Below are 288,358 nucleotides of genomic sequence, written 5' to 3'. Positions count from 1 at the left end.
GGAGAACAGGAGAAGTCCCAGAAGACTGGAGAAGAGCAAATGTTGTTCCTATCTTCAAAAAGGGGAAGAAGGTGGACCCAGGGAATTATAGGCCGGTGAGTCTGACTTCTATACCAGGAAAGATCTTTGAACAAATTATTAAACAACATGTATGTAAGTACATGGATAAGAATGAAGTGATTAACCAGAGTCAGCATGGGTTTGTAACTAACAAGTCATGTCAGACTAACTTAATTTCCTTCTATGACAGAATCACTGACTGGGTGGATCAGGGAAATGCTGTAGATATAGTATATCTTGACTTCAGCAAAGCATTTGACAAAGTATCTCACACCATCCTTATTGAAAAAATGACCAAGTATGCAATGGACCAGGCAACTGTTAGGTGGATTCATAACTGGCTTAGTGATCGGACTCAAAGGGTGGTTGTAAATGGCTTCACATCCAGCTGGATGAATGTCTCAAGTGGGGTACCACAGGGCTCCGTCCTGGGACCTGTATTGTTCAACATCTTTATCAATGATTTAGAGGAAGGAATTGAGGGTAAACTGATTAAATTTGCTGATGACACAAAGCTAGGAGGGATAGCTAATACTAGAGAAGAGAGAGAGAGGATTCAAAAAGACCTAAATAAACTGGAGCAGTGGGCAGCAACCAACAGAATGGTTTTTAACAGGGAAAAATGCAAAGTACTACATCTGGGCAATAAAAATGAAAAAAGCATATACAGAATGGGAGGAATAGAGCTAAGCAACAGTACATGTGAAAAAGACTTAGGTATACTAATAGATCATAGACTGAACATGAGTCAACAGTGTGATGCAGCAGCAAAAAAGGCAAATACAATTCTGGGATGTATTAACAGAAGCATACAGTCTAGATCACGTGAAGTCATTATCGGTCTTTACTCCTCTTTGGTCAGACCTCATCTGGAATACTGTGTACAGTTTTGGGCACCACATTTTAAAAAAGACTTAGACAAACTGGAGCAAGTTCAGAGAAGAGCCACCAGAATGGTGACTGGTCTGCAAACCATGTCCTATGAGGAACGGTTGCAGGATTTGGGAATGTTTAGCTTGCAAAAAAGAAGACTGAGAGGAGACTTAATAGCTGTCTACAAATATGTCAAGGGCTGTCACATTGTAGAAGGATCATCTTTATTCTCATTTGCACAAGGAAAGACTAGAAGCAATGGGATGAAACTAAATGGGAGGAGACACAGATTAAATATTAGAAAAAACTTTTTGACAGTTAGGGTGATTAATGAGTGGAACAGGCTGCCACGAGAGGTGGTGAGTTCCCCTTCAATGGACGTCTTCAAACAGAGGCTGGACAGACATCTGTCTGAGATGATTTAGTGAATCCTGCTTTGAGCAGGGGGTTGGACCAGATGACCCAGGAGGTCCCCTCCAATTCTACCATTCTATGATTCTATGATTTGGTGTGATCACACTTTGCCTTCAAAACAGAATCAATTCTTTTATGTACACTTGCACATGGTTTGGAATGTCGTAGAATTATAGTCAGTTGTAGTAGTAGCCAATTGTATCAAACAGGTGATAATGATCTTTTTCATATGTACAGTAGGTTGAAATGCAGTCATAAAAGTAAACAGAAACAGCTGTGTAGGAGGCCTAAAACTGGGTGAGGAACAGTCAATATCTGCTGAAAAGGTGAGATTGTGGAAGATAGATTCATGACACAGATCATACATAATGGCAAGTCTGAGCACAATGAAAAGATACAAGATATCTCACAGGCAAATATTTCAAAGCAGAGTGCAGTTCCAATTCCTTTGAAGAAGCACCGACAATATGACAAACAGAGAACCGTTGATGAATCAAACAACCAAGGAATCTTAGTGCAGCCGATGAAAGACACATCATTCTTACTTTCCTTTGATATCCGAAGATGTTTAGAAATGCCATCAGCTCAGAACTAGCAGCAACCAGTGGGACCCAGCTATAGCCATCTATTTTGTGGAGAAGTATGTCCAGAAGTGGTGTTAATGGAAGAATTGTGGCTAAAAAACATATCTTCAACATGGAAACAAGGCTAAGCGACTATCCTCCAAAACATAGGAACTAGGGTGAAGAAAAATTGCAGCTAGTGCTCTGGACTGATGCGTCAAAAATTGATTTGGCTGTAACAGAAGGCAGTTTGTTTGCCGAAGAGTTGGAGAGGCATAGTAGAGGTTTCTTGCAAGTTTTGGGTTACATTTTAGGAAATACAGTGGTGGATTTAGTATGGATGGAGTAATGTTGTCTAGAGATGAGCGTTGTTCGACTCGAACTGTTCGCCAATCTCAAATTCGAGCTGTTTTGGGCAGTGTTCAAGCCGTTCGGCGAACACGAACGATTTGAGAAAAATTCGGCTGTTCGAGGTTATGTTCGATAACTGTTCGTGCACCAAAATCATAACTGGATTTTTTCTCAGTAATGATGAAAATTAATGTTAATACGCAGTTTGAGTGTACAGCGGGGCGGGGGGAGGGGCAGGGGATGGATCTCTGCAGGAATAATGAAGATCTCCATTTTTTTTTCTCTTTCCCGCATTTACAGTGGGGAGGTGCAATCTGTCAGCCTATCAGCAGCGCACACACGGAGCGAAGTGCTTTTTTTCACACAAGCAAGGGCATGTGTCATTGGCAGTGTATGTCACATGTCCTTGCCCTATAAGACCAAGCCATTTTCCCCGTCGCCACCATTTTCTCACTGCTGCAGCTGCGTGTTAGACGGCACCGCTGTTGCTGTGTGCGCTATACCTTGTTAATTTCAAGCCAATTTTCGCACAAATCTACAGATAGCTTGGGAGTAGGGAATAGTTGTGATTGCAGTCCTTTTAAGGACTAGGTTACAGCATTTCCTACGACTTTTATCAGGCAGGTCTGTGCTCTTAAATAGATAGGTTGTGGGAGTAAAGACTAATTGTAATTGCAGTCCTTTTCAGGACTAGGTTACATCAGTTCCTATCAGTTTTTGCCAGGCAGGTCTGTGCCAGTGCTGTGCAAGTTTTTTTCACAGCATTTGGCTGAATCTAGCAAGGCTAATCCTTTTTGGCCTATTGCAGAGTGTGTTAGTCAGTGGAGTAGCCTATCTGTGTTGCAAGATATACCACCTGTGTATAGAATACCAATTTTTTTACTGCACCTAGTGAAGTAAAATCTTTTGGGCATAGCATCATTCTATTAGTCCATCTATACTGACCTCCATCAGGTTGCAAATTGAATATAATTTTTTTCTGCATCTAGCTCTGAAAAAATATTTGGCCTTCTAGCAGTGTGTGGGACTTTCTCTATTAGTCCATCTATACTGACCTCCATCAGGTTGCAAACTGAATATAATTTTTTTCTGCATCTAGCTCTGAAAAAATATTTGGCCTTCTAGCAGTGTGTGGGACTTTCTCTATTAGTCCATCTATACTGACCTCCATCACGTTGCAAATTCAAAATAATTTTTTGTCTGCATCTAGCTCTGAAAAAATATTTGGCCTTCTAGCAGTGTGTGGGACTTTCTCTATTAATCCATCTATACTGACCTCCATCAGGTTGCAAATTAAAAATAATTTTTATCTGCATCTACCTCTGAAAAAATATTTGGGCTTCGAGCTGTGTGTGGGACTTGTTCTATTAGTCCATCTATACTGACCTCCATCAGGTTGCAAACTGAATATTATTTTTTTCTGCATCTAGCTCTGAAAAAATATTTGGCCTTCTAGCAGTGTGTGGGACTTTCTCTATTAGTCCATCTATACTGTGGGAGTAAAGACTAATTGTAATTGCAGTCCTTTTCAGGACTAGGTTACATCAGTTCCTATCAGTTTTTGCCAGGCAGGTCTGTGCCAGTGCTGTGCAAGTTTTTTTCACAGCATTTGGCTGAATCTAGCAAGGCTAATCCTTTTTGGCCTATTGCAGAGTGTGTTAGTCAGTGGAGTAGCCTATCTGTGTTGCAAGATATACCACCTGTGTATAGAATACCAATTTTTTTACTGCACCTAGTGAAGTAAAATCTTTTGGGCATAGCATCATTCTATTAGTCCATCTATACTGACCTCCATCAGGTTGCAAATTGAATATAATTTTTTTCTGCATCTAGCTCTGAAAAAATATTTGGCCTTCTAGCAGTGTGTGGGACTTTCTCTATTAGTCCATCTATACTGACCTCCATCAGGTTGCAAACTGAATATAATTTTTTTCTGCATCTAGCTCTGAAAAAATATTTGGCCTTCTAGCAGTGTGTGGGACTTTCTCTATTAGTCCATCTATACTGACCTCCATCACGTTGCAAATTCAAAATAATTTTTTGTCTGCATCTAGCTCTGAAAAAATATTTGGCCTTCTAGCAGTGTGTGGGACTTTCTCTATTAATCCATCTATACTGACCTCCATCAGGTTGCAAATTAAAAATAATTTTTATCTGCATCTACCTCTGAAAAAATATTTGGGCTTCGAGCTGTGTGTGGGACTTGTTCTATTAGTCCATCTATACTGACCTCCATCAGGTTGCAAACTGAATATTATTTTTTTCTGCATCTAGCTCTGAAAAAATATTTGGCCTTCTAGCAGTGTGTGGGACTTTCTCTATTAGTCCATCTATACTGACCTCCATCAGGTTGCAAATTAAAAATAATTTTTATCTGCATCTAGCTCTGAAAAAATATTTGGCCTTCTAGCAGTGTGTGGGACTTTCTCTATTAGTCCATCTATACTGACCTCCATCACGTTGCAAATTCAAAATAATTTTTATCTGCATCTAGCTCTGAAAAAATATTTGGCCTTCTAGCAGTGTGTGGGACTTTCTCTATTAGTCCATCTATACTGACCTCCATCAGGTTGCAAATTAAAAATAATTTTTATCTGCATCTAGCTCTGAAAAAATATTTGGCCTTCTAGCAGTGTGTGGGACTTTCTCTATTAGTCCATCTATACTGACCTCCATCACGTTGCAAATTCAAAATAATTTTTTGTCTGCATCTAGCTCTGAAAAAATATTTGGGCTTCTAGCAGTGTGTGGGACTTGTTCTGTTAGTCCATCTATACTGACCTCCATCAGGTTGCAAACTGAATATAATTTTTTTCTGCATCTAGCTCTGAAAAAATATTTGGCCTTCTAGCAGTGTGTGGGACTTGTTCTATTAGTCCATCTATACTGACCTCCATCACGTTGCAAATTCAAAATAATTTTTTGTCTGCATCTAGCTGTGAAAAAATATTTGGCCTTCTAGCAGTGTGTGGGACTTTCTCTATTAGTCCATCTATACTGACCTCCATCAGGTTGCAAATTAAAAATAATTTTTATCTGCATCTAGCTCTGAAAAAATATTTGGCCTTCTAGCAGTGTGTGGGACTTTCTCTATTAGTCCATCTATACTGACCTCCATCACGTTGCAAATTCAAAATAATTTTTTGTCTGCATCTAGCTCTGAAAAAATATTTGGCCTCCTAGCAGTGTGTGGGACTTTCTCTATTAGTCCATCTATACTGACCTCCATCACGTTGCAAATTGAATATAATTTTTTCTGCATCTAGCTCTGAAAAAATATTTGGGCTTCTAGCAGTGTGTGGGACTTGTTCTGTTAGTCCATCTATACTGACCTCCATCAGGTTGCAAACTGAATATAATTTTTTCTGCATCTAGCTCTGAAAAAATATTTGGCCTTCTAGCAGTGTGTGGGACTTGTTCTATTAGTCCATCTATACTGACCTCCATCACGTTGCAAATTCAAAATAATTTTTTGTCTGCATCTAGCTGTGAAAAAATATTTGGCCTTCTAGCAGTGTGTGGGACTTGCTCTATTAGTCCATATATACTGACCTCCATCAGGTTGCAAATTAAAAATAATTTTTATCTGCATCTACCTCTGAAAAAATATTTGGGCTTCTAGCTGTGTGTGGGACTTGTTCTATTAGTCCATCTATACTGACCTCCATCAGGTTGCAAACTGAATATAATTTTTTTCTGCATCTAGCTCTGAAAAAATATTTCGCCTTCTAGCAGTGTGTGGGACTTTCTCTATTAGTCCATCTATACTGACCTCCATCAGGTTGCAAATTAAAAATAATTTTTATCTGCATCTACCTCTGAAAAAATATTTGGGCTTCTAGCTGTGTGTGGGATTTGTTCTATTAGTCCATCTATACTGACCTCCATCAGGTTGCAAACTGAATATAATTTTTTTCTGCATCTAGCTCTGAAAAAAATATTTCGCCTTCTAGCAGTGTGTGGGACTTTCTCTATTAGTCCATCTATACTGACCTCCATCAGGTTGCAAACTGAATATAATTTTTCTCTGCATCTAGCTCTGAAAAAATATTTGGGCTTCTAGCAGTGTGTGGGACTTGTTCTATTAGTCCATCTATACTGACCTCCATCAGGTTGCAAACTGAATATAATTTTTTTCTGCATCTAACTCTGAAAAAATATTTGGCCTTCTAGCAGTGTGTGGGACTTGGTCTATTAGTCCATCTATACTGACCTCCATCAGGTTGCAAATTCAAAATAATTTTTATCTGCATCTAGGTCTGAAAAAATATTTGGCCTTCTAGCAGTGTGTGGGACTTTCTCTATTAGTCCATCTATACTGACCTCCATCAGGTTGCAAATTAAAAATAATTTTTATCTGCATCTAGCTCTGAAAAAATATTTGGCCTTCTAGCAGTGTGTGGGACTTTCTCTATTAGTCCATCTATACTGACCTCCATCAGGTTGCAAATTGAATATATCTTTTTTCTGCATCTAGCTCTGAAAAAATATTTGGGCTTCTAGCAGTGTGTGGGACTTGTTCTATTAGTCCATCTATACTGACCTCCATCAGGTTGCAAACTGAATATAATTTTTTCTGCATCTAGCTCTGAAAAAATATTTGGCCTTCTAGCAGTGTGTGGGACTTTCTCTATTAGTCCATCTATACTGACCTCCATCAGGTTGCAAATTAAAAATAATTTTTATCTGCATCTAGCTCTGAAAAAATATTTGGCCTTCTAGCAGTGTGTGGGACTTGTTCTATTAGTCCATCTATACTGACCTCCATCAGGTTGCAAACTGAATACAATTTTTTTCTGCATCTACCTCTGAAAAAATATTTGGGCTTCTAGCTGTGTGTGGGACTTGTTCTATTAGTCCATCTATACTGACCTCCATCAGGTTGCAAATTGAATATAATTTTTTTCTACATCTAACCCAGCCAATAGTTTTGGCCTAATACCATAGTTTGGCCACTCAGCTCTGCTCGGTTCCCATCCATTGCTTTTTTGTGCAAACAACTCCAGAGTTGTGAATTAGTTAACCACCAAAATTAGTGGAAAAAGGCCTGCTGCTGGTGGAAAGGGGAATAGGCGTGTTGGGAAGGGGAAAAAAGGTTGTGTCCGTGGGGTAGGTGTTAAAGCAACAATAACATCTGCAGAAGAAAGACCATCTTCCAGCCAAACTAAAATGTCTACTTCTTTTAGCGGACAATGTGATAAGATCCCTTTCTTACGGCCACGCCAATCGCTACAAATTCCAGATGAGGCACAAAAACAGCAGGTGCTTCAACGGATATCAAGTGTTCCTTTAAGTGGGCTCTCCTCCACATCAACTTCAACATCACAAATACTCCAGTCCTCAAAGGTGTCACCCCAATCGCACTTGCTTCCTCACAGCTCCCAAATCTCCAGCTGCCCGTCTGAGTATGAGGTAGAACAGATGGTTGAGTCTGCAGAGCTGTTTACTCATACTATAGCCTGGGAATCAGAGGTCGACTCCAGCGCTTCTGTGAATCCAGACGAGGAAATGATCTGCACTGATGCCCAGAATCTTTATGAGTCGGATCCAGGACCAGACGCAGAAGGTTCTGACCATAATGTAGACCCTCATTCCCAAACTGTAACTCCTGTTGGTGGAAACAATGAGGAAGACGATGATGAGACTCAAATACCTGATTGGAGCGACAACTTTAGTTTTTTGTCAGGGCAGGAACAGGTTGGCTCTGAGGACGACGGGTGTGATAGCACACAGGGTGATGATGATGAGGTTGGAGATCCCACTTACTGTCAACCCACAGTCAGCCAAGAGATGAGGTCAGCAGAGGAGGTGGAGGAGGATGCTAGTGACGACGAGGTCAGGTTGCGCCTTCCTGGACAGAGACGTAGTACTGGAAGCACGTCAACAACTGCATCCTCAAACACAACTCTGCCTCTCACCACAAGTCGTGGTGGCTCTTCAGGTCGCATGGGTGCTAAGCCTTGCATAGCCTGGGCATTTTTTCAGATCGATAAAGATGACCCAACTCGTGTTATCTGTAACATTTGTCAGCAAAAGCTAAGTAGAGGCCAAAAAATACATAGTTTGAGTACTTCATGCATGAACCGGCACATGGACATGAAGCATAACTTGCAGTGGGAAGCTCACTGTGCTACAATGCGGCCTAGCCGGCCGGGCCAACCACCGTCTGCCATATCTTGTGCATCCGCGGCCTCTTCATCCTCTGTGACTGCGGGGACAGCAGTCACACCTGTTTTGGGGTGCAGACCTGCCACCTCTTTACCCGCAACAGCCAGCGTGATTGGCAGGTCATCATTTTCTTTGGAGGTGGTAACACCAGCTGGTGTTGAGCGCTGTCCGACATCGATAGCACCACCTTTGGATCAAGGCAACCTAACATGTCCGCCTGCATCTTCCTCACAGACCGGCAGTTTGCCGGGGACACCCTTATCAACCCCGTCTAAGCACAATAGCCAGCCCTCGGTCCCTCAGATGTGGACAAGTAAAAGACCATTTCCTTCTAGCCATGAGAAAGCTAAGAGGTTGAATTTCACCATCTGCAAGCTCTTGGCTACAGAAATGCTGCCTTTCCGCCTGGTGGACACAGAGGATTTTCGAGATCTTATGTCCGTCGCAGTGCCCCAGAACCAGATGCCCAGTCGGCACTACTTCTCAAAGAAAGGTGTGTCTGCGCTCCACCAGCATTGTCGCACACAACATCACCGCTTCTTTGATAAACTCTGTGTGTGACAGGGTGCATTTCACCACAGACACTTGGACGAGTAGGCATGGACAGGGGCGTTACATGTCGCTGACTGGGCACTGAGTAACTATGGTGACAGCAGGACAAGGGGCTGCTGTCCAAGTCTTGCCGTCCCCACGAGTTGTGCGTCAATCCTCTTTATCTCAAAGTTCCTCCACTGCTTCTGCCTCCTCAACCTCCTCTTGGTCCTCCACCTGCACCCAAAGCCTGTCTGGTCATGCCACAAGCTTTCTAACTGTGCAGAAGGGATCCTGCACACCTCCTTACTATGCTGGCAGTAGGGCTCAACGTCATCAGGCGGTTTTTACTTTGAAATGTCTGGGAAATGTGAGTCACACAGCTGAGGAGTTGTGGTCAGCTCTGGAGAACCAATTTCATGAATGGTTGTCTCCACTGGACCTGAAATCAGGGAAGGCCGTGTGCGACAATGCTGCAAACCTGGGTGCGGCCCTTCGCCGGGGCAATGTCACACACGTGCCTTGTATGGCTCACGTGTTGAACCTGGTTGTCCAGCAATTTTTAGCCCACTATCCCGGACTAGATGGCCTTCTGCAGAGGGCACGGTCGCTGTGTGCTCACTTCCGCCGTTCGCATCCCGCAGCTCAGCGACTTACATCTCTACAGAAGTCGTTGGGCCTGCCACTTCACCGGCTAAAATGCGATGTGCCTACCCGGTGGAATTCAACTCTGCGCATGTTGCAGCGACTGTGGCAGCACCGACAAGCCCTGGTGCAATACGTTCTGACGTATAGCCTGGGCCAACGAGATCCAGAGGTGGGGCAAATCACGCTGGAGGAGTGGTCTCAGATCAGGGACCTATGCACCCTTCTGCACAGTTTTGAAATGGCGACGAAGATGTTTAGTGCTGACGATGCCATTATCAGCATGACTATTCCGGTGATTTACATGCTGGAGCACATGTTAAACAGAATTCGGAGTCAGGTGGTGGCACAAGAGGAGGTGGAGGAAGTAGAGGAGGAGGAGTTGTATGCGGAAGGGCTAACATCTGCAAGGTCCAGACGGTCGGCAGCACCAAGGCGGCAGGCATGTGAGGGTGGGGGAGATGGTTTTACCAGGGCGCATGGTAGCAGCCAAACTAGTGAGGAAGGTGCAGGAGCCCAGGAAGAAGTGGAGGACGAACTGATGGAAGACTCATCAGATGAGGGAGACCTTGATCACATTTCTGTTGTGCGAGGTTGGGGGGAGAGGACAGAGGAAGGAAGCATGACTGTTACCTCGCCACCAACACAACAGGGACTTGGTGCTCCTGGATGCGCAACACACATGAGTGCCTTCTTGCTGCACTACCTGCAACATGACCCTCGAATTGTGAGAATTAGAAATAATCCTGACTACTGGGTTGCCACACTGTTAGATCCCCGGTACAAAAGTAAATTTGCAGAAATTATTCCTGCCATAGAAAGGGATGCACACATGCAGGAGTATCAGCAGAGACTGTTGCAGAATCTTACATGTGCTTTTCCACAAAACACCAGTGGTGCACGTAGTGAATCTCACAGTTCCAACTTGCCAACCGTGGGACCGTCGAGTGTTCAGCACTCAAACCGTAACAGAACCACAGTATCTGCTAGTAACATCAATTTTGCGGAATCATTTCACCACTTTTTTAGCCCATCCTTTGCAAGGCCACAGGAGACAAGAAGTCTGACACATAGTCAACGCCTAGAGACGATGGTACAGGAGTATCTCCAAGTAAACATTGAAGCCATGACTGTGTCACTGGACCCTTGCTCTTTTTGGGCTTCCAATCTGGATAAATGGCCGGAGCTAGCCACTTATGCCTTGGAGATCTTGTCATGCCCCGCAGCCAGCGTTCTGTCTGAACGTGTGTTCAGCGCTGCTGGTGGTGTGCTGACAGATAAGCGCACGCGGCTCTCCACTGATAATGTAGACAGACTCACGTTCATAAAGATGAACAAATCATGGATCCGATACGACTTTTCTACCCCTGTGTCATCCTGGGGAGAGTAAAAGCTTGATGATTGGTTAAAATCACCTCACCAACCGTTTTAAGCTTTCAAATTACTAATCATGTTTATCTGTATCTTGGCTGGAAAATAATTTGGGCTTTGTAGCAGTGTGCAGCACTGATTCTATTAGGTCATCTATAATAAGCTCCACCAGATTTAAAATTACTAATCATGTTTATCTGTATCTTGGCTGGAAAATAATTTGGGATTTGTAGCAGTGTGCAGTACTGATTCTATTAGGCCATCTATACTAAGCTCCACCAGATTTAAAATTACTAATCATGTTTATCTGTACCTTGGCTGGAAAATAATTTGGGCTTTGTAGCAGTGTGCAGCACTGATTCTATTAGGCCATCTATACTAAGCTCCACCAGATTTAAAATTAATAATAATTTTTAGCTGCATCTAGCCCGGAAAATAATTTTGGGGCTCCGAGATGCGCAAGACACATAAGTGCCTTCTTGCTGCACTACCGGCAACATGACCCTCAGATTGTCAGAACTCGAAGTAATCCTGACTAATGGGTTGCCACACTCTTAGATCCCCCAAACTTTTCGATCAACCTTTTCATTTTAATAAAGACCAAAAAAATGGTCATTTTTGAAATTATAAGCATTAGCAGGTTATTAGAAACTGAAATCAAACAGTTTTCAACTCAAAACTTTATTCTAGGTGATGTTACATTTTCACATAGGACCCCTTGTTCGAAAGGAGCTTCTGAACTCTCTTGTCCATTGAATTTGTCAGGTTTTGGATGGTTTCTGCTTCAATTGTTTTGCATGAGGACAGAATACCCTCCCAGAGCTGTTGCTTAGATGTGAACTGCCTCCCGCCATCATAGACACTCCTTTTGATGATGCTCCAGAGGTTCTGAATGGGGTAGAGGTCAGGGGAGCATGGGGGTCACACCATAAGTTTGTCCCCTTTTATGCCCATATCAGCCAGAGATGCAGATGTTTTATGTGCAGCATGAGATGGTGCATTATCATGTATAAAAATGATCTTGCTGTGGAATACACGGTTCTTCCTCTTGAACCATGGCAGGAAGTGCTGTTTGAGAAACTCCACATACATTATGGAGTTCATCTTTACCCCTTCAGGGATCCTAAAGGGGCCGACAATCTCTCTCCCCATGATTCCAGCCCAAAACATTACTCCACCTCCTCCTTGTTGGCGCTGTAGCCGTGTTTGCGTGGGGTGTCCATCAACCAGCCATCCTCCACTCCATCCATCTGGACCATCGAGCGTTGCACGGCACTCATCCGTGAACAAAACAGTTTTGAAATCAGTCTTCATGTAATGTTTGGCCCACTGGAGCCGTTTCTGCTTGTGTGAAGTGGATAGAGGAGGTCGACAGGATGGCGTATGCACAGTTGCAAACCTCTGAAGGACCCTGCATCTTGTTGTTCGGGGGACGTTGGAGGCACCAGCAGCTTCAAAAACTTGTCTGCTGCTATGACAAGGCTTTTTTGCCACTGCTCTTTTAACCTGACGTAATTGCCTGTAGGAAAGAGTCCTCAATTTGCCCTTATCAGCACGCACACGTGTGTACTGTGAATCAGCTACATACTTCTTGATTGCCAAGACACTTCATCCTGATCATCGCACAATGTTGATTGTAGTCATGCCTTGACCTAAACATTCCACAATTTGTTGCTTCTCAGCAGCCGACACATCCTTTTTCTTTCCCATTTTGGCAGAAAATGTAGGCTGCTTAATAATGTGGGACAGCCTTCTTAAGTAGTCTTGCCTTTCATTGGACACACCTGCCAAACTAATTAGCACAGGTGTCTGCAATTGCTTACAGTGATATAAAGAGCCCTGACACACATCACCATCAATGAGTTTAACTGACAAACAAACAAATTCTTCCCTTATCACTCCTAAACACTTTTTGCATAATAATTTGGAACACAGTGTACATGTGCTTTTCCACAAAACACCAGTGGTTCACGTAGTGAATCTTACAGTTCTAACTTGCCAACCGTGGTCTGTATGGAGTTGTTCAATAAAGGGCCCAAAATTAAGATAACATAGATGGGAGAGGTCTCTATGAATAGGAATTCCTAAGTATTTGATACCCTGTGAGGGCCAGGCAAAGGGAAAGTTGGACTGGATGGAATCCTGTATGGATTTGGGGAGGGAGACATCGAGGGCCTCAGACTTCGCTGCATTGATTTTAAAATTTGACCATGTAACAAAGTGATCTATTTCAGCCATAACAGCATGGATGGATATATGTGATTGAGTGATATATACTAGGACATCATCAGCAAATAGAGAGCACTTGTACTCGGTGCCTCCCACCTCAATCCACCTAATATTGGGGTTATGGCAAATTGATGAGAGCAGGTGCTCCGTCACTAGGATGTATAAGAGAGGGGACAGAGGACATCCCTGCCTTGTCCCATTGGTGATTGTGAAAGGTGATGAAAATGTTCTGATGCACCCCCTGGGCCTTGGGACACCCGGAGCCGGACCCTTTTTGGTGGATGCTGGTGGTTGTAGTCTCCGTGGTGGCGACCCGGTTCCGTGGCTCAGGGCGGTCAAACCAGTGGCGGAACTATTTATGTGGTTTTGATGTTTAAATGTTCGACTACGCCACACGTGGATTGCGGTCAGAGTGAACCGCCGCTGTAGGGCAGACCGCTGAGGCTGGTGTTGTGGGTGCAGCAGAGCGTAGCATAACTCCCCACGGGAGGAGTATAGCCTCAGGGCAGTGTATACGGAGGATGGGGGTGATGGTGCAGGGCAGCAGCAGTAACGACACGGAGTCAGTGATGCAGTCCAGGGCCTTTACTCACAGTTCTTATTATCCAGACCACGTCTGCAGGTAACGGCTGCCCACGTCGTACTGTGCTCACCTGGTGAGGGGCTCAGACAACTCCCAGATAACTTTGGAGCGCTTCACAGGACCCCCTTTGTGTGTCCTTTGTCTGGCCTTTCTTACCAACCCTTCTGTCCGGCTGCCCCGGGCCTCCTCTTGGTAAATTTGGCGCCAGTTTCCCTGACCCTATGTGGTGCCTTCCTAGCGGGTGTAGCGAGGGGCTGTGCCACATAAAATGTCACAGCCTCCGGTTTCTAGCTGAGGGTCGTTTCCTGCCTCCACTAGTTTCGGGGACCGGTCTCCCCCTTTGGCCTGACCCCTCCACGCAGGTGGATTCGGGCGTGCGGTGGCGACTCGCCCGTCCGCACCGCTGGGATCCCTTCGTTCCTCGTTCCTGGAGCCTTCTCCACTCCTCTTCCTTCCTTCTCCCTCTTCCAGGCCTGGGCCTCTGTTACTAGGCCCGCCTCCGGAGCAGAGCTCATGCAGAGCCCCTGCTCCCTGTCACTTCTGCTCAGACTTCTCTGCACTGAACTAAGATGGTGCCCACCTTTTATACTCCCTTCTCAATGCACCCAGGAACTGCTTCCTCCCTGCTCCTGCACTACAAGGTTCCCCTTCCTCAGTGTTCCCTCCCCCCACTCCAGCCAGGGACAGGGACTGTCGTGCCCATCTCAGGGGTATATTGGTCGCCCTGCCCCACGGCAATGTGGTGTAATGCATGCAGGTGTTGGGTCCTGATCCACACTCCATCCTTACCTGAGAGTGAGATATCACACCTCTGGGTGAGGTGCAATACCTCTGTAGCAACCGAGCCCTCAGGTTGCTACAGTTCCATTTATCTTCAGCCTAGGTGACGTATTGCGATACAGGGCCTTGATTTTGGCTATATAAGGGTCCCCTAGACCCCTACCCCAAGCTTTTTAAGAGAATCATATATGGCGTGCCAGGAGACTCTATGGAATGCTTTCTCAGCATCCAACAAGAGTATCTAATTACAAATTTTTAACTGCATCTAGCCCAGGAAATACTTTGTGCCTAGTAGCAGTGTCTGCTAGTCAGCGGATTATCCCGGCTGTTAAGCAAGCTACACCACCTGTAGTTTGGACACTTAATTTTTTCAAAGGAAATGCTTCGGGACCACGGGATACTCAGTGAAGAGCATCAGGAGGCACCCCAAGGCATAGGGGCTGGGACTGGCAGTAGGATGCCTTGCGGTGGACAGCCGAGCTCGATCCTTATAAAAGCTTTTTAATGCAGCAGCTTTAGTGGACGCTACTGGAGCTGGAATTACGCGGCTGCTGGCATGAGACTTGCCCTCCAATAGATCCTAGTAAATGGATTTAAAGTGTATTCATTCAAATTAGAGAGACAATTTAAATTAAAAAGCTTAGAGCTGCCTCCACCACAGGGGGGTCGCTCGACCCACCAGCGGACAGGCACCAGTATTGGAAGAGGGGGGCTGGCCGTCAGGGTTCACCGCGGCTCTGGCACAAACCCAGCGACACGGAGGTGGCACGGGCAGGAGCGGACTGGCCGTGTCGGCTTCTCACTTTTTGGATTTTAGAAGGGCATGACATGCCTATATCTGTGTCTCCCCCTCCTTTTACTCCTCCACCTCTTTTCTTTTCGCACGACTATATGTACTTGTCACTTTTCCATGTGTTAGTTGTGTCTTCTGAGCAGTTTGTCAGCTTTTGGACACCTTTGAAGGTGTTTTCTATGTGTTTCTATGTGTTTTTGTTTGCCTGCCATTGGTTTTAATGGTGTTCGAAGGTGTTCGACGAACAGTTCGACGAACAGTTCGGCGAACACACGGGTGTTCGACGAACCGAACCGAACTCGAACACTACGGGGGTGGCTCAACACTAATGTTGTCCTCATTGTTGAGAAGTACATGCAGATACAAAGCCATCATGCAGTGAGGCATTTGATTAACTCCAAATATATTCTACAGCAGGATAAGGACTTCAAACATACAATGTCATCAAGAACTATATTCATCATAAAGAAGAACACAGATTAAGAAAAATTATTCACATTTACAGTATGTTATACCATATATCAACTCCCTGGCATTCTGGCTAGACCTCTGGAACCAACCATACTTTGAGCTTAAAGACAATACTGTTTTTACTAGGGGACTCGAACATGTTATCACTCATATAAAATTGTTCCTATCTGTCTCAATAAATATCAAATATTGGTATTTATACAAATGATTTTTTTTTTACAAAAGCTTTAAATGGTACAGTATGTACTTACTTTTACACATGACTGTATCTGTGCAAAATAATACAAATTTCTGACCAAAAACACATATATGCACAGAAACAATGATCTTGTAACGTTGTATTTTCTAATGTAAAAGCAGATAAAATAGTTATATTTGCATCACAGGTACTTCCCTTGATGATCTGTCTCTTTACTGTTAATTAAAGACAGTTTTACATTTAGAAACGTTGCCACAAAAATTGTGGTATAGACTCAAATCATAAAGACAGTAGCTGCACAGTAATGAACGATAACAAACTCTGTGCATTTCTATCTAAAGACAAGCCCAGCAATGACCAACTGTATGTCTGGGTTTCTCTCAATGTATTGCTAAATCTTTGACTTTTTTTTCCATTGGCATAGCTTATGTCTTGTAGTTTCATTGGCACCATGTTATGGCACACATGTGTAAGGGTGTGATAGGGGCTGTCACATGCCTCTCCCTCTCTAAATAGTGTTCATGCTGATTTGTGACTTTTATCATATGTGGAATGTATAATGTTCTTTATGTAAAACATATAGGGTTAAGTGTAGGACATAGTTATAGTATAGGGTTCATAGTTTAGGTTAGTAATGGAAAAGGGCACTGTAGTTCAGGAAGTTAGTTAAGTTCTGTGAAGAATATTCAAGATACAATCCCATGTCAATCATTATGCCTTGTTTGGCGTCCCCGAGGGGGTGAGGAACATCTCGTTGGTACAAAGGGCAGATCCATATCACGTGTTCTGTCTGACGTAACTGTGACGTCAGGCGGGTGACGAGGTGTGGATTCATCACAAGTGGTGGCAGCGGTGGGATTCTGTGGGATCTCTCTGGTGGCATTCATCACAAGTGGTGGCAGCGGTGGGATTCTGCAGGGTCTCGCTGGTACCATGCATCACAAGTTCAGAACAGAAATAGTTAAGCATTACACCCACAGCACAAGGGAAATTCAAAGTTGGCATGAGTTAGAGCATTAGAGAAGTTTTATAGAAAATCATTTCCAGGTTACTGACAGTGTTGGGAGTAATAGTTAGAAAGTGACTTAGGCAGTGAGACTGCCATCAGGGGAGGCCTGTGTCAGGCCACCTCAGTCCTGGGTTCAAGATCCGAATGCACAGGTCGGTAAAGGACACTAGTTGTTTTAAGTGAAAAAATATTAAGTAACTGTTGCTTTAAATGTGGATTTATGCATGCAAGAACATTTTGGTGTCTTACAGGTACCGTTATGGTCGGGGACAACCATATTCTAGGAGGGAGGTGTGTAAGGGTGTGACAGGGGCTGTCACATGTCTCTCCCTCTCTAAACAGTGTTCATGCTGATTTGTGACTGCTATCATATGTGGAATGTATAATGTTCTTTATGTAAAACATATAGGGTTAAGTGTAGGACATAGGTATAGTATAGGGTTCATAGTTTAAGTTAGTAATGCAAAAGGGCACTGTAGTTCAGGAAGTTAGTTAAGTTCTGTAAAGAATATTCAAGATACAATCCCATGTCAATCATTGTGCCCTGTTTGGTGGGGGATTATACAGATCACAGTGTACAGCTGTAACCGGACACTCTGCAAGAGAGGGGGCCGAGAGGCAGGGAGTGACAAATACCTCACAGCAACTGTGAGCTGCCACAGGAAGGTCCCCTGTGGCATCCAAGCCATGCGGCATGTTCTTTGTATCAGACACTTATAATTCAACACCGAGTTATGGGAATACGATAAATCCCAGTGATACACCAAATAGATTTTTGGAAACACACAAACCAGATGAAGGGCACTGTACTTAAGGAAGTTCAGTACAGAAGTAGTTAAGCATTACACCCACAGCACAAGGGAAATTCCCAGTTGGGAGGAGTTAGAGCATTAGAGCAGTTTTATAGAAAATCATTTCCGGGTTACAGACAGTGTTGGGAGCAGTAGCGAGAGAGTGAATTAGGCAGTGAGACTTCTGTCAGGGGAAGCCTGTGTCAGACCACCTCAGTCCTGGGTTCAAGATCCGAATGCACAGGTCCGGTGTAGGGTCTGTTCCATAACTAGAGAGCGAGAGAGACAGAGTGTGGAGGAAGACTGAGCAGACGGGAAAGCAGATTCCATTAGCAATTGCAGCAGTGAAGAAGTGTTTTACTAGTACAAGTTATCTGAACAGAATGAGGACACATTTGAGACTGAATCTGGACGCCGGCATAGTCCTAGGCTCACAGCCTGTCAGAGGTGCTCAAGGTGAGGCTTCTATATCCCTAGAGGGGAGATTCTCAGCTGGGTCACAGAGGAAGTGGAAAATGTTGGGTCTCAGGACAGGAAGAGAATGAACACTGGAAAGGCACATTACCAAGGGTACTTCACTAACCAAAGAACTTGTCTTGATCTGTATACTGCAGCCGTGTATGGAAGAATTGCACAGTAAAAGTGAGTCTGTTAACCCGGATCTACGATCTCCTGTCTTGTTTGAAGTTGGTTCTGGTCACGTGGACGGTATAACAGTGAGTACAGCAAATCCTCCGATGCAGCACACACTCTGGTCTCAGTCCTTAATAGTAGAGGGGGCATTGGGCGAAGAGAATAGAGTTCCGGCACACAGAGTGATGATAACGGCCCTAGGTGGCCTCTACCCATGTGTTAACCTTTGACTTTTATATTGATTTTTAGGCTGGGTCATGCCTGCCATTGTCTTATATACCTTATATACCAGAAGTGTCAATTACCCACTATGGAGTCTAGCAAAGGTTATCCCTGCTCTTGGACACTACTGCTGCAATGATCTGACAACTGAGGGCTCTAGCCATCAATTTACAGTATGTATCCATCACCTCTTTCTGGGGCCTAAAAAAAGATGCATCAGAAAAAGTACCTGCCCATTTTTTTACAGGTGTTATCACCTGTATAATATCATTCCATACACTGGTGTCCTGCACAACCCCTCAACATCAAGCCTCTAATGCAACCTTACAGGGGAAGCTCCTGGATGCATACACCACAGCTGTCTGGATCTGTGAATTACACTTATACAGCAACCTGTTGTGGGGTCTGAAAGATGTCACATCAAACAGGGTGAAGCAAGTGCCACAATGACATCAATATCTATGTGATGTCACAAATTGTACTCTAGTATAATACATTGTCAGTCCCTAACAATCCACACCAGGCCAGCGGTTTTTGGCCTTTCTTTCGTCACATCATTGTGTAGATCTCAATGTAAATACATTATCTAAGATCTTGGATGGGATATGTCCAGATTTGTAATCACTGTGGCTATGTAGGTTCAATAATGAATTCCTAGAACTGGCCAACTGCATTGGTTTTCTGTGTTAGATTCACCATCTTATGTTGCTGACAAACTCCTATGATGGTGTAGATCATCACTGGTAATATTGCAAAAGTTACTAACATTGCTTTAAAGACTTCAATTCCATGTGTCCACATTAATAAAAGTTTACCACCACTATGGACTATAAGGGACCCATCAGCTCATGTCCATGTGAAGTCCAACCCCACACCCTCAGTGTCATCAGCACTCTTTTGACATCACCCCTTTCGATGTCACAGTCAACAGTGCTCCTAGATGTAAGACAACCTGCTCTAGGTCTTAGGGGGAATAATAGCCAGCATCACTGACCATAGCAATGATGGCCATACTACCTACACAACCGCAGCTTCATTAAATACTGGGTAGTGCCGTCACGGGCTACTCCAGCTCATGGGTGCATTTGCCAATAGCTGCCTCTAAACTCCAGATCCTGGTGCCCAATCTCTAAGGCTGGCACCCCATGTGATGTCAATGCTCATTCCACAACCACTTATCATGGTACTTTGTCACTTTCTAGCTTTGTACATCAAGAAATCTCACCAACATTTAAGTGATCATATTATCCCTATAATGTTACCCCACACTCTGGTGCCCTAGTCATGTCCCTAACAACTTCAATCCCTCCCGCTTTACAATGATGTCACCAAGTTGGTGAAGTTGGATACATTGATATCACACACGAGATGACCAGTCCTTATGTAGCATAGAAGATGCTGACTCTGTGTAACGTCGGTGTCTCTGCCTCCTGCAGGGCGCCAATCCCCTCATCGACGCGGTCCCGGCCCGCGTCCTCCAGCTCCCCTGCTACTGCCCGGGGTGCGCGCACCTCGCGCAGTTCTCCGGGCACTGCACCTAGGGCGCGCGCGCTCTCTCCCTCTTAGAGGGGCTGTGTGTGCCGTCCTAAAGAGTCCCCGGCGAACGGCCAGAGGACTACTCCTATTTAAAGCACCTCCTCTAAAATGGAGGTGCCTGTGCAAGGTTGTTGTTTGTGTGCTAACACTCTCCTCAGCCCTCAGGTTCCAGTGCCCGCCTGCTTGTCTTTCAGCGCTGCCCGCCAGCCTGTCCATCAGCCATGCCCACCTGCTTGTCTATCGGCGGTGCCCGCCAGCCTGTCTGTCAGCCGTGCCCGCCTGCCTGTCTATCAGCCGTGCCCGTCAGCCTGTCTACCTGCCGAGCCCACCTGCTCGCCTACCCGCATCACCTGTCAGTCTACCTGCCGTGCCCGCCTGCTTGCCTACCTGCATCACCTGTCTGTCTACCGGCCGTGCTCATCTGCTGTACCTGTCAGCTTCAGCCATCTGACCCGTGGGAGTCGCCTGCTCTCACATAAGGGCGGTCCCAGAGTGGCACCTGGTTCACCTTCCCAGTCCCTCCCTGGTTCACGGAGTCGACTAAGCCGCTGTGTGGCCAGGGTCAGTCCGGGTAGGCACTTAGTTACGCTCCTCTGGTACCTCCTTGCATCACAGCACAGAGGTTCCACCACCCGGATCCGTAACAGTTTGCACAGGCCATGGAATCTGGTGGCTCCCAGGCTCCTTCACTCTCAGACCTGTACCAAGAGGTCTCTCGCCAGAGATCATAACAAGATACTATCCTGTCCTATCTGCGGACAGTCAACTCCCGCATCGACACACTGTCCATCCCGACTGTATCCGCCTCTAACCGAGCGGCACCCACTTCGGCGGCACCTCAACTCGGTGGCGCTGTGGCACCCGGCTTTGGACCCCGGCGTTCTGCGCCACCACGTTTTAGTGGCGACCCTGCCCTATGTCGGGGCTTCATAAATCAGTGCACGCTGCACTTTGAACTCCTGGCACACCAGTTCACCTCCGACCGGGCCAAGGTGGCAATCATCATGTCTCACCTCACCGGAGAGGCGTTGGCGTGGCTTAACCCTCTGTGGGAGAGAGGGGATACTCTGGTGTCCGATCTCCAGGCCTTCCTCTCAGCTTTCCGGAAGGTGTTCGATGAGCCTGGATGAAAATCTTCGACTGCCTCCTCACTTCTCCGACTACACCAAGGGAGTCTCTTTGTGGGACAGTATGCCGTGCATTTCCGAACCCTCGCATCTGAACTTGCCTGGAACAATGAGGCTCTGGTGTCCACCTTGTGGGAGGGCCTTTCCGGACAGATCAAGGATGAGCTAGTCGGTCGTGACATACCTCCCTCCCTGGACGACCTGGTGTCATTAGCTACCCGGATTGACATCCGTTTTCTGGAGCGTGCTGAGGAGACGACCCGTGAGAGGAGACCTATGCGCCTCGCTCCAACCTTCCAAAGTCCAGTCTCGTAACCAGTATTCCCCCGGATGTCTTCTCCAGAGTCAATGCAAATTGACCAAGTTAAGATGGTCAAGTCTCACCAGGAGACCCGCCGCGCCGAGGGGAGCTGCTTCTACTTTGGCAATATAGAGCATCAGATTCGCTCCTGCCAGTGAGACTGGGAAACTTCAGTGTCTAGGATCGCTCGGAGAGGTCGTCCCAGGCAAGAGTTCTTCCTCTCCGCCCTTGACTCTGTCCGTTTCTGTTACCAGTAGTGAGACCCGCTTCGTCGAGACTGCCTATCTAGATTCCGGAGCCGCTGGGATCTCATTCAACAGGCCGTTGTGGAGCGTTTTCAGATTCCTACCATACGTCTGGCTGATCCTTTAATGGTTTCCTCTATGGATGGAAAGCTTCTCTCTGAAACCATCTTGTTTGTCACTCAGCCTATAACTCTTCAGGTGAGAATGCTGCGCTCGGAGAAGATCTCCTTTTACGTGCTGTCCGGTCTCTCTCATCCACTCTTGCTTGGTCTGTCTTGGTTACAGAGGCATGAGCCCGTCCTGAATTGGAGCTCGGGTGAGGTGCTCCGTTGGGATCAGGAATGCCATAAGTCCTGTCTGGTTCCGGTTCGTCCTGCTTGACCCCCGTCTACTCCAGCTAACCTACCTGGCCTGCCGGCACCCTACTGGTCATATGCGGATGTCGTTGATAAAAAGGAGGCAGAGACCCTACCACCTCATAGGCCGTATGATTGCCCCATCAACCTAATACCTGGTGCTTCACCTCCTCGCGGGCGAATTGACCCCTCATCGCTGGCCGAGACCCGTGCTATGTCTGAATACATAGAAGAGAATCTTGCTAGGGGATTTATCCAGAAATCCACCTCTCCGGCTGGAGCAGGATTCTTCTTCGTCAAAAAGTAAGAAGGCTCTCTTCGTCCTTGTATCGACTATAGGGGCCTAAACCAGATTACCATCAAAAATAAGTACCCCCTGCCTCTCATCTAGGAGCTGTTTGACTGCCTAAAAAGCGCGAAGATCTTCACTAAGCTCGATCTTTGTGGGGCATACAATCTGGTCTGGATTCGCCAGGGAGACGAGTGGAAGACGGCATTCAACACTTGGGATGGTCACTATAAGTACCGCGTGATGCCCTTCGGTCTCTGTAATGCTCCAGCCGTCTTCCAGGAGTTAGTAAATGACATCTTCCGAGATGTCCTGTATTCCTGCGTGGTGGTGTACCTGGACGATATCTTGGTGTTCTCCCGTGATCTGCCCTCTCACTGAAGGGATGTTCGTAAGGTCCTGCTGAGGCTCCGGAAGAATCCACTGTATGCTAAGTACGAGAAATGCCTCTTTGATCAGACCACCCTACCCTTTCTGGGGTATATCCTCTCTGAGACCGGACTGCGGATGGATCCCGAGAAGGTGTCCGCCGTCTTAAAGTGGCCCCGACCTGAGGGGTTGAAGGCTATTCAGCGGTTTCTGGGATTCGCTAACTATTACTGCCTCTTCATTCCTCACTTCTCCTCCCGGACTGCTCCCATCTCTGCTCTCACCCGTAAAGGAGCAAATCCCAGGGAATGGACTTCCGAGGTGGAGAATGCCTTCATCTCTCTTAAACAAGCCTTCTCCTCCGCTCCAGTGCTACACCGTCCGGATTGCAATAAACAGTTCTTCCTAGAGGTTGATGCCTCTTCCTCCGTAGCCAGAGCAGTGCTCACCCAGATATCCTCGTCCGGGCGAATGGTGTCCTGCGGCTTCTTCTAGAAAAACTCTTCTCTCCGTCCGAGCGCAATTGCTCCATATGAGATCGAGAACTGCTGGCCATCAAATTAGCGCTGGAGGAGTGGCGCTACTTGCTTGAGGCGGCTCTGCACTCGGTGGTCATCTACACTGACCATAAATACCTCGCTTATTTGCAGACCGCCCAAAGACTAAATCCGCGGCAGGCCAGATGGTCTTTATTCTTTGCTTGATTCTGCTTCACTCTTCATTACCGCCCGGCAGACAGGAACATTAAAGCCGACGCTCTATTTCTGTCTATCGACCAAGAGGAGGAGCCTCTACACATCATTAACCCCTCCAGAGTAATGAGTGTTGCTCCGTTCGACCTGTCTCATCTACCACCTGGTTAGAACTTTGTAGTGGCTCAGGATCGGAAGAAGATCTTACTCTGGGGTCATTCGTCCAAACTGGTCATGCCGGCAGGAGGAAGACGCTTCTGCTCATTGCCCAACATTATTGGTGGTCCACCCTGCGCAAGGATTTTGTGGATTTTGTCGCGGCTTGTTCCTCTTGTGCCCGTAACAAGATACCTAGGCATCTTACAGCCGGTCGTCTTCTTCCTCTTCCCATGCCTTCCGCTCCGTGGCAACATATTGCAATGGATTTCATCACGGATCTTCCTGTGTCGGCTGGTTGTACTGTCATTTGGGTGGTCGCTGACTGCTTCTCCAAGATGGCTCACTTCATCCCTCTGCCTGGTCTTCCATCTGCACCTGTGCTGGCTAAGGACTTCATCCATCAGATCTTCCGTCTCCACGGCTTATCCTTCCACATTGTCTGGGACCGGGGAGTTCAGTTCATTTCTCGCATCTGGAGGGCCACGTGCAAGCTGCTGGATGTCTCTTTGGATTTTTCTTTGGCCTATCATCCTCAGTCCAATGGACAAGTGGATCGTATCAATCAGATCCTTACCAGTTTACTTCGGCACTTTGTCAACGCTCACCATAGCGATTGGGTAGAGCTCCTGCCTTGGGCCGAGTTTTCCTATAATAACCATGTGAGTGAGTCCTCTGCTAAGTCTCCGTTTTTTGTGGTTTACGGTCGACACCCCCGGATTCCGTTTCCCGTCTCCTCTTCAGTGGACAATCCTGCTGCAGAGTCTCTAGTCAGTGAAATTTCAGCGATCTGGGAGGACACTAGAGTCCTCCGAGCGGATGAAGAAGCATGCTGATAAAAGACGTCTGGATCCGCCTCTATTCCGTCCAGGAGACAAGGTCTGGCTTTCCTCCAAATATGTCAGTCTCAAGATACCATCATACAAGCTGGGTCCGCGGTTCATCGGTCTGTTTGAGATTCTGAACCAAATAAATCCAGTGGCTTACAAGCTGAAACTCCCGGCCTCCTTACTTATTCCCAATTCCTTTCACGTGTCTCTCCTCAAGCCGGTTGTCCTTAATTCTTTCTCTGACGATCCAGGTACTACTCCAGCTCCAGTTTCCGCTGAGGACGTCTTTGAATTAGAAAACATTTTGGCAATCAAGAGGGTAAGAGGAAAGACTTTCTTTCTTATGGATTGGAAGGGGTTCGGTTCTGAGGAGAGGTCTAGGGAGCCCAGAGAGAACATTTATGCCCCTCGTCTTCTAGAAAAATTTCTTGCGGGCCTAAAGAAGAGGAGGCGTAAAGGGGGTACTGTAGCGTCGGAGTCTCTGCCTCCTGCCGGGCAGAGACGCCGATCCCCTCACTGCCGCGGTCCCGATCCGGCATCCTCCAGCTCCCCTGCTGCTGCCCAGGGGGCGCGCACCTCGCGCAGTTTCCCGGGCACTGTACTTAGGGCGTGCGCGCTCCCTCCCTCTTAAAGGTGCCGCGCGCGCCGTCCTAAAGAGTCCTCGACCAATGGCCGGAGGACTACTCCTATTTAAAGCACCTGCTCCAAAATGGAGGTGCCTGTGCAAGGTTGTTGTTTGGGTGCTAACACTCTCCTCAGCCCTCAGGTTCCAGTGCCCGCCTGCTTGTCTATCAGCGATGCCCGCCTGCCTGTCTATCAGCCGTGCCCGCCTGCTTGTCTATCAGCGGTGCCTGCCAGCCTGTCTATCAGCCGTGCCCGCCAGCCTGTCTATCAGCCGTGCCCGCCAGCCTGTCTACCTGCCGAGCCCGCCTGTTCGCCTACCCGCATCACCTGTCAGTCTACCTGCCGTGCCCACCTGCTTGCCTACCTGCATCACCTGTCTGTCTACCAGCCGTGCTCATCTGCTGTACCTGTCAGATTCAGCCATCTGACCCGTGGGAGTCGCCTCCTCTCACATAAGGTCTGTCCCAGAGTGGCACCTGGTTCACCTTCCCAGTCCCTCCCTGGTTCACGTAGTCGACTAAGCCGCCGTGTGGCCAGGGTCGGTCCGGGTAGGCACTTAGTTACGCCCCTCTGGTACCTCCTTGCATCACAGCACAGAGGTTCCACCACCTGGATCCGTAACACTCTGCTGCTGTCAGACTGGGAGTTCTAGAGTGCAATGTATAAGGTCTCTGCCACAATACCTCCATTTATGGCATTACAACTAATGGTGCCTTAGAGTGGATACGGAAAGCAACAAACTTTAGCCTCTCTTCCCAAGGACAGTGAAGATGGCTTGCAGGACAGCGTTATCATCAGGCAGTACTTCTATAACATCGTATCTGATGGAGTATGTCATGATTTTTTAACGTTGGATTCATAAAAAATGTGAAATTCTCTGTGAGCCTCTGTATAAAATCTGAAGGAATAGTATGACCATATAGGAATTTGTGTGTGCCATATTATGAGTCACAACCAATCCATAGCAGTACACTATTACACAGTGGGAATACTGAACAAGAGACAAATACTTAACAGATATAAGAATGAGATTCAGGAGCGGACATACCACCGGTGCAGCAACACCGGGGCCCGAAGGGTCAGGGAGGCCCTTGCCGGGTGGCTAATATTGAGGTCAATCTGGCCTGCTTCTTGGAGCCCGAAGCACCAGGGGGCCCATGGCCAGATTGTCCTCTCATGTGCAGCGGGCAGGGAGTGATCCCTCCAGGTCTGCTGCTGACAGAAAAAAATGTCGGCATCATGCAGCGCGCGTCTGGGTCAGAGAGAAAGTTACCGGCGACGAAGATGCTGCTGGGGAACAAGCAGAAAGGTGAGTACGTTTTTTTTCTTTTTAACCAATACTTGGGGGAGAGCAATGACGGGGGGTGCTGGGAGAGAGCAATGATGGGAGTGCTGGGTGAGAGCAATGACGGAGGTAGTGGGAGAGAGCAATGACGGAGGTTCTGGGAGAGAGTAATGACGGGAGTGCTGGGAGAGAGCAATGACGGGCTGCTGGGAGAGAGCAATGATGGGGGTGTTTGGAGAGAGCAATGACGGAGGTGCTGGGAGAGAGCAATGATGGGGGTGCTGGGAGAGAGCAATGATGGGGGTGCTGGGAGAGAGCAATGATACTGTCTGTAGTGAGGGGCGCAGTGTGGGGGAGACACATGTATATATACAATATATGTGACCTTGTTATTTTTAGGGTTGCACTTATCATCGTGACAAGACGAGTTGTGGCTGGGAAATGTCGACATGAAGGTCTGGCCAGATGGAGAAGAAACAGCAGAAACCGACTCTGATCAGATGAGACATCAGCAGTAAGTACCTGGATGTAAATATTATTCTGAACTGTGTGACTTGGAGTAATAATGTTATCTGTAAAATCCCTTAGGTTGAATTCTCACATTTGTGTGAAATGTCCGTGTGCTTCCAAATTTTTTTTATCGGATGGTCCACGGACTCGTAGTTTTATCGATCCATTCACACATCCATGAAAATCACGGATCTGAGAATGAGATCTGTGAGGGTTATTGAATGTCCTGTTCTGATCCGATTTTGAGGATCAGAATAGGACATGCTCAATGCGTCTGTAAAAGCGGGCTGCACACCGAAACTGCACACAGATGCAGGAATGTAGACTTATGATTGTATAGCACAGTCCCTTAGTATATAATGTACTCACTTATTATGTATAGCACAGTCCCTTAGTATATATTGTACTCACATATTATGTATAGCACAGTCCCTTAGTAAATAGTGTACTCACTTATTATAGCGCCATCCCTAGTTACAGTTTCCTCTTTTATTATGTATAACACCGTCCCTTATTAAGTACCATCCTCTCTAGTTATATATAGCTTCCTCTGCTGTTATGTACAGTGCTGTCCCTTACATAGCGTATTCTTGTTATTTTTGTCTATCACAATGTTTTATTACATAGTTGTCTCTTGTTAGATATAAAATGACTGCTGATGGAGCAGCCGGTGACCAGAAGACCAGTCCATCAGCTCCTCCATCAGAAAAGAAGCTTTCCCATGCTCCATCAGCCATCATTGCATTATATATTTATCAAGAGAGGACCGTATGTAATAAAGACAGGGGGCTATAAATAATCCGCTGCACATAACAAGAGAGGGCACTGTGTGATAAGGAACGGCAATATACATAATAAAGGAGAATATGTAAGAAGTACATATATGTGTGTGGCTATATATACATCTGTAGCTTTGTTGCCATAAAAGGTGGGGGGTCCTGACACATTTCTTGCACAGGGGCCCCAAGCAGTCAGTGTCCGCCGCTGATGACATTGATGATATTTTTTTAATAAAAGAAACTGATAAACAGCAGTAATTACATTTACATACTACACAGCTAAGGCTGAGCGGGAATTTAGAGTGGTAATCCTTATCTCATAAAGTAATGGCAAATTTATAAAATGTGCTATTACTTTATGATTAGTGAGTGGAGAATCTCTGACATCCCAACTGATACTGCGACACTGAATTAGCTCTCTAGCCCCTTCATATGCTTTTGTGAGAATGTGAACTGTGATAGCATCAGGAGAGCATTAGGACCCTGTGTGTTTTGCCTGGCTGAGCTCAGAGCAGGGGCAGAGCAGGAGACCCTGTGTGTTCTGAGGGTGTCTGCTGTGTGAGACGCTGGACTGGGCGTCTGAGGAGAACTGCAAGGACTGAACTGCAGTAAGACTCTCTCTTTACAAGCTTTCCTGTGGGGGTTGATAACCCCTGGCCCTGGTGAAGCTGTGTCCCTGCTTAAGAACAAGTGCTGGGGAAAGCTGTGTGGCTCTTTGGAGTTTTGTGGAAGTCCATGCTAAGTGACTAGAGACTTTGTGCTGAAGGAGCCAAATGTCGAGTGAGAGGGAAAGAGACTGAGGATATCATCTCTGTGACGGAGTGCGTGGTCGGTGGTCTGGAAATCAGTGAGTGACTGCAAGAGGAGAGAAGGGGTCCGGTGCCATTCACATTGAGAGGATACTGACAAGCCTTGTGAAGAGTTCTTCCCAGACCTTAACCTGAGGCTACAGGACTAAAGTCCCCGGCGTGTGGGCTCGGCATCGGCCAACAAGACAAGGAACCTTTGCTGTTTTTGTGAACGTTGCTTTTTATTTGGCGCCAAAGTTTTCCCGGGACTAGCTGCAGCCACCGCGATTCACAGGCCTGTGATAGACCACATCTGAGGTTAACGGTACCGTAACTTTAAGATACCCGGGTATCCCTATACTAGGGGAATAAGAGCAATTGGTATAGTTTCATGCATTGTTATTATTAATAGTGGTAGGATTGTACTCAGTGTGCCATCTCAGGGGTCCCTATAGACCGCCCTCACTAGATTGACACAGTGTTTAGGTAAAATTGTTCCAGATCTTTAGAATAATTCACATAAACTGGAAACCTTGAGATTGGCACACTGATTTCAGCTTTTGCTGATTCTGTGTATTTAGTAGAGACAGTGTCCCAGGTAGAACCTGAGACTGATTCATGCAATACTGAATTTTAGTCTAATCCCTGTTTTAGTAAAGAAAGTGTTGTTTATTTCTGTCTCTGTCTCAGTTTGTGACTCACTGGATTCCTCTCGGACCTCCGGTCATTACACTTTGTCAGAACAGCATTGCTCCTGAACACCAAAAATGTGCAGATAACTGCAAACGGCCTCATTGACTTGATGGAAAAGATCACAGAAATAGTTGGAGACAACATAATTGACAACAAAATACCTATGGGACATAACTAAATACCTACAATTGAGGCCTTGATGATTGGGTTTTCCTGTATTGAAAATATTACCTGAAACACAGAGTGGAATTTATGTCATACAGCAAACATCCTTCATTTCTTCAGCTACATGTACAAAGTGCAGTCTCGATTCATTGGCTCAGGTGCTTTTCCTGCTTGATGTTTCCATACTTGAAAGAATCTCTTTTGGAACAAAAACAACTCTGCCGCATCTTGCTTGACGTGACAAAAAAAGAAAATTCAAGACCTACAGGAAGTAAGTAAAAGCAACATTCTTCCTAACAAACAATGTAATAGGCATAAAACAAAGGGTATTACCACTTCAGCAAATAAAAAAAAAGTTACTTTTTACTCCATACTACAATATACTTTTTTTTTTACATTGTTTTCAATATTTCTGCTTTATAGCATTCAATAGGAAACTCATTTGTTTGCATGAAGTGGATATAACTCTGTTCTGGTGATCTGTTGATCACACTGGTGCACGGTTTCTTACAGACTGATCTCTGATGACTGTAAGGATCTGTCCAGATCGGTGTCTGGCAAACAGGACAGATTTTCATCCACTGGAAGTAAACCATGAAGATACCGAATGACAGCAATGAGATCCGTAAAAAACTATGACCATTTCATACAGACAGTATGTTGGAAATTTCCATATTTGTTTTATATTTTACAACATTTTTTTCTCTAAAAGCCTCTTTTAACCCCAGAGCCAATTATGTCCTTAATGACCAAGCCAAATTTTACAATTCTGACCACTGTAACTTTATGAGGTAATAACTATGGAACGTTTCAACGGATCCCACTGATTCGGAGAATGTTTTTTCGTGACATATTGTACTTCATGATTGTGGTAAAATTTCTTCAATAAAACTTGTGTTTAGTGTGAAAAAAATGGAAATTTGGCATAAATTAAGTCATTTTCAAACTTAGAATTTTTATGCCCTTTTGTGACATTGTGGTCCTTTTATACCCTAGGTTTTGTAGCTGTTAGACATACAAAAAAAATCATGCAGGGATTGCCCATGTATGGCAGCCAATTCCTGTGTGTTTTTTTTTGCTGTATAACAGCCGCGAAACATGTGGGGAGGGGACTCGAGCATGTCACTCGAGAACCCGCGATACTTGGTGCATACCCGAGTACCTGATGCAAACTCAAGTAGTGAGTACTTACACTCAACACTAGTCATCATATCATCATCATTTTTTTTTCTTTACTTTTGAAAAAATCCCAACCCCAACACAGCCCTAACTCTAACACAAACCTAACCCTAACACAACCCCAACACAACCCTAACACAACCCTAATGCTAACCCTAATCCTAACCCCAACACAACCCTAACCCCAACACTAACACAACCCTAATCCTAACCCCAACACAACCCTAATCTTAACCCTAATTCCAACCCTAATTCTAACCCTACAACTAATCCTAACCCCAACCCTAACTGCAAAGAATGGAATAACATTTTTATTTTATTTTATAATTTTTATCTAACTAAGATTTGATTATTTTTTCTTTTGATCACCGTGATAGGGTTTATCACAGTGATCAAAAGCAATTAATAGAAAAAATTCCTTATTGTTGCCGTGCACCGTCCAGCAGATTTCGGCGGGTGCACTGCGCATGCGTCCGTCATTTTTTTTACAGGAAGATGACGGAGGGCCGGGTGACGGATCAGGAGACCTGGGGGACAGCGGAGCTTCCAAGTGGGCTCTGGGGACTTCATTTCTCTTTCATCTGACATGTATATCATGTCAGAGGAGAGAGAAATAATTGTAACCGCGGGCACACTTTTTTCGTGATTGTCGCTATTCACTGAATAGCTGCGATCACGTCATCGGGGACCCGAAAAATCGGCCCTGATCATATGCTCCAGGGTCTCAACTAACCCCGGTAGCTGAGACCCTGGAGAATTTCCGACGCTGGGGTGTGCTACAGCCTTATTCCTCAGCGCCGTGATAAGTACCCTTAGCTGCTGCCATGAAAATGTGAACGCATTTTCACGGCGGTCATTAAGGGGTTAAAGCTCAGTGGAATCTATATAGCCTGCATTAAATTTTTTATTCTATGAAACAAAAATCCAAAACCTAATCCTGTTTTTCTTCAAAGCTGTGTGCCTTTGTCATCTATAGTCATTACTTGTCAGTTCACTGAGTATGAGTACTTAATTATATTAATTATGAAATCTATCAATACATTTAAGGGGGTTGTCTACTACTCGGCTCCACTACAATCCCTATGTCCCCCCCCCAGTAAAAGAATAACATCTATGCTCACCTCCAATGCTGATGCCGTTCCAGCAGTGTCGGCATTGTCCCACGAACACTTTAGCCAATCAGCAGCCACAAAACTGTCCCCTATTTGGACAGAGTTAACATCCAGAGGAAGGGAGAAAGCAGCCACAGCTTTAACTTCCTCCAGATGACTGATATATTTGAAGGAGTGATCAGTGAAGCGGTCGCTGATTGGCTATAGGACTCGCATGACATAACAATGGTGCACGAGCACCAAGATAACCAGTCCTGCCACTGCTGGAAAGATGCCGGCCAAGGAGGGGAGTATAGATGTTATTATTTTACTGGGGGAAGCATAGTGATTGAGAACAGGTTGTCTGAGTAGTGAAAAACCCTGTAAATGTTTATCTGTACATTATTTTTAATTAATAATAATAATAATAATAATTATTAATATTGTTAATCATTATTATTATGAACTGTAGGATTTTATCAAGGAAAAAAAATTATGTTCACAATAACACAAGTAACAATGACTAAATAAAACAGTGAGTTGCAATAAATTAAACATAGAAAAATAATAAATATGTTTGAACAGAAAATACAGCATATTATATTTGCACTTAAAGGTGATCTATCAGCATGTTTTTGTTACCTCATCTGAGAGCAGTGTAATGTAGACAAGGAGAAGCTGAAACCAACAATGTATCACTTAGATTACTGGGTGCAGCCGTTCTGACACAATCAGAGCTTTTAGATTTAGAATGAAGCAGAGCTGAGAAAGCTAACCACGTTCCTTTTAATTCTTCTTAATAGGCATATACTTAAATTAGAATTGCAAGCTGAGTGTGGCCAATGTGCCAGGAAAGAAAGATGGGATGTTGCAGCTCTGAGGTCTTAAAAATTAGGAATGCAGCTACGTGAAACTTATTGATTTTTATCATGCTTGCCAGTGTATACATATATTATATACACACACACAGATGTATATTATATATACATATACGTACTGTGCAAAAATTTTAGGTAGGTGTAGAGAAATGCTGCAAAATAAGAATGCTTTTAAAAATATATGTTTTAATAGTTTATATTTATAAATTATATACACAATGCAAAGTGAATGAACAAGATAGAAATCGAAAATCAATATTGGATGTGACCATTCTTTGCCGTCAAAATATCAATTCTTCTAGATACACTTGCACACAGTTTTTGAAGAAAAGCGGCAGGGAAGTTGTTCCAAACATTTTGGAGAACCAATCACAGATCTTCTTTGGATGGAGGCTCGCGCAATTCCTTAATTTAACCCCTTTACAACCCAAGGTGGTTTGCACTTTAATGACCAGGCCAATTTTTACAATTCTGACCACTGCCAGTTTATGAGGTAATTACTCTGGAACGCTTCAACGGATCCCCCTGATTCTGAGATTGTTTTTTCGTGACATATTGTACTTCGTGATTGTGGTAAAATTTCTTTGATATCACTTGCGTTTATTTGCGAAAAAAATGGAAATTTGGCAAAAATTTTGAAAATTTAGCAATTTTCAAAATTTTAATTTTTATGCCCTTAAATCAGAGAGATATGTCACACAAAATAGTTAATAAATAACATTTATCACATGTCTACTTTACATCAGCACAATTTTGTAACCACATTTTTTTTTTATTAGGGAACTATAAGGGTTAAAAGTTGACCAGCGATTTCTCATTTTTCCAGCAAAATGTACAAAACCATTTTTTTAGGGACCACATCACATTTGAAGTCACTTTGAGGGGTCTTTATGACAGAAAATACCCAAAAGTGACAACATTCTAAAAACTGCACCCCTCAAGGTGCTCAAAACCACATTGAAGAACTTTATTAACCCTTCAGGTGCTTCACAGGAATTTTTGGAAAGTGGAAGAAAAAAATTAACATTTAACTTTTTTTCACAAAAATGTTATTTTAGACTCAATTTTTTTTATTTTCGCAGGGGTAACAGGAAAAAATGGACCCCAAAATTTGTTGTTCAATTTCCCCTGAGCACGCAGATACCCCATATGTGGGGAAAAAACACTGTTTGAGCGCATGGCAGGGTTCAGAAGGGAAGGAGCGCATTTGATTTTTTGTTTGTAAAATTTGCTTGAATAATTAGCGGACGCCATGTTGCGTTTAGAGAGGCCCTGATGTGCCTAAATAGTGGAAACCCCCCACAAGTAACACCATTTTGGAAACTAGACCCCTCAGGGAACTTATCTACATGTGTGTTGAGCACCTTGAATCCCCAGGTGCTTCACAGAAGTTTATAACATTGAGCCATAAAAATAAAATTTTCACATTTTTCCCACAAAAATGTTTTTCAGCCCCCAATTTTGCATTTTCATAAGGGTAACAGGAGAAATTTCACCATGCAGTTTGCTGTGCAATTTCTCCTGAGTAAGCAGATACCCAATTTGTGGGGGAAAACCACTGTTTGGGCATACGGCAGGGTTCGGAAGGGAAGGAGCACCATTTGACTTTTTGAATGTAAAATTTGCTTGAATAATTAGGGATGTGCCCCTGATGTGCCTAAACAGTGGAAACCCCCCACAAGTGACACCATTTTGGAAACTAGACCCCTCAGGAAACTTCTCTATATGTGTGGTGAGCACCCTGAACTCCCAAGTAGTTTACAGAACTTTATAACATGGAGCAGTGAAAATAGAAAAGTAAAACTTTTTCCACAAAAATGATGCTTTAGCCCCAATTTTTTTATTTTCACAAGGGTAAGAGGAGAAAATGGACCCCAAAACTTTTATGCAATTTCTCCTGAGTATGCCAATACCCCATATGTGGGGAAAATGCAGTGCTTGGTCGCATGGCAGAGTTCAGAAGGGAAGGAGCACTGTGTGACTTTTTTAACACAAAATTGGCTGGAATCGAGAGCTGACGCCATGTCGCATTTCGGGAGCCCCTAAATAGTGGAAACCCCCCACAAGTGACCCCATTTTGGAAACTACACCCCTCAAGGATTTTATCAAGGGTTATAGTGAACATTTAGAACACAGAGATATGACACAGAATTTGATAACATTAGGTCATCATATTGAATAAGTTGTCATTATTCTTGAGCGCAAGTGCTCGCTACTTGAGTTTGCATCGGGTACTCAGGTATGCACCATGTATCGCGGGAGCTCGAGTGACATGCTCGAGTCCCTGCCCACATGTTTCACTGTTATTAGACACCCAAAAAAAAACATGCGGGGATCGCTAGTGCATGGCAGGCAAACCCCGCGAGTTTTTTTTGGCCGCGAAGCATATGGGGCGGAGACTCGAGCATGTCACTTGAGCACCCGCGATACTCAGTGCATACCCGAGCACCCGATGCAAACTCAAGTAGCGATCACTTGCGCTCAACACTAGTCGCCATATCGCCATCTTTTTTTTTTTCTTTTGAAAAAAATCCTAACCCTAACTATAGCCCAACCCTAACCCTAGCCCAACCTTAACCCCAACCCTAACTCTAGCCCAACCCTAACCCTAGCCTAACCCTAACCCCTAGTCAAACCCTAACCCAACCCTAACCCCAACCCCAACCCCAAACCTAACCCTAGCCCAACCCTAACCCTAGCCCAACCCTAACCCTAACCCCAGCCCTAACTCTAGCCCAACCCTAACCCTAGCCCAACCCTAACCCTAGCCCAACCCTAACCTTAGCCCAACCCTAACCCCTAGCCAAACCCTAACCTCAACCCTAGCCCCAACCCTAACCCCAACCCTAGCCCAACCCTAACCCAACCCTAACCCCAACTCTAACTCTAGCCCAACTCTAACCCTAGCCCAACCATAACCCTAACCCTAGCCCAACCCTAAACCTAGCCCAACCCTAACCCTAGCACAACCCTAACCCTAACCCTAGAGTTTATTTTTTACGCCGTTCCTCGTGCGGTATAAGTGATTAGACGACTTTATTTTTTGGGTCGGTGCGATTACAGCGATACCAGAATCATATTGGGTTTTTATGACTGACAGCTGTCACACACTAAAGACGCATTTTTTTGTAAAATCTAGTTTTTGCATCGCCATATTTTGAGAGCTATAATTTTTCTAGATTTTGGCCGACAGAGTCATGTGATGGCTTGTTTTTTGCGGGATGAGTTGGCGTTTTTATTGGTGCCATTTTCAGGCATGTGACATTTTTTGATCGCTTTCTATGCCGATTTTTGGGAGGCAGAATAAACAAAACCAACAACTCAGGAATTGTTTTTTTAATTTTTTTTTATGCTGTTCCGCGTGTGGTAAAATTGATAAGGCAGCGTTTTTCTTCAGGTCAGTACGTTTACAGCTGTACCACATTTATATTGTTTTTCTATGTTTTGGCGCTTTTACACAATAAAAGCTATTTTATAGAAAAAAATATTTTTTTGCATCGCTTTATTCTGAGAGCTATAACTTTTTTATATTTCGACTGATGGAGCTGTATGGCGGCTTGTTTTTTGAAGGACAAGATGTCATTTTCAGCTGTACCATTTTTATCTATATTCGTCTTTTTGATCGCGTGTTATTCCATATTTTGTTTGGCGATATGATGATAAAGCATTGTTTTTTGCTTCGTTTTTTATTTCGTTTTTTTACCGTGTTCACTAAAGGGGTTAACTAGTGGGACAGTTTTATAGGTCAGGTCGTTCCAGATGTGGCAATACCAAATGTGTGTACTTTTATTGTTTTTTTTTTTTTTTTCATGATAATATTTATTGATGGGTACATTATATTTTTATTTTTGGTGGATTATTTTTTTTATTTTTTTTTAAATATTTTTACAATTTTTTTTTTCATTTTTTTACTTTTATTCATTGTCCCACTATGGGACTTTTACTTTTTTTATTCTTATCGCCTCTATAGCATAGGGATGGGGCACCATTCATGTGCTATACAGACTGTCAGTGCTGCAGATGCAGAAGATACTTTGGTCATGCACTGCGCATGACCAAAATATCTTCCTGCTGTCTGGTGACCCGGATGTTGTCATGGCGACATTGGGTCGTCATGGCAACATCCGGGAAGCCGCGGCAGACATCGCTGGACGGCAGGAGAGGTGAATATCGCGATCACCTCCCCTTGCCACCGCAATGCTGCGATCGACTTCGATCGCAGCCTTGCGGGGGTTAGTGTGCTGGGAGCGGTGCGGGACCACTCCCAGCACATAGCACGGGGTGTCAGCTGTGTGCGGGCGCGATCGCCAAGCCGTACTAATACGTATCAGGCTGAAAGCCCAGGGCGCAGATACGTATTAGTATGTCTTGGGCTTTAAAGGGGTTAAAGGGGTTGTTCTGTCTAAACCGATAAGTCTGCAGTCACTCTGTGTGACTTCTCAATCCCCCTAGTTCACGCACTGTGCACTGCAGGGAATCGCCGGATTCAGATGGAGGGTAAGTATAAGTTACACATACTCCCAGGAAGTGGGCGCACCCTCGCTCTCCATACACTTGTATTGAGTGAGGCCGCACCCTCTAGTCGGCCATGCCAGCTGCGTCGCTAGTCGGGGCACGGCCTCGACTCAATACAAGTGTATGGAGCAAGGCCACGCCCACGCCAATAAAAATTACAAACCTCTCCATTCTTTGTAGGTGGGAAAACTTGCAAAATCAACAGTGTATCAAATACTCATTTACCCACTGTATGTATATCAAATGCACGAGGTAAAAATATTAGACCATTTCACATGTCTGTGAGTAGCAAGAGTATGCAAACCTATAGAATTAGCAAATAATTTGAGGGTGAAATTAATCTAGTGTTTTTAATCAATGGGTTGACAGTCAATTGTGAGTTGGTGACCTGTTTTACTTAACTTACTGTTTCATTGCAGCCAGTTGGTAAATTCTAAAAAGTTAATTTTTTTTTCTCATTAATGTACACTCTGCACCCCATCTTGACTGAAATAAAACAGAAATGTAGAAAGCTTTGCAAATTTATTAAAAAAGAAAAACTGAAATATCACATGGACATAAGTATTCAGACCCTTTGCTCAGTATTGAGTAGAAGCACCCTTTGAGCTAGTACAGCCATGAGTTTACTTGGGAATGATGCAACAAGTTTTTCACATATGCCATTTTCCCTTGCAGATCCTCTCCAGTTCCATCAGGTTGGATAGTGAACGTTGGTGGACAGCTATTTTCAGGTCTCTCCAGAGATGCTCAATTGTGTTTAGGGCTGGGCCAGTCAAGAATGGTCACAGAGTTGTTCTAAAGCCACTCCTTTGTTATTTTAGCCGTTTGCTTAGGGTCATTGTCTTGTTGGAAGGTGAACCTTCGGCCAAGTCTGCCCTTGAGAAAGCCTAGAGTGTGCGAAACGCGCGTCAGGGCGTTACATGTGATGCTGGTCCGGGTACAACTACCTCTCTGATGGGTAACCCTGATAGCTCAAGCTTGTACTTTCTTTGTGTGAGGCACTAGCCCATAACTGTTTTGTCTGCACTTGTTACAAAGGAAACTATATCTGTATTTGGAAATACTAAATTAATACTGAGCTGAGTTCTATTAAGGATTTTTTCCTGTCTGCTTATATCATTCTCTAGCCCCTTACTAGGCGGAGAGGTGGGGTTTTCTTTACCCCCTTCTGTCCTCTCTTCCTGTTCTGTGCTGGCAGTGACCCTACATTAAATTACATGTGTGATATTTTAGTATTGGGGGAGTATCCTGGTTCATGTGTACCCACAAATTCTTGAATCACCTTTCCTTCTTGATTTTATTCATTTGTTGTATTGTGAATTTTTAAATATTTTTTCAATAAAGAATGGTGTTGTATACATTTGCAAGTGGTATTTGGATTTTTTTTTATCCAAGTTTAGGTTGTATAATTAGTGATCCACTGCATAGTTTTGTCCACTTTATTAATGGGGAGATATGATTATGACAATCTCCAGCCAATATGTACTGTTTATGCCTATGGAATAGTATTTTGTAGATTGTGTACAAGAGTAGGAAATTCATGACCATTATTGCTCTCCCAAGAAGCGGTCACAAACAAACATCACCCTAAAAGGTGTACAATAGTCCGGGGGGTGTTATAAAGGAATTTTAGGTAACCTTAAAGGCCCCGTCACACTTAGCGACGCTGCAGCGATGCCGACAACGATACGACCTGTCAGGGATCGTTGCTGCGTCGCTATGTGGTCGCTGGTGAGCTGTCAGACAGGCAGGCTCACCAACGATCAGGGGAGCAGCGACATCGTGGAAAGAATCTTTCCACGATGTCCTGCTCCTGGTTACCAGCCTGCTGAAGCAGGAGCAGGCTGGTAACCATGATAAACAGCGGGTTACTAGGGGCACACGCGCTCCTAGTAACCCGCTGTTTATTATGTTTACCACTCTGCTACAGTGAGCGGGAGGTTACCGCTCACCGTAGCAGAGTGGTAACGATGATAAACAGCGGGTTACTAAGTGCGCCCCTAGTAACCCGCTGTTTATCATGGTTACCTGCCTGATCGCTGCTCCCACTGGTCACACACAGCGATGTGTGCTGACCAGCGGGAGGGCAACGACCAAAAAAAAGTCCAGGACATTCTGCAGATATCAGCGACCTCACAGCAGGGGCTTGATCGCTGCAAAGTGTCACACATAGCGACATCGCTGGTGAGGTTGCTGTTGCGTCACCAAAACCTTGACTCAGCAGCGATCTCGCTAGCGATCTCACTATGTGAGACGGGGGCTTTAAACAACTAAAGACCTCTGTTACATTAGCTAGTGTTAATGCATTCAGCATTAGGAGGACAATGAACAACAATTGTGTGCATAGCACGATTGCAAGGAGAAATTCACTGCTCTCCAAAAAGAACATTGCTTCCGATCTGCAGTTTGCTGAAGGTCAAACCAGAAGGCTATTGGAACCGTGTTTTGTGGACAGATGAGACCAAAATAGCACTTTAATTGTATATACTGTATGAAGTATTATGTTCGGAGAAAAGAAAAAAAAAACTGCATTACATCATAAAAACTTCATACCATTTGTGAAACACAGTAGTGGTAGAAATATCATGGTTTGGGCCTGTTTTGCTGCATCTGGACCAGGACAGCTTGCCATCATTGATGGAACAATGAATTCTGAATTATACCAGCAAATTGTAAAAGAAAATATCAGGACAAGTGTCCATGAGTTGAAACTCAAGAGAATGTGGGTCAAGAAGAAGAAGGATAACGAATAATAAAGGTAAAGTTTTGGATAGGCCAAGTCAAAGTCCTGACCTTATTTCTATTGACTCATTAGTTTGATTTGTTTCTATTTATCTACTAAGGATTTTTCATTGGTTTATTGACTTGCATTGGCAAGTTGAATCTGCAACATGCGTAAAAAAAATATGGAAAGGTCCACGGAATTTAAAAAAAAAAAAACACTTTGATTGTGCTCGCCATACTTGATAGAAATTGTGTTACAAACTGAGAAGCACTTTTTTCTTAGTTCCTGCATTAAAAATGACTAAACCACTAAATCCTGTTAGAGACATATCTAATAACATTTTTTAAATTGCTAATTTTTCCAATTTTTAAAAGGGGTATCCTGGATTATTATTTTTTTTTTTTCATGGGGCTAAGAACTGACAGGCAGGTAATTCCTATATACCTGCCTGACACAGGCAAAGAGAGATCACAGACGTTTCCTGCTGGCGATTCTGCTGATTCACATCAGCAGAGCAGCTCTTCCACTTCTGGCCTGCTCTAACGATGGGGTGCGACTGCCGACATCATGCTGATTGACAGCAGACATCTGGCAGTTATGCAGCAGGTAGCCAGCTGTCAGTCAGGATGACATCAGCAGTCAAGCCCTGATAACAGAGCTGAGCGGAAAAGAGGCAGCTGCTCTGCCGACACGACATAACCGGTAGCTGCAGAATCTGAGACAGGAGCAGTCAGGGACCGCTCTGACCTGGCAGAGATCGGCACCAGGCACAATATGCAGGTAGTTTGCAACTACCTGCCTGTAAGTTTTTAGGCTCATAGTTAAAAAATAAAATAGTCCCAGATAACCCCTGTTGGGTTCTACTTCATCCGTCCTACTGCTCCCAAGATTCCTGAATGTGTCAAGTACTCGCTTCCCACATGCATTCCTGCTTGCTACACCAACGCTTGGAGTCCATGTGCCCACTCAGACTTTAGGCTTAAAAGGGGATATCCGGGACTTTAAAAAAAAAAAGGCATGTAGTTGCTAACAGAGGCAGCTACCTGTCTGTTGTACCCGGCGCTGGTCATTGACTGCTCCTGCCAGAGATTTAGTTGCTCCCTGTCATCAGAGCAGCAGTTTCTCTTCCTATTGACAGGGCGGGACTATTGGCATCATGCTGATTGACAGCCATCTCTCTGCTGCCTAATTGGGCGAAGCCGGCTGTCAATCGGTATGACACCAGTAGTCCCGCCCTGTCAACAGGAATAAAAACTGCTGCTCTGGTGACAGGGAGCAGCTGAATATCTGGCAGCAGCGGTCACTGACCGGCGCTGGGTACAACAGGCAGGTAGTTGCCTTTGTTAACAACTACATACCTGTCACGGGTGTGTCGCCACGAAGATCGTCACGATTACACAGCCTGACTTCTCGCAGCTGACTTTTTGGTGCTTTGTGTTTTTCGGCAGTGAGGGAGTTAATTCTCTCTCTCTCTCTGTGCTAGACGAGGTCCAGCCTCGCCCAGCTGCAATCAATGCTGCTGTAGTGAGACTCCTTCAAATGCCTGCTGGTCTGTTAGGGAAGTGTTGGTGAAAGCATTTCATGCAGACTAACAGAGCGGATCGTGGTATTTGGAGTTTCAGAGATAAGTGTATTCGGAGAGTTTTTTCCCTTCCTCGCTTTATCATTTATCTCCTTTCCCGTTGGTGTTCCCTCTGTTGTAGTTGTGTAGTTTTTGTATGCAAGGTGGTTTTGGTTTTTCCCTTGTACTGTCTCGTTCGTCTAAGTACTGTGTGTGGGCATATTATTACTTGTCCCCTTTTGTTGTGATCGGGGTCCTTCTCAGGACTAGATTACTTAGGTGCAGGGATCCTCAGGAGGTAGGGGTTACGCTGGCGGCCTGGACCTCTGTACCTTTAACAGTACCTCCAGGTTGAGGGATTAGCCAGGGCCCCAGCTTAGGGTCAGCTTAGGCCCCCTACCTCCAGTATACAGAGACAGCGTGACAATACCTTTTTTTTTTAAAGTCCCGGGGATATCACCTTTAAAGCACGGCTGTGGAGTCGGTAAGCCAAACCTTTGACTAAGACTCCTCAATTTCCATGACACCGACTGTGACTCCACGACTCCCTCATATATGGCTCATGTTTCCGAATTCCATAGGAGTCAATGGGGGGACCAAAAAAATGCATATACAACACCTAGAAACGGGACTAAAAGCTGCCAAAACACGTCAAATTAGGTGCAGACACCAGGGAAGTGCCATCAATTGACCCAGAGTACAAGTACTATAATTATTATTACTGTGACAGTGACATTTATTCAGTTGCGCTTTACATGTCAAAAGGGGTCACCGACTGGTACAACAGAAGAGAGGACCCAGCCTGCGAGGGCGCACTGTCACAGACGTGGTTTGTGGAACCACTGTGCCATGGACCCCGGAGAGCCTGGAGGGGTGTGACTAAGCGAGCACCGGACTGTTCACTAGAGCCTCTGATGCTGAGGTTAGACTTGGCGGACTTAGCAGGCAGAGTCTGTATCAGGAGTGCAGCAGGCAGAGTCTGTATCAGAGTGCAGCAGGCAGAGTCTGTATCAGGAGTGCTGCAGGCAGAGTCTGTATCTGTCGGCACATCGCAGATCAACCTGTCAACGGGCATGGACAAAGACCTCTGTATCGATGCAAGTCGTTGACATGAGGGGTGCGAGCGGCGGAAGTGAGCACACAGCTTCCATACTTTCTGAAGCAGCTCATCCAGGCCAGGATAGTGGCGGAGAAATCATTGTACCACCAGGTTGAGGACGTGAGCCATGCAAGACATGTGTGCGAGCTTGCCTCGACCTAGGGCTGCTAACAGGTTCGCACCGTTATCGCACACGGCCTTCCCTGGCTCTAGGTTCAGCGGAGACAGCCATTGCTCAAACTGAGCCCGGAGAGCTGCCCACAACTCTTCACCTGTATGACTGCGCTGTCCAAGGCATATTAATTTGAAGACTGCCTGATTACGGTGAGCCCTGACTGCATAGTACGGAGGTGGTGTGTATTCGCTTCGCACCCTTGGAATGTGTGTCTCGTTAAGGAGAGAAGGTGGAGGATGCAGACGCAGAGGAGGAAGTGGGAAATACAGAGGTTTCTTCTGCAAGCCTTGGGGTTTCCAAGATTTGTGGAGCACCCCTTCCCCGCCTGCCCCCACAGTCACCCAGTGCCCAGTCAGTGAGATGTAACGCCCTTGGCCATGCTTACTCGTCCAGGTGTCTGTGGTGAAATGCACCCTGGCACATGTAGATTTAGACAAGGAAAGGGTGATGTTGTCTGCGACATACTGGTGTAGCGCAGGCACAGCTTTCTTAGAGAAGTAATGGCGACTGGGCAACTGGTACTGGGGGACTGCAACGGTGGTGGACAATGGCGGAGTTCAACCTCTTAGCTTTGTCATGCGTAGGATGAAACAATCTTTCACGTGACCACAACTGCAGGACCGAGGGCTGGCTAAGGTGCTGAGAGAGAGCGGAGTATGGTGAACCAGAAAAACTGATGGAGCGTGAGTTGCAGATGTTCTGGTGGATTGAGAAACATGTGGTGTGCTCAGTGAAACAAACACAGCAGGCGTGTCTGCTTCCGTTACAGCTGACGGGCTGTCACTCAGCCTGACTGGAGCGGGTAAAGAACCGGAGTTTCTGTGATGGGAGACCTGCGTGACAATACTTGGCATGGTAACAGAGGAGGAAGAAGCAGCGGATGCATTTGATGGGGCAGCTGATGGTTGTTGAGGTGCACTGGTCCGCATTTCAGCGCGGTAAGATTCCCAGCGTGAAGAATGTTGTTTGAGCATGTGAATGTTCATGCATGTAGTAGTCAAATTATTGCAGATTTTCCCTCTACTGAGTTTTTTATCGCAAAGTTTGCAGATAACGTGAGTTGGCTCATCCTTTGCAGTGACAAAAAAGGCCCATGCTAGGCAACCCTTGCTGCCCCTGTGAGCTGCAGACCCGTGACCGCTGCTGGCCACAGTCACGGTTGTGGCTAAGGATGCAAATGTGGCACCCTGCTGTTCACAGGTACCACAGGACCCAAAAGGGTGCATGGATGGACTTCTCCACAAGAGGCCCTCATTACATGCAGACACCTCCACCTCATACCACCAGAGGGAGCCCTGATAGGGATATATATATGGAGGGTGGAGCCAGGAGTTAGTTGGTTGTTCAGAGAGTGTGCTGCCACTGAGAGCAGTGAAGACGCAGCATGTCTGCTGCTGAATTGAGGGCCCCGAGTGTGGCCGGAGGCAGTAAGGAGAAGAGAGAGGAGTTGAGGGGGCAGAGGAACATCATAGGTTCACCCCAAGACACAAACCGGACACCGGGTCCATGCCTACAGGGTCCTCTATACCCAGTAGGGACTACCGGCTTACCAGGAGGCTTCCAGACCCCTGGTCATCCTGAAGCTACCATCAATAACCGGACTAGGAACCACGAAGGCCCCGGCATCCAGGGATAGTGATTGCCAAAGGAAGGTCCTACTACCAAGCGGTCAGGTGAGAGAGCAACACAACACAGAAGCTAGGCCAAGTTTCAGGCTGGCTAGAAGCTTAGAGAGAGGGAGACACGGATCAGGAGGCCTTATACCCGCTCACTGGGGAGAAGTCCCGAAGTGCACCCTTCCTAGCAAGTACTCTGGACCATACCTGCCATTACACCAGTAAAGGTACTGAAGTGAATCCCCTGTGTGAGTGTCCGTCATCCCTCCTGACCTGGCCATCTCTCACCTGCATCCCTTCCATCTACACTGCCCCGGGGGCTTGCTCCACCTGTGGGGAGCGGAAACATCCCAGCTGCCATCCCATCACCCCCGGAGGTCTGCAGCAGTGCCGGTAACCGTTACCGGAAACCACAGGTGGCATCACGAAACAAACTTTATACTAAAGATCCCAGAGTATGGGCCCGGGAGCTGAGTGCCGTGACATCCTAAGCAAGGTATAAGGCCCGGGTACCGAGTCCCCTATATCCCCCTGGGCGACACACAGTGCTCCTCGTGCTTGCATCACTCCGTGTCTGCGCCGTAGGGCGAAATGTAACCTCTTTGTCTTCCTCCTCCACCTCCACAGATAAGCTACTCGGCTGCGTGAAGTAGGATCTTCAACTTCGTCATCATCCAATGTGTTATCCCATTTCTCTCCCTCAGAGTGACCCCTATCCCCTTGTTGCCCTGACAGCACAGTACAGTCCGCATGAGCCTCAGGTAGGAGTCTCATTGGGATCACCTCCCTCCCCTGTGGTTAATGTCTGGTGATGAGGGTCAGGAACCTGCTCGGACCCTACTTCGTCCTGCCCTGAATCCAAGCTAAAAAAATTTTGGGCATCGGTGCAGATGCTTTCCTACCTTTGACTCTGTGACTGGAGTACACTTCTGAGCCATGAGAGTGGTCCTTGGCCGCTGGACAGAAGTTCTGCTAACTATCTCCTACCTGTTGAAATCCCTAATGCCTCTTCTGACTTGCAGGCCCTGTGCCACATCATTGTTGTGGAGTGATGCACGCAGGTTGTTGTCCTAGCCTACTAATCAGAAGAGGCAACAGGGATTTTGGCAGGTAGGAGGGAGGTCGTGGCATTCCTCTCTTGCGGCCATGGACCAGGGTCCTGCAAGTCAATTAGCTGATCTCTAGTTTAAATTGTGAATAGAGACTATCTATTTTTTCACACTCAGAATAAGTAAAGAATTAAGTTTTCATTTAATGCGAGAAATAATTTACTTATTTTATTCACATCATGCCTTCACCAATAAACGTTACAGCAACTGCAGGAGCAGGAAGAGACCCAACTAGAAGCTATCCTGTGCACAGAGGAAGGAAATCAGCTGTAAAAGGAGGTTTACCACATAAATCAGTGAGGTGGGTCATAAACAAATCAAAAGTAATAAAGGGATTAATCTCTAAGTGTAAAGTTTACGTAACTATTTATTCTTCTTACAGTGACATTAAAATAAAGAGATAAGTAAAAAATATTACTATCATTTGTTGATTCCATGAGAGAAAAAAAGCAAATAACAGGGGAAATACCTTGTGTAAGACTGAGCTAAAAACTACTCAGGACATGTGAGTAAGAACTCATTGGCGTTTATGATTTTCTGATGAAATGTGGTTTTGAGTTACAGTACAACTGAAGTATAAAGTGCTCAGACTTGGCCTGATAAAAGGCAGCACTAACCAAGTTCACTCATTTAACAGTCACATACTAATTGTAAAACAAGAGTTGATACAAAATGCAACACTTTTACTGCACAGAGAACTGCATTGTGGCCAGTCACGGTTAAAGGCAATGTGCACTGCTGCAGCTCTTGTCATTGCTCCTTCTAGAGTAGAAACAAAGCAACTTTACAAATAGCCTTCATTAAAAATGGACCTTTCTTTAATATGTACAGTGCAACTACACTGAATGGCCTCTGTATTGGAGGACACCAATTTAGTAGTACATTGGACCTCCTTGGCCGTCATAACGTCAGCAATTCATCATGGTATAGATTTCACTAGATGAAGTTGTTCTCCAGTGTAATGAAGTAGGGTGTGGGCACACTTTGGCTTACCCTGGAGGAGTGTAACTAAGTGACTATCTGGTATTCACTAGAGCCTCTGATGGTGAGGATAGGCTTACCTGCAGGTAGTCACTAGCTACCACTCCAGGGGAGCCCCCAGGTCTTCAGCAGCTGACCGGAAGGTCAGAGTCACAGGTTCGAGGTACAGGAGGAAAAAGGCAAAGGTGTGCTCAGACAATCTGGGGTCAGGGCAGGCAGCACAGGATCAGAGTAAAAAACCGAGGTCAGGAGTGGAGAGGTCGCACAGAACGAGTATTAAAGCTGGGTTGATAACGAGAGACAGAACAAATATGCACCCACAGGATCCAGAGACAAGCAACTGGGAACCAACGATCAGGCAAGGAGTAGTGGGAGGAGCTTCCTAATAAACCCGCTGCTGCCTAAGGATAGGCTGGGGAAGGCAAACCTGCAGGACACAGCAGGGTTAAATTCCTGCAGGATCTGGCAGCTATCCCCCTATAGCTAGACGGAGATTCTCTAGGAGCAGAGCTGGCAGTGAACACAAGGCAGCTCACAAAGATGGTCTGACGCTAGGGATGTAGAGTGGTGAACGCAGTGAGTAGGTAGGGCGATGATGAGAAGGTGTGCAAGAAGCCAGCCTGACATCCAGGAATATTGACTCATGAGGTCAGGATTGCTCGTCACAGTTGTGCACATTATATTGAGGTACTGTTATTCTCTGAACAACCCGTTGCCTTATCTCTTTATGGCTTCCCTCTATGCCTCGGAGTACTGCTGTGTGAACTGTTGCTGCTTTTATCTTTATTGAAATAAATCTCTTTTATGGATGAAGCGAGTGCAGGTCTCTTCCTGGACTTATGCACCAAAAGTGAACTACTTTTTTGTATATTGCTATCTCAAAGAGACTTTGCTGTCGTTCCACAAGAGAAACTCCTACATGCTGAGACATTACAAGGAGCAACAGGACGCCTGCACATGTGTTTGAAGTTTCGGGTGTAACTTCCCCCTTCTTTAATCAAGAGAGCTTTGGGGACCATCATACTGTGGGGGGTGGGGCGCTGCTGGGATCATAATATGGTCTAATGTAGGTGTAAATTCTTTTCAATCAACAAGTAAAATGCTTCATAAGAGCACTACACATTCTGAAAGTCCTGCTATGAATGAGAGTCTTATGGGAAAGAAACAAGCTTTTATTCAATACTGGTATATAGTAGCATATTAGTGGTACATAATGAGACGTAGTGCATATCTTCTGAACATCAGGTAGCAACAGCGAAGAGCTTTTTTTCAAAATGTAAAACAGACTTTAATAAAGAAAGACTACAGCAAAGCCGCAGAGGGTATGAGAAGTCATTCTTCGTTGGATAGAGGTCACATATGCTGATTGCTCAAGTCTTCTTCTCATAGTTGGAAGGATGATGGAAGCACACAAGTTGGAGGTGCATACTGCTTTTAAATTCATTCAGCAGCTGCTCTAGTAACCTGAGGAGAGGAACATACATTCAGTATCATACATAAATCAGCAGAATGGTACAAGGCCACAATATAATTCTACTTTCATCAGGATAGAGAAAGCTGTTTTTCAAGTTTAGAATAAATTATATATTGCTTTATGCAAAGCTCTGCTATGACTACTTTCATATTACCATGTATTTCATACTATGCATGATTATATACTCCAAAATATTAAAAAACGTCCATCTATAATTAGTAAGACAGAAGGTAGTGCTGTTTTTAGAGAAACACATTCAGGTGACAACCAATATGGCTGCCTCTACTGTTGTCACGCTACAAAAATGGCCAAAGCAACTGAACAGAATAAACTGGCAATATTTCTAGTATTGAAGCCATAATTACAAAGCTTTCATAATCTCTATGACTTGCGATTTAATAACCAATTTAGATGGAAATCCCATTGAAAGCATAGCACAGGTTCCAAATTTCTTAGATTTGCTGCCGACCATTTAAAATTCTGCTGCTAAATCCTTAAATTTTGGAAATAAAAAAAATGGTTGCTCTTCAGAAATCACTAGGGATTTAGTAGTGATAGTTTGCTGTCTGTTGCTATGGAGCAAATGAAGAAATTAACATAAGACGCAGCAAATATTAGCCAGACTGAACTTACATGTTACAAGTAATATCAGAGAAATAATAATGCTTCTGAGCAGGAGACAAGATGGGATGACCATGGACACAGTTTTTATGGAGCTTTTCATTGTAGTTTACGTAATATCACTCTGCAATTAGTCTCCAGATTAAATGTACGGAGATAGAAGAAGTCTTAGTAGCAAACTACATAAAAGCCAAATAATGAAATGTACTTACTTTTTGTCACTTCCATTTGAAAGTTGAGGAATGGCCTCCAGTGCTTGGTCAAATGTACACCTGAGATATAAGCAGAAAGGACATAAATCTTGAAGTACAACAGGCATTAAAAGAGATTTCTGTGGCAGTGCAATCTCTGCATTCAATATAACAGTGTTGTCCAGTCTAAGAAGGAAAGTCATTCTGACTTAAGACAGCCGAATCATGACTGTCACTATTTCCCTACATCCCTGTGCAAGCGGGCGGTCATGTGACTGTACATATGTGATTTGCATATTTGCGGTTTGTTGCCGACTAGATTCTCCTCCGCTAGATCATAGAGAAGCAGTAGAGCGTCAAGCTGGTACGTGATGGCAATTATGCAAATCAAACACAGTCACATGACCACCCACTCGCATGGGGAATATAGGGCAATCATGACAGTGTGCACATTGCACTCGGTCACAATTCAGCAGTCTGCAGACTTTTCTTTGTAGACTGGACAAACCCTATAAGCCTCTGTATGTAACCTTTACTTTATTTGTGTTGACTGTTACAGATTCGCCTTCCTGTTTAAAATAACAAACTTAGCCACCCTCTCCATCTGATGGTCTAGCACCGAGTACCTAGGAGCGAGTATAACACTGATCTCAGCAGCCATACGGATATAGACTGCACAAGACCACTGAGCCCAGTAATTGGCTGCAGCCGTCACGTGCTGTAGTTGTGACATCTATATCAACAAAAAGTGGGAGCAGTGTTGGAGAAAGCAGAGATCTGAGTTATATTTAATCTTCGCTGTTGCTGTGGAAGGCATGGTGTCAATCACTGCCGTCTTTCTATGGATAATGGCGTGGGCTTCCAAACTGTGATGGAGTCATGCTATATTTTTAAATTGCTGTGCTTCCAGGACAGCAAATATAAGGTGTGTTGTCAGGTTGTTAAAGGGGTTGTCCAGACTTTTCACAAAAGTCTACAGTCACTCTATGTGTCTGCAGACTTGTGAATCTTCACATTGCGAGCAGTGTGTGCTGTGAGGGTTCTTCGATGTTGCTGGTGAGACCGATCAGTAATATGACCGCAAGCATGTGATTTCTGCACTCCCGGACACATTCTGACTAGAGGTGCATGACTTCACTCAATACAAGCGAATTGAGCAAGGCTGCACACGTCTACGTCTAGTCAGAATGTGGCCGAGAGCATGTATATCGCATACTTGCAGTCACATGATCGCTCTGTCTCGCTGCCAGCACCAGAGGATCCTCACAGCGCATGCTGCTCACGATGTGAGGATTCATAAGTCTGCAGTAACATCCTGACCAACCCCTTTAAGGGGCTTAAACAATGATGTGCTGCCAAGAAAGATGATTTTTGTAAGAAGGTTTAAAAATCATCAGGCAAAACAAATAAGTGTATTGTTATATCATTGGGCGTTTGCCAACCTGTTTAAATGGGCCAATAGTCAGGAATGAGCTGGATCATCAATTACTGGCCATCATAAGACTGCATCTACACATTGCGGCTGTGTTGTATTTTTTGGCTGCACTCTTGGTAAACCTGCAAAGCTATTTTTAAAAACATTGTAAACCAATGTTTTTTTTGCCACATTTGCAGCAAAAAAAGAACAATGCAGCCACAACATGTGAACGAAGCCATAATGGGCCTCAACTCTGGGATCGTTTATTACACACGGAGTCATGTGGAGGTGAGACTATTGAGCCACCCATTATTACTGTAGCAGTAATTACTGTCTTTGATGTTATACAGTGCTACACAGCAGCTTGGGTGATTGTGAGGCGCATGCCAATATGTGGAGTTGGAGGAAATCCAGCCACACTGCGCTCTGCCGATCATACTTTCACTATGGCGTGTGCTCTGCCAATAGATGCTGGTCGGAGCTACTCAGTTACCTTCAATGCCCAGTGCCCTTGCAAAAAACAACTTCCTGCCTTTGTCATCGCTATTGACAGAACATCGCTCCACATAAACAGGACATTGGCTACCAATAACATGGCATTACATGAGCACAGAACAACTGTACTAACGATCGTTCTGTGCACATCCAATTCTGTCTAAACAAGTCACTAAACGACCGTTGATCAGTTTGCATGCAGCGGACCGGTGGGCGTTAAATGGCGCCGAAATACCGCATTTGGCCTCATTCACAGGTCCATGAAAAACTGGTACCAGTGTCATCAGTGTTTTGGAGCAGTATGTCATCAGTGTATGGTATATTTTTACCATCAGTGTCATCAGTGTTTTGGAGCAGTATGTCATCAGTGTATGGTATATTTTTACCATCAGTGTCATCGGTGTTTTGGAGCAGTATGTCATCAGTGTATGGTACATTTTTACCATCAGTGTAATCAGTGTTTTTCACAGAGAGATAAATAAATAAATTACAAGACTTCTCCTATACTTTGCAATGTTAAACCCGGACAGCACATGGATTGTACACTGATGCCATCCATTTTCACGGATCCATAGACTAGTATTGGCCCTTTTTCATCAGTGATACAGAAAAAAAGACATGTCTCCATGGGTTTTGCATGGACAAAAGGTCCGTGGTCCATGAAAAACAAGGACATGTGAAGGCACCTCTAGATTATAATGGGTACATGCTGTATCCGCTAAAAAATCGGATACAACACATACATGTAACACGGATTTCTGAATGAGGCCTCAGTGTCTGTATAATACTCTGCTGGAAGAAGGGAAATGGAGCAACAGGGAGGAGCAGATCATAGCACATCTCTCCAACTCATCACCTTGGAGGAGACTGCCATCTCATCACAGCGTGCATCCAGATGTGATAGAAACAGGAAGAAAAAATCCAAAAGTCTATCCATCTACAGGGAACACACATTTCAGGCAGAACTACATTTAATAAATATCTACAACTGCCTAATGCAGGATTGTGATCAGTATTTGACTTTTGCAATGATATGTAATTTATTTCAAGGTGGAGGTCATGATAATCTCAATGCTAAACTTTACTTAGATATTTATTTTGCTAGATTTAGTTGGAAGACTATGAAACTTACCTGATCTCATCGGTCAGATAAATGGATACAACGTCTTTCAGTGCACAGATCTCCAGGCGCGCCTAGTAAAAGAAAGCAAAACCTTGAACTTTAGAGACACAAAAAAATACCCCAGAAGCTTTAGCATTAAATAACCTTGGTAGAATTGTATTGCTTTTATTTATTTTTTAATTGATTGGAGGGTGTTTGTATTTTCAGAACATGAGCATTTTCGTTGGTACTTCCTCACTAGTTAGAAGTCGCTTTTCAACATTACGACAGTAACAAGAATGTAATATAATGGATGTACTTGTAAAGCTCCGTTCCTACTAAAGGATGACACGCATTGCATTAGGCGACAAAGCTCCTCTCCTACGGCTTCCAAGATCCTTGCCATTACTCGTGGGACCAGTTGTTTAGAAATTGAGAAGACCTGAAAACATCAATTAAAATGAATGTTAAAACCCAGCCTTAATGAAACTTTCAACAGCTGTACTAAAACTAGGGCCAGATTTTTATATTGGAAACATTCATGGAATGAAATAACAAGTGAGTTCTGGCCAGTCATAAGTATGAAATAAACCTACCTCCGCATGTACGGCAATCATGCTCACCAATGCTTCCTTCAAGTAATGTCTCACACCTGGTAAGGATAACAAGAAGTCACTTATACAGTACTTTTTTCACTGTCATTTGTTATAAATTACAGCACTTTCTGGTTTACCTCCTGGACCACATAAACTAAAGCGACACTCCAGGCTTTCCACTACTACTCATATATCTGTGTATATATGCTGCGAGTACTGACTATCATCAGTTTGGTTTCATAAAGTGTGGAGGGAAAAAAAAGAACATTTTTTACCCATAGCATTTAGACTGCTAAGCAAACCTATAGATAATGGAGTTCAAAAGCACAGACGTAAATAAAAGTGTGCTTCATTAGATAAACAACATGATTAAAAATAAAAATCGGGATAGTGAAAAGCAGCAAAATGTAGGAAAGAGACCCTGATTTCAGCAATGTACCACTTAGTTTACTGGGTGCAGCAGTTGTGACACAATCAGAGTTCTTAGATGTAGCAGAGCTCAGAAAGCTAACCCCAACTACACAACAGCTTTCTGTATACATAGTCTATTGACAGTAAGCAGCTTATCAGAGAAGTGTGTGCGGTTGGACCAGGGCTCACAGGAGCTGTAGTTCAGGCAATGATAATCTCTTAGTGATAAAACATTCATTGTATTGAAACAACAGCACACAGCCTAATAACTGACACATCGCTGAAATCTGTGTCTCAGCACCTACTTCATAGTTCTCACAGATTATATGGCAAAAATTTGCTGACAGATTCCCTTTAAAAATAGAACCACAATGAGCAAAATGATGACACAACCGGGATAATGGTTACAGGCAATATAATATGTATGCTGACAATAAATGTATAATTATATGCTTAATTGTACAACACTGGGCAAAACTGTCACTGAAAAAGACCTGGGTGTATTGGTGGACGACAAGCTCACGTTTGGTGGCCAGTGTCAGGCAGCTGCTGCAAAGGCAAATAAAATAATGGGATGCATTAAAAGAGGCATAGATGCTCATGAGGAGAACATAATTTTACCTCTATACAAGTCACTAGTGCGACCACACTTAGAATACTGTGTACAGTTCTGGTCTCCGGTGTATAAGAAAGACATAGCTGAACTAGAGAGGGTGCAGAGAAGAGCGACCGAGGTTATTAGAGGACTGGGGGGTCTGCAATACCCAGACAGGTTATTACACTTGGGGTTATTTACTGTGGAAAAACGAAGGCTTAGGGGTGATCTTATTACTATGTACAAGTATATGAGGGGACAGTACAAAGACCTTTCTACTGATCTTTTTACTCTGAGGCCTGAGACGGGGACAAGGGGGCATCTTCTACGTCTGGAGGAAAGAAGGTTTAATCATAATCACAGACAGGGATTCTTTACTGTAAGAGCAGTGAGACTATGGAACTCTCTGCCGCATGATGTTGCAATGAGTGATTCACTACTAAAATTTAAGAAAGGCATGGATGCCTTTCTTGAAAAGTATAATATTACAGGTTATATATACTAGATTCCTTGATAGGGCGTTGATCCAGGGAACTAGTCTGATTGTCGTATGGAGTCAGGAAGGAATTTTTTCCCCCAATGTGGAGCTTAGTGTTTGCCACATGTTTTTTTTTTGCCTTCCTCTGGATCAACATGTTAGGCTATGGGTTGAACTAGATGGACTTAGTCTTCCTTCAGCCTAAAAAAACTATGTTACTAGTTTACAGGAATGTGCCATAAATGCAAATCAGTATAATGTAAATACATGCATATTCATGATGAGCCAAATAATATGGTAAATGAACAGAGGTAAATGTAATATACAGTACAGACCAAAAGTTTGGACACACCTTCTCATTTAAAGATTTTTCTGTATTTTCATGACTATGAAAATTGTACATTCACACTGAAGGCATCAAAACTATGAATTAACACATGTGGAATTATATACTTAACAAAAAAGTGTGAAACAATTGAAAATATGTCTTATATTCTAGGTTCTTCAAAGTAGCCACCTTTTGCTTTGATGACTGCTTTGCACACTCTTGGCATTCTCTTGATGAGCTTCAAGAGGTAGTCACTGGAAATGTTTTTCACTTCACAGGTGTGCCCTGTCAGGTATAATAAGTGGGATATCTTGCCTTATAAATGGGGTTGGGACCATCAGTTGTGTTGTGCAGAAGACTTTTGGGGGTACACAGCTGATAGTCCTACTGAATAGACTGTTAGAATTTGTATTATGGCAAGAAAAAAGCAGCTAAGTAAAGAAAAACGAGTGGCCATCATTACTTTAAGAAATGAAGGTCAGTCAGTCCGAAAAATTGGGCAAACTTTGAAAGTGTCCCCAAGTGCAGTTGCAAAAACCATCAAGCGCTACAAAGAAACTGGCTCACATGAGGACCGCCCCAGGAAAGGAAGACCAAGAGTCACCTCTGCTTCTGAGGATAAGTTTATCCGAGTCACCAGCCTCAGAAGTCGCAGGTTAACAGCAGCTCAGATTAGAGACCAGGTCAATGCCACACAGAGTTCTAGCAGCAGACACATCTCTTCAACAACTGTTAAGAGGAGACTTTGTGCAGCAGGCCTTCATAATAAAATAGGTGCTAGGAAACCACTGCTAAGGACAGGCAACAAGCAGAAGAGACTTGTTTGGGCTAAAGAACACAAGGAATGGACATTAGACCAGTGGAAATCTGTGCTTTGGTCTGATGAGTCCAAATTTGAGATCTTTGGATCCAACCACCGTGTCTTTGTGCGACGCAGAAAAGGTGAACGGATGGACTCTACATGCCTGGTTCCCACCGTGAAGCATGGAGGAGGAGGTGTGATGGTGTGGGGGTGCTTTGCTGGTGACACTGTTGGGGATTTATTCAAAATTGAAGGCATACTGAACCAGCATGGCTACCACAGCATCTTGCTGCGGCATGCTATTCCATCTGGTTTGCGTTTAGTTGGACCATAATTTATTTTTCAACAGGACAATGACCCCAAACACACCTCCAGGCTGTGTAAGGGCTATTTGACCAAGAGCGAGAGTGATGGGGTGCTACGCCAGATGACCTGGCCTCCACAGTCACCAGACCTGAGCCCAATCGAGATGGTTTGGGGTGAACTGGACCACAGAGTGAAGGCAAAAGAGCCAACAAGTGATAAGCATCTCTGGGAACTCCTTCAAGATTGTTGGAAGACCATTTCCGGTGACTACCTCTTGAAGCTCATCAAGAGAATGCCAAGAGTGTGCAAAGCAGTCATCAAAGCAAAAGGTGGCTACTTTGAAGAACCTAGAATATAAGACATATTTTCAGTTGTTTCACACTTTTTTGGTAACTATATAATTCCACATGTGCTAATTCATAGTTTTGATGAGTTCAGTGTGAATGTACAATTATCATAGTCATGAAAATACAGAAAAATCTTTAAATGAGAAGGTGTGTCCAAACTTTTGGTCTGTACTGTATATCAAATATTAATTAAGTAGGACCTTGTGGACCAGGGTATAAGACGCACATAGTAAGAATAAAACATTTTTTTAAAAAAATACGATTTAGAACAATATGAAGAGATACACATCTTTATATGTTGGGGCAACGTATACCAAAGTGTACACAAAAGAGCAGTAACTTGCAGGGTGCTTATCCAACTCATTTTAAATCTTTGCTTTGTAATCCTTGGAGTGCATGGGCTCATCAGTAGTTTCAAAGGCATAAAAACCTCAGTCCAGCACATCTATAAAATCCGGACATTCTAGAAAAAATGCATACACATAGCCATTGTATTCTGTTATAAAAAAAAAAAAAAGTGCACAGTGTTTTGAAGTATACAGGTTCTTTACCACATTGGTGTATGATAAAGGACTTGTGTAGTTTGAAATGTGTTGCAAATCTGAAAGTTTTTCTACAACAGTTCTGGACTGATGTTCTATATGTATGTAGAAAATAGCCCTCAATAGAAAATACTCTTTAAAGTGCTGAAAGTTGAAAAATAGGCATCACTTGGACAAATTCTATTCAACAGAGCTGCTCAGATAACGGTTTTGTTTTTTTTTCTTTTTTTTAACGGACCAAATCTCCATGGGGTATAAAAAAAATGATGTTTTCCATAATTAGAAGGAGTCTCGTCTACTCAAGTCTATCGGTGAACAAAACAAAAACAGATCCCAAATGGATCAACCGTATAGCATCCAATTTTTATGGATACATTGCAATTCTTAATAAAGGAAATTGTATTTGGTCTTGTAAGTTTTAATAAATTCTGATGTATAAAAACAGATGTCGTATTGATAACAATAGATGTGAAAAATTATCAGTTTTTTTCTGGATGACAATCATACAAGTTTTTAGACGCTGGTGTGAACTTTGCCTAACTCACTTTAACATCAAGCATAGACTCAAGTATACGCTGGAATATCTTCATAAGACTAAGCTCAGAGAAAACTTACATGGTCTTAGAGGTCAGACACCTAAAGCCAACCTCCTCCACACAAATCAGATGGTGCTTGGAAAAAGCAGCTGAACTAATATAGGAAAAACTCAGGCTGGAACTCCTGCAATCCCCAGTCTGGGATACCTTTGGTGATACCTCAGGACTTAACGCAAAGAGACCCAAAAGTAGTATTTTGTAGCCTGTTTGCTTTTCTATGTAAGTTGATGCTATTGATCCAGATATGGTCAAATTTTGTAGAAAAAAACTGAGCAATATGAGAAAAATTATTATAAAGAGCAAATAAAAAAACAATGGAAAATGGCAGCAATATTGAACAAGTGGCAAATGTAAACTGTTATTCAGTGTATTATGCCTCTCCTCCCATCTTTTCCCTCTCTTTCCTCTTCACTCTTTTTACCTAGTTCTTTCATCTTCCGAGGGGAAGGGAATTTATAAGTTTGTACATTTGAGGGAAGGGTGGAGGGATAGGATTGGGGAAAAATGGGAAAAAAAACTGAATGGTAATAGAAATGAGCTCTCTATGTATTGTCTTAGTGGATAGTCTGTGATACATTTGTATAACAAAAAAGAAAAAATATAGCTTCAAACTGGTCATCTTTGCTCAGCCTCTTTTTGTCAGAAGTACATAAACTCCTGACAATAATCTAGTTACACGGTGTTCTACTGCTACAACTTCTATTAATCAGATGTGAGAGAACCAGGCTTTAAGTGGCCAATTTCTCTGCAGCACTGCCCATTTCACACTGAAATCAATGGCCCGTATGTGTAGTGAATGGACAGACTATAGGACATCCTCCAGGGCAACAAATAATCTTCTTAGCCACAACCCAGTCTTAAAGCACTAGTCCAGCGTTTCTTCTTGCAGTGCTGGAGTGGTGCTACTAATCTAAGTTCCCTGCCTCTAGTATCTAAATTACCAGTCACCGTCTTCTGTTCTCGCCGCTGCTGCAGTCCATCTCCAACAGTGTTTGCTGTGCGATCTGGAAGTAACAACTCAATGCAAGTCTATGAGAGCCAGAACGAGACCAGAACGTGGCTCTTATGGAGTTACATTGAGATCTTGTGACTGTTAAATTGAACTTCCAATCAGACAGAAGTTGTTGGCACAGCACCGGAGAGGTTTAGGGAACAGCTGAAGACGGCGCTGGTACGTATAATACTAAGGTCAAGGACCTTATATTATTGGCAGCACTCCAGCACTGAAATAAAAAACAAAACAGTGGCGCTTTAATTAAACACAGAGTGACTTTTCATTTTAGACCGGAAAACCTCTTTAAGGCTAGGTTTACTGGTATTTCATTAATATTTTTGATCATTTTTTTCTACATGAAAAATTCTGACCGTCTGCGGAATGTCTTTGCATTTTAAATAATGCTTTTCTTTGGTGTATTTCTTGGGCGCATTATTGTACCCATTTTTGTTCCTAAGCCTGATTTCAATGGTGAAAAAAAAAACTGCAGTAAAAAATTAAAAGAATTGAAATGCGGCATTTAAAAAAGAAAAAAACAAAAAACATCTCAAGTAAAAATAAATGGAATTTTAGAAGTCTCATTCATTTAGCCGCCAATGTAAAATGTTTTTTTTTTTTTTTTTGTTTCGGATAGTCTAATCCACATACTGAATTTTTTTGGTGTGGAATCAGTGTGGAATTTTTTTTTTTTTGTGTCTGGCCTGGAATAGTTTTCTTTAGCTTTTTTGCTGCATTACCACAACAAAAAATGCACATAAAAGACATGAATACGTGGAAAAAATATATACGGATTATGAGGCTGAAACGCTGCAGATTAAAGTTTAGAAATACAATCGTAAAATCTTCACCAATCGCACTACTTGTAAACCTACCCAAAATCTTTCAGAAATTGCTGATTTTATAGAAAAATCAAACACTTCTTTATTAATGACAACTGTCCTATTCAAATCAAAGTTTTTTTCTGCAAGAAGAGCACAGTTTCATGCCCCATTTACCAAGTAGAAATGTGTGTTGTATCTTGGAGAGCTTAGTGTTATTACGTAAATGTTCCACACGGAAGTTGCAGTATTGTTATATAAAAGTACAGCAGTCATGGAACTGGAGGCGGATAAGCACTACTCTTGCGCATCTCTTCTTCAGGCTTAGGGTTACCTCTCAGACATTTCTGTAGTACTACAGGTTTTAAGCAATACAGATTGAGGAGTCTTGTGGGTAGGTTTTAAAGAAGTTCATTAATAGGAAAACTTTCACATTAAGAAAATTATTAAAAGTGCATGTTTAGTCTCTGATACAGCACAAATATAATATCAAAAACTAAAATATACAATAGTGTGATGAACGGGAACCTGTCTAGTTGAAGTTGGTATCTGACCTACAGGCAGGATGTTATAAAGCAGGAGGAGCTGATCAGATTGTTGTAGATTTGTGCAGGAAAAGTTTCAGTAAGGCTATGTGCCCACGATGCAGAAATGCTCTGGATTTTTCCTGAGCGTTTCTGCATCTCCCTGGCAGAAAAAAAGCATGCAGATTTTACATTACATTTTACGATTTTAGCGTCACTTGGAAAAGTGCTTGACAACTTGGTCACACTATATAAATCCACACAACCGGCATGGATTTTATATAGTGTGACCAAGTTAGTTAAAAAAAAGAATAAAAATGGTAAAAAATAAAAAAAAAACATATACTCACCTTCCGATGGCCCCTGGTCTCCATCTCCGATGCGTCCGGTCTCCCCGATGTCTCGCGGTGGTGTAAAAGGACCTTCCATGACGTCATTTAGTCAAGTCACAGGTCACGCGACCGCCGACGTCAGCTGTCGCGTGACCTGTCACATGATTGAATGACGTCATGGAAGGTCCTTTTACTCCATCGGGGGAGCCAAGAGGTACGGAATAGAAGACCGGGGGGCCATCAGAAGGTGAGTATAATGTGTTTTTTAATTTTAAATTCTTTTTTTTTTTTACAGATACTATGGTACCTGGGTCTGGAGGAGAGTCTCCTCTTCTCCAGACCTGGGTACCATCCGCACATTGAATCGCTTAATATCCGCATGTGTACATGTAGTCATGAGGATATTAAGCGATTCAATGCAAGTCCATTGCGGCAGTTATGAAGCATGTCCGCAAAATAATTGGTAGTGCTGCGTTTTTTTCCGCAATGATAATCCGCAGCGGAAATTTCCGCAGTATGTGCACAGCACATGTGGATTATCATTGGGGAACATAGCAGACCTACTAACAAGCGTTTTTTAAGTGTTTCTGCGGCGGAATTGCCGCTGCGGAAACGCTTAAAAAACGCATAGTGGACACACAGCCTAAAACTTCTATTTCATGAATACTTGGTGTTTATATGCATATAAGTCTAGAGGGAGGTCCTACTCAGTGATTGACAGTCTTCCCTGTAAGACTGTGCATGCAAAGATAACTGTCAATCACTAGTAGGACTGCCCACTGGACTTATACAGTGGTGTGAAAAAGTATTTGCCCCTTCCTGATTTCTTATTCTTTTGCATGTTTGTCACACTTAAATGTTTTCAGATCACAAAACAAATGTAAATAGTAGACAAACATAACACAAGTAAACAAAAAATGCAGTTTTTAAATGAAGGTCTTTATAATTAAGGGAAAATAAATGCAAACCTACAGGGCCCTGTGTAAAAAAGTGATTGCTCCCCCCCTTAAAACATAAATTAACTGTGGCTTATCATATTTTTGGGAAGCAGAGTTCAATTTCCCTAGTCACACACAGGCCTGATTACTGCCACACCTATTCTCAATCAACAAATCACTTAAATAGGACCTGCCTGACAAAGTGAAGTAGACGAAAAAATCCTCAAAAGCTAGACATCATGCTGCGATCCAAAGAAATAAATTCAGGAACAAATGAGAAACAAAGTAATTGAGATCTATCGGTCAGGAAAAGGTTATAAAGCCATTTCTAAAGCTTTGAGAATCACGTGAACCAAAGTGAGAGCCATTATCTACAAACGGAAAAACATGGAACAGTTGTGAACCTTCCCAGGAGTGGCCGGCCGACCAAAATTACCCCAAGAGCGCAGCGACGACTCATCCAAGAGGTCACAAAGACCCCACAATAACATTCAAACAACTTCAGGCCTCACTTGCCTCTGCTAAGGTCAGTGTTTATGACTCCACCATAAGAAAGAGACTGGCCAAAAATGGCAGAGTTCCAAAACGAAAACCACTGCTGAGCAAAAAGAACATAAAGGCTTGTGTCAGTTTTGCCAGAAAACATCCTGATGATGGCCAAGACTTTGGGGAAAATACTCTGTGGACTGACGAGACAAAAGTTTAACTTTCTGGAAGGTGTATGTCCCATTACATCTGGTGTAGAAGTAACAGCATTTCAGAAAAGGAACATCATACTAACAGTAAAATATGGTGGTGGTGGTAGTGTGATGGTCTGGGGCTGTTTTGCAGCTTCAGGACCTGGAAGACTTGCTGTGCTAAATGGAACCATGAATTCTGCTGTCTACCAAAAAATCCTGAAGGAGAATGCCCAGCCATCTGACGCGCACTTGGGTTATGCAGCAGGACAATGATCCAAAACACACCAGAAAGTCCACTTCTGAATGGCTTAAGAAAAACAAAATTAAGACTTTGGAGTGGCCTAGTCAAAGTCCTAACCTTAATCCGATTGAGAAGCTGTGGCATGACCTTAAAAAGCCGGCTCATGCTTGGAAACCATCCAATGTGGCTGAATTACAACAATTTTGCAAAGATGAGTGGGCCAAAATTCCTCCAGAGAGTTGTAAAAGACTCATTGTCAGTTATCGCAAATGCTTTATTGCAGTTGTTGCTGCCAAGGGTGGCCCAACCAGTTATTAGGTTTAAGGGGCAATCACTTTTTCACACAGGGTCCTGTAGGTTTGGATTTCTTTTCCCTTAATTAAGACCTTCATTTAAAAACTGCATTTTGTGTTTACTTGTGTTATCGTTGTCTAATATTTAAATTTGATTTGTGATTTGAAACATTTAAGTGTGACAAACATGCTAAAGAATAGTAAGTCAAGAAGGGGGCAAACACTTTTTCACTGTATGTGTACAAACACTAGGAATTTCAATGTATAAATTACAGGTTATCCTGAATCTTTTCCTACAATCCTATAGATCATTCTGCTCAGCTCCTCCTCTATAATATGCTCTATAAACATCGGGTCACATGTATAACTGGACAGGAAACTTTTAAATATATTTACTTATTTATATTAAATATTTATTTATTTACATTTTTAAGGCTATGTTTTCATAAGGTGTATTTAACTGCAATTTTATTTTTTTTTGTACATGTTAAGTACATAAAAGCACATACACAAATTGTCGCATAACACACAGTAGCAGCTGCGCTGCTAAAAGTTCGCCCACGATTTTTGTTTAAGCAACCTTGCTGCCACTGGCTTGCCACGGGTGGGTGGAACTTTGGTCACATGGCCGTAGTGTTTTAACCAGGGGCAGACATATTGTTGCAACCTGTGCAGCTGCACAACGGTCCAAGAGGTTAGGGACTTTTTTATTTTTTTACTATGGGCGTAATAACTCACAGGCAGGCAGTTGCTAACTACCTACCTGTTGTGCCCGATGCGGATCTCTGCCGGCTCAGAGCGGTCACAGACCACTCATGCTGGTGATTCTGCAGCTTCTGCAAACATCACGTCGACAGGGCAGTGGCTTCTCTTGCACTCTGGACTGTTGATGGGGTGTGATGTCATACTTATCTGACAGTCTGCCCCCTGCTGCCTAACTATAGGAAGCCGGCTGTCAATCAGCATGACAACGGCAAGTCATGCCCCTTCAACAGAGCAGCCCAGAAGAGGAAGAGCTGCTCTGCAGAATCACTGGCAGTCACTGGGTAGAAGAGACAGGTAGTTAGCAACTACCGGTCTGTTAGTTCTTAGGCCCATAGTAAAAAAATAAAGTAGTCGCGGAAATCCCCTTTTTCTGAATGTATCAAATAGCCCCCGTCTTTTCGACAAACTTTGCATAAAGCAATAGTACAAGTGAACATAAGACACTTTGTAATATATCTTATCAGATAAATATACTTCTTTCTCCACTTCTGAGACATTTCTCATCCTCCCCTGACTCCTGAATTCATCATTCACTCTGGAAAACAGTTCAAATTTGTCATGCTCAAAACAACCCGAACTACTGGTTCACTGAATTCTCAGATTATATAATAGCTCCTAGAAAAGTCTAAGAAATGGGGATAGGGAGAAGCACGGGCAGATAAACACACAGATAGTGCTGAAGCTTTCTAGTAAGTGTTTTATCTTATCCTAGTACTGGATTCACAGCTACACCACAGCTCTGTTCTGCTATATAATATCCTTTATGCTGTTGCAGCAGACAGGATATCAGCATTTACTAGCCGAGATATAAATGAAAATTAGAAATGGAGATTACACACAGGAAGACTAGTGAATGATGTAGGATACAGGTCATATAATGACCAAATATAGTGTTATTTCTCATGTACGCACACAGGGCAGCTTAGTCTAAAACGTTACCTGAACGCTTTACCAATTTTAGAATAAGCAATAATGCAGCATATAGTTATGGATTTCTTGCCTGCATGTATACGGCACCAATGTATTATTACTCACCTGTCCAGTCCCAGTATCACGTTCTTTGTCCACCTTCTGCTGCTATGAACGTAATGTTACTATCCTAACAGGTCACGCACCTTTGTCCACCTTCTGCTGCTATGAACGTAATGTTACTATCCTAACAGGTCACGCACCTCTGATGTCACTCCTCATTCTCTAAGACCCTGCAGGCCAGCTCAGATGGCAAAACAAAGTATTTTGTTAGCGTTCTCACTGCTACTACCTCGCTGGGCTTCACCATCTGCTACATGAGTAACCCAGCGCTGCTACAACCGCTGGATTCTGCTACAACCAGTCTCCTCCTTGGCTCCTCTATAGACACAGATCGCTACATTTCCAGGAGCCTTAGAGCTGAAGTGAGCAGCATTCGCAGAGAGGACCCAGGAATGAGGAGGCCCCATAACAAACTGGGTGCACATAGGTGTCAGGAAGGGCCAGTGCACATGCGCACACATCAAGCTGAGCTCAAGCAGTGCTCGCTCTGGGAAGCAAGAACTGTCAATCATAAGTGGGTGAGGCCTCAACATGCAAAATGAGGGGCGTAACAGTGCACTGAGCTCTTGGCCACACCAAGGGTGCACTGAAGCCCCCTCATTTGCATAAAGTATTTTTCTCAGTCACTGTACCACTAAAAAGATACAGTGCTGGTATGATTTTTATAGGGGTAAACTCCCTTATATCATTGTATAAATTGTTTAATATTGATGGTAGGGGTGGCAGACTCCCTTTAAACAAGTCTCCTGAGAAATCTAGCTCTGCTACAACCGCTCGACCAGTTCATCTCCCTGCATCGTCATCTGTCCGTTCTGCATCCACCTGCTCATCAGGACCAAAGGCTTTGAGGAAGTGAGACATTACATGTATAAGCAGAATATTTGTGAAACATAGAGGGCAAACAGAACGGAACTTTCTTTTATATTAATCGTAACCAACAAAATACTAAAGTCCACACTATCCTTGTCAGCATATAAGCACAAACCAAAGGAGCACAGAGAATCACATACACAAAACACTGCGCCAAGTACTTGCTTATAGTGTGAATTCATACAATAATACTCATTATGCAATTTCTCATAAATGATGGTGGATATTCACCAAAAAAAGGCGCTTGACATTAATGAGCTATTTGTATTTTTTCTAAACTTCTCTCATTCTATGTGTGGTCCCCAGCTATACAAGTAGAAAATGAATGTGCAGCCCATGCATGGCAAAGTTCTCAGGCGCCATAAGAGCTAGAATTCCCTAACCTTTAGAAGCAATGTATTCACCAGGTGGTCACCGCCGCTACCTGTTTATGATGATGTCACGTCTGAGTGAAGTGTCCCCACCCACACATCCCAGTAGCAGCAATTCGCCTACTTGTCTGTGTCTGTACTGGGATTTCCCCAGGCCTGAAATAATAAGAATAACAACTTTGCTACTTACTCCATTTCTCTGTTCCAGTAAATCATTACCAACAGCTAATCCAATAAGCAGAAAGGAAAGATGTATAATGGAGAAACAAATAGAACAAACCCAGCATGTGACTCCTTCTTCTCATCTCTATAATGCAAAGGAAACAACAACGTTGTGGCTAGGAAGTGGCATGTATTCGCTGCAAAACATTGATTCACTGTTTGCTACATCAGAATACAAGAATGCTTTACACTGACGGTTTAATGAATTACGGGACCCTAGATCATATAAAGCTTTCAGTAAATCATTGTCCCATACAGAAGGTTGGGCGAGCCCTTGTCTAAGATTATTTCTAAATGTATGACATGTGATTACTAGTAACATGGAGTTATTACTGATCTCCCTGTGCCCACTGCCTGGTTGACAGTAATTAGACTTTTCATTATGTAAATCGGGTGATCTAGGTGGAGAAAAGATCTGCACGACACAACCTGTAAGCCGCAATACCCATCTGCCATCATTTATTTTCCTTTTACTTTCACTCTAATTTTGGGGGCTATTGGGGTTGTACACCCTGAATTTTTTTTTTTCATTAAAACCGCTACATGGTGTAATAAAAAAAAAATCATGCCGTTTAGTGCTAAAATCCCATGCAATCCTGTTCTTGCAGTTTCAATGCGGCGGTATGAGTTTGATCAGGTGAATATATTTTATTTATTTTCCAGCATCCTGGAGGGTTTCTAAAAATAAAATAAAAATCAAGGGAGGACAACCCCTTTAAGGTAGATCAGCCCCTTCATGCCTACTATGTTGTATTAACTGAAAGCAACGTGGGACAAAGAGAAAATGGGGGGAATGCATTCAGACATTTTTTTATTGCATTTGATGGCGTATTTTTATCACTATATGAAATGTCCAGCGCCTTGTGCCAGTAGACACGGATTCACAGTGTTCCATGTAGGAGCGCGTATACAGCTCAGTGGCCCCTGCATCTATCCTGTGCTGCATTAGGAATTCACAATTATATTGCTAAGTATATGTTATGACTGGTTCTAGCCTAGTGATAAGTTTTTGGACCTGCATGCATTTTTACTTAAAGTAGCACTTCGCTTTTTTTTTGCTTCTATAACGTGGCGTATGCTATTAATAAAGTAAAAAAAAATTTTTTTTGCATATGTCTTGTGTATATCTGTCTTCATTGATGCCATTGCCGAGTTGTCTGCTGTGCTAATTTCTTTTTGCACACTCTTATGTTCCCCAAATGCAAACTAAATTTCCCACGATGCCTCTGGTTTTGCAGAGTCCATTTATTTGCTCATATGGTAAGGCAACCAGTAATAGATCAGAACTTCAGCCTGTCTTTCCTGCCTCCTGCTGATGATATGTTGCTCCTTGTCAGCTCCTAGCTATGTGAAGGCGCATGTCATAGAAATACATTGGAGATTATGCACACATCACTTATAGATATAGACAGGTAGCGTGATTCAGGGAAGCTAATCATTATGTGGATCCTATAAAAACCCTACTATATCATTAGGGTAAATTCACACGATGCAGATATAAAAAAACAAAAATAAAATGGGCGAAGACATATAAAATAAACTTTAAAAAAGTGCAAAATGGAAAATTGAATTTGGTGCAAAAAAAAAGGCGCAAAACACCAGAAACTCAACAAAAAAGGCGTTAATGCAATAATGAATCAAGCCCAAAGAGACAAAGAGGTAATGACTTGATACTGGGAGTAAAATAAAAAGATAATAATGTCTAATCAGGCAGCAAATCTTATGTTTTCTAAAGTATTGTTGTCTGAAAACCTGTTCACATGCTGCATACGTGCTCGAAAATTGCTCAGAAATCCTTCTACAGCAATGTTCAGAAAGCACATGCATGCTTTGAGAATCGACAGAAGTTTCATTCACGTTTAATGCACAATTTTGGAAACATTTTTGGAACGTGCCCACATATTTAACCACACTTCCTGTTTTTCAGCATTAACGTTACGAATTACCTATTGGTGTTTGTGCTAAAATTAGAATCAAAGGGTGATATAAATAAAGTAGGTACTTTTCTGACGTGAAGAGGAGATCGGTAAAGTCTCTTATTTTCCAAAACATTATCATGTTGTGCGCCTTTTCCTATTCCTCCATTTATTGTAAAAGCTATCATTCTTAAGAAACAGACGCAAACAGTGGCATATACAATAAACTGACACTTGAGCAATAAAGCACAAGTCTTTTATTCATCCATGCAAGAAAGATTAAACGTTACGCAAAGTCTATTTCATGTCCATGCAATAAGGGACACATGCTAGAATTGTACTACCCTTTGTAGTCCATATTCACTTAGACTAATGACTGATTGGGGCCCTGAATGTCCCACCATTAAATGTCATATTAATAGCACAGATCAGAACAACTCAACAATGTTTGCATGATGTTAAAAATGATCCAATAAAAAGTTATCACATTATCTTACAATACGTAATAAAGTGCCCCCTGGTATTCAATGTGTCCTTTCACCTAACGAAAAGATCATTGATGCATAATGGGTCACTGTCCCTACAGTTAGTACTCTGTGTAGTGATATGAACCCTTCACACACCCATTCAGTCTTTACTGTGTTAATATATGATACTTTTATTTAACTTGTCCCACAATATTTCTTCACAACCCTGGAGCCCATATTACCTATCTGCAGGAAAAGTAAAAATGGATTACACTGTCAGCTGTCAGAGGGGGCAGGAGACTGATTCTACTGTGAGCTCATCCACAACAGCACATATTGGCAACAGCGCCAATGGTGACAAGTTGGAGCAAAAAAATAAAGAAAATGTACTTTTAGATGTTAGAAACATGACAAATTATTTTAAAATCGTTCTAAACATTTTTTTTGATGCTTGGTTTGGGTATTCGTGAGATAGTCGTTTTAACTAACTACGCTCTAAAACACCTACAATTTTAAATCACGTACAGTACAGACCAAAAGTTTGGACACACCTTCTCATTTAAAGATTTTTCTGTATTTTCATGACTATGAAAATTGTACATTCACACTGAAGGCATCAAAACTATGAATTAACACATGTGGAATTATATACTTAACAAAAAAGTGTGAAACAACTGAAAATATGTCTTATATTGTAGGTTCTTCAAAGTAGCCACCTTTTGCTTCTTTGATGACTGCTTTGCACACTCTTGGCATTCTCTTGATGAGCTTCAAGAGGTAGTCACCGGAAATGGTCTTCCAACAATCTTGAAGGAGTTCCCAGAGATGCTTAGCACTTGTTGGCACTTTTGCCTTCACTCTGCGGTCCAGCTCACCCCAAACCATCTCGATTGGGTTCAGGTCTGGTGACTGTGGAGGCCAGGTCATCTGGCGTAGCACCCCATCACTCTCCTTCTTGGTTAAATAGCCCTTACACAGCCTGGAGGTGTGTTTGGGGTCATTGTCCTGTTGAAAAATAAATGATGGTCCAACTAAACGCAAACCGGATGGAATAGCATGCTGCTGCAAGATGCTGTGGTAGCCATGCTGGTTCAGTATGCCTTCAATTTTGAATCCCCAGCAGTGTCACCAGCAAAGCATCCCCACACCATCACACCTCCTCCTCCATGCTTCACGGTGGGAACCAGGCATGTAGAGTCCATCCGTTCACCTTTTCGGTGTCGCACAAAGACAGTGGTTGGAACCAAAGATCTCAAATTTGGACTCATCAGACCAAAGCACAGATTTCCACTGGTCTAATGTCCATTCCTTGTGTTCTTTAGCCCAAACAAGTCTCTTCTGCTTGTTGCCTGTCCTTCGCAGTGGTTTCCTAGCAGCTATTTTACCATGAAGGCCTGCTGCACAAAGTCTCCTCTTAACAGTTGTTGTAGAGATGTGTTGCTGCTAGAACTCTGTGTGGCATTGACCTGGTCTCTAATCTGAGCTGCTGTTAACATGGGATTTCTGAGGCTGGTGACTCGGATAAACTTATCCTCAGAAGCAGAGGTGACTCTTGGTCTTTCTTTCCTGGGGCGGTCCTCATGTCAGCCAGTTTCTTTGTAGCGCTTGATGGATTTTGCAACTGCACTTGGGGACAGTTTCAAAGATTGCCCAATTTTTCGCACTGACTGACCTTCATTTCTTAAAGTAATGATGGCCACTCGTTTTTCTTTACTTAGAATTTGTATTATGGCAAGAAAAAAGCAGCTAACAGTCTATTCAGTAGGACTATCAGCTGTGTATCCACCTGACTTCTGCACAACACAACTGATGGTCCCAACCCCATTTATAAGGCAAGAAATCCCACTTATTAAACCTGACAGGGCACACCTGTGAAGTGAAAACCATTTCCGGTGACTACCTCTTGAAGCTCATCAAGAGAATGCCAAGAGTGTACAAAGCAGTCATCAAAGCAAAAGGTGGCTACTTTGAAGAACCTAGAATATAAGACATATTTTCAGTTGTTTCACACTTTTTTGTTAAGTATATAATTCCACATGGGTTAATTCATAGTTTTGATGCCTTCAGTGTGAATGTACAATGTTCATAGTCATGAAAATACAGAAAAATCTTTAAATGAGAAGGTGTGTCCAAACTTTTGGTCTGTACTGTACATAAAAAAGGGGAGTGGATACTTAGAACACAAGAACCTATAGATATACATAACCACTCAAAAAGATAAATGCAAATATAATTTTATTAAATATTCAAAATTAAAATGACATTTAAAAATGTGGGAAGCATCATACAAATATATTATAATTTCTTACATGGGAATCAACTGAATGCATTTACTAAGGAGGAGCTCTGTACGTCACATCTGCCTCGGGCAGCCAGGTAGGAGTAACATCGCTTTCTGATTGACTGAACATTCGGAAAGGATGAGTTTACCATCAATATCTGACGCTAATTAAGAGATGTTGGAAAAAATTCAAGTAGATGAAAATAAGATTTACCAAAATTTGTCCACTGCTCTAACCTGTTGTTTTGGTGATGCATATATTTGCTGTTCTATTCTCGTATAAAGGACTTGCAAATATTCCCTACTGCTGAATTGCTTTATTTTTGTGAAAATCATCTGTATTTCTGAAAGGTCCATTCAAATACATGAGACAGCAACAAAAGTATATTAACGCTGTGTGCCCACTATGCGTTTTTCAAGCATTTTTGCCGCAGAATTTCTGCAGAGAAAACGCTTAAAAAACGCTTGGTAATACGTGCCCCATGGTCCCCAATGATAATCCGCATGTGCTGTGCACATGCTGTGGAAATTTCCGCTGCGGATTATCATTGCGGAAAAATACGCAGCATGTCCATTAATTTTGCGGACACGCAGCGTAATCGCCACTATTGACTTGCATTGGACCGCGTGACATCCGCATCACTGCATCTGCACAAGCGGATATCACACGGTTCAATGTGCGGATGGTACCCAGGTCTGGAGGAGAGGAGACTCTCCTCCAGATCCAGGTACCATAGAACCTGTTAAAAAAAGAATTTAAAATAAAAAATAAAGAATATACTTACCTTCCGATGTCCTCCCGGTGTTTTCTCCCCTCTGTCTGGTCTACTGTATGGGTCGCGTTGTTGTGAAGGACCTGCCATGACGTCATTGAGTCATGTGACCTGTCACATGACTCAATGACATCACCGCAGGTCCTTCACACCACCGCGGGCTGTACAAGAGACCGGACGTAGCGGAGAAAACACCGGGAGGACATCGGAAGGTAAGTATAATCTTTTTTTTTTATTTTTTACCATACTTATTCTTTTTTTTTAACTAACTTGGTCACACTACTATAAATCCATACCGTTTGCATGGATTTATATAGTGTGACCAAGTTGTCAAGCACTTTTCCAAGTGATGCTAAAATTGCTTGGAAAAGCGCTTGATAACCCGCATGCAGAAATGCATGCAAAAACGCTTGACAAACGCTTCTACCTGTCAGGAAAAAAGCATGTAAAAACCGCATGCGTTTTTCCTGCCAGGGAGAAGCGGAAAAAATATGCAGCATTTCTGCATCGTGGGCACATAGCTTTAAAGGGAATCTGTCATCCCCTGGCACTTATCTGACCTCTAATATGGGCATACAGGTAATAGCAATGTACCTACCTGTATGCCTCATATTAGAGGTCTTGTTTCTGTGAAATGTATTTTTATTCATACAAGTTTCTGATGTTACAGTCCCAGGGACTGGAAGACACTGCCACCTCCTGTGTGAATTACAATCTTTCCCACCTCCTCTGCATGTAACAGTGCCTGGATTTGGCTACTGCAACTGCACATCACAGAGCACTGTGACATGCAGGGGAGGGGGGAAACATTATAATTACCACAGGAGGCGGAGATTTCTTCCAGTTCCCCTGCCTGGAAGCAACAGAAACTTGAGTGAATAAAAAGACATTTCACAGCAACAAGACCTCTAATATGAGGCATACAGGTAGTTATAGATTTACATTTCTATCACCTATATGACCATATTAGAGGTCAGATAAGTGACAGGGGGTGACAGATTCCGTTTAAGAAATCTGTGGCATATGAATATACCCCAAAGCTGTGTTCTTGTGGATTACAATATTAAACCTGTAAATGGGGGTTTGTAGCAAATTTTTAGATACAGAATTTAGCATATGGCAGGATTTTGTTTATGTTCTGGATTTGCCATTGACTTTCACAGCCGAATTAACCTTTGCAATGCAAAAAGTAAAATCTGTAGCAAATCCTCATCTAACTCATGAGGGTTTTTGTCAAGAATTGATTACAGATTTGCTGCAAAACCCAAGCACCCTAATTTGTAATATTAAAAATGCAATGCAAGAAATGTAAATTACTCAGCATTGTATATGTATTTGCTATTTCTCATGTGTTGAGGTGGATCTTTGAAGCACTTGGTCCGGTTAGGGGTTCTGAAGCAGCATAGACAGAAGGCGTTGGTGCAGCAGAGTGATCCAATTTGAATAGCAGTGGCTGATAAGGCACGATGGCAACTTAAAGGGGTCATTTGAGAATATTTTATTCTTTTCTCATGGGCCCAAGAATTGATAGGCAGGTAGTTGCCTGTTCTATCCCGTGCCGGCTCAGAGTGGTCACGAACTGCTCCTGCTGGGGAATCTGCTACTTCAGGTCAACAGAGCAGCTTTTCCTCCTCTGTCGACAGGTCGTCACTGCTGAAGTTATGCTAATTGACAGCTGGCTCCCCACAGTTAGGCAGCGGGTAGCTGACTGTCAATCAGCATGACATCGGCAGTAGTGCCCCATCAACAGCGCAGTGCAGAAGAGAAGTAGTTGGTCCATTGACATGACATCAGCGTAAACCACAAAATCCCAGGCAGGAGCAGTCCATGACCGCTCTGAGCCGGCAGAGATCTGCAGTGGGCAGAACAGGCAGGTAGCAATACTTGCCTGCAAGTTCCTAAGCTCATATTAAATAAATAAACTAATGCCGGATAACTCCTATTAAGGAGCAGAAGTGGAACTAGGAGAATAAATGAAGGAGACTAGAACTCACGTCAACTGGTGCAGTAGTGTTGGACAGCGATTCATCAAAGTCGACTCATTGATAAAACAACATGTGAAACACAGCTGAGTGACACAAGAAGTTCTGGGGTAAAACTGGTCCAATAGTACAGCAGGGCCAACTCAGTGAAGTAGAAGAGTTGAGTCTGTCACAGAGCGCAAGGCAGTGATGACACAGCGGCTAGACACCTTTACCCCAAGTATTATAACAGAGCTGGGTTTGACACAGTCAAGGCAGAACTGGCAAGTGGGGCAGAGGAGTTACCCAGTGACATAGAAGAGCTGGGTTTGTCAAAGGTTTGAGGCTTAAATGGCAAGTGGTGTAGTAGTCAAGGTTTCAGTGTGAATGCCAACTACCTGAATACTCAATCAGCTTCTCACTGCCTGAGCAGGGCTATAGTACCAGGGAGAGTGACATCAAATTGCAGTGGCACCCTGACGTGCAGAAAAATAGAGTGAGCCGACATCAGAGAGAAAATGATGCCGCACTTGGGGCTGGATTCAGGAGAGGTGAGTAACGGTATCATCAATGTGTAAAAAGTAAAATTATGATCCAAGGGGAATGTAGAACACAATACATTATAAATAAAAAGAGCAAGTAGGGTATTCTTTTTAGTGAACAATTTAGTATATTATCTTCTGGATAATAGGATGTGCAAAATTGTCATCAGTACAATGTCCCGTGCACAGACATTTGCCATGCTGCGCAGGAACCTGAGGTTCACTTTAGCTAACCAGAATATCTTTTTCTGCTCTACTCTAGAGAAGTGCAACTCTTGTGGGACAGAACTGTCACACCTCAAACATAAGGCTTCCACATGCCTGCGGCATTTCTAATAGTCTAGCAGTAAGTACAGAAATCTATGGGAATAAAGACTGTTCTACTGTAAAGCACATTTTCCTCTCAAGGATACTGACATTGAACATATGACAGACAGCTACAGATCTTCCTCTGGCACTACATCACTTTTCTGGTGTTTCCCAAGTGGTTTTCACATGCGATGGTCACATATCGGACAGTTTCAACCCTTTTCCTGCGAGAGTTGTCTGCTATTTTCACACAATTCATGGCCAGTTAACACAGGAAATATAAAGTGAATTCATCGTACCTCATCATAACCATTTTTTACCAAAAACACAAACAGTCGGAGTTTTTTTTGTATCAGATACTGCACAATATTCTGCAGTACATCTTGGATATATGTCAACCTATATGACATTATCTACATTCGTTGGTTCTAATTCTAAGAAGGATATTGGCTAGCTGCAATGCCAATGTGCTAACCATTTATTTCAAAGGATTTGCTTATTTCTAGTTAACGACACTGTTTACCCCTTAACGTCAGGGTGATTATTGATATTTTTCTCCCCTTACTCAATGAGACAAAAAGTATTATTTTTCTGCTGAAATAGCCATTTAAGGGCTTGTTATTTTGAGGGACGAGTTGCAATTTGGAATGACACCAATCTTTTTTCCATTCAATACACTAAACAGGGAAAAAAAATCCAAGTGGGGTGAAATGAAGAAAAAAAATGCAATTCTTCCATAGTTTTTTGGGTCTTGGTTTTATGGTGTTCATTGCGTGGTATAAATGACCTAACTGCATGATCCTTCAGGTCAGTATGATTACAACAATATCAAACTTGCACACATTTTTTTAATTTAAGTGGTAAAGAATAATTCAACAGTTTGAAAAAAAATAATTTGATATCTTTCGGAATTATCTGAAACTTACAACATTTTTTTTCCATCGTCGGAGTTGTGTTGGGACTTAATTTTTGTGTGACAAACTGACAGTTTTAATAATACCAATTTGGGGTAGATACGTTTTGACCGCTTCTTATTGTATTTTATTATAGGGAAGTATGGTGCCAGAAAATCTGCAATTCTGTAAATGGAAATTGTTTTATCTTTATGGTGTTACTGTATGGGTTGATAATTTTTATATTTTGATAACCCGGATTTTTATGGACACTGTGATGATAGATATGTTTATTTTTGTACATTTTTTAAATTTCCTTGAATATTGCTTCATTTGTTCTCAAAGAGGCACTCCTCCTCCCATCAAAATTTTTACTCCCCACTTTAGACTGGCGCCAAGCAAATGTGGTACCAATATTCAAAAAAGGGGTCTAAAAGTGACCCTGGGAACTATAGACCAGTCAGCTTAACGTCTGTTGTGGGTAAATTGTTTGAAGGATTTCTTAGAGATGCTATTGTAGAATATCGTAATGATAATAACTGTCTAACTCAATATCAACATGGATTCATGAGGGATCGCTCCTGCCAAACAAACCTGATCGCCTTCTACGAGGAGGTGAGCTCACAGCTGGACCGGGGAGAGTCAGTGGATGTTGTATACCTTAACTTCTCCAAAGCGTTTGATACTGTGCCACACAAAAGGTTGGTATATAAAATGAGAATGCTTGGTCTGGGGGATAATATGTGCAAGTGGGTAAATAGCTGGCTGAGTGATAGAAAGCAGAGGGTGGTTATCAATGGAGTAAGCTCAGGGTGTGTCAGGGTTACTAGCGGGGTGCCTCAAGGGTCTGTCTTGGGCCCTATATTATTTAATATATTTATTAATGATCTAGTGGAAGGGTTGCATAGTAAAATAGCAATATTTGCAGATGATACTAAACTTTGTAAAGTAGTTAATACAGATGAGGATAGGGCACAGCTACAGGAGGATTTAGATAAATTGGGGAGTTGGGCCAAAAAATGGCAAATGGGGTTCAATGCCGATAAATGTAAGGTCATGCACATGGGAAAGAAAAACAGCAGTCACCCATACATATTAAATGGGAAACCGTTGGGGAAATCTGACATGGAGAAGGACCTGGGCGTCTTGGTTAATAGCAAATTAAATTGGAGTGCCCAGTGTCAGGCAGCAGCTGCGAAGGCAAATAGAGTCATGGCATGCATCAGAAGAGGAATAGGGGCATATGATGAGAACATTGTTCTTCCTCTGTATAAAGCGCTGGTAAGGCCGCACTTAGAATATTGTACACAGTTCTGGGCTCCGGTGCTCAGGAAAGACATATTGGAGCTAGAGACGGTACAAAGGAGGGCGACTAAGGTAATAAAGGGAATGGAGGGACTAGAATACCCAGAGAGGTTGTCAAAATTAGGCCTATTTACATTGGAAAAGAAAAGGCTTAGGGGAGACCTCATAAACATGTATAAATACATCAGGGGGCAGTACAGAGATCTCTCCCATGACCTGTTTATACCAAGGATGGTGACAAAGACGAGGGGGCACACTATGCGTCTGGTGGAAAGGAGGTTCCTGCACCAGCATAGAAGGGGATTCTTTACGGTCAGAGCCGTGAGACTCTGGAACTCTCTGGGAGAGGAAGTGGTGATGTCCAACTCACTTAATGAGTTCAAGAGAGGCCTGGACGCCTTTCTTGAGAACAATAAAATTACATCTTATGCTTAGTTAATTAATCCAGGGATTTAATCTGACTGCCAGATTGGTGTCGGGAAGTGAATTTTTCCTCAATGATGTAAATTGGCCTATACCGCATGGTATAGGAATAGCGGAATAGCTGCAGTGCACAAGAAATAGGCTGAACTGGATGGACGCTTGTCTTTTTTCGGCCTTATAAACTATGTAACTATGTAATTCTTCTGTTTTCCATTAGGTCTATGACTTCACATGATTGCAAACTTACTAGCTGAATCCTTCTAAGCTCTACGTAGGAACAGGAGGTCAATTTTCCCTGTCAAAGTCATAAGTCATTGCAAACGTCTCTGGTGGGTGGGGAAGAGTGAAGCAGTTTGGTTGAAGAGGGGAATGATAAATACCGGGAGAAGAGACTTCCTGTTTCTACATAGAGCAGAGAAAAGAGAAGAATTAGCAGGGAAGAAAGGCAAAATGAGCAATTGTAAGTTCACACTGCTATATAATATGATGACTGCAATATTTTAAGAGGATAAAAATTTTGATGGGAATGATTCTTTAATGGGACTGCCGGAGATAGTCAAGCCCTGGCTTGGCAGGTCTTTGGCTCTCCCTTAAGAATGAATGTAAAAGAGGTGCGGATGACTGACCTCCAGAACATTCACACACAGCTCTTCTGAGTCCTGGTTCTTAGGATTGTTGGGGGTCCCAGTAGTCCCAGCGCTTGGGAAGGTGTTTCCCATTTCAAGGATAGGATATGACTTGCAAACTTGGGAATACCCCGTTAAGTTGCCCTTCTGCCACACCAGCCTCCACTGTTTAAACTTTATCACTCTGCTGCACCAATGCTCTTTATCCATGCTGCTTCAAAAATCCTCATCCAGACCAAGGGCCTTGATGATCTACTTCAACAGATGAGACATAGAAAATCTAGTGCCATGAAAAAGTATTCACACCTGGTGAACTTTTCCATTTTTTTTCACGTTACACTCACAAACTTAAATGTTTTTTATTGAGATTTTATGTGATATACCAGCACAAAGTAGCAAGTATTTGTGAAATGTAAAGGAGTTGATAAATGGTTTTCTAAATATTTAAAAAATATAAAGCTGAAAATTGTGACGTGCATTTTTATTCAGATCCCTTGAGTCAATACTTTGGAGGACCACCTTTTGCTGCAATTACTGCTACAAATCTTTTGGGGTAGGTCTTGACCAGCTTTGCTCATCTAGAGGCGGAAATTTTCCCCATTCTTCTCTGCAAACTATCTCTAGTTTAGTGAGATTTGATGGAGCGTGTCTGTGAACAGCAATTTCCAAGTTCTTCCACACATTTTCAATGGGGTTTAGGTCTGAAATGGGCCTTTGACAGGGCCATTCAAACACATGAATATGCTGTCATCTAAACCATATCTTTGTAGCTCTAGCAGTATGTTTAGAGTTATTGTGCTGTTGGAAGGTGAACCTACGCACTAGTCTCAAGTCTTTTGCAGCCTCTAAAAGGTTTTCCTCCAGGATTGCCCAGTATTTATCTCTATCCTTCTTCCCATCAACTCTGACCAGCTTCTCTGCCCCTGCTGAAGAAAAGCATCCTCATAGCATGATGATGCCACCACCATGTTTGACGGTGAGGATGGTGTTTTCATTGTGATGTGCAGTGTTAGTTTGCCACCATACATAACGTTTTGCATTTATCCCAAAAATTTCTACTTTGGTCTCATCTGAAAAGAGCATATCCTTCCACATGCTAGCTGTGTCCCCTACATGGCTTTTTGCAAACTGCAAATGGGACTTCTTATAGCTTGCTTTCAAACATATAAATAGCAGGGAGTAAAAAGTATATCTTTATTATAACCTTTTAAAACAGCTATATGCTGGACAATACTGTACACAAAGCACACAAAAGACACACGAGGTGTACTAAATAGAATAATACCAATATTGAGTCAGCCCTCAAGGGACTGACCAACTAGCATAGGTGGTACTTATTGAATATGATGGAAACCCCCAACAATAAGAGGCCCTCCAAACCAAAAGGTGTCTGGACGGTGGTCATAGAAAACATAAACAATGTAGGGATCATACAACATGTAAGTCACCATAAAAAAAAAAAGACACAGTACACACAAAGCGATGCACTATATTAGTCAACCGGTCAATAAGCCAAAAGATTATCAGAGTATGAAGATGGATAGTGGTTAGGCAATGTCATATACCACTAAGACCATCCAAAGTTATCATACTCACTTTTTACCCCCTGCTATTTATATTCTACTATTGGGTACCACTTTTTTGCTATTCTTCACTTGCTTTCAAACATGCCTTTCTTCTTTACACTCTTCATAAAGGCCAGATTTGTGTAGTATATGACAAAGGGCTTGCTCACAGGAGCTTATAACTCGGACAAGTGCTATACGATGTTTTATTGGCTAGCATTCGGACCAATGTTATACGGGGCAGTGCAGATCTGCGTTTTTTTCTCATGCTGATTCGCAGCATGCTGTGAGTGGTTCTGCATATCGGATCAAGAGCACCCATTCAAGTCTATGGGTGAATGTAAAACAATGGACTACACTGGAATGTCATCAGAGCTCAGTACAATTTAAGTTGACACAGAAAATGGAGAAGATGGAGAAATTAAGTTCTTAGTCTTCTCTGCACCTGTGATACGATTCTCTCAGGCGAGAGAATCGGATCACAGTAAACTGACACTGGGCTCAAACTCTGACCAGAGTTAGAGCTACTTGACGTTACTGTTAGGAATTGTTGTTCTATACTCCCACCTCGGAATGGAGCAGGTCCCATGCTACGCTACTCCGGTTGCAGGTGCCGCCATTGTCCTGACCCTGGAGGCGGAGCTACTACGTATGCACGGCGACTGTCCCAATCTTATGGAGCATCGCGTTCTGGTGTAGTAGGATGTGTGAGGACATGGGACGCGGTGTCTCTTACTGATTTCTAAAGTTGCCAGGCAACGTAGGACACTGCGGTGTCTGGCACTATGTAGTGCTGGAATGTTGACAATTCTGCTGTTCAAACTAGCAGGGAGTGGCTGTCTGGGGATGATTGGGAGGTATTCTAAACCTGACCATTACCGGGCTATTTAATCGTGCTCCTTGCTCAGTCCTGTGTTGTTTATTGCAGTTCCTATGTTCTTGGTGGTGAGTGGTGCTAGCATCAGTGTTGTATCTTTCTGGGGTTTTCTCATTTTCTCTTCTGGTTTCACTTCCTGGGGTTCTTGCAGAGGTACTCACCTGGTTCTTGACTAGGCACCAGACGCCAGCTGTCCGGTGACAGTGGGCCTGGGAAGGGTTTTGCCAAAGTCCCCCTTCCATTTACTGGGAGCTGGGTGAAGAGAATTCCCATCCCTCAAGGGCTCGCCTAGCTGGGCAGCTTGCGCCAAGTGCATCTGTGGCTGCACCTTTGCTGGTTTTGTGCCAGTCTTGCTGGGTCCTCTGCAAAGTGCATAACAATTACTATAATCAATTAATCAATCCGATTTTCTCGGAAGGGAGAATCATCGCTCGTGTGATCGAGCCCTAATAGTTGTCCTGGGAATGGATTCTCACTAGTGTTGAGCATTCCGATACTGAAATATCGGGTATCGGCCGATATTCGCGGTATCGGAATTCCGATACTTAATTCCGATACTTTTACAATATCGAATACCGGAATCGGAAGTTCCCATAATGCCTGCGCTCTGCAGTGTCTGTGAAGGATGACAAGCTGGATGGCAGAGCTCAGCTGCGATCCAGCCTGTCATCAGAATGCCATCCCAGCGGGGGAGAATTCTCCTGATTGTTTAAAAGCCGGCGGGCGGTAAAAAGCCGCCGGCTTTTAAACAATCACACAGCCCCATACTGCTTCCCCGCAGCCTCCCACCCCGATCCTCCGCTCCCCTCGCCACCTCCAATCCCAATCGTAAGTTAGGACCGGGCGGGGAGTGCAGCACAAAGGAGCGGGGAGCGAAGGACCCGGGCGGGGAAGCCGGCAGTGAAAAGACTTCACCGCCGGCTTTCCCGTTCTGTGCTGTGCTTTCCCGCCGGTTATTTCAAATGAACAGCTGAGGTATCAGGTGATGCCGATCAGCTGTTCATTTGAAGTCGCCGCGGTGCCCTCAGAGGGTTCATGTGAGTTCATGCTTGACTGCATGAACTCACATGAACTTTCCCACGGCCGCACAGGTCAGCCTCACCTCCCACACCATCAGACCGGTCATGATTAGTGTGTGTGCGGGTGTCTGTGCGTGTGTGTGCGGGGTGTGTGTGCGATGTCTGCGGGTGTGCGCGGTGTCTGTGCGATGTGTGCGGGTGTGTGCGTGCAGGCAGACATAGGCCGATGTGACACTACTACTCCCATCGGCCTATGTCTGTCCCCCGTCCACTCGTGCCAGCAGGATCAGCTCGATGGGAGCAGTAGTTCCCATCAGCCTGATCCTGCTATTTAAATTGCCCTACTGTGCCCCAATAAATGTTAAATACATGTCATTGGTGGCCAGTGGTTGCCTACAATAAATTAGTTCATACATTACCTGTCCCCGCCGATCGCCACCTAAAATAAAGTAAAAAATAAAAAACTACACCTATACTCACCTAGACACCTAATTCCCCGAAGCCATCGATCTCCTGTAATAAAATATAAAATAATAAACCACAACCTTATCCTTACCCCTCCGTAGTACTCCACGAGTGTCCCACGAAGATCTCCAGTTCAGAGCAGCCACATAGAATGTGACTGCTCTGAACCGCTGCCGCCGCTAGAATGACGGGGCCGTAAGGGTTCGCCGGAGTTCAGGCAGCGCTGCTCCGGTTAGCTCCTTTACGGCCCTGCTGTATCGTGAGAAATTCCCACGGTACAGCACTGCCGTAAAGGAGGTCTCCGGAGCAGCGCTGACTGAATGCACTCCGGTGACCTCAGTCAGGGGCTCCCGCTGCCGGGAGCGGACGTGTTCCCGGCAGCGTGAGCTTACAGCAGCCATGCACAGCTGTCACCATCTCCAGATGTGACAGCTGTGCATGGGAGATCAGCGCAGGAACGTAGACAGGTAACTATTATTTTTAGTAAACTAAGAATTAAATAAAATTGTGTGTTTTATTTCAAATAAATTATTTTTTTCTGGGTGTAGTGTGTTTTTTCTTTTTAACACTTTGTAGGTTAGTAATGGGGGTGTCTTATAGACGCCCATCATTACTAACCTGGGCTTCATGGCAGCTGGCGCTGACATGAACCCCACCACTATTACCCCACTGCCACCGCACCAGGGCAGCGTGGAAGAGCGAGGCTAAGTGCCAGAATTGGCGCATCCTATGGATGCGCCATTTCTGGGGCGGCTGACGGCTGGTGTTTCTAGCCTGGGAGGGGGCCATTATTCATGGCACCCTTCCTGGGCTATTAATATCAGCCCCCAGCTGTCTGCCTAGCCTTTGCTAGCTATTAAAATAGGGGGGACCCCACGTCATTTTTTTGGGGGGGTCCCCCATTTTAATAGTAAAGGCTAGGTATTCAGCTGGGGGCTGATATTAGTAGCCTGGGAAGCTCCGTGGGTATTACCCCCTTCCCAGGCTTCAAACATCTGCCCCAGCCGTCTGCTTAACCTCCGCTAGAGACTAAAATTATGGGGGATCCCACGCCATTTTTTTTTTAAATAAATCCTTTATTTTAACACTAAATGACATTTGAGGAGTTAATAAAGATGCAGTCCCTAAATTAGTATTTATTTTTTAATTAATTTTTCCCAAAACTTTTGACGTGGGCTTCGCCATATTTTTGTATGCCAGCCAGGTACAGCATCCAGCTTCTATGAACGCGTCATTTTCCGGGGTGGCTGCGGACTGCAATTTTCAGCGGGGGGGGGGCAGAAAGCTTGGGCCTCCCTGCGCTGCAGATTCCATCCCCCAGCTGCCTAGTTGTACCTGGCTGGACACAAAAATAGGGAGAAGCTTCACGTATTTTTTTTTTAAAATTATTTCATGAAATTCATGAAATAATAAAGAAAAAAAGGGCTTCCCTATATTGTTGTGTCCAACCAGGTACAAATAGGCAGCTGGTGGTTGGGGGCAGCCCGTTCCTGCCTGCTGTACCTGACTGGACACAAATATAGGGTGAAGCCCCACATCAATTTTTTTTAATTATTTCATGAATTTCCTGAAATAATTAAAAAAAAATTGACGTGGGGCTTCGCACTATATTTGTGTCCAGCCAGGTACAGCAGGCAGGAACGGGCTGCCCCCAACCACCAGCTGCCTATTTGTACCTGGCCGGACACAACAATATAGGGAAGCCCTTTTTTAAAAAAATTATTTAATGAAATAATTAAAAAAAAATTGACGTGGGGCTTCGCACTATATTTGTGTCCAGCCAGGTACAGCAGGCAGGAACGGGCTGCCCCCAACCACCAGCTGCCTATTTGTACCTGGTTGGACACAACAATATAGGGAAGCCCTTTTTCTCTTAATTATTCCATGAATTTCATGAAATAATTAAAAAAAAAAATACGTGGAGCTTCGCCCTATTTTTGTGTCCAGCCAGGTACAACTAGGCAGCTGGGGGCTGGAATCCGCAGCGCAGAGAGACCCAAGCTTTCTGGGCCCCACCCGCTGCAAATTGCAGTCCGCAGCTGCCCCAGAAAATGGCGCGTTCATAGAAGCGCCATCTTCTGGCGCTGTACCCAACTCATCCAGGGCCCTGGTGCGGTGGCTCACTGGGTAATAAAGGGGTTAAGGCCAGCTTGGCATTATCAGCTGGCCCTAAGCCCGAAATTCATGGGGTCACGCCAATATTAGACATGACCACCATGAATTTCTAGTAAAGTATTTAAAAAAACACAACACCCAGAATAAAGTCCTTTAATTGAAATAAACACACAATTCTTTATTGTTCTAAATTAAACCATACTTACCGTCACGCCCATTCCAGCTGAAGCCAACGATCTCCTGCAATAAAAGTAAAATAATAAAGCAACCTCATCCTTACCTTTCCATGGTTCCCACGACAGCTTCAGCTCTGCTACATCGAGATGACAGGCTGGACCGCAGCAGAACGCTGCCATCCAGCCTGTCATCCCGCGGACACTGAGAAGCGCAGGCATGCTTGCGCTCCTCAGTGTCTCGCTGTGACGGCATCCAGATGAGCCGACAATGAACTCGGCTCACCTCATACACGTCACTGACAGCGTGGGCGAATTCTCCTGCACTCAGCGCTTCAGCGTGAGAATTTTCCCACGCTGTCAGTGACGTGCATGAGGTGAGCTGAGTTCATTGGACATGACCTCACCTCATGTATGTCACTGACAGCGTGGGAGAATTCTCACGCTGAAGCGCTGAGTGCAGGAGAATTTTCCCACGCTGTCAGTGACGTGCATGAGGTGAGCTGAGTTCATTGGACATGACCTCGGCTCATCTTTATGCCGTCACAGCCAGACACTGAGGAGCGCAAGCAAGCCTGCGCTTCTCAGTGTCTGCGGGATGACAGACTGGATGGCAGCGTTCTGCAGAGGTCCAGCCTGTCATCTCGATGTAGCAGAGCTGGAGCCGTCGTGGGAACCATGGAAAGGTAAGGATGAGGTTGCTTTATTATTTTTCTTTTATTGCAGGAGATCGTTGGCTTCAGCTGGAATGGGCGTGACGGCAAGTATGGTTTAATTTAGAACAATAAAGAATTGTGTGTTTATTTCAATTAAAGGACTTTATTCTGGGTGTTTGTGTTTTTCTTTAACTTTGACTATGGGGTTAGTAATGGGGGTGTCTTATAGACGCCTCTCCATTACTAACCTGGGCTTGATGTCAGCTGGCATTATAAGCTGACATCAACCCCAGCCCTATTACCCCACTGCCACCGCTACAGGGCAGTGGGAAGAGCGAGGCTAAGTGCCAGAATTGGCGCATCCTATGGATGCGCCATTTCTGGGGCGGCTGACGGCTGGTGTTTCTAGCCTGGGAGGGGGGCAATATTCATGGCACCCTTCCTGGGCTATGAAAATCAGCCCCCAGCTGTCTGCCTAGCCTTTGCTAGCTATTAAATTAGGGGGGACCCCATGTTATTTTTTTTGGGGGGGGTCCCCCATTTTAATAGCTAGTAAAGGCTAGGTATTCAGCTGGGGGCTGATATTAGTAGCCTGGGAAGCTCCGTGGGTATTACCCCCTTCCCAGGCTTCAAACATTTGCCCCAGCCGTCTGCTTAACCTCCGCTAGAGCCTAAAATTAAGGGGAACCCCACGTCAATTTTTTTTAAAATAAATCCTTTATTTTAACACTAAATGACAAGTACAGTAACCAACACTATCACTGTACTTCATATATATGTGACTGACATGTTTCTATCTATCTAATCTATGTGTGATTCTCTATTCTTTCTATTCTAAATTGTCGGGTACAGATACTGAATTGCCGGCCGGCTTTTTTAAAGAGACGGTGCATGAAAACACTATTATTTTTTTATATAAATCCTTTACACTAAATGACAAGTTCTGTAAGCAACACTGTCACTGTACTTCATATATATGTGACTGACATGTTTCTATCTATCTAATCTATGTGTGAAGCTCTATTCTTTCTGTTATAAATTGTCGGGTACCGCTGCTGAATTGCCGGCCGGCTTTTTTAAAGAGACGGTGCACGAAAACACTAATATTTTTTTAAATAAATCCTTTACACTAAATGACAAGTACAGTAACCAACACTATCACTGTACTTATTATATATGTGATTGGCATATTTATATCTATCTATGTGTGAAGCTCTATTCTTTCTGTTGTAAATTGTCGGGTACCGGTGTATGCGCTGATGAATTGCCGGCTTTTCATGTCATTCTACATTATTCTTAGTTGTTTTACTTCATGTAGAATTAACCTACAAGGAAAGAAAGGGTTTATTTTCATTCCGATATTTGTGTCCCATTGACTTGCATTGGTTTCCGGTATCGGAATCGTCGATATCCGATACTTTTTGGGTATCGGCCCGATCCAATCCGATACGATATTTCCTGATATCGGAAGGTATCGCTCAACACTAATTCTCACATCTGAGCTATGGATTTCTGCAGCTCCTTCAGAGTGACCATGGGCCTCTTGGCTGCTGTTCTAATTAGTGCTCTCCTTGCTAGGGATGTCAGTTTAGGTGAACGGCCATGTCTTGATTCAGTTGTGCTATACTCCTTCCATTTTTGGATGATAGATTGAACAGTGCTCCGTGAGATCTTAAGAGCTTGGCTATTTTTTTTCATAACCTAACCCTGCTTTACTCTTCTCCACAACTTTATCCCTGACCTGTCTGGTGTGTTACTTGTTTTCATGATGCTTTTTGATCTTTAAAGTTCTCAAACAAACCTCTGAATCCTTTACAGACCAGCTGTAGTTATACAGAGAAAAAATTACACACAAGGTGGACTAATTTACTAATTACGTGACTTCCGAGGCAATTGGTCACTCAGGATTTTATTTAGGGGTATCACACAACAAGGGGCTGAATACAAATGCACGTCACAATTTTCAGATTTATATTTTTAAAACATTTAGAGAATAATATACAGTGCCTTGTGAAAGTATTTGGCCCCCTTGAACTTTTTTTTACCTTTTGCCACATTTCTGGCTTCAAACATAATTTTATATCTTTATAATTTTTTGGGGAAGAATCAACAGGTGGGACACAATCGTGAAGTGGAATGAAATTTATTGGATATTTTAAACTTTTAAAAAAAAATTAAAACTGAAAAGTGGGGCGTGCAATATTATTCAGCCCCTTTACTTTCAGTGCAGCAAACTCACTCCAGAAGTTCAGTGAGGATCTCTGAATGATCCAATGTTGTCCTAAATGACTGGTAATGATAAATAGAATCCACCTGTGTGTAATCAAGTCTCCGTATAAATGCACCTGCTCTGTGATAGTTTCAGGGTTCTGTTTCAAGTGCAGAGAGCATCATGAAGACCAAGGAACACACCAGGCAGGTCTGAGATACTGTTGTGGCGAAGTTTAAAGCCGGATTTGGATACAAAAAGATTTCCCAAGTTTTAAACATCTCAAGGAGCACTGTGCAAGCGATCATATTGAAATGGAAGGAGTATCAGACCACTGCAAATCTACCAAGACCCGGTAGTCCCTCTAAACTTTCTTCTCGAACAAGGAGAAGACTGATCAGAGATGCAGCCAAAAGGCCCATGATCACTCTGGATGAACTGCAGAAATCTACAGCTGAGGTGGGAGAGTCTGTCCATAGGACAACAATCAGTCGTGCACTGCACAAATCTGGCCTTTATGGAAGAGTGGCAAGAAGAAAGCCATTTCTCAAAGATATCCATAAAAAGTCTCGTTTGAAGTTTGCCACAAGCCACCTGGGAGACACACCAAACATGTGGAATAAGGTGCTCTGGTCAGATGAAACCAAAATCGAACATTTTGGCCACAATGCAAAATTATATGTTTGGCATAAAAGCAACACACACAAACACAACAAAAGCATCACCCTCAAAACACCATCCCCACTGTCAAACATGGTGGTGGCAGCATCATGGTTTGGGCCTGCTTTTCTTCAGCAGGGACAGGGAAGATGGTTAAAATTGATGGGAAGATGGATGGAGACAAATACAGGACCATTCTGGAAGAAAACCTGTTGGAGTCTGCAAAAGACCTGAGACTGGGACGGAGATTTATCTTCCAACAAGACAATGATCCCAAACATAAAGCAAAATCTACAATGGAATGGTTCAAAAATAAACGTATCCAGGTGTTAGAATGGCCAAGTCAAAGTCCAGACCTGAATCCAATCGAGAATCTGTGGAAAGAGCTGAAAACTGTTGTTCACAAACGCCCTCCATCCAACCTCACTGAGCTCGAGCTGTTTTGCAAGGAAGAATGGGCAAGAATTTCAGCCTCTCGATGTGCAAAACTGATCGAGACATACCCCAAGTGACTTGCAGCTGTAATCACAGCAAAAGGTGGCGTTACAAAGTATTAACTCAAGGGGGCCGAATAATATTGCACACCCCACTTTTCAGTTTTTAATTTTTTAAAAAAGTTTAAAACATCCAATAAATTTCGTTCCACTTCACAATTGTGTCCGACTTGTTGTTGATTCTTCCCCCAAAAATTAGAATTTTATATCTTTATGTTTGAAGCCAGAAATGTGGCAAAAGGTAGAAAAGTTCAAGAGGGCCAAATACTTTCACAAGGCACTGTATCACGTCCTTTACACTTCTCAAATACTTGCTACTTAGTGTTGGTATAATAAGAAATACATTTAAGTTTGTAGGTGTAACGTGAAAAAATGTGTAAAAGTTCAAGTGGTATGAATACTTTTTCAAGGCACTGTACATATAAAATGCTGTGTAGATTACATTTCTTGATATGCTTTTTTAATATTACTGAATGGGGTGAGTAGGTTTTTCAGAAAAACTGTAATTAATTCTTGACAAAAAAATCCTCATCCATATATGAGGATTGCTTCAGATTTAATTCTTTTGCATTGCACTAGTTACAGTAAATCTGCTGCGAAAGTCCATACCAAATCTGAGACAAGATCCTACCATATCCTAAATTCTGTATCTAAAAATTTGCTACAAAACCCTATTCACATGATTCATAGTGTAAAGAGATGTGAACAGGAGAGACGCTGGTCCAGGAGGTATCACACTTTTCAAGAAGGGGTTGTCCAGTGGTGGACAAGCTTCTAAAATTTCTTTTGCTCTTATTACAAATAAATGCAATTAAACAAGAGTGTAAATAAATATACATTAGAATCTCTACCTTTTGTGCAATAAGGAGCTCACATCAGAGAATTACCTGTGGGAGTAAGGCAGTCTTTCCAATCGAAGTACCCAGCATAAATGCCGGGCTCTAGAGACCCAACTACGGGGTCTGCTTTCATTTCTATAAATTTTTCAAATAAACTTTGATCCAGTTCTTTCAGAGACTCGGTGCTGGCCTAGAATACAAAAACCACAAACAATTGTTGGGTTGCTTCTTAATACCAGCAAGAGGCAATACATAGAGAATGCACATGCTCAAGGCCCATGCATAGATGCATTTCTGTTTTTTCTAGATTTTATAACTGCTACATTTCCTCAATAGGTATTTCTTATTGCTGGAGAGTTTTCTTTATTTGCTACACATGATATTTCCTACTACTTGATATATGAGGTATCTACCACTGATATATTAAAGGGAATCTGTCACCAGGTTTTATCTACCTAAAATGAGTGCAGCATAAAGTAGAGACAGAGACCCTGATACTAGCGATGTGTCACTTACTGGGCTGCTTGCTGTAGTTTTGATAAAATAACCGCTTTATGAGCCGGAGACTATCACTGGAGGACTAGTAAACCTGTTGCTAAGCAGTCCTCCATATTCATGACCTCCATATACCCACACATGTCAATTGACTGACAGCTTTCGGCCTATGCACAGTGTAAAAGCTGCCAATCAGTGTTGCAGGGCAGGTTATACAAAGCTCAACAATCAGAAAACCGGTAGATCTCAAGCAAATAAAACCGTGATTTTATCAAAAGTGCAGGAAAAAACCCAGTAAGTGACACATTGTTCATCATGCTACTCTTATATGGGCAAAATCTAATAAAAATCCATAAATGAGCATAGACCCTGCAACAAGTAAGTAGTAATAGCACATGTAAATAATATAGGGTACTTGGTTAATGATATTTTCACAGAAAAAGCATAAAAGCCATTTGGGGCTCTATCCTGCTCTGCCCTTATTCACATTGACGTCGTATGACACATGATAAAGTTTTAATACTAGACAGGTTAGGACCATCACATTGGGTACACCGTGATGTTGTGGGATGGCTTTTATGTTTTTTGGCTCAAAATAGCTTTAACCAAGTATCCTATGTTATATACATGTACCATTACTATTTACCCGTTGGAAGGACTATGCTCATTTTTTTCTTCTGGGTTTTGTCTATGAAATGGCCACAGTGTGAACATGCTCTTACATTTTGCATGTATACCAGCTTCAGTCCAGCTCAGGTTTTTGCTCTTATATGGGATAGGAATAACCTGGAGACAGATTCACTTTAAAAGCTGTTTTGAAGTTAATTAGGTTGTTACATTAACCCAAATGATCAGCGCAGCTCCAGCTTCTCAAATCTTTAGCGATCAGCTACAATGGACATCGCGTCTGGCCAGGAAAAAAGTATTATTTAGTGGTTATGCAAGTTATAATTTATGCCAAATTCTTTACTGTGATGTTTGTAGACCTGATACAGCAAAACTACAGTACATGGGTATAGAAAATAAATAATAAATGAGAATACAATAAAACTAGTGAAATGCACAGCTAGTGAACTATGTATATCATTTGTCATCCATCTTTTATATTAGAAACCACAAGCAGCCATAGTACCAGAATTTCAGCAAATTATTCAATTTTGCTATACTCAACTAAAAGATATTATAGAAGAAATTATCTATTTCATAGTATAAAGTGTGCTTAATGCATACATGTATTATATGGCCTTGTACACAAAAAAACACACATCTACGAAAAAATATTATAGCTTGCATCACAACCCTGATAGGTCATCAAAGATAACATGTAAAAATAATAAATTACCATGATATGTAATGTCGCCCACTCTGACATTTTCATTCTTTGAAAAAAAAAAATCCCATATGTAACTCATAAAGGAAAAGCAATGTGACAGAGAGTTAATTATTCTCTTTCTTGGTCGATAACGATCTTAAGGGTAAGATGCTGACGCGAAATATTTGCGTGCCAAATACATTAAGTAGAAATCTGATGGCAGGAAATGGATTAGTACTTTGCAGAATCTGTAAGACTTTGTTATTTGGAACTATAACTTATGGTGTTAAGTGTGGGAGAGAAGGGCTGAAGCACTGAAATCTTTTTTGAATTGTAAAAAGAATTAGCTGTATGCACCCGGCCAGTTAAAGTGCTTGAACCAAGTATATAAATTATTCTTCATAGGCGGAGGACCGACCACTGGAACTCCCACCGGTCCCAAGAACTCTGGCGGTCCCAATAAAAATGAATGGAGTGGAGGTGCGCATGATTGACCACCACTCCATTGACACCTTGTTCTCAGGACTAGTGGCCAGAGATCAGAAAGACATCCCCTATCCCATGGGTAGAGGACAATTTCCAAACTTGGTACAACCCCTTTAACGCCCTACAGGTTCCTAGCCAATTACCCTCTTAGGGACTTCCATTACACCTTTTTATGTTCTACTTATTCTGCTATGACTAATCTAACAAAGTAAAGTATTATTTATGTATGGCACATTGCAACCTTTAAAAATTGACCATGTCTCCGTTAATATTTTCATTTTGCGATTAAATTGGCAAGAAATATATTAAAAATTCTTCTGTACACTTTTCAGGGGAACATCCAATTTCAACCCTATTTATCAAAAATTTCTAATCAGACTTGTTTCTCGCTGTAAAGCAACTGGCTGCAGCAAAAGCTCACCTACCCCATTGCTCTTTCCAAGGTAGGTGACCACTAGTGCTAAATCCTGGACATTTAGGCAAGTCCTGCGAGGTTCAAACTGCAAGATTTGTTGTATATCCCCAGCACAATGGTTTTATTCCAATTATTGTCACCATTCAAGTTTTAGGTTTAATGATCACTATAGTGTCTACAATTACCATCCACTCTTGGATGACTATACACAAACGATGAGAGGCGGTTTTAGTTTCTGCGCACAACCTGGCGATTACCATCTCATCTACTACCACAGAAATACATACAACTTCAGACGTTGACTTTTTAACACACACAAATTCCAGAGTAAAATAAAATGGTCACTGTAGTTCCAACACGTCTATGATTATACAATGAACTTAGTAATGACTAGCAAAATTTATCTGAAATTACGCAATACATGATCGGAACCGAGAGCAAGGAAGTTTCCGCACATATAGTACTGGCAGAACACTCAGGAAAGTACGGTAACTACTCACTAACAATGAATGGATGGCACGAATTAATACATCAGCTTCTGCACAGTCTCTTGACAAATAACACTGATATCTGCACCAAAACCTATTTTAATACCACATATGCGGCAAGTTCACATTTTTAAAGAAGACTTTTTACCAATTTTTTTATGTTGAACTGAACTCAGAATGTAATAGTTGCTGCAGACTGGAATAAAACAGGGATTTTTTATTTTTTTTTTAATCTCGTCTTTCCGTTGCAGGGATATTAGCAATTAAAGTATTTATTTCCTAATGAATTAATTTTTGTTATCAGATAGTTTTCACTGGGGACATACATGTCTTCTCCCTGTATGATGTTGCCCAATCATAAGCAGGCAACAATACTCAACGCCCCCCACTATAGCTTAGAACGGATTTCTAAGCTTGTAAAATTCTCCTGAATGAGTCAGAATGGTAAAAGGGGCAGTGTAGCTGAGTTCAGCAGTGTCACATGACAAACCGATTTCTCAGTTCTCCTTCTTTCATAGCACTGCCACCTCAGCTGTACTGCTACTCCTTCCACACTGCCTATCTGGAGACATGTCAGTAAGCACACTTATGTCTGCTGTGCTCAGAGAGCGTGTACATGCTCTGCAGTGAGATCAATGCTGTCATTATGTCTCACACAGGAGTAGTCCATAACAGACAAGCTACTCCTGTTTGAGATATGATAGCCCTGATCTCACTGCAGAGCGAGTACAAGTTGACTGAGGACAGCAGACATAAGTGTGATTACTGACACATCTCCGGACAGACAATGTGTGTGTGTGTGGGGGGGGGGGTACATTACAAAGGAGGTAACGGTGTCATGAAAGGAGGAGAGCTAATATAACATTTTGCAATGTGACAGCTAAACTCAGCTGCGCTGCTCCTTACCCCACACTGACTCATGCAGAAGGTTACACCAGGAGATGAGAGCTGTATCATTGCACACACACACCCTGCTCTAAGCTATGGTGGCATGTTCTTCTTTCCATTGAGTGTTGCTGCCTGCTTATGTTTGGTCAGCATCATACCGGGTGAAGTGCATGCCCCCAGTGAAAACTATCTTCTAGCACCCACTTGATCTTAATGAAAATTAACTCATTATGGACCAAATATTTTGTTTGCTAATATCTTGGTAATGGAGAGGCCAGATTAAAAAACAAAAAAATAAAAAAGTTTTAATCTGCTCTGCAGATACCATTACATTTTGTGGCCAGTTCAACAAGAAAAAAATGGTGAAAGGTCCTCTTTAATTCAGTTTTTTTTGTTGCTGAAATGACAGATATGCTTTAATGTGTTATACACTGGTGGTGTAGAAACAAGATTAGAAGGCTACTCCCAAAAAAACAAAAACAAGTTAACACCTATCCTTAGAATCAGGGACAACTTGCTAACCGCTGGGACCCCCAACGATCCAGGAATCAAGGATCTGGAATCCTGAGAATGGGGCACATGCTCGACCTTCTCTGCATTCATTGTTTGTGGGAATGTTGAGAACATCGATAGGCTATTTCTGGCAGTCCCATGGCAATGAATGTAACGGAGGTCGAGCATGCACACCTCCACTCCATTCAAGATGGGACTGCAGAGCCTGAATCTCAAATCCCCAAGGGACTAAAAGATGGAATCCCCAGCGATCAGCAAGTTATCTATCCCCTATCCTCTGGTTAGTCGATAACTTTTTTTGTGTGGGGGATGGGGAAGAGGGTGGTGGTGGAAAGGTGGAGTGAATTACTCTTTAAGAAAACATAGACTCTAGAGAGACATGTTGTAAAGACGAACAATATGAAAGTAATACCTTTGTTATGTTCTCAATACTCTGGAAGCCATGCTTCTCAAAATGGTCAGCAATGTTTAGCAAGGTGTGCCTTTCCAGATAGTTACAATTGCTCAGAACAATTAGGAGCTTTTTCTCCTGAAATAGAAATATGGAAGAAAGATGACATAATGTAATATTAAAGTATGTTAAGCAATATTAAAGCCTAAAAGCATCTCTTCTATAAGAACCTCTAAAACCATAAAAAGGCCTGTTATCATGATGTATAAATCATTTCATGATCACTAGAATAAACTATTAAAGGAAATCGGTCAGCACGATCCACCCCCCAAACTATTAAAGATTGGCTGAAATGAAAAGTCGGCAGTCATTTTATGTGCACACTTTAACAATTCCCCAGTATTACCTAGGTGGGTGGTTAATTGACCACATGCATGTGATTTGCATAATAGCGGTCATGTGCCGACTAGACTAATATGGTTTCTCTCAATAGGCGACAACCGAGAGGAGCCAGATGAGTTTAGTTGGCATGTGACCACAAATATGCAAATCCCATATATGTGGTCATGTGACTGCCCACTTGTACAGGAAGTAAAGGGGAATGGTCACATGGTGACAATGTGCAATGCTCACACTTCGACAGACTGCAGTCACATAGAATGACTCCAGACTTTTCATTTCAGGCTAGATAACCCCTTTAATAGTTTGGGAGTAGATAGTGCTGACAGATCCACTTTCCAGAGTGACTAAACATTTTACAGATTTCTTTAATAGTTTTCATGCACGTTGATTGCCTGCAAATTAGTGAGAGGTCAAGGACCTGAGACCCTCACTGATTGCTCAACAGACCAATGAGAAATGTGCTGCTCAGGAAACAGGAGCACAGAGTCTATGGTGCTGATACATCAAAGGCCAGAAAACTGGGGTAAAACTCTTTGAATAGTCGCAACATTTTTTGCAAAGCGCAGAATTGAGCAAAAATGTTGTGGCTTTTGGCATTTATAAGCCAGACTGACGCAGCTTAGACAAATTGGGTGGAGCTGGGGAGAAGCCGAGGCGGGATGGGATGTGGCTACTCCCGCCCATCAAATTCAGCAAAAACGCTGGGGTTTCTTAAGTCTGAAATGTTACCCCAGTCCCTGACGGGGCGCAAGCCAATAATAAGATGCGTCAAATTTGTTAAGTGGTATGCGCCTCTTAATGAATTTGACGCATATTATTCCTGCTCGCACATCATTAAGATTGGCGTACAAAATGACAGTGTTAATGAATCGGGGTCTATTGAACAGTACTCTGCTCTGTGTGCTAACTCAGGCAGGACCTTTGTGCTTGTGTCTAGGTGGGGATAGGACCAGGACCCCGACACTGGTCTGCAGGTAATAAAATGCATAAAATCTACAAAAAAAATAGTTAAATGTTAAGTTACTAGTGAATCATAGGTTTCTAATGGTCAGAATAATACTTTTATGAATAAAGATCACAATTTACATTAAAGTGGTTGTCCGGCCTTAGAGTAATAGTCTGACTTGTGAATCCTCACAGCACACGCACTGTCAGGATTCCCGGGTTCTGGCGTTCGGAGCGGGCGGTCATGTGATCGCAGGTATGCGATTTGCACACTTCCAGCCATATTCCAACTAGACGTGTCCGGCCTTGCTTAATATGCCTGTATTGAGGGACGCCACACACGTCTAGTCGGCACATGACCACATATATGCAAAACACATACTTAAAGTCACACGCCTGCTGCTCCCAGCACCGGAGAAACTTCACAGTGTGCAGTGCACGCGCTATGAGGAGTGACAAGTCTGCAGTCTCATAGAGTAACTGCAGACTTGTACCCTAAGGCTGGACAACACCTTAGCTCAGCCTGGACAATGACATGGATCATTATTTTGATCTTAACTATTATAATACCAACAGCAACATCGGATATGGTGATTATGTCATGTTAAAGGGTTTTTCTCAAACTCACTAGTTATTCCTCATCAATAACATAGGGGATAACTTGCTGAGAATGGGAATCAATAACCCTGAGAAGGGAGCAGAGGTGTGTGTGGTCGATTTCTGATCCATTCTCGGGACTGCTGGGGCAAATTATCCCCTAGTCCAATAGGAGAAAACTTGCGATTTTTGGAATACCCCTTCAAAATCATAATATCTGTGGTAGCCAACAGTAATGCTGAATCAGAAACACTGGGTAAGATCAGGAGTACAATCTGAGATCTAGTGCCACAGTTCTTTCTAAAACCAGGGCATCTACAGCTTTTCATCTGATATTCTATAAGTTCCTCGACAACTCTAAAATCCAAACTTGGTCTTAAGTCCCCCATACACTTCAGATAAATGTTGGCTTAATGACGGTTCGGCAGACTGTTCAGCCAGCAACTATCTCATATGGCACTGCCATATGCAGGAGCGGCCTGGTGAGCGCTCCTGTCTTCTCTATTAAAGAGACGCTGCCAGACATCTCTGGTGCGGTGTTATCTTTAGGGAACAAAAGGATTGGCAGTCCGAAATTGGATGTGCTGGATCCTTATCTCACCTGAAAATACAGGGCCCCATACACATTAGACTGTCTGCAGAGCCTAGCACTATTGGCGGGTTCAACTGACGTTTGTACATTATTTAATGCTAGTAAAAACTCCTGGTTTTGTGTCTTGCTCCCCTCCCTGCACTGTCTGCAAGCGGACAAAAAAATGGGCTAAAACGCTACCAGTTCAGCCTTTCCGCAGCTGAAATTGGAGCAGGTCAGTTGGAAATTAACCCTTTTTTTCTGCTTTTTGATTACGTTTTACATACGTGTAAAAAATTCTCAAGTATGACAAACAGTGGGGACGAGACCATCTCTTGATTAAGGAAACCATTTACATCTAGGTTTACTGTTCCTTTAAGACCTTCAAAAAGCACAACCCCTAATGAGGTTGTCCAAGCCTCAACAGTCTCTTGAGACACCTTCCTTTTGAAGTCAGTGACACCAATTCATCCTTTCTGTTAAGTATATAGATGACCACTCTTCAGATATGACAAGACAATGGCACCTTTCTTGGGGGGGAGAGAGTGGGAATAAAATGTATAGATTTCAGAAATAATACTTCTCACAGATTCTTGCACCACAGTGGATTTATACGACATAGAATATATGTATATTATCGCCATATGGTGCTTTATTTCAAAGTCTGAGTCGACACGTACATTATATCTAAACCTCAGATACAATTAAAAAGAAAATGAGCAAACTAACAATAAAAACGTACAGAGGATATCGTGGGTTCTTCATTAAGACTTCCGAATAACTCAGGAGATGAAATATCAGCTGAAACACTAAGAAATAAAAAAGCAATTGTGAGAAATACAGGAAAGCAACAAAAAATACTTTTTTCTTACAAGTAAGCATTTAATCACAAACAAATAGCCTGGAAAGTGATGACTGCAGAGTCACAAGTATCTCATAACCATACGTCAGATTTCTAGGTATGTAGAGTTTACAGCCTAACTATTTAGAAGAAATGTAAGCGTTCTTCTATTTATTCACGGCTATCACTAAAACTGGAGGCTGTTGCAGATGGTTAATCACTAAAATACACTGAATGCTATAAATAATGGTCTAGTTTACCTGCTATACAGTAGTAACGTAATGAATACAGTAGGACTATATGGAAAAACTTGAGCAATATACACTGCTCAAAAAAGTAAAGGGAACACTTACACAACAGAATATAACTCCAAGTAAATCAAACTTCTGTGAAATCAAACTGTCCACTTAGGAAGCAACACTGATTGACAATCAATTTCACATGCTGTTGTGCAAATGGAATAGACAATAGATGGAAATTATTGGCAATTATCAAGACACCCTCAATAAAGGAGTGGTTCTGCAGGTGGGGACCACAGACCACATCTCAGTACCAATGCTTTCTGGCTGATGTTTTGGTCACTTTTGAATGTTGGTTGTGCTTTCACACTCATGGTAGCATGAGACAGACTCTACAACCCACAGAAGTTGCTCAGGTAGTGCAGCTCATCCAGGATGGCACATCAATGCGAGCTGTGGCAAGAAGGTTGGCTATGTCTGTCAGCGTAGTGTCCAGTGGCTGGAGGCGCTACCAGGAGACAGGCCAGTACACTAGGAGACGTCGAGGGGGGCGTAGGATGGCAACAACCCAGAAGCAGGACCGCTACCTCCGTCTTTGTGCCACGAGGAACAGGAGGAGCACTGCCAGAGCCCGGCAAAATGACCTCCAGCAGGCCACAAATGTGCATGTGTCTGCACAAACGGTTAGAAACCGACTCCATGAGGGTGGTATGAGGGCCCGACGTTGACAGATGGGGGTTGTGCTCACAGCCCAACACCGTGCAGGACGCTTGGTATTTGCCACAGAACACCAGGATAGGCAAAGTCGCCACTGGCGCCCTGTGCTCTTCACAGATGAATGCAGGTTCACACTGAGCACATGTGACAGACGTGACAGAGTCTGAAGACGCCGTGGAGAGTGATCTGCTTCCTGCAACATCCTTCAGCATGACCGGTTTGGCAGTGGGTCAGTAATGGTGTGGGGTGGCATTTCTTTGGAGGGCCACACAGCCCTCCATGTGCTCGCCAGAGCTAGCCAGACTGCCATTAGGTACCGAGATGAGATCCTCAGACCCCTTGTAAGACCATATGCTGGTGCGGGTGGACCTGGGTTCCTCCTTATGCAGGACAATGCCAGACCTTATGTGGTTGTAGTGTGGCAGCAGTTCCTGCAAGATGAAGGCACTTAAGCTATGGACTGGCCCGCCCGTTCCCCAGACCTGAATCCGATTGAGCACATCTGGGACATCATGTCTTGCTCCATCCAACGTCCCGTTGCACCACAGACTGTCCAGGAGTTGGCGGATGCTTTGCCCAGGCATTGTAGGGAGGTCATACAGGCACGTGGAGGCCACACACAATACTAAGACTCATTTTGATTTGTTTTAAGGACATTACATCAAAGTTGGATCAGCCTGTAGCGTGTTTTTCCACTTTAATTTTGGGGGTGACTCCAAATCCAGGCCTCCATTGGTTAATAAATTTGATTTCCATTGATGATTTTTGTGTGATTTTGTTGTCAGCACATTCAACTTTGTACAGAACAAAGTATTCAATGAGAATATTTCATTCTTTCAGATCTAGGATGTGTTATGTGAGTGTTCCCTTTATTTTTTTGAGCAGTGTATATTTTGGCATTTGAAGAGGAATATATTTTACATCTATTTTTGTGTTTCTTTTTCACTTTTCATTTATATAATTTTTTTTAAAATTTAGATTTTTTTTGATTTGCAATCAAGGGTGCGCCTTCATAAAAGATATTCCCATATCGGACAATTATATCCTTTTTAAAAGCAATGATATTATTGTCTGATCAATGCAGTTTCAGCCTCTGGGACATGCAGATATCTTGAGAGCATAACCCAATCTTGTGCTTAGGTAAAGAAGGAAGGAGTAGCTGCACATGCACTAGCACATGCACAGCTTTCTCCATTCACTTCTACAGGGATCCTGGAAGTTGGAGAACAAGTGTACTTGTGTAAGATAGGACCCGTCCTCTTGTGGATAAGCCATGAATGTCCAAGATGAGAATTACTTTTTAATGGGAACTGATACAAAACAGATTAGATCTAATGTGAGCAAAGCAAGTGCATTCATAACATGCAACACACTAACAAAGTCATTTAATGTTTGTCTTTTTTAAGTTATAGTATGTTGAATGGAGCAAATGGTAATTCTAATGGTAATTGATAAATAGAGTTGTCAGTAGAATTCCACTAAGGATAAAAAATCATAATGCCTTAAAGGGGTTGTCCACTACTAGGACAACCCCTTCTTGATCTGAATGTTTGGCCCCAATAAAATAAAAAAGTTTATACTCACCTCCTGTGCTGGTGCCATTCCAGTGGTGTCAGCACTCGCTCTCCCCGCGGCTGTCCTGCGGTGTCATGACACATGGTGCCCAATCAGCGCTGGCGTCACTGTCTCCGCCTTCGTACGAAGTGAACATGAAGAGGAAGTCCGGGCAGCAGCTGAACTCACTTCCGCTTCATGTTCAATTCGAAGGCGGGAACAGTAAAGCTGACGCCAGCGCTGATTGGGCGCCAGGGTCACGTGTCACAACAACAGCACAAGAGCCCCGGGAAAAAGAGCGAGTGCCGACACCACTGGAACGGCACCAGCACGGGAGGTGAGTATAAGCTTTTTTATTTTATTGGGGCCAACCATTTAGATCAAGAAGGGGTTGTCCTAGTAGTGGATATCCCCTTTAGACAAGAAGGATGTATGAAGGGATATAAAAATGTAAAACTGCGCACTAGCCCATAATCAGTGCAGTTGGCATTATGGTAGTGATCATCTCCACTCAATAGTATTGCACCATGGTGTCTGACAACAGGTTTATGAAAGTGCCCTGTGTACCTGATTTGGTTTAAAGGAAACCTGTCAGGTTGTAAAACACTACTAACCTGCACATATGAGGTTAATCTGCAGGTTAATAGCATCAGGAAGGTGCCTGGCTGCTGTACTGAAAGTATGGCACCCGAGAGAAAATGAACTCTATTCCTCCCGGGAGCTGCTGGCTTTCAATCATACAGGTGTGCCCGTAGCAATTACAGTCACCGCTCACAGCACCAAGAGCAGCGGCTGTAAGCACACCCCAGCACTTTGATTGACAGCCGGCTCTGCAGTGCATCAGTGCAGTAAAATGACTGTCAATCAAAGGCACCTTCCTAAAATATTAACCTCTAGATTAAAGCCTTATCTGCAGGTTAATGGCGTTATCCGACCTGACAGGTTAATTTGATTAATTAGTGCCTCAGTAAAATTTATGTATACACTGCTCAATATTGAAATTGCAACACTAAGAAAGAAAAGTTGTGAAATTATGGAAATCGCGGAAATGATAGACACGGAAAGGATATGCACATGATGAAGAAATGGAAACGTTTTCAAAACATCTTGATTTTTTTCAGTATAGCGTATGAGCGCCACACACAGAATTACATGAACTTTACATGCCTTGGCTGCTATCAATGAGATTATTAATGGTTATCTGAGGAATGTTCTGCCACACAGAATGCACTTTGGCAAGAAAAACAAAAGACCCGCTGCTGTCAGCTCCTTTTGTAATGGCCAACCAATGACATCTTAGATGTGCTCGATATGAGACAAGGGGGAAGATGCTGCAGGCAATGGTAGCACCATTAGGCCACGCAGGCTGCTCACAGTATCAGTGCTGAAAAGTGGCACATCTGGGATGTCATCAGTCGGTAATTAAAAAAGAAGCTGCCAGCAGCAGATTTTGATGATATGTGTGTCCAAATGCATTCAGTGTGGCAGAACGTTCCTCAAATAACCATTAATAATCTCATTGATAAGATGCTGAGGCGTGTAAGTGCGTGTATTTCTGTACATGGCGCTCATACATGATACTGAATAAATCAAGATGTTTTGAAAATCATTTCCATATCATTAACATGTCTGTCGACCCTGTGATTTCCATAATTTCAAAACTTTTCCTTCTTCATGGTGCAATTTCAAAGTTAAGGAGTGTAAATGGTAATATAATACATGTCCTTTAGGCAAGCCTCCAACTGTAGTTACATACTGCATTGTATCCACATCTCCTTCAGGTTTGTTACTCAGGTATTCAAGGGTAGATATGAAAGCCTAGTTAGGAAAAAAAGATACTATTAGATAAATGGCAGTATCAATATGAAGAACAAAAAATAAATAGATATATATTAATTATTGTAGCAATAGATGTAAATGGCAATTTCTCTTAAAGATCTGGATAAATGGTACCTCAGTTGGTACTTGTGCAACATATTATACTGTGTCACACTCCATGCAGTGTAAAATAAAATGATGGAAAACATTATTATTCTTTAGGCTGAATTAATGAAATTATTTCTACACACCTGGATTATGTTAATGCAGAGCGTACACATGTTGTCCTGCGTTTTCTGCTGCTGAAAAATCTGGAAACAAAATTGAAAGCTATTTTTAAAAGAAAATAAAGTAAAATGATAGTAAGAAGGGAATTAAAAGAGTTTTGCAGGCTAAATCGTAATTTCCCTATATTCGCAGCACAAGTAGGTATCGGGACGCGTGGATGCCATTTGGATATTTGTGATTAAGTCCACACTTTTGTGATTCGGCAGTTTGTCGTCACAGGTTTTAAAAAAAAACATTTCCTCCAGGTCAGTATGGTTAAGATGATACTATACTTGTTTTTTAATTTTTTTATGTACGTATTCGAGAAAGGAAGTAAGACTATTTGTAGAATAAAAGAAAATATGAGGATTGTGTCTGTATCCTTTCTTATTTTTCCATCCATGGATTTGTGTGCGGAGTCACTTTTTTTGTATTGCAAGTTGACGTTTTAACGATACCATTTTGGGGTACATACAATGTTTTGATTAAGGGACGTGCAGCGAATGAAAAACCACAATACTGGCATTTTGATTTTTTTTTTCTCTTTGAATCATTTCCACAGGTTCATTAATTTATATTTTGATAGATCGGACTTTAATGAACATGGAGATTCTAAACATGCTTATCACACTCCCCCACCCCACCTTTTTTTTAAACTGAGGAAAAAGGGTGATTCTAATGTGTGTGTGTATATATATATATATATATATATATATATATATATATATATATATATATATATATATATATATATATATATTTTTTACTTTTTTTCTAGATTTTAATACTTTTTTTTTTACTTCATTTCTTTGTCACTTTAGGAGACTGAAGTTATCCTATGAAGCCCAGCCACATAGAACAACTAAGATGGCAGACAGCGGGACACCTCCACCTGCCATGACAAGCTGTCAGCACCTCGTGTTTGCGTCATGCAGTGGGGTGGGGTCGATAGCCGAAAATTAAACACACAGGCAATAGCAATTTAAATGGCACTGATAATAATTAAATGCCACTGTCATCTGCTGTTATAACAGGCAGACGCCAGCTGTATAACAAAGCTGGCATCTGCAGTGTATGGTGCAGGCCCAGCTCCTGAGCCTGAACCATACACTGGCACCCGACGTGTGAGGTCTATATACATCTCACTTGGCAAAGGGCTTAAAAAGGGTCTCTTGACAATAAATTGCTCACAATCTGTGCTCTTGCCTGGAGCTCCTAGTGAAGAGCAGTCGTCTTTGGGAGAAGCTTCAGTGTGTCATATTCTTACAGTAATATTACAGGGAAAATTAAGCATTACACAGTGGCCATTTAAATTAATAATTTATGAAACAAATACTTAGTTTGCCTAAGTGGCTGCGGTAAAACAAATCTTTGCATCTACTGCTGCAGCAACACAACCAAGCTGACTACCAAATAATCATATAATACCAACATCAGAAATATAAAGATAACAGCTGCGCTCGATGTATGTGATCCCAAAAATATACCTGATGTCTGTGTATCTCCAGCAGGATCCAAATTACAACATGCATTTATTGTTACCATTGGGTATTGTCACTAGTGCTTTATATGCCAGTGTGAAAGAGGATAGTGTTCCCTATAGGTATTGGTTGGGCTATATGATATAAAAAAAAGGTGACCAGCTCCGCCTGGCAAAACGAGTCAAATGTGAACAGGCGCAAGATGATGTGATTGCAAAAGTATACAAACAAATGCAGCAGCACACCGAGCAAGCTAAGGAATAGTTGAACATTGAACCTATGGCCAATTTGAACTCTAAGCGCCTTCATTCTACAAGTGTAGTCTATACAGCAATTAGCAGTAGAAAATTCATATATTCAATGTTCACGTATAACTTAAAGAAGCATGTTTTCTATTCTACTATAGTGACAGCAGCTTGCACCTGTTCACTTTAGACTAATTTTGGCAAGAGGTGCGGGTCACTTTTTGTAGCATATGTTTTGGGGATAGTGACTGCCTTTTTGGCTGTGCACTCCTCTCATGTGTCTAGGGCCTTATTCAGAGATCAGTGATTTTTCTCTAACATAAAAACCCAAACTGATTTTCATCAGTTTTTTTGGATGAGTGTATCAGTATTTGACATCAGTGATTTTCTCATATGCCAAAAAACAGAAAAATCTAAAAAATTGCCAAGCTTCTCTTACACATTACCATTAGAATGTTAAGAATAGGGGCACAAGGACAACAATGTGGGTAGCCAGTGATTTTTTTTACAAACCCATAGATTTGTATAGGTAATTTTGATCAGTGACTCAGATCATTAAGGACATATCTCTGTTAATTTCTTGTAAATACACAGTCCACAAAAAAAAACCCTGACGTGTGAACAGCTGCATATATCATGACAGGTATACAGATAAAACATGTACGAGTTTAAATTTGTAGGCGTCAGCCCAAAAGAGGCAAGTTTAAATATGATAGTGTAGGTTCCCATTTATTGGGTACGCCTTGTCATGGTAGATGAACACACACAAATCTGTATGCCAAGTACCCAAATTCTACAAGTACAGTCTATACAGCAGTTGTACTGTACACCGGGAACTATGTGGGGCCATTATACTGTATGGCGGATTATGTGCGGCCTATTATACTGTATGGAGGACTAAGTGAGTCCCATTATACAGTGTGGAGGTCTGTGTGGGTATCACAGTAGGGGTATAATACAGTGATGGGTCACCGTACTTTGCTGAGGGATACAGTAAGGTCATCATACTGTGTGTGTGGAGAGTAATGTGGAGGAATTCACTGTGGGGGTATCATACTGTGTTTTGGGGGCACTTTGTTGGCATCATACTTTATTATTTGTATTATTTAACTCAAGTTTTTTTATCCTTTGTTATTACATATTTAAATTAGGCCACTGGGCCATATGCCGTTTCCTGCGCTTAAATAACATATCATAGTATTCCAGTATGCCCCATTTGTGATTAAGTGCTAATTTTATTCTAAAATCTATTAATAAAATGTACTTTGCTCATGGGACAAGCCCTTTAAGTTTGTTTCCATATGAAAAGTTTCATAATTATATTTGATGATAAGGAAAAACTCTCTCAATTGTAGACATCTTTTTTTTTATAAATATCAAGGTTGGCCCGCGACTTTGTCCAATCTTTTAATTTTGGCCCTCTGTGTATTTGAGTTTGACATCCCTGCTCTAGAGGGAAGTGCAAGTGTTGTAGCAGATTTTATAATTACCAATAAGCATGTAAAAGGTTAACAAATAATAGAAAACAATTTAATGGATTACCCATTTGTGGTAGTGAGAAGATACAAGTAAACAGTATTACAACACAAGAGAACCCTCATGAACTGGAATACGTACATTAGCTTCAGCAGGTTTACATTCTAGGACGCCTTTCAGTGACTGCAGTGCCTGGGTAATACTCTGCTCAAACTGTGATGGCTATAAAATGGTAAAAGATACAAAAATTACCTTATTAGAAAAATAATCTGTACATTGTTAGGCTGCTTTCACACATCAGTTTCTCTCTGATAAGTGAGTAATGGTTCCTGTTTGTTTCAATGCGCTGGATCCAACTTTGGTCGCTATGTCAGTTTTTACAATAATTTTTACATCTGTTTTTCTCGTGGAAAATTCTTAGAAATTCTTAAAAATTCTTAGTTTCTTCTACCCAATAAACAGGAAAAATACAGACAGCATATGATTGATATCCGTGTGCTATGCATTTTTTTTTTTTTTTTTTTATGGCAAGTTTGACCCACAACACTGATCAGAGAAGGACATGTCTCCATTTTTTATGTGGTCATATGAAAAAGCATACTTATAGAAATGGGTCCGAGATCTATCAGCAAAATCACCGTATAGCACATATATTCAATAATGTGTGAAACCGACAAAGGCTGGTCCTACAAAGTCGCCACTGAGACAGGATGCACTGTGGCAATGGCCTGTGATACTGAAGCTCTATAAGGTATCCCCACATTCATGGAATTACTGAAAGCATTATTCTTTAAAGGGGTTGTTCGAATCGCACACTGTTCGCAGCGGGAATTCACCAGTTTCTAACCAGGGACCAGAAGGTATGTAAGCATTATACATACTCCCGACCAGGTCTTTTCTAATGGGTGTGGCGTCGCTCCATATACTTGTATGGTGCAAGGCTGCCCACTCTAGTCAGCCACACCCACTGGACCGCCGTGGCCTCGCTCTATACAAGCGCATGGGGCAAGGCTGAGTCCACTAGACAGGCTCTGGCCGGGAATATGTATAACGCATACATACCCTCCGGTCCTGGCTCAGAAACCGGTGAATCCCTACACAGTGCATGCGCTGGGGGGATTCATAAGTCTGCAGTTGCACAGAGTGACTGCAGACTTACTGATTTGGACAGGACAACCCCTTTATAGAGTGTGGTTCATTTGAAGGATATAAATGCTGGATATTCAGCTTTCCTAGTGTGGGTTGGGGAAGCTTTACAGGATAGATGAAAATTAGGACCGCCAGTACTCTATTAAACAGGGCTCCAAGCCTCCATTGTTAAACTGCTATTGGAAATTGAATGAAGTGGCATGTATAATCCTTCATCACAGTGTGGAGAAATGGGAGGTAAAATCAGTATGGGATCCATCCCAGCGATCACACATTTATCACCCATACTTGGGGTATGTCATAATCATAAATGTCATTTGGGAGAACTAGAGGACAGAGCGTATTGCGTATGACCTCCTATTGGACATGCACAACAATTAGATCTAAACTTACCAAAGATGTTAGACCCTCATTGTCAACCACCCAGTCTTCTTTGTCAGCCAATTTCTTCACCTCTGAAAAAAGCAATTATTTAGCCATTTAACATTTCTAATCAGTAATTAACATAAAACAAATTCATTTTCTTTTTAAAAAACATGCTATTGGGTGAAGGAATAACGGCTTCACCCAAGAACTGCATAATTGCTTAAAGAGGACCTGTCAACAGATCAAAAGGGTACAGTTTTTGGTACTATTTTATTCCCACTGCTCCACTAAGTATTACAGTTTTCATTTTTTTGTTTAAAGGGAAACTGTCACAATGAAAATGCAATTCAATCTGCAGGCACCATATTACAGAGCACAAGGAGCAGAGTCGATTGATAAGTTTTGTAAGAAAGATTCAGTATAATACGTGATTTACTCATTTAACCTCTGCACTTTCTGTGATTTTTGGTCCAGTGGGCGGTTCCTCTCAGTGATTGACAGTTATCTCTATATGCACACTTATACAAAGACAGCTGTCAGTCACTGATAGGACCGTCCACTGGACTCAAAGTCCCAGAAAGAGCAGAGGATTAAAGGGAACCTTTCACCAGGTTTGCCAGTACCAGTAAGTTCTTTCGTATATTCAGCATATTAGGATATGAGAATGTTGTATATTAGGGCTATTATTATACTCACATACGGGCCGGGGCGGTCCGATTCGATGGGCTTCTGGTCTGGATCCGGCGCCCCCTCTCTTCTTGTAATGCCGTCCTCCTTCTCTGCTTCGTGTGGATGAATCGTCCTATGTCAATCCACACAGTGTCCAGCATCGTGCTCCTGAGCAGGTGTACTTCTCTATGCCCTGCTAAGCACTACAGTGCGCATGCGCCAGCGATCTTTGGCCTTTTCCTGAGCATGCGCACTGCAGTACTTTGTTCTGGCCTCGACAGGGCAAAAAGAAGCGAGCCTGCGCAGGAGCGTGATGGAGGACAATGTGTGGATGACGTAGGGCACATCATCCAAACGAAGCAGTGCAGGAGGACGGCGATCACAAGATGAGAGAAGTCACCGGACCAAGAACAGCGACTCTTATCAGACTGGACCACCCTGTAAGTGAATATAATAAAAGGTCTTTTTCTTGTCTTGCAGGCCGGATTGGGGGCATATATACAGCATTATAAAATGCTGTATATATCAGGCTGAAAGGTGGTGGCCTTACCTCACATGGCAAAAACCTGGTGTCAGGTTCCCTTTAAATGATTAAAACACAGGTTATACTGAATTTTTCTTACAAAACATTATATCAATCTACTCCATTCCTCCTGTCCATAACGTGGTGCCTGAAGACTGGACTGCCCTCTCATGGTGACAGGTTCCCTTTAAATCCATCATATGATTCCAGATATTTTGGGCCTTTAAGCAACTCTCCGTTATTATCCTGTGAGCCATAGGTACCCCTCGGTACAGATCAGAAAAATCTAAAAAATTAGCCCTAAATAAAAAACCCATATCTCTGAAACTATGATGAATGCTAAAGAAATAAACAAAAAACTGAATACTCAGGGGAGGAGCAGGAATAAAATAAGAGCACAAACTGGTCACTTTTGACTTGGTGACAGGTCCTCTTTATTTTGAAACAGCTGCATGTGAATATTCATTGTTGGCCAAGCCATCTCAAAATACAGAAATGTAAGTAAAAGCAGCACATGTAGTTTGGGTAGAATGTTTTTCCATGGTTGACGCATCATTTGTAACCTATCGAGGGACAATTTATATAATTTTAGATTATTTTACTACAGTAAAAGATTAGATGTCTAATAAGCTAAAAAAAAAGAAATAAATAATGCAGCCCCCCCTAGAATAAGTGACAGTGCTTTATAAGCCTCTTCTTAGGTCAGTACTATAATTTAAAGTACCGTATATTCCGGCGTATAAGACGACCTGGTGTATAAGACGACCCCCCTACTTTCCTGTTAAAATATAGAGTTTAGGATATATTCACCGTATAAGACTACCCCTTTTCCAACGCATACCAAACACCGGTAAAAATTAAAAAAAAACAGATTTGAATTTAACATGGTCCTTTTTTAATTTAAATTCTTATGACATGCAGGTATATAGCAGGAAAACTGTCACTCATAAACATATTAAAATAGGGGGGACCCCACGTCATTTTTTGGGGGGGTCCCCCATTCTAATAGCTAGTAAAGGCTAGGTATTCAGCTGGGGGCTGATATTAGTAGCCTGGGAAGCTCCGTGGGTTTTACCCCCTTCCCAGGCTTCAAACATCTGCCCCAGCCGTCTGCTTAACCTCCGCTAGAGACTATAATGATGGTGGATCCCACGCCAATTTTCTTTTTAAAAAATCCTTTATTTTAACAATAAATGACAATTGAGGGGTTAATAAAGATGCAGTCCCTAAATTATTATTAATTTTGTAATTAATTTTTCCCAAAAATGTTGACGTGGGCTTCGCCATATTTTTGTGTCCAGCCAAGTACAGCAGGCAGGAACGGGCTGCCCCCAACCACCAGCTGCCTATTTGTACCTGGCCGGACACAACAATATAGGGAAGCCCTTTTTTTTTTTAATTATTTCATGAAATAATTAAAAAAAAAAGACGTGGGGCTTCGCCCTATTTTTGTGTCCAGCCAGGTACAACTAGGCAGCTGGGGGCTGGAATCTGCAGCGCAGGGAGGCCCAAGCTTTCTGGGCCCCTCCCGCTGCAAATTGCAGTCCGCAGCCACCCCGGAAAATGGCGCGTTCATAGAAGCGCCATCTTCTGGCGCTGTACCCAACTCATCCAGGGCCCTGGTGCGGTGGCTCACTGGGTAATAAAGGGGTTAGGGCCAGCTTGGCATTATCAGCTGGCCCTAAGCCCGAAATTCATGGGGTCACGCCAATATTAGACATGACCACCATGAATTTCTAGTAAAGTAATTAAAAAAAACACAACACCCAGAATAAAGTCCTTTAATTGAAATAAAGACACAATTTTTTAATGTTCTAAATTAAACCATACTTACCATCACGCCCATTCCAGCTGAAGCCAACGATCTCCTGCAATAAAAGTAAAATAATAAAGCAACCTCATCCTTACCTTTCCATGGTTCCCAGGACCGGTCCAGCTCTGCTACATTCACATGACAGGCTGCACCGCAGCAGAACGCTGCCGTTCAGCTTGCCATGCGGCAGACACTGAGAAGCGCAGGCTTGCTTGTGCTCCTCAGTGTCTGACTGTGACGGCATCCAGATGAGCCGAGATCATGTCCAATGAACTCGGCTCACCTCATGCACGTCACTGACAGCGTGGGAAAATTCTCCTGCTCCCCGCATGCGCAGTAGAAGTTTCCCACGCTGTCAGTGACGGACGTCCATGAGGTGAGCTGAGTTCATTGTCGGCTCATCTGGATGCCGTCACAGCGAGACACTGAGGAGCGCAAGCATGCCTGCGCTTCTCAGTGTCTGCGGGATGACAGGCTGGATGGCGGCGTTCTGCTGCGGTCCAGCCTGTCATCTCGATGTAGCAGAGCTGAAGCTGTCCTGGGAACCATGGAGAGGTAAGGATGAGGTTGGTTTATTATTTTTCTTTTATTGCAGGAGATCGTTGGCTTCAGCTGGAATGGGCGTGATGGTAAGTATGGTTTAATTTAGAACAATAAAGAATTGTGTCTTTATTTCAATTAAAGGACTTTATTCTGGGTGTTTGTGTTTTTTTTAACTTTGACTATGGGGTTAGTAATGGGGGTGTCTTATAGACGCCTCTCCATTACTAACCTGGGCTTGATGTCAGCTGGCATTATAAGCTGACATCAACCCCAACCCTATTACCCCACTGCCACCGCTACAGGGCAGCGTGGAAGAGCGAGGCTAAGTGCCAGAATTGGCGCATCCTATGAATGCGCCATTTCTGGGGCGGCTGACGGCTGGTGTTTCTAGCCTGGGAGGGGGCCAATATTCATGGCTCCCTTCCTGGGCTATTAATATCAGCCCCCAGCTGTCTGCCTAGCCTTTGCTAGCTATTAAATTAGGGGGGACCCCACGTCATTTTTTTTGGGGGGTCCCCCATTTTAATAGCTAGTAAAGACTAGGTATTCAGCTGGGGGCTGATATTAGTAGCCTGGGAAGCTCCGTGGGTATTACCCCCTTCCCAGGCTTCAAACATCTGCCCCAGCCGTCTGCTTAACCTCCGCTAGAGCCTAAAATTAAGGGGAACCCCACGCCAATTTTTTTAATAATAAATCCTTTATTTTAATACTAAATGACAAGTACAGTAACCAACACTATCACTGTACTTCATATATATGTGGCTGACATGTTTCTATCTATCTAATCTATGTATGATTCTCTATTCTTTCTGTTATAAATTGTCGGGTACAGATGCTGAATTGCCGGCCGGCTTTTTTAAAGAGACGGTGCATGAAAACACTATTATTTGTTTTAATAAATCCTTTACACTAAATGACAAGTACAGTAAGCAACACTGTCACTGTACTTCATATATATGTGACTGACATGTTTCTATCTATCTAATCTATGTGTGATGCTCTATTCTTTCTATTCTAAATTGTCGGGTGCCGGCTTATGCCGCTGCTGAATTGCCGGCTTTTCATATATTGTCACAGAAGCGATGCGAACTTCCCAGCTCCGGACACAGCGCAGCGCTTCTGTGACAAGTGAAAGCTGTCGGCACAGAAGCCCTGCGCTGTGTCCGGAGCTGGGAATACGCAGCGATGTGTCCGTTTCAGCACAGAAGCGCTGACTGTCTGGACCTACCGCCGCCGTATTTTAACTCCCTCCACCTTAAATTAACTCCGACATGGCAGGGATACGGCCACGGCAGCTTATTAACACCCCCAGAGTATCCCCGCATGTCAATTTCTGAAAGTTTAAAAGCATTACCGGCGTATAAGACGACCCCAGACTAGACAGAAGATTTTTCAGTCTTCAAAAGTCGTCTTATACGCCGGAATATACGGTATCTATAAAAGATCCTCACAATACTAGGACTACATTTAATCCAGCAGTTAAAAAAATATATAACTTACAGAATGAAAATACTAAAATATGGAGGGTGCACATGTACCTTCGGCGGTATGCTGCAAGGTGACCTTGACACATGTCTCTCTCAGTTCCAATATGAGGTCTTGTATAGACTGCAGGATATCATTGGGGATCTCAAGAGCAGTGAGCGATTCATACGTATGCCTACACATACCAACACATAAATGATTGAGAAAATAATTAATATATTTATGGGTAATATGTACACAAATATATACAAAATATAACATTTATCTATATTTAAAGAGTGAACATCATTTTAATTTAGTAATTTTGATTTCATATATCAATAGCACATGTCAAAATAAGAAACTTTGTAATATATCTTAGAGTCATCAGCTTCTTCCTCTTGGACTGATCATTCATCCTAAATATTTTCAATTCATGGGTAAAAGCTGCCTTCTGCGTCTACAGATTTTCCCATTACTGACAAAGAAGATAATAGCTGGTGCTCAAAGGTTTTATAATAGGAAAGCTTCTGGGTCTTAAAGTTGGGTATTCGATTTTTTTCTTTTTATGCATTTACCTTGTGTTTTTTTTGGCTGATATACATCATTGTGAGTCACATACATTATGCTAAATGAAGATAAAGACTTGGAAAGTGTTTTGAAATAACTTTTTCTTGTAGATTTACCTTTACATATACATTTGTCTAGATGACCTGCTTGTAGTTTACTATTCACCGTGCTTAATGAGAATATGTTAGGGGGCTTAGGATTTGCTGCTAAAATGTGTTTTTTAAGAAGATTTAAATAAAGTATTTGAAACTTTTTGTCACGAGTGTGTCAGAGGTGACAGACAGTCGTCCTGCAGTTGGTTGCAGGAGATCTCTACGTTTGGCTTAGCGGCTACCTCCCTCTGGCTAATTAGCTCCCTGGCCTGAAATATCTGGTGTGTCTAAGAGGGAGGTGCCTGCGATATTCATTACTACTTGTGAGGCTTTAGCAAAAGCAGTACTCTATGGAGCTTGAGGCTGTGTGCACATTTGGCTGGAGTCGTCTAAAGCTAAGCAATCCCCCCGTTTGTGCACCCTTGTTGTCTATAGAGTTTAGTGGAGATCGACTAGTGCTCATCTCCTCCCTTCCCTAGCCTTAGCCATACGCCAGGGAAAGTCAAACGAGGCATGCGTGCGGCGATTGGTGAAGAGACAATATAGGGATGGTAGTTGAAACAGGGTGACACTAGACCAGACTAGGAGGTCTCCACTCCCCCCTTTCCCTAGTATCTGGGCTCCCTTTCCCTCTTCCCTCTGTGTTGCACTAAATCTTTCCCACACCCTGAATGACACTTTTACCCCCAAGTGCAAGATGACCATTTCTTAGAATCGGTGCAGCCATGGACTAGCTATATAAGGTGCACTGGGCATCTTATAGCCGAGTCTGACCACAACCTCAGGAGCGGTAAGCACTTTCACCAAAGTTGCTCATAATGTTCTATGAACTGCAACAGTCTTCTCAGGAGAACTTGCAGCAGAATGTCTGGGTCTGCCTCTAGCTCCTCCCTCCATAGAATTTTACAAGCACCAACTGTCATATCCTATCTCAGAAATAGGAAAATTGGTGTTCACTCAATACTGCTTTTACTGCTTTTACCAATGAATTGAGTGAAAGATCAGATCAGGCGGAAAAAGCTGATTTCTCTCATGAGATATATCACAAAGTTGCTTATTTTAACGTGTATTGCTGATTCATGAAAAAAAACAACTGTTAAATACTCGGAAATAATGAACAAGAGACAGCTATCCGCCTGCCTACCACAAAAGGTGATGCTCTGAGATTTCTGTCCATCTTTATTCATTCCAGCCAATGCTATTTGACATTTCCCTTTCAGGGTATGTGCCCACGATCCGGAGCTGCTGCGGGTTTGACACTGCGTGTTATGCAGCGTCAAACCTGCAGCGTCCAGATGTTACAGCATAGTGGATGGATTTCTAGAAATCCCATGTCCACTATGCATCTCCGTGCACCTGCGGAAACTGACATGCGGGGAGTGTCTTTCAGACCCACAGCATGCTAATTTCTCCTGCGGGTCCGCATGTGGATTTTCCCCATAGACTAACCTCTATGAGAAAAGTCCACATGTGAAAAAAAAAAATATGGCGCCGCTCATTTGCATAATGAGCGGAAGCCGTGCAGCTATTCCTCAGTGTCGAGGCCGTGGGCGGCACCTGACCGTATGCACATATCCTTACATGGATTTAGTTATGCAAAACTAATTTTCTTGGTGATATTATTCTACTTTTAAAGCTTTTGGCCAGTGGTAGAGAACTAACAGATCACAGCCTTAAATGAGTAACCGTCGTTTTACATTTTATTACATAAATAAATAGTACACGTGAAAATAAGTAACTTTGTAATACATCTTATTAGAGAAATCTCCTTCTTTCTCCTCCTGGACTGATCAGTCATTCTCAAAATTCTCAGGTAAAATCTATATTTAGTGACGACAAATTTTAAAATGACTGACACAGAATGTTATCAGTAGCAACGGTCATCTTCTATGTAGTGGGGAGAATAAGGAGGAAGGAGGATCCCTACCTACAGCTCCTCCTCCCTCTCCTCCCCAAGGAGATGACAGTTGCTACGGATAAGATTCTTTGCAATCAGTAGCAACTGTCATTTCCTATATGGCGGAGAGGGACGAGGAGAAGGGAGGAGTAAAAGCAGAGCTCATCCCTCTCCTGTCTGCATAGAATTTCATCAGTAGCAGCTGCCATCTCCTATCTCAGATATATAGCAATCTGTCTTAACTAGTGTTGAGCATTCCGATACTGAAATATCGGGTATCGGCCGATATTCGCGGTATCGGAATTCCGATACTTTTGCAATATCGTATACCGGAATCGGAAGTTCCCATAATGCAATGAGCCATTTTCATTTTATTCAGCCAATGAGGATCCTAAGAAGTGTGGGCACATCCTGTAAGGCATGTAGGCATCTTAACTAATGGCATGGCTGTGATTGGCTGCTGAAATGATGTCATGATGCACTATAAAAGCCGCCGCCGCCATTTTGAGCTCACTCTGCTGTGAATTCAGTTAGGGATAGGATGCTGTTGTTCTGAGGGACAGTTTTAGCTACCTATTTGCTCTATTCTGCTTTACCCAAGTTACTTTATAAATCGCTGTGCCTTGCAGTGCTAGTGCACAGTTCTCTGTGCTGTTCACCGCTGTCTGCAAGGTCTCTGTGTGTGAGTGCAGCTCACCCTGTAGTGTGTGCTTCAGCCACGTCTGGTTATAGTGCACTCAGTGTGTGTGACTGCCTCATACATTGTCCTTTTTTGCCAATTCATAATTTTTCCTGATATCTCCTATTAGTGTGGTGGTTCCATCCGTATTCAGCTAAATTGGTTCCAAACACACTATATAGGAGTAGATAGAGAAATTTTTTTGGTCTTGCAGCGCTAGTGCAGTGCTCTGCATCTGTACTGTTCACCGCTGTCTGCAAGGTCTGGTGTGTGAGTGCAGCTCACGCTGTAGTGTGTGCTTCAGCCACGTCTGGTTGTAGTGCACTCAGTGTGTGTCACTGCCTCATACATTGTCCTTTTTTGCCAATTCATAATTTTTCCTGATTTCTCCTATTAGTGTGGTGGTTCCATCCGTATTCAGCTAAATTGGTTCCAAACACACTATATAGGAGTAGTTAGAGGAGCCTTTCTGCAGCATTGGGCCCTGCAGCCCCAGCCAGATTAGTATTAGCCTATTTTTTGCAGCCTCATCTATTGCATTGTAGGTTACCTTCCTACATTGTAATAGCTACAAAAAGTTTGTGATACTATCGTTATTACATCTTTAGGCACATCCAGTGTCTTTTTGTGACAAAAAAAACCTAAATAAAGTTCACCAAACACTCCACTTTACAGTTGTGTAGGCCACATTAGCTCATATTAAAGTCTAGTCCACACTTTATAAAATTAGTGCTTCTTATACCTGTTAGCAGCTGTTCAGGAATAAGCACACTAAGCCCTTAGTACTTTTCTACCAAGATGAAGAAGGCAGGGAGTAAGGCATGTGGTTGTGGGCGTGGAGTTTCTGCAGGGAGAGGACGTGAGGATTCTGTGCCTGCAGGGAGAGGACGTGGGGATTCTGTGCCTGCTGCGGGCACCAGTGACTCAGCATCCCCCAGTTTTACCAGGGAACAGTCCTTTATGCGCAGTTTTGTAGGAGCTAGCCGTACCCCACTGCTGCGGGAGGACCAAATTGAAGCCGTTGTCGGATGGATGGCAGCTAACGCATCGACTTCAATAAGTTCCAGATCCTCTCAGGTCCTGAGCACTGAAGAGCACCCATCTGTCTCTTCACCACCTGCCAAACTGCCCAGGCAGTCAGAGAGCCCTGGACAGGAGCCATCTCTACTTCTGTTCTCTGAATCTCTTGGCTTGGAAAGAGGGGGCCAGCCAAGCAGAATTCGAGAATTTGAAGAAGAGGTAGTATGCAGTGATGCGCAACAGTTTTGTCTCTCTGAATCTGAAGAGGCGGGTGGGCCAGTGTCTATGGTCAGCAGCACACCTCAGTACGCATCTGATGATGAGACTCAGGTGCCACTTTCTGGTGCGTACTGTGCTGTCGAGACTACCCAGGAGAAGCAGTTGTTTGAAGAGGGTGGTGTAGATGATGAGGTCCTTGACCCATCATGGCGTGAGGGACAGAAAGGTGGTGGGAGCAGCTCTGAGGAAGAGATTCCCCGAACAGCCCAAAAAGGAGGGAGAGGGAGGGGGCAGACTTGGTTGCCTGTAGCCTCCACTTCGGCACCCATTAGGAGCATGGCTCTTCCAAAATCCAAAGCGGGCGCTCCCAAGACTTGCAGTGCCTGGTCCTTTTTTGACACAGTTGCAGATGACATTTGCTTTGTCAAATGCAAGCTGTGTAATCAGAAGGTGAAAAGAGGGAAAAGTGTCAGCAACCTCAATACCACAAATATGTGGAAACATGTGCGGACCAAGCACGTGGTGGAGTTACAAAAACACACTGAAGACCTAGGCCAACCTACAGCGCCACCTACCACCTCTTCAGCTCGTGTTGTAGCCTCTTCCTCCAGCTCACACACAGCTGGTTCGGCTTCCTCACAGGATCGCCATGGAAGAATCTCTGGCACTGTTGTACAGAGACACAGTGTAATTCCACCCACAGCACCACTTTCCCAGTCATCCTCACACTCCCAGGCCAGTCTACAGCCATCGTTAGCACAGGCATGGTAGAAAAGGCGCCCATACTCGGCAAACCACCCCCGAGCACAGGCTCTGAATGCTGGCATTGATAAACTACTGGCCCTTGAAATGCTATCATTCAGGCTGGTGGAGACTGACACATTCCGTAACTTTATGGCATTGGCAGTCCCACAATACAACGTGCCCAGCCGATTTTATTTCAGCAGGCAAGCCGTCCCTGCCCTGCAACATCATGTGGAGGGAAAAATTAAACATGCGCTACAAAACGCCGTCAGTAGCAAGGTCCACCTGACCACCGATGCGTGGACCAGTAAGCATGGACAGAGACGATACCTTTCCCTCACTGCCCATTGGGTAAATGTTGTGGAGCCGGGTACAGATCTTGAGAGTGGCGCTGTACGTGTTCTGCCAACTCCAAGGATTGCAGGAATCCAGTCTGTACACATTGACTCCTCCTCATACTCCAGTTCCTCTGAATCAGCGCTGCAGGAGCCGTCACGGTCTACCTCCACATCGACCCGTGAACGGGTTACCTGTTATGGTGACCAATATGAGCACAGCCGTGGCCAAAAATCAACAGGCCGTTTTAAAATTAATTTCTTTGGGGAATCGAAGCCACACAGCGCAGGAGCTCTGGAATGCCATCAAGCAGCAGAGCGACGTGTGGTTTGTGCCAGCGAATCTCCAGCCAGGCATGGTAGTGTGTGACAATGGCCGAAATCTGGTGGCAGCTCTGGGCCTAGGCAACCTCACTCACATCCCATGTCTGGCACATGTGCTCAACTTGGTCGTGCAGAGTTTTTTGAGGGACTATCCGGATCTTGATGCACTGCTTCACAAGGTCCGCATAGAGTGCGCTCACTTGCGGCGTTCCAGCAATGCAAGATCACGCATTGCAGCGCCGATTACACCTTCCGGAACATCGCATCATATGTGACCTACCCACCAGGTGGAATTCAACGTTACATATGTTGGAGAGGTTGTGTGAGCAGCAGGCAGCAGTAATGGAGTACCAGCTGCAGCAGGCGCAAACAAGTCGCAGTGTGCGCCGTTCACACTTCACCACCACTGAGTGGGCCTCTATGAAGGACATTTGCCACGTTTTGCGTGCCTTCGATTATTCCACGCGGATGGCGAGTGCAGATGATGCACTAGTCAGCATGACTATCCCCCTTATCAGCCTGCTTGAAAAAACACTGTAAGCACTAAGGGTCGAGGTTTTGGAAGAGGTGGAGGATGAGGAGTCACAAATGCCATCTGCTTCTCTACAGTCTGCGCAACGTGGTTCCTCACAAAGGCCTAGGCAGGGGACACTTTGTGAGGAGGATGAGGAGGAGTCAATGGATGAGGAAGACATCTGTCCAGAGGAGGGAGGTACACAATGCTCTAGTAGTCAGTATCTAGAGCGAGGGTGGGGTGATGCAGAGCAGGCAGAGATCACGCCTCAAGCAGGGGACAGCGTTTCTTGGCCAGTTGGCAGTCTGCAGCACATGGTTGATTTCATGCTGCAGTGCCTGAGAAACGACCGCCGCATCGCCCACATTCTCAACACGGCTGATTACTGGGTGTCCACCCTCCTAGATCCTCGCTACCGGGACAACTTACAAAGCCTCATAACACCGTTGAACCGGGAGCGTAAAATGCGGGAGTACCAAGACGCACTGGTGCATTCCATCATGTTCTCCATTCCAACCGAGAGCAGTGCTGCTAGTGCTTTACAAAGCAGCTCAGTGCGTCGAGGCAGTGGAGGAAGCTCTGCACAAAGAGGGAGCAGAAGCAGCGCCTCAGCACAAGGCAAGACCAGTATGGCCGAAATGTGGCAAAGTTTTGTGTCCCCGCCGCCACAAATGTCTACACCATCACAGACGGCTCCAGTCAGCAGGAGGCAACGTTTCCGTCAGATGGTGACAGACTACATGTCTTGCCCTCTTAGTGTACTCCCAGACGGCTCTTCTCCCTTCAAGTTTTGGGTCTGTAAGCTAGATACATGGCCAGAGCTAAGTCAGTATGCATTGGAGGTGCTAGCTTGCCCTGCTGCTAGTGTATTATCGGAACGCGTCTTTAGTGCCGCAGGTGGTGTACTAACAGACTGTCGCATGCGACTATCCTCCGATAACGTTGACCGGCTTACTTTTCTCAAAATGAACAAGGCCTGGATCTCTCATGAATTTGCCAGTCCTCTTCCAGAATAAATAATTGTTGGCAAAAGTATCCAGGTCTCCTGTTCTGTTCATGTTTCTACCACCTGAACTGTAATCCCTGAGCTCCAACACCGCCAGTTGGCGCTCGGAAGTGCCGTCTGCACAGTCAACACTTGCTGCCGTGTCATTGGGGTTCAGTAACGTCAGCTGTTCCCCGGCTGTGCGGACGGCAATTTCTCCTGCTCTGTCCACATTCTCACTACTACAGATTTTAAAGTTGCTCCAATTACACCTCTGGCTCCTCTGTTTTCAGTATTATCCCTGAGCTCCAACACCGCCAGTTGGCGCTCGGAAGTGCTGTCTGCACAGTCAACACTTGCTGCCATGTCATTGGGGTTCAGTAACGTCAGCTGTTCCCCTGCTGTGCGGACGGCACTTTCTCCTGCTCTGTCCACATTCTCACTACTACTGATTTAAAACCTCCTCCAAATACACCTCTGGCTCCTCTGTTTTCAGTATTATCCCTGAGCTCCAACACCGCCAGTTGGCGCTCGGAAGTGCCGTCTGCACAGTCAACACTTGCTGCCAAGTTATTGGGGTTCAGTAACGTCAGCTGTTCCCCTGCTGTGCGGACGGCAATTTCTCCTGCTCTGTCCACATCCACTGTACTACTGATTTAAAACCTCCTCCAAATACACCTCTGGCTCCTCTGTTTTCAGTATTATCCCTGAGCTCCAACACCGCCAGTTGGCGCTCGGAAGTGCCGTCTGCACAGTCAACACTTGCTGCCATGTCATTGGGGTTCAGTAACGTCAGCTGTTCCCCTGCTGTGCGGACAGCAATTTCTCCTGCTCTGTTCACATTCTCAGTACTACAGATTTTAGAGTTGCTCCAATTACACCTCTGGCTCCTCTGTTTTCAGTATTATCCCTGAGCTCCAACATCGCCAGTTGGTGCTCGGAAGTGCCGTCTGCACAGTCAACACTTACTGCCGTGTTATTGGGGTTCAGTAACGTCAGCTGTTCCCCTGCTGTGCGGACGGCAATTTCTCCTGCTCTGTCCACATTCTCACTACTACTGATTTTAAAGTTGCTCCAATTACACCTCTGGCTCCTCTGTTTTCAGTATTATCCCTGAGCTCCAACACCGCCAGTTGGCGCTCGGAAGTGCCGTCTGCACAGTCAACACTTGCTGCCGTGTTATTGGGGTTCAGTAACGTCAGCTGTTCCCCTGCTGTGTGGACGGCACTTTCTCCTGCTCTGTCCACATCCACTGTACTACTGATTTAAAACCTCCTCCAAATACACCTCTGGCTCCTCTGTTTTCAGTATTATCCCTGAGCTCCAACACCGCCAGTTGGCGCTCGGAAGTGCCGTCTGCACAGTCAACACTTGCTGCCATGTTATTGGGGTTCAGTAACGTCAGCTGTTCCCCTGCTGTGCGGACGGCAATTTCTCCTGCTCTGTCCACATCCACTGTACTACTGATTTAAAACCTCCTCCAAATACACCTCTGGCTCCTCTGTTTTTAGTATTATCCCTGAGCTCCAACACCGCCAGTTGGCGCTCGGAAGTGCCGTCTGCACAGTCAACACTTGCTGCCATGTCATTGGGGTTCAGTAACGTCAGCTGTTCCATTGCTGTGCGGACGGCAATTTCTCCTGCTCTGTCCACATTCTCACTACTACAGATTTTAAAGTTGCTCCAATTACACCTCTGGCTCCTCTGTTTTCAGTATTATCCCTGAGCTCCAACACCGCCAGTTGGTGCTCGGAAGTGCCGTCTGCACAGTCAACACTTGCTGCCGTGTTATTGGGGTTCAGTAACGTCAGCTGTTCCCCTGCTGTGCGGACGGCAATTTCTCCTGCTCTGTCCACATTCTCACTACTACTGATTTTAAAGTTGCTCCAATTACACCTCTGGCTCCTCTGTTTTCAGTATTATCCCTGAGCTCCAACACCGCCAGTTGGCGCTCGGAAGTGCCGTCTGCACAGTCAACACTTGCTGCCGTGTTATTGGGGTTCAGCAACGTCAGCTGTTCCCCTGCTGTGCGGACGGCACTTTCTCCTGCTCTGTCCACATCCACTGTACTACTGATTTAAAACCTCCTCCAAATACACCTCTGGCTCCTCTGTTTTCAGTATTATCCCTGAGCTCCAACACCGCCAGTTGGCGCTCGGAAGTGCCGTCTGCACAGTCAACACTTGCTGCCATGTTATTGGGGTTCAGTAACGTCAGCTGTTCCCCTGCTGTGCGGACGGCAATTTCTCCTGCTCTGTCCACATTCTCACTACTACTGATTTTAAAGTTGCTCCAATTACACCTCTGGCTCCTCTGTTTTCAGTATTATCCCTGAGCTCCAACACCGCCAGTTGGCGCTCGGAAGTGCCGTCTGCACAGTCAACACTTGCTGCCGTGTTATTGGGGTTCAGTAACGTCAGCTGTTCCCCTGCTGTGCGGACGGCACTTTCTCCTGCTCTGTCCACATCCACTGTACTACTGATTTAAAACCTCCTCCAAATACACCTCTGGCTCCTCTGTTTTCAGTATTATCCCTGAGCTCCAACACCGCCAGTTGGCGCTCGGAAGTGCCGTCTGCACAGTCAACACTTGCTGCCATGTTATTGGGGTTCAGTAACGTCAGCTGTTCCCCTGCTGTGCGGACGGCAATTTCTCCTGCTCTGTCCACATTCTCAGTACTACAGATTTTAGAGTTGCTCCAATTACACCTCTGGCTCCTCTGTTTTCAGTATTATCCCTGAGCTCCAACATCGCCAGTTGGCGCTCGGAAGTGCCATCTGCACAGTCAACACTTGCTGCCATGTCATTGGGGTTCAGTAACGTCAGCTGTTCCCCTGCTGTGCGGACAGCAATTTCTCCTGCTCTGTCCACATTCTCACTACTACTGATTTTAAAGTTGCTCCAATTACACCTCTGGCTCCTCTGTTTTCAGTATTATCCCTGAGCTCCAACACCGCCAGTTGGCGCTCGGAAGTGCCGTCTGCACAGTCAACACTTGCTGCCGTGTTATTGGGGTTCAGTAACGTCAGCTGTTCCCCTGCTGTGCGGACGGCACTTTCTCCTGCTCTGTCCACATCCACTGTACTACTGATTTAAAACCTCCTCCAAATACACCTCTGGCTCCTCTGTTTTCAGTATTATCCCTGAGCTCCAACACCGCCAGTTGGTGCTCGGAAGTGCCGTCTGCACAGTCAACACTTGCTGCCATGTCATTGGGGTTCAGTAACGTCAGCTGTTCCATTGCTGTGCGGACGGCAATTTCTCCTGCTCTGTCCACATTCTCACTACTACAGATTTTAAAGTTGCTCCAATTACACCTCTGGCTCCTCTGTTTTCAGTATTATCCCTGAGCTCCAACACCGCCAGTTGGTGCTCGGAAGTGCCGTCTGCACAGTCAACACTTGCTGCCGTGTTATTGGGGTTCAGTAACGTCAGCTGTTCCCCTGCTGTGCGGATGGCAATTTCTCCTGCTCTGTCCACATTCTCACTACTACTGATTTTAAAGTTGCTCCAATTACACCTCTGGCTCCTCTGTTTTCAGTATTATCCCTGAGCTCCAACACCGCCAGTTGGCGCTCGGAAGTGCCGTCTGCACAGTCAACACTTGCTGCCGTGTTATTGGGGTTCAGTAACGTCAGCTGTTCCCCTGCTGTGCGGACGGCACTTTCTCCTGCTCTGTCCACATCCACTGTACTACTGATTTAAAACCTCCTCCAAATACACCTCTGGCTCCTCTGTTTTCAGTATTATCCCTGAGCTCCAACACCGCCAGTTGGCGCTCGGAAGTGCCGTCTGCACAGTCAACACTTGCTGCCATGTTATTGGGGTTCAGTAACGTCAGCTGTTCCCCTGCTGTGCGGACGGCAATTTCTCCTGCTCTGTCCACATCCACTGTACTACTGATTTAAAACCTCCTCCAAATACACCTCTGGCTCCTCTGTTTTCAGTATTATCCCTGAGCTCCAACATGCCAGTTGGCGCTCGGAAGTGCCGTCTGCACAGTCAACACTTGCTGCCGTGTTATTGGGGTTCAGTAACGTCAGCTGTTCCCCTGCTGTGCGGATGGCAATTTCTCCTGCTCTGTCCACATCCACTGTACTACTGATTTAAAACCTCCTCCAAATACACCTCTGGCTCCTCTGTTTTCAGTATTATCCCTAAGCTCCAACACCGCCAGTGGGCGCTCGGAAGTGCAGTCTGCACAGTCAACACTTGCTGCCATGTCATTGGGGTTCAGTAACGTCAGCTGTTCCCCTGCTGTGCGGACGGCAATTTCTCCTGCTCTGTCCACATTCTCACTACTACTGATTTTAAAGTTGCTCCAATTACACCTCTGGCTCCTCTGTTTTCAGTATTATCCCTGAGCTCCAACACCGCCAGTTGGCGCTCGGAAGTGCAGTCTGCACAGTCAACACTTGCTGCCGTGTTATTGGGGTTCAGTAACGTCAGCTGTTCCCCTGCTGTGCGGACGGCACTTTCTCCTGCTCTGTCCACATCCACTGTACTACTGATTTAAAACCTCCTCCAAATACACCTCTGGCTCCTCTGTTTTCAGTATTATCCCTGAGCTCCAACACCGCCAGTTGGCGCTCGGAAGTGCCGTCTGCACAGTCAACACTTGCTGCCATGTTATTGGGGTTCAGTAACGTCAACTGTTCCCCTGCTGTGCGGACGGCAATTTCTCCTGCTCTGTCCACATTCTCACTACTACAGATTTTAAAGTTGCTCCAATTACACCTCTGGCTCCTCTGTTTTCAGTATTATCCCTGAGCTCCAACACCGCCAGTTGGCGATCGGAAGTGCCGTCTGCACAGTCAACACTTGCTGCCGTGTCATTGGGGTTCAGTAACGTCAGCTGTTCCCCTGCTGTGCGGACGGCAATTTCTCCTGCTCTGTCCACATTCTCACTACTACAGATTTTAAAGTTGCTCCAATTACACCTCTGGCTCCTCTGTTTTCAGTATTATCCCTGAGCTCCAACACCGCCAGTTGGTGCTCGGAAGTGCCCTCTGCACAGTCAACACTTGCTGCCGTGTTATTGGGGTTCAGTAACGTCAGCTGTTCCCCTGCTGTGCGGACGGCAATTTCTCCTGTTCTGTCCACATTCTCACTACTACTGATTTTAAAGTTGCTCCAATTACACCTCTGGCTCCTCTGTTTTCAGTATTATCCCTGAGCTCCAACACCGCCAGTTGGCGCTCGGAAGTGCCGTCTGCACAGTCAACACTTGCTGCCATGTTATTGGGGTTCAGTAACGTCAGCTGTTCCCCTGCTGTGCGGACGGCACTTTCTCCTGCTCTGTCCACATCCACTGTACTACTGATTTAAAACCTCCTCCAAATACACCTCTGGCTCCTCTGTTTTCAGTATTATCCCTGAGCTCCAACACCGCCAGTTGGCGCTCGGAAGTGCCGTCTGCACAGTCAACACTTGCTGCCATGTTATTGGGGTTCAGTAACGTCAGCTGTTCCCCTGCTGTGCGGACGGCAATTTCTCCTGCTCTGTCCACATCCACTGTACTACTGATTTAAAACCTCCTCCAAATACACCTCTGGCTCCTCTGTTTTCAGTATTATCCCTGAGCTCCAACATCGCCAGTTGGCGCTCGGAAGTGCCGTCTGCACAGTCAACACTTGCTGCCATGTTATTGGGGTTCAGTAACGTCAGCTGCTCCCCTGCTGTGCGGACGGCAATTTCTCCTGCTCTGTTCACATCCACTGTACTACTGATTTAAAACCTCCTCCAAATACACCTCTGGCTCCTCTGTTTTCAGTATTATCCCTGAGCTCCAACATCGCCAGTTGGCGCTCGGAAGTGCCATCTGCACAGTCAACACTTGCTGCCATGTTATTGGGGTTCAGTAACGTCAACTGTTCCCCTGCTGTGCGGACGGCAATTTCTCCTGCTCTGTCCACATTCTCACTACTACAGATTTTAAAGTTGCTCCAATTACACCTCTGGCTCCTCTGTTTTCAGTATTATCCCTGAGCTCCAACACCGCCAGTTGGTGCTCGGAAGTGCCGTCTGCACAGTCAACACTTGCTGCCATGTTATTGGGGTTCAGTAACGTCAGCTGTTCCCCTGCTGTGCGGACGGCAATTTCTCCTGCTCTGTCCACATCCACTGTACTACTGATTTAAAACCTCCTCCAAATACACCTCTGGCTCCTCTGTTTTCAGTATTATCCCTGAGCTCCAACATCGCCAGTTGGCGCTCGGAAGTGCCGTCTGCACAGTCAACACTTGCTGCCGTGTCATTGGGGTTCAGTAACGTCAGCTGTTCCCCTGCTGTGCGGACGGCAATTTCTCCTGCTCTGTCCACATTCTCACTACTACAGATTTTGAAGTTGCTCCAATTACACCTCTGGCTCCTCTGTTTTCAGTATTATCCCTGAGCTCCAACACCGCCAGTTGGCGCTCGGAAGTGCCGTCTGCACAGTCAACACTTGCTGCCGTGTCATTGGTTTTCAGTAACATCAGCTGTTCCCCTGCTGTGCGGACGGCAATTTCTCCTGCTCTGTCCACATTCTCACTACTACAGATTTTAAAATTGCTCCAATTACACCTCTGGCTCCTCTGTTTTCAGTATTATCCCTGAGCTCCAACACCGCCAGTTGGCGCTCGGAAGTGCCGTCTGCACAGTCAACACTTGCTGCCGTGTTATTGGGGTTCAGTAACATCAGCTGTTCCCCTCCTGTGCGGACGGCAATTTCTCCTGCTCTGTCCACATCCACTGTACTACTGATTTAAAACCTCCTCCAAATACACCTCTGGCTCCTCTGTTTTCAGTATTATCCCTGAGCTCCAACACCGCCAGCTGGTTCTCGGTAGTTCCATTTGCTCTTGTACCTTCTACTACCCATCCGGGTTCCAGTACCGTCAGCTGGTTCTCGGCAGTGCCTTTGGATTAGGTGCCTCCTTCTCGGTATCCAAGTTCCACCAACGTCTGCTGGTTCTTGGTAGTGCTTTCTGGCACAGGTACCTCCTGCTTAGTAACCGAGTTCCAGTACTGTCAGCTGGTCTTCGGCAGTTCCATTGGCTCTTGTACCTTCTGCTACCCATCCGGGTTCCAGTACCGTCAGCTGGTCCTCGGTAGTTCAATTTGCTCTTGTACCTTCTACTACCCATCCGGGTTCCAGTACCGTCAGCTGGTTCTCGGCAGTGACTTTGGCACGGGTACTCCCTCCTGCCCAGCCTGGTTCCAGCACGCCAGCTGTTTCCGGGTAGTGTCAACGTCACTTTGCCTCCAATGCGTTGTCCTGTCGTGTTGCGGTCGGGTTAGCCGACTGTATGGTGCCTGCAATTTAGGTGACTCCTATATGGGCTGCGGGATCAGGCAATGAAGGCTGGTTCCATAGTGCCAATAGGACAAGCAACCCCTGTAGGACTGTGGGTTTTGGTAACTGCGGCCGGCTCACGGCCTTGAACTTTTTTTTACATGGGTACCTGCTGCTACCCATCCGGGTTCCAGTACCGTCAGCTGGTTCTCGGCAGTGCCTTTGGATTAGGTGCCTCCTTCTCGGTATCCAAGTTCCACCAACGTCTGCTGGTCCTTGGTAGTGCTTTCTGGCACAGGTACCTCCTGCTTAGTAACCGAGTTCCAGTACCGTCAGCTGGTCTTCGGCAGTTCCATTGGCTCTTGTACCTTCTACTACCCATCCGGGTTCCAGTACCGTCAGCTGGTTCTCGGCAGTGTCTTTGGCACGGGTACTCCCTCCTGCCCAGCCTGGTTCCAGCACGCCAGCTGTTTCCGGGTAGTGTCAACGTCACTTTGCCTCCAATGCGTTGTCCTGTCGTGTTGCGGTCGGGTTAGCCGACTCTATGGTGCCTGCAGTTTAGGTGACTCCTATGTGGGCTGCGGGATCTGGCAATGAAGGCTGGTTCCATAGTGCCAATAGGACAAGCACCCCCTGTAGGACTGTGGGTTTTGGTAACTGCGGCCGGCTCGCGGCCTTGAACTTTTTTTTACATGGGTACCTTCTGCTACTCATCCGGGTTCCAGTACTGTCAGCTGGTTCTCGGCAGTGCCTTTGGATTAGGTGCCTCCTTCTCGGTATCCAAGTTCCACCAACGTCTGCTGGTCCTTGGTAGTGCTTTCTGGCACAGGTACCTCCTGCTTAGTAACCGAGTTCCAGTACCGTCAGCTGGTCTTCGGCAGTTCCATTGGCTCTTGTACCTTCTGCTACCCATCCGGGTTCCAGTACCGTCAGCTGGTTCTCGGTAGTTCCTCAGCTTTCTTGTACCTTCTGCTACATTTCCAAGTTCAAGCTTTTTGAAATGGTTCTTGGTAATCACTCTGGATCTCCCTGACGAGGACCCTGAAGACAACGACCCTGAAGACGAGGACCCTGAAGACCACCCCGAAGAAGACGAGGACCCTGAAGACCACCCCGAAGAAGACGAGGACCCTGAAGACCACCCCGAAGAAGACGAGGACCCCGAAGACAAGGACCCAGAAGACCAACCCGAAGAAGACGAGGACCCCGAAGACGAGGACCCCCGAAGACGACGACCCTGAAGACCACCCCGAAGAAGACCAAGAAGATGACCCTGAAGAAGTTGACCAAGGGGACAAAGAAGAGAAGAAAAGCACCTAGATTCAGAAGAAGAAGAGACAGAAAACCAAGAAGCAGAAATACAAGAAGCTGCAGAACAAAAAGCGGAAGAACATTAAGCATAAGACTAAAAATCAGAGCAAAAGATAATATCTAAATTATAAGCAGAAGATGACTAAGCAGTGTATGGGGGTGAGTCCGTTCCTCCTCGTGGTGCCCCTGGAAAAGACCTGCTGCTGCAGGCCAAACTGAACGCGGACAAATCCTGTTGTAAATCTTTTGTGACGGGCAGAACGAAAGGTGTAATGTCCAACCTTTTATAGATAACAACTACAGGAATGCCTGTCACAAATAAGAATATGATGAAGAAGAAGAATATGAAGAAGATGAAGAAGTAGAATATGAAGAATGTAAAAAAAAAAAAGAATAATACGAAGAAGGTGAAGAAGAAGAAGATGAAGAAGGTGAAGAAGAAGAAGATGAAGAAGGTGAAGAAGAAGAGGATGAAAAAGATGCTGAGGATGATGAAGGAGAAAGTGTGGGAGAAGTAAAAAAGAAGGTGAAGAGCATGGAAGTAGTGAAACATAAATATCTGACAAAATATAAAAATACTTAACATAGTCAATATTTCCGTAACTCAGAACGTCTTAAAAAAAATATTAATTCCTGCTATTCCATTTGATTGGGCTAAACCTCTATGCCTTTATTGTCTCCCCCACCTCCCCCAATACATTCTACATTATTCTTAGTTGTTTTCCTTCATGTAGAATTAACCTACAAGGAAAGAAAGGGTTTATTTTCATTCCGATATTTCTGTCCCATTGACTTGCATTGGTTTCCGGTATCGGAATCGGCGATATCCGATACTTTTTCGGTATCGGTCCGATCCAATCCGATCCGATATTTCCCGATATCGGAAGGTATCGCTCAACACTAGTCTTAACTGAATACAGATTTTACCTGTGAAGCAGATTTCTCTAATGAGAAAAATTAGTTTCTTATTTTGACATGTACTATTGATTTATCAAATAATAATTAAATTGGCGGTTACTCTTTCAGTGTGGTATGCTTAGTGTGTCCGAGCAGATCAGTGCACCTTCCCACTCCCTTGTTATTCCTATATCTCTGTCCCCCTCTTCCATGATGGACAGTGCTGACCCTTGTAAACTGTGCAGGCACAACTACTCGCATGACCTCGTGATCTCCCGCTCCCATGAAGCGCACCCCAACAAATTCTCTCCATCTATGGCCCATTTAGCAAAGTAAATGGTGAACTTGAACGTCTGCGGTGATGATGCAGGTAATTGGGATTTGCAGTTCCCCGTGCTGTTCTGCTCTAAGAAAGAGCTGAAACTAACAGCTTTGGTTCTTAGTGCAGATTGCTGCCTCCGATTCCATGGTTTAACCCTTTGATTACTGGGGGCCATGACTGCAGCACGATTAAAGGGGATTCTTCTCTTTTGAACAGGTCATCAGGCTTCCCCATGATGAGATCGCAGAGAATACAGGTATCCTAGAATGGACCTCTTGGTTGCCCGCTCAGTTAGCCTGCTATTAGGGCATGCTAAGTGTTGCCCTAGCAACAGACTGTGTCATACTTACTAGCGCATACATTATAGGTTTGCAATAGAGAGCTACAATATTTTTAATCCTATTAAAGGCTTACAATGTAATAAAATAAAAAAGTCAGTCAAAAATGTATAAAAAATGTTTTAAAAAATATATTTTATGGACAGCACGGTGGCTGAGTGGTTAGCACTGCAGCCTTGCAGCGTTGGGTCCTGGGTTCAAATCCCACCAAGGACGACATCTGCAAGGAGTTTGTATGTTCTCCCTGTGTTTGTGTGGGTTTCTTCCGGATTCTCCGGTTTCCTCTCACACTCCAAAGACATACTGATATTAAATCTAGATTGTGAGCCCCAATGGGGACAATGATGACATCTGTAAAGCGCTGTGGAATATGATGGCACTATATAAGTGAGTAAATAAATAAATTGTGCCCATAATACATAAAAGCAAATAATATTACACATATGATCCACATCACATTCCCTAACTGTAATAACTTGAAGACTTAAAGTGAACCTGTCGCCAGTTTTACAGTACACACTGCATACATGATGTAGATCTTTTGAACCTGAACAGACTGGTGGACTTTTTTTCCCCTTTCGGTTTAATCAATTTTATATTTTTAAGGATCAGATTTTTTACGAATGCAAAGATCCCACATATGCTTATTATTTAATTTTTTTTTATCACGGTAGATAAAGGAAGAGGGGTGATTTGACTTTTTATAAACATCTCTTTTTACTTTATCTTTTAGTCCACTTCGAGAACTTGAACCTGTGATTGTCTGATCGCTTGTACTAAATACTGCAATACCACAATATTGCACTATAATGTAAAAATCATGGTGTCCTCCACATGCTGGTCTTCAAAGGAGAACAGTCATAGCAGCCCCGGCTCCCATGGCAGCCCATCAGGACCCCTCAATCAAGTTGTAGGGGGCTGATGGGCATGTAGAATGGAGTGCCCACAGACCATGCTCTGTAAATGGCGCTGTCAGAGATTGACATTGGCATTTAAAGGATTAGCAGCAGTGGGTGGAGGTCCGCTATACTCGCTGCTGCTAGTCAGACGCTGGCGGTGTATTACAGCCACTGTCTATTAGGTATAATGCAGGTTCTGGAGCCCGTATCAAACACAGGGATCCGATAAATGTACTAGTATGTCCAATCTCAGGAACCACTCACCTAGCCTGATCTGACATTGCCCCTCCTTTTTAGTGAGCTCTCACACTGCTCAGTACAAGCAACAGCTGTCGGGCAAGCAGAGAGATTGAATACAGAGACTGGATGAAACTGGTGTACTTGCTTTAAAAATCCATGTAAAAATGACTTTATAATTCTGATAATAAAATTTGCATTTTATGAGTCTAGCTAAAGAGTGAGAGCGCTCATGAGTCCAAGAGATGTATTTATTTAATGTCTGCAGTTTAATTTATTTATGGCTGCGGAAATACTGGGAAAAAAAATCCTGATCATTAAGACCTAAATAGGCCTGGTCATTAGAGAGAAAAGGCTAGCATAATAAACAGAATACTCACTTACCTCACAGTCTGAACAACATGAGCTAACCAAGGTCCAGATAAGTCAGCCTTCGGTCCCCAACCTCCATAAGTTGACAAATCGACTTGACTAAGAGTGGTTGGGAGTAAAGCTCCCCGGATAAGCTTCACCAGACACTGCATCACGTCCTGTATCATTTTCTAAGTCACAGAAAATACATAACAAGAATTATAATAACTAGTCAATGTGTCTCCAGCTGGGATGAATGGACTTTAGAATGCAAGGGGCTGAATCAGCACATCTTAGGCTACGTTCATATTACGTTTTACCCTCACGTCAATGCTCAGTCGCGGCTTATAGCTGAAGCTTTGGAGAATGGGATGCAGGAGTGTGCGCTGACAGGGACACTGACTGTCATGATGCAGACTGAATCACTGTATGCTCTGTCGGACATCATTTTGGCTGTATCCACCTGTTTTAGGTGGGCTCTAAGACGTGGTAAACTCCATCTTGGAGCTTCAAAAAATGCAGATACAGCCGAAAATTGTGTCACACAAAAAAGAACTCCAACTGCATTATTACAGTCTATGGTCCAATCAGTGCATACACCCGCATCCAATTATACAGGGCTTCAGACATACAGTACAGACCAAAAGTTTGGACACACCTTCTCATTTAAAGATTTTTCTGTATTTTACTGACTATGAAAATTGTACATTCGCACTGAAGGCATCAAAACTATGAATTAACACATGTGGAATTATATACTTAACAAAACGTGTGAAACAACTGAAAATATGTCTGATATTCTAGGCTCTTCAAAGTAGCCACATTTTGCTTTGATGACTGTTTTGCACACTTTTGGCATTCTCTTGATGAGCTTCAAGAGGTATTCACCAGAAATGGTTTTCACTTGACAGGTGAAATTATAGACAGGTGCCTTATAAATGGGGTTGGGACCATCAGTTGTGTTGTGTAGAAGTCTGGTGGATACACAGCTGATAGTCCTACTGAATAGACTGTTAGAATTTGTATTATGGCAAGGAAAAAGCAGCCAAGTAAAGAAAAACGAGTGGCTATCATTACTTTAAGAAATGAAGGTCAGTCAGTGCTAAAAATTGGGAAAACTTTGAAAGTGTCCCCAAGTGCAGTTGCAAAAACCATCAAGCGCTACAAAGAAACTGGCTCACATGAGGACCGCCCCAGGAAAGGAAGACCAAGAGTCACCTCTGCTTCTGAGGATAAGTTTATCCAACTCACCAGCCTCAGAAATCGCAGGTTAACAGCAGCTCAGATTAGAGACCAGGTCAATGCCACACAGAGTTCTAGCAGCAGACACATCTCAACAACAACTGTTAAGAGGAGACTTTGTGTAGCAGGCCTTCATGGTAAAATAGCTGCTAGGAAACCACTGCTAAAGACAGGCAACAAGCAGAAGAGACTTGTTTCGGCTAAAGAACACAAGGAATGGACATTAGACCAGTGGAAATCTGTGCTTTGGTCTGAGGAGTCCAAATTTGAGATCTTTGGTTCCAACCACCGTGTCTTTGTGCGACGCAGAAAAGGTGAATGGATGGACTCTACATGCCTGGTTCCCACCGTGAAGCATGGAGGAGGAGGTGTGATGGTGTGGAGGTGCTTTGCTGGTGACACTGTTGGGGAGGCATACTGAACCAGCATGGCTACTACAGCATCTTGCAGAGGCATGCTATTCCATCCGGTTTGCGTTTAGTTGGACCATCATTTATTTTTCAACAGGACAATGACTCCAAACACACCTCCAGGCTGTGTAAGGGCTATTTGACCAAGAAGGAGAGTGATGGGGTGCTACGCCAGATGACCTGGCCTCCACAGTCACCAGACCTGAACCAAATCGAGATGGTTTGGGGTGAGCTGGACCGCAGAGTGAAGGCAAAAGGGCCAACAAGTGCTAAGCATCTCTGGGAACTCCTTCAAGATTGTTGGAAGACCATTTCCGGTGACTACCTCTTGAAGCTCATCAAGAGAATGCCAAGAGTGTGCAAAGCAGTCATCAAAGCAAAAGGTGGCTACTTTGAAGAACCTAGAATATAAGACATATTTTCAGTTGTTTCACACTTTTTTGTTAAGTATATAATTCCACATGTGTTAATTCATAGTTTTGATGCCTTCAGTGTGAATGTACAATTTTCATAGTCAAGAAAATACAGAAAAATCTTTAAATGAGAAGGTGTGTCCAAACTTTTGGTCTGTACTGTACACTGCAAGAAAAAGTGCACACACCCCAGAGATGAACAGTGGCCAAGTTCCCTAATTATTCCATGGCTGGCCAACCAATGGGCATGTGGCGTTACAATATGTCCGATTGCTTGTCCTCACGGGAGATAAGTTGCTGTCAAAGGCGTCAAGCAGCACTGTATTCCCTTTTCCCAAGTGGGAACATGGATGCTTGGGAGAACCAAGCATGTGTGTGTTAGAAGTCGGGCTAAACGACATCTACGGTAGGTTCACCTTAAGGTTCATAGTGTTACAATCATCTGGAATTCAAAACTACACAAAACAATACCTTATTAAAGTATCTTTTCATTACCAGGAATTTAACATTTGAGTTCAGGTAAAAAGAAGTGCAATAAAGAGAAACCCCTGGCTTATGTATACGGGGCGAGGGTGATGGTCAGGAGGAATAGAGGTTGGCCGACAACCATCTAAAATCTTTGACCGCACCCTGGAACATCTGCCTGTAGATGGGCTTATGGCTCGGCATTTATCCCTGCTTATGTCACCAGGCTTGTCAAAGAGTCAGACAGTGACTTATAGGGTAAATACTTTTCCTAGTTGGTACTTGTAAGACTGTCTCTCTAGCAGAATGAAAAAAACTGTTGGCACACTTTTCTCACAGAGAGCATTGCCTGCAAGGGTCCGTTTAGACCAGGGGTGGGGAACCTCAGGACCCCAGGCTGTTTATGGCCCTCAATGACCTTTTATCCAGCCCCCGGGCAGATTCCTGGGGACCGCAGTGCTTGGGCCAGCAGCTGTATTTTGACAGCCAACTGCCCTTTAATTTCTTCTTGCTCTGTGAGCATGCGCACGCAGTGTTCACTACTGAATGCGGAGGCACATGTAATGAAAGATTACGTCCTGACACCAGTGCCTGCAGGTGGACATACTTTGTGGGTGGAGATAGCATGCGATTTGTACAGCCCCGAAGGATGATATAAATATCCAAATGGCCCCTAGCAGAAAAAAAATTCCTCACCCCTGGTTTAGACAAACCGACCAGATGCACTAAACAACTGCCAATCTGTAAATATTTACCGATTGTCAGTCGATTAAAAGCCTGTTTACACTGCGCTAGACGATGCACACAATCAGTAATAGATAGCAAATGTTGTTCCTATCTTCAAAAAGGGGAAGAAGGTGGACCCAGGGAACTATAGGCCGGTGAGTCTGACTTCTATACCAGGAAAGATCTTTGAAAAAATTATTAAACAACATGTATGTAAGTACATGGATAAGAATGAAGTGATTAACCAGAGTCAGCATGGGTTTGTAACTAACAAGTCATGTCAGACTAACTTAATTTCCTTCTATGACAGAATCACTGACTGGGTGGATCAGGGAAATGCTGTAGATATAGTATATCTTGACTTCAGCAAAGCATTTGACAAAGTATCTCACACCATCCTTATTGAAAAAATGACCAAGTATGCAATGGACCAGGCAACTGTTAGGTGGATTCATAACTGGCTTAGTGATCGGACTCAAAGGGTGGTTGTAAATGGCTTCACATCCAGCTGGATGAATGTCTCAAGTGGGGTACCACAGGGCTCCGTCCTGGGACCTGTATTGTTCAACATCTTTATCAATGATTTAGAGGAAGGAATTGAGGGTAAACTGATTAAATTTGCTGATGACACAAAGCTAGGAGGGATAGCTAATACTAGAGAAGAGAGAGAGAGGATTCAAAAAGACCTAAATAAACTGGAGCAGTGGGCAGCAACCAACAGAATGGTTTTTAACAGGGAAAAATGCAAAGTACTACATCTGGGCAATAAAAATGAAAAAAGCATATACAGAATGGGAGGAATAGAGCTAAGCAACAGTACATGTGAAAAAGACTTAGGTATACTAATAGATCATAGACTGAACATGAGTCAACAGTGTGATGCAGCAGCAAAAAAGGCAAATACAATTCTGGGATGTATTAACAGAAGCATACAGTCTAGATCACGTGAAGTCATTATCGGTCTTTACTCCTCTTTGGTCAGACCTCATCTGGAATACTGTGTACAGTTTTGGGCACCACATTTTAAAAAAGACATAGACAAACTGGAGCAAGTTCAGAGAAGAGCGACCAGAATGGTGACTGGTCTGCAAACCATGTCCTATGAGGAACGGTTGCAGGATTTGGGAATATTTAGCTTGCAAAAAAGAAGACTGAGAGGAGACTTAATAGCTGTCTACAAATATGTCAAGGGCTGTCACATTGTAGAAGGATCATCTTTATTCTCATTTGCACAAGGAAAGACTAGAAGCAATGGGATGAAACTAAATGGGAGGAGACACAGATTAGATATTAGAAAAAACTTTTTGACAGTTAGGGTGATTAATGAGTGGAACAGGCTGCCACGAGAGGTGGTGAGTTCTCCTTCAATGGACGTCTTCAAACAGAGGCTGGACAGACATCTGTCTGAGATGATCTAGTGAATCCTGCTTTGAGCAGGGGGTTGGACCAGATGACCCAGGAGGTCCCTTCCAACTCTACCATTCTATGATTCTATGATTCTATGCTCAATGCCCAGACAGCTGTTGTTTTTCAGCAGAACGACTCCTGTTTACACTACAAGATCATTGTGAAATGAGCATTCTTAAAGGGGATGTCCAGTCTAATACGATAAGTCTGCAGGCACTCTATGTTACTGCAAACTTGTGAATCTTCACATCGCGCACACACTGAGCTGTGAGGATTCTCTGGTGTCAGTAATGGGAACAGTGGTCATGTGACCGCAAATATATGATCTGCATCCTCCCGGCCAGAATCCGACTATAATGTTTCCGTTCCTGCATCATACACTTGCAATGAGCACGTCAGAAACAATCTAGTCAGATTCTGGCCAGAAGTACGTATACTCGATACATGTGGTCACATGAACGCAGTTCCTGGCACTGAGACCGCAGAATCCTCACGATGCTCAGTGCACGCCACGTAAGGATTAACAAGTCTGCAGTCATATAGAGTGACTGCAGACTTCTAGCTTTAGGTCAGACAACCAGTTTAAGAAAGCTCATTCATGACACTCTTTCTATGTAAATGCACCTTAAGACTCCATACGTGGCTGGTCTCTGAGGAGAACCGGTACTTCCCTAACATTGCTTTAAGGCTTTGAGCTCAGCCAGGCAGACAGTGCTCTACACTGATGAGGGACAAACAGCCCAAAATTGGAGGTCTGCAGAGGATTTTCTGGCTTGTCGATCATTTCTAGTCATGTTACAAGGATCATTAAATGATCGGACACTGACTTATACGGAAGACGACTCTCCGGGGTGTCACTTGCGAAATAAGTTCTTTCGTTCTGCATGAGACCTAATTTGCATAGATCTTACTCATATTTTGAGTTACACTTCTAGTCTGTGTTTGCCCTACTTCTTATCCCGGAGACCAAAAATACTGACATATTTCCACTGCACATCAAGGACACCATTGGTATCCTCATTTCATCAAAATAAAATTACATGATAAAAGCACGTGATATTTGGACTCCTTTTTTAAAGTGGAACATCAGTACATTGTTAGGATTACACACGGTTATACTTGACTTCTTACCTTAAAATCATTGGGCCTTTGTTTTGCATTTTTTCTGTATTTTTCCATCTGGCCAGATTTTTCTGCAGTCTAATAAGAATATAAAAATGTAAAAATTAATGCATGTCAAATCTACATTGAAGGGGTTATCTGCTCTGAATAATCACTTTTTGTTGAGAAATGGTAAACTGATTGCTTTACGAGAGAACATGGCAAGAGTTCAATTTTCCTGCAAAGCCACCATTGGGTCATCCCTTTATCTCTGCTGCTGTGGGATTAATCGCTGGAGAGATCAGTCAGGGCTGGGGAGCTTCTACTGATATTACACCACTATGGAGGAGGCTGTAGTACCAATCTAATATTTGTGTGGTCAAACCCATAGGTTTAGCATAAAAAGTTACTAAAATGAGCAGATTTGTCTATGATCTGCAGACAAATATCTCATGACTATGGGCTTCACTAAAGACTGATTTATACATTATAAGTCCTCCACGAATACAGAAGCGGATCATCATCTAGCATCATCAGGGCAGCACGGTGGCTCAGTGGTTAGCACTGTTGCTTTGCAGCTCTAGGGTCCTGGGTTCAAATCCCACCAAGGCAACATCTCTGAGGGTTTGCGTGGGTTTCTTCCGGGAACTCTGAATTTCCTTCCACACTCCAGAGACATAATAATAGGGTATTTAGATAGTGAGACCCAATGGGGACAGTGATGATGATGTCTGTAATGTGACGTGGAATATGATGGCGCTATATAAGCATAATAATAAATAAGCTTTATGTCTAGGGGAGTGGAGGATTTTAAACAACTATATGCACAAAAAAACTTCTTGGGAAATTGCCAATTCTTTAGAGACAGACCATAATAAAGCGGTTTGCAGTAGAAAACATGGCTGCACTCTTTGATGTCATTTTAAATTTCAGATTTATGAGCAAATGGCCAATTATATAATACCATAAATAATAAAAATCCTTTGTAGTAACTTCTGCCACAGACAAGTGCATGACCCTGAAGCATGGCTAACATAAGCTTTGGGGGTGCCCTGTAGACATGAAGCTGCAGAACTCTGCTACTTGGAATGACTGCACTCGCCTGCAACTAAAATAATGAAAGAGTGGCTCCGGTCATGGCAAAAATTAGAATGTTCAGTTCTTACTGGAGTTCTGCTTAAAATATACAGACAATGATAAAATATAATCCTTTAAAATGAAATAAAAACAGCAAAAGCCTCATCTGAGGCCGGCGTGTAAGTAGTGACACCTAGCGATCAGCACAGGCCAAATGGAAAGTATGCTAATTTTATTCAAGTAGGAAACTTTTACATTAGCTGCATAACTCAGTTTCTGGCTGCATCTCTTAAAGCTGTACATCATATTTTTAGTAGATATGACTAAAAGGGGAAGTCCAGATGAAAGTAATTTTTGTACAGAGACAGGGTTAAGAAACCCTAGAACTAGAAACTATAAGCACTGATGCAAATAAGTCTAATGGAAGTGATTATGTATAAGTTAGTTTGCCTTTCGTTTTATCCGTAATATGTCAGCATTCATCTTGTAAAAAATAAATAAATGTGAAGCAAATGGAGAAAACTTGTACACATCATTTAAATTAAATAAGTTGTCCACTACTTTGAGACTGACGACGTATCCCAAGGAAAGGTCATCAACCTTTTTTTTGACACGCGGCAAGCCCACAGATCGACTGTTAACAGCTCTGGGGATGGCCAGTTGTAAAGAGGTCTACAAAGCCAGTACAGCATAGCTCTGCCATTGTGTAGTGGCCGCTCCCAGGTACCGCAGCATTATTGAAGTGAACCCCACCGATCTGACGCTAATAACGTATCTTTAAGATAGGTCACCAATATCACATCAGTGGTGGCCCGACACCGGCACTCCAATGCTTACGCAATGATCAGCTCCAGTGGGGCCAGTTATGAAGAAGTGTACAAAGCCAGTACAGCACAGCTCTGTACAATGTATAGTGGCCGTTCCCAGGTACTGCAGCTTAGCACTCCTAATTCTGTGACCCCCACTGATCTAATGCCAATAACATATTCTTAAGAGGGGTCATCTGTATCACATCGGTGATGGCCCAACACTTCGCACCATCAGAGATCAGCTGTTATCAGTTCTGGTGGGGGCTGGTTATTAAGAAGTCTACAAAGCCAACATATCACAGTTCTGTACACTGTGTAGTAGTTGCTCCCAGGTACTGCAGCTTAGCGCTTCTAATTCTGTGACCCCCACTGATCTAATGCCAATAACATATTCTTAAGAGGAGTCATCTGTATCACATCGGTGGTGGCCCAACACTTCGCACCATCAGAGATCAGCTGTTATCAGTTCTGGTGGGGGCTGGTTATTAAGAAGTCTACAAAGCCAACATATCACAGTTTTGTACACTGTGTAGTAGTTGCTCCCAGGTACTGCAGCTTGTCTCCTAGAGTTATCAGCTCTGGTGGGGGCCAGATGTGTAAAGTGTACAAAGCCAGTACAGCACAGCTCTGTACACAGTGTAGTGGTCGCTCCCAGGTACTGCAGCTCTGCTCCAACACAAGTGACTTCCACCGATCTGATATTGATGACGAAACCCTAAGGATAGGCCTTAAATATCAGAATAGTGATCAACCCCTTTAACATGTAATATGGCTACACTTGGAGTGTATTGAAAACAATATTTCACCCTAAGGTACAGATCTGTCACACCAAAGAACACCTGTCACCAGCACAGTTTAATCTAATAATCTATATAATCTATTAGATTGCTGAGCGCAGGTCTGTGTAAATGTGTTATAGAAAGTAAACACAGTCTGAAACTTCTCCAATACTTCAATTAAGATAACGATAGATTAGTAGAGTAACCCTTTCCTGCACAGACATAACCAAACTATTCTGTGGTTAGCCCAACGGATTCACTTTTTGACTTCATGTCTTAAAAAGGATGCAGCACAGAAACCAGTTACAACTGAAAACGGTCTGTAGTAGAGGTGCAAGCAATGTACTTTTCACAGGAGACTTTGTCGCTTTTGATACTTTGCAAAGTTTTGAATTGTTTTACTGTTGATACTGGCAACCAATGGAGAAGGTGACAACCGTTATCAGGACTCGATGTCTGCCGTCACTGAGGAGCAAACGGAATGAATAAGCAAAGCAAAAAGGCAGAAGTGTTTGTGGAAGGTAACCTGGGACACATTCACTAAAAAGTAATGAGAAAAATAAAACTATTCTATATACCTTATGTGTATGTAGTGTCATGTGCATGTACTTCATCCATTCATGACCAGGCAAATTTTTCATTTTTGCACTTAGTTTTTTCCTCCCTCCCCTTCTTCCAAAATCCATTATTTATTTTTTTTCATTTGAAATGTATAGTTTTTATTTTATATTTTAGTGATTAAAAAAAGTTACGAACTTTGTGCATTTTTTGTTCCTCTGGGTCGGAGTCGACATTTTTTCAGATCCTTAACTTCGTTATTTTTCAATCGATGTACTTGTGTGAGGGCTTGTCTTTTGCATACGGTTTTGTTAATCCCAACATTTTATAGAATATAGGACATTTTGACCACTTTTTATTGCATGTTTGGGGCCTGCGTGGCATATGAAAAATGTTAATTCTGGTGTTTCAATTGTTTTTCTTTTTACAACACTTACAGAACAGGGAAATTAATTTTCATCGATTGGACTTTTTACAGATGGAACAAAACTAAATATGTCTCCTTTTTTTTCCTGAACTGTATATATTTTTAACTAATATATATATTGGGGCAGCACAGTGACTCAGTGATTAACACTGTATCCTTGCATTCCTATCCCTTGCTTAGCCCCTGGCAGGTTGAACATCATGTCACCTGCTGCATCTGAGACCATCATGATGAATCAGGTTGAGCATGGGCAGCATGGTGGCTCAGTGGTTAGCACTGTAGTCTTGCAGCGATGGGGTCCTGGGTTCAAATCCCACCAAGGACAACATCTGCAAGGAGTTTGTATGTTCTCCCCGTGTTTGTGTGGGTTTCCTCCGGGTTCTCTGGTCCTCCCACACTCCAAAGACATAGTGATAGGGAATCTAGATTGTGAGCCCCAATGGGGACAGCGATGATGATGATGTCTGTGGAATTAATGAAGCTATAGAAATGAGTAAAATAGATAAATATATAAAAGAAATGACACGTACAAAGTTGGCAGATATGGGGGACTTCATTAGGCCCCTGTTTTCCATGGTAAATCATGGTCACCACCCTCTCCGCTTCCTGATCGTGAAATTAATGGGCACCAGAATGGCTGCATTGTGTGAATATGCCACTTAAATCAAGCAATCAGAGATTGATAACGGCCTTTAAGTGGTTAAACTGCAGCAATAGTTAGAGGCAGGTGCCGGCTATATAACAGATCAGGTAACCACCATGCATGCTAGTCCATACACCATACACTAGCACACGACATGTGACGTACATGTTCTGTTCTGATCCATGTGACCACTATTCAGCTTAACCGGCTTATACAGCGCCTTCTGTGTGGACCGGATGTTGCTTTACCAATTTAAAGGGGTATTCCCATCCCAACATGTATTAATGTAGTAATAATAATATCAGCAAATACATTCAATTAGAAATGTAGTATAGTTCCCCTGATAACCTACGTCGCCAACCCCAGGTGCAGGGCATTGCAGTAGCTTAGGTGTCCATGGTTATGACTACTCATATAGTGACAGTTAGATGTTAGTGGTCGTAACCATGGATATTTAAGCTACTGCGATGCCCTGCACATGGGGTTGGCATCAGGCACAGGTTATCAGGAGAACTACACTACATTTCTAATTGGAGATATTTGCTGATACTATTATTATTATTATTATTATTATTACCACTACTACATATTGGGATAGGATCTTGGAAATGGGAATACCCTCTTAAGTGTAAGAGATGCACATCGAGGCCTTCATACACTTGCATTGAGAATGTGACTTCTGAGCCGCACATGGGACGCTGTGTGAGCGTCATGTGGTTAAGAATAGGATAGGAACAGGAGAAGATGCGATCGGTAATCAAACACATGCGCATTACACTACACGCACCTTGCTAAGAGTTTACAGAATAACATTCGCTAGAAATCTACACTTGCATATTTGTAAAGAAAAACTTTCTATATATACAGTAAGTTATTAATTAATACCTCACTAAAAAGACTGCCATTTACATACGAAATCCAGAGTTTCCAGAAGTTTGGCAACTGGGAAACCACCGCTTTTGTTAATTTCTCCACAAACTCGGCCTGAGGGGGGGATTTATATTTCCAAGCTGGAAAAAAATATAAAAAAAAAACAAATGCATACATTAATAATTCTCATTGCAAATTCTTACTGTAAAAGTGACAAGGTCTACTACTCCCAGCTTCCTACTGTTTGTCAATATCCACGTGTCCCACTGATCGCTGGCCCAAATAAGAAGTAGGCTCTGGCCTATGGGAGTGCTCTACCCCTGGACTCCGCAAAGGACATTTCCTCTATGGCATCTCAGATGTTGTTTAACCCCTTCTGTCGTGGAATTTTCCGGTCTTCCAAGAGCCATAACAATATGAAAGCTTGTTTTTTTGCAGAACAAATAGCTTTGAATGTCACCATTTAATTTCCCATAAAATGAACTGAAAATGATAAAATGCTTTGTAGGGCAAAATGGAAAAAAAACACAATTATTCTTTTTTTATACAACATTCACTGATGCCATATCCTGCTATCTATTACTCTTATTTTTCCATCGATGGAGCTGTGTGGTGACTTGTCTTTTGCGTAGTGAGCTGTAGTTTTTATTGGTACCATTTTTGGGTACATACAGTGGGTATAATAAGTCTACATAGCCCCCTTTAAAATGCCAGGTTTTTGTCATGCAAAAAATATCATACCAAGAAGAATCATTCCAGCACTTTTTCCACCTTCAATGTCACCCATAATCTGTACAAATCCATTGTGAAAAAAAACTGAAATCATTTTCAGGAGGAAAATAAAAATGATGTGGTTGCATAAGTGAACTCCCACTTATAACTGGGGATGTGGCTGTGTTCAGAATTAGCCAATCATATCTAAAGACAGTTAGCAACAAGAGGCTTAAATTTCGCACAATAGTGAAATACCTAGAACTGGAAGTCCCTCAAAATTTGATAAAAGGACAAGAACATATTACCATGGCCTGCAGCATATTTGGACCTGGATTGAGCACATCTGGAACATCATCAATCGGCAATTGCAAAGGGAGCTGCCAGCAGTGGATCTTGATGATTTGTGTGCATAAAGGTCATTCAGAATAGCAGAACATTCTTTAGACAGCCATTAATAACCTCACTGATAGCAAACAAAGTGTAAGAGTGACTACTTCTCAGTGTGGCGCTTATAGCGGATACTGAATAAATCGATGCATTTTTAAAATTTTGCTTCCATTTTTTCAACATTTCCATATCATCAACATGTTTATCCATCCTGTGACTTCCATAATTCCATGACTTTTCTTTCCTGGTGTTGGAAATATTGTAGTACAAGAAATCTAACCATGTTGTCTGTTTCGGAGCCATGTCAGCAGGGGGCCTGTTAAAGGCCCTAATCACCGCAGTGTTAGAGTGATGTGCTATGTGTCACAAAAGCACAGCCATTGGCTCACCATAGGTGGGTGGGGCTTAATCCGCGTGGCAGCTGCACTACCGCCACACCTCCTGGTTGTACACAAAGGGACCCGCTATTTGTCACCAGCATGTTTTTATCAAATCATGTGAAAGATCTCTCTCTGCCTGGGATGCCCTTAAGTATGATTTACATTAGCAAGCAAAAAGTTTTTGAGGCTATTTTTCTTAGACAGCAATTTGTGAAATGTAAAATTCCTTGCAATCCCAATCCCAGAAGGAGATCTGCTTCTGCGCCATGCAACAAGAATCCTGCTAAAGGTGAGCCAAAGGCCGCACCACTATGGAACACTATTGTGCGGTAATCGGCCATAGCAGCGGGTGGAATTTAGCCCACATATGGCCGGCCGCACCGCCTAGCAGTACCCTAGAATGATCTATTCTGAAGGATCTTTACTATTCCTAATGTACTACATAATAAGATCTCCAGTTCTTACAGTCATTTCGTCCAGACTGGAAACTGCTGCCTCTCTTTAATGATGGAGTCTGGCTGAGTCGGGAAATTGGAGATGGACGCCCATCACTATCAACATCAAGCATCGGACTCTGCAGAATAGTGGTCCCTATTTAAAAAAAAATAAAAAATAATAATTTGATTATTAGTATAATATTTTAGAAGGAAAAACACATTTAATTGAATTTATTCACAAAGTAGAATTTGACAATTTTTACATTACAATCAAAATATCTTTATATTAAAGTATACAATAAAAATGCTATATAAAATACTAACTTCACAACAAAGTATAATAATTGGGCTAACTCTTTGAAATATTTTAGCTGTGCAAAAATATAGCACAGACAATAAAATAATGTACAGCTGCTTTACAAACACATTATGACAGTTCCAATAATAGAAATTGCTTTTCTCAATTGCTTATGTGATGACAATTCCACAACAAAAATAAGGAACGACTCTTAATAAAAATGTATTTTTCTTGGCCTGGTAAAGCATGAGAAATAAATGTGTCATATTCTACAGTGCCACTAGAGGGCGACATAACACTACTATAAAGGCAATGTCAATTCCAGTAATCAACCAAACATATCCAATTTTATTTTATTTTTTTACACAAAATATTACAACTATATTATTCTTTACCTACTTACGTAACATGCAGTTTTCTTCCCATCTGCATAGGAGACTCCTGCACCCAGAGATTTCCTCTTTTCCCAAACCCCAATTTACCATTTTTATACTAATTATTTTGCATGGAACCAGTTATATCTGAACTGAATCTAAGAACGGAAATTGCAGTAGTTGCATATCATTGTTATAAGGGACAGAGGGAACTTTGTCAAATAAAAACTAACCAATTTGGGGGAAAAAAACTAAAAAAAAAAAAATAAAATAAAATAAGGGAGTGTTATAAAGCAAAATTCACCAGAATTCTAGCTCAAGTAGAAAAAACTCCCCACCACCCCATAAAAAATGGAAGAACATGTCATGAACCACATTTACTGTGTTTTGGACACTTTGGGCCCGATTAATTATTTGAATTTGTTTTAAGTCATTTATGGTTTTTTTTATCTTGTAGTATTCATTGACGTTTTTTGCAACAAATTTTTTAAAATGGCTCACATAGCTCAGAAATTTTGCGCTTAATCAAAAAAGGTCTTTATTATTGTCATTAACCTGTTTTGTGACTTCTTTAGAGCAAAAAGTTGTATATTCCGTTTAAAAAGTCTCAACATTTTGTGCAAATTTTGAAATGTACAAAAAATCACTCCAAAGGGTGACATTAGCGCAAAAATTGAGACTTTTTAAAAAGTCTTAATTATGAATCAGCCAAAAATATCTGGAAACTCCAAAGCTTGCCCACAATGGCAAACACAAAAAACAAGTGAAAATGTAAAAAAAGGTCCTTAAAAAAGGTGCAAATTCAAAGCAGAATGAAAAACAGGTGAAAAACTCTAAAAGCTAGATAAAAAAAAGGCGCACATGCAATAATAAATATGGATCTTAATGCTTTCACTACACAGTTTGAAAAGTGTCTAGAAAAGGTGATGGTGGCTAAAGTCTGCCAGATTAATTAATGGCACGCACCATTACTTGATGCAAAATAATAATATTAAACAAGTCACCCAAGAGTGCAGCTGGTCAGATTTACCGCAGCGCATGTACCATTGGGATAAATGTAGTAGTTTTCCCCTTAAGCCAATGTTACAATGAAAGGCAGCCCACAGGGCAAAGCCTAATAAGGTCTGTTACATGGTATGGCATACCTGCTGCCATTGTTAGGCACTGTGCGGCCATTGTTAGACCCTCTGCAGCCATCGTTAGGCCCTGTGTGGCCATCGTTAGGCCCTCTGCGGCCATCGTTAGGCCCTGTGTGGCCATCGTTAGGCCCTGTGCGGCCATTGTTAGGCCCTCTGCGGCCATTGTTAGGCCCTCTGCGGCCATAGTTAGGCCCTCTGCGGCCATAGTTAGGCCCTCTGCGGCCATAGTTAGGCCCTCTGCGGCCATAGTTAGACCCTCTGCGGCCATTGTTAGGCCCTCTGCAGCCATTGTTAGGCCCTCTGCAGCCATTGTTAGGCCCTCTGCGGCCATTGCAACTCCACCATACAACTGCCTACAAATGGCATAGACCTCTGTAGAACGACTTAGCGTTTGCAAATCATTATTGATCGCGATATCGGAGGGGTTAAAAGGCTGTTCAAGAAGGAATTAATAGGAACTACACTGTTAGCAGGGTAGAAAGGCAAAATGAGCAATTGTAAATACACAGTGCTGTATAATATGATGACTGCAATAAATTAAGAGAATAAACACTTAGATGGGAGGAGTGCTTCTTTAAGTCTGTTCCCTGTCCTTTCCTGTGCAACTCCTCCATGTATTAAAGCTGTCAGACAGTCACAAATCATGCACACACAGTGACTCTAACATGACTTTCGAGCATGCAGAAGATACTCGGAAAACACCCGAGCATGCTCGGAAATCTCGAATAACAAGCATGCTCGCTCATCACTATTGATGATCCATTTTTTTTTACCCCCAGCTTTCCCACACTCATCTATAAGTAAGAAAAGACATTTCAAGTACTTGTGTTTGCAGGAAATCTAGTTCTTTATGCTTTATTAGTTTTACAGCATAGGTAAAATGGAAAAAAAAATACCAATATATGAAAAGAGTCACCAAGCAGGGTAGCTGCCGCTGCCTCATCTTACTACAGCTTGGTCTAAGGCCATGTTCACACGTTCAGTATCTGGTCAGTAATTTACATCAGTATTTGTAAGCCAAAACCAGGAGTGGGTGATAAATCCAGAAGTGGTGACTTGTTTCTATTATACTTTTCCTCTGATTGTTCCTCACCTGATTTTGGCTTACAAATACTGATGGAAAATACTGACCAAATACTGAGCTTGGCTCATTAAGACACAAATATTTTATACTTTATTAAAAACTGTGTGGCTGTGCAGGGACACACCCTGTTGACAAATGGAGCAATAACACCCAGTTACCAATTTAATCATACATTTCCAAGAGGAAATAACAGAGGAATAATAAATAATAATAATAAAAAATAATAATAAATAACAGCGGAATGGAACATCACAGAGCACTACTAAAAAACTGATATTTCGTGGTGAATGGAAGGATCTCCTAAAAACGGTCCAAAAATAAAAAAGAGGTTAAATGCTACATTTACATTTATTATTACCCCCATTCAATGTGAATTCATAAATCTATGAAGTGGCCACAAGATAACGCCCAAGTGCGAGGGTGCGACAATCAGGCCCGCAGCTCAATCATAGCAGTACAGCCATTATGTACCCAGAGTAATAAGTAATAGCAGCTTTTTGATTGCCTCCAGGGTTTTTCTTCCAGGGCCAAGGACCTTTTAATGAAAATGACTGCTATGGCACGCAACAAACTTACTAAGGAGACACAAATAAAATAAAAACCTAAAAACAGTTTGGGCATGCTTATCCGGAATATGTCCCTCCAAGTCTAACGGAAGCGTGCACTGCAATCCCGTGGAGTCGTCTTCTCTAGTCCTACATACTGCCAAACACTGGGAGCTTCCTATATAGAGGAGGCAGATGTGAATGCAGGTGAAGAAGTGCATCCTCTTCATGGAAGTATCTCATACTGAGCTTTCTCACAACCTACAATAGTAAGAGGGAATTGTGATCCGTAGCCTCGGGCCTTTCTGAAGGCCGGCAGACTTCCTTACCACCCTTAAATACCTTTGAACATTTTTCCTGCACACAGCGGGTCCTTGTCCTGTGCTGCAGCCCGACCACCCACTGTTGCTTGTTGACCAAACATGTAGGACTTGGGAGCTCGGCGGATACAACCAGGGTGTAGGATTCCTTCTCTACGTAAGGAGAATAATCTGCACACACATATTTCACTCTTCTGAGATAAGAAAACAGGGCAGCATAACAAGACCGGCTAAAATTATACTTATGTCAACAATGAGAAATGTTATTTGATTTTCTCCTGGGCCTAGAAGCTTCGTCACTGTCAGACTAGGCAGAAAATCCTCTAGGCGATATGAAGAGAGAAAACATTGGTTTAATTGTAATCGTAAAAAAAAAAGAACTATAATCTAAATTTTCACACATGGAGACAAATTATAATCTTTCTAGTTAAATCTCCCCCTACTGTCCATTAGGCTACACACAAAAATAAGAAAGATCTCACCAAGAAATATGTAGCAACTGAAGGGTCTTATTCTTTTAGATTTCTATTTTCATGAGGATGGAAATAAAGTAAAATAATACTATTTTAAATTCCGTCCACTGGAGCCAGATTAAAACGTTCTTTTTTCACACAGATAAGAACACTATTATTCAGAGGATGCACAGAGGGGGCACTATCATAATGCTGAGACACAAAAGGGGCATTATTACGGTGTGGAGACAGAGGCACAAAAGGTGGGTACAATTACTGTGCAGAGGGGGCATTATTGCTGTCTATAGCCTTGAATATAACAGGTGGGGAATATGAGGAGGGAGTTGAAAAAGCGATGAGCCAAAAATGACTGTCTGTTACATGTTGCAGAGATGAGCTATGTATGGAAGAAATAGTCATAGTGGTCTGGGCTGAATACAGGGGGTGCATATGAAGGCATGTAGCGTCTATTCATATTATTTTTTTTTGTATTATAAGTGGATAGGTGGATGAGGCCTTGTTGATTGGTCACAAATCACCATACCATACCCAGATGGACTTTCTTTTGGGAAGTTAGCAAAGATTAGGTATATTCAATAAAACTATTTGTGGTATTTACCCTTGTTTAGCAGTATTATTGGTAATATCAGTCTTGCAGTAAATTTTGACTTCCTCCGATGTTAGGCAAGGTCATTTTTATTATGGAGACCACCATCTTGGGATGGGGGTGTGGGACACAGCATAGGCCTGTATGCTTTCAAGTGCCTGAGCTGAATTTCAGTCCTGCTTGTACTTCCAGGCGCCTATCAAACAAAACATGGTAAATGCTAACCATGGCTGACTGACATTTGCAAGTGTTCTCGGGACATTTAATGGGCAATACCCAAATCAATTAGTCTTTATACTTTATTCAATATCATAAAAAAGCAACAAATTAACCTAAAATACTTCCATGGCCCCCTTCACAGGTGCGCATAAAATCCCGTCTGTGTGGGATGTTTCGTTTTGACCATCCATGTGCTTTTTTTTTTTTCCAACATCCGTGTGTACGTTTTTTCAATCCGTGTACTATCTGTGTGTATGTGTGAGTCATCCGTGTGCCATCTGTGTGCTGTCCGTGCCAGAATAGAATGAGGAATAAAAATTACAGATTTTTAAGTGATGTGCAAAGATAATAGATACTACATAGATAGTTAGATAGATTGTATAGCTTTCTACTAAGCCACTTAAATAAATAATTAGTTGAAAAAAATGACATGCCGTCCCCCCTATTTTTTGAAACCAGCAAAGGTAAAGCAGACAACTGAGAGCTGATATTATCACACTGTGAAGCTCCATGGTTATTGGGCCCTTCCCAGACTAAAAACACCAGCCCGCAGAATTGGCGCATTAGATGAGCATTAGATACGCAAAATCTGTCACTTTATCTTAGCTCTTCCCTACTGCTCTGGTGCGTTGGCAATCGGGGTAATGATAGACACCTCTCCATTACTAACAATAGGGCTTGATGCCAGCTGTGTTTTTGGACAATTCGTAGCTGACATCAATCCCAAAAAACATTACTCCGATTGCCAAAGCACCAGGGCAATCGGGAAGAACTAAGACGAAGTGCCAGATTTTAAGCATCTCATGTGATGCTCCACTTCTGGGGCGGCTGTGGGCTGGTATTTTTAGGCTGGGAAAGGCCCAATAACCATGGACCTTCCCAACCTGATGATATCAGCCCATATCGGTCTGCTTTACCTTTGTTGGTTACAAAAAATAGGGGGGAACCCACGTAGTCTTTTTTTTAATTTATTTATTTATGTGGCTCAATAGAAATTGCTACAACTTATCTAGCTATCTATCTATTATCTTTGCACATCACTAAAAATCAGTAAATTTCTATTTTGCATCCTGTTCTGGTACGTGTCACACAGACAGCATACGGAAGTCATCCGTGCGCAGTACGTGTTTTACACAGACACATAGACTTGAATGGGTCCGTGTGATCAGTGTTGCCGGTAAAAAACGCATATGTCTCAGAGTGGTTCACATGGATGCATGATACACGTGAAAACACGCACATGAGTGCCGCCTCTGTGATTATAATGGTTGTGCGTGGGTAAGTGTCTACGGTACATGGGAAAACTAATGCCACATGTACCAGAAACATGGAATCTGTCACAATGAAAACTCCAATTAAACTGCTAGCACAGTCATAAAGGGAACTTAGACACTAGAACAATAAAAAATCATACCTGCACTATAGATTTTACTGTTTCTGCGGTCCAGGAAAAAAACAAACATTCACTTTAGTACGTAAATGCTCCTCACTACAACCTTGATGTAGCCAGGGACTCTGGCCACTATTCATCACACCAAATTAGCATCGGGCATACTGATTGACAGTGCTAGCTTGCCCAGAGTGAGCGCTGCTTTAATAAAGAACTATATTTTCAACAAACTTTGTATAAATCAATAGTATAGGTAATTATAAGAAACTTTGTCATATATCTTTATCAGAGAAATCAGTTTCCATCCCCACTTATCAGACACTTCTTCCACTCCTCCCACCTCCTGAACTTGTCATCCATTGTGAAAAATCAGCTCAAGTCCATCTTGCTCAGAGGAGACGGATTGAGGTATCATGGGACACAGCCCATTATCCACTATGATGAGGGGAGGAGAGGGGAAGAATAGTGAGCGGCGGGAATGGGAACAGGCAGAGGCAGACAGAGTAACAGGACTCTATCAAGTGTTTCACCTCACATCAAGCTTGATTCAGATTAAGGCAGCTTAGCTCTGCTGTATAATGGTCACTATGTTGCTACAGCTTGTCTCTACTGTATGAACTATAAAATAAATCAATGAAGAGCAGGAATCCCGCTTGCTGTGCTCTGTGCAGTAGATATCACTGCAGCTCATCTTCAGCTTCCAGAGCATTCAGATTTAAGAATGCAGAATATAATGACCAGAAATAGGTCACATAATGGCCAGAAATATTATTTCTCATGTACACACAGGACAGCTTATTCTGAAAAGTTATGTGACAATGGATACCCTTTAACTAAATTTTGCAAACACTCTTAAAGGGAATCTGTCACCCCCCTGGGCGATATCAGACCTCTACTATGGGCATACAGGTGATATAAAAGTAAATCTATACATACCTGTATGGCCCATAGCAGAGGTCTGATTGCAGAGAAATATGATTTTATAAAGTCTGTTTTCAAGAGGCTTGGCGCCCGATTGGACGCCAAGTAAATCCCTCCTATCTGCTTACTATTCTTCTAAATTGCCACCTCTGTGCTAAATTACGATATTTCCCCCCTCCCCTGCACGTCACAGGGCCCTATGACGTGCCCTGCTGTGCCTCTCGCTCCCATGAAGCGATCTTTATTCCCCTCCAGCCCCGTTTGGCTGCGTACTGCGTCACAGCCTTGTATTGCGCAAGCGATGGTGAGTAACTGAGACTTCCGCTCGGCTGGCAGTACGCAGCCACATGGGGCTGGAGGGAAACAAAGCACGCTCCATGGGAGCGACGCTTTGCGCATGTGTGGGAGGGGAGGCAGAGCAGGGCACGTCAAAGGGCCTGTCACAGGGCCCTGTGACGTGCAGGGGAGGGGGGAGGATATGGTAATTTAGCACAGAGGTGGCGATTTTAGCACAGAGGCGGCAAAGGTTTTTTGGCAACATCTGAGTTAATTACCACACCTGTGGATGTATTTTAATGCACGCCTGAAACACACTGCTTCTTTGTGTAGAATCATGGGAAAGTCTAAAGAAATCAGCCAAGATATCAGGAAGAGAATTGTGGACTTGCACAAGTCTGGCTCATCTTTGGGTACAATTTCAAGATACCTGAAGGTGCCTCGTTCATCGATACAAACAATTATTCGCAAGAACAAACAAGATGGGAATGTCCAGCCATCATACTGCTCAGGAAGGAGACGGATTCTGTGTCCCAGAGATGAACGTGCTTTGGTCCGACATGTGCATATCAACCCAAGGACAAAAGCAAAAGACCTTGTGAACATGATGGCGGAAGCTGGTAAAATTGTGTCAATATCCAGTGAATGAAACGAGTATTGTATTAACATGGGCTGAAAGGCCACTCTGCCAGGAAGAAGCCATTACTCCAAAAGAAACATAAAAAAGCCAGATTAATCTTTGCAAATGCACACAGGAACAAAGACCTTAATTTCTGGAAACATGTCCTGTGGTCTGATGAAACTAAAATTGAACTTTTTGGGCATAATGACCATCGTTACGTTTGGAGGAAAAAGGGAGAAGCTTGGAAGCCTAAGAATACCATCCCAACTGTGAAACACGGGGGTGGCAGCATCATGTTGTGGGGTTCTTTTGCTGCAAGAGGGACTGGTGCACTTCATAAAATATTTGGCTTCATGAGAAAAGAAGATTATTTGGCAATACTGAAGCAACATCTCAAGACATCAGCCAGGAAGTTAAAGCTTGGGCGGAAATGGGTCTTCCAATTAGACAATGACCCGAAGCATACTGCCAAAATGGTAACAAAGTGGCTTAAGGATAACAAAGTCAATGTTTGGAGTGGCCATCACAAAGCCCTGATCTCAATCCTATTGAAAATGTATGGGCAAGGCAGGTACGAGCAAGGCAACCTAACCTACAAACCTGGATCAGTTACACGAGTTCTGTCAGGAGGAATGGGCCCAAGTAATAAGCAAGTAATAAAAATTACTTAAAACATTCTCTCTCATTATTCTGGCATTTGACAAATATTAAAAATTACAGTAATCCTAATTGACCTAAAACGGGAATTGTTTATTCTGATTTCATGTCAGATATTGAGAAAAACATGCATATGTGTCTTTTTATATAGTGTATGTAAACTTCTGGTTTCAACTGTATATATATTATATACACTGCTCAAAAAAATAAAGGGGACATTTAAACAACAGAATATAACTCCAAGTACATCAAACTTCTGTGAAATCAAAGTGTCCACTTAGGAACCAACACCGATTGACAATCAATTTCACATGCTGTTGTGCAAATGGAAGAGACAATAGATGGAAATTATTGGCAATTATCAAGACACCCTCAATAAAGGAGTGGTTCTGCAGGTGGGGACCACAGACCACATCTCAGTACCAATGCTTTCTGGCTGATGTTTTGGTCACTTTTGAATGTCGGTTGTGCTTTCACACTTGTGGTAGCATGAGAAAGGACTCTACAACCAGAACCACTCCTTTATTGAGTGTGTCTTGATAATTGCCAATAATTTCCATCTATTGTCTATTCCATTTGCACAACAACAAGTGAAATTGATTGTCAATCAGTGTTGGTTCCTAAGTGGACACTTTGATTTCACAGAAGTTTGATTTACTTGGAGTTATATTCTGTTGTTTAAGTGTTCCCTTTATTTTTTTGAGCAGTGTATATATTTTTATTATTATTATGTTTTTTACAAAGAGTAAACGTGCCCCCATTCTTGGTTCATTCCAGTTGGGAATCACTGGAGCCAGACTCCAATACCCCAATTTTGTATAGAGACAACACATTACAGTATATGAATAATTGTCATCCGGGGACAATGAATCCCACAACTCCCACGAATGCCCCCAGCCCTCCCTGGAGTGCTAATTTTGGGCGGTGGTTACAAAAATACTGTCCCTTCTTGGCCAAAGTGTCTTGGGAAAACCGAGACACTTGGCAACTATGTTATGTTTGTCATACTGTATAATTTTCTGCATTGGTTGTTTCATGAATTATCACAGTACTTCTTGCCAAAGTGTCAAGTTATTCTTAGTTTCCTTTGCCACAGACTACGTCCACCTGAGGGTATTGGTTTCTGTGGCCAAAAAGCATATACAGGAATCCTTGTCTCCTGTCCCTCTCTACATATTTAGCCCAGTGCTTCAGCTGTCGGTCATCTGACCAGAATATGAGCTGTTACATACACTGGACCATGACTGCACACATTACAGCAGCAGGGAATAGAGCATGTTAGGTGGCAGAAATAATGTTTCTTGTACACAGGATCTCTCAGCACATCTGTGCAAAAAAAACCCAACAAAGCGAGCTCATCTACCACTCTGTACAAACAACGTAACGTATAAGCTCACTCCTCGGTACAAGCAATGTGACGTGTAATTCTGTACAAGCAATGTTACATGTAAGCTCACCCCTCTGTACAAGCAATGTTACATGTAAGCTCACCCCTCTGTACAAGCAATGTGACGTGTAATTCTGTACAAGCAATGTTACATGTAAGCTCACCCCTCTGTACAAGCAATGTGACGTTTAATTCAGTACAAGCAATGTTACATGTAAGCTCACCCCTCTGTACAAGCAATGTTACATGTAAGCTCACCCCTCTGTACAAGCAATGTTACATGTAAGCTCACCCCTCTGTACAAGCAATGTTACATGTAAGCTCACCCCTCTGTACAAGCAATGTGACGTGTAATTCTGTACAAGCAATGTTACATGTAAGCTCACCCCTCTGTACAAGCAATGTGACGTGTAATTCTGTACAAGCAATGTTACATGTAAGCTCACCCCTCTGTACAAGCAATGTTACATGTAAGCTCACCCCTCTGTACAAGCAATGTTACATGTAAGCTCACCCCTCTGTACAAGCAATGTGACGTTTAATTCTGTACAAGCAATGTTACATGTAAGCTCACCCCTCTGTACAAGCAATGTTACATGTAAGCTCACCCCTCTGTACAAGCAATGTGACGTTTAATTCTGTACAAGCAATGTTACATGTAAGCTCACCCCTCTGTACAAGCAATGTTACATGTAAGCTCACCCCTCTGTACAAGCAATGTTACATGTAAGCTCACCCCTCTGTACAAGCAATGTTACATGTAAGCTCACCCCTCTGTACAAGCAATGTGACGTGTAAGCTCACCTCCCTGTACAAGCAATGTTACATGTAAGCTCACTCCTCAGTACAAGCAATGTGACGTGTAATTCTGTACAAGCAATGTTACATGTAAGCTTACCCCTCTGTACAAGCAATGTGACATGTAAGCTCACCTCCCTGTACAAACAATGTGACATGTAAGCTCACCTCCCTCTACAAGCAATGTGACGTGTAAGCTCACCTCCCTGTACAAGCAATGTGACGTGTAAGCTCACCTCCCTGTACAAGCAATGTGACGTGTAAGCTCACCTCCCTGTACAAGCAATGTGATGTGTAAGCTCACCCCACTGTACAAGCAATGTGACGTGTAACATAACCCCACTGTACAAGCAATGTGACGTGTAAGATCACCCCTCTGTACAAGCAATGTGACGTGTAAGGTCACGGCTCTATACAGGTAATTTAGCATAAACAAGTTTGTTTTTGTGCTCCCTTTGTCCTTTCCTCACATCTTTATACTTAGGGAAACTGTGGGTATGATGTGACAACTCCGTATCAGAGTCCATGGCCCACATATCAGAACACGAATGGAAGTGTGTGCCACCCACAGGGCGAGCAGATAACAAAAAAAAGTAAGGACATGAAACCATGTCAGTAAAGACTATTTCACAATCTACATGAGTTATATTTGAAGTTTAGGAACTAGTTCCATGAGTGGGGAATCCAGTGATGGCAGCATAAAAAGATTGTGTAAAATCAAAGGGCACAGAAGATTTTTAAAACAGGCGCATTCCAATAAATAGCTCCACAATTACTTAAAACAGATCTGTCACCATCAATACAAACTACATACATTATTTATTTAATATGATGAGATGGGGACACTTAGTTTAAAGATCCATTAACATTTTATGAGTCCAAATATAGAGTGAGAGCTCCTGAGACTACGTGTATTCAGACTCTGTCAACACATCCTGTCTGATGGCTGCAGCTTCTACCGATCAGTGTGAGATCTCAGCAGGAGGAGGGACATTGGATAAGGGATAATTATAATAAGTACACCAGTCTCATCAGGGCTATTTAACAATGCATGCAGTAAGTATTATGAAATCTGGTACCATATCCACTTTAATAATAAAAATAACCTTCTACTTTTTTAACATTAGGAGAATCTATTCATATCGCAAGGCTTGTTAACCCCTTCATGGTAAATTTTACCTTTTTTTATTTTTGCATCTACATAGTAATACGAGGGCTTGTTTTTTGCTTTAAGTGTTGGGAATGATGCCATTCATTTCACCATGTAATGTACTACAATACAGAATAACAAATTCTAAGTGCCCTAATAAAGGTAATTCTTCAAGTCAATCTGATTATGGTAATACCAACCTTGCATATATATATATATATATATATATATATATATATATATATATATATATATATATATATATATATATATACACAGTGCGTACACGTAGTATTCAACCCCCTGCAGATTTAGCTGGTTTGATAAGATGCAAATAAGTTAGAGCCTTCAAACTGCAAACGAGAGTAGGTTTTATGAACAGAAGCACAAATCTTACAAACCAAAAAGTTATGTTGCTCAGTTGAATTTTATTAAATTTTAAACATAAAAGTGTGGGTCAATTATTATACAACCCCTATGTTTAATATTTTGTGGAATAACCCTTGTTTGCAATTACAGCTAATAATCGTCTTTTATAAGACCTGATCAGGCCGGCACAGGTCTGTGGAGTTATCTTGTCCCACTCCTCCATGCAGATCTTCTCCAAGTTATCTAGGTTCTTTGGGTGTCTCATGTGGACTTTATTCTTGAGCTCCTTCCGCAAGTTTTCAATTGGGTTAAGGTCAGGAGACTGACTAGGCCACTCCAACACCTTGACTTTTTCCCTCTTGAACCAGGCCTTGGTTTTCTTGGCTGTGTGCTTTGAGTCGTTGTCTTGTTGGAAGATGAAATTACGACCCATCTTAAGATCCTTGATGGAGGGGCGGAGGTTCTTGGCCAAAATCTCCAGGTAGGCCGTGCTATCCATCTTCCCATGGATGCGGACCAGATGGCCAGGCCCCTTGGCAGAGAAACAGCCCCACAGCATGATGCTGCCACCACCATGCTTGACTGTAGGGATGGTATTCTTGGGGTCGTATGCAGTGCCATCCAGTCTCCAAACGTCACTTGTGTGGTTGGCACCAAAGATCTCGATCTTGGTCTCATCAGACCATAGAACCTTGAACCAGTCTGTCTCAGAGTCCTCCAAGTGATCATGAGCAAACTGTAGACGAGCCTTGACATGACGCTTTGAAAGTAAAGGTACCTTACGGGCTCGTCTGGAACGGAGACCATTGCGGTGGAGTACGTTACTTATGGTATTGACTGAAACCAATGTCCCCACTGCCATTAGATCTTCCCGGAGCTCCTTCCTTGTTGTCCTTGGGTTAGCCTTGACTCTTCGGACAAGCCTGGCCTCGGCACGGGATGACACTTTCAAAGGCTGTCCTGGCCGTGGAAGGCTAACAGTAGTTCCATAAGCCTTCCACTTACGGATGATGCTCCCAACAGTGGAGACAGGTAGGCCCAACTCCTTGGAAAGGGTTTTGTACCCCTTGCCAGCCTTGCCAGCAGGGGGTTGAATACTACTTGTAAGCACTGTATATATATATATATATATTCAGAACGAGGACTAGTTTTTTGCCTGGTGAGCTGTTATTTTTATTTGCATCATTTTGGGGGCTTTAATTCATTTTAATTGCCATTTATTGCATGATTATAGGGAGTGTGGTGACCAAAAACGTGAGTTCTGGAGTTTTTTTTCTGTACACAGTTTACCATAATTAATGTGTTAAATTTATATTTTTGTAGATGGGTGCCTGAACTGTTGTGTCACACAGTCGTGCCATTTAATTACCACTGTCAGAGATTGACAGCAATATTTAAGTACATAGCTGTGACCAGAGACAGCACCTGCATTTTATGGTGCGTGTTCAGCTCCTGAGCCTGCTCCATGCACCCACACTTGACATGTGACATACATGTATGTCACATGTCGGGAAAGGATTAAAAAGTTGGACTTACACACTTAAAAGAAACCTATATCTACTAGATGGTAATCACAAGTTTTTCTTGTTCTGGAAAACAGTTATTTTGCATATTTTTATGCCCATGAAAAATTGCCAATAAGACTCAATAACCAGCTGGTCTCCTTAAGAAAAGCAAGACTCCCATTTAAATGCCCCAATACTACAACGGTGCAGCAAATTCCCAGAGGTTTTTGTATCAAATCATCAGGAGAGCACAGGTGGTTGGGTCTTAAAAATGTTCTGGAGGCTTTGCATCTTCATGATCTGAAAACACCTGCTTTTACGGAGCACATTTCCAAAACGAAAGGAGCAGTCAGACGGCCGTACAAATCAGAGTGAAATCAGAATGCAGTGCATGGACTGGGCGCGGCTCTCCAGACCCAAACATGACAGCTTCATATGTCTTTATGCAGCTGTCACGCTTGGGTTGGGAGAGCCAGCGGCCAGTCCGAGCACTGCGTTCCGATCTCGCTCCGACTTATACGGCCATCTGGCTGCGACCTCAGAATACATTTGGAAGCAACTACTTTTTCAAATGCATTTTCTTCAAAGGGAGTTGAGCTGCAGTACCCAAAAGGGCCATTACACAGTGCACCCTCTGTGGCTGTAAGACCCAAGAGCTTTCTGGTGGGAGTGATGGGTATCAGCCCCACACTGATCTATTACTGATGACCTATCCTAAGGACCCCTTTAACCTCGACGACTAGATTTATGTCAGTAGCTCATGCTGGATGATAACTCTCTGTAATCTAACCTTACATCACCTATTAAAAAGTGTTGTCCATTGAAAGTTATCACCTATCTACTGGAGAGATGATAACTTGTTGATGAGTGGATATCCCACCGCTGGGCACCACACTGATCAGCAGAACTGGGATTCTATATCCCAACTATAAATTGGTGCAGCATATCAGAAGCCTCATTCTCTATGGGGCTGCTGGAAAAAACTGAGTGCAGAACTCAGCAGCCCCACAGGGAATGAATATAGTGCAAGTCAAGACATGCTGCTCCATTCTATTGGCCCTAAAAGTTCCCCATTGGTGCGGATCAGAGAGGTCGGACCCCATTTAATCAACGATTTATCACCTATTCTGTGGATAGGTGATAACTAATTATACAGGTTGTCTGGTGAAAACACATTAAGTGACCTACTTTACTCCAAAACTGAGGCAGTGTTGCATTTCCTGGCCCTTGTCTCACAAGTCACACCTTTTCCGCTAGGCCTACCTCGCTTGCTCTAGAAGTCAGAAAAAGTGTCTAAAACAGTAATGTGGTGCAGAACATGTACAACAGCTTTTTGGACCAAACGGAGATCGGATTCTGGAGTAGTTAGCTTAGTAAATCTTCCCTAAAATGTTCATGTACAGACAGACAGCAGGCTCCAACAGACAGGTGGATGCCCTCTAGTGCAAATTGGCACGAATTTTAGAAACCTTCTTTCTCAGGAAAGCAGACATTTCATAGGTGTTTCTAGAGCCCCCAATCACAGTCCAGAAGATAGAAGAAACTCTGCTTTGTCTACAAGCATATGCTTTCCATTCTGGATTTTATATTACATGCCATTCTCTTCCACCGAGCAGTCTATATTAAATTCTATAAAGAAACATTTCATAAATACCTAACAAGGCCAGAAAAGTCAAAACAGAAATTAAAAACTTTAGACCAGTAAACTTTTACTCATTACCAGAATGGCAGACTAAAAAGTCACATATTAAAAATAATAAAACGGAGGAAAAATATAATTTGAAAGCATTGATAAGTGAATGAAAGTTTGGGTTTTCTGCCGCTGACACAATTACATTTTAATTTGCGTCCACCTATTAATGCTAAGCATAGCTCACACTGTCAGGAGAATATTTTCGCTAAGCCTGGGGGATGTGGTTTAGACATGAAATGGCTCCCAGCTGGAAGAAGCCTTTTTCCAGATGTACAGTAAGTGAGGGCAAACGAAAGGGAGCCAGCTGCTGGGATAACAAGACTCCTTTGACATCGGCTTAACTGCCTGTGTCTAATGCTGTAAATGCACCTAAGCCTATTCAATGCAATAGTAATGAAGTCGTATGCATGTAGGAAAACCAATAGAATTTTTTTTTTTTTTTTTTTTTATGTTGCTATTAAATTACAAATAGGATTCAACATTTTAAAACTAAATTTTGATGCAAAATTTGCATCTACACAGTTATTGTCCCCTGCATCCTTGCAGACGAGGCAGGACAAGTATGTAAGCAGGGCAGGCACAATATGAGGAATCTTATCAGCTGCCTGATCACTATGTAAAGCTATGAGGTTACCAAAAATGCTGAACGGTTTTCAAGCTGTAGGATTGTTACAAATCCTGCTGGCGGATGTCAGTAGGGGGTTAACATGGAGCTTTTTTTCCTGGCAGGAAAGGAGCACAATCCTTGCGCTACTTTTAGACGTGGTTGAAAAGGTGAATATTGGAACCGAGTTGAAACATAACATTCATCGAACACATTATATAAAATTTAAGGAAATTTGAATTTAACATTTAAGGAAAATTATTTTTACTTCCCTAAAATAACAATAGTGAAAAAGGCAAGTATTCATCTGCAGACTCCATGAAGCAGAAAGTCACCGTCTGAGACTTCAGCCCAGTGTACAGGGTATGAGAACATCAATCAGCACTGTAGGTCTAGAAAAAGGTTTCCCAAACTCCAGCCCTCACAGCCCCCAGATCATGTTTTCAGGATTGCCTTAGTATTATACAGGTGATGGAATTATCATCAAGGTGTCAGAACTGGCCGCAGGTTCTCTTACCTGTGAAATACTAGGGAAATCCTAAAAACATGACCTGTTGGGGGCTGGAGTTTGGGAAACACTGGGCTAGATGTGCCATAATTTCTGATGGATTGGGGTTGGCTTTGATTACCTTCACTAATACGGATTATGAAGTGGTGTAGACTTTTAATGGAAAGCGCATTAGTGTTCTTGCCCACATAGACCAATTATGTGAAAAGAGTGACTGTATATGTGAGTGTCATATTGGCTGAATCGCCACTGATCAGACTTTTCATCATATAGCAAAACGACATTAAAATCAACACCTGGTAAAAAACTGAAAAGTGAGCCTCATTGGAATATTAAAGGGAACCTGTCATCAAGTTTCCCATTATTAAAATGCTGCCAGTGATGTGCCCCCTAATTAGGATCCAAACGATCCATTCATTGCTTCCCTGCAGCTCAGCATACATGTAAAAATAATCTATATACAGGGCACTTCCTCAGGGGCTTGATGTAAGCCTACTAACCCAGCTATGGAATCCAGAATAATTTGTTCGGATCCTAACTAGGAGCCACATTACATGCTGACAGCAGTTTATTTAAAGGGAACGTCATCAGAGTTCTCTTGGGAATGGGTCCTCACATGGGGATAATTTTACCTATATCCTGCAATATGATGGTATTGAAGTATATAGTATAAGTGATCAAACCATTGCAGGTTCAAGTTCTTACTAGGAATAAAAAAAATGGTAAAAAATAAAAAAGTTTTTAAAAATATATATTTTTTTAAAAATATAAAAAAGTTGAAATCACCCACTCCCCCCCCATGAAACCTATCAGTAATTATGTAAAGAAAACAATCAAAACACTAGAATTGTGTTTTTTGGTCAAATCACCTCCTAAAAAAATAAGCAATCAAAACATTGGAAAAAACAAGCCCTCATTCAGCCACATCAACAGAAAAATAAGAATATTAATGCGTCTCAGAAATCAGAAAATTTATCGGACATTTATTCCGGTAGATTGATGTGTTATCCTATTATTGCCCTTTTACCAATTATGGTCTTCTCCTAACATGGTCCCCTGATGAACCCCAAACCAGGAGGGGAGAAATGCGTTGGGACAGCTGGCTCTGCTAGAGCCACAGATTTGGGACACTTGAATACACTGGTACAGTTCATAGAGCTTGTGTTGATATCCTGTACAACATATGTAATAGATACATCTAAGTAGTGACAATAACATATGCAAACCACTGATTATATTGATAAACAACATTTTCTATCTATCTATCTCTCTCCCATCTATCTATCTATCTATCTATCTATCTATCCATCTATCTATCTATCCCATCTCTCTCCTATCTATCTATCTATCTATCTATCTATCTATCTATCTATCTATCTATCTATCTATTCTATCTATCTATCTATCTATCTATCTATCTATCATCTGTTCTCCCTCCTGCAAGTCCTGTGTTGTTAATTTTTTTGCAATTAAACTTTATAAATAAATTGTTTAAATATCATCCGTTTTTTTTCCTGGATAAAACACAGATGCGGCATACGGACACATGGATGGCACACGGACACGGACATACAGATAGCACACAGATGTCACATGGATGTCACATACAGATACACGACACGGATGGCACACGGACACGGTTCTCACCAGTACTGTTTTTTCCTATACAGGAATCACCAGGACGTGTGAAGGAGGCCTTAAGCCCCCGTCACACTTAGCGACGCTGCAACGATCCCGACAATGATACGACCTGTCAGGGATCGTTGCTGAGTCGCTATGTGATCGCTGGTGAGCTGTCAAACAAGCAGGCTCACCAACGATCAGGGGAGCAGCGACATCGTGGAAAGAATCTTTCCACGATGTCCTGCTCCTGGTTACCAGCCTGCTGAAGCAGGAGCAGGCTGGTAACTATGGTAAACATCGGGTTACTAGGGGCACATGCGCTCCTAGTAACCCGTTGTTTATCATGGTTACCACTCTGCTACAGTGAGCGGGAGGTTACCGCTCACTTTAGCAGGCTCGTAACCATGATAAACAACGGGTTACTAGGAGTGCGTGTGCCCCTAGTAACCCGATGTTTACCATAGTTACCAGCCTGATCGCTACTCCCTCTGGTTACACACAGCGATGTGTGCTAACCAGCGGGAGAGCAACGACCAAAAAATGGTCCAGGACACTTTGCAGCGATCAGCGACCTCACAGCAGGGGCCTGATCGCTGCAAAGTGTCACACATAGCGACATCGCTGGTGAGGTCGCTGTTGCGTCACCAAAACCGTGACACAGCAGCGATCTCGCTAGCGATCTCGCTATGTGAGACGGGGGCTTTAGAAGCATCAGTGTGTATGACTGATAAGCTCCTTCAGTTGATTATGTGAGAATGCAGGCAAAATTCGACCAATCAGAATAGCATACAGTAATGTGCAAACATTTTAGGCAGGTGTGGAAAAAATACTGAAATGTAAGAGTGCTTTCTAATATAGAAGTGTTAATAGTTTATTTTTATCAATTAACAAAATGCAAATCCCCAAATCCAGGTGTGAAAAACTTGTTGCATCATTCCCAAGAAGACTCATGGCAGTACTAGCTCAAAAGGGTGCTTCTACTCAATACTCAGCAAATGGTCTGAATACTTATGACCATGTGATATTTCAGTTTTTCTTTTTTAATAAATTTGCAAAAATTCCTACATTTCTGTTTTTTTTCAGTCAAGATGGAGTGCAGAGTGTACTTTGATGAGAAAAAAAATGAACTTTTTAGAATTTACCAAATGGCTGCAATGAAACAAAGTGAAAAATTTAAAGGGGTCTGAATACGTTCCGTACCCACAGTCAAGAAGCAATATAAAGAATATATAATTTTGGTACCACCATTTTATACTGCCCTGCATACACGTCATTTTTAATGCATAATTAACCCTGTTCAAACTAAACAAAAAAAAACAACTATGTTCATGCAAAATAAAATAGGGTTTTTGGAAATTTGAAAAAAACTGGGAAGAGTGAAAAAAGGATGCAAACTGGTGATGAACCCCTTTATCATTATGATAAGAATTTATTAATACAACAAATATCCTTTCAAAATGTAAAAAAAAATGTATAACTAAATAACAAGTATAATAAAGTATCGTTAAATAGCTACTCTCACAGTCTAACATAGAAAAATTCTCTCTTACACTAGTTAATTTGTGTTTTAGAAATCTTTATGTGACTTTGTATTACTTGTTTGACCCCGTTTTTAGAGTGTTTAAAATGTAATAAAAATGATCCTAAAACACAAATCTTGAAGTAGAACAGTGTATAGAATGTATTTACATAAAACAAGAAACATTTCGTAGAACATAGCATACAAAATCGTGGTGATTTTACCATCTACTACGTTCTAGTCTTACCGGTTTCCATTTCAATTTTATCCCCGATTTTGTTACGTTTACAAGACGTTACAGGAAAACAAACATGTGAGTGAAATAGATTCCTCATTTTAATCAGTCAAGTCTCCCCTTTAAATAATTACACTTTAAGTGGTTTCTCTCTCCACTTCAGCCCAAGCTTGCAACTATCATCTTGATTGTACTTTTGTTTGTTTGAACAGAGCAGTTTCTAAACTCTCCTACTCTTTGTTCTCCTTCCCAGACCACCATAGGTTTCTTTCTGTAATTTGGGGAGTCTCACCCAGCCCATGGACACACACAGACTGTAAAATGGTTCTTTTACTGCAGCTCCTTGAGCCAATTTCAGCACTGTCTGGGATGAGTCCTCGGCTATAATATAACCTCTGCAATTCATCACTGGACTGTCCAATAAAAGAAGGAGGATAAAGATAAGAGATGTCTTTGTAAATGACATGTCCATGTCTACAACCAAACTTCTAATAGGAGCTCCATAGCGATGTATGCCAGGACGAGCTGACAGAGGGGATTTACTGGATGTACTGCAGGTTAAGTTGTCCTACTCTCTCCGGTGACCTCTTGGAATTTACTATTGTGTAGGTCCATCATAAAAATAGAATATGCATCACATAAATGGATAAGGAATGATTCAGTCCCATCTTACAACAGACTAATTTGTTAGGTTTTCCTCGTAATCTTATATTCCTGTTTAAAGAGCTCACTTGGTTTAGACAACCCGTTCCATTGCCCTATAAGGGTGCACTGAAAGTGGCGTTCACCTTGGAAGCCCCAGCTCATCCATACACTAACTGGGTCTTTTCATGGTCAACATGTAATGCTTCCCCCTTGAGAAATGGCTGCAAGCAACAGACATACTGAAAGACAAACACGACAAGCATTCCAACACTTTTTTTACACATAGCGTTTTTGTTGTGTTTTTCGGGGTGTGAAAAATGCAGCATTTCACAAAAGCAGCAAAATGAATGAGATTTCTAAAATCTCATTCACACAGTGTGATTTTTTACTTATATTTATTGACATGCAGTTTGTTTGTTTTTTTGTAAATGCAACATGTCAATTCTTTCAGTGGTTTTACTGTTTTTTACCCCATTGTGCTCAATGAGTCTGAGCATCAAAAACATTTTGGTGCAGAACTGCAGTTGAATTTTTCTGGTGATTGGTTTCTTATGAGCAAAAAAGGCAGCAAAAAAACAATATACAAGATATACAGAGATTCATGTCCATAGAGGCACACAAACAAAGGCCGGCTCCCATAGGAAGACAGTTATAACACTAATATGTTTTGCAGTGTGCGAACCAAGGTAGCAGAGAAAAATAGTGATCTACCCTGCCGCCCCATGCATACACATTTATTTATACATATACATATATATATATATATATATATATATATATATATATATATATTTTATTTTTCCTCAACAGCTAAAATTGATCTCAAATTAGCTGAATTAAAGCAATTTTGTATAGAGCATGAAATATTGACCTTAGGTTCGGTTTGCATATACTAAGGCCATGTTCCCATGTGGCATAAATGGTGCATTTTATTTTTGCTGCTTTGTTTTGTGCAAAAAATCCACTGCATGTATGGAAGGTACATTCTTCCTATAGCTGCTCACTTACAGTTATCGGGGTGGTGCAGGGGGCTGTAACAATCACCACTCACTATACAATGAGGGTGCTTTAATCACTCCTCAGCACACTGATTGACAGCCTGCTCTGCAGCGTATGTGTACAGTGTGTCAATCAGTGTGCAGGGGGAGGGATGACAGCGTGCTCACAGTTTAGTGAGTGGTGGAATATAAAGCTCTTAGCACCGCCCCAATGACTGGAATGTCGCGGGTGCAGGGAGAATATAATCTTATTTTCTCCCCTCTAGCCGCGCTTTCAGTAACACAGCAACACAGGTATGAAAAGCTATTTCCCTGCAGATTAACACTATATTTGCAGGTAAATAGTGTTATGGGGGAGGTGACAGGTTCCCTTTAAGGAAGGAATTGAATACTGTTTGATTGGCCCCTGCCATGGTTTCCTTTAGATCGGTCAGAGATGTGCTGTGCCGGAATATAAAACAAACAATATAATTGTGGCCACTTAGTACTGGGGGCCTATGTAAAATACCATATTTACTACAGTTGGCAAACCCCTTTAAGGTGTTATCCAGGACTAGATTATTTTTTTTACTAGGAGCAAAAAACAAACAGGCAGGTAACGAATGGCTCCTGCAGGCAATTCAGCTGGTCCAGGTCCATAAAGAAGCTCTTCCTCTTCTGGCTGCTCTGTGGATAGGGCTTGACTGTTGATGTCAAGCTTATTGACAGCCGGCTTCCCGCAAGTTAGACAATGGGGAGCTGACTGACTATGACATCAGCAGTCTCTAACCATCAACAGTACAGAGTGCAAGAGAAGGCACTGCTCTGCTGAAATGATGTCAGAAGAAGCCACTGAATCGCCGGCAGGAGCGGTCTGTGATAGTCCTGGATAACCCCTTTATGGCAGTGTTCACACAATGCATTCCCAATGAGTTTTTCCAAAAACTGGGTAAATTCACCATATTTTTACAGTGTATTTGGATAATTGCAGCAAAAAACCCCACAATGAATCTAGCACACATTGTGTGAACACGACCCTAATGAGACAGCACAACGTAGTACAATATTTCAGTTGAGCACCGTCAGAGAGTTATCCTATAAAATACTTTACTTACGTGGACTTTCTTTTACGTGTTAATCTGAAAAACAACCTAGAGTAGATTGCATTTAATTTCCCCAAATTGAAGTGTAATTTCAGCTTGCTTCCCTAGAGTAAACATGGCTAACACCATGAAAGTTCTCCACAGTCTCCAGTTATAGCATAAACACCAGTCTTAGGAAGACATACAAACCTAATTAAAAAGGGAAAGAACGTGAAGAACTTTTACGCTGGTATCTGTAAGCGTTTTACTGGAAAAAGAGATGGGTTAATGAGTGTTTCCATATTATCACAGCCATGCTTGCCTTTCAGCTCTTTCACGTAGCCCTCTTTACAGCTGTGCATGAGCTGTAGGATCCATTTGTGCTGGGCTCCAATACACTGCCAAGAGGGGTCACCCGGAGCGTGGAGTTCGGAAAGATATCTGCAAGGAAAAAAGGGGGGGATCAAAGATCAGCTGCTGACTAGAACAACAAAGCTCCACAGACATCAGCACCGCACGGAAGATTTTATTTTTCTCTGTTTTCGGAGATGCTAATTTTTGAGATATTTAAGTACTAGATCAACAACACTTTGTGGTCAGCTGTAAAGGCCGATAACACTACAGCAACCAGCTGTGACATAAGGCATGTTAGCATATACTTTGGAATTGCTCAGACACAACTTCCCTAATAAAGTGTTATTAACCAAATGTGCTCCAATAATGAAGTGACTCTTTCAAAGGCATAAAACAATCATAAAAAATGCTAAAATACATTTCTTGGCTTTTGTAAGGTGAAAAAAGCAATATGTTTACATGGTTAAAATTTCTTTAAAGCGTAACTTATATCCCTTTACACCACATCTGGACATGGTCTAATAAGATTTCTCCAGCTTACTCCATACTGCCAAAATCCGCAGCAGTCAAATACCTAAATGAGGTTTTTAGCATCCAATAAACATGAAGAACATAAAATACACATTGAATTCAAGGCTAATCTTTTATGTTGCAGAACTGCTGCAGATTGTTTAGAATTGCTACAATGCTGATGATGAAATCTGCAGCGAAATCCACACGTAGATTTTAGGGCAGAAAAATTTTACCACTTTCAAACTCATCCTGATATCAGAATAGGAGCAGAGAAAGGAATGATGTGCCAGCCTTATGGTGATAGAAACATGGTTTTGTTTATCATCCTAAGTCATGTGACAAGGCTTGTTAGCGAGTCGATACTGACTTTTAGGATTGCTACTTCCTATAGGTGGCGCTAGAGTTCTAGTCTTCTTTCTCTCTGAAGAGAAAATTTGCATATTTCCCAAAGGAGCATTGTGGCTTAAAAGTCTCCTCACCTTGGCATGTCAGGCTTGACATGTCACTCTCCACAAGGAAAAAGTTTACCCCTTGGATCCTGGTGATAGAAACAGAATCAGAGGCCTAATGTGACCAAGACTTCGGGTATGCGCACGTTTAGTATTTGCAGCCAACATTTCTGCACCAAAAACGGTGGCTCTTGGCAGGGAAAATGCGGCATAAAGTGCCTTTTTGCTGTTTTTTGTGTGCGTTTTTTATGTATTTTTTATGAATTTCTTCATGTGTTTTTTCCCATTCATTTGAATGGGTGAAAAACGCAGAAGGAATTGAATTGCTGCAGATTTGAAACTGCAAATCTACAAGGAAAAAATCTCGTTTACTTTGTACTATAAAACTGCTACGCAAACAAACTTGGCAAAAACGCAACGTGTGAACAAGCCCTTAAACGAAACAAATCAGCTGACTCAAACAGCCTGAACCATGGAAGGTTAGCTCTTGCTCTGTAAACATCTAAGTTTTACTCTGAAATGCTGCGGCATTAGTTGAAAGTTCCACCAGGGATGAAGTGACTAGTCCAACTCCAAGAGGTATTCCTTCCCTGGCTTCTCGCTGCACCCTCAGATAGACTGACAGATCTCCCCCTATACACACTGAGGGAGAGAGCAGTCAGTTTAGCTAAAAGGCAGGGAGAAGCCTTTGAGGACCTGCATCTTGGGCTAGTCACCTCATTCCAGGCCACTCTTTCAACTATGCTTTTCTCTGAAACACCACAGAATTTCAGCATAAAACACAGATGTCTATGATGCATGCGGTCTCCGATTCAAACTGCATGTGCTTCAGGCATCATGAACCAGCTGATAGGTGCCCTTTAAGGCTCCTCCGAGTTCAATACTGGCAACTGCAGCAACTACTAAGCAAACTAAGAACCTGTCCAAGATGTACTAGTTTGCTCCCTAAACTCCAGGAACTTTCCTACCTGCAGACAAAAATTGTTTAGATTTCTGACAGCTACAGAGTAAGCATGGGAAACCAGAATTTCTTTTCAGCTTGTTTTTTGAGTCTCCACATCTGGATCCTGTTCTTTAAAAAGGAGTTAATGTATTTTTATACTTTTTTTGTTTAGGCCTCCACTTTTGTGATCACATAAAAAGCCAAAATGTATTAAAAATATGGGTGATGCTAAGCAATACTTGTAGGTTAACTGTCACAATGGTCTGACTAAAGACTAATGAAACCTATGTCCCCTACTAAGCTTATCCCTCAGTACACAGTTGGTACCTGATATAATGCCAGCTGTATTCAGTTAACTTTTGCAAGTGCAGCAAAAGTCTTTTCAGACGTTAGGTTAAAACCCATCCCCAACCACAATGGGCACGAGGATTGCATATGATGCAACACGCATGTTATAATAGGGTGTTTTCAGACCCACAAAGAATACACAACTTGTACCTGATGTAACGCTTCTGGTCATGCAGAGTGGAAGGGGTTTCCAAAAGTTTAGCCAACAGTAGTTCCCTCAATGCTTCAATCCTGGTTTCTACTTCAGCATAAACTAGAGAGCGACAACAAAGGATTTCATGGTTACTCGTACATCATATGAAGATGTAGACAAGCAGGAGAAAACACACTGTAAATTGTGTATATCTTCCCATTGCTTTCTTAGCTCATGAAGGGGAGATGAGATTTTAAAATATATATATATAATCAGTGAATGGGATAGAACAAGCCAAACTTTGGTAATTATATTAGTTCTCTTGGAGAGATGTTCATTAAAGAGGACCTGTCACTTGCACAAAAAAAAAAAGAACTTAAATACCTTGTAAAAATCCCTGAACTCCCCTGATTTTGCTGCTCTTTTCCATTTTGCGCTGCGACACTCCATTGCAGAGATATGCATATTTGTTACTTTTGAAGAGCACCATGTGAAATCTCAGCCTGTAGTCCAACTCGATGTTTCTTCAAAGTCTTCTCTGGAGAGTGTGCGATTTTACCTATCCCTTCCAGACATTTCCAATCAGAGTTTGGCAGCATCTGAGACTCAGACTTCTAGACTAGCTGTTGAGCTGTGATTGGCAGCATTTGGGATGGAGTGGTGAAAGCACACGCCCCTAGAGAAGACTCTAAACACACACCCAGTTGGTCTGCAAGCCGAGATTTTCACGTAATGCACACCAAAAGCAAAAATGAGTATTTCAGAGTGAAGCAGCACAAAACAGAAAAAAAGCAGCCGAAATGGTGTAGCTTAAGGATTGTACAATGAATTTAACTTCAATTTAATTTTTTTGAGCAAGTGACAGGTCCTCTTTAAAGGGCTATTCCTAAGATACAAAGTGATCGTATATTGCTAGGGTTTGCAACTACTTTCTGATTAGTGGAACAATGACTGCCAAGAACACCACCGATCCGGAGGGTGAAGAGGCCCCAGCACTGCTTTAGCGCTGGGCCCCATGTACAATTTCTTCTTGCACAGCAGTGCACCTGGTCACAAAGTGCAAGGAGACATGCGGTATTCCTTTACATAGCAAGTGTTCTTCTCATTCACACAAACAATCATTTGAAAATTAAAAAGAAAAAAAAAGAACAGGAATCCTCACCTTTCTTAAACACGTCTACTTCAGTCTTTCCAAACAAAGATTTTGCTTTTTCATAATCATTAATAACTACATCATAATCGCCCTAAATAAAAGGAAAAAGGCCTGTGTCACAAATGTAGAGAACATAGACATCACGTCAAAAGCTTCTCTCCTGCCCACTGAACTGGTCTGTCAAGTCTCTCCCTAGTGTGTGTGTACGGTAAGACCTATCAGTCTAGCTGAGCAGATGGGAAGAAGCCCGCGGAGACGTACCTCATCACTGGCCGCACTTTGACTATGTTTTAGATAGATGTTTAGAATTCAGGAGCAGGTCTCTGATACATGCCGCCCATAGCTCAGGTAGCATGAACCAGCTGACCCGTTCCCTTGAGGGATGAGTAATGTTACGCACCTTACTAGGACCAACATGGCAAATCTTAAGCATTTGTAGAGGATATAAAGACACAATGTTGTACTCAAACATTGTTCACTAATATACTCTAGAATATTAGAACGGACTGTATCCACAAGGATTGGACATTATTATCGGAAACCTGTCACATTAAATAAGCAACCTGATTTGCCAGAAGAATGTTATAAACGTTGTAGAGCAGGAAAAGCTGAACAGATTGATATAAAGGTCTGGGGGAAAGATTTAGTATAACTTGTGTTTTACTTTTAGAAATTCCTCCTCATTGGTCTTGGTCTTAATCACTGACTGACAGCTATTGCTGAATACAAAGTCATACAGCATAGGCTGTCAGTTAAAGGGGTTATCCCATAAACAAAGTTAATCTTAATCAACAGATCTTTGAATAATAAGTTCCACTACTGGATGCGCAGAGATAATCATATATACAGCGGGTGAAAGTAGTATTGAACACATCACCAATTTTCTAAGTAAATATATTTCTAAAGGCGCTATTGACATGAAATTCTCACTAGATGTCGGTAACAGCCAATTCAATCCACACAGGCAAAAAAGAAATCAAATAATAGATGTTCATAAATGCTGTGTAATTATGAGAAATGACATGGAAAAAGTATTGAACACGCTTATTGAACATTTCTTTAATGCTTCATACAAAAAAGCCTTTGTTGGTGATGACAGCTTCAAGGCGCCTCCTGTATGGAGAAACTAGTCGCAGGCATTGCTCTGGTGTGATTTTGGACCTTTCTTGCACACAAACACTCTTCAAATCCTGAAGGTTCTGTGTGCTCCTTCTATGAACTCTGAGCTTTAGTTCCTACCATACATTTTATATTGGATTCAGGCCAGGTGATTGGCTGGGCCATTCTTGCACTTTATTTTCTTTCTCTGAAACCAATTGAGAGTTTCCTTGGATGTGTGTATGGGATCATTGTCTTGCTGAAATGTCAACTCTCATTTCATCTTTATCATTCTGGTAGATTTTTCCAGTGCCGCATGCTGAAAAGCAGCCCCACACCATAATGTTCCCACCTCCAAACTTCACTGTTGGCATGGTATTTTAACATGCTGTGTATTTTGGCATTCAAAGAGTTCAATTTTGGTCTCATCTGACCAGACCATATTCTCCCAGTATGTCACAGACCTGTGTAAATGTTGCTGAGCAAACTTTAAACGTGCTTGAACATGCTTTTCGATCAGCAATGGAGTCTTGCGTGGTGAGCGTGCATATAGGCCGTGAAGGTTGAGTGCATTACTTAACAGCTTTCTTTGAAACAATTGTACCTGCTGTAGCTCTTCACATGTGGTCCTCAGCTCTTGGACAACTCTTCTGATAATTCTTTTCATTTCTCGGTCTGAAATCTTGTGAGGAGCACCTGGTCATGGCCTGTTTATGGTGAAATTATGTTCTTTCCACTTCTGCATTATGGCCCCATCAGTGCTAACTGGAACCTTCAGTAGTTTAGAAATTCTTCTGTAATCAATGGCATCAGTATATTTTGAAACAATAAGGTTGTGAAGGTCTTGAGACTGCTCACTAGTTTTACCCATCATGACAGGTTTCTTGAGTGGCACCTTGGTAATGAGACACCTTTTTATAGGCCATCAATTGAACCAGTTGATATTATTTTTCACTAAGTGGCAGGATTGCTCTCTTAATTATTGATTGATTTCAGCTGATGTCATGACTTTCTATTGCTTTTTGCACCTCTCTTTCTTCATATGTTCAATACTTTTTCCCTGTGTCATTTCTCATTATTACACATAACTTATGGACAACTCTGGTTTGAATTCTTTGACCATGTTGATTGGATGGGTTGTTACCGACATCTGGTGAGAATTTCATGTCAATAGCACCTTCAGAAATATATTTACTTAGAAAATTGGTGCCGTGTTCAATACTTAGTAAACCTGCTGTATGTGCCCCTACTATGTTCTGTGTAATGGCTGTATTTGAGTATACAGGAAGGTAGTCTGTTCATAACACAGCTCCAGCGCAAGGTAGGATGCAAAAGAGAGTATACAGACATTACAGTAGGGGATCACAGGTTGTTCTTTGTTAGTAGGACAGCCCCTTTAATGATTAAGACCACCTTCTTGACTACTAGGCCCCGAACATCCAGGGATTTCAATTAATAAAATATAATGTGAATTATCGCTCACAAATGTATATAGAATATGTTCAGTTCCTCCTGCTTTGGCAAAAACCTTTAAATATTCAAATAGATATGTATATACAATAAATTAATATTTCATGGTCATCTTCCATAAACTTACCTTCTGAATGTTCTTCTCAATGTTGAGGGGAAGGTTAAATAAAAACTTAAATCGCTGGAGAACGTTCAGCGCGTTTCGCGTGGAGTCTGCTTTATCTTTCCTGCCCAGCACTTCTTGAAACAGAGTATCTGCCGTGGTACTTGCACCTGACAACAGAAAGCAGTGTCTTTCATACAGCTGTCCAGATCTCAAACCCAAGGTTGGGAAGAATCAATCTCTTCTTCCCTTCCAAAAACCGATTACGATGCAGTTGGCTTAAGACAAATGAACCATAGCCGGAGATATTTTTATTATTTTCAGGACTGACCATACCTTGAGTGCGTCATGATTGTTAACAATTCACTACTCACAAGTCTTGGTGTAACACACAGTTTCTCCTGAAGGTTACAAAGGTGCTATTGTGATTACCTTATACAGGAGGCCTTTTATATATACAGATATATATAGCTTGTAAATAGCACACATTTCTCTACCCGTGAATTAACCTAATTATTCCTTCACCCCAAAGAAAATAGGAGGAAAAACTGGAAACGTTTTGATCCCTGCCAGCAGAAAGTCTCTACATTATCTGGTCTAGTGACCATACTTTAAGCAAAGAAGAAGAAATTACATCAGTCTCGCTGGGTGGCTTGCGTGCCATATACTCAGCACTGTGGGTGGCCCTGAGCAGTTGAGCGCACTGGCTAAAATAATTGTTTAATACAAGTACAAAGTTAAAACTCTGCAGGAACCTTCAACTCTAAAATAAAAATCCTCACCCAAACAAAGCGAATGTTTCCCTTCACAAGTGTAAATAGCGGTGTGAAAAATAGAGAAAAAAGAAAGGAAAAAGTCAAATCTCAGATAATAAAACTGAAAGCTGGGAGCACGGCACTAATTCAGCACACGACAGCCATGAGTGACCCTGGTGTAAGTTTATCACTGACGAGTTGTATCCTCAGCAATTCAGTAGAGGCCAGAGACAATACCTAGTCTGTCCAATCCCAAATTGTGCAACCCAATGGGACATATACTGTGCAATATATTATATATATGTATACTATGTATGTATATATAGCGGTTATATTGCCAGATCTCCAGATGTTCTCATCTGTTACTACACAGGTCAAGGGAGGTTGTAACTATTCTGCCATTAGAGGTAACATGTTGCAAATAGGTGTTTAAAAACAAAAACATGAGTGTTTAAGATCCATTTATATAAGATCCAGTCGAGAAGGCAAAAAATTGAAAAAATGGATGCGAATTAATATCTAAGTTTTCATTTTTTTAAATGTGATTTTTTTTATTTTGAACAAAGTGCTTGTTCTGGCTTCTATCTATTCTGCAGACTTTTTTTTCTCCAGGATGGATCACATTTTAGGAAACCTAAAACCCATTCTGGGTCCCGTAAATTAAAGTTTTATTTCCATTATTATGCTCCCTCGAAAGGATCATAAAATTGGAAATAAAAAAGGACATGAGAGCACAGTCTTGGATTGGCTCTTGTGGTATAAAGTGTACTGTTTTTTCTCTTTCAGCCCTACTCGCCAGTCTACAAGAACTGCCATCCTGTAGATGCATGGTGACAACAGTCTACATATAGCTGGGAGATATCCAAATACTGGATAATCCGACTAAAGGCTTCATTGTTTTTTCCCTTTTTAAAGTCAAACTCAATCTCATTTTTAGATTCAAAACTATACTATATCACTTAAAGGGAACCTGTCACGTCCTAGCTACTATCTACACTGCCCCCATTGCTTTGTTAGTGAGGCACTGTGCCTCACTAACAAGCTTTTATCATTAAAATCGGTGGTAGTATAATGATTTTACAACATTTTATGTACTTAGATCCTACCTGCTCTTTTTCAGTCATAGGGGTGTGATGATCTCATTCAGTCATGGGCAGCACCACATTCAGTCACTGCTGGCCCTGCCCACGTATTTGAATATTGCTCCCGGCAAGCGCTGATATTATTGGGGCGCATGCGCATTTCTACATGTCCGGCCACTGGTCCGCTCGTGCAGAGTAAGGTTACCAGCTTCACTGCGCACGCACTATGTTCCCGAGCATGCGCAGTGAGGCTGTGTAGTTCGCAGCTTCACTGCGCATGGACTACGACCCTCTGCTCCCCGCACGTGCACAGTGAGGCTGGTAACCACACTGTGCACGCACGGACCAGTGGTCGGACATGTAGAAATGCGCATGCGCCCCAATAATATCAGCGCTTGCGGCACCCCCAGTGACTGCATGCGGCGCCCACCCCTGACTGAATATGAGAATCACACCCCTATGACTGAAAAGGAGCAGGTAGGATCTACAGTTAGCTCCATATATATTTGGACAAAGACAACATTTTTCTAATTTTTGTTCTAGACATTACCACAGTAAATTTTAAACAAAACAATTCAGATGCAATTGAAGTTCAGACTTTCAGCTTTCATTTGAGGGTATCCACATTAAAATTGGATGAAGGGTTTAGGAGTTTCAGCTCCTTAACATGTGCCACCCTGTTTTTAAAGGGACCAAAAGTAATTGGACAGATTAAATAATTGTAAATAAAATGTTCATTTCTAGTACTTGGTTGAAAACCCTTTGTTGGCAATGACTGCCTGAAGTCTTGAACTCATGGACATCACCAGACGCTGTGTTTCCTCCTTTTTGATGCTCTGCCAGGCCTTCACTGCAGTGGTTTTCAGTTGCTGTTTGTTTGTGTGCCTTTCTGTCTGAAGTTTAGTCTTTAACAAGTGAAATGCATGCTCAATTGGGTTGAGATCAGGTGACTGACTTGGCCATTCAAGAATATTCCACTTCTTTGCTTTAATAAACTCCTGGGTTGGTTTGGCTTTATGTTTTGGGTCATTGTCCATCTGTAGTATGAAACGACGACCAATCAGTTTGGCTGCATTTGGCTGGATCTGAGCACACAGTATGGCTCTGAATACATCAGAATTCATTCGGCTGCTTCTGTCCTGTGTCACATCATCAATAAACACTAGTGACCCAGTGCCACTGGCAGCCATGCATGCCCAAGCCATCACACTGCCTCCGCCATGTTTTACAGATGATGTGGTATGCTTTGGATCATGAGCTATACCACGCCTTCGCCATACTTTTCTCTTTCCATCATTCTGGTAGAGGTTGATCTTGGTTTCATCTGTCCAAAGAATGTTCTTCCAGAACTGTGCTGGCTTTTTTAGTTGTTTTTTAGCAAAGTCCAGTCTAGCCTTTATATTCTTGATGCTTATGAGTGGCTTGCACCGTGCAGTGAACCCTCTGTGTTTACTTTCATGCAGTCTTCTCTTTATGGTAGATTTGGATTTTGATACACCTACCTCCTGGAGAATGTTGTTCACTTGGTTGGCTGTTGTGAAGGGGTTTCTCTTTACTATGGAGATTATTCTGCGATCATCCACCACTGTGGTCTTCCGTGGGCGCCCAGGTCTTTTTGCATTGATGAGTTCACCAGTGCTTTCTTTCTTTCTCAGGATGTACCAAATTGTAGATTTTGCCACTCCTAATATTGTAGCAATTTCTCGGATGGGTTTTTTCTGTTTTTGCAGCTTAAGGATGGCTTGTTTCACCTGCATGGAGAGCTCCTTTGACAGCATGTTTACTTCACAGCAAAACCTTCCAAATGCAAGCACCACACCTCAAATCAACTCCAGGCCTTTTATCTGCTTAATTGACGATGACATAACGAAGGGATTGCCCACACCTGTCCATGAAATAGCATTGGAGTCAATTGTCCAATTACTTTTGGTCCCTTTAAAAACAGGGTGGCACAGGTTAAGGAGCTGAAACTCCTAAACCCTTCATCCAATTTTAATGTGGATACCCTCAAATGAAAGCTGAAAGTCTGAACTTCAACTGTATCTGAATTGTTTTGTTTAAAATTCATTGTGGTAATGTCTAGAACCAAAATTAGAAACATGTTGTCTCTGTCCAAATATATATGGACCTAACTGTAAGTACATAAAATGTTCTAAAATCATTATACTATCACCAATTTTTATGAAAAAAGCTCGTTAGTGATGGACATTGCATCACTAACAATGCAATGGGGGCAGTGTACAGAGCAACTAGGACGAGACAGGTTCCCTTTAAAGGGAACCGGTCATGTTGAACCCGCAGACCAATCTGTGGACTACATGGTACAAAGAAGAAGAAGATGAACAGAATGATACACAGGTTTGTGGGAAAAGTATAAATTACATATAATTTATTGAAATCCCTGTTGTTTGTAAACATATGAGTCCAGTGGACGGTCCTACCAGTGACTGACAGCTGACTCTGCATGCACTCATATAGGGAAGAGTGTCAATCACTTAGTAGGACCACCCACTTGACTCATGCATTTCATATTTCAAAGAATACAATACAAGGTTTACTGAAACTTTTCCCCACAAATTGTTTATCAGCACCTCCTGCTCTATTATATCCCGCTGCAGATTAGATACCATTTTCAAGATGACAGGTTCCCTTTAACATTTTTTACTTATTTCTACTCATACAGAACTGTGCACTTCACAGTCCATGGCAAAAACCTAAATTAAAAAAATAACATGCTAATTCTCTGCAGTCACCACTAGAGGGTGAAAAACAGACAGCATAGCCAGAACAATAGACAGAATTTTTAGAAAATAGCAAAAGGCAATGGTACTCACCAGCCAAGGTTTTTTGGCCAAAATATCAACTAATACCTCATATGATATTTTTTGCACTTTTTTTTATCAGCCAGGGCACGGCCAGGCCCAGTAATGGTGACCTTGTGAGTGGGGGCTTCACAACTTTGCGATGCACGGATAGGGTGCTGGGCATCCCGCCTAGTCGAATAGTAGGGGCGTGTAATAGGATGCTGGCTAGGCACAGTGCCGCGAGTGTGTGAATTGCACCCTACTGCAAGTTTCATCTGTGTGCAGTTTTAGTGCTGGGTAGTCGCCCCTCCAGTGAGAGTGAGTGAGGGCGATTGTTCATTAGCATTCTGCACCTGTGTTACCTCCTTCTAAAAAAAGGGGGCCGGCCGTGTCCTGGTGTGCATTTTTTTCTTGAAACCTTGGCTGGTGAGTTCCACCACTAGAGGGTGCTAAAAAGAATACATTATTATACTGTACATTTAAAGAGAATCAGTCAGTAGGATCAACCTTCCTAAGCCGTCTATATGTGCATGTAGGTCATGTAGGTTCTGGCTGTCTCTCTGGCTCTATGTCTCTGTCAGTCTCTATGATGAGGAACACACTTGTGCTTCGGGGCGGCCTGTGGACAGGTCTTTTCTTGCTGATCTGGCCTAGAGCACAGAGATAAGACCCTGCCTACAGTCCCGCCCCGGAGCACGGGCATATCATTAACTCAAAACTGCAAACACTGATTACACAAGAACTACAAGACGGATTTCTTCACCTCAGGTATCATATTAATCAGTGCAACAGCCCCAACATGACGCTGCCTGTAGTTTACTTAGCAAAATCCTGTTGACAGGTTCCCTTTAAAAGCGTTCTGACGCTGCCCAGCGGCCACACTGAAAGCCTGGCTATGGGGAGGATATTAACTTTATTCGCCCCGGCAGCCTCGGGCTTTCAGTTATAGGGATGTGGCTTCAGTCACCACTCAGTGCATCAGTGCTGTGCCAGATGTCAGTCAGTCAGCACTGGGGTGCAGTTACAGCTGCAGTGACTGAAGCCACGCCGGCCACCTCTATGACTGAAAGACTGAGGCTGCTGGGAGGAATAAAGTTAATTTCCTTCTGGCAGACAGGCCTTCAGTGAGGCGGGCGCATGGCTTTAGAAAGATATTAACCTCATCTCTGCAGGTTAATAGCATTTTTCGATATGACAGGTTACCTTTAAAGAGGACCTGTCACCAGGTCAAAGGTGAGCAGTTTATTTATTTATTTTAAATCCGTCATATAGTTTCAGAGATATGGGCCTTTTTATTTAGTGTTAATTTTTATGGTCTTTATCAAGATTCTCTGAGGGAGTGTACAAAAACTATAAAAAGTGGCGCTGCATTAAGAGCCCCATATCTCTACAACAGTATATCATAAAAAACAAAAAGTGGAATAACTTGGGAGTAGCGGGGTGGAAACTAAAGCAAAAAAATGGCTACTTCTGACCTGAGACTATGTGAATACAATGCACCTACACCAATATATTGAAGCAAACTATCAATCAGGAATAGGAATGCATTGAAGGCGATTTATGTAGATCACACAGTAATCTGGATTGGTTGTTATTTTATGAACCTCTTCGCTGGAAAACGAGGTTTAAGAGCCTCTGGACGGAAAAAACATATTCCTATTCACTGACAGCAAGCAGACATTCCAATGAGGATGAGAAACACGGTCTATCAAAGCTGCAGAACCTGTCCTTACACATCAATTCAGCTTTATTTTACATAGAAGCAGAAATTCACTTTAAGTGACATTTTTGTTCCATACACAATGCAGGTGCCATTCTAGCTAGCTACGTCTACTGGGGAACTTTCGAAGTAAGTCATAGACTGAGCCCAGAACTAGAAAAGTCAAACAAACTTAGGAAGTTATTATATCAATATCACAGTGGAAAAAAAAAAAAGGACTCCATCTCTTCTACATACCTTGGCACAAGGGAGCAACACAAAAATAGTGCTGCTTTCATTACATGGGGACTGTAAAGTCAGAGACACTCCATCATCGGATCTTACAGTTTTCGCATAATGAGTTTGACTCACTGCTTTTTAAGTGAATTTCTATGTGGAAGAAAGATGCTTGCAGGAGAGGAATGAAAGGAAGCAGTTTAGCTGCGGAGAGATGTTTTCTAGGGAACAGAACACTTACTTTTCAGAACTTTCTCCAATTTTTGCGTCATTGACCCTTCCACTTTTTCCGTGCCATCCGCCTCCAGTTTTTGATGGATTGCTGGAAAATAGATGATCATTAGAGGGAGTTTGCCAGATAACAAGGCTCCTGCTACAACTGCACACACAGTAAGTAACACATCAAATGCAATCTGCAAAAAGAAGGAAGATTTCAGGGCTCTCTTACTTAATGAGCAACATGAGTTACTATACAGATGTGTCTTTCCTTAACTTGTCCTTAAAGGAGTATTCCCATTTCCAAGATCCTATTCCAACACGTAGAAGTTGTAAATATACCTCCTACTAGAAATGTAGTATAGTTCTCCTGATAAGCTTTGTCGTTTTCTCCATGCGTGGCATTGCAGTAGCTTTGGTATCCATGGTTACAACCACTCATATAGTGACAGTTATTTGGTTGGTTAGTTGCTAGTGGTTGTAACCATGGATACCTAAGCTATTGCAATGACCTACATTGAGAAAGCAACATAGCATATCAGAAGAACTACACTGTGTGCAGAATTATTAGGCAAATGAGTATTTTGATCACATGATACTTTTTATACATGTTGTCCTACTCCAAGCTGCATAGACTTGAGAGCCAACTACCAATTAAGTAAATCTGGTGATGTGCATCTCTGTAATGACGAGGGGTGTTGACTAATGACTAGTGTTGAGCGATACCTTCCGATATCAGGAAATATCGTATCGGATTGGATCGGGCCGATACCCAAAAAGTATCGGATATCGCCGATTCCGATACCGGAAACCAATGCAAGTCAATGGGACACAAATATCGGAATGAAAATAAACCCTTTCTTTCCTTGTAGGTTAATTCTACATGAAGTAAAACAACTAAGAATAATGTAGAATGACATGAAAAGCCGGCAATTCATCAGCGGCATTCACCGGTACCCGACAATTTACAACAGAAAGAATAGAGCTTCACACATAGATTAGGTAGATAGAACCATGTCAGTCACATATATATGAAGTACAGTGACAGTGTTGATTACTGTACTTGTCATTTAGTGTAAAGGATTTATTAAAAAAAATAATAGTGTTTTCATGCACCGTCTCTTTAAAAAAGCCGGCCGGCAATTCAGCAGCGGTACCCGACAATTTGGAATAGAAAGAATAGAGAATCACACATAGATTAGATAGATAGAAACATGTCAGTCACATATATATGAAGTACAGTGACAGTGTTGCTTACTGTACTTGTCATTTAGTGTTAAAATAAAGGATTTATTTAAAAAAAAATTGGCGTGGGGTTCCCCTTAATTTTAGGCTCTAGCGGAGGTTAAGCAGACAGCTGGGGCAGATGTTTGAAGCCTGGGAAGGGGGTAATACCCACGGAGCTTCCCAGGCAACTAATATCAGCCCCCAGCTGAATACATAGCCTTTACTAGCTATTAAAATGGGGGAACCCCCCAAAAAAAAATAACGTGGGGTCCCCCCTAATTTAATAGCTAGCAAAGGCTAGGCAGACAGCTGGGGGCTGATTTTAATAGCCCAGGAAGGGTGCCATGAATATTGGCCCCCTCCCAGGCTAGAAACACCAGCCGTCAGCCGCCCCAGAAATGGCGCATCCATAGGATGCGTCAATTCTGGCACTTAGCCTCGCTCTTCCCACTGCCCTGTAGCGGTGGCAGTGGGGTAATAGGGCTGGGGTTGATGTCAGCTTATAATGCCAGCTGACATCAAGCCCAGGTTAGTAATGGAGAGGCGTCTATAAGACACCCCCATTACTAACCCCATAGTCAAAGTTAAAGAAAAACACAAACACCCAGAATAAAGTCCTTTAATTGAAATAAACACACAATTCTTTATTGTTCTAAATTAAACCATACTTACCATCACGCCCATTCCAGCTGAAGCCAACGATCTCCTGCAATAAAAGAAAAATAATAAAGCAACATCATCCTTACCTTTCCATGGCTCCCACGACAGCTTCAGCTCTGCTACATCGAGATGACAGGCTGGACCGCAGCAGAACGCTGCCATTCAGCCTGTCATCCCGGAGACACTGAGAAGCGCAGGCATACTTCCACTCCTCAGTGTCTGGCTGTGACAGCATAAAGATGAGCCGAGGTCATGTCCAATGAACTCAGCTCACCTCATGCACGTCACTGACAGCGTGGGAAAATTCTCCTGCACTCAGTGCTTCAGCGTGAGAATTCTCCCACGCTGTCAGTGACATACATGAGGTGAGGTCATGTCCAATGAACTCAGCTCACCTCATGCACGTCACTGACAGCGTGGGAAAATTCTCACGCTGAAGTGCTGAGTGCAGGAGAATTTTCCCACGCTGTCAGTGACGTGCATGAGGTGAGCTGAGTTCATTGGACATGACCTCGGCTCATCTTTATGCTGTCACTGCCAGACACTGAGGAGTGGAAGTATGCCTGCGCTTCTCAGTGGGATGACAGGCTGAATGGCAGCGTTCTGCTGCGGTCCAGCCTGTCATCTCGATGTAGCAGAGCTGAAGCTGTCGTGGGAGCCATGGAAAGGTAAGGATGATGTTGCTTTATTATTTTACTTTTATTGCAGGAGATCGTTGGCTTCAGCTGGAATGGGCGTGACGGTAAGTATGGTTTAATTTAGAACAATAAAGAATTGTGTCTTTATTTCAATTAAAGGACTTTATTCTGGGTGTTGTGTTTTTTTAAATACTTTACTAGAAATTCTTGGTGGTCATGTCTAATATTGGCGTGACCCCATGAATTTCGGGCTTAGGGCCAGCTAATAATGCCAAGCTGGCCTTAACCCCTTTATTACCCAGTGAGCCACCGCACCAGGGCCCTGGATGAGTTGGGTACAGCGCCAGAAGATGGCGCTTCTATGAACGCGCCATTTTCTGGGGCGGCTGCGGACTGCAATTTGCAGCGGGGGTGGCCCAGAAAGCTTGGGTCTCCCTGCGCTGCGGATTCCAGCCCCCAGCTGCCTAGTTGTACCTGGCTGGGAACAAAAATAGGGCGAAGCCCCACGCATTTTTTTTTTTAATTATTTCATGAAATTCATGGAATAATTAAGAAAAAAAGGGCTTCCCTATATTGTTGTGTCCGGCCAGGTACAAATAGGCAGCTGGTGGTTGGGGGCAGCCTGTTCCTGCCTGCTGTACCTGACTGGACACAAATATAGGGCGAAGCCCCACATCAATTTTTTTTAAAATAAATCCTTTATTTTAACACTAAATGACATTTGAGGAGTTAATAAAGATGCAGTCCCTAAATTATTATTTATTTTTTAATTAATTTTTCCCAAAACTTTTGACGTGGGCTTCGCCATATTTTTGTATGCCAGCCAGGTACAGCATCCAGCTTCTATGAACGCGCCATTTTCCGGGGTGGCTGCGGACTGCAATTTTCAGCGAGGGGCAGAAAGCTTGGGCCTCCCTGCGCTGCAGATTCCATCCCCCAGCTGCCTAGTTGTACCTGGCTGGACACAAAAATAGGGAGAAGCTCCACGTTTTTTTTTTTTTAATTATTTCATGAAATTCATGGAATAATTAAGAAAAAAAGGGCTTCCCTATATTGTTGTGTCCAACCAGGTACAAATAGGCAGCTGGTGGTTGGGGGCAGCCCGTTCCTGCCTGCTGTACCTGGCTGGACACAAATATAGTGCGAAGCCCCACGTCAATTTTTTTTTAAATCATTTCAGGAAATTCATGAAATAATTAAAAAAAATTGATGTGGGGCTTCGCCCTATATTTGTGTCCAGCCAGGTACAGCAGGCAGGAACGGGCTGCCCCCAACCACCAGCTGCCTATTTGTACCTAGCCGGACACAACAATATAGGGAAGCCCTTTTTTTCTTAATTATTCCATGAATTTCATGAATTTAAAAAAAAAATACGTGGAGCTTTGCCTATTTTTGTGTCCAGCCAGGTACAACTAGGCAGCTGGGGGCTGGAATCTGCAGCGCAGGGAGGCCCAAGCTTTCTGGGCCCCACCCGCTGCAAATTGCAGTCCGCAGCCGCCCCGGAAAATGGCGCGTTCATAGAAGCGCCATCTTCTGGCGCTGTACCCAACTCATCCAGGGCCCTGGTGCGGTGGCTCACTGGGTAATAAAGGGGTTAAGGCCAGCTTGGCATTATCAGCTGGCCCTAAGCCCGAAATTCATGGGGTCACGCCAATATTAGACATGACCACCATGAATTTCTAGTAAAGTATTTAAAAAAAACACAAACACCCAGAAAAAAGTCCTTTAATTGAAATAAACACACAATTCTTTATTGTTCTAAATTAAACCATACTTACAGTCACGCCCATTCCAGCTGAAGCCAACGATCTCCTGAAATAAAAGTAAAATAATAAAGCAACATCATCCTTACCTTTCCATGGCTCCCACGACGGCTCCAGCTCTGCTACATCGAGATGACAGGCTGGACCGCAGCAGAACGCTGCCATCCAGCCTGTCATCCCGCGGACACTGAGAAGCGCAGGCATGCTTCCACTCCTCAGTGTCTGGCTGTGACGGCATCCAGATGAGCCGAGGTCATGTCCAATGAACTCAGCTCACCTCATGCACGTCACTGACAGCGTGGGAAAATTCTCACGCTGAAGCGCTGAGTGCAGGAGAATTTTCCCACGCTGTCAGTGACGTGCATGAGGTGAGCTGAGTTCATTGGACATGACCTCACCTCATGTATGTCACTGACAGCGTGGGAGAAGTCTCACGCTGAAGCGCTGAGTGCAGGAGAATTTTCCCACGCTGTCAGTGACGTGCATGAGGTGAGCTGAGTTCATTGGACATGACCTCGGCTCATCTGGATGCCGTCACAGCCAGACACTGAGGAGTGGAAGTATGCCTGCGCTTCTCAGTGTCTGCGGGATGACAGGCTGGATGGCAGCGTTCTGCTGCGGTCCAGCCTGTCATCTCGATGTAGCAGAGCTGAAGCTGTCGTGGGAACCATGGAAAGGTAAGGATGAGGTTGCTTTATTATTTTTCTTTTATTGCAGGAGATCGTTGGCTTCAGCTGGAATGGGCGTGACTGTAAGTATGGTTTAATTTAGAACAATAAAGAATTGTGTCTTTATTTCAATTAAAGGACTTTATTCTGGGTGTTGTGTTTTTTTTAAATACTTTACTAGAAATTCATGGCGGTCATGTCTAATATTGGCGTGACCCCATGAATTTCGGGCTTAGGGCCAGCTGATAATGCCAAGCTGGCCTTAACCCCTTTATTACCCAGTGAGCCACCGCACCAGGGCCCTGGATGAGTTGGGTACAGCGCCAGAAGATGGCGCTTCTATGAACGCGCCATTTTCCGGGGCGGCTGCGGACTGCAATTTGCAGCGGGTGGGGCCCAGAAAGCTTGGGCCTCCCTGCGCTGCAGATTCCATCCCCCAGCTGCCTAGTTGTACCTGGCTGGACACAAAAATTGGGCGAAGCCCCACGTATTTTTTTTTTTAATTATTTCATGAAATTCATGGAATAATTAAGAAAAAAAGGGCTTCCCTATATTGTTGTTTCCGGCTAGGTACAAATAGGCAGCTGGTGGTTGGGGGCAGCCCGTTCCTGCCTGCTGTACCTGACTGGACACAAATATAGGGCGAAGCCCCACATAATTTTTTTTTTAATTATTTCATGAATTTCCTGAAATAATTAAAAAAAAATTGACGTGGGGCTTTGCACTATATTTGTGTCCAGCCAGGTACAGCAGGCAGGAATGGGCTGCCCCCAACCACCAGCTGCCTATTTGTACCTGGTTGGACACAACAATATAGGGAAGCCCTTTTTTTCTTAATTATTCCATGAATTTCATGAAATAATTAAAAAAAAAAAAAACGTGGAGCTTCTCCCTATTTTTGTGTCCAGCCAGGTACAACTAGGCAGCTGGGGGATGGAATCTGCAGCGCAGGGAGGCCCAAGCTTTCTGCCCCCCCGCTGAAAATTGCAGTCCGCAGCCGCCCCGGAAAATGGCGCGTTCATAGAAGCTGGATGCTGTACCTGGCTGGCATACAAAAATATGGCGAAGCCCACGTCAAAAGTTTTGGGAAAAATTAATTAAAAAATAAATAATAATTTAGGGACTGCATCTTTATTAACTCCTCAAATGTCATTTAGTGTTAAAATAAAGGATTTATTTAAAAAAAAAAGGCGTGGGATCCCCCATAATTTTAGTCTCTAGCGGAGGTTAAGCAGACGGCTGGGGCAGATGTTTGAAGCCTGGGAAGGGGGTAAAACCCACGGAGCTTCCCAGGCTACTAATATCAGCCCCCAGCTGAATACCTAGCCTTTACTAGCTATTAAAATGGGGGACCCCCCCCAAAAAAATGACGTGGGGTCCCCCCTATTTTAATAGCTAGCAAAGGCTAGGCAGACAGCTGGGGGCTGATATTAATAGCCCAGGAAGGGTGCCATGAATATTGGCCCCCTCCCAGGCTAGAAACACCAGCCGTCAGCCGCCCCAGAAATGGCGCATCCATAGGATGCGCCAATTCTGGCACTTAGCCTCGCTCTTCCACGCTGCCCTGGTGCGGTGGCAGTGGGGTAATAGGGCTGGGGTTCATGTCAGCGCCAGCTGCCATGAAGCCCAGGTTAGTAATGATGGGCGTCTATAAGACACCCCCATTACTAACCTACAAAGTGTTAAAAATAAAAAACACACACTACACCCAGAAAAAAATAATTTATTTGAAATAAAACACACCATTTTATTTAATTCTTAGTTTACTAAAAATAATAGTTACCTGTCCACGTTCCTGCGCTGATCTCCCATGCACAGCTGTCACATCTGGAGATGGTGACAGCTGTGCATGGCTGCTGTAAGCTCACGCTGCCGGGAACACGTCCGCTCCCGGCAGCGGGAGCCACTGACTGAGGTCACCGGAGTGCATTCAGGCAGCGCAGCTCCGGAGACCTCCTTTACCGCACTGCTGTACCGTGGGAATTTCTCACGATACAGCAGGGCCGTAAAGCAGCTAACCGGAGCAGCGCAGCCTGAACTCCGGTGAACCCTTACGGCCCCGTCATTCTAGCGGCGGCAGCGGTTCAGAGCGGTCACATTCTATGTTGCTGCTCTGAACTGGAGATCTTCGTGGGACACTCGTGGACTGCTACGGAGGGGTAAGGATAAGGTTGTGGTTTATTATTTTATATTTTATTACAGGAGATCGATGGCTTCGGGGAATTAGGTGTCTAGGTGAGTATAGGTGTAGTTTTTTATTTTTTACTTTATTTTAGGTGGCGATCGGCGGGGACAGGTAATGTATGAACTAATTTCTTTTAGGTAACCACTGGCCACCAATGACATGTATCTAATATTTATTGGGGACACAGTAGGGCAATTTAAATAGCAGGATCAGGCTGATGGGAACTACTGCTCCCATCGAGCTGATCCTGCTGGCACGAGTGGACGGGGGACAGACATAGGCCGATGGGAGTAGTAGTGTCACATCGGCCTATGTCTGCCTGCACGCACAGACACCGCGCACACCCGCACAAACATCGCACAGACACCGCGCACACACACCCCGCACACACACCCCAGCACACACACCCCCGCACACACACCCCCGCACACACACCCCGCACACACACCCCGCACACACACCCCGCACACACACACCCGCACACACACACCCGCACACACACACCCGCACACACACCCCGCACAAACATCGCACACACACCCCGTACACACCCCCGCACACACACCCCCGCACACACACCCCGCACACACACCCCGCACAAACATCGCACACACACCCCGCGCACACACCCCGCGCACACACCCCGCGCACACACCCCGCGCACACACACCCCGCACGCACACCCCGCACGCACACCCACCCCGCACAAACATCGCACACACACCCCGCACACACACCCCGCACACACACCCCGCACACACACCCCGCACAAACATCGCACACACACCCCGCACACACACCCCGCACACACACCCCGCACACACACTCCGCACACACACTCCGCACACACACTCCGCACACAAACATCGCACACACACCCTGCACACACACCCCGCACACACACCCCGCACAAACATCGCACACACACCCCGTACACAAACATCGCACACACACCCCGTACACAAACATCGCACACACACCCTGTACACACACCCCGCACACACACCCCGCACAAACATCGCACACACACCCCGCACAAACATCGCACACACACCCCGTACACACCCCGCACACACACCCCGCACACACACCCCGCGCACACACCCCGCACACACACATCGCACGCACACCCCGCACGCACACCCCGCACACACACCCCGCACACACACCCCGCACACAAACATCGCACACAAACATCGCACACACACCCCGCACAAACATCGCACACACACCCCGCACACACACCCCGCACACACATCGCACACACACCCCGCACACACACCCGCACACAAACATCGCACACAAACATCGCACACCCACCCCGCACACACACCCCGCACACACACCCCGCACACACACCCCGCACAAACATCGCACACACACCCCGCACACACACCCCGCACACACACTAATCATGACGGGTCTGGGAGGTGTGGCTGACCTGTGCGGCCGTGGGAAAGTTCATATGAGTTCATGCAGTCAAGCATGAACTCACATGAACCCTCTGAGGGCAACGCCGCGACTTCAAATGAACAGCTGATCGGCATCACCTGATACCTCAGCTGTTCATTTGAAATAACCGGCGGGAAAGAGCAGCACAGAACGGGAAAGCCGGCGGTGAAGTCTTTTCACTGCCGGCTTCCCCGCCCGGGTCCTTCGCTCCTTGGTGCTGCGCTCCCCGCCCGGTCCTAATTTACGATTGGGATTGGAGGTGGCGAGGGGAGCGGAGGATCGGGGTGGGAGGCTGCGGGGAAGCAGTATGGGGCTGTGTGATTGTTTAAAAGCCGGCGGCTTTTTACCGCGCGCCGGCTTTTAAACAATCAGGAGAATTCTCCCCCGCTGGCATGGCATTCTGATGACAGGCTGGATCTCAGCTGAGCGCTGCCATCCAGCTTGTCATCCTTCACAGACATTGCAGAGCGCAGGCATTATGGGAACTTCCGATTCCGGTATTCGATATTGGAAAAGTATCGGAATTAAGTATCGGAATTCCGATACCGCGAATATCGGCCGATACCCGATATTACAGTATCGGAATGCTCAACACTACTAATGACATCAACACTCTATATAAGGTGTGCTTAATTATTAGGCAACTTCCTTTCCTTTGCCAAAATGGGTCAGAAGAGAGATTTGACGGGCTCTGAAAAGTCCAAAATTGTGAGATGTCTTGCAGAGGGATGCAGCAGTCTTGAAATTTCCAAACTTTTGAAGCGTGATCACCGAACAATCAAGTGTTTCATGGCAAATAGCCAACAGGGTCGCAAGAAACGTGTTGGCCAAAAAAGGCACAAAATAACTGCCCATGAATTGAGGAAAATCAAGCGTGAAGCTGCCAAGATGCCATTCGCCACCAGTTTTGCCATATTTCAGAGCTGCAACGTTACTGGAGTATCAAAAAGCACAAGGTGTGCGATACTCAGGGACATGGCCAAAGTAAGGAAGGCTGAAAAACGACCACCTTTGAACAAGAAACATAAGATAAAACGTCAAGAATGGGCCAAGAAATATCTTAAGACTGATTTTTCAAAGGTTTTATGGGCTGATGAAATGAGAGTGACTCTTGATGGGCCAGAGGCTGGATCAGTAAAGGGCAGAGAGCTCCACTCCGACTCAGACGCCAGCAAGGTGGAGGTGGGGTACTGGTATGGGCTGGTATCATCAAAGATGAACTTGTGGGACCTTTTCGGGTTGAGGATGGAGTGAAGCTCAACTCCCAGACCTACTGCCAGTTTCTGGAAGACAATTTCTTCAAGCAGTGGTACAGGAAGAAGTCGGTATCGTTCAAGAAAAACATGATTTTCATGCAGGACAATGCTCCATCACATGCATCCAACTACTCCACAGCGTGGCTGGCCAGTGAAGGTGTAAAAGAAGAAAAAATAATGACATGGCCCCCTTGTTCACCTGATCTGAACCCCATAGAGAACCTGTGGTCCATCATAAAATGTGAGATCTACAGGGAGGGAAAACAGTACACCTCTCGGAACAGTGTCTGGGAGGCTGTGGTGGCTGCTGCACGCAATGTTGATTGAAAACAGATCAAGCAACTGACAGAATCTATGGATGGAAGGCTGTTGAGTGTCATCATAAAGAAAGGTGGCTATATTGATCACTAATTTTTTTGTTTTTGCTTTTGCTTGTCAGAAATGTTTATTTCTAAATTTTGTGCACTGATATTGGTTTACCTGGTGAAAATAAACAAGTGAGATGGGATTATATTTGGTTTTTATTAAGTTGCCTAATAATTCTGCACAGTAACAGTTACCTGCACAAACAGATATTCTCCTAAGATAGCCAAATCTAAAAAAAGCCCACTCCAACTTCCAAAAATATTAAGCTTGGATATTTATGAGTCTTTTGGGTTGATTGAGAACATAGTTGTTGATCAATAATAAAAATAATCCTCTAAAATACAAGTTGCCTAATAATTCTGCACACAGTGTATACTATATTTCTAATTGGAGGTATTTGCTAATTTTACTATTATTACATCTACTACATGGAGATGAGAATCCTCTTTAAACCTGACATATTCCAAGATATACGGCATCTGATATCAAACAAGAAAAAATATATATATACGCCCTCAACGAATGCCATCGGTTGGGCCATCACTGATATTTTTACTGAATGAAGTGACATTGTATTGAATTGGTATCATCATGAATTATCACAAACACAAATTCAAGAAAAATTCATGGATTACACATTTTGTACAGATTAAAAAGAGCTACACATAATTAAAAAAAAGTTTCTTTTTAGTTTCAGAAAGCCCTTGTCTCCAGGTGCAGTACATATATACATGCATATATACGTTACATATACATGTGTATATACAGTACAGACCAAAAGTTTGGACACACCTTCTCATTTAAAGATTTTTCAGTATTTTCATGACTATGAAAATTGTACATTCACACTGAAGGCATCACAACTATGAATTAACACATGCGGAATTATATACTTAACAAAAAAGTGTGAAACAACTGAAAATATTTCTTATATTCTAGGTTCTTCAAAGTAGCCACCTTTTGCTTTGATGACTGCTTTGCACACTCTTGGCATTCTCTTGATGAGCTTCAAGAGGTAGTCACCGGAAATGGTTTTCACTTCACAGGTGTGCCCTGTCAGGTTTAATAAGTGGGATTTCTTGCCTTATAAATGGGGTTGGGACCATCAGTTGTGTTGTGCAGAAGTCTGGTGGATACACAGCTGATAGTCCTACTGAATAGATTGTTAGAATTTGTATTATGGCAATAAAAAAGCAGCTAAGTAAAGAAAAACGAGTGGCCATCATTACTTTAAGAAATGAAGGTCAGTCAGTCCGAAAAATTGGGAAAACTTTGAAAGTGTCCCCAAGTGCAGTTGCAAAAACCATCAAGCACTATAAAGAAACTGGCTCACATGAGGACCGCCCCAGGAAAGGAAGACCAAGAGTCACCTCTGCTTCTGAGGATAAGTTTATCCAACTCACCAGCCTCAGAAATCGCAGGTTAACAGCAGCTCAGATTAGAGACCAGGTCAATGCCACACAGAGTTCTAGCAGCAGACACATCTCTTCAACAACTGTTAAGAGGAGACTTTGTGCAGCAGGCCTTCATGGTAAAATAGCTGCTAGGAAACCACAACTAAGGACAGGCAACAAGCAGAAGAGACTTGTTTGGGCTAAAGAACACAAAGAATGGACATTAGACCAGTGGAAATCTGTGCTTTGGTCTGATGAGTCCAAATTTGAGATCTTTGGTTCCAACCACCGTGTCTTTGTGCGACGCAGAAAAGGTGAACGGATGGACTCTACATGCCTGGTTCCCACCGTGAAGCATGGAGGAGGAGGTGTGATGGTGTGGGGGTGCTTTGCTGGTGACACTGTTGAGGATTTATTCAAAATTGAAGGCATACTGAACCAGCATGGCTACCACAGCATCTTGCAGCGGCATGCTATTCCATCCGGTTTGCGTTTAGTTGGACCATCATTTATTTTTCAACAGGACAATGACTCCAAACACGCCTCCAGGCTGTGTAAGGGCTATTTGACCAAGAAGGAGAGTAAATGGGGTGCTACGCCAGATGACCTGGCCTCCACAGTCACCAGACCTGAATCCAATCGAGATGGTTTGGGGTGAGCTGGACCGCAGAGTGAAGGCAAAAGGGCCAACAAGTGCTAAGCATCTCTGGGAACTCTTTCAAGATTGTTGGAAGACCATTTCCGGTGACTACCGCTTGAAGCTCATCAAAAGAATGCCAAGAGTGTGCAAAGCAGTCATCAAAGCAAAAGGTGGCTACTTTGAAGAACCTAGAATATAAGACATATTTTCAGTTGTTTCACACTTTTTTGTTAAGTATATAATTCCACATGTGTTAATTCATAGTTTTGATGTCTTCAATGTGAATGTACAATTTTCATAGTCATGAAAATACAGAAAAATCTTTAAATGAGAAGGTGTGTCCAAACTTTTGGTCTGTACTATATATATATATATAAACTGTCCTTGACTCACCCTCACCAGGTCCAGCATTACTGGGTCTACACCACTGCTCCCAGTGTTGGTTATTGTGTGCAACGCTGACGTCATGTCGACAGTGCTGCAACCAATAATTGAGCTCAGCGGCTCTGCCAGAGTAGACAGCACGAGTTGCTGAGTTCACGGATTGCAATAGCAATGGCAGAGACTTGGTGCTGGACCCGAAGAGGGTGAGAAAAGCACTGTTTGGTTTGTTTTCATTTTTTTATAAAACAAACTGCACCTAGGGACAGTTTTGGACTACTACAACAAAAAGTTAAAATCAGCTCATATGGTTGAAGGGGTTTTCCAAAAATCAATACATATCACCTATCTATAGAACAGATGAGAAGTGTATGTTTAGAGGGGATCCAACCATCATTCCTGAGAAAAGGGGTCTCATGTCTTCCCCCTTTGAAGACAGCAGGGCGCATTTGTTTGAATTATGTCAAGTTTTTAAAGTATATGAAGAACAAGCTACTGTAATAAAGTAGCTAGTATACAAGAGCACCAGTGCTCAGGTCAGGTGACAGATCCTCAGTGCCCCTCCAGCTGCTGAGGTCTCACTCTGCTCAGTACAATCTGCAGTTGTCAGTCGGACTGGGAGGAAGGAGACTGAATACACTTGGACTTATCAACTCTCATTTTTCAACTGGACTCATAAAATGCTCAATTTAATATCAGGAGTTTGCAGCCATTCTGACACGCATTTCCAAAGTAAGTACACCAGTCTTGTCAAATCTAAGATCTATTGAAAAAGCAGTATAATAAAACAAGCATTGCTATGCCACCCATCTATATGATTTATTTGGGTGGCATGTCTCTAGAACATATATTTTCACTGGGTTACATCAAACTATGGAGTGCAAAAAGAAAATCCATAAGTAAAAATACTTCCTAAAGCATCACATCTACCCCAAAGCACACTGAGCTGTCTCATTTACCTTCACATGCATCAATAAAACTCAATGAGGGATGACCTGTAAACATGACAGTGCTGCATGCTCGAGCGCTCTGCACGGTTATGATTTATGGGTTATACGAATGATCAATGGAACATTGCAAATCACATAGTATAGAGAACTCACTACAGCAGAAGGGTACTGACGATCCCCCCCATACTACATGCTCATTCTCAGGGCAGCATTGCCCTAAGGACTCATAGGAGACTCAAGGTGAACCGCTACCTTCTGAGAAACAGAAAAAAATCATTTTAACAACTCCATTCCTCGGGAACACAGAGGACACAGAGGACGGATTTACTAACCATATCAGCCTTTACTAGAAAAATCAATACTTGTGAGGGTACATCATAGATGCCATACTGGTTCCAAACGTCAGACATTTCAAAACTACGGTATATTAACTAGGGGTTGACGAGCTGCCAAATTTATTAAAAAAAAAAAATTAAAAAAACCTCTGTGAATACTGTTTTATAACAAACCTGACATATTCACCTTACCAACTCCCCACTGTTTCCATGTCAAGGCGTTGCCATTCCCCATCCCACTGACATCTGTTTTCCAGATCCATCAATGCTATGTCGACATAGTGTGTGACTGCTGCAGCCAATCACTGTCAACACCGCTGAGACCACCCTCTTCTGCCAGTGATTGGCTGCAGTAACACATTTTGTGTCGACAAGTTGTCGCTAGAGATCAGAGACGTCTGATGATCAGAAGTGCTTGTCATCACTCACAGGAGGAACAACTGCACTAGAATTTGATATATTTAATAGTTTTAATCTACATTATAAGTTAAGCATCGTTGCAAAACAAAAAAAAAGGGTAATTTATTGTCAATTACAGAGCAGTAATCATAATTCTGCTAGCTGCCCTTGGAAACACATTAAAAAAATGTCATTAACCCCTTGAGCTTGATGACTGAGCCCCATTTCTCAATTCTGACCAGTGTTACTTAATGAGGTTATAATTCTGGAACGCGTCAATGTATCCCAGTGATTCTGAGATTGTTTATTTCGTGACACAATGTACTTTAGAGCTCGTTCACATTAACATCAGACGAGTGCTATCCAATGTTTTATCAGATAGCCACCGGATCAATGTTATTCAATAGGAAAGTGCAGAGGACCGATTTTTTTCACTGTCAGAATCCTAATTGGTGGTCAACAATGAATGTTTGGGCAAGTGGCAGGGTTTGGAAAGGAGGGCTATTAGATTTTTGTAGTGCAAGTTAGGACACCATGTTGCATTTACAGAACGGTTGTACAATACTGCTTGATCACACGGCGGGGATTGGATGGGAAAGAGTTACTGTTCTAACAGTAACATAGAAACCACTTATATTTCCACTGACAGAGGACAGACCTAAGTGAGGATTTGATTTTTGGGGATAAGGTGAAAGGTTTTTTTGGTAGAATTTTTTTGGGGTACATAACATTTATTGATAGCTTTCACTACAAAGATTGGTACCCAGTCATCCAGTGCTCTATGCTGAGCACTTACATCAGGGTTTTGTTTAAAACACCCAAATATATTATATATATATATATATATATATATATATATATATATATATATATATATATATATATATATATATATATATATATAATGCCTAAAATGATAAGACATCATTGAAACAGAGTCCATCATTAACACAGAGTCCAAACTAAGTACAAAGTGTCACAACGACATAGCTGTGCACATATTCAGTTGGAAGACGCTCGCTAGTTATAGTTTAAATAATAAAAAAAATATGCAGATGGCGGAGCTGCCAGAAAAACAACAGCAAAATCACCAGTGGAGCCACTTCAGAAAAGAGACCACCGGCTTTTCCACCAACAAAGTTAATTAAGGGTTGTTTTTTGCAGGACGAGTTGATGTTTTCAATGATACCCTATTTTTTTTACAACTTTTTGATTGCTTTTTATTCTATTTTTTGTGTGTCAGGATGATGAAAAGTTACATTTTTAACGTGTTTTTTCTATATGACTTTTTCCGGTATTTGTTGTACAGAATAAACAACGTGACAGTTTTATAATTCGGGTTCCTCCGGACGTGTTGTTACCAATCATGTATATGAGTTTTTGTTTATACAAAAGCTGAATTTTAGTGGCGTAACAGTTTTTTGTGTGCTATATATATATACACACACACAGTATATATATATACACATACATACAGTACAGACCAAATGTTTGGACACACCTTCTCATTTAAAGATTTTTCTGTATTTTTATGACTATGAAAATTGTACATTCACACTGAAGGCATCAAAACTATGAATTACCACATGTGGAATTATATACTTAACAAAAAAGTGTGAAACAACTGAAAATATGTCTTATATTCTAGGTTCTTCAAAGTGGCCACCTTTTGCTTTGATGACTGCTTTGCACACTCTTGGCATTTTTAACTGTCTAGATGCCACTGTGATGCCACTGTAATTAACAGCAGCATCTAAGGGGTTCATCAGCCCCACTCTGCTCCAAAACCAATAGGGACCAATGCCACCGGGTGTCAGTTGTCACATATAATCAACATCTATGGAATTTTCGCCGGTCAGGGCGTGCGCGGTTCATCTCCAGCACCGTAAAAAAGTGGCACTGAGGATTAAGGCCTATTAATGACTATCATTAAAAGACATATTGGCAGTCATTTAACGGGTCAAAGTGGGCTTGTCACTTAATTCTATTTAAATCCAATCTTTTTAGAAAAGTGGGTGTGGTCTTCAAGAAGATGGCTGCAGAGAAGAGTTGAGGACCACATCCACTTAGCTTCAAAGACTAAATACAAGCAAAGAAAAGGGAGCATACATCAATCAGGAACGCAAGAACAAAAGAAAAAAGGTGTGAGATTCAATGGTAGAGGGGATTAATACAAGGCAAAAAAATACATATTTATAGCAAGTTTGCTGGCGGTCCCACGGTTTGTGAGAACAGGGCTCTCCAGGGCACTGTGTATACTAAGTGGTGGTTGATCATGTGCACCGTCTCTTCATTTATTCTTATGGGAGAGCCGAAGACCAATTGAGCTCAGCGCTCAGCTATCTTCAGCAGTTCCATTAAAAGTGAATGGAAAGGCAGTGCACATGCTCGACTACGCTCCATTCACGAAGGCCCGGCTTTCAAGATCAGTGGGGTCCCAGCGGTCAGACCTGCAGGGGAGAATACCCCTTTAAGTCACATTGGTGACTGAGTAGATTGTATATAAATTAACGCTGTTACTTTATATTCGCTTTCATGATGCATAACTCTGTCGTAACACAAAACCAGACTAATTCTGAATTGAGATTGAAACTGGAATGGTGAACAAAACATCCTATATCATAACAGAAAATCAGTGCAAAATGACTAAACATTTAATGCAATTTTAAATTGCAAAAAGGTTTCACTAAACTGAAAACTATGTAGAGCTTATAAGTAAATGAATAATGGACCCTTCTAAGGACCATTCTCGGTTGAGTTATAGGGAAGAAAAAAGCCAGATACCCTTTAATAGTAAAATAATAATATGTCAATTTCAGATTTTCCTGTTCAATCCTGTGGGAATCGCTTGCATCCGAAATTCTAACTGTCAAACAGGCAATTATATAATCCCACTGAAGTTTGCAGTTTAATTAATTTGAAAGGAACTGATCCAAAAATAAATAGATCACCCACGGCATATGGCACTAATGTGGCAGCTAATTAAAACTTTCCTGTTCTGCAGTAGAGAGCGGCGATATTAGATGTACGGCTGTTGACACTACAAATTATTGTACCGTATATTCCGGCGTATAAGACGACTTTTGAAGACTGAAAAATCTTCTGCCTAGTCTGGGGTCGTCTTATACGCCGGTAATGCTTTTGAACTTTCAGAAATTGACATGCGGGGATACTCTGGGGGTGTTAATAAGCTGCCGTGGCCGTATCCCTGCCATGTCGGAGTTAATATAAGGTGGAGGGAGTTAAAATACGGCGGCGGTAGGTCCAGACAGTCAGCGCTTCTGTGCTGAAACTGACACATCGCTGCGTATTCCCAGCTCCGGACACAGCGCAGGGCTTCTGTGCCGACAGCTTTCACTTGTCACAGAAGCGCTGCGCTGTGTCCGGAGCTGGGAAGTTCGCATCGCTTCTGTGACAATATATGAAAAGCCGGCAATTCAGCAGCGGCATAAGCCGGCACCCGACAATTTAGAATAGAAAGAATAGAGCTTCACACATAGATTAGATAGATAGAAACATGTCAGTCACATATATATGAAGTACAGTGACAGTATTGCTTACTGTACTTGTCATTTAGTGTAAAGGATTTATTAAAACAAATATTAGTGTTTTCATGCACCGTCTCTTTAAAAAAGCCGGCCGGCAATTCAGCATCTGTACCCGACAATTTATAACAGAAAGATAGAGCATCACACATAGATTAGATAGATAGAAACATGTCAGTCACATATATATGAAGTACAGTGACAGTGCTGGTTACTGTACTTGTCATCTAGTGTTAAAATAACGGATTTATTTAAAAAAAAATTGGCATGGGGTTCCCCTTAATTTTAGTCTCTAGCGGAGGTTAAGCAGACGGCTGGGGCAGATGTTTGAAGCCTGGGAAGGGGGTAATACCCACGGAGCTTCCCAGACTACTAATATCAGCCCCCAGCTGAATACCTAGCCTTTACTAGCTATTAAAATGGGGGATCCCAAAAAAATGACGTGGGGTCCCCCCTATTTTAATAGCTAGCAAAGGCTAGGCAGACAGCTGGGTGCTGATATTAATAGCCCAGGAAGGGTGCCATGAATATTGGCCCCCTCCCAGGCTAGAAACACCAGCCGTCAGCCGCCCCAGAAATGGCGCATCCATAGGATGCGCCAATTCTGGCACTTAGCCTCGCTCTTCCCACTGCCCTGTAGCGGTGGCAGTGGGGTAATAGGGTTGGGGTTGATGTCAGCTTATAATGCCAGCTGACATCAAGCCCAGGTTAGTAATGGAGAGGCGTCTATAAGACACCCCCATTACTAACCCCATAGTAAAAGTTAAAAAAAACACAAACACCCAGAATAAAGTCCTTTAATTGAAATAAAGACACAATTTTTTAATGTTCTAAATTAAACCATACTTACAGTCACGCCCATTCCAGCTGAAGCCAACGATCTCCTGCAATAAAAGTAAAGTAATAAAGCAACCTCATCCTTACCTTTCCATGGTTCCCAGGACAGCTTCAGCTCTGCTACATCGAGATGACAGGCTGGACCGCAGCAGAACGCTGCCATCCAGCCTGTCATCCCGCAGACACTAAGAAGCGCAGGCATGCTTGCGCTCCTCAGTGTCTCGCTGTGACGGCATCCAGATGAGCCGACAATGAACTCAGCTCACCTCCTGGACGTCCGTCACTGACAGCGTGGGAAACTTCTACTGCGCATGCGGGGAGCAGGAGAATTTTCCCACGCTGTCAGTGACGTGCATGAGGTGAGCCGAGTTCATTGGACATGATCTCGGCTCATCTGGATGCCGTCACAGTCAGACACTGAGGAGCACAAGCATGCCTGCGCTTCTCAGTGTCTGCCGCATGGCAAGCTGAACGGCAGCGTTCTGCTGCGGTGCAGCCTGTCATGTGAATGTAGCAGAGCTGGACCGGTCCTGGGAACCATGGAGAGGTAAGGATGAGGTTGCTTTATTATTTTACTTTTATTGCAGGAGATCGTTGGCTTCAGCTGGAATGGGCGTGACTGTAAGTATGGTTTAATTTAGAACATTAAAAAATTGTGTCTTTATTTCAATTAAAGGACTTTATTCTGGGTGTTTGTGTTTTTTTTAATTACTTTACTAGAAATTCATGGCGGTCATGTCTAATATTGGCGTGACCCCATGAATTTCGGGCTTAGGGCCAGCTGATAATGCCAAGCTGGCCCTAACCCCTTTATTACCCAGTGAGCCACCGCACCAGGGCCCTGGATGAGTTGGGTACAGCGCCAGAAGATGGCGCTTCTATGAACGCGCCATTTTCCGGGGTGGCTGCGGACTGCAATTTGCAGCGGGTGGGGGCCAGAAAGCTTGGGCCTCCCTGCGCTGCAGATTCCAGCCCCCAGCTGCCTAGTTGTACCTGGCTGGACACAAAAATAGGGCGAAGCCCCACGTCTTTTTTTTTTTAATTATTTCATGAAATAATTAAAAAAAAAAGGGCTTCCCTATATTGTTGTGTCCGGCCAGGTACAAATAGGCAGCTGGTGGTTGGGGGCAGCCCGTTCCTGCCTGCTGTACCTGGCTGGACACAAAAATATGGCGAAGCCCACGTCAACATTTTTGGGAAAAATTAATTACAAAATTAATAATAATTTAGGGACTGCATCTTTATTAACCCCTCAATTGTCATTTAGTGTTAAAATAAAGGATTTTTTAAAAAGAAAATTGGATTGGGATCCACCATCATTATAGTCTCTAGCGGAGGTTAAGCAGACGGCTGGGGCAGATGTTTGAAGTCTGGGAAGGGGGTAATACCCACGGAGCTTCCCAGGCTACTAATATCAGCCCCCAGCTGAATACCTAGCCTTTACTAGCTATTAGAATGGGGGACCCCCCCAAAAAATGACGTGGGGTCCTCCCTATTTTAATATGTTTATGAGTGACAGTTTTCCTGCTATATACCTGCATGTCATAAGAATTTAAATTAAAAAAGGACCATGTTAAATTCAAATCTGTTTTTTTTTAATTTTTACCGGTGTTTGGTATGCGTTGGAAAAGGGGTAGTCTTATACGGTGAATATATCCTAAACTCTATATTTTAACAGGAAAGTAGGGGGGTCGTCTTATACACCAGGTCGTCTTATACGCCGGAATATACGGTATATACATGAATGTAAAAACTGGCAGACACACAGTAAGCCTTTTGACGGGACTACTGTAACAACAACCACAAACAATATTTCCACATTTCTAATATTATAGTAGAAGCCATGGGATTTTAATTACATGAGAAGTAAAGCACTTATAAATGGCAGCATATTTAAAGAGGTCTGGCAGCCCAAAATGTCAGTGTAAGCTAGGCACTTAGCCATGTAAGGGATGTAGCCCCTATAAAAATCGCACATATAGTGTTCTAATCACGGTGTCCATTCTGCAGAAATAGTTTATTCCCTTCTCCTAAGAAGGATATTTGGTGCACCCTTGGTGTGGCCAAGAGGCTCAGAGCACTATTCCTCCCACTGGTTTTGCATTCCCTGCCTCCCTCACCGCTGATTGACAGCACTGGCTTATCTGGAGTGAAAGCTCAGGCTAGCACTGTCAATCACCAGAAAGGGAGGCGGGCCATGCAAAACCAGTGGGTGGAAAAGTGCACTGAGCCTCTTGGCTATTGGATATAGGGTGCTATATCCTATACAAGGCTATGTATTTAGTGTATACTGTCAGTTTGGGCTGACAGGCTCCCTTTAATCTCATAGATCTGCTTTAAAATATGAGAATATGAATGCATGCAAACAACAGGATTTAAAAATTCCAGTATACAATCTCTACTAATAGAAACTGTGCCACGGGAAACCACATATACCAATATGGCAGCAAAAAAAAGTACCTTTTAAACAAGTGCTTGCCATGATCACAGACATTGGTGGAATGCTCAGTGAGACTCAACAGCTCTAATGAGCGTTGTCGTCACTACCCAGCACCTGTGAATAACAGTCACTGTACAGAGACTTATTCTGAGAGCGTGGACAACGGCGGAGCTGCATGGGAACATTTTAGGTAATAAATTGGTGAACGAGGGACTGTCTCGTTTTTATTTCTGTCTTATGTTTTTTTTGGACTACTTCGGATTCGTTGGATTACGGAGGACCAGTATGGATTTTTTTTTTCAATAAATTGATGAACCAGGACTAGCATGGGGGAGTCTTTATTCAAATAAAGTATTTTTTTCTGTGTGTATTTTTTCATTTTTGATTACTGGGTTAGTAATGATTATGTCTGATAGACACCTCTCCATTACTAACACCAGGGCTTGATGGCAGCTGTGATTTTTGACAAATCACAGCTATCATCAATTCCAACTACCATTATACCAATTGCTACTGTGCCAGGGTAATTGAAAAGAGTAGGGCAAAGTGCCCGAATTGGCGCATCTCATGTGATGCGCCAATTCTGGGCTGATACTTTTAGGCTGGGGGTGGCCCAATAACCATGGACCTTCCTAGTCTGATAGTATAAGCCCGCAGCAGTCTGCTTTACCTTTGCTGGTCATCAAAAATAGGGGGGACCCCACGTCATTGTTTTAATTATTTATTCAATAGGTTAAATAAGGCTAAACACCATTTAGCGCCACATGAAAGGCACTAAACGGTGAAAGTTTATTATATGTAGGGGGCTTGTGAAATTATATATCTAAAGGACATCTATCTATTATATATCTCTAATATCTGTCTATCATCAATATCTATATACAAGATAGTTTTATTATTTTGCAAACTAGCTTTAAATGACAGAATTACAGTATGTAAAAGATAATATTAAAAACGCATTGCATAAGCATGTCTTACGGATGTTATACGGATGCTAAGTGAGAAAAATCGCATTGTAATCGCATGACACTCGCCCTACTTTTCTGGATCAACATCAGAGCATTTTTTTTACGCAGATGTGAGCGAGGCCTAAACATCTCAGTGGCATTCTTTTTACAAGTATAACATTGCTCAACTCCCTCACCACACCACTCAACAGCAGCCAAGACATAGAGGGAACAGTGACTGGTGCATGACAGGATTTCTTCTAGGTTTAGTATGTAGCACATCCAAGGATTTGTGCATAAGCGCCTATGTGAAATTTCACATTTTATAGTGATTGGCATTTTCTTTTATTTCTTAGCATTCCTGCTCTTGAATTCCTACACTAATGGGGTGGACCATGTATAATATTTTCTCAGGAAGTCTAACGCCAGTCGACAAATGATCGCTGTAGAACAGACGTAATTGAAAAATGGTGCCTTGACTTAAACAGCAGCAAATCGACTTTGTAATGGTGAGAAGAAAAGAAATATTTATCTTACGAGGTGGTGTTGCTTCTCATGGTTTTCTGGAAAGTATTCAGCACACAACAGATCCAGGGTTGTGGCTACGAGGTCACTTATTTAACTACACGCTAAACAATGTCATGAATAAGGGAACTTTTTACACAAGAGCAGCACAGGCACATTTTTGAACCCATATTACAACTGCGAATCCTAGTCCAGGCCCAAAACTAATGACCTGAACTGACTCCTTTTTAGGGATTTAAGAAGCAGTTAGCTCGAGCCAACAGACTATGGTGAGACACGGACCTTAACAAGGGTGCAAACATGCACTAGTACTAAGATCATGTGAAACTTTTGTTCACATTTGTGTTGTGGCTTGTGATTATACTTTATAGGCCAGTTCATACGTTCAGTGGCCAAGTAGCAAAAATCAGGAGTGGAACAATTAGAGGAAAAGTATAATAGAAACACGTCACCACTTCTGTATTTATCACCCACTCCTGGTTTTGGCTTACAAATACTGAGGTAAAATACGGACCGAATACTCAACGTGTAAACGTCGCCATATTGTGACATAGCACAATGGGCACCAGCAGCGCTGACGGACACCACCTACTTATAATGCATGTCCAATGGGTTCTCCTGAGGTTTTCGTCATATGACCAGAAAAATAGCCACTATTTACATTCGAAAAATAAATCTACCATGAAAATCCCGAAGGAGACTCTGACAAAGATGTGTACCGACGATAAACGGAGGAAACAGAAATTTCTGACATGGGAGGGAGATTATTTCACAAAACAAAAAAAACAGAGGGATGTCTAAACTATATTTAGACTTTCTATGCCAATTCTGGACTTACATATAAAGAAAAAGCTAAGTGAGGTCACTTACTGAGGTATCCGACAAAATAAGCCAATTACATTGGCTTGCGAAAGTACTTCACAACCTGGAATTTCACTGGGTTTTTTGAGGGTTTGAATCAGTTCATGTAAAGAACATGCCTACAACTGTGAACATTTGGTTTTCTTTTTATTGTGAAGCAAACAATAAATAGGACAAAATAACTGGAAACTTCAGTGAGCACAACCATTCACCCCCCTAAGGTCAGTACTTTGTAGAGCCTCCTTTTGCAGCAATTACAGCTGTAAGTCGCTTTGGATAAATCTCTATAAGCTTTCCACATCTTGTCACTGGGATTTTTGCCTATTCCTCAGGCAAAATTGCTCCAGCTCCTTCAAGTTAGATGGTTTCCTCTGGTGAACAACAATCTTCAAGTCTGACCACAGAAACTCAATTGGATTAAAGGCCCCGTCACACTTAGCGACGCTGCAACGATCCTGACAACGATACGACCTGTCAGGGATCGTTGCTGCATCGCTATATGGTCGCTGGTGAACTGTCAAACAGGCAGGCTCACCAACGATCAGGGGAGCAGTGACATCGTGGAAAGAATCTTTCCACGATGTCCTGCTCCAGGTTACCAGCCTGCTGAAGCAGGAGCAGGCTGGTAACCATGGTAAACATCAGGTTACTAGGGGCAGACGCACACCTAGTAACCCGTTGTTTATCATGGTTACCACTCTGCTACAGTGAGCGGGAGGTTACCGCTCACTTTAGCAGGCTAGTAACCATGATAAACAGCGGGTTACTAGGTGCGCGTGTGCCCCTAGTAACCCGATGTTTATCATGGTTACCAGCCTGATCGCTGCTCCCGCTGGTCACACACAGTGATGTGTGCTGACCAGCGGGAGGGCAACGACCAAAAAATGGTCCAGGACACTTTGCAGCGATCAGCGACCTCACAGCAGGGGCCTGATCGCTGCAAAGTGTCACACATAGCGACATCGCTGGTGAAGTCGCTGTTGCGTCACAAAAACCATGACACAGCAGCGATCTCACTAGCGATCTCGCTATGTGAGACGGGGGCTTAAGGTTTGGGCTTTGACTAGGCCATTCCAAAACATTTACACGTTTCCCCTTAAACCACTCAATTGTTGGTTTAGCAGTATGCTTTAGGTCATTGTCTTGTTGAAAGGTGAACCTCTGTTCCAGTCTCAAATCACTGACAGACTGAAACAGGTTTTGCTCAAGAAAATCTCTATATTTCATATTATCTGTCTTCCCCTCCATTCGGACCATTTTTTCTCTCCCTCTTGCCGAAAAACATCCCCATAGCATGATGCTGCTACCACCATGTTTCACTGTGGGGATGGTGTTCTTGGGGTGATGAGCTGTGTTGGTCTGGCACCAGACATAGCGTTTACCTTGGTGGCCAAAAAGTTTAATTTTGGTCTCATCTGACCACAGCACCTTCCTCCATACATTTGGGGAGTCTCCCACATGTCTTTTGGCAAACTCAAAACAAGCCTTACAATTTTTGTGCATAAGTAAAGGTTTTTTTCTGCCCATTCTTCCATAAAGGCCAACTCTATAGAGTATACGGCATATTGTGGTCGTATTGACAGATAATCCAGTCTCTGCTTGGGAACCCTGCAGCTCCTTCAGGGTTACCTTTGGTCTCTGTGCTGCCTCTCTGATTAATGCTCTCCTTTGTCCCTGACTAGTTTGGAGATCTCCTTGGTCTTCATGGTGTTGTTTGATTAGAGGTGCCTCTTGATTAATGGTGTTGCTTAATGGTTATTTAACAGATTTGCTCTCCACAGACTTCAATGTTAAAAAAACAGAACCAGCTGAAATCAGTTTTTTTAAAAACGGACAAAAAAGTTGTGTCTGCACAATCCCTTTGCCAATGGATTGCTGCTGGATCCATTCTAACGGATGATTACTGGACATGTGAACATAGCCTAAGGAGAAGAGACCGAGCCTCTCTAAGGGGAGCCTGCCATGTGATTCATGCTGTCTGAACCACTGACAACAGATTCAGAAAAAAAACACTTTAATCAAAGATCCAGGGACGAGGTGACTAGTCAACAAGGCGGGCCCATGCCGGCTCCTCTGTGCCCGCAAGCTTAGGTAGCATGAATCACATGACAGGTTTCTTTTATTGGATACTGTCAGATAGTGATGTAAAAACTAGTACTTTTGCACTTTATTGCTTATTAAAAATTGCAGCCACTCTTACGTATTTAAAACACTTTTCTTGTATATATAGCTCATTGCCTAGTAGACCGATCATCACTCCTGCCTAGATTGTAAGCAATTGCACTGAAGCTGACCAGGATTAAAGGGAATCTGACAGCTGATACATGCTGCCCAATCCACAAACAGCATGTATCAGACACTGGCAGTATGATCTCAGCCAGGTATGTTTGACCCCAAAACATTGCAGCATGTCGAAGAAAAACATACTTTAATAACCGCCAGGGACTGAGCCACACGGCAGATTAGTCGGACAGGAGGGTCCCAGGCGGCTTCTCCCTCCAAGCCTGTAGCCAGTGATTGATATATGCACAAGCAGGTATGAGACCTATCAATCTAGGGCAGTGGGTGGGGAGAAGCGACCGGGAACCTGCCTGTCCGACTAGTATCCCATGCAGCTCGGTCCCTGGCGGTTATTAAATTATGTTTTTCCCTGAAGCCAATGTCTGATACATGCTGCCCACGGCTCGAGCAGCATGTGTCAACTGTCAGGTTCCTTTTAAGAGGTAGAAGGGCACTCCATTCTGGACAGCTTCAAAACAGTGCTTACAAGCTCAATCCAAAAATCTTGTAAGCACTGTGCATGTTCTGCTGTCTAGCAGCAGTAGTCGGTCTCCAAGGCAATGAGCTGTAACTAAAAGTATTATTATTATCTCAAGAACAGTTGAAAATGTTAATAAGCAATACATTGCAAAATTGTTTGTATGTACAAGCACTATCTGACAACACCCATTTGTAAATATGAAAAATACCTTTTGGCATTACCAATTTTTGACAGTACACCCCTTCAGAAATTCATCTAGGAGGTGTAGAGGGCATTTAGATCCCACAGATGCTTCACACAATTTTATAAAATTGGGATGTGAAAAGAAAAATTTAATTTTTTTTTCTAAATGTTACTCCCAAACTGTTTCACTTCCTCACGGGGTAGTAGGAAAAAATGGAGCCCAACATTTGTAATTTCTCCTGAGTACACCAATATCCTATAGGTGGTCGGAAACCACTGTAGGAGCATACTGCAGATCTCAGAAAGCAGATTTTACTGGAATCTTTTGCGGGTGCTGCCACATTAGCAAAGTCCCTGAGGTGCCAGAACACAAACCCCCTAAGTGACTTCAGCATACAGACTAAACCCCTCAATGAATTCATGTAGGCGTGTGGTGAGCATTTAGACACATGGAGGTTTCACGGAATTCTATACAATTAGGCCATGAAAATAAAATACATTTTTTTTCCACTAAAACGTTTTTCATTTTCACAAGGGGAAATTGGAGAAATTGTAGAACAAATTATGGGGCAATTTTCTCTTGAGTGCTGCAACACCCCGTATGGGGCAAATACTACCATTTGGGCACAAGTAGGGCTCAGAAAGATGAAGCACTACTTTTGGAACATCAATTTTCCTAGAATAGCTTGCGGGTGACATTTGTACAGCCAAGTTGTCAGCATAGCAGAAAACCCTAAAAATTAGGAAATTCCACCTGGAAATTAATGTATGTGTCTAATGACTATTCTAACCTTACAGATGTTTCCAGAAATTAGCCTCCAGTGGATGTTGCACTGGGAAAATTGCAAATCTGCCAGCTTAGTGCCCAATACATTGCACCCATCCTGTGCGACTGGAGACAGGCACCCTGTAAATTATTATTAAATAATATGGTGTTCAATGTAAGGGATAAATAGTTTGTGAGTTTTATATTTCAGGTTGTTAAAGATGCGGTGATACCAAACGTGTATGTACAGCAGGGCTGTGGAGTCGGAGTCGTGAAGTCGGAAGGGCTGTGGAGTCGGTAAGCCAAACTTCCGACTCCGGCTCCTCAATTTCCATGCCACCGACTCCGACTCCCTCATACATGGCTCATGTTTAAGTGATAAATTTACTGTAGCACAGATTCATCTCAGCTAAAAGTCTAGACCCTTAGATCAGGAATAGGACAGACATTTATAGGACATTTCATAACTTTCCCAACTTCTTATGAAAAAATATTCCCCACAAACTGCATTGAACTACTGTACCCAATTTATTATATATTTTAGGAGTCGGAGTTGTTCCATTTTATACCGACTCCACCAAAATGGGCTCCGACTCCACAGCCCTGGGAGTTGGAGCCCATTTTGGTGGAGTCGGGGTTGGTATAAATTCCTAAAATATATAATAAATTGAGTACAGTAGTTCAGTGCAGTTTGTGGGGAATATTTTTTCATAACAATTTGGGAAAGTTATGAAATGTCCTATAAATGTCTGTCCTATTCCTGATCTAAGGTTCTAGACTTTTAGCTGAGATGAATCTGTGCTACAGTAAATTTATCACTTAAACATGAGCCATGTATGAGGAAGTCAGAGTCGTGGAGTCAGTGTCATGGAAATTGAGGAGTCGGAGGCTTGGCTTACCAACTCCACAGCCCTGAAGTACAGTATATGTTTATTTTTACACAAAAAAAATGTGTTCTTAATTGTAAAATATTTTTCAGTGATTTTTTTTTGTTCTTTATTCTTTTTATATTTTAAACACTTTTTTTAAATTAGTTTTTTTAGCTTTTTCTTTAGTCCCAATATGGGAGTTGAACACAGAATAGTCTTATTGCTGATCTCTCATGTATTGAAAAGTATTAGCCCTGCCAGTATTAGACTCTGTTATGGTAGGACCTAATAGACCACTGTATTTGGCAGACCCAGAGATCACTGTTTGACCTCCATTTTTAATGACAATGCAAGATTGTCTATGTGGTTAAAAAGGTATCGCTACACTCCGAAATGTAGCGGTCGCTACTGACCGCAGTATCAATAGCAGTGTTCCACAACTCCAGTCTTCAAGAGCCACCAATAGGTCATGCTTTCAGGATTACCTTAGTACTTCATAGGTGATCGAATTATTGCCTTTGCATGTGATGGAATTATCATCTGTGCAAAACTAAGGAAATCCTGAAAACATGACCTGTTGGTGGCTCTTGAAGGCTGAAGTTGGGGAACCCTGATCTAGAGGGTAAAACAACCGGTATTGGTCCTGACACTCATATTAGCTGTTGCTGCAGGAGCTCAGCTTTCAGTTAACCTTAGGTACTGCGTAGGACATAGCGCCCGTGCCCGTATGATTACTAGGACATACTGGTCAGACCAATTGCAGGCAATGTTTCCTGAGTAGTAGGCACCAGTACGTCCAACGCCAGAAAGCAATTAAAGAAGTTGTCTGGAGACAAAAAGTTACCTGGATGTTTATCAAAAAGAAAATAATTGACTATATATTAAATGTAAAATTAAATCCACACTGATGTACCATTTTTAAATCCACACTACAGTTACTTAATTTCTGTCTTTATTCCTACACACTCAGAGCTTCTGATCGGGAACACTAGATTGGGGTGTCAAAACGAATATTGAAGTGGAGATGTCAGGATGGTGAGAGGGAATCTGAATCAGTGAATCAGTAGAATTAATGTGAACCTGACAGCCGATTCATTCTGCCCGTGGCTCGGGAAGAAAGTATCAGATACTGGCTGTATGAACTCAGCCAGGTATGTTTGACTCTGAAATGCTACTGCGAGGCGCTGGAGACAAGTCGGACAGGTGGGTGTCCCTGGCGGCTTCTCCCTGCCCGCCCTAGAGTGTCAGGTCTCTCCCTATATGCGCACGTAGGCAGAGACCTGTAAATTCAAGAATACCAGAGTCAAACATACCTGGCTGAGATCATACAGCCAGGGCCTGATACATGCTGACCGTGGCTGTCAGGTTCTCTTTAAAGTACATTAACAATTTCAATTATTTTCTATTTGCAAAACAGTCAAACTCCCCCCCCCAACAGCCCATTAAAGGGACTGTCAGCACAAAATGACTGTTCAAACCATGTCCCGCCGAACAGTGCATCATGGTGGAGCCAATCATTTATATACACCTTCCCAGCTCCCTGTTGTCCCGCTATCTCCCTTATTTGATTGACAGATCTGACTTCATAGAGCCACCGAAGGGAGGAGATAAACTGAAAATAAGGAGCTATAAAATTGTATTTAAATGATTGGCCTCGCCATGATGGACAGAACTGTACTTGGTTTCAACAGTCATTCTGTGCTGACAGTCCCTTTAATACTTCTTCACAGTGCAGTTTTGGAATACAAAAGACAGGCTATGACTAAAATCAGTACAGTATAAGCAAATCTGTGTATATGACCAAACGCCTAACATTTATGAAGATTTTAATGTTTATATAGATTGCAAAATGGTATTTCAAAGGAGAATATACCCTTTAACTCTCACCAACGAAGCCCACACTGTCACAGACAAATTGACAGCCACGCGATCTACACGTAAACCTGTCATTCACTAAAGCCCATTAGTAGTTTGATAATGGAGTTCCTATGTTTATCAAGGTCTCGGCCACTCCTTGATTTTTGCTGTCAGTCAGGAGTTGTGACTTCTGGACAGAAAATAAACCTTGAGACTTATCCTGGTTGCAATCAACTGGAGTCACAACTCTTGGTTTGTAATGAAGAAGTCACTTGTGTCCTGAAATTTGGAAATGTTTACACTGAAAGTGAAAGGTCAGGTTGGTCACCTATCCAGGGTCCTGGATTCATTTCCTGTCAAACAACATGGTTTTATCAGATTTATCTTTTCTGGCTTGTAAACTGCCTTGTCAATCTGATAGTGACGCTACTAAGAGGGCATTTAAAAAGAAGCGATCATCAAAAAATGACCTATCGTTTAAATCAAAATTTTGTGTTAAATGAATTTGTAAATAAAATTTGCCATTTTTTTTTATTTTACGCTCTTAATTAAAACAAAAACAAAAAAAATGGGTAATCTCGCAATTTTCACACGGGATCCAGTAAGCAAAAGATGGATCCATTACAAATGAAAGAAAAACGGATGGCTGATTAACGCATCTGTTCTCCATAGACCTCAATGTTAAAAAAAAATAAAGGATCCAGCAGAGATCAGTTATTAAAAAAAGGACTAAAAAGTTGTGTCTGCACAACTTTTTTTGCCAACGGATTGCTGCTGGATCCGTTCTAACGGATCACTACTGGACATGTGAACATAGCCTTACAATTACAGTAAATTATAAAAAAAAAAAGCCCCAGTGGCCAGAGTGAAAATTTCAAAAGTTGTATTTTTTATTTTTGATACAGATTGTGATAAGAAAAAAAAATAAATGAATTAAAAAAAAAAACCTTGTTAAAAAAATTTTAAGTTTACATTTAACACAAAAAAACTAATTTAAACAAATAGGTAATTTTCAGATGATAGCTCCCCTTTAAGACTAATCACATTATCTCAGTATTTCAGCAAAGGAGACTCGGTTAGGTAAGTTCCCACAATGAATTTTTGACTCATATTTTTGCTGCACAAAAAAACAGATAGTCCTACAGTTCCAGCAAAGTGGAGCAATGAGAATAATAGAAATCTCCTGCCACTGAGCTTTTTTTACGATGTGTAAACTGATCTCTGAACTTTCTGTGCATTTTCCATATAGAATTGGATGAAGAAAATTTGCAGAAAAATATGCATGTGTGGCTTTAGTGTTTTTTACGCTGAAAGCGCATGTAATCCACATATGACTATAACAGTAAAGGTTTGTCAAAGCCAAACACCAGGAAGTATCAAAAACAAAGCAGCTTTATTTTAATATCAAACCAAAAAGAGACAAAAACTGCAGAATCAAAACCGCGATAAAACCGCATGTCAAAAAACGCAATGAAAAAAATCTACAGCATGTCAAATCTCAGCATTTTTGCAGTGTTTTATACCCAAAGAAAGCAATGAAAAGTACAAAAACACTGCAAAAATGAGCAAATAAACTGGCTTACTGACTCCACAGCCCTTCTTCAAGCTTCACAATCATGCTTGCCCAAACTTTTACATACATTAACCGGTTCCCGACCGCCCACTGTAGATAAACGTCGGCGCTTGCTGGGCTCTGTGCAGCGCCAACGTTTAAAAACGGTGGGTGGTCTCGCAGCGCTCATGACCCCCAGGGTCCTGCAAGCGCTACGATTCCGGTGCAGAGCATTAGCTCTGACAGGGGACATCATCAGGACCTGCTATGTTCTATATGCCACGATCTATAGTGATCGCGGCATATAGAAGATAGACAGAGGAGAGGGGGTCGTCTTACTTACCTCTCCGACGACCCCTGATACCTTCCAGGACCTGGCATTGCTATGGCAGCTGGAGGTCACATGACCGCCTCCAGATCTGCCATATATGGTGTCGTGCCAGGCTCAGCCTGCAGCTGAAGCCAGGCAGGAGACTCTGACTGTGAAACAGTCAGCGAAGATCTCATGTAATGTAATACATGTCTATTACATTACATGAGATCAGTGATCAGAAAAATAAAAATTAATGTCCCACACAGGGACTAAGTAAAAATGTAAAAAAAAGTAAAAAAAATGTTTTTAAACTGTTAAAAAAAAAAATCACAAAATAAATAAAAATAAATAAATAAAATATTAAACCAATAAATCCGTATATTTTTACAAAACCAAAAAAAGTACACATATTTGGTATTGCCGCGTCCGAAACAACCCGAGCTATAAAACTGTCACACTAATTAACTCCTTCTGTGCACACCGTAATAAAAATAAATAAAAAACGGAGCAAAAAAATATGCTTTTTCATCATATCGCCAAGCAAAAAGTGGAAAAAAATGAGATCAAAAAGCAAAATAGAAATAAAAATGGTACCGCTGAAAACGTCATCTTGTTCCGCAAAAAAAAGCCGCTATACAGCTCCATCAGCCGAAAAATAAAAAAGTTATAGCGCTCAGAATAAAGCAATGCAAAAAAAATATTTTTTTCTATAAAATTGTTTTATTGTGTAAAAGCGCCAAAACATAAAAAAAATACAGTAAGTGTAGTATCGCTGTAAACGTACTGACCCGAAGAATAACGCTGCCTGATCACTTTTACCACACGCAGAATGGCATAAAAAAAAACCTCAAAAAACAATTCCTGAATTGTTGGTTTTTGTTAATTTTACCTCCCAAAAAAACAGAATAGAAAGCGATCAAAAAATGTCACGTACCCAAAAATGGTACCAATAAAAATGTCAACTCGTCCCGCAAAAAACAAGCCATCACATGACTCTGTCGGCCGAAATATGGAAAAATTATAGCTCTCAAAATATGGTGATGCAAAAACTAGATTTTGCAAAAAAAAAAGCGTTTTAAAGTGTGTGACAGCAGTCAGTCATAAAAACCCAATATAAATCTGATATCTCTGTAATCGCACCGACCCGAAAAATAAAGTAATCTAATCAGTTATATCACACGAGGAACGGCGTAAAAAATAAATAAAACCAATTCTTCACCTGCTACTGATTTGTTTATTATGTCTCCCAAAGATCGCAGTAAGGCTCAGCTAACATTTATCCTGCGCTCTGCGCTGAGCACTTACACCAGAGTTTCCGTGTAAATCTCTGAAATACGTGATTCAGCCGGAACCCATGACGGAAGATTCCCTGTAATGAGGCAGATATAGGCCACTGTGGATGCCGTCTAGCCTGGGATCCCACGGTGTCATTTGTTTTAGGCGTGCATAAAAGTGCGGTTGGCCACAGTTTTGTGCACTTCTGAAAAAAAGGACACCGCTAAACAGAGGCCAGAGGGAGTCCAGAGTAACTCTGCTGCCTCATTACAGTGAATGGATCCCGCAGGGGTTTCATCTGAATTACATCACTTGGAAATTTAGATGGAAACCCCGATGTAAGTGCTCAGCCTAGAGTGCCGGATAAATGTTATGTAAAATGTTCCCAATAAAAGCTTCAACTCAGTCCTCAAAAAAAGCTAGTCCCCACTCAGGTCCGTCATCTGTTAAAAATATAAGGGACTTCCAAGTTACTGGTAGCAGAAAGGCTCTGGAAAAGCGAAATGGCCCTTGCCCCCCAAAAGAAATTCAGAAAATTTTGTGCTCCCAAATCCAAATGCCTATTCTACAATAATTTGTTCTCCAATTGTCAAATAGCGCTCCATCCCCCCCAGATCTCGCCGTATGTCTGAGCGGTACGATACAGCCACATATGGGGTATTGACACTTTTAGAAGAAATTGTGTGACACATTTCGGCACCATTTTTACCCATTGCCCTGTGTGAAAATGTAAAATCTGAGGGTAAAACATTTTTTTGTAGTAAAAATATAATTATGCTTTTTTCACTGCCCAATGGTATAAATTAAAAAATTAAAAAATACTCACTACTTCCCTAGATGAATTCCTTGAGAGGTGTAGTTTACAAAATGGGGTCACTTGTGGGGGTTTCTGCTGTTTCGGCATGTCAGCGACTCTTCAAATGTGACATGGTGTTTGCCACCTATCCCAGCCAACATAGCGCTCCTTTCTCTTCCGAACCCTGCCGTACACCAAAGCAGTGGTTTTCCCCCACATATGGGGTATCGGTGTACTCAGGAGAAATTGCACAACAAATTTCATGGTGCAATTTATCCTGTTACCCTTATGATAATGCAAAATTAGGGAATGAAAAACATTTTTTGTGGGAAAAATGTGAAAATTTTATTTTTACGGCTCAATATTATAAACTTCTGTGAAGCAGCTGGGGGTGCAAGGTGCTCACCACACATCTAGATAAGTTCCCTAAGGGGTCTAGTTTCCAAAATGGTGGCACTTGTGGGGGTTTCCACTGTTTAGGCACATTAGGGGCTCCCCAAGTGCGACATGGCGTCTGCTAATTATTCAAACAAATTTTACATTCAAAAAGTCAAATGGCGCTCCTTCCCTTTCAAACGCTGCCGTGCGCCCAAACAGTGGTTTGCCTCCACATATGGGGTATCAGCGTGTTCAGGAGAAATTGCACAACAAATTTCATGGTGCAATTTTTCCTATTACCCTTATGATAATGCAAAATTAAGGGATGAAAAACGTTTTTGTGGGAAAAATGTGAACATTTTATTTTTACAGCTCAATATTATAAACTTCTGTGAAGCACCTTGGGGTTCAAGGTGCTCACCACACATCTAGATAAGTTCCCTAAGGGGTCTAGTTTCCAAAATGGTGTCACTTGTGGAGGGTTTCCACTGTTTAGGCACATCAGGAGCTCTCCAAACGCAACATGGCGTCTGCTAATTATTCAGACTAATTTTACATTCAAAAGGTCTAATGGCGCTCCTTCCCTTCCGAACACTGCAGTGCGCCCAAACAGTGGTTTTCCCTCACATATGGGGTATCAGCACGCTCAAGAGAAATTGCACAAAAAAATTTGGGGTCCATTTTTTCCTGTTACTCCTGTGAAAATAAAAAAATTGGGTCTAAAATAAAATTTTTGTGAAAAAAGTTAAATGTTAATTTTTTTCTTCCACATTCCAAAAATTCCTGTGAAGCACTTGAAGGGTTAATAAAGTTCTTGAATGTGGTTTTGAGCACCTTGAGGGGTGCAGTTTTTAGAATGGTGTCACTTTTGGGTATTTTCTGTCATTTTCTGACCCCTCAAAGTGACTTCAAATATGATGTGGTCCCTAAAAAAATGTTTTTGTAAATTTTGTTGGAAAAATGAGAAATCGCTGGTCAACTTTTAACCCTTATAGCTCCCTAACAAAAAAAAAATTTGGTTCCAAAATTGTGCTGATGTAAAGTAGACATGTGGGAAATGTTATTTATTAACCATTTTGTGTGACATATCTCTCTGATTTAAGGGCATGAAAATTCAAAGTTTGAAAATTGCAAAATTTTCAACATTTTCGCCAAATTTCCGATTTTTTCACAAATAAACGCAAGTGATATCGAAGAAATTTTACCACTATCATGAAGTGCAATATGTCATGAAAAAACAATCTCAGAATCAGGGGAATACGGGGAATACGTTGAAGCGTTCCAGAGTAATTACTTCATAAAGTGACAGTGGTCAGAATTGAAAAAATTGGCCCGGTCACGAAGGCAAAAACAGGCTCTGGTGCGAAGTGGTTAAAGAGAATCTGTCAGTAGACTTTACCCTCCTGAGCCATCTATATGGGCATGTACGTCATAGGAAGCTGAATAAAGTTATACATTGATATCTGCAATCTGATGCATTCCACATTTTTCTTATATGTAAATGAGCTGTTAAGATGTATGGGCTGGACACTGATCTCCCTAAGAATCTGTCTCCAAAGCTTGCTTTAAATAAAAGGGGGCGTTACCAGGGTGAGACATGTATGACACTTTGCTCTCATAATCACAGCTCTGCACTGAGATCAATACACAGTACAGCAGGAGTGAACTTTGTCTCATTCCAAACATTCTCAGCAGCACTTTTCCTCTCATAGTGCGGTCATCTCTGGTCCAGAGCTGTACCTGGTTATAACTAACATAGTACAGCAGAAGTGAACCTTATCTCATTACAAACACAACAAGCACAATTGCAGTTGTCTTCTCACAGTGCTGTCAGCTCTGCTGTACTGCCCTTACCCCACACTGACTGCCCATGAGATGGAAGCTGAAATAAACCTCACTTCTTCTGCTGTACCAGGTTAGCTCTACTGTACTGTAATATTTCTGATCTCACTCCAAAGCTGTGTGCGATCATGAGAGCAAAGTGTCAGTCATTACATGTCTCACAATTGTAACACCTCCTTTCATTTATAATAATCTCTGGAGGCAGATTCTCAGGGAGATCTTACCTCTGGAATAAGAAATCAAATTGCAGATATCAAGGTATCATTTTATTCAGCTTCCTATGCCCTACATGCCCATATAGACAGTTTAGGACGGTTGATCGTACAGATAGATTCCTTTTAATAACACTTCACGCCAGTAACAGCTTATAAGATTCGCTTTTTCACTGTGATGTATTCACAAAAGAATATAAAGTGTAGACTGCCAGAAGATGACCTTGATCATCCATGCATGCCCTTAATATATGGATACAAATATCAGTCACAGGTGTTACGAGGATGTGTCCAAAAACACATATCAAAATGATAGTAGTAATATTAAAAGTAGTATTTCAGATCTTTACCTGCTAATGCATCCTGAGCCTCGAAGAACGTGCTAAGTCCTCCTTTCACGTAAGTAACGTTCCCCTCATTTTTCTTGCTTGCTTGTTTTTTCAAGTTGTTGGCGGCTATTTTGAGTTGTTCAAAGCTAGATTCATAAAGACAAACATAAAAAATAATACTCACATTATCTGATGAAGATCGCACAACATCATTATTTCGGAACCATACTTGATGGCATACCCAAATAAGCCCCATATATGATAGATGATCAGCAATCAAGAAAGTACACCTGCAGAATGATAATGGCACCAATCTTTGTTTACAAGAACTGTTGACAGGTGCCCAGCAGTTGCTTTATATCCTCTTCCACCTTGCTTGACATGGGCAGGTTGTTAGAAGGCGCACACATGATTATCGCTGAGCCTCCCAAGTTGGGCTTCTTGTACAATGTGCTGCTGTACACGGATTTGAATCCATAACTGGCTTGCACAACAAGCACAAGGGAAAAGATATTAGCTAATGCACATATATAATCTTGGCTCAATCCATATGTGCACTATGACCAGGACATGGTTATACTGAGAGTTCTCTGCTTCCTTGCTTAAAGGGAATCTCTCACCAGATTTTTACTATCCCAGCTGAAAGCCGAATGATGTAGGGGCAGTGACCATGATTCCAGTGATGTATTACTTATTGGGCTATTTGCTGCAGTTTTGATAAAACCGTTGTTTTATCTGCTGCAAATTTAGCTGTTCTCTGAATGCTGAGCTCTGTATAACCCCACCCCCACCAATGATTAGGAACTTTTTGCCTATCACTAATGTACACAGAAAGCTACCAGTCACTAGTGGAACAGGGGTATACAGTTATACAGCGCTCATGAATATGGCAGACTATATGGCTGCAGGCTTCTTAGTCCTCTACTGATAATCTCCTGATGACAAAACTGTGATTTTATCAAAACTACAGTAAGCGGCCCAGTAAGTGACACATCGCTGGAATCAGGGTCTCTGTCTCTATATCATACTGCTCTCAGATTAGGTGGTAAAAAACTGGTGAAAGATTTATTTATTTACTTATTATACTCACTTATATAGAGCCATTAATTCCGCAGCGCTTTACAGACATTATGGGTGCTGTCCCTATTGGGGCTCACAATCTAGATTCCCTATCAGTATGTCTTTGGAGTGTGGGAGGAAACAATGGGAACCCGGGGTAAACCCACGCAAACAGATTCCTTTTAAGCCTGTTTTTTTGACAATAAAGCAGAAGCAATTAACTGTATGGGAACAAGGAGCTCCAGTGTTAATAGGGACTGGACAAAAGAACCTTGCATTTTAGAGTGAAAGAATAAAATAGCTCCAGCAAGCTAAATCAACTTAGTACGTCCATTTTTGCTAATTATGGATATTTGACCAGGGTCTCAATGTAATGAGACATTTTGGAAAATATATGATATTTGGATTGGAGAAGTGAGCAGAGTGTAACACGGCTGCTACGTAAGAAAAATCTATTTACGTCATCATAAATAGTGGATAGTTGATACTAGCAGATTACGCAGATGGGACGCCAAGGACGAGATGGAAAGGCTTGTTAAAAGTATGTACAAATATTAACACAAATACAGACACTAAAGACAATGCCAAAACTTTCAGAATCTAGGAAAGTGAAAGAGTTGTTTCCGCAGTCTGCAACGTCTGCTATACCAGGAAAGTAGCCTTTCAGGTCTCAAGCAAGACATTTCCTTCAAGGAAAAAACATAGGCAAGCAAAGCAAAACAGAAGTGCCCAGAATACATTCAACATCACGTTTTCATAGGTTAAATGCAGGCCAAGAGAGTGAAAAGGTGGTGGAACCCACAGATGTTAGAGTCAAACACAAATGCAGCTTGAATATATGGGGGGTTTTCTATTTATAACATTTACAATGAGTTCTTCGATATTTTTAGGCATTCTGTTTTTTGTTTTTTGTTTTCAGCGGTGATTTGAGCTGTCAATTTGATGTCTCTGCTCCCAAAATGCTGAGATCTGAACAGTGGCAGAGAGCAGGCGCTGGACCCGGGGTAGATGAATACCTGCTCTGGTTGTTATGTTACATTTATAAAAGTATTTGGGATCCAGTTTTCTTAAAGCAGAAAGCCCCTTTAATTCCGCAATCATCTGATTAATCAGAATATAAACTGCACTTTTGCTACAATGAGTAGCTACTTGTTAGGACCGGCCATTGTTGGGAACAGAATTTGTTATATGATCATTGATAGGCCCCCACTTTCCATGGCAATCCTTAATTAGATTGCAGCGGTCCAGGAAGGGCTTACAGATGGAGCTCACTTCTCTGTAGAACCACATGTCATGATCAGTACTGATTGTACGTCTAATGAATAAAACAGCTAGGATCAGAGTCAGCTGGCAGTCACACGTATATTATGTGAGCTTTCTTTGTCTGTGCCACTCCAGTGCTGCACTAGAAGGACGTTGTGCCGGTAGTACCCGCTGTATTATGAAGGTGTGCTGGGAGGGAATGTGACAACATAGTGCCAATCTGGCTACAGATGGGGGGTGAATTATTCTTAATTATGCCAGACATACTGTTCCTTTGTTCAGTAGGTCAAAGGACATGTTACATTGTTTCATGTGAGACTGTCCATTGACCCTTTTTATATGTTAATTTATGGAACACCTGCTGATTATGTATTGCATCAGCCCCCTGTGGTGTACTAGTGTGCACAACTTGGAGGACAAATATGCAGTCTAATTGAACAATGAAGGATTACCTGCCACCACCTTCCCCCAATCCTGTGGGACAATGCCCTGAAATGAGAGCTGTGGGATATAAAAAGGCCCTGCTCTTGTCTCTGGTGTGACTTTACAATATGTCAACCCAGGAACGATAGTTCCAGCCGGTGGAATACAGGTCTGCTCCACTGCCCATCACTGAGCCCACAAAGCCATTTGGAGACCCCAGATTGGGACAATCAGGTCACCTAGCCAGCTTCCTAAGCTTGTCGCTACCTCTTCTCTGTGGGTGCCCACCAAAAGCGGGTGCTACTGGTTGAGGTAGTTGGTCCTGGATGACCCGAAGTCATGGAGGTTCTAATCCCCGGTGAGCCAGCGGAAGGGTTAGACTGTCACTTGCACCATTTTGTGAACTTGTTGGGAATGTACTGTATGTTGTTGATCCAATAAAGTCTTACGGGAGTATGGTACCCTCACCTTATGTTGTCTGAGTAGTGTTCTGCTCATGGGGAAAAAGTATGAGCATTCAGTGGGATGAGCCCTGGTCCGTGTGGTCTTTCTAGACAGCAAAGCCAGAAGATGAGAGCACTCAATGACCCTCATGTCTCCACAGGGGTTAATTTAAATATCACATACTAATTTATCCAGACCAATTTTACACTTAGTACAAATACACAAGACTGGTCATCACAGGTCCTCCATTTACCTTGCAGAAGAGTGATTTTCTATCAGATACCATGTAGCAGAAAACTTCTCACTATTGAAGTCTCCACTCTTTCCGGGAAACAACGTCTCAATGTCCGAGTGTGGAACCTTTCCCCTACAAACGAAGAAACATGAATCAATGAAGATTAAAGAGAGCACAAAGAACTGTTCTAAAATGTAGGCCAAAAATAGGCACATATATAAAATACTTTCAATTTCTCTGAAAGATAAAGAGGTTTATGCTACTTTTAAAAGCATTATCAGTGGGCCCAGGGTCCTTAAAAAAAAAAAAAAAATCATACTCCTCCAATCTGCTGGTAGCATCCTCCGCTGGACTCTTGACTTTCTTTATTAGCGGGGTGCGCCTGATTGGCTGCAGCAGTCTTGTGATGAACCCTACTGGAAAAGGAAGCAAGGAGCTCTGCAGTGGACGCCGGCAGCAGAAAGAATGAGCAGCATCAGTCCAGTAGGGGAATTTTTTTTCTATTTTGCAGCACCCTGGGGCCATTGATCACGTTTTTAAAAACAGTGGAAAACCCATTAAGCATCGATTCAGTTTCTCTAAGCTTTGGGCCATAGCAGCTAGAATTCTGCTAGTTGTTCTCCACAGTCTCTATAGGTTCAGCCTCACTAAGATCTTGCTGTCATCTTAGAATCAGGCAAAAAATTGTCACTTTACATTACAGTGAATAGCAACTGACTGGCAAATTGACAGGTTGCAGTCTGATGTTAAAGTGCCAGCAAAATCTCTGTACTGTTTGTGAGGACTAAACATGTCCTATCAAACACCCACACAGCCTGTGGATTTCAACAGGAACTCTGTAATACTTAATTTGACCTGTGGTGGCACTGAAGGGAATTTGAACACTTGCTGTCAAGTTGCCACACAGATCATAGAGGGGCGCTATGTGATCAGTTTATGGTTGTGAAGCCCTTTTATAAAGCAATAATAATAGTAATAATACTACTAATAATAATAATAATAAAAGATTGATGGTGGACAACCCCTTTAGCCATAAGGAAGGATCGATTCAGTCCAAAACATGTAGGCTAGACTTTTCATATGGGCTCTGTATAAGGATTTTATTATGGCTGGAATAAAACAATGTATTGTGAAAAACTCCCTAAATGCAAGATTATCTGTTTTTCTGGTGATAACCCCTTTAAAGGTTTCATAAAACGAATAACATGCTGAAACCGAATGGGAGTTCTGGGTGACACTCATTATGGCGGCATTTAGTGCCCCCTTCAGAAGATCACCCCACTTTTTCCAAGTGGACATGTGGACAAGTGGAAAAGAACAGGAACACTAGTGCCACCTATTAGATGTAACAATCCTAAAAGTAAATTTTGACCCTTTAAAACAGTCATAACCACATGACTTGAGATAAGAAGCCAAACCAGACACTATTTGCAGACTCGTGTGTACAGGTGTTTGCCTCTCATCAGTGCTACCCTGTAATAGGCTGATCATCCATCCAAATCTGATTTCCTGATTTGCACTGATGAGAGGAAAACACCCTGAAACACATGTCTGCAAATGGAGTTTCTGGTTTGGCTTCTAATCCTAAATCATGTGGCAAAAGTCGATATTGACCCTTTGAAATTGCTACCTCTGATAGGCTTCACTAGAGGTGCAGTCTTTCTTCTCTAAAGAGGCTATTTCCAGCTATACTAAGGAGCTGAAAGGTAAAATAAGCCTACTTATCCTTTTTCCAAATTGCATCATTGCATAATAGCATTACTCAGCAGATTTGTAAGTCAGGGGCCTGCTGCAGCCAAGTGATACCCTTTGTAAAATCTAGAAGTCAAAGTGATAAAATGGTAGGAAAAAAAAGCAACTGATTCACTATAACACATCTGAATAATTCCAATATGAAAAATTATGTTATATAACAGAGCTCTTCACATCAGAAGACAATTTGCTGGATTTCTCCCCTTTGCATCCATAGCAGAAAATTAGATTAAAGAATTTGTGCAATACTCGCAGACAAGTGAACTCAAGTTTCTTTGCTTCCCATGTGGCCATGGGAATTGCAATGGGAGAAAAGTAACCTGGATTACAGCGCAGATCTGTCTGGCTGAGATCATACACTGGAGATCAGGCCTCCCACATATACATGTTTTCATAGCTCACTGCTGACATGTTCCTCACTGAGAACTTTAACACTCAGGAAAGAAAGGATATGCTACAAGGGGCAATGGGACCAGATCATGTAATGAGCAGAGACAAAACAGGAATCCTATTAACTCCTAACACTGAGCCAGAACGTGAATTTTAATAGAGAGCGGGGGTCACTACGATGATTGACATCTAATGAATGCAAGCGAGATTAGTTCTCTCTCCTAAGCGACTTGTCAAATGATGGAAACTACAGGAACCGTGGAATTAGAGAAACTAACTATATATGTCACTGTCTCCTGTAAGTGTATGTAATAAGCATTGTGCTGTCTTCTCTAACAATTATTTATCATATTGGGACTCTTTTCATAGAATAGTTTGCATTATTATTACAATGTTGCACTCTGTAGTTGAAAAACATCTCTTAGGGCGGTATTCTGTTATTGGTCAGTGCTAATATTATGCAATGCTTTAATAGTTAATAATAAAAGTTCACTTATTTAGGGAAAAAAAAAATATTTGGACTCCAGGGTAATAGGTGATTTATGGTTTTGGCAAAAAAAAAAACCAGTAAGAAGTGAATCAGCTAGTGCTTAAATCACAGCACAAGGCTGTTAACTTGTCAGAGCATAGTAAATCATTTAGCTACAGCACAAAAAAAGTGATCCACAAGTTAGCCATTACTCCTGACATAATGATAGCGTAGACCTGGTTGAAGATACCTAGGATTATGAACAACTTAAAGGAGATACCCATTATGATGATATTAAAGCTTAGTTTTCAGGAGTCCGGTATAGATGACATATTCTTTTGACAGGTCCTCAATATTTGATTAGTGGGGGTCCCAGGGGTTGAACAACCACCAATCAGTAGAATAAAGGGGATGCTGATCCAGTAAAAATAAGTTATATTTATTTGAATAGTAATAAGCACCAGATACAGCTGTGGTGAATCTGAAAACATTAGCTCGATTAATTGCTCTCCAAAAATCTTTTTTTTTTTTATTTCACCTCTCAGTTGTGGAGATATTAGAAAAATATTTGGCACCAAATGAGTTAACTTTTTAAAGTCCAAGTCGGTGCTATCAGACAGTTTTGACTGAGGTGTGTACTTTCCATGCATGCTGCTGATCAATCATAAGCAGAGAACACTCACAAAATAAAGAAGAACATACCCCCACCATAGCTTAGAGGAGATATTGCAGTGTGTGAGATGTAATGCTACAGCTCTGATCTCCTGGTCTAATCTCCTGCATGAGTCAGTGAGGGGGAGGGGCAGCACAGCTGAGATTAGCTGTGGCACATCACAAACCCTTATATCAGTTCTTCTGCTCTCATAGCAAGGTCACCTCTGTTGTACTCCCTCCTCCCACCCTGCTCAGCCATGCTGCCTGTCTGGAGAGGAGAGCTCAAAGTGTAAATATTTCACTTATGTCTGTTGTGCTCAACTTGAAATTACTCTGCAGAGAGATCAAAGCAGGGCGTCGCTATATCTTAAGAGTAATCCAAAACACGCAGTTACTCCTGTGTGAAATGCAATGATCTGATCTCACTGCAGAGTGAGTACAAGTTGCTAACACACTCAGTAATCAGAAGAGCTGAAAGAAGGATTTGTAACCTGACACTGTTAAACTCAGCCGTACTACCCCCTCCTCCAACATGCAGGAGGTTAGACCAGGTGATCTGTATCATTACATTTCACACACTGAGAAACCTGCTCTAAGCTATAGTAGCAGCGTGTTTTTCTTTCCTTTGAGTGTTGCTGCCTGCTTATGATTTTTCAGCATCACACAGGGAGAAGTACATGCCCCCAATGAAAACTCTCTGATAAAACCCACTAAAAAAAAGTTAACTTACTTGTTAGGTGCGAATAACTTGATTGTTAATACCTCCATAATGGAGAGGCGAAATTAACAAACAAAATAAATTATATGCTTTATTCTGCTCTGAGGCTGCGTGCACACGATGCGTTTTTCATGCGTTTATGCTGCGGAATTTCCGCAGCGGAAACGCATCAAAAACGCATGGTAATCCGCACCCCATGTTCCCCAATGGCATTCCGTAATGTCAATGCACATGCTGCGGATTTTTCCGCAGCGTTTCTGCAGCGCTCATAAATCCGCAGCATGTTCATTAATTTTGCGGAAGCGCAGCGGAAGCGCCGCCATTGACTTGCATTGAGACGCATAGAATGCGCATCTGTACATTTGTACAAGCGGATTCTATGTGTTTCTATGTGCGGATGGTACCCAGGTCTGGAGGACAGGAGACTCTCATCCAGACCTGGGTACCATTGTACCTGTAAAAAAAAGAATAAAATAACAAATAAAGTTATATTCACCTTTCCGACGGCTCTCTCTGCATGCTGGCAGCGCTGAAGGACCTTCGGTGACGTCACAGTCATGTGACCGCAGGCCCTTCACCGCTGTGTCTCGCGATATGCCGGCAGCCGGGAACCAGACAGGAAGGAGCGCTGCAGCACACACCGGGGCATCGGGGGTGAGTATAGCTTTATTTTTTTTATTTTTACGGTCACACTATATAAATCCATGCTGTTTGCATGGATTTATACAGTGTGACCTAGTTGTCAAGCACTTTCCAAATGATGCTATCGCCTGGAAAGCGCTTGTCAATCTGCATGCGGAAATGCATGTGAATCCGCATGTATTCCGCATGTATTCTGCAGGAAAACCGCATGCACAATCTGCATGCGTTTTTTCTGCCAGGGAGATGCAGAAATGCTGCAGAAATTTTCTGCTTCATTTCTGCATCGTGGGCACATAGCCTGAGGCCACTATAAACATCCTGTGTTCAGTTCAACATGGAACATTCGGTGCAAGGTCCTCTTTAAATCACTGTAACAACCTGGTGATTTTTTTTCTCTTCTTTAATTTCTTTCTAGTTTTTTATTTTTCCAGTGACAGTTGTTTGAAAACTTTTTTTTTCTTGCGGAATAAGCTGTAGCTTGTAATGACACCATTCATTTTACCATATGATGTACTGAAAATCAGGTGAAAAATTCCAAATAGGAAAAAATTTGTAGTTCCCATTGTAGGGATTCACGCTCTCAGGTAGGCATTAGGTAGTGTTCACAAAGACACTGGAATCTTGTGTCAAAACAGCATCGAAAAACAAAACCATATAGCAAAATCCTTAGCCTTGTCCAGGCGCTAACTAAACAACACAGACCCTGACTACTCATACAAGGCTGAACTATCCCCAGTTTGGTCAAACAAAACAGCTATCGCTCATAGCAACCAGTGATACTTGCAGTTTGGTACACACGGCTTGTGCAGTCTCATCTTAGAGAGATTCTGGCTTGTCTCTCTGTAGCCCCAATACAAATCCAGTCTGGTCAGTTTCCCCCAGCTAACTGACCAAGGTAAACACATAACCTGGTTTTAGGCAGAGCCAAAATATTCAAAACTCAAAATGCAAGCTTAAAAAAATAATTTATTCAAGAACCCATTTGTAGACAGATAATTTCAAAAAGCCAACGTTTATGCCTGATATGGCCTTTGTCAATAGGTCAATCTAAACCACTGTAGTCTCGCTATCCGGACCCCGGACCACTTCATTCACAGATATATCTTGACAAAGGCAGTATCAGGCCGAAACGTTGGCTTTTTGTAATTATCTGTCTACAAATGGGTCCTTGAATAAATAATTTTTTCAGCTTGTATTTGGAGTGCCAAAGTATTGTTTTGAATATTTTGAGACTTATGTCTTACTTCTGAGCACCTTCCTTACACACAGTTGAGCAAAAACTTATTCCCCATTTCTTAGGCAGAGCCAACCAGGTGTACCTAATCAGAACCTGTAGTGGTAGGTTCTAACCCTAGCCTATCTGGCTTTGCTACATCCCCCATTGGTTTTTGGGGTTTTGATTTTATGGTTTTCAAGGTATGGTAAAGATGACTTGGCAGCACGATTCTCCAGGTCAGTATGCTTACAGCGATACCAAATTTGTTTGTATTTAGGTGGTAAAAAAAAAATTAGCTTGTGTCACCATTTTCTAAGACCTGTAATGGTTTTAATTTTCCATCAATAGAGCTGTGTGAGGGCCTGTTTTTGGCATCCAGGGCTGTTTTATTGATAAAAATGTTGTATGTGCCCCAAATTGGTATTTGCTTTTTTTCTAGGTAGGTGACGCGCCCGAAAAAAAAAAAACACATTTCCGGTGTTTTGATTCTTTTTCTCTTTACAGTGTTTACTGTATGGGTTAATGAATTAATTGTATGCGACTATACTAAAAAAGTTTTTATTTTTTTATTTTTACTTTTTTAAATTTCTTTCTTTCTTTTTATCAGGTGGAAAAAAAGAGGATTTAAATTATTTATATAAATTTTTTCTTCCTATTATTCAACTTTCATTTTTTTGCCCCCATATCTTTAACCTGCGATCATCCTATCGCTTATACTATTATACTGTAATACCACAGTATGGCTGTGTGCCCACAATGCGTTATTTAAGCATTTTTGCAGCGGCAATTCCGCTGCAGAAAAGCTTAAAAAACGCTTGGTAGAAGGTCTGCTATGCTCCCCAATGATAATCCACTTGTGCTGTGCACATGCTGCTGAAATTTCTGCTGCGGATTATCATTGCGGAAAAAATCGCAGCACTACCAATTATTTTGTAGAAGCGCTGCGTTTTCGCCGCCATTGACTTGCATTGGAACGCATGGATTATGCATCACTGCATCTGTAGATACGGAATCCATGCGTTTCAATGTGCGGATGGTACCCGGGTTTGGAGGACAGGAGACTCTCCTCCGGACCCAGGTACCATAGAACCTTTAAATAAAATGAATAAAATAAAAAATAAATATTATATTTACCTTTGGATGGCCCGCAGTGCGCTTGTCTTTGCTTGCCGGCAGATCGCGGTGGACTGAAGGACCTGCGCTGACGTCATTTAGTCATATGACGGCAGGTCCTTCAGTGTAGTGTACCGCGAGCTTTGCCTCAGAAACGACATTTTTAATGCCACCCACAAGTGTTCTATCGGATTAAGGTCCGAGGATTGGGCTGGTCACTCCATAACCTCAATTTTGTTGGGACTGGAACCAAGATTTTGCTAGTTTACTGGTGTGTTTAGGGTCGTTGTCTTGTTGAAACACCCATTTCACGGGCATACTCTCTTCAGCGTAAGGCAAAGTGATCTGTTCAAGTATTTTAATATATGGAAACTGGTTCATGATCCCAGGTATGCGGCAAATAGGTCCGGCAAAATAGTAAGAGAAACATGCCAATATCATGATGCTTGCACCACCATGCTTCACTGTCTTCAGAGTGTACTGTGGCTTGAATGCAGAGTTTGGAGGTCGTCTGACGAACTGTCTGTGACCCTTGGACCCAAAAAGAACAATTTTACTGTCATCAGTCCACAAAATGTTTCACCATTTCTCTTCAGGCCAGTTGATGTGTTCTTTGGCAAATTGTACCTGCTTCAGTACATGTCTGTTTTTTTTTTTTTTTTAAACAGTGGGACTTTGCAAGGACTTCTTGCTAAGAGATTAGCTTCACACAGGTGTCTTCTAACTGTCACAGTACTCACAAGTAACTTGAGACTGTCTTTGATCATCCTGGAGCTGATCATTGGCTGCGCTTTTACCATTCTGGCTATTCTTCGATCCTTCCGTTTTCTTCCACGTCTCTCTGGTTTTGCTTTCCATTTTAAAGCATTGGAGATCATTTTAGCTGAACAGCCTATCATAATCTGAACTTCTTTATAAGTTTTACCCTATCCAATCAACTTTTTAATCAAAGTACGCTGTTCTTCTGAACAATGTTTTGAACGATCCATATTTCTCAGGTTTTCAAGGAAAAATGCATGTACAACATGTGCTGGCTTCACCCTTAAATAAGGGCCACCTGATTCACACCTGTTTCTTCACAGAATGATTGACCTCACTAATTGAACTCCACACTGCTATTATTGTGAACACACCCCCTTTCAATTAATTATTCAAATACACAGACTCAAAAACATGCAGATCATGAATGCTTAGTCTGGTGGTTTTCTTAGAAACTACTGCACCAACTGGTAAATTGTTTGACATGTGGTAAGATAATTTATACAATAAAACAGTGATTCATCTGGTTAGTCATATTAGACTGCTATTATTTTGAACACTACTGTTATTTAGTGCTTAACTTTAGTTAATAACATTGCACTAAGTTTCAGTCTGCAGTCTTTATTCCTTCATTAATTTTTAGACCACTGAAATGCAGATGTTTCCCTTGTGGGAGTGTCTCTCACAGGAATATAGGCTGGATGTGAGCAATGAGTATCCAGGGTGCTATGGTCTTTATTGTCTTTCATGCATCAATATCGCTCTAATACTGTACTTATTTCCTTCCCATATACTTTAAAGATCTTTCCTTCTTTCTGCTGCTATCTTTTACACTGAGAAAAGGGAGGGGAAGAGCAGAGAGAGCAGTCAGGACCAGGAGCAGAAGCTCTGATTGACTTATATCAGTTTATAGTCGAGCTAGATGGAAGAACTCACAGAAACTCGGCAGCAGCAAAATGGTAGAGCATTTTTTAACCAGACTATTTAGAAAGTTGTTTAATTTTTTCACCCGATTTGAGTGAAATTTTGAATGGCCTGTCCTTAACACCAGACTAAAAATACTGCAAACATTAAAACTCAAAATCCCCCCCACCTTCACAAAATTTGGCCCCCCAAATTTAGGCTCTATAGAAATAAAGGAGAAAATGGGTGTCTGTGTGTTGAATACAGTACCACAGTTTTTGCCCAATGGGTCTTAAAGAATTAAAGCGACAGCGCCCAAAAAGTCGCTCTTAAAGGGGCAGCAACCATATAGTCGCTAAGGTGGGGAAACCTGATAAGTCACTCTAAAGTCTGTAATTATAGCAACTGCTGTTGCAGAAATAACTGTGGCCTCATTGAGAATTGCCTCAGAGTAAGATAGTTTTGGTTACCTATAGCCACTGGAGCTGCTGAGGTAAAGTGAAAGCTAAGCCATGATTGGTTGCTATGGACAACGAAAACAGTCTGACTGTGAGGCCTTCAGGACACAGATGTTCTGCTTTATATATATAGATCCACCTGTTAGATCTCTGATCATTGTGAGGCGAATACTAAGCAGAGTCGAATAAACAAATTTTAAACGCTGAAGATGTTAACTTCAGGGTTAAACTGAAAATTTTACCTTAGCAAGTAACCAACAATTTAACATATTTTCCGCGAGTGAAGCCGAAGCTATTTTGCTAGGTAATTATATAATAACAATGGAAAAAAAAGTTTCAGTTTCATAGTTTTTAAAGTTTGAAGTAGACAAGTCCATTGAGTTCAACCTACAGCCTAACATGTTGATCCAGAAGTGTAAAACACCATGGGGCAAATGAAAGTTGCTCCATATTATGGGAAATATTCCTTTCCGAATCCACATACAACAATCAGACCAGATCCCTGGATTAACAAATCTAGTGCCCATAACCTGTAATATTATATTTTTTAAGAAAGGCGTCTAAGCCCTATGTATGTTTTTCGTGAATCAGCCACTACAACATCATGCGGCAGAGAGCTCCATATTCTCACTGCTCTTACAGTAAAGAATCCGCGTCTGTGATTATGATTAAACCTTCTTTCCTCCAGACGTAGAGGATGCCCCCTTGTCATCAGTACAGGCCTAGACGTAAAAACGATCATTAGCGGATTTCAACTTGACAAAACATAGGGAAAAATGTTATGAAAATCTGCACAAAAATCTGTTAAAAATTAGAAGAAACAATCTGCAGCAGAATTGGCATGCTACAGGTTACAAAATCTGTGACATCCTCTAAATTCCAAATGTGAATTGACCTTTACCAAGTTACTCAGTTTTTTGAAAAATGTACGCTTAGGGGCGATCTTACTACAGTGTACAAATATACAGAGATCTTTCTAACGATCTTTATATAACTAGGCCTGCAATGACAACAAGGGGGCATCGTCTATGTCTAGAGGAAAGAAGGTTTAATTTGCATGCAAAGTGGAATCAATGTCGCTTTACAGTAATATGCTAGAGGTCAGCATCGTGCCAGCACAACAGCAATGTAGCTACTAAACGCAACTTATATAAATGCTCCAGTAGATGGCGATGTTATACCAAGAAACAGGAAAGACCCCCGTCCGTGGGAAGATCTGGTTTGGACAATAAGTGGGTGGCTGAAGAATGACTTAGAACCTAATTTACTTTTCACAATTCATTTTCATTACTGGGTCTGATCTCTGGTATTGACCCAGCACAACACACACAGCAACAAACACTGCTTGGACTTCACAGTGTATGGAGAGTGTTACTGTGTATCTGAGTGTCGGCATCTCCATAATTTGGCAGAAGAAAAAATAAAATGTGCGCTGGGCCTGCAGTTGTAAGGCACAGATGTCCAAGCGCACATAATACTTTACAAAAGGAAGTCGAGACAATGGTCAAATAAAACCGGAAAGAAAAGAGTCTAAATGTTCCCAAAAGCACAACATAATAATGTAGTAGAAAGGAAGAATAAATATAGGATTTATTGAAGAGCACGACTGTACGATAAAACATGGCCACTAATCAGATTTCAGCAGGCGAATCTTTCCATTATAAGCACACGTTGTGCAAAATCTGAAAGAAAGACGCATGTAAAAAATGTGGCAAAAATGCATCAAAAGACATGTATATTACGCAGCGCCTTTCCTGCTAATACATCAGAATTTGCAGCAGAATTTTCACATTTTCATACAAGCACACTCGGCTCAACTGAGTGTACAGGTGTTCGGTATGGGAAGAGGAGACTGAACTGAGGGAACCTGTAATTCAGGAATCACAGCCAGGCTGTGTGATTGCAGTCAGGTATGTTTTACTCTGAAAAGGTCTATTTTTCTCTGGCGTCTCTAGTCCAATTGATCATTGCATTAGCGCCAGTTTTTTGGTGTGAATACCTCTCAATTAATGACCTTGTGACAAATTCATGAAACGAATTGCACTTTTTTTCAAGTTGCCTTTTGTTTTTTTCTTTTTAGTTTTCTAATTTTAAAGTCAATGTGGCCTTTCCCGATGTTTCAGACAGATTCATGAAACGCCACTTTTTTTAAAAAAAAAAAAAAAAAAGTGGCAAAATTTGGGGGACTGTACTCTAGTCCCAACCTCCCCCCTCCCGGAGTGATGTACGCTAGATCAGAAGTCATGCTTTTTTTTATTTTTATACACTTTGAATTCATGTGTGAAAAGTCGCAAAAAACGCTTACAAGCAGAAAGTCAAATTTGGGATCTTTTATGAAAGATTAATGAATCATGCACCATTTTGATTAATCTGACACAAAAAATGTCTGCGAAAACCAAAAGTCAAAAAAGCCCTACAAATGATAAATCGGGCCCATAGTTTGAAAAGCTGGCAGTGGACTATAGGGAGAGACCCGTCTAATGAGCTTCCCCCCGCAAGCTTCTCTCTGCCTAACTGCAGTTGATTAGCAGGTGGCTCCCATGTGTATGTGCATGGGGAGAGACCTTGTAATGAACTAGAGCAGGACAGGGAGAAGCCGGTTGGGGACATCACTGGTCTAGTTAGGTCTCTCTAAAGTCCCCAGCCAGCTTTGCAAACTATGGGCCCGATTCATCATTTGCGGGATTCTTTTGTCACTTTTCTTTTTTGACTTCTGGTTTTCGCGGCCAGCCTCTCTGAAACGCCGCAGTATTTCACAGGTTCGTCTAATGACAGGTATCCTTTAAGCCTCGGGCTGACATACATTTGCATTATAATTTATACCATCTTCCTACAAATTTTAGTAAGTTTCTCATGCAGCAGATGACATCATAGCCTTCCACTATAATCTGCCCATGTTTTAGTTTTTTTTTTTAACATTAGAAATTGCCCCAGGGATTGGAGAAAGATAAAAAGTAGCAAATTATGGAGCACACCATAAAATGTGTCTTTTTTCATGAAAGTTTGTGGAGTAAACATAACAATGTTTAAGAGTAAAGCATTAAACCAAAAAAGCTTGACACACATGGATGTATTAACTGGGTGGTTACCTTGCGCCCGCCAGGCTCGGCTTGATTGACAGCTCTCTAACCATTAGCATATTTATTGTATCATTTCTGATTTTAACAAAGTACTTTGTAATGAGGTAGACTATCGGAATTTTGTGATGTCTGTTTTTAGCAGGGCTGTGGAGTCGGAGTCGTGGAGTCGGTGCCCATTTTGGTGGAGTCGGAATAAAATGTACCAACTCCGACTCCTAAAATATATAATAAATTTGGTACACTAGTTCAATGTAGTTTATGGGGAATATTTTTTCATAAGAATTTGGGAAAGTTATGAAATGTCCCATTCCTGATCTAAGGGTCTAGACTTTTAGCTGAGATGAATCTGTGCTACAGTAAATTTATCACTTAAACATGAGACATGTATGAGGGAGTCGGAGTCTTGGAAATTGAGGAGTCGGAGGTTTGGCTTACCGACTCCACAGCCCTGGTTTTTAGGGCAATATAAATCTATGGACAGTTTTCCTGTTTTCCTATTTTTTTTTTTACATTTTCGATTGTATTAAATATATATATATATATATATATATATATACACAGTACAGACCAAAAGTTTGGACACACCTTCTCGTTTAAAGATTTTTCTGTATTTTATTGACTATGTAAATTGTACATTCACACTGAAGGCATCAAAACTATGAATTAACACATGTCGAATTATATACTTAACAAAAAAGTGTGAAACAACTGAAAATATGTCTTATATTCTAGATTCTTCAAAGTAGCCACCTTTTGCTTTGATGACTGCTTTGCACATTCTTGGCATTCTCTTGATGAGCTTCAAGAGGTAGTTACCGGAAATGGTTTTCACTTCACAGGTGTGCCCTGTCAGGTTTAATAAGTGGGATTTCTTGCCTTATAAATGGGTTTGGGACCATCAGTTGTGTTGTGCAGAAGTCAGGTGGATACACAGCTGATAGTCCTACTGAATAGACTGTTAGAATTTGTATTATGGCAAGAAAAAAGCAGCTAAGTAAAGAAAAACGAGTGGCCATCATTACTTTAAGAAATGAAGGTCAGTCAGTCCGAAAAATTGGGAAAACTTTGAAAGTGTCCCCAAGTGCAGCTGCAAAAACCATCAAGCGCTACAAAGAAACTGGCTCACATGAGGACCGCCCCAGGAAAGGAAGACCAAGAGTCACCTCTGCTGCTGAGGATAAGTTTATCCGAGTCACCAGCCTCAGAAATCGCAGGTTAACAGCAGCTCAGATTAGAGACCAGGTCAATGCCACACAGAGTTCTAGCAGCAGACACATCTCTTCAACAACTGTTAAGAGGAGACTTTGTGCAGCAGGCCTTCATGGTAAAATAGCTGCTAAGAAACCACTGCTGAGGACAGGCAACAAGCAGAAGAGACTTGTTTGGACTAAAGAACACAAGGAATGGACATTAGACCAGTGGAAATCTGTGCTTTGGTCTGATGAGTCCAAATTTGAGATCTTTGGTTCCAACCACCGTGTCTTTGTGTGACGCAGAAAAGGTGAACGGATGGACTCTACATGCCTGGTTCCCACCGTGAAGCATGAAGGCGGAGGTGTGATGGTGTGGGGGTGCTTTGCTGGTGACACTGTTGGGGATTTATTCAAAGTTGAAGGCATACTGAACCAGCATGGCTACCACAGTATCTTGCAGCGGCATGCTATTCCATCCGGTTTGCGTTTAGTTGGACCATCATTTATTTTTCAACAGAACAATGACCCCAAACACACCTCCAGGCTGTGTAAGGGCTATTTGACCAAGAGGGAGAGTGATGGGGTGAAACGCCAGGTGACCTGGCCTCCACAGTCACCAGACCTGAACCCAATCGAGATGGTTTGGGGTGAGCTGGACCGCAAAGTGAAGGTAAAAGGGCCAACAAGTGCTAAGCATCTCTGGGAACTCCTTCAAGATTGTTGGAAGACCATTTCCGGTGACTACCTTTTAAAGCTCATCAAGAGAATGCCAAGAGTGTGTAAAGCAGTTATCAAAGCAAAAGGTGGCTACTTTGAAGAACCTAGAATATAAGACATATTTTCAGTTGTTTCACACTTTTTTGTTAAGTATATAATTCCACATGTGTTAATTCATAGTTTTGATGCCTTCAGTGTGAATGTACAATTTTCATAGTCATGAAAATACAGAAAAATCTTTAAATGAGAAGGTGTGTCCAAACTTTTGGTCTGTACTGTATATATATATATATATATTTTTTTATGGTGTAAAGTGCAGGGGTTCAGGAAAATTCCATGTACATACACAATATATGATGCAAACTCTTTCTATAACAGACTTTTTAAAAAGTAAGAAAAAAAAAAAGCAGCATGTGGACAAATGAATACAATAAAACGCTGCAGAGGGCTGCACCGTGAAGAGTTAAGGTTGAGATCCCCAGACTTAGGCCACCCAGCTAGTCTGCAAATGCACTGTCCTGCGCTCCCAATGGATTTCCTATCAGTCAGTCTTGGGACATTTTACATAAACATTCCCCTTGAAATGACTAAAGGCTCCTTTACCTTCAAGCAGGGTGTTTCCTTGGCTTTCATTTTTAAGACATTCATCAGAAGAATATCAGTGTATTTGATTTCGCTCGCCCTTGTTGGGGAGAAACCGCATTGGTTTCAAACTATTTCTGTTCCTCAGTTTCAAAGTCAAAAGAGAAGGAAATAGATTTTCTGACTGCGCTCAGCATAAGCAAAATCAAAAAGGGATTAAGAATTTGCTTTGTGTATACAATGTAAGTTCTAAATACGACTAGGGTAATCCGAGTCACGTCTTGGAAGGAGAAGGTGATTTGAAATTATCGGTGTGCCAAGTGTTCAATCAGTAACACGCACAATCGGGAGATTTTAACTAATGCCGAGCCTAAATTTATTTACATCCACCACAAATACCCCAGCTGACAAGATCAGAATGCAAGAAAAATGTGTCAGAGAACCACCATTTTTTTTATATATTTTTTTTTTTAAAAAAAAGTACAACGATTTTTAAATATCAATAGAAAAACAAATACAGGTCCAAAAATAATATATATACTTACCGCAAACTAACAAAGAAAACCCCAAATTTGGAAATAACTTAGAGCAATTATTTTATAATCCATCAGCAAAGTAAGAACTTAAAGGAAAACTCTCCTTTTGGACAATTGACTGTAATATTATTAAATTCTACATATAGAGTTGAAAAAAATGTTTTATTCTAATTTCTTCTTTCCAGTCTTATCCAAGAGAAAGTAACTTCAACTGGTTCCTCCTATGGGACCATCTGCTACTCAGAATCCGAGAACCAAGGAGCACAACACTTTAGATCTCTGTAAAGATCTTTAGACCTTTTATTGGCACGGTACTACGATTAAGGACCAGAGCAAGTGGAACTGAATATTACTTTGATTGTGACTGCACAGAAAAAATAGTGCTATGTACAACTGGTACAAAGAATAAATATGATAGAAAAACTATAATAAAATAATATCTAAATGATACTTACATTTTTTTTTTTATATTTAATTGCTCATACAATGTTAAGATATACTAGCCCTTTTTTAGGGTTACTATTCTGCATATCCTAATATATTGTGTGGGTGTATATACAGTACAGACCAAAAGTTTGGACACACCTTCTCATTTAAAGATTTTTCTGTATTTTCATGACTATGAAAATTGTACATTCACACTGAAGGCATCAAAACTATGAATTAACACATGTGGAATTAAATACTTAACAAAAAAGTGTGAAACAACTGAAAATATGTCTTATATTCTAGGTTCTTCAAAGTAGCCACCTTTTGCTTTGATGACTGCTTTGCACACTCTTGACATTCTCTTGATGAGCTTCAAGAGGTAGTCACTGGAAATGGTCTTCCAACAATCTTGAAGGAGTTCCCAAAGACGCTTAGCACTTGTTGGCCCTTTTGCCTTCACTCTGCGGTCCAGCTCACCCCAAACCATCTCGATTGGGTTCAGGTCTGGTGACCGTGGAGGCCAGGTCATCTGGCGTAGCACCCCATCACTCTTCTCCTTGGTCAAATAGCCCTTACACAGCCTGGAGGTGTGTTTGGGGTCATTGTCCTGTTGAAAAATAAATGATGGTCCAACTAAACGCAAACCGGATGGAATAGCATGCCGCTGCAAGATGCTGTGGTAGCCATGCTGGTTCAGTATGCCTTCAATTTTGAATAAATCCCCAACAGTGTCACCAGCAAAGCACCCCCACACCATCACACCTCCACCTCCATGCTTCACGGTGGGAACCAGGCATGTAGAGTCCATCCGTTCACCTTTTCTGCGTCGCACCAAGACACGGTGGTTGGAACCAAAGATCTCAAATTTGGACTCATCAGACCAAAGAACAGATTTCCACTGGTTTAATGTCCATTCCTTGTGTTCTTTAGCCCAAACAAGTCTCTTCTGCTTGTTGCCTGTCCTTAGCGGTGGTTTCCTAGCAGCTATTTTACCATGAAGGCCTGCTGCACAAAGTCTCCTCTTAACAGTTGTTGTAGAGATGTGTCTGCTGCTAGAACTCTGTGTGGCATTGACCTGGTCTCTAATCTGAGCTGCTGTTAACCTGCAATTTCTGAGGCTGGTGACACGGATAAACTTATCCTCAGAAGCAGAGGTGACTCTTGGTCTTCCTTTCCTGGGGCGGTCCTCATGTGAGCCAGTTTCTTTGTAGCGCTTGATGGTTTTTGCAACTGCACTTGGGGACACTTTCAAAGTTTACCCAATTTTTCGGACTGATTGACCTTCATTTCTTAAAGTAATGATGGCCACTCGTTTTTCTTTACTTAGCTGCTTTTTTTCTTGCCATAATACAAATTCTAACAGTCTATTTAGTAGGACTAAAATAAAGTTGTTCCACACTTTTTTGTTAAGTATATAATTCCACATGTGTTAATTCATAGTTTTGATGCCTTCAGTGTGAATGTACAATTTTCATATTCATGAAAATACAGAAAAATCTTTAAATGAGAAGGTGTGTCCAAACTTTTGGTCTGTACTGTACATACATTTATTAAACCAGATTGGGAAAACCACACACATTATTCATGGTTTTAGTATAAAATAAGACTCACACATTCACAAATACTGTATATACGGTAACTTTTACTTACATAGGTAAATTTATTTAAGGGGCATATTACTTTTTTTTCTTCTTACTTTTTGTGTCATTTTATTTATATTTAAAAGGTCTAGTCCAGCAAAAATGTGTTGTTGTTTTTTTTAAGAAAATACTATATTCAGAACAGGAGAAAAATGTACATAAAATAAACAAATGTTCACCATTCCCCCATTGCTGCCATTCCTCACTTCCTAGTCTCCAGCAAGTCTATACTTATTGCCGCATCATGGATATCTAGCCTAGGGGACGTGATCACCGTAACAAATGAATAGCGGTTTTTATTTTTTTATTCAAATCCATTCAGAACATTTTGTAAAACACATGTACCACTGGACAAGCTCATTTCTTAAAGTACAATAAGCATCAGTGAAACAATAATAAGATCTAAAATTAAAAGACCCGACAACAAAAGTACATCAGAAAAGCAACTTCTTTAAAAGGAGTTGTACATTACTGGACAACCCTTCTAATGTACGGTATGTATACACATGAGAACTGCAGTCTATTAGTGCAAGTGACTACGAGGACTAAAAAAGCTGTGGCCGCTGATGGGCTGCAGCCTTCACAGTCCCCTCAGACTCTCCTACTGATAGGCTGCAGCACTCTCGTGACATATACAATGTCATGGGATCACAAGGGGAAACAGAGCTCAGAGCGGCAGTGATGTTGGAGGTGTATATATATTTTTTTATTTTGCTAGGCACATTAGAGTTATTAAAAATGGACATCTGAGTAGTGGACAACCCCTTAAATCTTCATTTTACATAAGCTTCGCTCCATGAAACAACATCCTACAATTGGTCCCACAATCACTCTTTGACATGAGCTCACATCCTTCTGATGATTCAGTTTCTTCCAAGTCTAGAGGACTCATTATGTAAATCTTGTATAAAAGCGGATCAACTGAGCTTTACATTTTGGTGCTGGTGAAGACTGGGCTTCACCAGTTGCAGTCTCCTCTTTGATGGATTCCAGCCCAAAAGAAATTTGGAGAATCCATTAACTTTCACATTTTATTAGCTCCCTGATGCCAGTTCTTACAAGATAAAACTCTACTTGAGCTGAATTGCTTAGATAAAGAGCCTTTTAGACACAACCTTTTGATCTCCTACTTCGTCCTGCAATCACCTCCTGGCCAACCACCACCCATAAATATGCTACTGTGGGAAGTGGATTTAGGTCTTTAACCACGAACAAGGCAAAGTATTTCCTCTTATCACATAAGGTACTGATCAGCTCCCACATTCAGGAGATCAACTATAAAATTCTATGTTAGAAAGAAAATTGCCAGCTCACCTGTAGCGGCTTAGAGGTTCGGAGCACAGAATTTCGTCCTGACCAGACGTGAAACATTCAAGAAGAAGAAAAAGGGGGTATTCCAGCTACATTAAAAAAATAGACTTTATTTATAAATCCATTAAAATTGACGTACCCCAAATAGGCAAAGGAGAAAATGGGGGGCAGGTGGTGCAACGCGTTTGGAACGCAGTACAAGCGTCCTTTTTCAAAGAGCTTTTAAAAAGGACTCTTGTATTGCGTTCGAAACGCATTTCACCACCTGCCCCCCCTTTCTCCTTTGCCTATTTGGGAATACGTCTATTTTAATGGATTTATAAATAAAGTCTAATTTTTTAATGGAGCTGGAATCCTCCCTTTTTCTTCTTAGAAAATTCTATGCTGTTGGTATAGGCTCCCAACTTGTCTTCATAGGACAATTCTGGAAGTAAGCCCTACTTGCAGGAGATTTGAGATAAGGAGGCTGGATTCCTTTACATTTTTTGGTCTTGCAGGCTCTTTACCCCTATCCTTAGGGATGTTCAAAGGTAATTTGAAAAATCACAGATTTGACAGTACACTCTAGTCCTGTTGATGCTCCTGCCCCATGACTGAGATTCCCCTATCGATCTACAATCATTCCATTTTGCGTCATCTTGACATGAGAGTGAGAGCATATACAAGGCTATTATGGAAGAGGGACGAATCTCCTATATCTCTCAGGTTTTCTAAAATTAACGCCTTCATGCACATCCCCTTTGCTTCACAATTCTCATGATTTAAAACTAATTGGTGGAATTTCAACAGACACAGGAACAAAGCATCTTCCTTCAGGACTTTGAACGATAGACTAAGTCAGAGGTCCCCAACCGCCGGTCCGCGGACCAGGACCAGGCCGTTGGGGTTTTTCAGCCGGTCCGCGGGACCGCCACAGACAATCACTAAACATTGACAGTGTGCTCTGGTCTGCGGTGGCTCAGAGCACACTGTGTGGGGTGGATGCTGCCCGCTGTTCTAGACTCCCGCAGGGTAGACCTGTAGAGGACCTGTGATGACATCAAGGTACATAACTGTGATGTCACCACAGGTCCTGAAGCAGGATGAAGCAGGGGCGGAACTACCGCCCGTGCAGCCGGTTCATTGAACGGGGGCCCCGAGGGAGAGGGGGCCCCTCCAGCCTCCAGCAGGGCTGCCATCAGGGCATGACTGCCCTGACTCCAGTATGGGGCCCGGCCGGTAGGAGCCCCCTCGGAGCCCCCCTCTTGTGCGTCTCTCTCCTCATGGGGCCCCCGGCTCGATGCAAAGCGCCGGGTCCAGGACATCTCATAATTCCTCTGACTTCCGGTCATGTGACGGCGCCGTCACATGACCGGAAGGCAGGAGAACCTGGTGTCAGCGATTTGGACGAGCGCCAGGATTCTGCAGGGATCGCATGGGGGTAAGTATAACAAGTTTTATTTTTTTTTAAATACAATTAACTAGGAGTGGGGGGAATGGGAGATGCACATGGGGGGAGGGGAGAGATGAGAGATGCACATGGGGGAGGGGAGAGATGAGAGATCCACATGGGGGGGGGGGGAGAGATGAGAGATGCACATGGGGGGGAAGGGAGAGATGAGAGATGCACATGGGGGGGAGGGGAGAGATGCAAGATGCACGGGGGGGATGAGAGATGCACGGAGGGGGATGAGAGATGCACGGAGGGGGATGAGAGATGCACGGAGGGGGATGAGAGATGCACGGAGGGGGATGAGAGATGCACGGAGGGGGATGAGAGATGCACGGAGGGGGATGAGAGATGCACGGGGGGGGGATGAGAGATGCACGGGGGGTGAGCTGCACATGGGGGGGGTGAGTGATGCACATGGAGGGGGGGTTATGTTTACATAACTTTGTTGCCTTATGAAGGGCGGGGGGGGCCCCAAAAAATTTCTTGCACAGGGGCCCACTACAGTCTGTGTCCGCCCCTGGGATGAAGTAAATGCAGCTGAACAGCAGCTGTCAGGACAGCTGCCCTGTCCTGCTGCAGGGCGTGATGGGGCCTCAGTGATGCGGCTCCTGGCACAGCACATTATGTGGGGCTCCTGGCATAGCTCCTGGCGGGGACCTGGTCTACACTATATGATAAGTATGCACTAAACTCCAAATCCCTCCATTACCCCGTCCCCATATGACCAAAGCCCCGCCCACCCCACCCCCTCCTTGCTGGGCCATGGAAAAATGATCTTGCTTCAAGCCGGTCCCTGGTGCAAAAAAGGTTGGGGACCACTGGACTAAGTGACTTTAAGTAGCAAGATCAGTCGTCATAGTTCCGATTCCTCCCTACCTTAACCTATCCCCTTTTTTTTCCTCTTTTATTGCTTGTACCTCCTGGAAATGTATGAATCAATTAAAAAAGAAGTGTTACCATTGAACTTATTAGTGGAGAATGTCCCTTTGAAATTCTGACACTGCATAACACAGCCTATTGACAAGAGGAATGGTAACAGCCTATTGTCCATTTATTATTACATCGTCAAGAGGCAGAGTTCTAAAAGATTCTTCCAAACTTCATATTTTTGGAAGATATAAGTATTTACTAAAACAGGCATGTCAAATAGAATGTCAGCAGGTTTTTTTCTATGTCATCTGAGGGCAGCAAGAGTTTGATGCTAAGGCTATGTTCACACATCATGTTTTTTTTGGCGTCAATTTTCTGCAGCAAAACCTGATCTCTCAAGGGAGGTTTGTTCAGGATTTTTTTTTGCAGTTTTGGTGCGTTTTTTCAGCATTCTTTTCACTGTCCTTCCGTCCCTTTTTATGCATGTACATAAAGCTCAGTGGAAAAAAAAACAACACATTCTATTTTGGCATCAAAAACGCTGAAAAAAAGTTACCTGCATGAAAAATTCTGAACAAATCTTCCTTGGGAGATCAGGTTTTGCTGCAGAAAATTGACTCCAAAAAAACATGATGTGTGAACATAGCCTTAAGGCCCCGTCACACTTAGCGACGCTGCAGCGATCCCGACAACGATACGACCTGTCAGGGATTGTTGCTGCGTCGCTATGTGGTCTCTGGTGAGCTGTCAAACAGGCAGGCTCACCAACGATCAGGGGAGCAGCGACATCGTGGAAAGAATCTTTCCACGATGTCCTGCTCCTGGTTACCAGCCTGCTGCTGAAGCAGGAGCAGGCTGGTAACCATGGTAAACATCAGGTTACTAGGGGCACACGCGCACCTAGTAACCCGTTGTTTATCATGGTTACCACTCTGCTACAGTGAGCGGGAGCTAACCGCTCACTTTAGCAGGCTGGTAACCATGATAAACATCGGGTTACTAGGGGCACACGCGCACCTAGTAACTCGTTGTTTATCATGGTTACCACTCTGCTACAGTGAGCGGGAGGTTACCGCTCACTTTAGCAGGCTCGTAACCATGAAAAACAACGGGTTACTAGGTGCGCGTGTGCCCCTAGTAACCCGATGTTTATCATGGTTACCAGCCTGATCGCTGCTCCCGCTGGTCACACACAGCAATGTGTGCTGACCAGCGGGAGGGCAACGACCAAAAAATGGTCCAGGACACTTTGCAGCGATCAGCGACCTCACAGCAGGGGCCTGATCGCTGCAAAGTGTCACACATAGCGACATCGCTGGTGAGGTCGCTGTTGCGTCACCAAAACCGTGAGACGGGGGCTTTAGGCTGTGTGCTGTTTTTTTTTCAATACAGTGAGTCTTTTAATCAGCAGATTATCACTGCTGGACTAGCTGCCATTGTGCCTCCTGCTCCAACCACACCCACAGCACTGATTAGCAGCTTACTGTCAATATACAATGTACACAGAAAGTTGCTAATCAAGGGTGTGTCCAGGGGTCAGCTTTCTGAGCTCTGCTAAAGATTACATCTAAAAAAAACTGATTGTATCACATCTGCTGAAACCCAGTAAACTAAGTGATACATTGCTGGAATCAAGGTCTCTTTTCCTACATCAGGCTGCTGTCAGATGAAATTGCAAAAACCTGCTGACAGATTCCCTTGAAAGAGAGCTGACAGATCCTTCAGAGGACAACGCTTTTAAAAATTAGACCAATGGCACACATTTTACCTTCTGCATTTAGGAAGCAAACAAAAAAAAAAAACCTTAAAATGCAAATAACATCACCCCCATAGTGAACATGTGTGGCTGCATGAGAGGTGCAAGGAGAGCAGTGCCTGGATGTCAGCCTCTCCTCTGTGTACAGTATGTATAGTGAGTTATGTCATCGCTCTACACTCTGGGAAGAGATACAATCTGGAGGACACCAGGAGAAGTGGCCAAGGGCCAGGACACTAAATGCTAGATTTCAACAAGTGATTCATTTGTTAAACACATGACACATCCAGCTACACACACCGACGCCAAGTGGATGGTTAGAGATCTAGTCTTAGACACCCACAAAGCCTCTTCTTACTGTTCAGAGGATTACTTTATACAAGGGCTGCACTCAGACATTTTATTTTATGAGCTGAATGTGATTTAGGGAGAAGAAAAAACCTTTTAGGTCGTCAATATATTTGTGTCTAACTAAAGTGCCACAATGTCTTAAAGGCAACCTGTCACACTAAACATGCAGTCTAATTTGTGGGCAGCGTGAATCAAGAGGAGATGAGCAGATTCATAGACCGTATTGTGGGAGAAGACAGAGTAAAACTTTATATTTAACTATGAAAATCCCTGCTCATTATGGGGTTAGGAGTCATATGGGCGGTCCTAGTCAGTGATTTAAAGGGAACTTGTGAGCAGTTTAATCTACAGGCAGCATGAAGTCCTGCAGGCTCCCTCACTGCTTCACTAAAGTTGCCCAACTTTTAGGCAGTGCAGACATAGACTAGGCCATGTCAAAATGCGCTAAACTTATCAGAGTGGCTTATGCAGTTTTTATAATTCTGGTACAATGTTAAATTGTGGAAAAGACTAGACAGCCTATTAGTTGGCTAAATTTGTGACAATCATTTGTGCCTTTTAGAACATGCCCCATTCACTCGAAAGTCACCCCGAATTTACTCTAGGCTATACCTGCTTGCTGTGCAAGGTGCAAAAACGGACTTAAACGCATAATAAATGTGGTGCAAGGCATGTTAAACAGATTTTATTTGGTGCAGAATTAAGGCGCATTTAGCTTTGAAAATCTCCGAATGTTTCGCTCTGAAAGTTGAAATATATGAAAAATATGCCATGAACTTGTCCAAAAAAGTCAGCATATAGGACCCCTCTAGAGTCTTCCCATCAGTTTATAAACGAAAAGAGACCTCTCTATTAATGGGTAGCTAAAAGCCAGAGGGGGCTGCACACCGGACTCTTCTCTCTGTACTTGGCTGCAGGTCTGTGGAGTCGGTATAAAATGGACCGACTCCAACTCCTAAAATATATAATAAATTGGGTACAGTAGTTCAATGCAGTTTGTGGGGAATATTTTTTCATAAGAATTTGGGAAAGTTATGAAATGTCCTATAAATGTCTGTCCTATTCCTGATCTAAGGGTCTAGACTTTTAGCTGAGATGAATCTGTGCTACAGTAAATGTATCACTTAAACATGAGTCATGTATGATGGAGTCGGAGCTGTGGAGTCGGTGTCATGGAAATTGAGTCGTCGGAGGTTTGGCTTACCGACTCCACAGCCCTGCTTAGCTGGTCTTCCCTGAACCGCAGAAGTAACAGAAAATAACAGTTGTCTGTAATGAGGCAGCCAGTCTGTATTTCATGTTAGCTGTGGTTCAGACAGCATGAGTATTCCTCAAAGACAGTTCACACAATGCTCTCAATGCACCTTTTTTTCTGCAGCAATTTTCAGAAAAAGTGATAAAAACGCTGCAATTTTACCATGTTTTGTAAAATTGTGTCAAAAAAATGCATCATGCTTATGGGTTCAACACAGCTCATACAAGTTCTCTCCCACTAAAGGAAAATATGACCATATCCCTTTGCTACAGAAAAGGAAGACTTACCTTTCTTTCTCAATGCCCAGTGGATTAGCAGGTCTTTGAGACAGAGGAGATATTCCTTTATTTCTGTCTGTGCGCAGGTCATAATAACTATGTTCTTCCACCCATACTGCTGACTGATCCAAAATACCTACAACAACAAGACAAGTAAAAAACATGCAACCCGCACAAGAACAGATTATTTCCTTTCTCTACCCGGCTACCATTGTCATTTTACTGTAAAACTATGGGTATTGTTTCCAGAAGTCTATTAAAGGGGTTGCCCACAAACTGGAAAACCCTTGTTTAAATAAAAGTAGTCCCCTTTGTGAAGTAAAAACACCTAGTACACACTTCCCAGTGATGTCGGCACTGGGTCTCATGACACGTGAACCCTGCAGCCAATCAGCAGCCACTATTTTACTGCTGAGCTTTTACTACTTCCGCTTGTATGAGGTTTGTCTGAAGGCGTGAACCTTTGAGAAGCGAAAAAAGTGAAAAAGCTGTCGATTGGCTGCAGGGTTCATCATGCGAGCCATGGGAGACATGCTGTCGACATTGCTGGAATGGCGCCAGTATGGGAGAGGAGTGGAAGAGTTTTTATTTTGCAAAGGGAACTACTTCATTTAGGAAGGGATTGTCCATGTACTGAACATCCCTTTAAAGGTGTCTTTATTAGGACTGTTCGTAAAGGGAAACTGTCATCAAGATTCCAGTTATTAAACTATTTCCAGTATATTATGTCTTTCCTAAACAGGCTCCTACTGATCCATTCCGTGCGCCACTCCATACCCAAAAATTGATCTTTAATCACTGCTCTCCTACGGGCTACGTGGTGCCGAGAGGTCCAATGATCATGTATGGATCTCCGCACTTGCAGTTAGCTCGTTTACCCATCTCTTCTTCTTTTGATTGATGTGACCTGGATAGCGAGCTCACAGCATGCGCCAAGGTTGGTCTGTACATACCCATCTGACGGCTCAGCGAGGAGGACCATGCAGCAAAGCAGTGAATAAAGATATAAAGATAATTTTCAGAGGTATGCTGGTATGCAGGGGCACATGGCACTGAGCATAAGATTTCCAATTAGGAGATGCATAACGTACTTGCAGCAGTTTAATAACGGGAAACCTGATGACAACTTCCCTTTAAACAGACTACTTGGGCTAGCGGAACTTCAATTTAAGAAGAGTGCCGCCGCAGGTCAACTGAATACAGGACAGGCCATTTGACCACAGATTAATGCCCAAAGCAAAGATCCTAGCTACGCATTAGAGTTTACGCTTTTTAAAGAGATATATATATATATATAAATACACATATACACACTATGGTAGATCGGCCCACTCGGTTGCACACGGAGGTAGACACTGGAACGCTGTCTCTTTAAATCTCTCACTGGTTTATTTAAAGATGCTTCATAAGCCAGTGCAGAGTTAGCAAAAATAAACACGACCTTTCTGGCCTAAGGAAAAACTAAAACATAACATGCAGCACAGTCCATGTTGTTGCGGGAATCCACCCACTCAGGAGAGCAACCATACAGTGGTTCTGCTTTTCCTTATCAGAACACAAAGCGCTGGAGTTCCTCTCTCCAGCCTTACTGAGCAACTAGTGAGTCAAAAGGCTGGCTATTTCTATCTCAGACCACACCCCGGGGTGGAGATATGAACATCCTCCCACCCGCTCTTTGGCTGTTCACATAAAACCCAGCCATTAAAATGGTTGATTAACCTCTCTCAGCACTTAGTGTGCTGGTGCAAACTTCCAGATTTCAAATCACTGAAGCCAATAGCCTCAGTGAAACATATCTCCCCTTCAGTACTTTGCCAGTGACTTTGTCACAATACACACAAACACAGTCCTAAGCATATATGAGTACACCACTTTGAAAAGGAAGATTTTGATCAGTATCACACAGAACAATTACCAAAATTTGGACAAGACTGAGTTTCATGGAGCATTTTATTAACCCATAACATGAAAAGTAAGGAAAATAATATAATTTAATTTTCATTACGAAATCTTCAGTTTTACTCTAATTGGTTGATCCAAAAAATGAGTACAGCCCACATCAAAAACTACCACATCTAGTTTTTTGTATTACCTCCATGAATTTTAAAAACTGCACCAAGTCTTCTAAGCAGGGAAAGAACAAGTTGGCGTCATATTGCAACATCTTTTTCCATTCTGCAAGAACGACCTCTTTTACAGCCTGGATGCTGGATGGAGAGTGATGCCTAACTTGTCTCTTCAGAATTCCCCACCTCTGTTTGATCTGGGTTCAGATCAGGAGACATACTTAGATACTGAATCACTTTCACCCTTTTCTTCAGAAATGTAATAGTGGCTTTAGATGCATATCTTGGATCATTGCTGTGTTGGAAAAGTGCACATCTACCAAGGGCACGGAGTGATGGTAGCATCTTCTCTTTCAATGTATAGCAGTACATCTGTGAATTCTTGATGTCATCAATGAAATGTAGCTCCCCAACACCAGCAGCTTTCATGAAGCTCCACATAAGGACACTGCCACCACCATGTTTCACTGTAGGCACCATACATTTTTCATTTTACTCCTCACCTTTGTGACTCCATACAGTTTTGAAGTCATCAATTCCAAAAAAAATTGGTCTCATCACTCCTGAATATAAAGTTCCAGTAATCTTCATAATTTTCTGCATGGGCCCTGGCAAATTGTAGGTGGGCTTTTTTATGCATGGGCTTTAGGAGAGGCTTTCTTTGTGGGCGATACTCATGCATGGCATTCCTCTGCAGTGTGCGCCATATTGTGCCATGGGCAACAATCACCAGAGTTTGACTTTCTACTTCTTTAGCTAACTGCAGTGAATTTTCATGTTGATTTTCTTCTACCCTTCTCATCAGAAGGCAATCCTGTTTAGGTATTACCTTCCGTGGTCAGCTTGGATATTTCTGGAAGATGGTTGCAGTTCCATCTTTCTTACATTTTTGTATAACTTTTGCTGTAGTATTCTAACTGACAAAGTAAAGCTTTGTAGCCTTCACCTTTCTTGTGTAAAGTTAATTAGACTTACCTGTGGTTGAAGTCATGTTAATTAAAATGTTGCAGTCTAAACTTTAGCTTTGATCCTGTGAATTTCATTGGGGTGTACCAATTTTTGCATCATCATCTTGATTGAATTTGTTAGGAAAATTCATTTTCTGGAGTGTGCAAAATAACAAATCTTGTTTGATTGTAATAACTAACCCACATTTGTGGGAGTATTTTGTAGTATGGTGGTATTCCATAGAAAATGGTGATTCCGAAAGGAAACTAAGAAATCTATTGGGATGCACTCATTTATGCTGAGCACAGTAATAAATATATATATACGCACACATCTATCTATATATACACACACACACACACACACACACACACACACATCTATCTAGATCTAGCAGAGCCTTTCTCAAGCAATAGATAAGGTGAAGTGAACACATATATAAAGAGCCATCAATAAAGGTGTACCAAACATATTATGCAGATATATTATACTGTGTGTATAATATTAGTACATACAAAATCTAGACACACTATATATGTATATAAACACATACACACCAAAATTTGAATTAAAGGTGCTTAAATGAATTTCATATGGCCTGCAGGGCATAAGAAAGGGTTAACTCCTGCTCGCTTCTGGGAGGTCCTAACAAAGATACACTGCCCCACTGCTGTAGGGAGATAAACATTTGGATTACCTCTGCTGGATACTTTTTCTGCTGTGGTAGAAAAAGTACTTTTTTTGTTACAAGAAAAGGACATTGCCCTGACACTTTGCAGGGGTCGTCTCACAATGCAGTGTCTGTTGGAGGTTATGTCAGGGGGCTTTTCGGACATATGCCTGCGATGGATGCCTCCGACATACAGCACTGTATAGGCATAGAGCGACATATACCTCCTATAGGCTTCTATATTAGATAATATAGTGCAATATATGGTTTTCTTGTAGGATGCCTGAGCTGGGAACAGTGCAGCAGACTCTGCAAGTCTATACAGCCAATAAAGGTATTTTCACGTACAGTCACAGGTAAGGCGCCATGGAATTAATGGCGCTATAATAAATAATAATAATACTATCCCAATGGAGGGGAAAAGGGCTCTATTTGGCTTCTGTTGGGTGAATGTAGGCTGGCGCATACAATTGATGTAACAAGGAGGTTGGCATTAAAGGAGGTGGCTCTATTTTCAGAAATATATTGAGGGCCTGATTTTGTTGCAGTTATTAATAATAAATTAATAATTAATAAATTGACCTGTGTAGAGCCCGCTGTAAACACCGTGACACAATTCTGTGACGTAATTGTACATTATGGAACATTGAGGGGTTAATATTAATAATTTCACTTCTATTGTCTTATAATTTTCAGTTCAATTAATTAAAAATGTAAAATCTAGATAAATTAAACTTCTAGCATCCCTTCAGTATTTATTGGTTTGTGCTTACATGGTGCAGAATAAGCTATTATTAAAGAATAATGTAGAGGTTCTTGGGTATGCCCGTTTTAGTTCATGTGCGATAATTGCGATGCTTGCCATGTTAATCCCCACCTCCCCCCAGAAATGGCTCCCCTAATGCAGACATTTCTCAAGGTGCCTCAGGCTATGCAGAAGGAGACAAGTCTCATTGTACTGTGCTTGCGCTTCTCCCAGTCCTATATATGTCCTATATACAGCATGATGGCTCTGTGGTTAGCACTGTTGCTTTGCAGCGCTGGGGTCCTGGGTTCAAATCCCACCAAGGACAACATCTGCAAGGAGTTTGCGTGTTCCCCCTGTGTTTGTGTGGGTTTCCTCCGGGTTCTCCGGTTTCCTCCCACACTCCAAAGATATACTGATATGGAATCTAGATTGTGAGCCCCAATAGGAACAGTGGCAATAATGTATGTAAAGCGCTGTGGAATTAATGGCGCTATATAAGTGAGTAAATAAATAAGTATAAGAGCAGCAGTGATAGATACAGTATCAGCCTATCTCCCCTGGCTTCTGCTTGTGATACTGTATCTATCACTGCTGCTCTTATACTTATTTTACATACAGTTATATGAAAAAGTTTGGGCACCCCTATTAATCTTAAGCACCTGTCAAATTTTGTTTGAATGTAGATTGCACATTTTCTGTTAGTACAATAAACCTCATTTCAAGGCAGAAACATTACTGTGTCCAACAGTTATTACATATATCAAACTGAAATAGCTGTTGCAAAAACACCAATTTTTATAAAACATTAAGCTTAAGATTAATAGGGGTGCCCAAACTTTTTCATATAACTGTATATATAATGCCACACGTGTTAATTCATAGTTTTGATGCCTTCAGTGTGAATGTACAATTTTCATAGTCATGAAAATACAGAAAAATCTTTAAATGAGAAGGTGTGTCCAAACTTTTGGTCTGTACTGTATATATATTTAGAATAATATTATTCAGAAATTTAAGATCCATGGGACTGTAGCCAACCTCCCTCCCTGTAGCCAAATCAAAGCTCAAGGAAAATCAGTGTCAGGTCGCACCATCCATCGTTGTTTGATCCAAAGTGGACTTCATGGGAGACGACCAAGGAGAACACCATTGTTGAAAAAAAATTATAAAAAAGCCAGACTGGAATTTGCCAAACTACATGTTGACAAGCCACAAAGCTTCTGGGAGAATGTCCTATGGACAGATGAGACAAAAATGGAAGTTTTTGGCAAGGCTCATCAGCTCTATGTTCACAGACGGAAAAATGAAGCATATCAGGAAAAGAACACTGTCCCTACTGTGAAACATGGAGGAGGCTCTATTATGTTCTGGGGCTGCTTTGCTGCATCTGGCACAGAGTGTCTTGAATCTGTGCAGGGTGAAATGAAATCTCAAGACTATCAAGGGATTCTAGAGAGAAATGTGCTGCCCAGTGTCAGAAAGCTTGGTCTCAATCGCAGGTCATGGGTCTTGCAACAGGATAATGACCCAAAACACACAGCTAAAAACACCCAAGGATGGCTAAGAGGAAAACACTGGACTAGTCTGAAGTGGCTTCTATGAGCCCTGACCTAAGTCCTATTGAGCATCTTTGGAAAGAGCTGAAACCTGCAGTCTGGAAAAGGCAACCTTCAGGCTATGTGCCCACGTTGCGGAAATGAAGCATATTTTTTACGCTTCTCCCTGGCGGGAAAATCGCATGCGGATTTTACATGCGGTTTTCCAGCCAGGTAGAAGCGTATGTGAGGCGTCTTTGCAGCGTCTTTGCATGCATTTCCGCATGCGGCTTATCAAGCACTTCTCCAAGTGATTCAAGCATCACTTGGAAAAGTGCTTGACAACTTGTTCACACTATATAAATCCATGCAACCGGCATGGATTTATATAGTGTGACCAAGTAATAGTTAAAAAAAAGAATCAGAATGGTAAAAAATAAAAAAATAAAGTTTATATTCACCTACCGATGCATTCTGTGCCCCGTCCGGAGTCTTGAGCGGCTCACGCTGTTGTGTGCAGGACCTTCGGTGACGTCATTGAGTCATGTGATGGGTCACATGACTCAATGACGTGGCAGGTCCTTCACACACCTCGCGACGGCGGGAAAACACCGGGAAGACATCAGAAGATAAGTATAAACTTTATTTTATTCTTTTTTTTACAGCTTCTTTGGTACCCAGGTCTGGAGGAGAGTCTCCTCTCCTCCAGACTTGGGTACCATCCGCATGCGGAAACGCAAAATTAATGAACATGCTGCGGATTTTTGACCGCAGCATATACGCAGCGGAAAAATCCGCAGCATGGGCATTGACATTGCGGAATGCCATTGGGGACCATGGGGTGCGGATATACATGCGTTTTACAAGCGTTTACGCTGCGGAAATTCCGCAGCATATACGCTTGTAATACGCAACGTGGGCACGCAGCCTCAAACACGAGACAACTGGAGCAGTTTGCTCATGAGGAGTGGGCCAAAATACCTGTCGAGAGGTACAGAAGTCTCATTGTCAGTTATAGGAATCGTTTGATTGCAGTGATTGCCTCAAAAGGTTGTTCAACAAAATATTCAGTTAAGAGTACCATCATTTCTGTCCAGGCCTATTTCATGAGTTTAATTTTTTTTTTTTTAATTCTGTGGAAGCAGGGTTGAAAAGCAATGTCTGACTTTCATTTGTTCATTATCATAGATTTTTAATTTATTACTTTTGTCAGATTCAAGTTATTTCTGTGACCATTGTGGGTTTTTCTTTTATTAAACGAGGGGTACCAACAATTTTGACCACGTGTGTAGTTCATTGGAAGTCACAGACTGACCTCTTATCGAAGTCTTGTTGTGAATAAAATATGGCTATAAGAGATTTTCAAGCCATTGCATTCTTGTTTTCCAAATAAATGTAATTGCGTTGTCACCAGCACCCTGTATATAGGTTTATAATCCTCTCTTGAAGAATTCTGTATGTGTCTTAGATATAGTTCTCCTATGTGTGCTCTCATAGCTTCTTGTTTCCCATAGTAACCAATCACAGTGCAGCTTTTATTTTACCAAAGCTATTTAGAAAATGAAAGCTGAGCTCTGATTGATTGTTTTGAGCAGCAAAGACAGATTTCTCTTTCAGACAGTACAGAGAAAAGCCCAATTGTATTTATATTGTGTTTATGGGTAGGAGGTGTCATGATATCCGATATGGACTGACAGATTCATGCGTCTAATGAGAAACACGTATATTACTTACCGGTAATGTGTTTTTTCGGAACCCATGACGGCACAACGAGAGAGGGGATCCGCCCTTCAAGGACAGGAAACCTTCAAGATAAAAAGGGCGGCGCCTCTCTCCGCATCAGTGGATTACAGAGCATGAGAGGACTCTCCGGTAAGAGCACATAATTTTATTAACCATAAACGAATTTCACCCGTGTGAATACTCAACACCCACCAACCGGAAGGTGAACACCATAGTGATAGGGAGGGAATGTAAAGGTGCCGTCATGGGTTCCAAAAAAACACATAACCGGTAAGTAATATACGTGTTTTTCTGTCACCCATGACGGCACAACGAGAGAATTACAGAGAACTAAGTATGTGAGGGAGGGACCACAGCCTGCAGAACCCTTCTCCCAAATGTGAGATCAGAGGAGGCAGAAAGGTCAAGTCTATAGTGATTATAGAAAGTGGACGGAGATGACCACGTGGCCGCCTTACATATTTGCTCATTGGGCACGTCCGCTCTTTCTGCCCAGGAAGCAGCCATGCCCCGTGTAGAGTGGGCCTTCAGATTGTTAGGAGGATCTCTGCCTGATCCCGTATAGGCCATTGTGATGGCTTCCCGGATCCACCTTGACAGAGTGCCTTTTGAGACCTTTGATCCCTTTCGGGAGCCCTGAAAGGAGACAAATAGAGCCCTATCCTTCCTCCATGAGCTTGTGGATGCTAAATAATGTATAAGGCATCTCCTGACATCCAAGGTATGAAATCTTTCCTCCTTGCTATTTTTTGGTTCAGGACAGAAGGAAGGTAGGGCTATCTCCTGAGACATATTAAATTTAGAAGCAATTTTAGGAGGGAAAGCAGGGTCTGGTCTCAAAACTACCCTATCGTCTAGCACTAAGGTAAAAGGTGGATGTGCAGACAAAGCCTGTAACTCACTAACCCTCTGTGCTGATGTTAAGGCCACCAGAAGTATTGTTTTTAGGGTGAGTAATTTTATGGACCCTGAGCTAAGGGGCTCAAAGGGAGAACCTGTTAATGCGTTTAGCACTAAGTTTAAATCCCAAGAAGGGACCCTTATTATAGGGGCTGGATTGGCTCTACTGCATGCCCTCACGAACCTGGAAATCCATTTGTTACCGGCCAGATTATAATTATACAAGGCCCCTAAGGCAGAGATTTGGACCTTTAAGGTGCTAACCGCTAGGCCTTTCTCCAGCCCTTTTTGAAGAAATTCCAAAATGGCCGTTATGGGAACCCCCCCACCCAGGGAGAATCCCTGAGATGACAAGAACGTCTTCCAGGCTCTACTGTAAATTTTAGTAGTGATTGGTTTCCTACTACCTAGAAGAGTAGTAACTAGATTAGATGAGAAACCCCGACCCTCTAGCAACGACCTCTCAAGTTCCAGGCCGCTAAGTGCAATCCTTTTACCTGAGGATGGAATATAGGACCTTGAGCAAGAAGGTCTGGAATCTCTGGAAGAATCCAGGGGTTCGTGACTGACATGCTCCTTAGCCAAAAGAACCATGGTCTCTTGGGCCAGAAGGGGGCTATGAGGACCATTCGAGCCTTTTCTCCCGGATCTTCCTCAACACTGCTGGAATTAGGCACGTTGGGGGAAAGGCATAGGCCAGACAGAAATCCCATCTGCACTGGAAGGCGTCTACTACTAAAGGGTTTTCCGTGGGATTCAGGGAGCAGAACTTTTTTAACTTGCTGTTCTGACGGGTCGCAAACAGGTCGACCTCTGGAGACCCCCACATCGCCACTAGCTAGCGGAAGACTGAGTGATTTAGAGTCCATTCTTCCTGCAATAATGGCCTGCGACTTAGAAAGTCAGACTTCGTGTTGTCCTCTCCTCTGATATGAAGGGCCTTTAAAGAGAGAACTTTTCCTTCCACTAGAGAAAATATCCTCCCCGCAATCTGCATTAGTGATTTTGAGCGAGTTCCCCCCTGGTGGTTTACATATGCCACCGTGACCTGGTTGTCGGACAGAATTTTTATGTGATGCCCTCGTAGAAGGGGTAAGAAGCTGATTAGTGCCTTCTCTACTGCTAGTAGTTCCCACATGTTGGAAGACTCCAGACTCTCCTCCTCTGACTAAGTCCCCTGTATCAGGCGGTTGTCTAGGTGCGCCCCCCACCCCCTGGGGCTGGCGTCCGTAGTAATCACTCTGGTAAATTGGGGAACCCAGGGGACGCCTGTCTGGAATGTGTTTGTCTCTAACCATCAATACAGAGACTGAATTACATTTTGTGGGAGTGTTAACCTGCCCTCCAGATGTCCCCTGAGGATGATTTCGTTCTTTAGGACGTCCCATTGCAATTCTCTTGAATGAAATTGGGCCCAGCATACCGCTGGGATGCAGGAGGTGAGAGACCCCAACAGAGACATGGCCCCCCTGAGAGTCATTACTGGGTCTGTTATGGCAGTCGAGACTACATTTTTTATTTTCTCTCTTTTCTGCTCGGGCAGGCAGCATTCCTGTCGAACCGAATCCAGAGTAAGGCCTAAAAAGATCTGAGTTGTATGCGGGATCAGTTTAGATTTTTCTAGGTTTAAACACCATCCTAAGTTTTTTTAAGATGGTGCACCTGAAGTTTTGCCCACTATTAGGAAGTCGTCCAGGTACAGAATGATCAATCTCTTTTCCTCCCTGAGATGAGCCGTAACCTCCGCTATAAGTTTTGTGAATATGCGGGGCGCTATTGCTAGGCCGAAGGGAAGAGCTCTGTACTGGAAGTGCTTGACAACTCCCTGTACAGTTACGGCTACTCTGAGGTATTTTTGAAAGTCGTGATGGATTGGCACATGGTAATACGCATCCTTTAGGTCCAACACTGCCATGTAGCAGCCGGGGAATAGAAGGCTTATCGTTGATTTTATTGTTTCCATCTTGAATGATGGAATGTTCAGGAATTTGTTTAGGCCTTTCAAGTTGAGGATGACTCTGTATGAATTGTCCGCCTTCTTTATAAGGAACAAGGGGGAATAGAACCCTCTCCTTTCTTCTTGTGGTGATACCTCCAGCAAGACGTTCTTTTGCAGGAGACCTGAAATCTCTTCCTCCAGTGCCCGCTGTTCTGGTACAGAGGATCTTAAGGCAGTCGGGATAAATTTCTCTGGTGGGTTCCTCAGAAATTCTAGTTTTAAACCTGATTTTACTAAATTGAGGATCCACTTGCTGGAAGAGATTCCCAGGCAGGAAGGAAGAGAGAGAGCCTCCCTCCCACCTGGGATAGAGTGTCATTTTGGCGGTTTGCGACTATCCTGGGAGGGCCCGCCGAACAAAAACCCTTTCCCTTTCCTGGAACGATCCTCCCACCTAGATTGTTCTGTGGACGTCCTTCTGCGGCCAAATTTCTTCCTCCGAAAGGACTGCTTAAAACTTGAGAAGGAAGATTTAGGAAATCCTTTTTTGTTGTCATCTGCTTTCTCCAGAATTATGTCAAGACAGGCACCGAAAAGAAAATCTCCTTCTCACGGAAGAAAACATAGCTTTCCCTTCGTTTGTATGTCCACCCGGGCAACATTTCAGCCAGACGGCTCCACGGCCGGCATTAGACAGGGCCGCAGATCTTGCTGCTAATCTGGCAGAATCCGCAGAAGCGTCTGATAAGAAGGCCGCTGCTCCTTTCAATACAGGGGTAGAGAGTAGAGATGAGCGTTGTTCTACTCGAACTGTTCGCCAATCTCAAATTCGAGCTGTTTTGGGCGGTGTTCGAGCCGTTCGGCGAACACGAACAATTTGAGAAAAATTCGGCTGTTCGAGGTTATGTTCGATAACTGTTCGTGCACCAAAATCATAACTGGATTTTTTCTCAGTAATGATGAAAATTAATGTTAATACGCAGTTTGAGTGTACAGCGGGGTGGGGGGAGGGGCAGGGGATGGATCTCTGCAGGAACAATGAAGATCTCCATTTTTTTTTCTCTTTCCCGCATTTGCAGTGGGGAGGTGCAATCTGTCAGCCTATCAGCAGCGCACACACGGAGCGAAGTGCTTTTTTTCACACAAGCAAGGGCATGTGTCATTGGCAGTGTATGTCACATGTCCTTGCCCTATAAGACCAAGCCATTTTCCCCGTCGCCACCATTTTCTCACTGCTGCAGCTGCGTGTTAGACGGCACCGCTGTTGCTGTGTGCGCTATACCTTGTTAATTTCAAGCCAATTTTCGCACAAATCTACAGATAGCTTGGGAGTAGGGAATAGTTGTGATTGCAGTCCTTTTAAGGACTAGGTTACAGCATTTCCTACGACTTTTATCAGGCAGGTCTGTGCTCTTAAATAGATAGATTGTGGCTATGTGCCCACGTTGCATTTATGAAGCAGAAAATTTCTGCTGCATAAATGCAAGTCCTCTCCCGGAAAAACGCATGCGTAATTCCGCACGCGTTTATCGCGCGTTTTTCGCGCGTTTATCACGCGTTTTCCATATGCGGAATTGCCTTGCGTTTTTTATGCATTGAACAAAGGCAATTCTGCTTGCGGAAACGCAAAATTAAATGACATGCTGCGGATTTTTGAACGCAGCATAAACGCTGCGGAAAAATCCGCAGCATGTGCATAGAACTTGCGGAATCCCATTGGGGACCATGGGGTGCGTGTTACCAAGCGTTTTTCAAGCGTTTACGCTGCGGAAATTCCGCATCAAAAACGCTTGAAAAATGCTACGTGGGCACACAGCCTTAGGGAGTAAAGACTAATTGTAATTGGAGTCCTTTTCAGGACTAGGTTACATCAGTTCCTATCAGTTTTTGCCAGGCAGGTCTGTGCCAGTGCTGTGCAAGTTTTTTTCACAGCATTTGGCTGAATCTAGCAAAGCTAATCCTTTTTGGCCTATTGCAGAGTGTGTTAGTCAGTGGAGTAGCCTATCTGTGTTGCAAGATATACCACCTGTGTATAGAATACCAATTTTTTTACTGCACCTAGTGAAGTAAAATCTTTTGGGCATAGCATCAATCTATTAGTCCATCTATACTGACCTCCATCAGGTTGCAAATTGAATATAATTTTTTTCTGCATCTAGCTCTGAAAAAATATTGGGCTTCTAGCTGTGTGTGGGACTTGTTCTATTAATCCATCTATACAGACCTCCATCAGGTTGCAAACTGAATATATTTTTTTCTGCATCTACCTCTGAAAAAATATTGGGCTTCTAGCTGTGTGTGGGACTTGTTCTATTAATCCATCTATACAGACCTCCATCAGGTTGCAAACTGAATATATTTTTTTCTGCATCTACCTCTGAAAAAATATTGGGCTTCTAGCTGTGTGTGGGACTTGTTGTATTAGTCCATCTATACTGACCTCCATCAGGTTGCAAACTGAATATATTTTTTTCTGCATCTACCTCTGAAAAAATATTGGGCTTCTAGCTGTGTGTGGGACTTGTTCTATTAATCCATCTATACAGACCTCCATCAGGTTGCAAACTGAATATATTTTTTTCTGCATCTACCTCTGAAAAAATATTGGGCTTCTAGCTGTGTGTGGGACTTGTTCTATTAATCCATCTATACAGACCTCCATCAGGTTGCAAACTGAATATATTTTTTTCTGCATCTACCTCTGAAAAAATATTGGGCTTCTAGCTGTGTGTGGGACTTGTTGTATTAGTCCATCTATACTGACCTCCATCAGGTTGCAAACTGAATATATTTTTTTCTGCATCTACCTCTGAAAAAATATTGGGCTTCTAGCTGTGTGTGGGACTTGTTCTATTAATCCATCTATACTGACCTCCATCAGGTTGCAAACTGAATATATTTTTTTCTGCATCTACCTCTGAAAAAATATTGGGCTTCTAGCTGTGTGTGGGACTTGTTCTATTAATCCATCTATACAGACCTCCATCAGGTTGCAAACTGAATATATTTTTGTCTGCATCTAGCTCTAAAAAAATATTTGGCCTTCTATCTGTGTGTGGGTCTCATTGTATTAGGTCATCTATACCAAGCTCCACCAGCTTTTCAATTAATAATAATTTTTCGCTGCATCTAGCCCTGAAAATAATTTTTCTTCCCAATAGTGGTAGCAATAGAAATATGGGGCGCGCTCCTGGCTTACAAAAATATACGCTTCATAACAAAAAACACCAGCTTAGCGCACTGCATTAATAAGATGGCATCATCGTCTCTCCCAGTGCTAGGCCTACTACCCAGGCTAGCATTCCTGTGCCTAAAACACAATGTATGGGTCCGCGCTAGCCACTATGCTGAGGGGTCTAAAGCTGCTGCTAACGCTTTATAACAATTCAATTGGCAGATTTTCACAGAGCTCTTCCACAATGCCCACCCATCGGGACAACAGTTGCCCACCTTCCCTATGGGATCTAGTGGCGAATAGTTGATGCCATTAATCAGAGCGTCAGTTGCCCCGTCGACATGGCAAGCATACGGTAAGGCATGGGAAGAGTGGACACGACTAGTAGCAGGCAGACGGGTTGACCAATGTGAACAAGCCAGATCACAAGTCACCATAGAATTTCTCCACCAGCTAATGATGAGGGGCATATCAGGGGCGTCAGCGCAGCGGTGTCTGACCAGAGTAGCATTTCACTTCCAACTACTGAATTGGGGAGATGTGACAAAGATTCATCATCAGACAATCCATAAAAGGGTGGAAAAGGGGTCAGCCAAGTCAGGAGTGTAGACGTCCCGTCCCGTGTCACTAAAACTGATTTCTCACATCATATCCCTAACACCATTAACATGACACTCACAATTTGAAGCAACACTACTGTCTACTGCATTTGTGATCGCCTTCTTCGGGGCGCTATGCATAAGCGAATTAGTCCCTCAATCCAAAATTAGCACCAGTGGAGGCTTATTACACCAGGACGTAGTCATAGGCAATAATGCAATACGTCTACGCATACACAAATCGAAAATGGTTCCAGCGGGCAGGGGCACTTGGGTACTTCTACAACCCACAAACGGTACACTGAGTCGGGTAACAATAGTAAAACCATATCTAACCATCAGATCACAAAGTAATTTGTTCCTATCACACATTGATGGGACGCCATTATCAAGATACCAGTTCCAAGCTATATTTAATAAATGCATAACATCGGCAGGGAACCACCCCAAAGATTACGGGACACACTCATTCCGCATAGGCGCGGCCACAGAAGCAGCAAGAGCAGGACTGTCAGAAAAGGAAGTTCAGAGGATAGAGAGATGGTGATCCACGTGTTTGGCAAGATACATAAGACCGGACTTGTTATCCTAACGTGGTTTGTTTCTTTTACAGGTGACGCTAAGCCAACAGTGTGGGTGATAGGCCACTCGTATATATATTGGGCAGATTAAAGGGCGAAAGTCCGCCCAGGCGGGAGGAAATTAGAGTTTCATAACACATATTTCAACTGGAGAGGTATTAGAGGCCTGCTATGGCCACAGGTACTAATGGAGGTAATCAAGGTAGGGAGAGAGGCAAGATGTCTGGTCATCTTAGTTATACAGGCCGGGGGAAACAACCTAGGTCATCACAAGAGCGCATAACTAATGGCAATAATGAAACTAGACACTGAGCGCTTCAGAGAATTTTTCACAAAACTAGCTATAGTATGGTCAGAGATTGTGCCGATAGCGGTATGGCAAGGTGCGCGAGACATCACGGCCATCGAACGGACAAGGCGGGTAATAAATATTCGGATGGCAAAATTTAGAAGAGACAGAGGCGGTGTAGTGGTACGACACCGACAACTGGAAGGAGATAAAGCAGGCCTCATACGGCCCGACGGTGTTCACTTAATGGATATTGGACTGGACATATTCCTGTCAGGACTCCAGGACGGAGTGGAACAAGCGTTAAGAGTGATGGGTGGGGGTCAGAGTCCTGCATACGAGTACGCAGGATCCTCCGTGGCCTGGAAATAGAAAGGACATGTTGGAGAGTTATACTTGTTGGCCAAGTTGCCGGAGTGGAGACCCAGGGCATGCTGCAACAAGCTGAATTATTTTAGAAATAAAATGTCTTTCTAATGGAATGAGTATAAAGAGTTAATAAAGCTGTGACCGATCCTCACCCATCCAGTTGTAAGAGTTACATTATTGTATTGTCAAGGAAAGGGGGGCGGTAGGGGGGCTGAGCGTCTGGGTTTGGTTGGGGGTCCCCACAGTCTGCCTAGGCTAGATGCATTTAAAAATTCTTATTAGATACACAGGCGGTGCAGCTTGCTTCGCAGCTGGGCTACTACGCCCAAAGTATTGCCTAGGCTAGATGCAGTTAAAAATTCTACGCTGACTAGCAGACACTGAAGATTTGGAGCAAACCTCTGAGTAAACAGCTCTTCAGACTCAATCATCTGTGTTACCCCAAGCCATAGTGTATGTAGTTTCTTACAGTTAAAAGGGGGGGGGGGGGAGCGACCCAACCCACCTGGAATTGACGATGCCAACGTCACGTAAGACACAGCAAGGGGACTCCAAAAAGAGTTTCCATTTTTTCCCAAAATTGTGGCACAGACACCACTTAACCCTAGAACGCATACCTGGGGCCTCGCAGTCCCGCCCTGTTAATTGTTTTCTATTTTCTGCAAGATTACTTTAGTTAGAATTTTGAAACTCTAGGTATTCTTCATGTATATAGTTGTTTGTCATTTGAGTTTGAGTTATTCAATGTTATTTGCACACGGGCCTAAAAGGCCCCAGGTATATGAAAGTGTAGATTTTTATGGTCATGCGTTCTACGGTTAAGTGGCATCAATTGCCCCACAGTTGCTTAAAACGGTTGGTGAGGTGATATTACCAAATCCTCAAGCTTTTAGCCTCCCAAGGATAACACAGGATTAGAAAAGTCCTTGCGAATCCATGATTTGTTCATCTTTATGAACGTGAGTCTGTCTACATTCTCAGTGGACAGCCGCGTGCGCTTATCTGTCAGCACACCATCAGCAGCGCTGAACACACGTTCAGAGAGAACACTGGCTGCAGGGCATGACAAGATCTCCAAGGCGTGAGTGGCGAGCTCCGGCCATTTTTCCAGATTGGAATACCAAAATGAGCAAGGGTCCAGTGACACAGTCATGGCTTCGATGTTCACTTGGAGATACTCCTGCACCATCCTCTCTAGGCATTGACTATGTGTCAGACTTCTTGTCTCCTGTGGCCTTGCAAAGGATGGTCTAAAAAAGTGGTGAAACGATTTCACAAAATTGCTGTTACCAGCAGATACTGTGTTACTGTTACGGTTTGAGTGACGAAGACTCGACAGTCCCGCGGTTGGCAAGTTAGAACTGTGAGATTCACTTCGTGCACCACTGGTGTTTTGTGGAAAAGCACATGTAAGATTCTGCAACAGCGTCTGCAGATACTCCTGCATGCGTCAATCCCTTTTTATGGCAGGAATTATTTCGGCAAATTTACTTTTGTACCGGGGATCTAAGAGTGTGGCAACCCAGTAGTCGAGATTACTTCGAATTCTGCAATCTGAGGGTCATGTTGCAGGTAGTGCAGCAAGAAGGCACTCATGTGTCTTGCGCATCCAGGAGGACCAAGTCCTTGTTGTGTTGGTAGCGAGGTAAGAATCATGCTTCTTTCCTCTGCCCTCTCCCCCCAACCTCGCACAACAGAAATGTGATCAAGGTCTCCCTCATCTGATGAGTCTTCCATGCCCATCGCCAGTTCATCCTCCACTTCTTCCTCGGCTCCTGCACCTTCCTCAACAGTTTGGCTGCTACCATGCGCCCTGTTTAATCCCTCTCCCCCACCCTCCCATGCCTGCCTCCTTGGTGCTGCCAACCGTCTGGACCTTGGAGATGTTATCCCTTCCGCATATGACTCCTCCTCTACTTCCTCCACCTCCTCTTGTCCGACCACCTGACTCTGAATTCTGTTTAATGTGTGCTCCAGCATGTAAATCACCGGAATAGTTATGCTGATAATGGCATCGTCGTCAGCACTAAACATCTTCGTCGCCATTTCAAAACTGTGCAGAAAGGTGTGTGGCGCCCCTGAGGGTGCAGTCACCACAGAGTTACTGCATCTCACCCAGAGGTGTGGTATCTCACCCTCAGGTAAGGAAGGCGTATGGCTCGGGACCCTAACACCTGCATCCAACACATACCCGCAGTGGGGTTAGGGCGAGATTGCTCCTAAGGGAGAGCACAGTCCCAGGTCCCTAGCTGGTGGGAGGATCCTATGTAGTGGGTGCTTAGGGGAGCAGCTTAGGGGAGCACATGACAGGGAGAGTATAAATAGGAAGCCATCTTAGAAAGAGCAAGCCAGTCAGAGGAGGAAAAGTGACAGGAGCAGAGGCTCGGCATGAGCTCTGCTCCGGAGGCGGGCCTAGCCTGGGAGGCCCAGGACTGAAGGAGAGAAGAGAGGAGTGGGAGCAGGAAGGCTCCAGGAACCGAAGGGACCCTAGGGCTACGGGCCGTGCAGAAGGCCACCTGTACTCCCGCTGCTACCAGGAGGTAGAGGGGTCAGGCCAGATAAGGGGAACCGGTCCCTCAACTAGAGGAGAAACAGCAAGGCTCAACTAGAAACCGGAGGCTGCAGCATTTCATGTACTGCAGGCAAAAGTCCACACCAGTCTCCCTAAGAAGGTAGCCACATAGGACCCAGGGGACGGAACACAAGTCGCCCGCCAAGGCCCGAGGATACCGGATAGAAGTGTCACTGGGTGTGAGGTGCAGGGAGAAGGCCAGAGAAAGGACACACAGAAGGGGGTCCTGCTAAGTACTCCGGAGCTATCTGGGGGTGGACTGAGCCCCTCACTGAGTACGCACAGCACGACGGGTGAGATAGCTCTGGTACCTGTAATCTGGACTGCAACAACTGTGAGTAAAGATCTTGGGACTGCATCACACGGACTCTGTGTTCATTACTGACTCCCTGCACTACAACCACCATCATCCACCCACACTGCCCTGAAGCTACACTCTTCCTGTGGTGAGTAATAATACCATTGCAGCAAAACCACCAGCTTCAGAGGACTGTTCCGCAGCGGCGGCCCCTTTGGCCGCACTCCACAGGTGGCGTAGTCGGACATTATAAAATCCATATATACAAATTACCGTTGGATTGACCGCCCTGGGTAACGGACCGGGTCACCGCCACAGTGACTACAACCCCCAGCGTCAACTTCATAGATCCCTGATCTGAGACCACTCCTGCTGTGTGATTTGCCCCACCTCTGGATCTCGTTGGCCCAGGCTATACGTCAGAAACTATTGCACCAGGGCTTGTCGGTGCTGCCACAGTCGCTGCAACATGTGCAGAGTTGAATTCCACCGTGTCGGCACATCGCATTTCAGCCGGTGAACTGGCAGGCCCAACGACTTCTGTAGAGATGTAAGTCGTTGAGCTGCGGGATGCGAACGGCGGAAGTGAGCACACAGTGACCGTGCCCTCTGCAGAAGGCCATCTAGTCCGGGATAGTGGGCTAAAAATTTATGGACAACCAGGTTCAACACGTGAGCCATACAAGGCACGTGTGTAACATTGCCCCGGCGAAGGGCCACACCCAGGTTTGCAGCATTGTCGCACACGGCCTTCCCTGGTTGCAGGTCCAGTGGAGACAACCATTCATGAAACTGGGTCTCCAGAGCTGACCACAAGTCCTCAGCTGTGTGACTCACATTTCCCAGACATTTCAAAGTAAACACTGATGCCGTTGAGCCCTGCTGCCAGCATAGTAAGGAGGTGCGCAGTTAGAAAGCAGGTGGCATTACCAGACAGCCTTTGGGTGCAGGTGGAGGACCGAGAGGAGGTTGAGGAGGCAGAAGCAGTGGAGGAACTTCTAGATAAAGAGGATTGACGTACAACTCGCGGGGACGGCAAGACTTGGACAGCAGCCCCTTGTCCTGCTGTCACCATAGTTACCCAGTGCCCTGTCAGCGACATGTAACGCCCCTGTCCATGCCTACTCGTCCAAGTGTCTGTGGTGAAATGCACCCTGTCACACACAGAGTTTCTCAAAGAAGCGGTGATGTTGTGTGCGACATGCTGGTGGCGCGCAGGCACACCTTTCTTTGAGAAGTAGTGCCGACTGGGCATCTGGTACTGGGGCACTGCGACGGACATAAGGTCTCAAAAATCCACTGTGTCCTCCAGGCGGAAAGGCAGCATTTCTGTAGCCAACAGCTTGCAGATGGTGAAATTCAACCTCTTAGCTTTCTCATGGCTAGGAGGAAATGGTCTTTTACTTGTCCACATCTGAGGGACCGAGGGCTGGCTGTTGTGCTTTGACGGGGTTGAGTAGGGTGTCCCTGGCAAACTGCCGGTCTGTGAGGAAGATGCAGGCGGACATGTTAGGTTGCCTTGATCCAAAGGTGGTGCTCTCGATGTCAGAGAGCTCTCAACACCAGCAGGTGTTTCCACTTCCCAATGAACTGACGACCTGCCAATCACACTGGCTGTTGCAGGTAAAGAGGTGGCAGGTCTGCGTCCAAAAACATGTGTGACTGCTGTCCCCCCAGTCACAGAGGATGAAGAGGCCGCGGATGCACAAGATGGGGCAGACGGTGGTTGGCCCAGCCTGCTAGGCCGCATTGTAGCACAGTGAGCTTCCCACTGCAACTTATGCTTCATATCCATGTGACGGTACATGCATGAAGTACTCAAACTATGGATTTTTTGGCCTCTACTTAGCTTTTGGTGACAAATATTACAGATAACACGAGTTGGGTCATCCTTATCGATCTGAATAAATGCCCAGGCTATGCAAGGCTTAGAGACCATGCGACCTGAAGAGCCACTACGACTTGTGGTCAGAGGCGGAGTTGTGGTTGAGGATGCAGTTGTTGACGTGCTTCCGGTACTCCGTCTCTGTCCAGGAAGGCGCAACCTAACCTCGTCGTCAATAGCATCTGTGACGCCCCGCTGCGCTTGGTATCACAGATCCTAGAAGAGTGTATTGATGGAATCCTCCACAAGAGGCCCCCATAAACATTCACACATCTCCACCTTCCACCTCAGACCAGCAGAGGGAGCCCGTTAGGGATATAAATAGGGAAGGTGGAGCTAGGCAGTTCAGTTCCTCTGAAGAGTTCCTGCAGTAGAGAAGCCTAAGAGAGGTCAGTCTGCAGTGGAGCTCAGTCTAGTCTAGAGAACTCAGTTAATAGTTCAGCAGTGGAGCACGAGGCTCCTGCTAGCTAGATTCAGGGAGCCCAGATAGAGCTTAAGGTGTGCCGGCGTCATAAGATCGGTGAAGCGCGGCAAGCTGCCGTTAGTGTGTATAGCCTATTGAGGGCCCGAGTAGGCCGAAGGCGAGTGGCGAGTTAGTACATAAGGGGCAGAGGAGCTTAACCAGCTCACCCCGAAGCATTTACCGGACACCGGATCCGAGCTTACCGGGATCTCTATGACCCAGTAAGGCATAACCGGAATCCCTGGAGAACTACAAGTCCCAGGATCGCTAAGGTGCTGATACGTAACAGAGCCAGGAGACGCTTAGGCCCCGCATACTGGGAGCGTGAACTTCAAGAGAAGGCCCTACCACAAGGTCAGCCAGCGCAGGACAGAGACAAAGTTAGGCCTAGCTCCAGGCAGGTCAGAAACTTACTGCGCAGAGGCAAGAAACAGGAGGCCCTACACCCGCTCATTGGGGAGGATCCTGATATGCACCCTTCACCCTACAGTGCTCCAGGATGTGCCTGAATTTCCTCCAGTAAAAGGTACTGAAGTGACTACCGTGTCCGTTTCCGTTCTTGCTCTGACCCAGCTGGGTCTCGCCTGTCCTGCATTCCCCCTGCATACGCTGCCCTGAGACCTAGCTCCACCTGTGGGGAGCTATACCATCGAGCTTCCTTATCACGGGCCTCAGTGGACTGCTGCAGCGCTGGTGCTTCTCACCAGATACCACAGGTGGTGTCACAAACTCTTATAAAATTAACAATTATCCACCCTTTTAAAGAGTGACCCCAGGGTACGGGCCAGGGAGCCGACCACCGCGACATCCCAAAGGCCAGGCAAAGGCCCGGGTGACCTCATCGACTGGCTGACTGTGGGTTGACAGTAAGTGGGATCTCCAACCTTGTCATCATCACCCTGTGTGTTATCACACCCGTCGTCCTCAAAGCCAACCTCTTCCTGCCCTGACCGAAAAGTCAAGTTGTCGCTCCAATCAGGTATTTGAGTCTCATCATCGTCTTCATCATTGTCTGCACCAACAGGAGTTACAGTTTGGGAACGAGGGTCTACATTATGCTCAGAACCTTCTTCATCTGGTCCTGGATCCGACTTATAAAGATTCTGGGCATCAGTGCAGATCATTTCCTCGTCTGGATTAACAGAAGCTCTGGAGCAGACCTCCGTTTCCCAGGCTATAGTATGAGTAAACAGCTGTGCAGACTCAACCATCTGTGTTACCCCATACTCAGACGGGCAGCTGGAGACTTGGGAGCTGTGAGGAAGCAAGTGCGATTGGGGTGACACCTCTGAGGACTGGAGTATTTGTGATGTTGAAGTTGAGGTGGAGGAGAGCCCACTTGAAGGAGCACTTGATATCCGCTGAAGCACCTGCTGTTTTTGTGCCTCATCTGGAATTTGTAGCGATGGGCGTGTCCGTAACAAAGGGATCGTATCACATTGTCCACGAAAAGAAGTCGACATGTTAGTTTGGCTGGAAGATGGTCTTTCTTCTGCAGATGTTACTCGACCCACCAGCGGACAGGCACCAGTATTAGGAGAGGGGGGCTGGCCGTCGGGGTCCACCGCGGCTCTGGCACAAACCCGGCGACACGGAGGTGGCATGGGCAGGAACGGACTGGCCGTGTCGGCTTCCCACTTTTTGGATTTTAGAAGGGCATGACATGCCTATATCTGTGTCTCCCCCTCCTTTTACTCCTCCACCTCTTTTATTTTCGCATCACTATATGTACTTGTCACTTTTCCATGTGTTAGTTATGTCTTCTGAGCAGTTTGTCAGCTTTTGGACACCTTTGAAGGTGTTTTCTATGTGTTTCTATGTGTTTTTGTTTGCCTGCCATTGGTTTTAACGGTGTTCGAAGGTGTTCGACGAACAGTTCGGCGAACACACGGGTGTTCGACGAACCGAACCGAACTCGAACACTACGGGGGTGGCTCAACACTAGTAGAGAGGCCAGAATGGAGTCCTGTGACTCGTTGTTCTTAACCTGGTCTTCTAACCTGTCTAACCAAACCATAAGGGATCTTGCGGTACAGGTTGCTGCTATGGCTGGTTTCAATGCCCCTGCTGATGACTCCCAAGTACCCTAAAGGAAGGTATCTACCTTTCGGTCCAGTAGGTCCTTCAGCATCCCTGTGTCTTCAAAAGGGAGAGAAGATCTTCTAGAAGCTTTGAATACCGCAACATCCAGCTTCGGGGCTTTATTCCAGGAAGCTGCATCTTCCTCACTAAAGGGATATTTCCTTTTGAAGGCGGATGTAAGGGGACCCTTTTTCTCCGGCGTATCCCACTCCTTCCTGATAAGTCCCTGCACCTTATCATTAATCGGGAAAACTCTATGTTTTTTCCGATCCATGGTGCCGAACATAATATCCTGTACCGATTTTTTTTGACTTCTGGTCAACTAACCCCATTGTGGACCCGACGGCTTTTACTAAGCTATCCACACTTTCCAGGGGAAAACAATGACCTGTGCCTGCCTCGCTATCCGAAGAGGAAGAGTCAGTGGAGTCATCCAGTATTCCCTCGTCGGATTCAGAGTCTGAAAGGGTGGGTGGGGTTTTGCCCTATGAGCCTGGGATCCTTGGGAAAATGACTTAAACGATTTTCCTACCTCAGACCTAATAAGGGCTTTTAGATTTGAAGAAAAATCCGGGGTTCCCTCCGAAATTGTTTCCTCAATACATGGCTGGCATAATCTCTTGGGCCAGTCTTTAGTCAGACCCCGTTCACACAGGGCACATAGTCTTGGATTTCTCTGTACATTTTTTAGGGACATCCTGACCATATAAGGGAGGAAGGAGAGGGAGAGAGAGAGACAAAACAGAAAAAAGTCTACATTAATACGTCGACTTTCACGTAGCTCACTCACCACCCAGTAGATAAAGACAGGGTACCGGAATGGGAGGCAGGACGGTATCCGATACTTCTCCTCGGGAGACTGCGGAATCATCAATCCTGCAGGAGCTATGCCGGCTGGATCTTGAATCACTTGTGCTGCGAGTTCCAGAACGCCCACTGCTCCTGCTCTGCGGTGGACACTGCTCCTGGGTGCGCTTCTAGCACCGAGGCTGCCGCGGCTGCTTCATCTCCTCGGGCTGCTGCAGCTGCAGCATGGACTGCTGCTCTTGCTGCTGATGTGGTGGGGAGGGCAGCTGTGAGGCCATTAAGGAGCACTGTGCCCCTGCCTGGCCGGTGATCTACCCTTAAGTACCCTTATTGTGCCAGGGAGATCAGCGGCCGGCATCCCCGCAGCTTCCGGTACCTCCCCCGAAAATTACATCCCGGGGTCAGAGGTCCCGGCGCGCGTCATCGGGGCGTGACTTCCGGTTTTCATCACTTCCGGTCGCGCCCCGTGACGTCACATCCGGGAGGCGGGGTTGGCCGGCTACCATGCTGTGTAGGTGCCGCAAACCTCCGCCCGCACGCGGGGAGACCACATGTCGGCGACCCCCGCGGAGCTTCAAGGAACCACAGGACCTGTCCTTTAAGGGCGGATCCCCTCTCTCGTTGTGCTGTCATGGGTGACAGAAAAAAAAACATTAGTGTTTAGTGACGGGTTTGTCTATCAAACAGCTGAGCAGAACAGTCAGAGGGTAGGATAGCTGTTCTATGTTTGACAGCAGTAGCCACACAGTGCCCCTGCCCACCCTGTGCAATGAAGATTATATAAATATACATGCGCTGTCTCATTTCCCAATGGATTTTAAGCCTCTGAGTTATGACTAATATTGTGGGAATAACCCTTTAAGATAACAATACTCTAATGTCCTTAGGTACCTTTAAGCCCCCAATACACATTAGACTAATATTGTCCAAACCTGGCAATATCAACACGTTTCGCTGACAGCCTCATGCGTTTCAGAACTCCGGACAATTTATTGTTGGGGAAAATATCGATCTGGCATGTCCAATTTCAGACTGCTAATCATAAGCTCTCCAGGAGGTAAGACCCCACCAGACTTATCTGGTAACTGCTCTCATAGAGAACACAGGCGCTCTCAGCCAAACGAGGGCTCCTGTGTATGGAGCAGACGGCCGACACGCGGTTTTAGGCTATTCTTTTGACAAAGAGGAGAGCTGAACCATTTCCCTTTCTTCTCTCTAGTGTGCTTACTCCTTGTGCAATCACAAGTGTAATTTACATCTCTACATTTCTAACCATCCACAATATAAACAGGATATTTTGACAAATATAAACAAATTACCAATTTTGTCAGGTTTGACTAGCTTAAAAAATACGGTCGAAGTCCCCTTTCCTCCAGATTTTGTAGTAACGATGATGTCCCCTTTATCATTCTTGTCTTGACCAACCCGGCAGACTATTTTGCTGGCAGATATCCACTCAGCTGTTAGCAGACAATTGTGTCCACAGATGGTTAACCCTGTAAGACAAAAAAAAAAAGTCAAAGTTCTATATGGTACGATTTATCTGGACACTATATGCTCTAGATTTATATGGTCACTTAATACATTAGTTCTTCATCTTATATATACACACCTGTGCAATCTACAAATTCCACATATTATTATAAGAATTACTACAGTGTTAAGACCTGGCAGGGTCTTCCTCAGTGCTATATACAGTCATGGCCAAAAGTATTGAGAATGAGACAAATAGTAATTTTTCCAAAGTTTACTGCTTCATTTTTTGCAATGGCAATTTGCATATACTCCTGAATGTCAAAGAGTGATCAGCTTAACAGCAATTACTGTACTTGCGAAGTCAATATTTGCCCAGAAAATGAACTTTAACCCCCAAAACACATTTCAACATCATTGCAGTCCTGCCTTAAAAGGAGCAGCTAACATCGTTTTAGTGATTGATCCATTAACACAGGTGTGGGTGTTGATGAGGACAGGGCTGGCGATCAATCAGTCATGATTAAGTAAGAATGACATCACTGGACACTTTAAAATGAGGCTGGTTCTTGGTATCATTGTTTCTCTTCAGTTAACCATGGTTATCTCTAAAGAAACACGTGCAGCCATCATTGCACTGCACAAAAATGGCCTAACAGGGAAGAGTATCGCAGCTACAAAGATTGCACCTCAGTCAACAATCTATCGCATCATCAAGAACTTCAAGGAGAGAGCTTCCATTGTTGTCAAAAAGGCTCCAGGGCGCCCAAGAAAGACCAGCAAGCGCCAGGACCGTATCTTAAAACTGTTTCAGCTGCGGGATCGGACTACCAGCAGTGCCGAGCTTGCTCAGGAATGGCAGCAGGCTGGTGTGAGTGCTTCTGCACGCACTGTGAGGCGGAGACTCTTTGAGCAAGGGCTGGTTTCAAGGAGGGCAGCAAAGAAGCCACTTCTCTCCAGAAAAAACATCAGGGACCGACCGATATTCTGCAAAAAGTACAGGGAGTGAACTGCTGAGGACTGGGGCAAAGTCATTTTCTCTGATGAATCCCCTTTTCGATTGTTTGGGACATCTGGAAAACAGCTTATTCGGAGAAGAGGTGAGCGCTACCACCAGTCTTGTCTCATGCCAACTGTAAAGCATCCTGAAACCATTCATGTGTGGGGTTGCTTCTCAGCCAAGGGAATCGGCTCACTCACAGTCTTGCCTAAAAACACAGCCATGAATAAAGAATGATACCAGAATGTCCTCCAAGAGAAACTTCTCCCAACCGTCCAAGAGCAGTTTGGCGCCCAACAATGCCTTTTCCAGCATGATGGAGCACCTTGCCATGAAGCAAAGGTGATAACTAAATGGCTCATGGAACAAAACAGAGATTTTGGGTCCATGGCCTGGAAACTCCCCAGATCTTAATCCCATTGAGAACTTGTGGTCAATCATCAAGAGACGGGTGGACAAACAAAAACCAACAAATTCTGGCAAAATGCAAGCATTGATTATGCAAGAATGGACTGCTATCAGTCAGGATTTGGTCCAAAAGTTGATTGAGAGCATGCCAGGGAGAATTACAGAGGTCCTGAAGAAGAAGGGGCAACACTGCAAATATTGACTTGCTGCATTAACTCATTCTAACTGTCAATATAACCTATTGGTACTCATAATATGATTGCAATTATATTTCTGTATGTGATATAAACATCAGACAAACACTAATAAAAACCAGAGGCCAGCAGATCATGTGAAAATATAATTTTGGTGTCATTCTCAAAACTTTTGGCCATGACTGTACAGTGCTTATATATGCCTATGAGGATGTCGAACTCCGGTGCATGGAGTTCAATAATCAGACCACGAATGTACAATGAAATCAGCGTAAGGAAAATAATATTTTCACATACCGACAACTCAAAACAACACCACCAGGCAATGCCTAAAGAACACATAATACTGACACATACAGCCCACAAAATTTCATACAACTCTCATAATAATTTCATACATCTTACAATGCATCCATAAATGTATAATATAGCCATGTAAAAAATACAGAATCCAAGTGTTTCTGTATTAAAAATGCATTTAAAAAGCAGGTGCTTCAAATCTGCACCATAAATGCATAAAAAAGTGGAAAATACAGCAAAAATTTAAAAAAAAGTAGTAAAAATACAATAAATAGATCAAATTGCTATGGTGTATTTTGGTGTTGACACCGGTCAAAACAAATATGGCAGAAAAAAGCAGTGTTTTTTACTTGGTAAAATTGCCTTAGAAATGTGAGTTATTTTACAAGAGCTAATATATGAAACAAACCCATCACATAGGATCACTACAGAACTGCGCCCGACACACCGCTAAATTTGCCAGGCAAACGAGTATTACATGACAATCATTGAGATAAATCCCTGCCCATGTAATACATGGAGAGCTCAATTCCAACAGAGTCGACTCTTTTAAAGGGAACTGTCACCCGGGAGCTCCAGAGATAGCGGAGTGCAGCGCTCGGCTGATCATCAGCACTCCTATTAGAATGAATTGAGAGGCAATGCGCATGATCGACCTGCGCTCCATTAAGCCAGGGCTCTTCAGAGCCTCTATTCTTAGGATCGGTGGGGGTCATTGCGGGATCAGAAAGTTATCCCCTATTCTTTGGATTAGATACACAGTAACTGTCAAACTTGAGAACACGCCTTTAAAGTAGCGAAAAAGGATTTTGATTGTGTAGAGTAGTTTAGGGGTTAATATCTTTACTAGAAGTCAAGGGCTGTAACAGAGTGAATTGGTAAATTCCTGGTGGTCTAGGATAGGGAAGGGAATATTATTAAGAAGATTGGTGACCGAGAGCAGTAAAAGGTTTTACGGTAAATTCCTGGTGGTCTATGGGACTGAAGAGGTTAACCCCAGAGACATAGTAAGTCTGAAAGAGAAAAAAGCCATAGGTGTATAAAATTCAACCTATTCTTCAGTAATGTTCATGGAGGAATGATTCCTGGAAAACAGTTTTCCAAGAAGTAAATGGATCACATTAATGACTGTGGAGTAAAATCGTCCAAAGCTCCAAAAAAAGACAGGGACCTTTAAAGCCGAGAGATGGCCGGCATTCAACAAGCCCACGTTCCTGACCACCACCTCCACTATGGAAATGACAGATTAATGACCAAATGAGCTCAATGTGTTTTAGGTGTGACAGGTTCGGATTGCAAGTACGCAGGACTTCCTGTAGGGATTTCAACAAGGCTCCATAAATGGGAACCCGACACCGAATACTGGTAATAAATGAAGGCTTATGTCAGTTACCTTGTTATTACTGTAATTGTCAAATTACTTCTCTTTCCTGCCGCCTGATGAGAGAGCGTTGCTTTCATATTCTGTAAGACAATGCCCATGTGTACGGTACGGTTCCTGCCTGGCAGTAACTGCAGGGTATTACTGGAAGGCCCATAGGAAAGAGTGGAGTAATACACGCCAGGCTGCATAGAGCGGAGGAGCCATCCTGCCACTGACCACTAGAGGACGCTCTACTGGGTACATTACAGAGAGCAATATTGTCTGTGGTTTGCGTTCCCATCGGAATTATCCCTAAGTGTGTCTAAACCTATACAGGTAATAGAAAAACTGCTCTCCTCATTACAAATGGCAGAATGCAGTAAAAAATTGTTCAGGATCCCTTTTTATACCTCTGTATATGGTCCGTTACCATCCTCTGGAGCTGTAATATGTGAGGGCAAGCTACATACAGCTGTGCCCCCCGCCATATGAGATCCAAGATTTTTAACTCCTTATATGCCATGCCGGGGCGGACATACCATTGGTGCAACCTGTGCGACCGCACAGGAGCCCAAGAGATAAGGGGCCCATTTCTACCTCCAAAGCAGGTGCAATTTTACATTTTTAGGAGCTCTTGGTCTGCAAAGGGCCCATATATTGTTTTTGCACTGGGGCCCTTTTCTGTCTGTGTCCACCAGTGTGCCGTGGTCACCCATGTAAGGCATTTGTCAAAGAGAGAATGCTGTCTCTGCCACCCAACCCCGCAGAGTGATCGCGTGCCAACAGGCCACAGGCCGTCATAACAGCCAATCAATCGCTTCCAGGACTGCCAAGTACCAAGTGCCAAGCCCATTAGTGCCTTAGTTCCGCCAGAGGAAACCTCTAATAGGCTGCCTGTCAGGGAAACACTACCAAGATAGTAGTTCAGTGCATTATCTATTTGATCAATGAATCGCATGTTCAAGTCACCCCTTTTTTTTGTTTCTCTAAACCCCCCACAGCCCGTTGTTTTTTAGGACTTGTTTTTACAGAGTTCATAAATAACCTGGCAATATGATTCTTTAGGTCAGTACAATTGTGGGAATTCTAAACTTTTAAGACTATTGTTTTATCTTTTAGTGGTTAAAAACAATTCTGAACTTTGAAAAGACAAAAAAAAAAAAAACATTTGCTTCCGCTGTCATTTTCTGAGACTTGTAACTTTTTATTTTTCGATGGAGCTGAGTGAGGGCTGTAGTTGCAATGGATATCATTTTAGGTTACACCTGAGGTGTTCATAGATTTTTATTGCATTTTTCGGTTAATGCTTTTTTTTTTTTTTTTTTTTTGCCATTTACTGTAATGTTTAAATAATTTTAGATTTTATTAGATCGGACTTTTATGGAGATGATGATATTAAATATGTTTACTTTTTACATTGTTTAACCCCTTAAAGACATATGATGTATAGGGTAAGTCATATGCCGCCTCCCTGCCTTTGATGCAGGCTCGCAAGCTGAGCCCGCATCTTTCCCATCAGATGATGGTTGTGCTATTCAGGAAAAAGAGAAAGCGCAAAAACGAGAAATGGCCTGGTTCCTAATGGGTTCTTTTTTAGTTATTTTTGAATGGGAAAAAAGAGGTAATTTAAACTTTTGTTCATTTTTTTAATTTGTATTTTATAGTCCCCTTATGGGACTTGAACCGGTGCTTGATATTTAATCGCTCATGATATATAGTGTAACTGACATTCTCCTATGAAGGAGTGCTAAGATACCAGGCCCCCGGCTGCCATGTCAACCCATCAGCTCCCCTGTGATCGAGTCGTGGAGAGGGGATGATGGCAGACAGTGAATGTGTATGGAAATGTGAACACAGCCTTATGTGCTTCTACTTATATTTTATTATTTTTGCACCATAAATACATGGCTTAAAAAAAAAAAAGAAGAATTAGGTTTTTTTGTATCATATCCTGAGCACTAGAAATTTTACTATTTTCTATCAATGGAGCTGTGTGGTGAGCTATAATAATATTAGTATGATAATATTGTTTGTAATGTTTTACTTCTTTTGGACAAAAAAATAATTTTTGGAGAAAAAAAAAAATGTTCTCACTTGTCATCCCTGTGCAGTCCATATGCAAACCGTTTTTTTACAACAGCTAAAAACATTTACAGTTTCTTATGTTACAGAACTGCAATGTATGCATAAAAATCGTATGCTATAATGTGGCTCTGTATGGCATCCAATTTTTTTTATACACCCATAGACTTGAATGGGTGAAAGTCATCCGATTTACAGAAGAAACTAGTGCATGCTGTGATTTTATTCACACGCAGATTCGGACAGTGAAAAAAACAAAAAGGCTCAGCTGCCCTATCCCATTGAATAACACTGATCCGAATGCTGTCTGTTTTTTTTCACGGTTAGCACTTGGGCAGAAAATATGGCCGTGTGAACGAGCTCTGACACATCTGCAGGTTTCTCTCAGCTTCCAGATCACAGGCAGACAGGGCTGCAATATTGCTACAATACAGCAGAGCTGTGAGAGCTACAGCAGATAACATGTTTGCTAGGAGACAAAGTTCTGTTCTGCTGTTCTGTGTTGGTGTGTTATAATGACACACAGCTCTGCAGTGAGATCAGGAGAGCAGACTGTCAGTCATTACATGTCTCACACTGGTAACTCCTCCCTTTCATGTATAATAATCTCTGGATGCAGAGTCTCATACAGATCAGTGTCCGGCCCATAGTCCTGAACAGCTCATTTACATATAAGAAAAGCATGGATTTCTCTGGAATAAGACATCAGATCACAGATATCATGCTATCATTTTATTCAGCCTCCAATGACCTACATGTCCATATAGACGGCTTAGGAGGGTTGATCCTACTGACAGATTCCCTTTAACAGCGTTCACTCCGGGGAATAGTTAAAATATTTTTATAGTATGTGTCATTAGCTTTTTTAGCACTGTAATTTTTACATCTCCTTTTGAAGCTGATAGGAGCAGAGTTGCAGTACCAGGGAATGGTCACTACACAGTGGGTGGAGTTGTGGTTTTAAAATCTGCTCACATCTGGCTTCACTGGACCTCAAAACAGCTGATTGCTAGGGGAGGGGGACAGGCGTGGTTGCTGGGTTTCGGACTCCCATCGCTCCAATATTGATGACCTATCCGTTTTGTCTACTGGTAATAGAGTTGTAATATTCAGCAATAGAGAATACAGATCTGTTCTCATTGTCATATTAACATTTCAGTTTGTATTTTTCAACACGCAGTGTTCTAAGCCATCTGTATTGGTATAATGTTTGGCCTATAGAAGTTAATATGAGGGATCTGTTCGGGGGGATTTGATTTTTTTTTTTAAATCCACTATACAGTCTCAGAGATATTGGGGCTTTTTAGTTAGTGTTAGTTTTTATGATCTTTACCAAGGGGGCGTGGCTCACAGGATATTAATGCAGATAGACAGGTCCCCAGGGAATTAAACAAACAAGGAATACCCAGGGGAGCAGCAGAGATTAAAACACTTCTGTCAGGTTCTGCCTGAATATAGACGTTCTCGCATTCTGTGTACACAGCTCCTATGCAGCTCTATGTGGACCCATGGTTATACAGAGCAGCATAGGAGCTGGAGACACAGAAAGGAAGCTTTGTTTCTTTTACTCCAGACTGTGATATAATGCTTTTTGCTATTGCAAACACGGGTAAGCAATGAATAGATTGTAACAGAAACCACAGGTCCGATCTCCAGTGATCGGTCACAATCAGATCGCCAGCAGATCATCACTCTGCCCCTGTGTCTGTCTGGTGCCTGCTCCATGACAGTACGGTACGTTACCTATGAGATCCGAGGGGCCGGTCCCCAGGTTCTCTCCTCTGATGGTGACCTTAGTCCAGGAAGTCCCTTCTTTGGGAGAGATGCCGGTCACGAGCGGAGGCTGCCGCACCCGGGACATTACTGCAGCGCCGGCCGAGTCACCCAGAAGAAAGCAGCGAGTAGTCCTATGGAAGTACTAGGCAGCGGCGACTTCCTTTCCTCCGGATTCAGGACCTTGATGACGTTCATGTCACATGACCGTAATGTCAGTGTACAATGTGACGGTATGCGGCCAATCACAACGCTGCTGCAGTTGTCTACAAGGACCTGGATGACGTCTTCGTCACGTGACCGGGCCGCGTACAGTGAGAGCGCGCAGTCGCACACTACAGACAAGCTTTTCTGTGCGCGGAACTTCAAGGATGTGTACTGTGTGCAGGCGTACCCGCCGTATATGAGGGGGATGTGTGTAATAGCGGACGGGACTCTTGTAGATGACACTGTGTGGCTGTATTCTCTTATCTGTTCCAGCAGGAGGGCTGCAGGTGTACCTGCTCCTTATTTACCATAGGTACATGTATGACTGCATACAGGTTATCACAAGTAGCTAAAAGAAACACTTTCATTGTCACACATTATAGTAACCAATCAAAGAGAGGCTTTCATTGTTCCAGAGCTGCGTGACAAAATGAAAGCTGAGCTGTGATTGGCTGCCGTGGGCAAACAATATTGTTATGGTGAATAAATGATGACCCGTGTAAAGGTTGGCATTACTGAGCCAATGGTGAGAGAACTCCTCTACAGCTGGTCAGGAAAGGGCGGATGAGGTGATCTGGGGCTGGAGAAGCGCTGACCTGGGTGGAGATGAATACATACCACCCATTTTGCTTCAGCACAACCAGAGTCGATAGGAGCGACACCGGCCATAGGCGCCTGAGGAATCCACTTCGTGCAGCATGCAGTAAAGACAGTGCTCTAAAAAGCTCAATAAATACCTCATAGGTCCAAACGTTGTTACTGGTTACTTGTATGGAGCAATAAAGGACTTTTTGGAATCTCCCTGTAGAGCGCTGTGTTTACTGCATGCGGTTCAGGAGGGGGCGTCTGCTTATTGGAGCCTGGGGGGACAGGAAGCGGAAAACAGTGCAGGATTTACACGTGTCAGTTGCTGCAATTAGACCATCAATTGGCTACGGTCACTTACCTATTTAGACAGGCCAAATGCACTTCCATGCACATGGAGCGACCGCAATTATCGCCATTCCATGCACGTGTTTTTAGGATTATTTTAAGCCAACTAAAAAATAATTGCAGCCAATGAAAAACCATTTTTCTGCTTCATCAAGTCATTGCTGGTCAGTTTAGCTGGCCTGATAGTCGGGAACGATTGGTCCTAAGGGCACAGTCAGACAGCCGTATAAATCGGACCGCAATGCACGGACTGGCTAGCATCTCTCCCTACTCAAGCGTGACAGCTGCATCGCAATATATGAAGCTGTCACACTCAGGTTGTGAGAACCACCGGCCAGTCCGTTCATTGCATTCCAATTTATACGACTGACTGCTCCCTAAGGATAGTGTACCTGTAATGAAATCGGAAGGGGTCCAGACACTGTACATTATGTCACCCCACACCATAATCCTGGGGGAAGGACCAGTGTGATGCCCTTTTCATGGCATTTCCCACAAGGTCTTCAGGCCAATCTCCAGCTATTAAGGACTCAAAGTCCAAAATGGGACTCGTCACTGAAGAGTATAGACCTTGATTCCAGCCTTCATTGCTGCTTTGCTCTACATTATCATGGCCGTTGAGAATGGTGGAGTGAGATCAATGGAACACCTGGCTTGTAGCCCAATATCATGCAAGTGCCTCTGAATTGTCCACTGCTTGACACCATATGCTTGGTATGTGACATCCATTTTCACTTTCTGATCAGAATGGATTCTTAAGCGCCATTCTAATCTGACGATACCTTCATGCTGGGGTTTGCAGCTCTTCACCTCTTGCTGTCATTCCAGTGTGTCGTTCTCCCATCCACTAGGACACGCAGCGTTGAACAGTGCTGACATCTCGGTCTATGCACATAGCAATCGGTCAGACAAACCATGTTCTCTCAGTTCTGTCCCTCTCAGTGCACGATAACTGGCACGTCAGCGAACAGGAGGTATCGCACATTCATCCTACAAAACTTGGATCTGTTTTTTGAGATTTTATGTTACTAAAAAAATAGCTTTCAATCTGACTTTTATGCCCCTCCCACATGCCACATATTGGAACTAGATGCTTGAAAATGTGATTATTTGCAGATCTTAGCGACACCTTTTTCTTCCTTCATTTACATAACCTTGAGGCTAGTCTTTATTGGTGTTGCAATTTTAATGTTTAGGAGGGTAAAATACACTGCAAGATGTGCACTATATTATGCTGACAGGCATTTTTTTACAGCCGGACTAAGATGGCATATATGGTGGCAATTCCACGGACGGCTGCTGCCATGACAATGCATTGGCACCCCCAGAATCGGATGACAGTGGTAGACCCTCCCTCTTTGTATAACCATAGATCCTGCTGTTGTTATGAACAGCAGCATTTAAGGGGTTCATCTGTAGGGCTCGGTGTCCTCGCCGATCCCTGCAGTTTTAGCGATAGAAAAGCATTTCTTGATGTGGTAACTTCTATAAAGAGTTTAGCATAATATAGGGGGCAGTATCCTGGACTCTCACTTTTGGGTGTTACACTGTTGGCAGATCACTAGTGGTTACATGTAACAATCCACAATGCTTCATTTTCGCTGAACCATTTTGAGGTCCACATATGGAATAATAATAATTTTTATTTCTATAGCGCCAATATAATCCGTAGCACTTTACATTTTAAAGGGGACTTGTACAGACAATAAAGACATTGCAGAATAACTACTCAGATACAAAGAGGACTGAGGGTCCTGCTTGCAAGTTTACAATCTATGAGGAAATAGGGGGGGCACGAAAGGTAAATGGTAAAGAATGCTTGTATTGTATGGTCAAGCCATAATATACTACATAGGGTATTCACATAACGCTGCGTGAAGCGGTCACCAGCCAGTATATGTACAAGTACAGACACAGAGGGCTTTTAAGTGCATGGAGGGTGTGTGAACAGATGCTACGAGGGTCCTGATTTTGAAGAAAATTTTGTATGGGCAAAACGGGGAGCCAAGACAGCGAGCATGTTACTGGGAAGTAATGGTAGAATCACACATGGAAATAGTAATATCGGGTAAATGTAGGTTAGTGGGGGGGGGAAACACAAGGAGTTCAGTTTTTGACAGATTCAATGTTAGATAGAGAGAGGACATAATGTTAAAGAAAGAGGACAGACAATCACTGGTATTTTGTAGTAATTCAGGGGTGATGTCAGGAGACAATGTGTATAATTGGGTGTCATCAGCATAGAGATGGTACTGGAAACCAAATGATGGTTTGTCCAATATGGGCAGTATATAAGGAGAAGAGCAAGGGGCCTAGGACTGATCCTTGAGGAACCCCGAAAGAGGAAGAGGAGCCACCAAAAGATACAGTGAAGAAGTGGTCAGAGAGGTAGGCGGAGAACCTGGAGAGAGCGGTATCTTTGAGGCCAATAGAAAGGAACATAGTGAGGAGGAGCTGGTCATCCACAATATCGAATGCTGCAGAGAGATCCAGGAGAATCAGCAGGGAGCAGTGACCTTTAGATTTAGCTGTTAATAGATCATTAGAGACTTTAGTATGGGCAATTTCAGTAGAGTGTAAGGAGCCAGATTGTAACGGGTCAAGAAGAGAGTGATCGGAGAGATAGCGGATTAGACAGGAGTATACCAAGCGTTCCAGGAGTTTAGAGATGAAGGGAAGATTATAGACAAGTCTGTAGTTAGCAGTGCAATTCTGGTAGAGGGATTTTTTTTAAGTAATGGGTGTATGCTGGTGTGTTTAAATAAGGAGGGAAAGATACCAGATGACAATAATGATAAACTTGAAAGAACACCTAGTGTTGTCCGACTCTCATGTTATACATTAAAGGACCTTTGAGGGAAGTTCCCTGTGAAATCTTGTGGAGTAGGGGTAGTGTGTGTATTCATCTGAAATAAACACCAATGACACTAAGAAAAAAAAGCTTCTTCTGGCATCTAAATTTATTAGTTAAAATGCAAATAATGCATTTCCACCAGGGGCGTAAAAGCCACAGTCGCAAAGGTCGCGACCGGGCTCATGCACCAGTACAATCTTCAACTGGTTGTGGGTCCACGGACGCACATTCAGCTAAATGGTATTGCGGCCGTTGGGTCCGTGCGTGACAATACACGCTGCTGGCCGATCAGAGGCCAGCAGCTGACGTCAACATGCACGTGACTGGGGGCGCATGGCAGTGACGTCATGTGCTCCCGTCACTTGCATGCTGAAATCAGCTGCCGGCTTCAGAAGAGGACACTGCACAGCAGGGGAACGGAGGGAAGGTGAGTATAATGGTTTATTTTTCTCTATGCATTAAAAAACAGCGGCAGAATGGGGGACATATACCAGGATGGGGAACATACATACCAGGATGGGGGATATGTATACCAGGATAGGAGATATATATACGACGATGGTGAATATATACTAGGATGGGGCCCAGGATGGGGGATATAGATATAATACCAGGATGGGGCTCACAATAAGGGACATACAGAATGTGGAACAGGATATGGGACACATATACCAGGATGGGAGATATATATACCAAGATGGGGACTAGGATAAGGGACATATATACCAGGATGGGGCCCAAGATAAGAAACATACATACCAGGATGAGGAATATATATATTCCAGGATGGGGTACAGGATAAGGGATAAAACAAAGATAATGATGCCCCCCCCCCCCCTTAAATCATAAAGTAGCTGTTTTTTATCACATCTTTGGGAAGCTGAGTTCAATTTTCCTAGCCACACACACACCTGATTACTGTCACGCCTGTTCTCAATCAAGAAATCACTTAAATAGGACTTGTCTGACAAAGTGAAGTAGACCAAAAGATCAGCCGGCCACTCCTTGAAAGGTTCACCACTGTTCCATGTTTTCGCCATTTGTCGATAATGGCTCTCACTGTGGTTCGCTGGAGTCCCAAAGCTTTAGAAATGGCTTTATAACCTTTTCCAGACTGATAGATTTCAATTACTTTGTTTTTCTCATTTGTTCCTGGATTTCTTTGGATCGCAGCATGATGTCTAGCTTTTGAGGATCTTTTAGTCTATTTCACTTTGTCAGGCAGGTCCTATTTAAGTGATTTCTTGATTGCGAACAGGTGTGGCAGTAATCAGGCCTGTGTGTGGCTAGGGAAATTGAGCTTGGCTTCCCAAAGATGTGATAAACCACAGTTAATTTATGTTTTAAGGTGGGAGGAATCACTTTTTCACACAGGGCCCTGTAGGTTTGGATTTATTTTCCCTTAATAATACAGACCTTCATTTAAAACAACATTTTGTGTTTACTTGTATTAACTTTAATATTTAAATTTGTTTTGTATCTGAAACATTTAAGTGTGACAAACATGCAAAAGAAAGAGCAATCAGGAAGAGGCAAACACTTTTTCAAACCACTGTATATGGTCTGCAATGTTCCACTTTGTTCACTCAGAAAACCAGAACACAGCCACAGACAGTGAATAAGAATATTGTTTGCTGCATGAACCAGAGGAACATACAACTGCAGGTAGTAAAAGAGTTGAAAATGGATGCCACCAATCTCCTATGAACTGTATTCTTTTCATACAGCACAGACCAAAAGTTTGGACACATCATCTCATTTAAAGATTTTTCTGTATTTTCATGACTGAAAATTGTACATTCACACTGAAGGAATCAAAACTATGAATTAACACATGTGGAATTATATACTTAACAAAAAAGTGTGAAACAACTGAAAATATGTCTCATATTCTAGGTTCTTCAAAGTAGCCACCTTTTCCTTTGATGACTGCTTTGCACACTCTTGGCATTCTCTTGATGAGCTTCAAGAGGTAGTCACCGGAAATGGTCTTCCAACAATCTTGAAGGAGTTCCCAGAGATGCTTAGCACTTGTTGGCCCTTTTGCCTTCACTTTGCGGTCCAGCTCACCCCAAACCATCTCGATTGGGTTCAGGTCTGGTGACGGTGGAGGCCAGGTCATCTGGCGTAGCACCCCATCACACTCCATCTTGGTCAAATAGCCCTTACACAGCCTGGAGGTGTGTTTGGGGTCATTGTCCTGTTGAAAATAAATGATGGTCCAACTAAACGCAAACCGGATGGAGTAGCATGCCACTGCAAGATGCTGTGGCAGCCATGCTGGTTCAGTATGCCTTCAACTTTGAATAAATCCCCAACAGTGTCACCAGCAAAGCACCCCCACACCATCACACCTCCTCCTCCATGCTTCACGGTGGGAACCAGGCATGTAGAGTCCATCCGTTCACCTTTTCTGTGTCGCACAAAGACACGGTGGTTGGAACCAAAGATCTCAAATTTGGACTCATCAGACCAAAGCACAGATTCCACTGGTCTAATGTCCATTCCTTGTGTTCTTTAGCCCAAACAAGTCTCTTCTCCTTGTTGCCTGTCCTTAGCAGTGGTTTCCTAGCAGCTATTTTACCATGAAAGCCTGCTGCACAAAGTCTCCTCTTAACAGTTGTTGTAGAGATGTGTCTGCTGCTAGAACTCTGTGTGGCATTGACCTGGTCTCTAATCTGAGCTGCTGTTAACCTGCGATTTCTGAGGCTGGTGACTCAGATAAACTTATCCTCAGAAGCAGAGGTGACTCTTGGTCTTCCTTTCCTGTGGCGGTCCTCATGTGAGCCAGTTTCTTTGTAGCGCTTGATGGTTTTTGCAACTGCACTTGGGGACACTTTCAAAATTTTCCCAATTTTTCGCTCTGACTGACCTTCATTTATTAAAGTAATGATGGCCACTCGTTTTTCTTTACTTAGCTGCTTTTTTCTTGCCATAATACAAATTCTAACAGTCAATTCAATAGGACTATCAGCTGTGTATCCACCAGACTTCTGCACAACACAACTGATGGTCCCAACCCCATTTATAAGGCAAGAAATACCACTTATTAAACCTGACAGGGCACACCTGTGAAGTGAAAACCATTTCCGGTGACTACCTCTTGAAGCTCATCAAGAGAATGCCAAGAGTGTGCAAAGCAGTCATCAAAGCAAAAGGTGGCTACTTTGAAGAACCTAGAATATAAGACATATTTTCAGTTGTTTGACACTTATTTGTTAAGTATATAATTCCACATGTGTTAATTCATAGTTTTGATGCCTTCAGTGAGATTGTACAATTTTCATAGTCATGAAAATACAGAAAAATCTTTAAATGAGAAGATATGTCCAAACTTTTGGTCTGTACTGTATATATATTATAGAAAATCAATTAGTTTCTTTTAATAGATTACCTAATCAGTGTTAATTAATATAAGGATGATGGAATAATCTATGTATATGCATGTATGCAAATGTGTATATGCACATGGATTATGTTAATAGTTAATGAATATATAAATGTTTCTATTCTTATTGTAGAAATGATTTCCTGGCAATGACGTTTGCATGTGCATGGCTGATAACAGAGAGATTCATGTCGAGTTGGGAAAGATGGCGCTGAGAGACAAACTCACCCCCTCCCATCGGAATTCCTAAGGCCAAAAGATACATAGATAAACAAATTGCAGTGTGCCGAGTTATCAGAAAAAGCAAGGAATTTTACTAATCCCACCTAGAAGGAGAATACTATTTAACCCCATGTCTACGTAATAAAGTATGCCATTTGCGTGGTTCAGTCTCTGAGTGAACTTTTTCAACCAGATTAGCAGTTAATCGGTTAATTAGCTTCTCTGCATGCACTCGGACATCTTTAATTTGGTGGAGAGCAGTTACCTAGTGTATCTTAAATTGGTGAAACCTCCACAAATGGTGCCATGACTCGGATCTCACTCCGAGGGGACTGTGAGTCTTGGGATGCCCATCACCAGACCACCTACGGACGAGCCGGGACTGCTCAAAGCGAGAGCCTGATCAACTCTCATCACTGAATACAGTAAGTCTGCAGATTTAATGAATCCGTAGTGCTTATTCGTATTTTGAGCGGTCTCTGGTGAGTTTGTGGTGTCTAGATTGGACCTAAGGGACAGCCCGTGCAACCGGACGGGTCCCCGCTGAGTGATTCCAAAAACTCTGGTGTGTAGTCGCTCCTGGCTAACTGCTGCTCTGTGGTATCTTAGGTGTCCCGTCCCATTAGAACGATCTTTGTACGCAGGGGCGTACAAGTATACACTTGAGAATTTAGTAAAATTTCTTTGTTTATTACGCGGGCACACGGGGAGTGACATTGTTGCTGATAAGTCGTGTATTAAGACGTCATTAGGACGCGGATGAGGGGCCAACCAATCCTCTATTAAGTCGTGGGACAAGTGGGGAGTTAAGTTGCTGATAAGTCGTGTATTAAGACGTCATTAGGACATGGGCACGCGGGGTTAACCAATCCTCTATTAAGACGTGGAATACGCGGGGAGCCAACTGCATCGTTAAGCCGTATATTAAAACGTCACTATGACGTGGGTGCGCGGAGTGTTCAGTGCTTCATTAAGTCGTAAAAGAATCAATTCAATGCTTGGTAGGGAGTGTAGGGACTTGTTACAATTCTACTTGTGTATCAGCTGCCTGGTCTGATCATAAGTCTAAGGGGACGGGACACCTGGAGCCAAAATCATGGAAAAACTAAAGACATTGTTTGTGTCGCAGGGGTCGCCCGATCAGGAGCGACAGGACCCCAAAGACATAGTTGCTAGAAGAGAAGGGAGGAAATACGTAGAGAAAACCAAAAAAGTAATGTCATTGTGTGGGTTGTACCCGGGGGGAGTAGATTACAGTACGAGATGTTGAATGCAACAATTTCTGAAAACGGGAAAAGTGGAAGATTATGGGTTGTTGCAAAGTGCATACATGTGGAAAAAGGTTGCGCTGAGTTTATCCAAAGAAGAGAAAAAGTATGTGCAGAAACGTAAACAGTTAACTAAAATATGCAAGCTACCAGATAAGGGCCGGTTACAGTCGTTAGAATGGAAACAAATTATGAAGAAGAAAAAGGGCAAGCTAGAAGATGAAGGATTGTTACAAACAGCTTTGGCTTGGCATAGAACAGCAGAGAATTTGTCAAAAGAAGGGTGGGTGGAGGAAGAATATACAGACAATAAGGGAAAGACACCATGTTATGTGTATTACAAAGATACTGCTCTCCAGCCACCGCTCGATAATGGCGGACGGGAGGGATTGACCTGTACAAATTGCAGTCAGCAGAATCCTCATAATAGAGATACTTGTCTTGCATGCGGGGCACTACGTCCCAGACCTCACACTGTTCCTCCCCTCCCCACCATGCCTCCGCCACCGCCCTATAATGGCAGCGCAATGAATTGTTGGGTGTGTTCTAATTGTGGCCAGCAGAATCCATTGTCAGCAGATTATTGTGTTGCAAGTCACGTGCCCCGTCCAGGAGGCCCACCCCTTGATACTACCCAAGCCACTCCTAGTGTCCCATCCTCATCTGTTATACCTATGTTCGCCCAAAGTTCCAACCCTTCCTGCAGCGGCCATGTTGCTACACCCATTGCATCACCTCCGGCCTCAGATGTCCCTTTGGTGGCAGCCATCTTGGCGCACCCTTCCTGTAGTGTGCTTCCTTCCGGTGGCGGCCATCTTGGCGCACCCGGAATACAGGCCGCAATACACACTACTAGTGATGAGCGCGCACTAAAATGCTCGGGTACTCGTTGCTCGGGTCGAGCAAATTGGAATACTCGGGTGCTCGACCCGAGCAACGATCCCAATGTAAGTCTATGGGAAACTCAAGCATTTTTCAGGCAGCTCCCCCCGGCGGTCTGCAGAGGGCCTAAAAATTGCCCAAATCGATGGGAACAGTGCTCAAATGACATGGGGACATCATGGGGAAGACCCCTGGAAGCATTTCTGACTCCCAGGTCACTTCTGTCAACAACGTTGTCAGAGGTATCACGCCACTTTTACGGACTCACAAAACATACAAAAACGAAACCAAAATGGATTTTCCTGGCAAATATGTTAAGGAACATCCTTTCCATGACATGTACAATGAATATAAAGCAAAATAAATAACCAAAAACAAAAATACTCCTCCACACCTTGGGTTATGTTCACACGTAGCGTTTTTGATGCGTTATTGCACTTTTGCATTGCTTTCAACCAAGACAAATGCATTTGTGGTGCCCCTGAGGGTTCAGTCACCACAGAGGTACTGCATCTCACCCAGAGGTGTGGTACCTCAATCTCAGGTAAGGATAGAGTGCTTCCCGGGACCCTAACACCTGCATCCAACACTACACTACTCCAGACCAGCAGGAGGGGCAAGATGCGTCACTTTCCTGCTGAGCCCTGTCCCTGGCTGGAGTGGGGGAAACCAAGAGAGGGGGAACCATGTAGTGGGTGTGGGTGGAGGAAGTAAATCAGGGGAGCATTAACGGAAGTGATATAAAAAGAGGGTGGAACTCCAGGTTGCCCAGAAAGATCCGAGGATACCGGCTTGGGACATTGTTTGGCGAGGCGCAGGGCAAGAAGGGTGATTGCCAGCACAGGAAAACGGCTGAGAAGGGCATATAGAACGGGGGCCTGTCAGGCACTCTTGAAACACCTGGGAGTTTGCTGAACCCCTGCCTGGTGAACGCAGCGCGACGTGGGAGGTCGTAATCCGGAAAGTGCAACCTGAGGAACTTAACAACTGTGAGTAAACTCTGAAGACTGCACCCCACTGTCTCTATCAATTATTACTGCTGCGCCATCACCCCCTGCACTACACGGCGCCACGAGTGCTACTTCCATAACAGCAACATCTACACTGCCCTGGAGCTAAGCTCTACCTGTGGAGAGCTAAACCAACTCTGCTGCATTAACAACAGCTCCAGAGGACCTGCTCCGCAGCGGCGGCTCCCTTTAGCCGCATACCACAGGTGGCGTCACGACCTGTATATAAGAACTATAAATCCCCTGTAAATAATATTCCCCTGTTGATTGACAGCCCTGGGTCACGGACCAGGTCACCGCCACTGTGACATCTCCCCTAGCAACGACCGGCCCGGCAGCGAGTACCCCACGGCCCAGAGGGCGCGTCACATTCACCAGGAAATTTCATTTTAACATTTTACAACCTTATCAGGCCATGTGGTGTGTGACACATCATCAGACACATGCATACAATGCTGAAAAGTCAAGGGAACAGCATGGGGAAGACCTCTGGAAGCATCTCTGACTCCCAGGTCACTGCCTAAAAGTGTGCCCATCATAAGTGATCCTTGGCGCATGCGAAGATGCCTCCCACCATGAACCTGTCATTGCAGACTTGCAATAATCACCGTCCACATCCTTGTCCCACTGCAGCGTTCAGTTGTTACTACCCCATTCCTTGGAATGCAAGCGCAAGTATGCAGGAAGCCAGCCACCCACCCATCCACAGGCTGCAATACTATACTGCCAAATTTTTGACAGCTGCTTGCACTTGAAATGTGGCCTTTTAGGCTCTTGGAGGTGGAAGCTTTTCATAACCTCATGCCGGCGACAGCCGGGTGTCCATACTCGGTCCCCATCCGCCACTATATTTCCCGGTATCGCCTCCGCCTTCCACAAGCACGAGTCCCACAACATTACCCGTGCCCTCCCCAGTGCACTTACTGGTAAGGACCGCCTAACCACAAACACGTGGACAGGTGAATGTGGCCAGGGACAGTACGGAGCCAGTCCACAACTTTTTTTGCTGACAGTTGTATTTAGCTCGGTGAAAGGACTGGCATAGAAGGAAACCCTATCAACCCTGCATGTCATTTCTCACAGGAAGTCCTGTAATGCAGCTTGTTGCAGAAGCAATGGCAGCCCGTCCAACATCAACTCACCCTTGTCGGTGGTGCTTTGACACACACACATCTTTCTTTGCGCATTTAATTTCTTGAATACAGAGTTGGACAATGGCCTGATCTGTAATGTGGTTTGAGAAATAACATGCATAAGCATGGCTGATCCACATTAAAAAAGCAGCCAAAGAGTGTCCGGGAACCTTCCCCCACACTTTTCTTAGCCAGGGCTGCTTTTTGGCAGGGTTGGACGGGCCCACCAGAGAACCGGAGACTCCTCCGGCGGGCCCATAGTGCCGAGGTGAGGCCATGATGATGATAGAGGCCACCATCTGCTTAGTTTTCTGTTACTTGGAATGCAAGTGCAAGTATGCAGCCACCAGCCGCAACACTAAACTGCCAGATTTCTTGGCAGATTTTTGCACTTGAAATATGGCCTTTTAAGCTCGTGGAGGCGGAAGGTTTTCACAACCTCATGCCGGCGGCGGCCGGGTGTCCATACTCGATCCCCAGCCGCCACTATATTTCCCGGTATCGCCTCCGCCTTCCACAAGCACGGGTCCCACAACATTACCCGTGCCATCCCCAGTGCACTTACTGGGAAGGACCGCCTAACCACAAACACGTGGACAGGTGAATGTGGCCAGGGACAGTACGGACCCAGTCCACAACTTTTTTTGCTGACAGTTGTATTTGGCTCGGTGAAAGGACTGGCATAGAGGGAAACCCTACCTACCCTGCGTGTCATTTCTCACAGGAAGTCCTGTAAAGCTGCTTTCACTTGAAATGTGACCTTTTAGGCTCATGGAGGCGGAAGCTTTTCACAACCACATGCCTCATGCCTCGTGTCCATACTCGGTCCCCAGCTGTCACTATTTCTCCCGGTGTTGTCTCCGTCTTCTACAAGCGCGGGTCCCTGAACATTACTGCTGGTACTTTTCTGTGGGAATTTGCTTGCCTCCTACCAGCCTGGAATATTTCCAGCAAACTATGGTACGACGCCATGGTATTAGCACTGCCCCCAGTACCAGTAGCAAAGCCATCCCCAATTTCCTTCTCAGGAATTTTATTTGGTAGACTGAGTGGCTGCCCAAATACATTTTCTCACAAAGGAGCTGAAGATAGAGTGGCAGTAGGTGCAAGTTTCTCCAGCCTGTTAGATATTAGAGGGTGAACGGCAGCACATTGGATCAGTGGTTAGCACTGAAGACTTGCAGCGCTGGGATCCTGGGTTCAAATCCCAGCAAGGACAACATCTGCAAGGACTTTGTATGTTCTCCCTGTGTTTGTGTGTGTTTCCTCCTCAGTAAAAAAGAAGCCATAGAGTGTCCGGGAACCTTTCCACACACTCTTCTTAGCCAGGACTGCTTCTTGGCAGGGTTGGACAGTCCCACCAGAGAATCCTCTGGTGTGCCTTGGCTTTTACCTCAGAAGAGTTCATGATAGCGCTAACTTTGCAGCTGCTATGGCGCTCTTGAGCGGGGGAGAAAGGTTAGCCCTCAGATTCAAATCCT

General features: G+C 43.1%; 1 protein-coding gene across 1 annotated transcript; it reads right to left on the bottom strand.

Moving 5' to 3' along the window:
* Positions 1-47,511: 47,511 nt before the first annotated feature.
* EXOC2 (exocyst complex component 2) lies at positions 47,512-275,227 on the bottom strand. Its single transcript, XM_073678693.1, has 27 exons — positions 274,951-275,227; positions 267,707-267,883; positions 242,728-242,854; positions 218,233-218,346; positions 214,812-214,936; positions 178,214-178,294; positions 171,420-171,565; positions 168,734-168,815; positions 167,589-167,691; positions 165,154-165,272; positions 141,861-141,986; positions 139,930-140,054; positions 134,782-134,850; positions 129,021-129,178; positions 110,052-110,173; positions 104,993-105,054; positions 103,592-103,672; positions 100,233-100,292; positions 99,920-99,981; positions 95,555-95,621; positions 92,319-92,435; positions 87,358-87,499; positions 52,257-52,312; positions 51,980-52,102; positions 51,691-51,752; positions 48,668-48,727; positions 47,512-47,824 (listed from the first exon to the last, which is right to left on the bottom strand). The coding sequence occupies exons 1-27, from the start codon at positions 275,066-275,068 to the stop codon at positions 47,731-47,733; spliced, it is 2,778 nt and encodes a 925-aa protein (XP_073534794.1). The 5' UTR covers positions 275,069-275,227; the 3' UTR covers positions 47,512-47,730.
* Positions 275,228-288,358: the final 13,131 nt, after the last annotated feature.

Source organism: Phyllobates terribilis, unplaced genomic scaffold (assembly GCF_046119375.1).
Source record: "Phyllobates terribilis strain yellow unplaced genomic scaffold, ASM4611937v1 Scaffold_4__5_contigs__length_816908805, whole genome shotgun sequence".
In the NCBI taxonomy this organism is placed as follows: domain Eukaryota; kingdom Metazoa; phylum Chordata; class Amphibia; order Anura; family Dendrobatidae; genus Phyllobates; species Phyllobates terribilis.
The sequence above is the reverse complement of the archived record's forward strand: the minus strand, read 5'-3'. Positions and strand labels throughout refer to the sequence as shown.

What these genes read in the sequence shown, in the direction of transcription:
- EXOC2 (XM_073678693.1), bottom strand. Translation starts at nt 275,068, where the DNA reads ATGTCCCGGGTGCGGCAGCCTCCGCTCGTGACCGGCATCTCTCCCAAA. An exon ending in GGCTCAGGATGCATTAGCAG is followed by an intron (nt 178,295 to 214,811) that starts GTAAAGATCTGA and finishes TCTATTTTCCAG; the next exon opens with CAATCCATCAAAAACTGGAG. An exon ending in TTGAGAAGAACATTCAGAAG is followed by an intron (nt 168,816 to 171,419) that starts GTAAGTTTATGG and finishes CCTTTTATTTAG; the next exon opens with GGCGATTATGATGTAGTTAT.